The sequence below is a fragment of the Mirounga angustirostris genome, unplaced genomic scaffold (assembly GCF_029215605.1).
Source record: "Mirounga angustirostris isolate CCGP_5_RB_7025 unplaced genomic scaffold, mMirAng1.0.hap1 SCAF_2, whole genome shotgun sequence".
In the NCBI taxonomy this organism is placed as follows: domain Eukaryota; kingdom Metazoa; phylum Chordata; class Mammalia; order Carnivora; family Phocidae; genus Mirounga; species Mirounga angustirostris.
Window position 1 is genome coordinate 41,400,677 of NW_026991710.1, and position 269,187 is coordinate 41,669,863.

The 269,187-nt window shown below is 44.3% G+C and overlaps 2 protein-coding genes, 3 long non-coding RNA genes and 2 other non-coding genes across 22 annotated transcripts; 2 read left to right on the forward strand and 5 right to left on the reverse strand.

The window, feature by feature from the left end:
- Positions 1-80,379: 80,379 nt before the first annotated feature.
- USP46 (ubiquitin specific peptidase 46) lies at positions 80,380-135,197 on the reverse strand. 3 transcript variants are annotated; one of them, XM_064584476.1, is made up of 10 exons: positions 134,968-135,196; positions 132,522-132,825; positions 112,161-112,241; positions 109,026-109,239; positions 107,399-107,628; positions 94,416-94,492; positions 87,713-87,796; positions 85,601-85,798; positions 84,623-84,701; positions 80,380-83,765 (listed from the first exon to the last, which is right to left on the reverse strand). In XM_064584476.1, exons 2-10 carry the CDS (start codon positions 132,537-132,539, stop codon positions 83,664-83,666), a joined length of 1,083 nt encoding a protein of 360 aa, XP_064440546.1. In that variant the 5' UTR covers positions 132,540-132,825; positions 134,968-135,196; the 3' UTR covers positions 80,380-83,663. The 3 variants fall into 3 exon arrangements, with proteins under 3 accessions (XP_064440546.1, XP_045737123.1, XP_045737121.1); XM_045881167.3 differs by lacking the exon at positions 132,522-132,825 and having other exon boundaries at positions 85,637-85,798; positions 134,968-135,197; XM_045881165.3 differs by lacking the exon at positions 132,522-132,825 and having other exon boundaries at positions 134,968-135,195.
- LOC123848576 (uncharacterized) lies at positions 88,844-94,404 on the reverse strand. Its single transcript, XR_006791826.3, has 2 exons — positions 89,128-94,404; positions 88,844-89,015 (listed from the first exon to the last, which is right to left on the reverse strand). It is a non-coding gene; the product is annotated as an uncharacterized LOC123848576 (long non-coding RNA).
- A 9,831-nt stretch (positions 135,198-145,028) lies between the features above and the next one.
- Positions 145,029-179,331, reverse strand: LOC135363590 (uncharacterized). 4 transcript variants are annotated; one of them, XR_010409401.1, is made up of 5 exons: positions 179,048-179,331; positions 161,440-161,633; positions 153,521-153,635; positions 149,288-149,628; positions 145,029-148,075 (listed from the first exon to the last, which is right to left on the reverse strand). It is a non-coding gene; the product is annotated as an uncharacterized LOC135363590 (long non-coding RNA). The 4 variants fall into 4 exon arrangements; XR_010409399.1 differs by lacking the exon at positions 161,440-161,633 and having other exon boundaries at positions 145,029-147,610; positions 147,963-148,075; positions 179,048-179,330; XR_010409398.1 differs by lacking the exon at positions 161,440-161,633 and having other exon boundaries at positions 179,048-179,329.
- Positions 168,811-238,859, forward strand: LOC123848574 (putative uncharacterized protein DANCR). Of its 10 annotated transcripts, XM_064584478.1 has the most exons (8): positions 168,816-169,037; positions 169,312-169,449; positions 170,305-170,353; positions 185,977-186,185; positions 186,864-186,996; positions 189,244-189,311; positions 218,747-219,073; positions 219,161-219,577. In XM_064584478.1, exons 1-4 carry the CDS (start codon positions 168,915-168,917, stop codon positions 186,117-186,119), a joined length of 453 nt encoding a protein of 150 aa, XP_064440548.1. In that variant the 5' UTR covers positions 168,816-168,914; the 3' UTR covers positions 186,120-186,185; positions 186,864-186,996; positions 189,244-189,311; positions 218,747-219,073; positions 219,161-219,577. The 10 variants fall into 10 exon arrangements, 9 of the variants coding, with proteins under 9 accessions (XP_064440554.1, XP_064440555.1, XP_064440553.1 ...); XM_064584479.1 differs by lacking the exons at positions 218,747-219,073; positions 219,161-219,577 and adding an exon at positions 238,575-238,859; XM_064584477.1 differs by having other exon boundaries at positions 218,747-219,577.
- LOC123849180 (small nucleolar RNA SNORA26) lies at positions 169,716-169,837 on the forward strand. Its single transcript, XR_006792006.2, has one exon. It is a non-coding gene; the product is annotated as a small nucleolar RNA SNORA26 (small nucleolar RNA).
- On the reverse strand, positions 196,464-200,922 carry LOC123848572 (uncharacterized). 2 transcript variants are annotated; one of them, XR_010409396.1, is made up of 4 exons: positions 200,827-200,922; positions 200,402-200,539; positions 198,722-198,884; positions 196,464-198,375 (listed from the first exon to the last, which is right to left on the reverse strand). It is a non-coding gene; the product is annotated as an uncharacterized LOC123848572 (long non-coding RNA). The 2 variants fall into 2 exon arrangements; XR_008506596.2 differs by lacking the exon at positions 198,722-198,884.
- LOC123849179 (small nucleolar RNA SNORA26) lies at positions 200,014-200,135 on the reverse strand. The gene has a single exon (XR_006792005.2). It is a non-coding gene; the product is annotated as a small nucleolar RNA SNORA26 (small nucleolar RNA).
- Positions 238,860-269,187: the final 30,328 nt, after the last annotated feature.

Consider the following 269,187-nt stretch of genomic DNA (forward strand, 5'->3'; position numbering starts at 1 on the left):
GGGTTTTTAGTTTTGTTTTAGATTCCACATATGATCAAAAGAGATCATTTGCCTTTCCTGTCTGACTTACTTCACTTAGCATAGTGCCCTTGAGGTCTCTCCATCATGTTGTCCTGCACGGCAAGATTTCATTCTTTTTGATGGCTGAATACTATTCCATTATATATATATTTATCTCCCCCACAATTTATTTGTCTATTCATCCATCAGTGGACATTTAGGTTGTTAGGTTGTTTCCATATCTTGGTTATTATGAATAAGGCTGCAGTAAACATGAGGGTACATATATCTTTTCAAGTTAGTGTTTTCATTTGTTTTGGATAAGCACCCAGAAGTGGAATTGCTGGATCACATGATAGTTCTATTTTTTATTCTTTGACAGTGTGCTTAAACAACACACTCTTAAACAAAGAAAAAAAAGACAAGGGAATTTAGAAAATACTTTGGAATGAATGAAAACTAAAAGACAACTTACCAAACCTGCCACAAAAACAATGCTCAGAGGAAAATTTAGAGCTCTAAATACCTACGTTTAAAAAAGAAGGGGGGTGTGCCTGGGTGACGCAGTTAGTTAAGTGTCCCACTCTTGGTTTCGGTTGGGATCCCGATCTCCCGGTGGTGGGATCAAGCCCAACATTGGGCTCCATGCTCAGCATGGAGTTGGCTTGAGATTCTCTCCCTCTGCCCCCCCACTCATGCTCTCTCTCTCTAAAATAAGTAAATAAATCTTTGGAAAAAAAAAAGAAGAAATATCTGAAATCTCTAACATTACCATCCACCTAAAAGAATTAGCAAAAAGAAAAAAAGAGCAAACTAAACCCAGAGAAAACAGAAGGAAGAAAGTAATAAGAATTAGAGTGGAGATAAATAAAACAAAGACTTGAAAAGCAACAGAGAAAAATCAACAAAACAAAAGCTGCATTTAAAAAAAAAAGATCAACAAAATATATAAACTTTTATCTAGACTGACCAAGAAAAAAAAGAGAGAACACTCAAGTTACCAAAATCAGCAATAAAAGTGGGGACATCACTAATGACCTTACAGACGTAAAAAGGATTATAAGACAATATTCTAAATAATTATATGCCAACAGATTAGGTGTCCTAGATGAAATGGACAAATTCCTGGAAACACACAAGATATCAAAATTGACTCAAGTAGAAATAGAAAATCTGAATTTAGTAAGAAGATTGAATCAGTCAGTAAAAAAACTTCCGTCAAGGAAAATTCAGGGCCAGATGGTTTCACTGAATTTTATCAAGTGTTTAGAATTAAAAAGAATTAACACTGATCTTTCTAAAAATCTTCATAAAAATAGAGGAGGAAGAGGGGTCACTTCCTAACTCATTCTATGGGGTCAGTATTAACCTGTTACCAAACTAGATGAAGACATTACAAGAAAAAAAAAACAAAAAACCTATAGACCAATATCTTTTTAAAGTATAAAAAATTCTTAGAAGACTCAGTATTGTTAAGATACCAATTCTCTGCAAACCAATCTATGTAGTCAGTATGACTACAATCAAAATCTCAGGAAGATTTTTTAACAAGCTAATTGTAAAATTCACATGGAAATGCAAAAGACCTAGATTAGCCAAAACATTTTTGAAAAAGGAAAGAAATCTGAGGACTTATACTACCTGACTTCAAGACTTATTATAAAGCTAAGTGACCAACATAGTGTGATATTGGCATCGAGATAAGCAAATAGGTCACTAGAACAGAATAGAGTCCAGAAACAGACCTACCTATCTGGGTCAATTTCCAACAAAGGTATAAAGGCAAGTCAGTGGAGAAAGGAGGCTTTTTTTTCAATAAATGGGCTGGAATGATGGTATATTCTTATGGAAAACAGTGAATTCCAATAGAAACCATATACAAAATTACCTACAAAGGGATCATATCCCTAATTGTAAAACCTAGAACTATAAAACTTCTAGGAAAAAATATGAGGAAATCTTTGTGACCTTGAATTAGGCAAAGATTTCTCAGATAAGACTCCAAGCATGACCTATAATGTAAAAAATTGGTAAAATCAGTATTCTTCAAAATTAAGGACTTCTGTTCTCTGAAAGACACTGTTAAGATAAAGGACAAGTCACAGACTGGGAGGAAATATTTGCAAATCACATATCTGATTAAGGACTTTTACCTAAAATACATATTTTTAAAACTCAAAAGAAAATGATGAAAACATCCCAATGGAAAATATGCAAAATATTTGAATAGACATTTCAACAAAGAATATATATATAGATGGCAAATAAATGCATGAAAATGTGCTCAACATTGTTAGTCATTCAATTAAATAACAAGAAGATGTCAATACTCACTTGATAGAATGGCCAAAAATGAACAGCCATTCCAAGTGTTGGTGAGGATGTGAGGAAGTTGAACTCTCATATACCGCTGGTGGCTATTTAAAATGGTACAACGACACTAAAGCACTATTTCAAGAAGCTATATGCATCCTTATGTTTATTGCAGCATTATTTACAAGAGCCAAAATACAGAAGCAGCCCAAGTGTCCATCCATAGATGAATGAATAAAGAATATGTGATATATGTATACAATGGAATATTACTCAGCCATATAAAGATAAGGAAATCTTGCCATATGCAACAACACGGATAGATCTAGAGGGTATAGTGCTCAATGAAGTAAGTCAGAGAAAGACAAATACCGTGTGATTTTGCTCATATGCAGAATTTAAGAAAAAAACAAAGGAAAAAAGAGACAAATAAAAAATGGACTTAACTATAGAGAGCAAACTGGTGGTCACCAGAAGGGAGGTGGGTGGGGAAATGAGTGAAACAGGTGAAGGGGATTAAGAGGACGTTTATTGTGATGAACACTGAGTAATGGATAGAATTCTTGAATTGCTATATGGTACACTTGAAACTAATATAACACTGTACATTAGTTATACTGGAATTTAAAAAATAACTAATTTTAAAAAATAAATTTTAAAAAGTTCAAATATAAAATGGTACAATTACAGATCTTCCTCGACTTATGAGCCCCAATAAGCCCATCATCAGCTGAAAATGTTAGAAGTCGTGAATGCATTTTAACACACCTCACGTACCAAACTTCACAGCTTGGCCCAGGCCACCTTAAATGTGCTCAGAACACTTACATTAGCCTACAGTGGGGCAAAATCATGTAACACAAAGCCTATTTAAAAGAGAGTGTTGAGTATCTCACGTAATGTATTGACTACTATACTGAAAGTGAAAAACAGAATGGTTGTCAGTGTTTTGGTCTTTTACCCTCAGGAGCACATGGCTAACAGGAAGCTGGGGCCTGCCACTGCCCAACATTGGGAGAGTATGTACCAAATATCACCTCCTCCCCACCCAGGGAAAAGATCAAAATTCAAAACTCAAAGGTCAGTTTCTACTGAACTCATACCCCTTTTGCACCATTGTAAAGTTGAAAAATGTTAAGTTAAACTTTTGTGAGTTGGGGACCTTTTGCACTTCGGGAAACTCTTTGGCAATTTCTTAAAATTAAACAGACACATCTAGTATATGATCCAACCATTTCTCTCCTCGGTATTCGCCGAAGAGATATGAATGTGCATGTCCTTCCAAAGACTTATATACAAATGTTCATAGCAGCTTGGTTTGCAACAGCCCAAATCTGAAAACAATCCCAATGCCCATCAGCAAGTCTCTTAGTCCATTTGGGCTGCTATAAGCAAAAAACATAGAGTGACTAGTTTATAAACAATGGAAATGTATTTATTTTTTTACACTTCCGGAGACTGAAAGTCTGGGAGCAGAGTGCCTGCAGGGTCAAGTGAGAGCTTTCTTCCCGGATGCAGACTTTTCATTCTATCTTCATGTGGTGGAAAGGGCAAGCACACTCTCTGGGGCGTCTTCTGTAAAGGCACCAAGCCCCTTTCTAAGGGCTCTGTCCTCCTGATCTAATTACCTCTTAAGGCTCCAATTCCTTGGTCCCATCACCTTGGGGATTCGGTTTTCAACATATGAATTTGGTGGGGTGGTGGGGGACAAGAACATTCAGGCCATAGCAATGGCTGAAAGGGGAAACATATTAGGTCATATCCACACAATGGAAGAAGACTCAACCATAAAAATGAATGAGGTTTTGATACATACAAAAACACAGGTGAATCTCAAAATAATTGTCCTGTGAAAACAGCCAGATAAAAAAAAGTGCACCAACTCTTTGATTCCATTTTTATAAAAGTCTAGAAAATGCAAGCTAAAATAGAGAGACAGAAAGATCAGTGGTTGCCTAGAAATGAAGGAGGCAGGAGAGGGAGGGAGGAAGGGATTAAAAAGAAACACTTGGGGAGTGTGGTTATATTCATTATCTTGATTTGGGGTGATGGTTTCACAGATGTATTCATATGTTAAATTTATTGAGTAGTAGAATTTAAACATGGGTGTTTTATTGTATCTCAATTATACCTTAATAAAGCCATTTAAAGGAATAACAATGTTTTCTAAAACAAATTAGGGAGAAAGGTGTCATTGCTTGATATTTCCACACATCCGTTTTATGTCACACTTAATAAAAGACAGCTGGAGTCTCATATCTGCTCGCTACATTTAATATGTTGAGTTATGTGTTTTTAGCTTCAGTAAATAAAGAAAATCTGTCCTCACACAAATACATAGTTGGAGAGGGGAGAAATAGTTTAATAGCCTTTTCGGGTAATTGTGGATACTCTTCCTTGATACCACATCAAAACTTGACAAGTGGTAGTTTCTTAAAAGTTAGTTGTAGTGTGGAATCTGAAAACAGATTAATGAATTTTTCATACTCTGTTATATTAAAATCCCTTGGTTCCTTTTATAGTTTGAATGGATCTTTTCCCACGTATCGTTTTATAACAGCATGCACTGGTCATTTGGAAAATATTGGTTCCTTGAGTTACGCAGATCTTTTGAATGGTGACACATTTTACATGTACATATATTTCAATAATATATCAGTGATCTTACCAAAAAGTCTTCAAGTATTGGAACACTGTCAAACTCACTGTGGTGAATATAAGTTTCCCAAAGTCTCTCATTTTCCCTTGAAAACTCAAGTTTTATAATCGCTAGCAGATGCTATTCGTTGTTTTTCTCCAAACAACAGCCACTTTTCAATCATTTCCTGAAAAAAAAAAAAAAAAAGTCTGCCAAACATCCAAATCTAAATAACTGTAGTTTCTATGTCAGTTATTCTCTTTAAAAAAATGGTTTTCCCTGAGGAGAGTGGGGAGTGCATCATGCAACTCAACCATCTCAAGAGCTTGTCGTTGAGACCACCGTCATCCCTCGGTGTACAGCAAAGGTGCTTCGTGAATACTCCCCATTCCTCACACTGAATATTAAACCATTATTTACTCAAGGACTGAGATTTAAGATGGTTAGTTTCCACATCGAGAACATTCTGCAGTGAAATCGGTCATTCCGCTTTGGCGAGTGCATGGTGGCACAATGTGGTGCTGCTGCTTTCACCTGCACTGCATCATTGAAGGTTAACCCACCATCGTTTTTGAACTATCAGTCCAAATGTTTAACACAGTGGGAAAGGGCCTCCAAGACCCCCATAGGTCCACAGGCCACATTTTAAGAACTGCCTCCCTAGGCTGCAATTACAACACGTTGGGCTCGACCCTCATCATCCTGCCTAGAAATCAGTGTGCCCTTCACAAAGCCAGCCAAGCTTCAAAGGTCCTACTCGTTGGATCTCCTAAGTGTTTACTGAGTGATTACTCTGGGCCAAGTCCAATTCTAGGTGCCGAGAAGAGAGTGAAGGAAACATAAGCCTTGCCCCCTTCAATTGTATCTCCTAGAAGGGGGAGACAGACCACAGACAAACAAAAAGTAAATATTTAGGATGCCTGATGATGGTTAAGTGTTTTGGGAAAAACACAGTAAGGGAGGTAGGGATGCTACGGGGGAGCCTCCTTCAACAGAGTGTCAGGGAAAGCCCACGGAGAGGATGCTCGAGTAAAACCCTAGAGGAAGTGGGCAGTATCCCGGGGGAGGGGCATTGTCCATGGAGAGGAGCAGGTGCAAGGGCAGTAGATGTGTGGCTCCTTGGAGGGACTGCACGGAGGCGATGTAGCCGGAGGACAGTAAGCCAGGAGCCGAGGCTGTAATATCAGCGGTGAGCAGGGAGCGCATCACGTAGAGCTTTGTGGGCCAGTGGGTTTTAACGTGAATAGGATGGGAAGCCATCAAACGACCTTGACCTGGTAAATAACATGATCCACTGAATGTTTTCTAAGGATCCTTCTAGCTGACCTGTTAGGAATGGACATTAGGAGGTAAGGACAGAAGCATGGGAACCAATGCAGAGGCTCTTCCAGAACCCCAAGCACAGAGCAGAGCAGGAGCTGCAGAAGAGGTGAGAAGCGGTCAGATTCGGGATGGGCTTTCAAGGAAGACCAGTCAGATAGTGTAAGACACAGGAGAGGCATTTAACTCCAGGATGTGGGCCTGGGCAGCTAGAAAAATGGGATAGCCATGTACTGAGACGGGGAGGGGGTGGAAGGGCGGGGTGAGAGGCTGGAGGAGGCCGAGAGCTCTATTGCGGACCTCTTAAGCACGGGATACCTTTGGCCATCCACGTCTCCCTTACTCTTGCCTTCCTGCAGTCACCTGCGGCACAGAGGGGCTTTACGGCGTCTGACACCTGGGCCAGCTTGCCATCCGCCAGGAGCCCCACTCTCCAAACGATCCCATTCTTACTTTAATGGTCGGCTGTCACTGTCTTGAAATTCCTAGTAATTTTATCCTTGACCCTGTGCTGTGCAGGTGAGATCCAATGGGGACATGACACCTGCATGTGAGCAGCAGAGATGCCCCCGGCACCCGCCGGGCTGGGCCCTGGCCACAGGGGTCCGCTGGCACTGAGGCTGAGCAGCAGAAGCGCAGAGCAGAGTAGGCCACGGGAGGAAGCAGGGCTCTCCCTGGAGCCGAGGGTGAGACTCTTGCTGGGAGGCCGGCTTGCCCGTCCCTCTCCAGAGCCCACCCCTGCAGCAGGAGCAGTAGGAGCAGCAGTAGGAGCAGCAGCAGAAGCAGTAGGAGCAGCAGCAGCGGCAGGAGCAGCAGCAGCAGCAGCGGCAGGAGCAGGAGCAGCGGTAGGAGCAGGAGCAGCGGCAGCAGCAGCAGCAGCAGCAGCAGGAACAGCAGGAGCAGCGGCAGCAGGAGCGGCAGCAGGAGCAGCGGCAGCAGGAGCAGCAGCAGCAGCGGCAGGAACAGCAGCAGCAGCAGCGGCAGGAGTGGCGGCAGCAGGGGCAGCAGGAGCGGCAGCAGGAGCAGCAGCGCATATTCCAACTTACGGGGCCTGAGCACCCGGACCGGAACAGCGGCGCTCGGGCCGGGACCTCTGCCAATAAACTATCACAAAACAGAAGTACACGCATGGATATTGCAATGAAGACAACCAGGTTATTATAATTCTTCAGAGAAACTCCAGTTTTGAAAACAGATGCAACATCGCAAAGCAAATATCCACAGGCTTAGAAATTAAAGGGTAAAGAAGATCATCACATCTGATAGAAAAGAGCACCATTTTCAGATAAAGCTTCAGACGAACCAATTATTAACGAGGAAGACAATTTTAAAATTAACGGTTGCTGTGTTGAAGCCAAACGGGCATTTTGAATTGGCCTACATCAGGAAGCCACTCTTCGTTTCTTGCACTACCCCCTCGCGCTGCAGGAACCATCATAAGCATTAAAACGTTATTGTATACATTTACACTTTATACTCAGACATACACAAGGCACATGTACATGAACGGTTAAATCCTTTTAGAAAAACTCTTCTGTGAGAATCATTAGCTCTAGATGTACCAAAAATTATATTTTGAAAGAATTCTCAAAAGGTAGATCAGCGTTGTTTGAACTATAAAATAATCTTAATAACTCCAATAACAGTAATGTCAATAGAAAAACACCTTCTCAAAATTGAAAATGATCAAAAATTGTTTGCAGTCTTGCATTTGTCAAGAGCAACTGATGTCCTTTTATATCATTTGCAAATAAAGTTACTAAAAGTACAAATTTTGAGAAACTAATAAATTTGCAGAAAAGTGAGCCAGAAGAAATCTTCCGATCAATCAAGATCTCACATTACTAAAGTGTTATTATGTATTATATAAAAATATAACACCGAAACAAAATTTTTGCTGCTCACAAGCTTATGTGGTTACTCCTTTATTACTCTTACCCCTATTACATTTTATAGGTAATAAATTGTTCTACTGGAAAATGCTTTCTATTTTAGTAACTATAATAATGCTTTTTCCCCTGGTTTTTACACAAAAGACTCCTGTCTGACAGAGCCTGACCAAGCTTTTGCTGGGTCTCTGTGTACTCTGACCGGAAGCATACTTCAGACTCTCCGCATTGTCCACAAACCAACAGGGCAGGGCCTGGAGCAGGCCTTTGTCTTCAGGTGCGCGCCTAAATGAGCATGGATTGGGTGGTGCACGATCTCAGGGTTATTCCGGCTTCTTTCCCTGGCAATGCCAGGACACTTAGAAATGACTTTTTAAGGGGATTGATTGAGTACGGAGGCTAAAAGACACAACCAGTTGTCACACATAGTGTATTTAACTATGACCACCTTCATCTCAGAGTATGGATATTCTTCCTATGCAAAAGCAGTTTTCCTCAAGACCCATATAAATGTCATTGACTCAGGTCCAAGTGTAATGAAGAAACATATTCGTAAGACTTATGGGTTCCAGCTGGAGTCCGAATGACAGCTGGATATGTCTGGGCACATTTGGCAAATCGATGGGGTGGGCCTTCCAAATATTGACGGGCAGAAGAAGATACTGGATAAAACCACAGGGCTCAATAAAACACCTGTGGGGACTAGAAGGAAGGGTAGCTGTTTAGAGCATGGTGGTGGTAACTCAGCTCCCTCTCTGGGCCAATGCTGTAGCTGGGTCCCAGGGTTAAAGAGAGCAAAGTAAAAGCCATAATAGTAGCTACCTGGCTGAAATGTGTAACTGGAGCCCAAGCAGCACTAGAATAGGGCACTTTTAACAGAGCGTGGCACGAGGCAAGTACGGACAACTGCACGGTGGGAGACAGTGAGGGGCATGGGCCTCCATGCACTTTCATCCACCTGCAGTCCGTTCTCCAACCAGCAGCCAGAGAAATCTCTAGAAAACAAATAAATTATGCCTAGAACTTTTCAGATTCATCTAAGACATGGTTGTTCTAGGATAAGATCTTGAGATGAAAGCCAAGCTTAAGTCACAGACATGTCCACTTGTCAACGTCTAGTGCGTTGGGGTCCCTGGGTAAGGGTCTACGAAATCACCAGGACACAGGGAATGCAGAGCAAAGGCAGCACTTGCAACTGCATACTGCCGTTTATTTCTCACGTAGCTATATACTCGCAGAGATCAGATAAACATAACAATGTATCAAGCCAACATCTGTGAAGTGAAATATACACGAAATGCAATAAGAACAAAATACATCCTGTTTATGCTTGCAGAATAAAGACTTCTCTTAGCCATCCTTCCTTTGGAGACAACACGTTCTTTGTCTTTAGAAAGAACACTTCTGATTAGAAAGACACACTTTAAGCTAGGCAAGAGCCACTTCCTGCTGATCCAGGCATTTAGGCCTTGCAACATGAGGTAAGGGGAAGAGAACATTTTCTCCTCCTGGCCTAGGCCTGCCTGGCCGACCTTAACCTCAGTGCAGTCCTCAAATGACCCTGGCCTGCAAGGGGTCTACAAGCCTACACCATCTCATCCACTGAACTCCTATGCAGAAGAAAATGAGGGAAATTATTCTTACTCCCAGAAAAGATGAAGAAAAGGGTGTCCCATCCCAAATCATCAGTAGAGTGTCCAACAACCATGGATGCTTTGTGTGAGGGCAGGACCAAGGCAGCACAGGTAGCAGCTGGTAGCCAGGATTCAGAGGAGGCTGGAAGAGCCAGAATTCCCCTGTCATTTGATGGAAGTCCCTGGAAGACCGTTGGACTTGCAAATACCATAGAATGGCGGTGTTCAAACAAATCTCATCCATCTCAAGGAATAGGGAGTTCCTGGTTGACATCTGAGATAAGGTTGAATGAATGGAATGAATGAATGAATGAATGAATGAATGAAAGAATTGGAGGTGTCAGTTACTTTGAAGTGAGAATGGAGGATTTTAGCATTTTATAGACTTCAGTAATCATAGAGGAGCCTAGGATGATGCCTGAGTATCAGACACTCCAAAGTGTATCCATTTGGTTAGAAATACCTCCTGATAATACTTCTAGTCCCCTTAGCACTAGATTTCTTGTTTTTCTAGTCTAAAACCTTGAGGTCAACCTTGTTTCCTCTCTTCCTCTCATACCCCACATCCAAGCTGTCAGTAAATCCTCATGAGTCTACCTCCAAAACATATTCAGGACCCAACCACTTCTCACCAGTCCACTGCTACCCCCTCAGTCCAAGCCACCACAATCTCTTGCCTGGATTATTGCAGTAGCTTCTTTACGGATCTCCCTGCTTCCATGCATGCCTCCCTTGGAATTGTTCTCAGCCCTTTTAAAAGTGTTCAGGTCGTGCCATTCCTGCTCAAAACCTTCTTCAGTTGTTTCCATACCTTGGTTACTCTGGATAATGCCACTATGAATATGGGAGAACAGATGTCTCTTCCAGATAATTCTTTCATTTCCTTTGGATAAAAACCCAGAAGTGGGATTTCTGGATCATATAGTATTCCTATTTTTCATCTCTTGAGAAACATCCATACTGTTTTCAATAGTCCCTGCACCAGTTGACCCCGATGGATGTATTAACATGAAGGGGGACCCCTTTCACGATGTATTCATGTATCAGACATGTTGTATGCTTTAAATATCTCACAATTTTATTTGTAAATTACACCTCAATAAAGCTAAGGGAGGAAGAAAACTTTCATCAGCTTCTCATCTGGCTCAAAGGGAAAGTTCCAGTCCTCACAATGGCCCACAGAGCCCTGTGTGATGTGCCTGTCCTAGCCCCGCCCCTCCACCTCATCTATGGTTGTCCCACCCCTCTCTCTGTTTAGCCACACTGGCTTCCTTGCTTTTCCTGTATGTGTCTCAGGTCATGGCACTAGGCATCTCCTCTGCCTGGAACATTCTTCCCCCAAATAGCTGTATAACTTCTGTCCTTGCTTTCTTCAAGACTTTGCGCAAATGTCACTCTCTCTGTGAAGCCTTCTCTGTGCACCTTTTACAACTGGGAAGCTGCCAACCACCTGGGACACTTCCTATTCCCCTTTCCTGCCTCATTTTTCTCTAACTTTACAACAGCATCTGACATAAGAAGTATTTCACTTCATGGTTTTATTTATTACCTGTCTCTGCCCAATAGAGAGAAAACCCCATGGGAGCAGGGATTTTTGTCTATTTTAGCAGAAGTGTATCCCTAGCTCCGCTCACAGTCCCTGACCCTAGTAGGTGCTCAATAAATAAATGAGTAAATGCATTGGTCATTCTAGCTCTTATATGAGGCCACTTCTCCTCGCAAACCTCAGTTTATTTACAACCCTCTTCATACACACTTTGTCCTGGCAGCTGAGAGCAGCACGTAAAGTAAATTGTGCTTGGAAAAACACAGTCTATCAACAGAACCCCTGGAGGCATTGCTAGGGCAACAGAGATTATGTTTTAGCTAGTTTGGACTCAACTGCTTCCTCTCATCATTCATAAATCTGGAGCTGAGATTATTGGCAGAAAACAAGTTGACTCAGGCCACCCAGCAGTTAGAGGAGGGACCTTTAACAGGCCCCCTGAGAATTCTAACAACCCTGTCCGAGAACCAGCTGGACTCTGGCAAAATCCCCAGAGTTCTGGGGAGCTATGCCTCAGCACAGGAAGCACTAATCTCCCTTTCTGGGCCTGCTGACTGGCCATTCGCCACAGAGAAGTCCCTCTCCATAAGCAACAACCATGGCACCCAAACCAGACCAGTGCCCCTGCACTGCTTAGGATATTTGTGTTCATCACCTACCCACTGGTATTGAGATGAAAACAATGAGATCTTAGATTAGCCATCTGTCCATGAAGCACAATAATTACAAGTTGCCTTTTGATAATGCTTTCGGTAAGGATAGTCTCTGTTGGGGGACATTCTGCAACAGGTGAGCTAATCTTGCCTGCCCCAGTCTGGGTGCTGACATGGGGTGTGTCTATCAATCCCCAGCAATTCTTCCTTATTCTAACTCACCAAAACAATAGAAAGATTAGTCAAGAAGCCTTGCTGCCTTGACTAGATAGATTTCGTCACATCTTACAGGCTGAATTGTATCTTCCCAAATTCATATGTTGGGGAGTCCCAACCGCAACACCTCAGGATGTAACTGTATGTGGAGATAAAGTCTTAAAGAGGTGATTCAGTTAAAATGAGGCTCTTTGGTGAGGCCCTAATCCAAAATGCCTGGTGACCTTAAGAAGAGGAAGGGGTGCGTGCACACAGGGGCAATCACGTGAGGACACAGGGAGTAGGTGGCCGTCTACAAGCCAAAGAGAGAGGCCTCAGAGGAGACTAACCCTTCTGGCACCTTGCTCTTAGACTTCCAGCCTCCAGAACTGTGACAAAATTTTTGTTGTTTAAGCCCCCCGGTTTGTGGTATTCTATTATGGCAACCTTAGCAAACTAACACATGACCTTATTTCTCATGCCCTATTTCTGTTCCTATCTGAACTATCAAAATCCTGAAATGCTGAAAATTCTGAAGATGTGAGCACCTTCCAATGCAACCGCATTTAAGTACCTGCTGCAAGGTTCTTGTCCATGACTTTAAAAAGGACAGCCCACAAAATGATTCCTATGGCAATGGTGAGACACTTTTTAAAATAAACTTCCATGGTGCTATAGAGCAACTTAAGGACAAGCATGTAGTTGACTTGTAGGGAAAAAAGCTGACCAGAATCTCACTCTTAATTTGGTTAGTGTACCAGAGTTGGTTGAAAACATGAATGCTGACTTTTACCATTCAAGCTCATTGAAATATATAAACCAAACTACAAGTGTATTACTTGATAGAGTTTTCCCTCCCTAGTGACTAAAATACCGCTACTTCTTTCTGAGGCCTGGTGTTCCCACTCACAAAACACTGTGGAAGACATATTGGCAACTGGGGATCAGAAGTGAGCTGGGAGTGTGGCATCAGATCAAAGGAAGGTGTTAGATAGTCATAGAGGTGTTTTTCCAGGTCGTGGTCCCCGTGCCAGCAGAGAGCTCCTTTACAGGCACTGGAAAGCTGGTGCTCCCAGAAAGCATCTCTCTCTCACCTGGACAGTGCCAGGGACACACTGCAAACTTTGCACACTCCAAGCTGATCTTGCGCCTTCCTGTTCACCTACTCTTTATCCCAACAGGACACAATGAGATTGATTAGACTTCTTTCTCCTAATGACAAATCACATTCGAGTGGGAGTTTTCGCTGTTCTCAAAGTCCTGGAGCCCTCATTTACAGTTTCTTGCTTTACTCTCAGAGACAACGATCATCCTCATGTATGTGGATTTTATTAGCTAAACACTGAGGGCAGCCATTTCTCCAGGTTTTAGGGAGCACGTTGTTACTACTATTATTGTCCAATCTCATGAACGGACAATAATACCCGGTTTTTCAGTAGGGAAAAAATATGTTCTAGGCACTATTGCTTATTTTATTCCCCTTTTGCAATTCCTGGGGATGCCACAGCCCAAACTGAAGCCACCTCTTGATGCTCTTCCCCTGCTTTATGCCCAGTCGTGTGTGTGTTCAGCTTCTGTGGCTAAGATCCACTTATGGCGGCCAATAGCCTTCTGGAGTACGTAGAACAAAAGAACTAACAAAAACTTCAAGGGAGTTAGTCAGAATTTGTTTGGTTGTAAGAAATACCCAAACTAGCGTGAGTAAAAATAAGACTTCCTAACAAAGATACACAGCCTATGGAGAATTGAAACTATTAAGTCCACACCTCCCCCCGGCCGAGCAGCTCCAATTTGGCACCAGTGTGGGGGTGGGAGGAAGGGACAATTGTAGGAATAGGGTTTTCCCAGCACTGCAACGATGAACCCAGCCTCTGTGAGATCTTGTGTAAAACACACTTCAAAGTTACTTGGGGGTCTAAGAAGAAAAGAAAATCGTTAAAATATATCTGTATGTGATTCCTGTTTGATTATAAAAAGCCCTCTGCAGTGCCTCAGGATGAGACAGTGTTTTGATTGCATAGACCCCCCTCTGTTCATCTTTCCTGTTTATTCTCTAGCAACTGTTGGAAGACTGATTAATAAGAGTCTCTCACAGAGCTTTCAAGTAATCTTCCTGTGTCACCCCCTCATCTGGTGTCTCCGCCATTCCTCTTTGTACCTCGCTTCCATTCTTCCCCTCACACCTCTGCTCGGCCAGCTGGCTTTCCCATTGGACAATGTCTGCACCTTCTCCCTTAATGGAAACTTGGCACATGGCCTTGGCATCCCTTCATGGAGCCACAAAACTTATTCTGTAGGGTCTTTCAGTGCAAATTAGTCATCTCTGTTGCTCTCAAGCCAAATTACCAAGAGGGAGACTATGATGGCCAGCAGGTAGCTGAATAGGTCTGGATCCGGCATCCCCCGTGGTGTAACCAGCACTGAAGAAAGAAGGTGGCCACTTGCTAGCCATATAGGATGGGGCACAGGATGCCAGGAGGGAGTGTTGGGTGGCAGCAAACAGACCAACGTGTTCTCTAATTCCAAGTCTCCTGGCTCTCCCTGGAGACACTGGCCCTGGAAGCCAGGGCTTCTGATGCCCATTCAATGCTGCATCCACTACGACATTTGCAGTGAATATATTAACAGTAGAGTTCCCCCATCCAGAAATAGACTGGCATATATGCTGTCATTTGCTTTATGACAAAAGTGCCACCATACATCAGTGAGAAAGGATGGCCTTTGCAATGAATAGTGCTGGAATAATTGGATATTCATATGGTTGGGGAGGGTAAGGAATAAACCTGACCCCTACCTCAGGTCACACGCAAAAATTAATTTGAGATACATCATGTAAATGTATCAGATAAATGATAAAGCCTCTAGAAGACACATAGAAGAATATTTTCTTGACCTATGCATAGGCAAAGATTTCTTCAGCAGTACACCAAAAAGTAACTGTGAAAGTAAAAAAAATAAATGTTCTTGATAAATTGGGTCTCAATAAAATTAAGAACTTCTGTTCTTCAGTATCAGGAAAGAAAACAGACAAGCCATAGAATGGGAAAAAATATTTGTAATATATAATACAGTGAAGGACTCATATCAAAATATATAAAGAACTACTACAAATCAATAAGTAAAAGACAATCAACCAAAAATAAAAATGAGCCAAAAAAAGGCTCTTCTCATTAAAAAATATATATATATCCAATTGGCCTATAAGCTTATTGATACAGTAATGAATCATGAATAGTCTTTAAAAGACTCATGGCCTCACAATATTGGGACACCTTTAAATCAGTTGTCAAGAAATCCACATATTCTCGGGGGACCTGGGTGGCTCAGTCAGTGAACCATCTGACTCTTGATCTCAGCTCAGGTCTTGATCTCAAGGTTGTGAGTTCAAGTCCCATGTTGGGCTCCATTCTGGGGCCTGGAGCTTACTTAAAAAAAAAAAAAAAAGGAAATCCATATATTCTCATATGTCAGTGGAAAATACTGTTCCATTTTAAACGTTCTGGATGGTCTTAATTTTTCTCACAAGCTACCCTTAAATCACTCTGGAAATCTGTTGGGTTAGGAAAAATGAAGCACACAAATAGTTTTTATCTTCTCCATTCTGAAAAACAAAAAACAAAACAACAGCAACAACAAAACACAAACACAAAATCCCGAGAGGATTTCTATAAAGAATAGAATGGATTGTTCATGCTATTTAACCATGTGTGCAATGGTTTCTCTGGTAGGCAATGCAGTCACAATGCAAGTGCTTCCCACACTGGGTCTCCTGTTTGTTAGGAAAACAAGAAACAAGATGTGAACACTGGGATGATAAATCTTGAGCAGAACTCAGCTCCTAACAAAAGTAATAGAAACAGCCTCCAGTTCCAGACCAAAAGGGAGAAGGGAGGGTGGGGTATACATTGAGATAAAGTCTAGGAAGCACAGGTCTTATCTGGAAGCAATGTGCAGAGAAGCAGAAATAACCTTGAGCAGACAGAAGCACTTGGGTCTGAATGACAGCTTGCCTTTATCCTTAGTGCCCTCGTGCCGACCTTGCAGAAAACTAGATTTGCACCTGAGGGGAAAGTCTGCATAAGTTTTCTTAGCCATTATTTATTTTAAAAAAAATAGTATTACAAAAGAAAATGATAACACTTTAAAGAGGGGAGGAAAAAAAGTGGGATTAGGGAGTAGAAAGAAATTTCCAAATATTTCTCAAAGCCTGGTTCTACCGTGAATGGGTGATATGGCCTGGGGTGTGTGCCCCTATGTTTCTGGGCCTTGTGTTCCTCACTTGCAAAACAAAGGAACACAGTTAGACAGTTTCTCTCAGCCCTCTCTGCCCTAACATTAAATTGCATTCCATCTCCTCTATTTAAAGAACTTTTAAAAAATGTATGATAAAGTTTTAGAAAGATGTCCATCAAATGTGCTTTCAAAACAAAGGTTGGTGCTTAAAGGGGCGAGCTTCTGGTAATGTGACATTTTACTCATTTGAGCAACTCCTCTGATACTCTTCCTCTTGACATAGGGACTGTTCCAAATGCTGGTTCCTTGATTATCATCAGCCTCAACACAGAACATCAACCACCCTTGTTCTACTTCTTTTCCTGCACGGTCTCAGGAGCCCCAAATAGAAGGCCACTGGAAGAGAAATTATTATCTATTCACATAGCTTTTACCTGTCCATGTAGAGAAGAGATCATAATCCTGGCCAGAGCTCCCTCCCTTTGAGCCCTGGAACACGGAAATATACCAGCAACAAGGCAGGGGCTCGCCACTCAGAACCCCTACCAGGATTTCTCCACTGGGTCTCCAAGGCCGACCTTGTGAAATAGGAAAACCGACGAGCATCACACCACACACAAAAGACAAGGTGGATTTTTTTTCTGCATTTACGTTATGCTGGATCTTGAAGTTTTGCTGTCCTTAAGCTTAGATCAAATCTGTAAAATGTCTCAAACAGAAACAGTTCACAGTTCATGAATTCAGTACAAAGGGTGTTTAACTTTGGATCAGTCCAACAAGTTTCTGACTCAAGATGTAGGTTGTTTTTGTTTTTGTCTTTAATGAAATCGCCTTTTCTCCTGGGCAGCCTGGCTGAAGATGGGATCGCTAGCTGTACTTGATCATTCAAGTTGGTCAGGAAGACATGTGACGTCAGTCTGCTAGGCTGAGAGAGTTAAAAATCCTCTCTTCATCCTAGAACGTTCTTTCTTTTAGTTGGAAACCAGCAGGAAGACATAAGGCAAAATGCTTTGGCCACAGTTGACCTTGAAAACAGTGATTTGGTCTCAGTGGTCACTGACCACAATCTTTAATGGAGCTCATAAATATGGAGGAAAATGGCAGCATTGAACACCACCCTCTTTTCTTTTCAGACACCCTGCTCTTGTCTTTTTAACCTCTTTCCGCTTCTGAAGTTTGTACTCATAATCCCCAGCCACAGTCACAAAATAGCGTTTTTAAAAATGCAATTCTCAAAACATGACCCATGAACAACCATCATCAAAAAATCCACTGGAAGACGAACCATGAGAGACGATGGACTCTGAAAAACAAACTGAGGGTTCTAGAGGGGAGGAGGGTGGGAGGATGGGTTAGCCCGGTGATGGGTATTAAAGAGGGCACGTTCTGCATGGAGCACTGGGTGTTATGCACATTATGGAACACTACATCAAAAAAAAAAAAAAAAAATCCACTGGAGGTGGGGGCGGAAGAACAGGCGTGTGGTCCTCCCTAAAATGTGGGTTCCTGGGCCCAACCGCAGAGCAATCAAGTCAGAATCTCTAGAAATGGGACTTCGGTGATATGTGCTTTTAACAAATGTCCTGAGTGATGCTAAACCATAAGGAATTTGAGAACCATTTATCCAGCTTCCCTGGCCTAAACAAAGCTGAGGTTTTACGGTTCAATCTTAACAACAGCTAAAGGAAGACAACAGGCAGAAGTCTTCCCATTTCTGATATAGTTGAGGGCAAAGCAGGGGAGATTTTCTGGTGGACCAATGTGGGCTCTGAGGGGGAGGGGCATGCAACCTCTCCACAACTGGCACGACCCAGTGGAGTCGCACTGAGGAGACGGGAAGCCTCTGGGGGATCGTCCTTGGGTGGTGGCATGCCATGTCGGCCATGTGACGTTTGAGATGCTCACCAGACACAAAAATGTAGGAATCAACTAAACTATTGGGTAGGATTTGGGAGTTCAGGAGACCGGTGAATACAAGGAATCATTCACTTGTCCAGACCCACAGAACGTCCAACACCGAGAGCTAACGAACGCTAATGTAGACTCTGGACTCTGGATTCTGATGAGTCAACATGGGCTCATCAGTGGGAGCAGAGGTACCGTCTGGTGTGGATGTGGAAGATGGCAGGCTGTGCATGTGTGGGGGCAGGGAGTATATGTGAAGTGTCTTCACCTTTCTCTCAATTTTGCTGTGAACCTGAAACTGCTCTGAAAAATAAAGTTTATTCACAACAAAACAAAACAAAAAAACAGCCCACAACCTCGGACACCAGCACCCTGATGCTGGGTACCTGCCTTTAGAAGAGAAGTTTAAATGACCATGGCTTGTTCTATGATATGGGGTAGAAATGTGTGTGTGTGTGTGTGTGTGTGTACTTTTCATGTACACACGGCTTACCTGTGGATCTTGTTAAAAAGCAGATTCTGATTCAATGGGTCTAGGTTGGGTCATGACCTTGGGCAATTCCCACGAGCTCCTGGGTGTTACTGGTGCTGCTGATCTGTGACCCACACTTTGAGCAGGAAGGGCATAGAGCTTTAGATCCATTCTGGAGTTCTCCATCTGTCTCTTGACTGAGGGATCTGGTCTCCAACTTCTGTTAACCAGTGTATCCTCTTATTGACATGCCTGTATCTGGAATATTATGGTGATTGACCTGGCAACAACCCCCTCAGGAGCTAGCAGAATTCTGGAAGTAGTGATTAGAGTTTGGGAGTTATAAGTTTGGCTTCGTGTCCAATTTTCACGGCCTGTTTCCTGTGAACGACCGTGGACAGAATACTTAATAAGCTGTAGCTGTACCTCAGTTTCTTCATCTGTAACGAGGGTATATTAATACTTAGGCCTCCGAGTTGTTGGCAGAATCGGGTGAGGAGATGGAAAGTAAAAACACTCCAAATTACAAGTACAGCACCACTTCATGAATGATCGAGAATGCAGGCTCCAAAATTTGACAGAGACATGGTTTCCCAGTAGTTGGGCTTTCGATGGGTCCCATAATCTCTTGAGCTTCAGTTCCTTTGTTTGTACAAGAGACCCGTCTCAAGGAGTTATGAGAATTAAATCAGACCACGTGCAAAGCAAGGCCCATAACTGATATTTTTTAAAAATTAGTTAAGATTTTTTTTTTAAGATTTTTTTTTCTTTTTATTTATTTATTTGAGAGAGAGAATGAGATAGAGCATGAGAGGGGGTAGGATCAGAGGGAGAAGCAGACTCCCCGCTGAGCAGAGAGCCCGATGTGGGACTCGATCCCGGGACTCCAGGATCATGACCCGAGCCGAAGGCAGTCGCCCAACCAACTGAGCCACCCAGGCGTCCCTAAAAATTAGTTAAGATTTTTTAAAGATACTTTTAATTTCACTATGACAAGTGTTTCAGTGCATTCTGGTTTCTTTAATGGAAATATGTACTGTATTCATGAATCAGATTAATAAATCCTTGTTCCTCATATGACAACCTTCCCTAGGTTTACCTAATGTCTGAACCCAGTTAAAACATGAATCTCCTGAAAAAGACCATTAAGAGGGATCAATGGTAGGAATCTGGGCAGAGGGGGTTTTGTGGGCTAAATTGTGCACCCCCCTAAATTCACATGTTGAAGTCCCAACACACTTAGTACTCCAGAATGTAACAAGTTTAGAAATCAGCACTTAAAAGAGGATGATTAAGTTAAAATGATGCCATTAGCGTGGGGCCCTAATCCAGTATGACCGGTGTCCTTATAAGAAGAGGAAGAGACTCCAGAGGTGTAGGGACAGGGGGACGACCATGCCATGTGAAGACAGAGAGAAGACAGCCATCTGCAAGCCAAAGAGGGAGGGCGTTACGAGAAGAAACCAACCTTGTTGACAAGTTGATCTTGGACATCCAGCCTCCAGAAGTATAAGAGAATAAATAGTGTTAAGCCCCCAGCCTGTGGTATTTCATTATGGCAGCTCCAGCACACTGATGGAAGGAAACTCTCAGGCAAAGGAGCTTTTGTCATGCGCAAACCATACTCCACAAATACGCTGCTATTTCCCAGGAGTGCACCAATTCCACATAATTATTATTACATTTGACAAAAATATTTAATGCACAGTTACAATGCGTCATTCTTGGGGCACCTGGGTGGCTCAGTCGGTTGAGCATCTGACTCTTGGTCTCAGCTCAGTCTTGATCCCAGGGGCATGAGTTCAGGCCCCGTGTTGGGCTCCACGCTGGGCCGGGAGCCTACTTAAAAAACAAAACAAAAATGTGTTATTCTCATACTTTCACATGAGTAACTTTGCCTGCGAGCCACTTTCTGAATCTATTTGTCAGACCGCTCTATGAATTTTGATTCATACTCTGGTCTCCCCTCCTGTAGCTGGCAGGTGCACATGAGGCTCACACGAATCTACCGCACATGGGGGTCACTGTCATCTGGCTCTCCTGGGGAACCCTGTATGCAGCTCAGTGAGTGTTCTGGGCAGACTGATGACCCCTCAAAGGTGTCCATGTCCTAATCCCTGGAACCTGAGAACCTGGGAAAAGAGAGCTTGCAGGTGTGGTTAAACTAAGGCTCTTGAGATGACCCTGGATTATTCAGGTGGACCTCATGTCATGGCAGGGATCCTTATGATAAGGAAGCAGGAGGGTGAGAGTGAGGAGTAAGGATGTGATGGTGGAAGCCAGAGGTTCGCAAGATGTGGAGAAGGGGTCATGAGCCAAGGAATGCAGAAAAGGGCAAGGCAGCGTTCTTCCCTGAAGCTTCCAGAGCAACATGACGCCACTGACACCTTGATTTTAGATTCCTGACCTCCAGCACTGTGAGGGAACACATATGTGTTATTTTTAAGCTTAAATCTGTGATCATTTGTGACAGCAACAATGGGAAATGAACAAAAGGAGTTGTCACTCCAAGGGGCACCTGGCTGGCTCAGTTGGTTGGGCGGCTACCTTCGGCTCAGGTCATGGATCCCAGGGTCCTGGGATTGAGCCCCGCATCGGGCTACCTGCTCCATGGGAAGCCTGCTTTTCCCTCTCCCTCTGCCTGCCGCTCCCCCTCTTGGGCTCTCTCTCTGACAAATAAATAAATAAAATCTTAAAAATTAAAATTTAAAAAATTTTTTAAAAAGGGAGTTCTCACTCCAGTTTGCAGAGGTGACTGGTTCCCAAGGAGCAGGCCGTCTCCCCAGTGAGTGTCGTCCAGGGCTAAGAAAGAGATTCATGAGGACCTGAGGGAGGCATGCTGCCTGGCGGAGTATCGGTGACCATGTCTGCTTGCTCCCAGCTGTCCACTGAGGAGCTGGGCAGTGCCAGCCCCCCGTCTCTATCTGGGCACCTCCCTGACCTGTAGCCAGTCTCAGTGCCCCAGGCTTTCCTGCCCTGCACACGGGCATGAGCAGTCAGAACTGTCCATGCCAGGAAGCGGAGCGAGGTCTTAGAGGCCTGGACTATACAGGCTCTAGCCCTTTGTTCCTGATCACGGGAGTCCTAAGGGAGGGGTCCAGGCAGCTGGGGGGCAGCAAGGGACACTGAAGGGACATTGAGGGACCTGGGATAGTAGCTCTGGAAATATTTTAGTATTTTAGCCTCTTTGGCAGCCTTACTTATATGACCTGCTTATGATCCAACCCAGCCACACTCCCTGTGGGGTTCTGTCCTTGGTATCTCCCAGAGGCGGAGGCCCAGCAGGCAGGCGATGGGGCCAAGATGGATGGGGTGTGCAGCCCACGGATACTCACACCGGCTGCACAGCCAAGCCTGGCAGCACATCACAGCCCGGCCATGGGTCCCACATCACACTCCAGTCCCCAAGGGAGGAGGACATGGCAAGGAACCAGTTATTGGAGCCAGAACTCGGCCAGGGGAGCCAGAGAGGCCCCAGTGATGGAAAGAACTGGAAAGAACTTCACCATCACCAACCAGTTGGTAGCAGATCTGAAACGCAGCTTTTCCTGGGGCGCGATCCTGCTCTCCTGATACTGTGTTGCTCTTTGAAATAACAGTGATGGAAAACACCAGCACGAGACCCGCAGTCCCTGGCCCCGAGGCAAGCAAGAAGGACGATAGCCTCTGCCCGCACACCGGCTGTTTGCAGTTGTCAGTCTGCAGCTGCTCTTCCTGGTGGAACCGGCATGACCTTCCACCGTCAGATGCTGGAGGAACATGCTGGAGAGAGGCCCGGGGAAGGCGGTGAGAGCAGGAGTGCTTGTAGCTTATGCAGCGCTTAAGAACCCAGACCTCCATCTGTGTTTCCACCCAAAAATGTTTTTGGTCTCTTTGAAAATAACTCATTCATCTGATAAATGCAGTAGGGAAATTGTATGTAACAGGAGGTAAAGGCAGGACCAGAGCATCTAGAGGCTTGAGGACTCACTACCCTGCTCTCCCCATCTCTTTCTATCTTGCTCTGTGCTTCATCCATCTCTTTCCGCACCCCACCCTTTCTCTGTTGAATCATGCAACTCTAGGGAGCTCTACTATTTGTAAAAGACTCAAAACAATAATACTTTTCAATAGTGACCAACATTCAAAATGTCAACATTCATCTTCAATTTGTTTCCCTTCGTATATGTAATATACATATATATACCCACACACATATCAGCTTGATCCCTGTGTGATCCTCAGTGCCACACTGCCTTCTGTGAGTTGGGGACTGGAGAGCTACAGCTGACTGCCAAATCAGGAAGGCATCAGCCTGCCAGGATGTATCCCTTTCCGAAAGCTAGATGTACTGATAGCTGGGGAAGCCTTAATCCTCACATCAGCTGCCTGTCAGTGGGCAACACTATTTCATTCACATTATGAAATGAACTAAGAAGATTATTTGGTATTTTCGATCATTTCCAAATGGAACTTGGGTCTTAGAACCCACCCGAAGAGCTCAGCTCCAGTCCTGCACACAAGGGAGCATGCCCTGCATCTTAAACTTAGAGGCTCACACAGCATTTTGCATTGTCATAGTTCATGTGTAAGGAGCACTCAGCATTGAAATCTTGGGAGTCTATGAAAGCTTCCCCCTTCCTGCTCCAGAGCTTGGGACTATCTGAGCAGTGGGACACAGGGGATGAGAGCTGGAGACCAGAATGCAGGCCTAGCACTGATGAAGTGACCATAGGACAAGGCTTTAGATCATACACAAGTCAGCAAGCATAGATGTTGATCCCTGAATTGGACTGGATCGCCAATTACAGACAGCACTCCTAAAACCACAGACCCCTCCCCTGAGCACAGAGCTAGTTCCCCTTAACCTACCATACGCAGAGATAGACCACAACATATCCCTCTGTGGCCTGGCTTGTTTCAGATGAGAGTGACTGAGGCACTGGGCTCATTTCTTCTCCCAGACTCCATATTGGAGAAGTCACTCCTCTTCCCCCTGGGGAGAAGGAAGAAGAGACTGAGGAAAGACTCCAGCAGGGTTGCCCGAAGGTCTCTTCGCCTGGAGATACAAAGAGTGATGTTTCCCCAACTTTTCTTGTCTTGGAGCACTGGGTTAATCATTTCCTTAACAAGAACTAACTCATATAATCCCCAAAACAACCTTGTGAATTCAGCTCTGTCATTTAACCAGATTTGCAAACGTGGAAACTTCGGCTCAGAGAGGTGCCCGAGATCACACGGCCAAACAGGGACAGCAGCAGAATTTGAACCCGGGCAGTCTGATCCCAGAGCAGGCAAGTTTAGACTACTTAATGTTCCTGCCTCAATCCATCAGTTTTCCTAACGTCCCTGGAGAAGGAAAACCACAAAGGTTACAGGCTGAAAGCAGTTACATCCAGCCATTCTACTCTGAGAGAAACGCACGTACCTAGGCACAGGAACTCTGTACCAGAATGTTGAAAGCACCGTTGTCAGTGAAAGCAAGACCCAGAAACAACCCAAATGTGTGTTGTTGGAAGAATGGATAAATGAATGATAGTACCTCCCAAATGCGGCACAGGGTAGGGCAGTGAAAGGCAATGAGTCACAGCACAAGCAAAAATGAATGAATCTCAAGAACATAATGGTGGGAGAGAAGCAAGCAAGAACAAGAGTATGGTTCCATTTAACCTAAGCTTAAAAACATTTAAAACTAAAATATACCTTGTTTAGAGACACAATCATAGGTGATAAAGCTACAAGGAGAAACAAAGGCAAAAGAAGAAAGGAAGAAGAGAGGGAGGGAGGGAGGGAGAGAGAGAGAGAGAGAAAGAAAGAGAGAGAGAGAAAGAGAGAGAGAAAGAAAGAAAGAAAGAAAGAAAGAAAGAAAGAAAGAAAGAAAGAAAGAAAGAAAGAAAAAGAAAAGAAAAGGCTTAATTAACAGAGAATTCAGACAATGGTCACCTCCGGAGGAAGCGAGGGAAATTCAGTCGGGAAAACCACACCGGAAGCTTCTGGGGTTTAAGAACATATTATTTCCTGGCCCAGGTGGTAGACGTCCAGATGTTGTATTATTATTCTTCACGTTGTACAGATATGTTTTATACACTCTTGTATATGAGGTATGTTTTCCAATAATGGTTTTTAAATCAAAACATTAAGAACATTAAGACTCAAAGAAGTCCCCAAAGTGCCCACGTAGAAAGTTCATGAAAGAGCTGAAAACAAAACTCAGGCTTCTGATGCATGTAGATTACAATCGTTATGGCAAATCGTTGCACCAAATCAACATTAACTCATTCTGTGAGAAACACAGGAAGATTCCTTGGCTTTGCAGAATGCCCAGCTGCCTTTCAATATCCTTCGTCCTAGGGATGCAGGGATTAAGAGTGCAGGTCCTAGAGACTGACTTCATTCGTAAAATGGGCTTTAAAGTCACGCCTATCTGTCAGGATTGATGTGTCCTAAAAATGATAGTGTATATAAAGCACTTTAATCAGTCCCTAGTAAAGACTCGATAACCATTAAGAGTTATTATTGGCCTAGAGATGAAGAATCGTTTCAGAAAATTGAGCTTTCAGAGCACTAACAGAGTAGATGTTTCACACCTTTTAGTATTTTTGTGTTGAGAGTGGGATATGCTCCATGGTTTTTCTGAACTGGGAAATGAATGACACAAGGAATCTGGATTTGGAGCCATTGGAAGACTTGGCCGCCCTTGTGACACATCTAAAGAGTGGAATCTAGAAATCATCAGGTCACAGGTATTCACCTGTCAGAGGCTCTACTTTATGTCACCTCCCACCTGCCTCCAGTCTCTTTTGTGCCTGGATTTTTCAGGGATTGAATTGCTCTCAGGTTCCTTCCTAAACTGCAGGGTCTCATGGGATCTCGTGGGATCTTCTTCACATTAGGGGTTGTTATCTTTTTACTCAACTGGCCTAAGCCAGGGGTCTGCACACTCTTGTTGATATTAACCCAGACAAGACAGAATTGGACAGGCAAATACATTCTCCCGTCAATGCCTTCAGCACCCACCCCCTTATTTCTTGAACTCTGTCCTCACTTGGTTCCCAAGATGGTAGGACAGCAAGCTGGTGTTGAGTGAGAACAAAGATTCTGAAGTATAACCATTCTGGGTGAAATCCTAGGTCTGCCACAGGCTAATGGTGTGACCTTTGGTGAGTTATTACTCTCTCTAAGCCTCTCTATGCCTTATCTGTAAAATGGGCATAATACCAACTTTATAACAATTTCATTGTTGTGAGAATCAAATCATATAATGCGTGAAAAGGTATTTGGCATAATACCAGGCATATAGTAGGCATTCAAAAAATGCGAGCTATTCTTGCAAGCTCCTAGACTTTATCAGACTTGACAAGCACCCTGTTGCTTTCATTGCCTGGCTTCCCCTTCTCTACCTCCACTGTTAGTTGGGGTTCATTTTTCCCTCCTGCTTTGCCCACTTACCCAGGGAACTTCACCCAGTCCCATGACTTTCACTGCCTACCACACACAACACACTCTCTTAGAGCTCACCTTAGAACCTACCATCTTCCTCCTCCAATTCAGTCACCTCCTGTCTTCTCAAGCACACTTAATGAAGTCAATCTCTCAAGGTAGAAGCTGTGAAGACATCCACCATACCTCAAACTCCCTCATCAAGCCCTGCGGTTCAGAAATGTCTCCCAGCCCCAGCCCTGCCCAGCCCCCGCCTGCCTCAACTGTGGTTCTGGTCCTCCACACTGCATAGGCTGGTTGAAGGAAACAGCCTCCCTTTTGCTGCCTCTTGCCATCAGACACTAAACCTCTCATCTGCATTCTCTAGTCTCCATTCAATTTCTCTCCTTCAAAAACAAGCCAAGGACAGACTGCAACAATACTCTCAGAATGCGGGAGAAAGGAAACATCTCTTTTTTTTTTTAAGATTTTATTTATTTATTTGAGAGAGAGGGGGGGCACTAGCAGAGGGAGAGAGAGAAGCAGGTTCCCTGCTGAGCAGGGAGCCTGATGCAGGGCTTGATCCCAGGACCCTGGGATCATGACCTGAGCCGAAGGCAGTCACTTAAGGGACTAAGCCACCCAGGCGCCCCAGAAAGGAAACATCTTAACAAATATTTAACAGTGAAATATTGGGGGCATACACATTAAGTTCAAGAAGCAAAAAAGATACCTAATAATAGTATTATTTAACATGGTTCTGGTTTTTATCATTTGCCTTGGGCAAATTACCATTCTTTCAGATAGAATTAGTCGCTCTGTCCACTAGGCCCCTCCTATATCTACTTCAGCACTTAACGTGTATGGTGACTCATCTGCCCCTCTCTGCCGAGCCTACATCAGTGCCATATTTATATTTCCAAAATCTGCCTTCATGCTGAACACAGTCAGAGCTTGCTAACAAATAGAAAATAATCCTATAGTTGGCTTTTCATGCTTCCCTTTAAAAGCAAAGACAACTGAATTTTTTCTTCAAGTCACAGAATGACAGTATAATTTTTTGAAGTATCAATTATTCCTAATAGCCCAGAGGTGGTTTTTTTTTTAACTCTTTGGCTAGGGCCAAGGAATGGGAAGGCAAATTTGACCTATAATAAATAACTCATTGCTGAGCTTTGAGTTTCAAAACAGCCTTTTTATTAAGGAAGTACGGAGAAGGTCTTTTTTTTTTCTTATTTTATTTAAATTCAATTAATTAACATATAATGTATTATTAGTTTCAGAGGTAGAGGTCAGTGATTCCTCAGTCTCATATAATACTCAGTGCTCATTATATCACATGCCCTCCTTTTTTTTTTTTTAAGATTTTATTCATTTATTTGAGAGAGAATGAGCTAGAGAGAGCATGAGAGGGGGGAGGGTCAGAGGGAGAAGCAGACTCCCTGCTGAGCAGGGAGCCCGATGTGGGACTCGAGCCAGGGACTCCAGGATCATGCCTGAGCCGAAGGCAGTCGCTTAACCAACTGAGCCACCCAGGTGCCCCCTCACATGCCCTCCTTAATGTCCATCACCCAGTTACCCCATCCCCCTACCCACCTCCCCTCCAGCAACCCTCAGTTTGTTTCCTATGATTAAGAGTCTCTTATGGTTTGTCTCCCTCTCTGATTTTGTCTTGTTTTATTTTTCCTCTCCCTTCCCCTATGCTCCTGTTTTGTTTCTTAAATTCCACATATGAGTGAAATCATATGATAATTGTCTTTCTCTGATTGACTTATTTTGCTTAGCATAATACACTTAAGTTCTATCCACATTGTTGCAAATGGCAAGATTTCATTCTCTGATGGCTGAGTAATATTCCATTGTATATATATACCACCTCCACTTTATCCATTCATCATGCCCATTTTGGGCATTGTGGCTATAAAAGTTGCCCCTTCGGATCACTACCTTTGTATTTTGGGGGTAAATCCCTAGAAGGGCAATTGCTGGGTCATATGGTAGCTCTGTTTTCAACTGTTTGAGGAACCTCCATACTGTTTTCCAGAGTGGCTGCACCAGCTTGCATTCCCACCAGCAGTGTAGGAGGGTTCCCCTTTCTCCGCATCCTCGCCAACATCTGTCATTTCCTGACTTGTTAATTTTAGCCATTCTGACACATGTGAGGTGGTATCTCATTGTGGTTTTGTATTTTAGGGAGAAAGTCTTAAAGGAACCAAAGCTTGGATGGTGGAGTAGACCAGAGAAGGAGATACTTGAGGGAAGCTCTTGCCCACTGGGAGGGGAAAGCTTTCCTGTTGCCAGGAGACAGTGTCTCCACTTTGCACATCCAGCAACTCAGTGTTATCAGTGTGTACAGGACAAATCCGTTTGGGAGACCAGGCTTCACCCTAACTAAATTTGTAAGATAAATGCATAAAGCACAATGTCAGTGTTTTTTTAATAACTGATTCATTCAAAAAAACAAAAAACAAAAAAAAAACCCAACCACTGATCCATTCATTTAATAAGGAAATACAGCAAAAAAATTAACACCAGCTCCAGAGTCCCACCACCTGGGCATGAACCATTCACTAGCTGTGTGACTGGAGACAGACTCAGTCAGCCTTTTTATTTAGTTCTTTAGCACAAACCTAAGATTGTTTTCCCTCTCCTGTAGAGTCTCAATCTTCTATTCTGTCCATGCATGTAACATCCTTACAGTAGCATCTAGGAAGAGGTCTGGAAATATTAGCTATTTTTATCCTTTGGGCCAGGCAAGGAGCTAAAGTTGTGGCTACCTGGTCCCTGTCCTCATGGTGCTCCCTGAATGCTGGACTAGAGTTCTGGGGTTCCTCGTCAACACGTTCTTCCCCTACAGACAATCTGTGGAAGCCAAATTAGCCATTGTTATGCCCTTGGTCAACAGTATTCAAAGCCAAGGAAGTTAGTTGGACCATTGGTTCAAGTTGTCTTACTCCGAAGCATCTTTCCCTCCTTGAAATCACAGATGAATGCTTCTTGAAAACAAGGAACTTGTTTATTGTAGCAGAAGCTGCTGTGTGTGCATCGAAGTCCACTGACTCTTCTTACTGGGCACATCCCTAACCTCAGCTCCCATGTCCCAGCATCCCTTGCAGTCAGGTGAGGTTGTGGGACTGGGCATTAACCAATGCGGTGTGAGCGGAAGTGGTGAGTACCCTTCCTGGCCTGGTCCATAGAAACCCCCACGAGCAATCCTCCACGCTCCCCGAGACCTTGCAAGCTGCCTATTGAAAATGTCACAGGCACAAGAGGAAGAAACCTAGGTCTTCAAATTTCTACTTGGACGAGGCATCTACTCATGAGCCATGCATGCCCATTGTGAACTTTATGTGAGGAAGAAACAAACATCTATCATGTTTGAGCCATTACACATTCTTGAGTTTATTTGCTACACATTCCATGATTACCTCAACAAATACATCTGTCCCGATCGTTGTGAACTTATCGTTCCTACAGCAGTGGCTAGTGCATAGACGGAAGTTATGCCCTCAGAACCCCAGATTTGACTACAAAACAGAGCCTGGTGTTTAAACAGCAGAGTAGGGGTCATCATTAACATGCAGGAGACAGACTCTGGAACTCTGCAGAGGAGTGTAGTGACTGAGACTTCTGAAACATGAGAATGCTATCTCCAGGAAGAAAATGTAAAGTATTTTTCCCCAATTTCAGTTCTCCTCAGATTTCACAAATCAGATCCTCCAGATCCAGAATTACCAGAAGCAATTTCACTTAGAAACAATAGAAACCAGGGCATTTAAGTGTGAGGAGAGTAGCCACGCTCTGAGAAGAGTCTTCTTTACACAGTCACTGATGGCTATTTCAAGAGAATAGAAGATTGATGCTGAATAGATGGGGGGGAACTCTCAGTTTGCACTACATAAAAAGATTGACTGGGTCATGTGGCCCCCTAACTGGCACTGTCCCGGGATCCCAGCAGTGTTTGGAGAGATGCCTGAGGGGAAAGAACAGTGTTTGGAAAGATGCCTGAGGTTTCTTTCCAAACACCTTCACCCCACCCCTCTTCTCCTCATTCCCCAGAAAGTTCTTCCTCTGGGAAGAGTCCCAGCATACTGCACTTGCCACTGATGATCCACAAGATGGGTGTGTCATTTCACAGACCCACGAAACACTTCCTTCTTCTCAACGTTCTTTTTGACTGAAGAAGCAAAATCATACCAGCTCCCCACTGCCCCATCTTTGACTCCCCGTTATAGAGAAAAGTCATACTAGTCCTCTGTCCAAGGAAGGCAGGTGGCAACCTATAAAATGTGATCTTGGACCAAGAAGATGAGCAATAGACAGGAAAATGTCACTGTAGGTAGGACTGAGAGGCAGGCCACAGGTGTATATGGGATAGAAGTCTTAGAACTCACCACTCCCATTGATCCCTCATAAAGGGTTATACTCAAGGTTCCTCATTTCACTAAGCTACTGGTCCATTAGCATAAATGGCCATGTTCTGTGCTGTATGACCCTGCCCATGGAGTCACAGCTGATTGAACCAGAGATGGACAACCAATCTAAAGGTAGTCAATTTAGGGTTGACCAGCAGTCTTTTGTGAAAGCCTGGTGAGAAATGTCTCCCTGCAGAGATGATGGTGATTAAGGCATCAAATTCTCTTTCTCGGCAATATGAAATGCACACAGGAAGAGATTGGTAGCAAGAGGGAAGGATAGGAAACAACACAGAGAAAGGACAAACAGGATTGGAAAAACGTATCGGAAGGTCAAGAGAAAGCAGTAATTATGAAACCTGAGATAGCAGAAGCTATGAGGACACAGAAGTCAAAATATAGGCCAAAGAGAGAGGGAAGTAGTTATTCACAGTGTGTGAGAGATATAAACCAGAGATTCGCCCCCTAATAGTTGACCGCTTGGAATGTGTTATTCCAGCTTCTGGGAGGGAGAAGACAGGAGGTGGGGCCAGCAACAGGGTGACTGGTCTCAAGGACAGCGTGAATGCTGAATGACCTTCCTCGTGCCAGAATCCATTCTGGGTTCTGTGGTGCTCTGCTGCCCCATGGTTCTTATTCCTCTCGAGAGGTTATGTGACTTTCCTTCGATTCCCAAATGGCCTGACAGCAAGCACGAGATTCCGGTTTTTCTTATTTCCATGTAGTAATACCTGCCTTACTTGAAGTGAGACAGGTGAGTATATTCCTTTGTATTCCTTACTACCAAAAGAGTGGTGTGTGTGTGTGTGTCTGTGTGTGTACAATGTGCATCAGTGTGTTGTGTGTTGGGAAGATGAGGTGAGAAGTCAAAAGATGTCACAGGCAACACAGCAATGATAAATTTGGGAGGACAGTGGGGCCATAGGGTAGGAGAGTCTAGTAATGGGGAGTAACAGAAATGGACAAACTCATGTGAGCCTTTTCACACTTCGGTCTGGCGCCAGTCTGGCTCCCTGTGTCCCTCAGATTCCCTTTCTCTTAAATATACTGCATACAGAGAGAAAGGCACGTGTCCCTTCCATTTACATTACTGATCTGTTATATTTGCTCAACAAGTCAGTTCATCTTCTCCTAAAGAAACACTTTATGAGCTGTATGGGTCAGGACTCTGGGTGGAAAAGGGCAGGAGCCTAGTTTGGGCTAACGTCTAGCGTTGGTTTCTCCTGGCTTGTCAGGTACCTCCTCCCAGGCCTGCTGTCTCCCTGAGGCTGTGGCCACGGGGGGGGGGGCAGCTCCTGTGTTCACATCCTTGCAGCTTCACCAGCCAGACCACAGACACCCCTGGAGCGAGCACTGTAACCAGAAGGGAGCCGTCAGTTCCTATTTGCATCAAGTGTTAGACCTTTGGCAAGGGGTGTGGGGCAGACCGGCAAGCCGCTGGACGGGTTGTTGGGACCCCCCCCACACACTGTGTCGGTCGCCCCGACTATTGGCCTCACTCTGGGCTGTGACCAGCACTGCAGGGGGTTGGGGGGTGGCCTGCATGGGGACACACGTGGTCAACCTGCAGCTCCCCCCCAGCCCAGAAGGAGGCAGCATTGCCTCTCTTTGCCTGCCAGGCCTTGGTCTCTCCACTGGCTGGGATTCCAGGCTCTGTCTCAGGAATAGAATCAGGAAACAGATTTTATCTCAGGAAAACGATCATGCTTCCAATGCCAAGACCCTCCAAGGTTAATCTAGATTTTCCTCCTCCTTATAAGGCCTTAAAATCCTAAACCCGGAAGGAGCCTTTGGGATTATATCATGTCCAGCACTCTGGTTTAAGGATGAAGAAATAGGCCTTACAGAAGCAAAGAGACTCAAATATATATTTCAACATTTGGTGGCAAATCACTAAGTCAGCTGAATCAACCATAAAAGGCAATCAAGGAGAAAAAATATCCGAATAAAGTATTGGTTATCAATTTTTAAAAGGCACACTAAACTTTCAATAGGAAAACATTATAAAAAATATCCAAATAGCCTTTAAGAGGAAACACTTGTACAAATGATTTAGACCAAAACGGTGCACAGCTGTTAAGTCAGAGATGTAACTTTAAAGTGGTTATTTGAATATTTTTAAAAGGTGGAGCACCTGGGTGGCTCAGTTGGTTAGGCGTCTGCCTTCTGCTCAGGTCATGATCCCAGGGTTCTGGGATCGAGTCCTCCATCGGGATCCCTGCTCAGCAGGGAGTCTGCTTCTCCATCTGCCTGCCACTCCCCCTGCTTGTGCTCTCTCTATCTGTCAAATAATAAATAAAATCTTAAAAAAAAATTTAAAGGTTAAAAAGAAACAGGTGAAATTAATTTTAATGATACTTTAATTTTTAACCCATATATTAAAAATATTATTTCCCCATGTAATCAATAAAAAATTACGAACGCGATCTTTCACCTTCTTTTTCTGTACTAAACTTTTGAAATCTGGTGTGTATCCTAGACTTAGAGCACATGTTGGTTCTGACCAGCCACATTTTAAGTGCTCCATAGCCACGTGCAACTAATGACTACCATATTGGACAGAGCAGACCCGAACCCACATCCTTTCTAGACCTTGCAGTCTTCAGGGCAGATATGTATGCTCACCCAGAGCCCCCGGGAGAAGTGTTTTATGCACATAGAATATAGTGGGCTGATAACATTTGACCAAAAGGAGCTTCCTCTTTCAAAACAACCTACTTTTAATTTCCTCTGTCCTCCTCAGAGGAACTCCAAAAGGACACATGATAATTGCATCATTATTATTCTTAAACAGTGAACTGAAGTGGACACAGTCAGGTCAGTGCGAATGGGAGTTTGATGGAGGAGGCTGTCCCGTTTTACTCCCAGAGGGGCTGCACATGACCCACTGGGTTTTTCATAAGATATCATCAAGCCTGCTGAGAACCAATGGATATTTTTTTTTCCCAGCGCTGAAAACACCAGCGACAATTTTCGTATAGCCGCCCTTCTTTTTCAGAGGAGATGATGGGAGAAGCAGGTCGTAATCACAGTGTGTTGTCTGGGGACAAATAGAACACGTCAGGCAGATTGCTCTTTCGTAAAGGCAAAAGAGCTTTCAGGATTTTGAGTCACTTTTCAGTGCTGGGGAAAGAGCGGCAGTTGAAACTTGTCATCAAAATGGGGCACTGTCTAGGCCAACCTGGACACAGCCAGGAGTGCATTAAGAGCTCCCCGAGCCAGCTCCTTCCCAGGAAAAGTGAAGGTGCACGCCAGTGACCCTTTCGGGGACTGGATGTTTCACACTCTGGTCTCCTCAGCAGCAGTCCCTGCCCTATGCTCATTAGGTTTGTGCATACCTCCAACCACCGCCCCCAGGCCCAGGGGCTACCGCTCCTTCTGTCTTCCTTGCAGCCCTTGGCAGTGACCTCTGAAATGAGGGTTTCTCACTCAACAGTGAGCCGAGCTGCAGGCAGACCTTGACCCAGCCTCATCTGAACCGCCTCAAAGTACAACAAGCATCCACCCTCAAAGGAGGCCGAGTCATCTCTTTATTTCTGGAGTCTTCTTTCTATGGGAGAATCTGCAATGGGGATATCTGTCACTTAGAGCCTCTGAGTCTTTTGTTCTAAAAATAATGATTGACATTCACTGACCACTGAAGGATAGTCCCCTCTGGTTCCCATAGTAACTCCATAATGCCCTTTTTTCTGTTCCAAGTGCTTCTTTACTTACTGTATCAGTTTGCTGGGGTTGCTGTAACAAAGTCCCACGGGCTGGGTGGCTTACACAACACGGTTTTATTTTCTCACACTTCTGGAAGCTGGAAGTCCAAGATCAAGGTGGTGGCAGGATTGGTTTCTTCGAAATGTTTTGAGAGAGAATCAGCTCCTTGTCTCTCCCCTAGTTTCTGGGGTTTGCTGGCCATCCTTGGTGTTCCTTAGCTTGTAGGAGCATCAGCCCAGTCTCCACTTTCATCTTCACATGCATTCTTCCCCTGTATATCTATGTCCAAACTTGCCCTTTTTATAAGGACACCCGTCATCCTGGATTAAGGCCCACCCTCATGACCTCATCTTCATTAATTATATCTGCAGTGACCCTATTTCCAAATAAGGTCACATTCTGAGGTATTGGGGGTTAGGACTTCAACATCTCTTGTTCAGGGGACAAGATCCAACCCATTATGTATACATAATGCTCTTTGTATTATGTACAAATAATACAATAATAAGACAAATGAGCTCCTTGTCTCTCCCCTAGTTTCTGTGGGGCAACAGAAACATTTCGTCTTCCCCAAAGCCCTCTGAAATAGGTTCTTACATAAGTTATCCCCATTTGCATAGGAGGGCACCTGAGGCACAGACCAAGGAAATGACTTGCCAAGGTCATGTGGCTGGCCAGGAGTGAAGCCACCCCAGCCCAGCTCCAGCGTCTGAGGGGTGAGTGTGTGCTGTATGACCCTACAAGACAAGCACTGCTATTACCCCCTCAAACTTACACTTGAGGAAACTGAAGTATATAGTGATCATAAAACCCACCCAGGTGTGTATCGCTGGTCATTGGCAGAGCTGAAATTTGAACCCACTGCTATTTGGCTCCAGTGTCCTAGCTGTTGACTGCTAAGCTCTACAATGTCTTTAAAATAAGTTTCCCAAATTCAGGAAAAGTTAGTTTACTATTCCACACTTTCCAAGGCTGCAGCATTTTTTGGTATTGTTGGTTCTATGTCATATTAGCCCTTGGTCCTTTGTAGCCAGTGAAACCAGGCAGATATCAGGAGTGGGATAAAGAGCTTAAGAACTTTGCAGGTGCTGGAGGCCCCTGCCCCAGCACTGCCCTGGACCACCTCAGGCTCTGCCATGACAACAGGAAGAAGGTGGACAGGTACAAAGGCCATTCTGGACTGCTTTGGTGAAATAAAAGGGGGATGAGGAGTGAAAGGATTCAAGCCTTTAAAAGTAGAATCCAACAGACCCCCACCTTATCCCTTCTTCATGACTGGAAATAAGTGAGGCTCATCCCACTGTCTCATGAGGAATGGGGGAGCCTGGCTCCTAAGCAAGATCAAATAATGGTATTTCTCTGTGAAAGATTTAAATGAAGGGACACAGAAACTGGGAGTCGAGAGTGAGTTTCATTAATGCAAGGGCTGGGGACCACACAGTCCCTGAGATTAGCTGTTCGACTTCTTGAAATCTGGGAGAAATCCATGGAATTCCCCTCTCCCAACCCTGCTCCTTGCTGTTGGTTAAGAGAGCTTGAGTTGTGGGGTTTCCTGGGTGGCTCAGTCAGTTAAGTGTCCAACTTTTGATCTCAGCTCAGGTCTTGATCTTGGAGTCTTGAGATCAAGCCCTGTGTTGGTCTCCAGAGAGACAGAGAGAGAGCTTGAGTTGCTTTCTTAATACATTTAGCTTGAGTCCTGTACACTCAAAAAAGTAGTATCACTACCTTTTGTCTCCTCATTCTAAAAAATCTTCTTCCCCCAGCATGCCCAATTTAAAGAAGTTTCCTTTACCTGGTTCATACAAACTAGGCACCATACTTCAAATAGCTGTGTCTAAAATAAACCAATTTTATTTACACCCCTAATGTAAAAGCTCCCTGAGGGTAGCAATTTCATCTGTTTTGTTTACTTCTGTATCCTGAGCACTTAGCAAAATGCCTATTACAAAGTAGGATTCAGTAATATTAGTGATGAATACAAAGTTTTGCATAAGGCTTCTCCCATTTCACACAGGTGGTAACTTGCAATACATACTGTCTGCATGTTGCCTTTTTTTTTTTTTTTTTTACTTATTCATATGCATTGGAGATTGTCAACAGTTAGAGAGACAGGAGGCGGGAAGCAGGACTCTCTTTTATGTAGAGTTCCAAGCAAAAAAAGCAATGCTCCATGCCTGCTTCATGCACTAATCCCAGGACACAGCCATCACTCAGCATGAACTGAACGCTCTGTGTAGGGCTTGCCTGGTATGTGACAGAGGCTTCTCTTTGTTGTTTTTAAGTGGGATGACCCACACAATAGCCACTAGTTCTTAATGCACAGCATTCAGGATCCAGCTAAATTTTTAAATGTCTATTTTGCTCTGTGGACTACTTTTATCTTCCTATCAAGCTATATATGAGTGACTTCCCCATTATAGCTACTCAAACCTGTAGGGGGTGGGTTAAAAATTAAAGTGTACTAAAAAATAAATTATATTAACTTTTTTAAATTAAGGTGATTAAAATAATAATGAGATATAACTACAGTTTCTGGCCAAAATCCAGGACAGTGACAACACCAAATGTTGGAGAGGACACAGAGCAACAGGAACTCTCATGCATTGCTAGTGGGAATGCAAAATGGTACAACCACTTTGGAAACCAGTTTGGCAGTTTCTTACAAAGCTAAACATGCTCTTACCATACAATCCAGCAATTGTGCTCCTTGGTATTTACTCAAAAGAATTGAAAACGTGTATCCATACAAAAACCTGCACACAGATGTTGATAGTAACATTATTCATAATTGCTAAAACTTGGAAGCAACCAAGATGTCCTTCAGTAGATGATAAATAAATAAGCTGTGGTACATCTAGGCAATAAATGTTATCCAGTGTTAAAAAGAAGAGAGCTGTAAAGCCATGAAAAGGTAGGGAGGAACCTCAATATTCCTAAGTGAAAGAAGCCAGTCTGAAAAGGCTGCATATTACTGTATGATTCCAACTATCTGACATTCTGGAAAAGGCAAAACTATGGAGACAGTAAAAAGATCAGTGGTTGCCAGGGGTTGTGAGGGTGAGGTGGGTGGGAGGATGAATAGGCAGAACACAGAGGATTTAGGGCAGTAATACCCTGTATGAAACTATAACGGTAGATACATGTTATGGTCAACTTGTCCAAATGATAGGCTTTGGTTGATTATGGTCAATTGTAACAAAGGTCCCCCTCTGGTGGGGGATGCTGATAATGGGAGAGGCTGTGTGTGTGTTGGGGTGGGGGAGCAGGGAATAGATGGGAAATCTCTTTATCTTCTGTTCAGTTTTGCTGTGAACCTGAAGCTGCTCTAGAATATAAATTTCTTAAAAAAAATCAATACATTTTAATGTTTTTAAATAAGATAGCCCTTGGAATAACCTTGGGGTTTAACACAATAGGCTACTTGTAAAATTTAGGTAGCTTGTCCCTGGTGCCTGCCCATCCACCCTTTTCAAGACCTAGAGCCAAATTTTTCTATCTGCATTTGGGTGTGTTGCCACTTCAAAAAGAGGCAGCTAATTCAAGAGTTCCATTCCCAGAGAGCTGTGTCAAAATTCTCATTTATAGCCAAGGACATCTAGGTTGCTTCCAGATTTGGGCAATTATGACATTGTCGGATAAAATGTGGGATATGGGCAGAAGTCTTAGTTTCTAGATATACAGGTCATCAGAGAGCAAAGGGGACCATATATCAGAGTTACTCTTGTTATAGACTGTGTTTCTTCAGAGCATTTACATCAGACCCTGAAATCATTGTGACCAATAGCTTATTTATTCTCCATCTCCTCCCAATGGGATGTAGGCTCCATGAGAGCAGAGCCTCTATCTGTCTTGTTCACAATTATGTCTCCAGTGCCTAAAATCACTCCTGGCATGTAATAGATGCTCAATAGTTATTTGTGGAATACATGAATAAACTAAAGAGAAGGATGAAGGTGACTTTTGTATTTGTACCAGTCCTAGTGCTTAGGAGTCCTTCATTTTGGAAACCCTTCTGGAAATTACCTAAGAAAGCTTTTCCCATACAAATAAGGAGGTCATTGAGAAGGGAGCAGCCGTCTGGGTTTTGGTGGAAAAAATTCTCTTAAAATGTAAAACAACAACCTCATGTCAATGGAGTGTGACTTCAGGGGTCCTGGTTATTCTTCGAGCTTTCACTAACACTCTTCTCAAAGTCCTTCCACCCACCATCCCATTCAAAAATCACACTGGTATTCTCAGGATTTTGTTATGATGGCATCATTCTTACAAGTACCAATATCTAGATTAGTTATCAATTACTGAGTAAAAACCTTACCTCAGAGTTGTAGCTTAAAAAGAATTGTGTTATCAGGGTACCTGGGTGGCTCAGTCGGTGAAGCATCTGACTGTTGATTTCAGCTCAGGTCATGACCTCAGGATTGTGGGATCGAGCCCCACATCGGGCTCTGTGCTGGGCAGGAGCCTGCTTAAGATTCTCTCTCTCCCTGGGGTGCCAGGGTGACTCAGTCGGTTAGGCATCTGCCTTCGGCTCAGGTCATGATCCCAGAGTCCTGGGATCGAGCCCTGCTTTGGGCTCCCTGCTCAGCGGGGAGTCTGCTTCTCACTCTCCCTCTGCTGTTTACCCTGCTTGTACACACTCTCTCTAATAAACAAATACAATCTTAAAAAAAAAAAAAAGATTCTTTCTCTCCACTTCCCCACCTGCTCTTTTGAGCTCTCTCTCTCTCAAAAAAACAAACAAAAAAACAATTGTGGTATAATGAGAAACATATATTTGTTCTTTACCCCAGTTTCTGACACATCACTCTTAAAACCCTTGGAATCTACTGAGTAATAAGTGTCTTTTACATGCTAATGAGATGAGTGGTGGCTGAGGACCCCTAGATAGCTTCAGGATGGGGGCTGATCAAAAAAAACCAAGGCATAACTAGCAGGTTGGCCCATCCCCTCCCACCCACACCCCAAAGACAACCAGTGGGGAGGGGAGGGGGAGAGTGGCTGGAGGGTGAGTTCAATCACCAATGGCCAATGATCTAATCAATCACGCCTATATAATGAAACCTCCATAAAATCCCCCAAACGATGGGATTCAGAGCTTCCGGGTTGTTACACACATGGAGGTGCTAGGAGGGTAATGTCTCCAGAGAGAGGAGGGAAGCTCCACATAGCACCCGCCACCCCACACCTTGGTCTATGCATCCCTTCCATTTGGCTGTTCCGGAGTTGTATTCTTTATTATAAACCAGTAGTAAGTAGAGTGTGTTCCTGAGTTTTGTGAGCAACTCTAGCATATTATTAAATCTGAGGAGGAGGTGGTGGGAACCCCTATTTATAAGCTGATTGGTCAGAAGTATGAGAGCCCCGGACCTGTGGCTGGCATCTGAAGTGGGGACAGTCTTGTGGGACTGAGCCCCTCAGCTGTGGGGCCTGATGCTAACTCCAGGGATCAGTGTCAGACCTGAAGCCAACTGTCAAACACCCACCTGGTGTGCAGAAAACGTGAGATGGACAAGCCACACACATTTGGCATCAGAAGCCTTGTGAGTAAAAACAGGTTCAACAGTCAACATTTACGACGGCAGAGATTCTGTGAGGAAGGACTTTGGGAGCAGCTTACCTGAGTGGTTCTGGATGGGGGAGCCTTTCTGTGCAGTTGCAGCAAAGACGTCAGCCCGGGCTGTGGCCCTCTGAGGGCGTGACTGGGCCTGGAGGTCCACTTCCAAAATGGCTCACGCTCACCGCGGCCAAGTTGGTACCCGTTGTTAGCAAGAGGCCTTAGCGCCTTGCCACCTGAACCCCTCCAGGGGGCCGCTCGGGACACGATGGCTTCCCTCACGGCTAGTGCCCTGGGAAAGCGAGATGAAAGCTATCATGTGTTTTGTGTCCTGGCCTCCTAAGTCACACCGTGTCATTTCCACAATGTTCTGTTGGCTTCCCAGGTCAGCCCCAGTGTTTGGAGTGGGGAACCACACAGAACATGAATAGCAGGAGGCAAGGATCTTTGGCAGCCGTCTCAGAGGCTCTAACACAGGGCTCAAATATACTTTTCAAATAAATGAATGAATTATTTGATCAACTCGAAGTCCTCTAAACTCAGTCCGTTTGGATCTAGTATGTAGCACAAGAGCTTCGGCTTCTGGCAACACAAAACGTTTTATGGGCCTTAGTGTTTTCACTCTGGAGAACCTCAGACAAATGATCTACTTTCATTGTGACTCAAGTCTGAAAATGGGAGTTGTAAAATCACCATGAAATTAAATAACTTTAGAACCATGAAGAATGAGATCATATGATACATGTCTTTCTCTGTTTGACTTATTTCACTCAACATAATACCCTCCAGTTCCATCCACGTCGTTGCAAATGGCAAGATCTCATTCCTTTTGATGGCTGCATAATATTCCATTGTATATATATACCACATCTTCTTTATCCATTCATCTGTCGATGGACATCTTGGCTCTTTCCACAGTTTCTTAATCGCAGGAAACAAACTGAGTGTTGTTGGAGTGGGGGGTGGGATGGGAGGGATGGGGTGACTGGGTGATAGACACTGGGGAGGGTATGTGCTCTGGTAAGCGCTGTGAATTGTGCAAGACTGTTGAATCTCAGATCTGTACCTCTGAAACAAATAATGCAATATATGTTAAGAAAAAAAAAGAAGAAGAAGAAGGTAGCGGGAGGGGAAGAATGAAGTGGGGGAAATAGGAGGGGTAGACGAACCATGAGAGACGATGGACTCTGAAAAACAAACAGGGTTCTAGAGGGGAGGGGGGTGGGAGGATGGGTTAGCCTGGTGGTGGGTATTGAGGAGGGCACGTTCTGCATGGAGCACTGGGTGTTATGCACAAACAATGAATCATGGAACACTTCATCTAAAACTAATGATGTAATGTATGGGGATTAATATAAGAATAAAAAAAAGAGAAAAAAAAAAGAACCATGAAGAATGTTCATTATTAAAACTCTCCCACAGGCCTGGCCCCAGGCGGAATTGTGAAGCCAGGGAAGCTCAGCTTTTCTAACCCAGTTTGGCAAATCTCCACAGCCTTCCCTACCGCCCCCCACCGACCGTCACCTCCCGCTCTGCAATGTCCAGTTGAACGGACAGGTGCACATTTTGCAGAACTTGCCCTTACACACCTTGAGAGAGTCCCAGTCGGAGATCATAGTGCTGTCTAAATGCACATTTAAGTACATCCAATAAGGCCAGTTTTTCCTCTGGCTTTGAACACATCACCCAACCTCAGTTGAACATCGGATGAAACTGTCAGCTTACAACCAGGAGTTGAGGTGTGTGAAGATCCTTAGCAGTGAGAATGCAATGTTCTTCGTGGAGAGATGATCAAGTATCCAGATCTCCCTGAGGGGAAGCAGATTCCCACACTCCATCTCCAGCTCACTTGAAGAACACACCAAGTGCGTGGAAACATGGACAGAGTTTACTTGTTTGTTCCTCTAACAGATATTTTCTGAGCCAGGCATCATTCTAGGGGCCAATCTCTCAATTCAGGTCCTTGCTCAAATAGTATGTCAGGGAAGCCTCATCTGACCATTATACTTAAAATTGCAATTTAAATCCCAGCCTTCCCATAGCCCTTACTCTGCTCCATGCTTTCCTGTTTCATAGCACTAGCAAGTCTACTAACAAGTAACAAGTATGTATTTTGTTGCCTTTTATTTGTGTCTTTCTCCCCCCACCCACACTCCATGCCAGAATTTCAGCTCTGCAAGGGCGGGAGTCCACCTGTTTTGTTCACTGACGTGGCTCCTGGCCTATAGTATGTACTGAGTATTTGGTGAGTGAGTGAGTGCTGGGTACAAGAGGGAATAAAACAGACAAAATTCTGGGGCGCCTGGGTGGCTCAGTCGTTAAGCACCTGCCTTCCGCTCAGGTCATGATCCCAGGGTCCTGGGATCGAGCCCCACATCGAGCCCCATAACAGGCTCCCTGCTTGGTGGGAAGCCTGCTTCTCCCTCTCCCACTGCCCCTGCTTGTGTTCCCTCTCTCGCTGTGTCTCTCTCTGTCAAATAAATAAATAAAATCTTAAAAAAAAAAAAAAAAACAGATAAAATTCTGTCTTCTGCACATGTACCTTTCTCCCCCCCCCCCCCCCCAGTTGCCATTGACTGGGTTAAGTCCAACAATGTTGCAGGTACACTGTCTTGACCTTCCGGATGTTTCCTGCAGATGTCTCCAGGCCGTCTGTGGCTTGCTTCTCCGTTCCAGAGCAGCCTAACGTGCCTTTGCTGCAAAACCTAAATCCCCCCGTCACTCCAGATTCCAATGTCACACTTGTTCTTGGGAAAATAAAGTTTGTTTTGCAAATGTAAACATTCTAGAGCCCCAGTCATGCTTCCCGAACTCTCTGTGTGGCCATACCTCTGGGCTTAGGGCAGAAAACCTATTCTTTTTTCCTCTCAAAATGTTCAAAAACGGGTCACAAAGCTACACACTTTTTTGTCGGTGAAGATTACCACCCCTCCCTTTCTTTACTCTGAAAGAGACCATGCTCGCTACTCCCCAAAAGCCACATTACAAGCCAGAACATTCCAGTGACTCAAGATTAATAAAAACACAGGACAGGCCAAAAGAAAGCACACAGAGAATGACCACTGGCATCAAAGGAGGTGGCTGGAGAGGCCAGATTCCGTGAGCAAATCAACAACCACCAATTGGGAACGTTTAAAGCGGGTTGCGTTCAAGTGCAGGAAAGTGGTAGCATCGACAGCCTTTCTCCACAGATAATCACATTAGTGTGTGTGACTCAGATTCGATGAGACACGAGCGAGTATTTTTCCAGGTAGAAAAAAGAAAGTGGTGGGGCGCCTGGGTGGCTCAGTCGGTTAAGCGTCTGCCTTCGGCTCAGGTCATGATCCCAGGGTCCTGGGATCGAGCCCCATGTCGGGCTCCCTGCTCGGTGGGAAGGCTGCTTCTCCCTCTCCCACTCCTCCTGCTTGTGTTCCCTCTCTCGCTGTCTCTCTCTGTCAAATAAATAAATAAAATCTTTAAAAAAAAAAAAAAAGAAAAAAGAAAAAAGAAAGTGGGAACAAAAGACATTATACGTAATGACCAGCTGGTTGAAAGACGGTAGACACAAAGAACGTGAGTAGGGGAAAGTTGCTGAAACCGGCAACTAAGAGCTATCTCGGGAGCTTAAAGGGGCCTTTTGGTGGGAGGGAGGAGGTAAGGACGGACACACACACACAAAAAACTTTGTGGCTTTTGTTTCTTTGATGAAGAAAGAAAGGCCAGTAGTATTGGTCCTGCGGTCAAGACCGAATGGCCAAACCCTGATCCTCTACCCCTAAGGGGTCCGATAAGGCAGCCACTGGCCACGGGTGCTATTTGGAATTAACTAAAATGAATTGAAATTAAATAGATTTTAAAACTCAGTTCCCCAGTCACACTAGCCACATTTCAAGGGCTCAATAGCCACGTGTGACGTAGAGCTCAGTGCAGATATTTCATGTTTCCGTCATCCCAGAAAGTCCTATAGGGCAGCACAGCTCTAGAGCTTGACAGGTGAAAAAGCAAACACCCACCACTATCTATACCAGCTAGACCCGTTATCCTCTTATCCTCTCAATGTCATAGTTGGCAAGGACCTTGGCAACCCACGTCAAAATTCTCACCCCTCCTGATGCTTTTTTCTTAATCAAGTGAGGCCCAGAGAGGTTAGTTTAAGCCATTTATTGAACATATATTTATAAAGGTGCCAGGGACACTAAGGTGAATAAAACACAGTCAAAGCTTCAAGGTGTTCACATTTTAGTCACAAGGGTAGCGTGCAAGAAACTAATTATATTAAGATGGTAAATATTACAATAGAGGTGTGTATAAGACACTCCAGCAGATTGGATTTTCCAAAAATGGCCTGGCAATATTTTCAGTTCCACATGCTTTTCTAGAACCTTCCAGAACCTTCCACTCCCCATCAAGAGGTGAAATCTAGTTCCCCTCTTCTTTAACCTAGGTGGATTCATGACTGTTCTGACCAATACAATATGGCAGAAATGATGTTAAGTGACTTCTGAGACCAGATCATATAAAGGATACAAACTTCCTCAATTCCTCTCTCTGTCTCTCTCTCTCAGTGTGCACCTTTGGAACCCTGAGCCACCTTATACAAAATTCTAGCTACCTTGAAGTTGCAATGCTGATACACCACGTAGGGAAGCAACAGAGGTACAGAGAGAGATGCCCAAGGGGGCCCTGCTCTTCCAACCCCCAGATGTTTGGCCCTTCCCAGCAACAAGTACCAGCCAAGTGAACAAATAAATCACCAGATGAGCCCAGTGCAGCTTTCAAGTGTCCAGCTGAGGAGAGACGAGCTATCCCTGCTACACCGAGTTCAAATTCCAGACCCATAGAATCCAGGAGCATAATAAGTGGTTATTTGCACCACTGGGTTTTGAGGAAATTTTTACAACTGGAATAGTCACTCTGGGATCATAGAGGGAAACTTTCAGTCTACTTAGGGAAGCCAAATAAGATTGTCAAGAGCTACTGATATTTGAGCTCAGTCCTGAAGGATGATACATAGGAAAAATGAGGGGAACAGTCTTCCAGCACAGAATAGAATGTGCAAAATGCAGAAGCCAGAGAGCAAAGCCTAGTCTGGGAACCGTTAGCAGTCAGGTACAGCTGGAGAGCAGGTAGGTGTGGTAGAGGTAGAAGTTTCATTCATTTGTTCTTGTTCATTCATCCAATAAGTATATATTGAACCCTATTGTGCCTGGCTCATGTATCAGTTAGAATTACTTTTGGCAGCAAATCCCACCTCCAAAAAATGTGGCTTAAACAATAAGGACTTGTTGCTTCCTTAATGAGAACATCAGAGGCGGGCAGTCTCAGAAATACTTTGCTTCTCCAGCCAGTCTCTTGCCCTCCTTCTAATACACTGACCCCAAATAGTAATTTTTCATCCTGATACCTCATGGTTGCAAAATGGCTGTGCTGGCTCCGGGCCTCACACCACATTCTCTCATACCACACCCAAAGGCAGGAAGCTACCAAAAGTGAGTCATGCGGCCACCCTAACTGCGAAGGGGAAGGAAGGGAGCAAAGTCAGTATCTGAGATGCAGGCAAGGGAAAGGGGGATTGGAAAAAATGGGGGGAAGGCAACCAGCAGTGCCTACCACAGCGAGGTACAGCAAAGCAGTTTAGGCATCATCCCCCTTCAGGATGCCAGATGAGGTTTCCAACGCAGGCAGCACCCGGTTATGCAATGCAGAGCCATGGAAAGGCATGGAAACATTACAGCCAATACACTGATTTAATCAGTAACACAGTGGGAAGCAGAGGACAGAGAAAGAAGGGGAATAAGATCATAGTAATTCCTACGCCGTGTCTTCACAACTGTCGCCATCTCTCTCTCTCTCTCTCTCTCTCTCTCTCTCTCTCTCTCACACACACACACACACACACACACCATCACTTAATTACTATTAAATTCAATAAAAATACTAGGACCTATTAGAAAACTCTGGTGCTTGTGGGAAATGGATTGGGTGGGACTAAGTCAGAGGCAAGAAAACTAGACTTTCCCAAAAATCCATCTTAGTTTCAAAACAGAAATTGGAAGCTAAGTTTGAAGAGCCTACTTTACTATTGTATGATCTGCAGAAATATAAAAATTACCTTCTCCAGGATTCTTTTAAATTTAAGTGTTTTAAATAACAAGAGAAATCGGCTAAGGGAGACGGGCAGAAATAGATTTCTTTAGATTCAAAGGACTTTCCAGTGCATTAAAAAGGAACAAAGGAACTTTATAATACAAGGAAGTATGTGCACCAGAGAGAATGCCCAGCCCCTCCCCAAAACAGCACACCTCTCTGCCCTGCAGGAGGGGAAAACGCTACTAATTTTTCACTGAACTGTCAAACCTCATTTTCTCTTCTCCAATTCAGTCCTGAGCTTGATAGATAGAAAAGTGTTCCAACAAGAAGTGGCTCTAAGATATTCTAAAATAATAAAGCCTCATACACAATTGCTCTAGCTGAAAGGGTCTCCAAGCATTTTTCAAAGGATAAGAAATATACATGATTACCCGAAGGCTCTGCGTGTTAATATTCAGAAGGCATATTGAGAGCAAGATTGAACAGGAAGGATAAACTGAACATAAAAGTAAACGGGATAATTCTACTAGGAAAATTAACCTTTTTGAGAAAAACAATGAATCCAACTATTAGGTCTTGCTTTTCTCCCAAATGAGTGTTCAACCAGGAGATTTGAAGAATCTGTAGGGATGAAAAAATAAAATATGTAAATGCTATTGTATGGATTTTGGAAGGGGTTTGGATATATAGCTTATCTGTTGAGGGTGGAAAGGGGGATGGAGGATTCCATCTAAGATGCTTAAATCCCCCTTTGGAATTCTCCCATCCCTGAGTTGCCCCAGCCAGGCGTGACCCTGGATAAAATGAGAAAGCCCCCAGGTACGGGGAGGTTGGCGGGGCGGGGGCGGGGGGGGGGGGTGTGCGGTAGGGGTGTGTTGAGGAAGCCTGGCAAATAAGCATTTCCCCACTTGCCCAAGTTCCTTGGTGCCCTGCAGAGACCTGATGGAGCCACGCTCTGCCCCCTGCCCCCCACCAACTCCCCAGCAGTTCCCTGGAGTCAGTCAGGCCTTCTAAGTGGTTGCCCAGTCCTGGCAGGAGTGTGGTCCAGGTGAGAGAGTGACAGTCTGCCCCCCGCCCCCCCATGTGATGACTAATTTTATGCATCAACTTAGCTGGGCCACACTATCCAGATATTTGGCCATTGTTCCAGGTATTTCTGTGAAGGCATTTTTTTTTTTTTTAGAAGAGATTAACATTTACATCGGTGGACTTTGAGTAAAGTGGATGATACTCCATAATGCAGGTGGGCCTCATCCAGTCAGCGGAAGACCTTAATAGAACAAAGACAGACCTCCCCTGAAGAAGGGGGAATTCTGACAGCAGCCTGCCTTTGGACTCAAGCTGCAACACTTTCCTGGGCAGCCTCCACTATTGTGTGAACCAATTCCTTAAAATCAGTCTCAATCTCTCTCTCTTTCCCATTCTCTCCTGTTGTTCTCATCTGTCATTCTGGGGGAAGCCAGCAGCCATGTTAGGAGCAGCCCTATGGAGAGGCCCATCAGGGCAAGAAACTGATATGTCCAGCCAGCCTCCAGAGAAGTTCTGAGACCTGACAACAGTCATGTGAGCTGGCTTAGAAAGGAATATTCTGCGGCCTGCCAACAATGACCCCAGTGAGCTAGTCAAAGCTTCAGCAGCCCCAGCCAACCTCTTGACAGCAATCTCCTGAGAGATCCTGAGCAAGAGGCCCTCGGCTGAGAAACACCCAGATTCCTGTACAAACTGTGAACTAATGGACATTTGTTGTTCTAAGTTGCTAAATTTGGGGGCAATCTGTTACACAGCAATAGATGCCTAATACATTTTTAATGAAAGCCCAACCACTTGGAAAGCAATTCAGCAAATCTAGTAGGCAGAAGATAGGCACGCCTTCAAACCCGAAATTCTAATCTGGAGTATTACAGTGAACGGTTATTTTGCTACCCTACCCTTAGCTCCACCTCCCTTGGGCAAAGGCCAACCTCCTCTTTCCCAGCCTCCCTTGTGGCTAAAGCGAAGGGATATGACCCAGGCTTCACAATTCAGATGCACTCAGATGAACCTGTCCTTTAGAAGAGAGGAGGGTGGCATGGATTCTGGCGTGGGCAATATGTGACGTTGGCCTTTTGGAGGCAGTGGACACAGAATTCCTAATGATGACATCCCCACCTGCATCCCAAAGAGAAGAGCAGCACCCCCTGCTAAAGGCGGCCACAGCAGGTACCCACTCCCCAGGGCAATCTGACATGTCAGTGGATCTGTTTCCTTACTATGGGTTTCCAAATCTGCTTCTTTGCCCCGTCTTGAGATTCTATTGCATTCAGAATCCTCTAATAGATCCCTGTTATGCGTGTCTAAACCAGTTCGGGCAGAGTCCATAGTTTTGCAACTAAAAACATCAAGAAAGTTCATGGAAGTGTTGGGTCCAGGTCTTCACTCTCTGATGATCGGAGGCTTCTCTGGGTGTCTTGGCCCATTGGGTCACTGTCACAAAATATCATAGACTGGAGGCTAAACCACAAACATTTATTTCTCACAATTCTGAAGGTTGGGAAGTCCAGGACTCAACCTCATCTAAACCTAATTACCGCCCAAAGGCCCCACCTCCAAATAACATCACCCTGGGGACTAGGACTTTAGCATATGAATTCTGGGGGGGACACAAACATTCGGTCCATAACACTAAGTAAAATTTTGCACGTTTGTGAACAATGAGACATACACTAAAATGTTCACTGCAAGCAGAGAATGGAAAAATAAACGGTTATATTTACAAAATGGAATTCTATACATAGGTTAGAATGAATGAAATGTATATGTATGGACATAGAGAAGTCTGAAAATAGAATGGTGAATAAAAAAATAGCAAGTCCTCTTGTACCATTTTAAAAAGTTTCAAACATGCAATGCAAGACTGTTTTTGTTTATGGATACCTACATAGCAACAATGGTCTTAACATATACGCACTAAAGATAAATACCAAGTCCAGGCAAATGGCTATCTCTGGGGAGGGAGCAGAGGGAATAGGATTAGGAAAGTGTCTCAGAGGAACCTCAATCTGTTTTATAGACAAACCTTGTTTTATTGACAAACCTTGTTTTATTGGGCTTCACTTTATTGGGCTTTGCAGATACCGTATTTTGTTTTGTTTTGTTTTTAATAAATTAAAGGTTTGTGGCAGCCCTCTGTGGAGCACGGTTATTGGTGCTATTTTCCCAGTAGAATTTGCTCACTTAGTGTCTCTGTGTCACATTTTGGTCATTCCTGCAATATTTCAAACTTTTTCATTATTATTATATTTGTTATGGTGATCTGTGATCAGTGATTATGACTCGCTGAAAGCTCAGATGATGGTTGGCATTTTCAGTATAAAAATAAAGCATTTTTTAAAAAGATTTTATTTATGTATTTGACAGAGACAGAGAGAGCGTGCACGAGCAGGGAGAATGGCAGAAGGAGAAGGAGAATCAGACTCCCTGCTGAGCAAGGAGCCCAATGCGGGGTTCGATCCCAGGACCCCGGGATCATGACTTGAGCTGAAGGCAGACACTTAACCGACTGAGCCACCTAGGTGCCCCCCAAAAATAAAGCATTTTTTAATTAAAGCAAGTACTTTGTTTCTTTAGCCATAATGCTATTGCACATGTAATAGACTGCAGCACAGTGTAAACATGAAGTTTATATGCACTGGGAAACCAAAACATTCATCTGACTAGCTTATTTTCCTTATCGCTATGGTCTAGAACCAAACCCATGTATCTAGGAGGTATGCATCTATGTGGTGCTTTATTTCTTTTTTTTCCCACTTTATAGAGATATAGTTGGGATGACATTAAGTAAGTTAAGATGTACAACGTAATGATTTGATACACATATATTGCATTATTTGTTTTTAAAGATTTTATTTTTAAGTAATCTCTACACCCAAGGTGGGGCTCGAACCCACAACCCTGAGATCATGATACACATATATTGCAAAATGATTACTACAGTAGGCTTGGTTAACACCTCCATCACCTCACATAATTACCATTTTTCTGGTGAAAACATTTAAGATATATCCTCTTAGGAATTTTCAATTATACGGTACCATTAGGCATAGTCACCATGCTGTACATTAGATCCCCAGAGCCTATTCATCTTATAACTGGAAGCTTTTACCCTTTGATAATGTGTCTCCATCCACTCTCTTCCTCTGTTCTAGCAATGTTCTACTCCTGTTTCTGTGATTTTTAGATTTCTGTGATTTTTTTAGAGTTCATATACAGGGGTATCATACAGTATTTGTCTTTTTTTGTCTAACTTACTTCACATAGCATAATGCCCTCAAGATCCATCCATACTGTTGCAAAGGACTGAATAGTAGTCATATATATGATATATAATATATATTGCAATATGATAGATCATATTACATGCATGTGATATCTAATATATAGTATATGTGGTATATAATATATTACATATAATATCTATCTATCTATCTATCTATCTATATATATATATCTCACATCTTCTTTATCCACTCATCCATAGACAGACACTTAGGTTGTCTCCCTATCTTGGTTACTGTGAATAAGGCTGTAGCGAACACAGGAGTACAGATGTCTCAAAATCCTGATTTCATTTCCTTTGGATTTATAACCAGAAGTGGGACTGATGGATCATAAAGTTAGTTCTATTTTTAACTTCTGAGGAAACTCCATATTGTTTTCTATAGTGGCTGCATCAGTTTGCATTCTCACACTGCACGAGGATTCTCTTTTCTCCACACCCTCACCAACATCTGTTCTTTTCTTTGCCTTTTTAGAAATTAGGACCATTGTAACAGGTGTGAGTTGATATCTCTTTATAGATTTCATTTGCATTTCCCTGATGATGAGTGATGTTGAGCATCTTTTCATACACCTGGTGGCTATTTGTATGTCTTCTTTGGACAAATGTCTATTCAAATCCTCTGCTTGTTTTTAAATTAGATTGTTTGGTTTTCCTGCAATTGAGTTGTATAAGTTCCTTTTATATTTTGCATTATTAACCCCTTATCAGATATATGGTTTGCAATTATTTTGTCCCATTTGGTAGGTTGCCTTTTCATTTTGTTGATTCTTTTTTTTAATTTTATTTTATTATGTTATGTTAATCACCATACATTACATCATTAGTTTTTGATGTAGTGTTCCATGATTCATTGTTTGCATATAACACCCAGTGCTTCATTCAATATGTGCCCTCTTTAATACCCATCACCAGGCTAACCCATCCCCCCACACCCCTCCCCTCTGGAACCCTCAGTTTGTTTCTCAGAGTCCATAGTCTCTCATGGTTCATCTCCCCCTCCTATTTCCCCCCCTACATTTTTCCCTTCCTGCTATCTTCTTCTTCTTCTTTTTTTTTTTTTTAACGTATAATGTATTATTTGTTTCAGAGGTACAGGTCTGTGATTCATCAGTCTTACACAATTCACAGCGCTCACCATAGCACATACCCTCCCCAAGGTCTATCACCCAGCCACCCCATTCTTCCCACCACCGCCACTCCAGCAACCTGTTTGTTTCCTGAGATTAGGAATTCCTCATATCAGTGAGCTCATATGACACATGTCTTTCTCTGATTGACTTACTTCACTTAGCATAATACCCTCTAGTTCCCATCCATGTAGTTGCAAATGGCAAGATTTCATTTTTTGATGGCTGCATAATATTCCATTGTGTATATATACCACATCTTCTTTATCCACTCATCTGTTGATGGCCATCTTGGCTCTTTCCACAGTTTGGCTATTGTGGACATTGCTGCTATAAACATTGGGGTGCACATGCCCCTTTGGATCACTACATTTGTATCTTTGAGGTAAATACCCAGTAATGCAATTGCTGGGTCGTAGGGTAGCTCTATTTTCAACTTTTTGAGGAGCCTCCATACTATTTTCCAGAGTGGTTGCACCAACTTGCATTCCCACCAACAGTGTAGGAGGGTTCCCCTTTCTCTGCATCCCCGCCAACATGTGTCGTTTCCTGACTTGTTAATTTTAGCCATTCTGACTGGTGTGAGGTGGTATCTCTTTGAGGTTTTGATTTGGATTTCCCTGATGCAGAGTGATGTTGAGCACTTTTTCATGTGTCTGTTGATTCACAGTGCAGAAACTTTTTAGTCTGATATAGTCCCATTTATTTACTTTTGCTTTTGTTGCTTGTGCTTTTGGTGTCATATGCAAAAAAAAAAAAAAAAAGATCGTGATGACCAATGTCAGGGACATTTTCCTCTATGTTCTCTTCCAGGAATTTTACCATTTCAGATCTTGTGTTTAAGTCTGTAATCCATGATGAGTTAATTTTTGTGAGGCATGTAAAATAAGGGTCCAATTTCATTCTTCTGCAAGTGAATATCCAGTTTTCCCAACACCATTTATTGAAAAACTATACTTTCCCCTTTGAGTATTCTTGGCTCCCTTGTCAAATATTAGTTCACATATATGCAAGGGTTTTTTCTAGAGTCTTGATTCTGTTCCATTGGTCTACGCATCTATTTTTATTCTAGTACTATATTGTTTTGAAATCAGAAGTGTGATGCCTCCAGCTTTGTTCTTCAACTATCTTGACCTGGCTATATTCTTGTCCTTTGGATCTCAGCTTAGAAATAACCTCCTCGGGGCGCCTGCATGTCTCAGTCGGTTAAGTGTCTGACTCTTGATTTCAGCTCAGGTCATGATCTTAGCTCAGGTCATGATCCCAGGGTCATGGGATAGAGCCCCACATCTGGCTCCGCACTCAGTGGGGAGTCTGCTTGAGATTCTCTCTTTCTTCCTTTCCTTCTGCCCCTCCCCCCCAACTCATGCTCTCTAATAAATAAATAAATCTTTTAAAAAAAGGAAAGAAAGAACCTCCTCTCTGAAGCCTTCCATAATGCTCTCCAATACGTTTAAATTTACTGTCATGCATTGTACTATATGCACTTGCCTATATACCTCTCTGTCGCCTTGAGGGCAAGATTTATCACTTACTCATTATTGAATGTTGAGATCCTGGCAGAATGCCGAGCATATGGTAGATAATTATTAAATGAATGAATCTGGCTCAATCTTTTATAATGCCTGAATATTATTTTACGTTTGTTTTACGAGGCACTCACCACTTCACAAGACATCTCATTTCAGATTTAGAGAGTTCTAAATATCAGATAAGTAAGTCTTCCTTACAATAGACTTAAAACTGCCTTCATGTAGTTTCTACACATTGGTCCTTCTTCTGCCTTGCAAAGCTACACAGAATAAGCCCAAAACCTGTTCCATCAATTACTCCGTGGATGTTAGGAGTCATACTCTCCAGACTAGGCAAAACATCTCTTCTTTAGTCTTTAGATCAAGCATCTGGATACTTATCAACACGGACGAAATACGTATTTTCCTAGTGAATGCTGTTTATAGGAAACCAAATAGATTTGAGACCCAAAAGAAGTAAGACATTTCTCAAGGCCAGGTACTATATATCTTTATATCCACTGCCAGCACTCAGTAGATGCTCCAATTAAACTATTTTGGCTAGTCTTGTCCTTTCATTGTATAAAAGTGAAAAGCATGGCTTCACAACGTCTTCCCTAACATCACCCTTCCTCATCCCCACCCCCAGCCCTATGGGAAAGAATTCACTGACCCTTCCTGTAGTTCCACAACACTTCCTACAAACCTATCTAAAAGTACTGATCAAGATGTATATTGCAGTGAAGTTTCTCTGTCTATTTCCCCACTAGACCACCAACCCCTTGAGGAAAGCAGGGTCTCATTTGTTATTATTGTATCACATAATCTAGCACAGTGCCTGACACATAATAGATAGTCAGCATATGTTGAAAGTGCAATAAAATATCTAAAACAAAATTACCTGATTTGTACACAGGATTCCTTGTCCTATCCATTTTTAATAAAGGGACAAAATTCTGCTTTCTTGGGCCATTTTGCAGCATTTTGCAGCATATTATACTGTTCAGATATTTTGGGGATATCAGAAGGGAGTGAATGCAGGCTTTCAGGACAAAAGATAAATGTTTTATGCTTCTATGTAGTAAATTTGCAGAGCACAGGGCATACCCTGAGTTGAGTTTAATTGCATGAGTGCTTCCTTGAGGGCGCTCTGAGGTTCCAAGGGCCAGACCTAGACAATGAAAATAACCTGTGCCCCTTCAGAACAATTTCCATGGAGAAACAGGCATCTGAGCTCCCCAACCCTGCTCCTGGGGAGTGAAAGCTTTAGAAGTCAACCCTTAAAATGAAATTTTTTCTTTCTTTTTTAAAAATTAATCTCCATCATCCCTTTAATCCTCTTTGGGGACCTAATGGATTGGTGGGTTAGAAGTCAATAGCCATGACAGAATTTTCCCAGGAGGTATCTTCATCAGCTGTTATGAAGTCGGAAGTATGTGTGCTGGGCGTGGGAGTGACAGACACGGTCAGGGTGACTTTAGTTCAAACAGGGCCAGAGCTACTGGAATTTTGTAGACATGCCCCCAAGGACAGACACTCAATCTACAAAAGTGGAGTCCAGACAAAGAGTCCATGGCAACCATCGCTAGGAGATAAGTCTACAGTGAGAGAGAAGGGAGCAAGGAGCAACTGATTGGTTTTTAGCTTGTGGCTATTGCAAAGCATGTAACTGTCCTTTTCCCCTTGGGCTGTTAAGTGAGCCAGATCTTCGGCCCACCCATAGCAACCGTGCATTTACATTTTGTGCACAGCCTCTTCATTGACCCCATTTTACATCTCTACCTCATTCTTTTTAAGTCCTCAAAAATTAGTTTGGAAACAAAGTGATGACAAATAATGGAAACTCTGTATACACAAGGTTTGTGGACTGGTGGGTTTCTCTGGCAGGAGATCAGGCTAGAGATCATTAATTCTATTCTCTTGAGCTGCTTGGTTTTACCAAGCGGGGGAGAGAGAGAAAGAGAGAGAGAGAGAGAGAGAGAGAGCTCGAGCGCTGTGCCTGGGGTTTGGGTCTCTTTTATTGACAGTTGTTAACAAGAGGGAGGAATATTCATGACTTAAGGTGGAGAAGTGTTGGGAGCAGGGCTTCCAGCTTTTTCTTCCTTATTGGGTCAGGGTTTTCCAGCCTACTTTGTTAGCCATCTTGGGCCTGTCTGGTTTGATCTGGCTTCTTGTGGCTCTATTTTAGAGTGCTGCCAGGACAGGCCCCTGACTTTCTGGATAGCCGTCTGTGACTTCCTCCTTGCTGGCCTCCAGGCATCCTGTTAGAGCCTAACTAACTTCCGCTAACAGTTTGGGAAGCTTGGAGGATTTGGGCAGGCTGCCCATTCTGTGCTAGGCACCGTTCTACATACTGGGAAAACCACAGGGAAGAAAAGAGGAAAAATCCCTGCCCTTGTGGATCCTTCATTCTAGTGGGAATGATGTAGAGCTTAAATTTATAAAGGCAGCAAGACCAATTTTAGGAAAAATATACCCACTCATTCTAATTTGATAAGAAGTGATTCATTTAGGCTTTTAAATCTTAAGAAACTCAAAAAGGAACAGAGAGGGAGACAAACCATAAAAGACGCTGAACTCTAGGAAACAAACTGAGGTTTGCTGGAGGGGAGGTGGGCAAGGGGATGGGGTAACTGGGTGATGGGCATTAAGGAGGATACTTGAAGGAATGAGCACTGGGTGTTACATGCAACTGATGAATCACTTAATTCCACCCCTGAAACTAATAATACAGTATATGTTAATTAAATTGAATTTAAATAAAACATTTTTTAAAAAGAAACTCAAAAAGAGTATAGGTAATAGCCCCATGGGAGCAGAATGGCGGGTTAGTGGCCTAGCAAGATTAGTCAATGTCTCCTGACCCCCCCATGAGATTTGGACTAGATGTACCTCCCCATCCATTGCAGAGCTGGTGAGCTAACATCCTAATTTTTAATGTCTGCATTTTCTCTATTAGACACAGAAACATGTGTAAAGTGCTGAACACAGTGCTTAGGTGCTGATATTGTAGCTGTTGTAATTAACTGTCCCCTTTTTTACCTTCTGTTGTTCAAGCCTGACAGTATGCGTCATCCTTCTTGTCTGAAACTTGATTCTCCCAAACACTTGGGTTTACACTCTAGCTAAAATTGCTCATACAACCCTGAGCAAAAACACCGGGAAACTTGAGGTCCCCTGGTACTATTTAGGGAATTAGGGACTTCTTTTGTTATCTTAATGTAAAGGACTGGTAATGGACATTTGTTGATTTGGGATCATCCAGTATCCATTCAAGTTGCTTCCATGAACAGGCTCTGTTCTCCTTGTCTTTTGGGAATCCATTCTCCGTCCTTATGCCATGGAGCTCAGATGCACCTTGCCCCTCACTTCCCCCAACCCCATCACCCGTCTCCTGTCCCCAAGCCCCAAGGATGAAGGATGTGACATCAGCCAAGCAGCTCATTCCCACTCCCCACCCACAGTGATTGGTTTGAGGTATCAACTCACGTTCTAATCAGAACCAGGAAAACACAGTGAGACCTTTTGCAGAAACGCTAAAAAGAAGCAAGGGCTCTTTCCTGATGAACTTGAACTTTAGACATGGGACGATCTAGGGCCACAGCCCTCTTTGAACCAGGTGGGAAGCCTAGTTGATGAGCTGGCATGGCTACCACACAGAGTAGGGGGAACGGACACCTTGCCGATGTGACTTGAAGGAAGACAGGCCCTGGACAGCAGAGCTGATGGGAGAGATGTGCAAAGCAGCAGACCCTCCTGGTCGTGCTCCGGGAGCCAGGAGCCGTGGGAGCTTGGAGAGAGGGTACCACTGTCTGTGTCAAGCTCTACCTCGCCTCCGTGTCTGTAAGTGTGGTGAAGACGTGATTCCAGAGATTGCCATTAGAAGAGCAAACCGCCCAATGGGGTAGATTTCCTAGGTCTCTCAGGTTCCAGAAAGGAAATGACTCTCATAGGGTTCTAACATATGGATTCATCAAAAGATCGTTGAGTCAAGAGAAAGAACCCAGTTCCTGCACTCTAAACCCCAAACACCCCTTTTTAAACGGAAATGCCAAGTAAACCATCGTCTTAGCACAGGCTGTTACGTCAAAACAGCACAGACTGGGCAGCTTAAACAGACATAGATTTCTCACAGTTCTGGAAGCTGAGAGGTCCCCAGATCAGGGTGCCAGCATGGTCAGTGTCTCTTCCTCTCCTTATAAGGACACTTACACCTTATGGGTGCATCACCCTCATGACCTCATCTAAACCTAATTACCCCCCACAGGCCCCAGCTCTTGCCACCATCGCTTGGGGGGCTTCGGGCTTCCACATGAGGCAGATGGGGACAAATATTCAGGCCATAACCAGCCCCACAGTGCTGCTGAGGTTCAGAGGGCTCCTGACATGTTGTGGCTATTTCACCCTAGGACAGACCGCTTCTGGTTATTCAGAGGCTGCTGTGGTGATTTTAATTGTTGAGATTCCTGGCCTAGCATCCAAAACCAACGCGCCCCAGTTCTCGTGGGGCTGCACAGGCTTCCTCTTGTGTTTTCCTGCAGTTCCCAGTTTGGGCCTGGTTTCTAAAATGGGGATGCTGCCCTTGGCTGCTGATTATGGTGACCTTCTAAAGGGGCATAGCCAACAGAGTAATCCTCGCTCATACGTAAGCCCCGTGCTGGGAAAGCTTAACTTAAACCACATTCCACAAATCACAGACCCCCAGGAGAAGCCTCCATTCTAAGCAGATGATTGCGCTTTTGTCTTTTAAGTAGAGCTCAAGCTCCTGTACATTTCGTCAGGGATTCTCCATGGATAACGAGATTTGGGAATAGGATTAATCCCAGAGTGTGTATCCCCGAAGTTTCTCAAAATTACTATTATTCAAATCCTATTTTTCATTTTGCTAGAAAATGACATTAAAGGGATGGCAAATTACTTGTTGGCTGGTGTGTTAATTAAAACAATATGGAGCAAGAATTCCATCTTTGGTCAGCTTGGACAAAGCAGTCTCTATCCAACTGATGTACCCCTCAAATTCCAGAGTGTAATTTCTATCTGCTTTGAGCAAAAAGGCAAAAAAATAAATAAATAAATAGATAGATAGATAAATAAAGGAGACGGAAACTAGGCAAACATTGTCACCGTCTCTATTATAGAGGGCACCTCACTATTGCAACAAAGAACCCCAATCTTAGTGACTATCACATGAGATAATTTTATGTCTTACTCATACAAAGTTCAAGTGGCTGTTGGACAGGCGGTCTAGTGGGGGCTGCTGTCTTCTAGGTGAGCCTTAGGTTTGTCCCTAGACCCTCTGCAGCTGGCCAGCAGACAAGGAAGGAAGGAGAGCAAAGAGGAGCATGCACGAGGACTTAGGGACGGAAGTCTCCCTAGCTGCAAAGGAGGCCGAGAAATGCAGTCCCACTCTGTCCGCAGGAAGAGGAGGCATGGGTTTGGTGAGCTCTAGCTGGTTTCTGCCCCTCCTGTTATGTCCATCCCGCTAAGTCAGTACGATGGCTTGCCTTCTCCCTCCCTCTGTCTTCCCCGTAATCTTTGTCAAAATCCCAGTAGTTGCATAATACTCTACACTGCATAAAGCCCTCGCCTGTGCATTCTTTCAACTAATCCTCCCAACCGCTCTAGGAGGAGCAATCATTAATCTCCACTGGGATCTGAACCCAGGTCTTGGGGCTCCAGCTGCCCTAGTCCCCCAGGGGGGCAGAGTACGGGGGAGGCTAAGGGTGCCAGCTCCGGGGCCAGACTGCCTGGCTGGAACCTGCGCGCTGCCGTTAGCGGCCCCTGGGATCCGGGGCGCGGTGTGGACCTCCCCAGGGCCAGGCTGCGACACAGGACAACAGAGCAGGGTCTCCCTCACAGCGCTCCCGGGGGAGTTATGGCTGCTGACGTCCAGGAGGCCAGCAGCGCACCTGGCTTCTAAGGAACATCCGCAGTGCTTTGCCGCCAGCAGCCGTGGGAAGAAGACTAAAAGCATTCAGACTCTCGTAGGGCTCCTGCTGAGACCCCCGGGGTCTCCTAGTGCAGAACACTTTCTCACAGTTCATTTTAATGTGAAGGGAAAGCATTTCTGGGGCCCCTGGGTGGCTCAGTCGGTTAAGTGTCTGCCTTCGGCTCAGGTCATGATCCCAGGGTCCTGGGATCGAGCCCCGCATCGGGCTCCCTGCTTCACGGGAAGCCTGCTTCTCCCTCTCCCACTCCCCCCTGCTGGTGCTCTCTTTCAAATAAATAAAATCTTTAAAAAAAAAAAAAAAAGCATTTCTGGCTGCATTTTCTTTTTTCATCACCACAAAGGGGTGCCCCCGTCACTCGGGGGGGGACCCGTGGGGCTAGGAGCCGCTCCCCAGAGCCTCAGTCACATCCGTCCCTCCTCAAGTGCCAGGATGCGCTCCACCTAGAGAGAGGCTGCGAAGCTGCACACTGCTTCTGAGGGTCCAATGACAAGGAACACTTTCCGGGGCCCCCAGGGGGCCTTTGAACTTGGGGCGTACAGACACTTCGCTGTTTCAACACCACAGGCCATTTCTGATGCTCCCAAGGCCCCACTCAGTTTCTGTGGACTCTTATCATTTACAAAAAGGCCTTTCTCATTTGCTTGCCGCTCGCGCCCCGCAAGAGGGAGGATGTTATTACTCCCTATTTCCAAGACGAAGGAAATGGCCCTGCACTTAAAGCCCTTTTTCCAAGGTGATGTGGCTATCCAAGAGCAAGGTCAGTCCTAGAATGTGCCAGAATATGAAGGGTTACCGCCTTTCTCAAGATAGAATCCTCTGAAGCAGACTCTTGAGACAAGGGTTTGAAGGCAAGTAGTTAATTTTAGGGGCGATCCCAGGAAGGGGAGAAATGAGAGACAAAAGGGAAGGAGGCCCGTGAAGTGTCTCCCGTGGGCACCCGAGGTGCATCCTACTGGGAGGCTCTGGGAGACCGTGTATCACCTGCCACTGAGGGATGCTTATCCTCTAATCTCCGGCTGTCATTGGCTGAGGGATCCTCCAAGGGCATTAACTCCCTGGCCTGTTCAGCCTGCCTCAGGCGCAGACGGAGAGCAAAGCTTTGTGTGGAGAAGCCTCCGCCCTGTGTCTGGACGGGGAGGGGGGAGGGGGTGGGGGTGGGGCACCAACAGCACCTGCCAGGCTCCTGTGTGCCAGCCAAGGCTCCGGGCCCTGCCCCTCCCTCACCCAGCCCATTGCCAGGGACTGCTCAGAGCCCGGCCCTTGGGGCGGGGGGCGGGGGGGGAAGGCTGTGACTTTCCCAAGGGCAGCCCCTGTAGCCTGAGAGGGAGGGGATCGGAAAGAGCTTATGATAGGGATGCCGGGTAAAGACTGAATCCAGCTCTGCCATTTCCTGAGGGAAATAGCCTTCACCTACTAGAGCCTATTTCTCCACCAGAAAAATAATATATACTGCAGTGGATTGGTGGGAGGATTAAATATGTAAACACTAAAGGGTGAGCCCAATGACAGCAGGGATCGTGTGTGTCTTAATCATCAGTACGTTCCCAGTGCTTAACACAGTGCTGGGTAGCGAATGGAAGGCAGGCAGGCAGGAACTGACAAATGTCAGCAGCCCAGAACCTGGTCCACTGAACGCTCTCGAAAAGTGTTGCTTCCCATCCTGCCTTGCAGGTCCTTGGCCTGGTGATACACTATGACATCATAATAGCCGAATCAGGGAGAAAATGAAACTTTTAAGCACTGCTAAATATTGTTTGGTTTTTCGGGGGAACCATGAAGTATAGAGTTAGAAAAGTATTTCCCAAAAAGAGGCTCAATGTCTCTCTAGCTTGCTGTCTGTGAAGCATCGTGTGGACTTGTCCTCTCTCCTCCCTCTGACTCCATCCTGTTGTTCCCTCTCCTACTGGGACTGGGAGTTTATAGGCCCAGGACGGCCAGGTGCAAAAGGCAGGGGCGGGACCAAAGCCCTAATGTTCTTGCTGCTTTTTGTACCTTTCCTCTTACACCCAGCCTGCCACATCCCACCTCTGCCTCCCCACCCCCGCCCCCCACTGCTCATCATACATCAGCAGTGAGCCCACAGAGGATCTCATATCAGATAGAATCTTCCACCCATCCTGTGTTTCAGTGAATGTTACTGTGAATGCCCATGCATCACGAACCCCAAAGCCAGAAACATGCTGTGCACATTGATAGTCATAAGGACAATGCTCAGAAACCACAAGGCAAATCTCTTTTCCCACAAACCTTTTTGGAGCAACTGCTATGTGCCAGGCACTGTGCCCAGCTCTGCGGATACAATGGGAAATACGGTAGAACCTATCTCTCCTCTTACGGGACTTGAAGCGTCATGGGTAGGCAGATTCCAAACAAGTGATCACCAAATAAATATATACGGTTGACCTTTGAATAATGCAGGGATTAGGGGCACCAACCTGCTGTGTAGTCAAAAACCCACATATAACTCTTGACTTCCCCCAAATTTAACTATTAAGAGCCTACTGTTGGGGCATCTGGGTGGCTCAGTTGGTTAAGCGGCTGCCTTCGGCTCAGGTCATGATCCTGGAGTCCCTGGATCAAGTCCCGCATCGGGCTCCCTGCTCGGCGGGGAGTCTGCTTCTCCCTCTGACACTCCCCCCTCTCATGTGCTCTCTCTCATTCTCTCTCAAATAAAATAAAATAAAATCTTTAAAAAAAAAAAAAGAGCCTACTGTTGACTGGAAGACTTATCAATAGCATAAACAGTCCATTAACATGCATTTTGTTTGTTATATGTATTATAAGCTGTATTCTTACGATAAGGAAAGCTAGAGAAAAGAAAATGTTATTAAGAAAATCATAAGGATTTTTTTTACTGGATTTACTAGAATTACAGTCATATGCGAGGTGAAGGAAATGTATAAAGTCCTGTAAGATTCTATAATGAGATGTCACCTCACCTGGGAAGTGTCACCAAGGAAGTGGCATTTGGTGTGTAGATGCTGAGTTAAGAGAAGAGGTCTGAGAAAGAGGCGGGGACTGCCCGGTAAAAACCCTTCGGGAAGGAAGAAACCCACCACATGCAAAAATCTGAGAGGTCCAGTGTGGCTCAGGCAGGGTGAGCAAGGGAGAGCAGGACCCCGGAGGAAGCCTGAGGACTTCAGTGATTCTCCCCAAAGTCATGCAGCCAGCCCCTGTGGGGACTGGACTGGATCCTGACCTAGAGGAAGCAGAGCATTGTTTAAGTCATTCATCCCAGGGACATTTACTGAGCGCCTACTGTGGCCATGCCCTGTTTTAGGCATCTAAGTAGAGAAGAGAAGAAAACGAAGTCGCTTCTCTCAAGGACTTTGATCTTCGTGATGGTGGAGCCGTGGGCACCCGTGGAAGAATTTTCAGCAGGAGATGGAGATGACATAATCGGGCTTGCGTAGTTAGGCCGGTGGGTTGCATGAGGTGCAGTGAGCCGGGGTGCAGAGGGCATTTGGAGGCGGCTGCAGCAGTCAGGGTGGGAGCGAATGGTGGCTGCGACCAGAGCGTGACAGAGGAATGGAAAGAAGAGGCTACGTTCGAGAGGTACTTCGCAGGTAACGCCTGTTGCACGTGACATTAACTACGGATGTCAGGGTGTGCGTGATGGGGACGTCACAGGTAACATCCAGGCCTCTGCAAGTATGCAGGGCCTTCTGAATCATCTAAGAATGAATAGTTTATGTGCAACGCAGTTTAAACATTTGGATTCCTGAAAAACATGGTTACGGCGTGGGACACCGTCGTTAACCAGAACCTGCCCTTTTCCCAACTGTGTGTGATTTAAGATAAATAAAAGGCGAGGGTGTGAGGAAGTTATTTGTACTGGCAGAAGTAGAAGATCTAGGTCTAGACTGTGATTTTTTTTTCAGTTTCTGATTTAAAATTTTTCAGAATGTTTTTTATGATCACGAGGGTTACAGCGGGTTCCGAATACTGCCACTTCCAGTTATCACAAATGCGGCCGCTTAAAACGAGAGAAATTTATTCTCTCACAGCTACGGGAGCCAGAAGCCTGAAATCAAAGTGTTGGCAGGGTTGGTTCTTTCTGGAAGTTCTGAGAGAATCCATTCCTCATGCCTCTCTGCTAGGTTCTGGAAATCCCTGCTGTTCTCTAACTTGCTGACATCCCTCAGTCTTCACTGGCTTTCCCCTTGTGTCTACGTCTCCTTTTCTGTCTCTTATGAGGACCAGTCCTTGGATTTAGGGCTCACCCTACATCCTGGATGATCTCATCTCTAGCTCTTTAGCTTGATTATATCTGCTAACACCGTATTTCCAAAGAAGTTCATATTCACAGATACCAGAGGGTTAAGACTCAGACACTTCTTTTGGGAGATACATTCAACCCTTTACAAGGGAATAACCACTTATATTAGAAAATATGATTGCAGGAAATTGATTTAGAGAGTTTCTGGGTTTCAAGGATGTACATAGAAATACACCAGCTTTCTCTTTGCTGCTAAAAATTAATTACTATACTCTTTTTTTCCCTTCCCGAAGTGCCATACAGAAGAGCAGAGATTTCAGTAGTTACAACCCGCGGTTTAATGTATAAACAGAGGAAACAAAGGATTTGTTTCATTGTGCCTGGCCTTCGAGATATATACAAATTCTTTCAAGCTAGGACTAATTGTTTAGTTTAAAGGTTGATGATTTATTTGCCAAGGAGTCGGAAAATAACCAGAGATTAAAGAGCAGCTGTGGATGAATTAATTTTATCCCCAATCACATGAACAAGATCTGGAAATGTACCAGGAGGAAAAGCAAACAAATGAGTTGAAAATCCTCGCCATGTACATCAGACTTAAGCTAATAGGTTTTCAATCTATTTCCCACTGCAAAGAATAATAGCAGCTCAAAACATTGAACATTTACTTTGTGCTTGCCAGCCACTGTTCAAAGCACTCTGCGTGAATTAGCTCATGTGATTCCCCACAACAGTCCGATGACAGTTCTCACCCCCACAGTGCAGTACAGAAGAGATATTGAGCAGGGAATTCAGTAACTTGCTCAAGGTCACAAAGCCACTAAGTGGTAGAGAGGCCAGGATTTGAACCCAGGCACACATCAGAGCACGCATAGGCGATTTTTAAAGTCTTTTTTATTTCAAAACTATACATAATCATAGTGGTTATTTTTCTGCTAAAGGAAAAATGTTGGGTAAAACCCTGCCAGTTTACCAAGCACCCACACTTCTATTCCACCCTCATCTTCCTACCTTCCAAAATGATCATTGGAGTGTATTTAATGTCTTTCTCCAAAAAAATGATAGGTGTAAAAATGTCTCTTAGGACAGGTTGTCTCTATTTGTATAGCTAGCCAGGATATCTGGGACTCCAGGCAAGGAGCAAGGGGCAAGGTCACATGAAGGACAGCCTCTAAGATCAAAAACAAGAAAATCCAGATTGTGGATTTTGTTGGGGGGGGGGGAGGGATACGATGAAACTTTAGATTAAAAGAGCCTGAAAAGACACAACCGTTTTTTTAAATGATGAAGATGAAACAAACCGTAGTGTCCAAGGATGCACACTGGGTAATGAAATGATGGTAAAAACACAAGAAAGTGATAGCAGAAAAAGCCAGCAGAGGGGCTCCGTCGGAGAAAGGAGGGACAATGGTAAGGATGGGGCACGAGGAGGAGGGTCTGGGGTGTCTCACAAAGTTCTAGTGCTTGTTTTGGGGACAATTACAAAGTGTCCGGCTCACCATATCCTATTACACCATTCATTGACTTTGTGTGGTGCTCTGTATTGGTATTTTATTTTACCTTAAACACATTTAAAAAAAACTTTAATAATAACTTAAGCATATCATTTCCAAATATAGAGGCAAACACCTGGAGAAATGGCTAGAACAGGAGAGGGTGGATTACTTCTGGGCGGGGGGGGGGTCGCATGGCTTATGGGGGATGAACTCCTATATTTATTTCATTGTAAATCTTTTGATGCTGAGTTCTTCTGCTTAAAACAATAGATTAATTTTTAAAAGAAAATAAACCAGGCGTCGTAAAACCTTACTCGCCAGACTGTCAAGTATTTAATTATGAATATAGAGCACCCAACCCAGTGTCTAGGTTGTAACAGGCACTCAATAGGTAGTTGTGATTATATTTACTCTCCCATGCCAAAATGCAGGCTGAAGAAATGTGTCCATGAATCCCCAGCCCTGCCTGGCACATAGTATGCACTCAATAAATATATCCTTATGAAACGAAAAAAAAAAAATTTCAACATAAACTTCCTGGCAAAACCTTGCTAGTGCTGGCCATGAACCAGCTAGGAAATGCCACATCATATTAAGGCATTTGCAATTAGCATTAGGGAGGTATTGAAGCAGGGTCTGATTACAACACTTCAAAAGAAGATAGCCCGTCTGCCCCCAGAAGTAGTTGAAAGGAAAAAAAATTTAAATTCTAAATTGCAAAACTAGCATGTGCACTAAAGTTTTTAAAGCTGACTTTGTCTCCCACGCCCAAATGTGAGCTGGATTTAGTGACTTGTTTCCAAAGAATAGAATATGGCATGGGACAAATAATGTTACAGTGGCGAAGCCTGCAGATACTACCTTCACCGAAGGACCAAGATTAACACGACAGTGATAAGTCCATGACTGCATGCAATGAGGAGACACCTCACCCCTGAGGATTTCTTTCCAAAAATTCACATCCTCAATCCAAGTATGAGAAAAGCATCAGACAAACTGAAATTGAAGGACATTCTATAAATTCTCTGACCAGAACTCCTCAGAACTGTCTAGATCATGAAAAACATGACGACTAGCTTGATTGTGGTCATTTTTTCACAATGTAAATATATATTAAGTCACTATGTTGTACACCTTAAAAAATAAAAATAGAAGTTTGTTGAATAATAATAAAAAAATAATGAAAAACAAGGAAGAGAGGCAAAAGTGCTCCAGATCAGAGTGGACTCTGGACACATGACGTCTAAATGTGATGCTGTATCCTAGATGGGATCCAGGGACAGAAAGAGAACAGAAGTGGGAAAAGTGGTAAAATCAAAATAAAGTCAGGAAGTTGGTTAATAATAATACGCCAGTCTTGATTTCTTAGCTTTGACAAATGTACCAAGGTAATGTGAGATGTTAACATCAGAGGGAAGGGGGAGGGGTTTTACAGGAACTCTGGAATATCCTTGCCAAATTTTCTGTAAATCTAAAGTAGTCTAAAATTAAAAGTTGATTTTTAAAATGCTGCCTTTTAGATTCTCTTGTTGTAAAAAAAAAAAAAATCTTAAAAAACAAAACAAAACACCCAAACTGAAGCCTGTCACATGGAATTCGGGTGGCACATCAGAGTATGCCAAGTCCCAGTTCTAGCTCACCCTGCTCTTTGGGCAATCTGGCATTAAAAGATGAAGCAAAGAGAGCAAAACACATGTAGCCTTAGGGAGGTGAAATGTTTTTAACAAAAATCATCTTGCAGTGACTTCCATTTCAAAATAATGGCAATTCCTTAGTCTATGTCTCTTCTATAGCTGAACTCCTGGACCGTCCAGACTGACCAACTGCAAGTGGAACGCGTGGGAAGAGCTTCTCAGGGACCGGGTTGACCAGCTGGAGGAACGGGTGGGAAGAGTTTCCCAGGGACCGGGTTGACCAGCTGGAGGAACCGGAAGAAGCCCTGGGTGGCCAGAGCACAGGGAGGGGAGGAAGAGTTGGTGGGAGGAGGTAAGGTGGAGAGAAGCAGCTTCCTGGATGTGCAGTGCTTTTCAGTTGGAGTGTGGAAAGGTTTATTCAGTGAGATGCCACTGGAGGGTAACTAACCCCACAGAAGCACCATATGACTTAAGGTCCCTCGGACCCCTGATGTGATGCTCTGAGGAGGAACAGACCAAAAATGAATCACCTGCATTTACTCGTGAAGAAACCTCAGACAAACCTAAAGGGAGGGGGTGTTCTATAAAAGACTGGCCTGCAGTCTTCAAAAATCTTAATTTACAAAAGAGTCGTGAGTTCGAGCCCCATGTGGGGCATAGAAGTTTCTTTAAAAAAAAAAAGAGTTTCATGAGTCCCTTGCAAAGACACCTACTATAAGGTTGCTTATAAAAGCAAGTAAAGAACCTAAATGTTCTTAATTTAAAAAGGCTAAAGATGTGACCACTAAATGTATGTAAATGAATCCAATCCAAATCCAATCCAAGAAAAAAATTATAAAGGATATTTTGGGGACAACTGGTGAAATTTAAACATGGACTATTAGTAATAGTGTTGAATCAACGTCAAATTCAGGAAATTTGATCATTGTACTGTAGTTAGTATGTAAGAGGATGATCTTGTCCTTAGAGGATATAGATGGAAGTATTTAGAAGTGAAGGGCCATAATGTCTCCAGCATACTTTCAAGTGGATCAGCAGAAATAGTAATAATAATGGTAAAGTGATAGTAATAAGACATACATATATAAAGAAATAAAGCAGGGCGCCTGGGTGGCTCAGTTGGTTAAGCGACTGCCTTCGGCTCAGGTCATGATCCTGGAGTCCCTGGATCGAGTCCTGCATCGGGCTCCCTGCTCGGCAGGGAGCCTGCTTCTCCCTCTGACGCTCCCCCCTCTCATGTGCTCTCTCTCTCTCATTCTCTCTGTCTCAAATAAATAAATAAAATCTTTAAAAAAAAAAAAAAAAGAAAGAAAGCAAATAGGGCAAAAAAAAATCACAATCAGTAAATCTTGGTAAAGGTATACAGGTGCTTATTATTCTATTCTTGCAGCTTTTCTGTAGTTTTGTGATTTTTCAAAATAAAAAGGTAAAAGAAATCCTTCAGGCTGCTGTGCCATGAATAGGTTGGAGAGAGCAATCAAGAAGGTTGGTCCAGGCAAGACAGAAAAGTGGCTTGGACTAGGCATTTGACAGTGGACATGAAGAGACACCTATGTGGTTGACGTGTGTCTTGGAGGTGAAGGAATGGGCCTGGGGAATGAAGAGACAGAGGTATCCGATTTACATTTGTCATTGTCACAAGTCTATATGTCACCTTCTTTCAGGTTGGTCTACTAGCATAATATTATCTTCCAATATATTACGATGATCATTCAAGTAGCCACAAGCATAAATGTAATAAGTGTTATCATTAATGTAATTATTACAGACTACATACTAATAACTTGTTTCCACTGATGTAACAAATGCTCGTGGATGAACTGTAACCACTGCAGAAGGTGTGAGCAGTTAAACGTGGGCTACATGGGGGTGACTATGTTGCTGAAAGCTTCCGGCTGGCCCTGAGGCATGGTCAGGTTGGAGAGACACTGCTCCGGGTGTAGTCTGGGTTTGGATTCCTGTCTCTGACTCCTGGTGCATCTGCCTCTTTAGGATTTTGAAGCAAACCTCCACTCAGGCTAGAGGGGGTTTATTAATCACCGTCCCAGTGACTGTCTGACAGACAAACAAGATTATTCAAGAGACTTTAAAGTCAAAGTACGGAGTGAAGGCATCACTTTCATGACGATTTTAAAACAGTCCCTTCTAAAGTCCTACCTGCTCCTTTCCGAGTCCTACCCTTCAAATTTCAGATCTCTACATTTTATCTCGGGAATAGCAGCGGGAGAATACATTTTGTGGCATTTGCAATTTAAATCATGTGACTTTGGCAACTGTTAAAAAACAATCACAAATCAAGGGAAAAGCACTTCAGTAAAAAGACAAGTTTCACACCTGAACCAGTTGAAAATTCTAGACCCATATTATCAACTTTCAAGCCTGTCTTGGCTCTAGGATACTTGAAAGAATCCCATCCTCCCAGATGAGGATAGACATCAAGCACATTTTACTGTCTTCCAGCAAATTTAAAATTATGTCTCTGATTACCCTCCTTAGACGATGGCTCCAGGGTCTGTGTGTGTTACACACACGAAACTAAAAAATCTCTTTAGGCATTCATAAACCCAAGGAGTTCTGAAGTTGAGTGTTAGCTTTTGTCCAAAAGGTTTAACAAAGGGCGCCTGGCTGGCTTAGTCAGTAAGCATGCAATGCTTGATCTCGGGAGTTGTGAGTTCGAGCCCCATGTGGGGCATAGAAATTTCTTTAAAAAAAAAAAAGTTTCATGAGTCCCTTGCAAAGACACCTACTACAAGGTTGCTTATAAAAGCAAGTAAAGAACCTAAATGTTCTTTAAGTAAGTTATGGTACATCCATGTTATAGAATTATATGCAATGATTTTTTTTAACGAAGTAGCTCTGATATAGAAAGATCTTCAAGACAATTGAGTTGCAGGGAAGCAAGCTGCAGAATAACGTTTAATAACATTTAAGTTTTAAAAATCAAAAGTAAACACGTGCATGTTTACACATCTACTTGCATATATATGTGTGTTAATGTAAGAGAAGGTCTGGAAGGGCCTTCTACAACTTTTCATTACTAGTTACCTTTGGGGAAGGAAATGCATTGGGAGAAAGGAGAAGGGGACTTTCAGTTTTTACCCTATTTTACAGGGTAGTTTTGAATTTTTAACTGTAATCATGATCTGTGTTATCACTTATGTAAGTTGAATGAACAAAAAATAAATGGCAAAGGCTCTTTATTTCAAAAATAATGCAAAGTATTTTTTCAAAGAAAAGATAAACATGTTGTCGGACTGGAGCTAGGGAAAGCATGGAGTTTCTGAATTAAAAAAACCCCAGGGGCCGGGCGCCTGGGTGGCTCAGATGGTTAAGCGTCTGCCTTCGGCTCAGGTCATGATCCCGGGGTCCTGGGATCGAGTCCCGCATCGGGCTCTCTGCTAGGCGGGGAGCCTGCTTCTCCCTCTGCCTCTGCCTCTCTCTCTCTCTCTGACTCTCATGAATAAATAAATAAAACATTAAAAAAAAAAAAAAAAACCCAGGGGCCGATCCCTAAATGGCTCAGAAAAGGGGCTGCGAAATTGCTACAGATCTGGAGCAGCTGGTTTGCTGGGCAGGAAGTGAGAAGCTGTCACCGCAGGCCCCCCGTGACTGTCCCTTTGGGCCCAGGAGAGATTGCAGTGCGCGCGGAAGGCCTGCAGCCGGCAAGCCCCCTGTCCTTTCGTCCTTTCCCAAGTGCAGAAACCGCACTTCTGGAGAAAATGCTGACTGATTTAGACCTCAGCAGCATAAACAGCTCCCAGGGGGTAAAACTTGTCCCAAAGCTGCTTACGGACGAAGTTCACTCAAAGTGCAGGAATGATGACTTGATGTCCTCAGCTCCTTCTGCTCTCTCTCTCACTGGTTGGCTGGAAGAGCATGCACCTATGCCCAGACCCTGATCTGCTGACTTTGTTGCCCTAAAGGAAAAGAAGATATAAAACACCCGTCTTATGTTCTCTGACGTTAAGTCTCTGCTCTTTAGGCTTAAAATACTTGGGGCAGGGGAAAGGGGGCAATAGGGCGGCGGAGGGGGGAGGGAGGGGGGCATGCATGCCTGCCCACTGCAGTAGCTTCACTGTTAACCTGTTCGGGCCTAGAAGTGTTCCTTATCTATAAATGCAATTTAAAATCTAAGCCATGAATGTTTCATTTATTAAAACAACAGGTTTACATGAAAACAAAAAACGAAAACAAAAACAACACACACACACACACACACACACACACTAACCTTAGAACCAGGCCACAGCAGACACCAAACATGAGCTAGTGTCTCTCAGAGAATTGATCAGACCCCAAAAGAATAAAATAATTAATCTAAATGGTGCTGGGGTGCCTGGGTGGCTCAGTCGGTTAAGTGTCTGCCTTCAGCTCAGGGCATGATCTCAGAAGCCTGCTTCTCCCTCTCCCTCTGCCCCTGACCCCCCACTCATGCTCTCTCTTGGGTGTGCTCTCTATCTCAAATACATAAATAAAATCTTTTAAAAAATTAATCTAAATGGTGTTAGCATAGTCCTACTGCTTATCTTAAATTAATCCAGCAACTTCATTTGTTCCTATTTTAAATATGTGCATAAGTGGAAGATTGGAGTGGTACCATTGTGTTCAGCTAGTCCAGACCTATTAATGAATTAATAATGACACACTAACAACTAACAGTTTCTGAACACTTACAGCATCGAATGTATTGAATGCACTGAACACAGAGGCAAGAGTTGTGCTATGTGTCTGATATACTTCATTTTGTTTAATCCCATAACACTTAGACATAAGTACTATTATTATCATCATCCCCATTTTACAGATAAGGAAACTGAGACCGACCAAGAACACACCACTGGTAAATGGCAGAGCCTATATTCTAATTCATGTTAATTTGATTTCAAAACCTGTGCTCTTAATTGCTGTGTTACTTATGGAAAATCTATTCTTCCGATGAACAAAAGCTTGGTTCTGAACCACCTCAGCATTTGTGCCTGGAATTCAAACCAGGTAGCTTTGGTGGTACCAGAACAAAGCTTCATAAGTGTCAGCCTTAGTTTGCCCATCCCTAGATGGGAATGATACTACTCGACCCCATTTCACAGTGTTGTTATGGGAACCCAAGGAGGCAACTCATGTAATGTACTTAGAGTAGTATTTCACACGTAGCAATTGCTCAATAAATATGTAATACAAATAACTAGTACTTGCAAAAGAGTATCAGTAGACATAGCAGCTGAACTGGTTTACCAGTTCACAGCAAACACCTTGCAGAAAATAGGGTCTGAGTCATGAGATACTGCAGAGAGGGAGACTCTTGATGGAAGGACTGAAGAAGCCATGAGAATTAAATCCACCTACTTGATGATTTTACTTGGCACTGGAATCCACCCAGGCAGAATGGGCTGGCTACTTTATCCTCCTTTCTATCCTCTGACCAACAATGCTATCTTAGTGAAACAGAGTTAAAATGAGCTCAACCCTACTTGAAAGTTGCTAAGAGAGCAGATCTTAAAAGTTCTCACAACAAAAATCCAAAACAGAACACTGGAACTATTTGAGGTGATGGATGTTAACTAAGGTAATTGTGGTAATTATTTTGCCGCATATATGTATATCTTATCATTACCTTGTACACTTTAAATGGATACAATGTTATATGTCAGTTACACCTCCATAAAGATAACGGAAAAAAAATCAGCTCAACGTGCTCTCTAAAGGGGGAGAAAGCCACGAAAGGGCAGCATTAAAGGTTGAAAGATGTTTGGGTAAAGAAATAAAGGAAGCCTTACCTTTTGAGATTTATTATTTTAAAGAGAGAGAAAGAGAATGAGCACTCAGGCGTGGGGGGGGGGGGAGCAGAGAGAGAGGGAGAGAGAGAATCTCAAACAGACTCCCCGTTGAGCTTGGAGTCTGACATGGGGCTCGATCCCAAAACCCTGGGACCCTGAGCCAAAACCAAGAGTCTGATGCTTAACCGACTGAGCTACCCAGGTGCTCCATGGAAGCCTTACCTTTTGAATAACAGATTGGTAGTTTTCAAACTGTGTTCCATGGAACCCTGCTTCAGGGGTTCCAGGAAGGTTTTCATTAGGATTTCACTATTTAAATATAACTTGGCTTAATAATCAACAGACATACTCCAGTTATGAGTCAAATTTAAATTCGCTGGAGACTTCCAACTGAGTTAACTTGGGAGGTTAACTTATTTTTATGAAGATTTCAAAAATAAAAGTTCCCCACTCTTTTTCTTTACTGAAAAGAATCCTGGAATTTGCAAGACAGCTTTTTAAAAAAACAACAGAAAAACAACAAAACAAAATATTATTTATAATCATATATATGTCTATGTGAACTTGGATTTTCTTAATCCTATGTGAGCAAAACAAAATTCATAACTGGGTGCTGAGACCAATAAAACACTGCCACTTTCAAAATATCATGGTCATCAAGTAGCCTCCTCATTGTTCTCATTAATTTTACAAAGTTAGCTTATAAAAGGAATGTATATTAATAAAATGCGATATAAAATACTACATATACCCTCAGTAAAGTTCTACGTAAGATTTTTTCAAAAAAGACTGCTACTAAATGAAAAGTTTGAAAACCTCAGCCTTAGCTCATTTGGACAATGGGGTGGGGGAGGGTGAAGTCCCATGCATAAGACCCTCAGGTTTCTGCTCTACCCCGTTTCTCTGTCCCTGCCCAGACCCCTGCAGCTCTGAGGCTCTGTCAGCAGGCAGAGGTGGAGATGAGATTCGAAGAGCTAACACAGAGTTTGCGGCCCTTTCCTGCTTTGAGGGTCCACCACACACAAGGTGGCCCTGCTTCAATGCCGAAGGCGACCTCCGCCAGTCCCTCCTTCCTTACTCTAGTTCATACCTGCTTGGAAAGCGAAACAAGCAAGTCTTGCTAAGATCTCAGGGCTTCCGGTTCCTTGTCTCAGCTTTGGAAAATCTGCACTGTTAACTGGGAACTTCCTTTCTGCTTTGGCATTCTTCAATTTAATCTATTAATCAATGAAATCTGTTCATGACATGCCAGGAGGGAAAATACCAACAGGAAAGGGTGAAGACAAATAGAAATATTGAGCCTGGCCCCATCCCTCTGGGAAAATTCCAGAAAGATAAGGGGTAGATGGAAAGGTGAAGACCTAGAAGAGAAGGCATGTGAGACAGATAGGAGCTGTAAAACTTTGCATTTAAAAAATGTTTTTTTTTTAAGTAGGCCCTACACCCAGCATGGAGTCCAACGTGGGGTTTGAACTTACGACCCTGAGATCAAGACCTGATCTGAGTTCAAGAGGCAGATGCTTACCTGACTGAGCCACCCAGGTGCCCCAAAACTTTGCACTTCTGCATAAACATTTGTAAGACTATATTTTATAATCTAGATTAGCTCATAACTAATAGAAGAGCCATTATTTTCACTATAATTTTCCAAATAAATGTGGTCACCCTCGGGGCGCCTGGGTGGCTCAGTCGTTAAGCGTCTGCCTTCGGCTCGGGTCGTGATCCCAGGGTCCTGGGATCGAGCCCCGCGTCAGGCTCCCTGCTCAGCGGGAGGCCTGCTTCTCCCTCTCCCACACCCCCTGCTTGTGTTCCCTCTCTCGCTGTGTCTGTCTCTGTCAAATAAATAAATAAAATAAAATAAAATAAAATGTGGTCACCCTCAAACACCGCAGCTTCAGTTTCATTATATCTTGTTATTTAGCCATTATGCAAGTTAAGCCTACTTCAAGCGTAAAACCTCTGTATTGCAAAAATGTTTCCACATTTATGCAGAAACATTTCAGGTTCAAGGAATGACACATTATTTCAAGCTAGACGAATGACAAAGAAGACGGGTAATCACTTAAAGCGGGTTGTTCATCTGAACTGTGCTAACACCTCATAAATTTATCCTTTATGTGTTTAGATACCCAGAAGAGTTGGAGACTTATGAGTTTTGGTAACTTTCCAGTGCAATCTGAAGATTCTATCAGTCTAAAACAAGACCAGCCGTAATTAACTGTTGAAGACGAGTCGTGGGTTCATGGAGGTTCAGTATTCTATTCTACTTTCTTATAATAAAGTTTAAATATGTATGTGTGTATTTATTTATATAATCTGCTCTCCCTGAAATCTATTTTAGAATAGATCCCATCAGTCAGCTTCATCTAAATCTTAGTGTGACAGAAGTCACGCACTAACCAGCCATCCCTAAGAAAAAGAACTATTTCTCCCTGTTCCCTTCAGCTCTGCTTTGCAACTTTTCTCCCTGGATTTCCTTCTCACACGTACCTCATTCCATCATTCCCAGTTCCTGTTCTCGAATGTTGCTATAGACTTTCTGTCCGTACATCACTCCCTCAGATATCTAAATGGAGAAGAGAATAATCCTGAGCCTAAGGTAATTAAAATTCTATGATATATCCTATAGTTTGGAGTCAGCAGACATGATTATAAATAAATGCCTCCAGCAAGAATAATGTAAGACTGCTCCAAAATGGGCAAAACGATTTTCCAGAAATTCAAAAACAATAAATGAATCTCTACCCCCGTATCACTCTTGCAGAGGTCTTACAGTCTGTGTGCACAAAAACCAATAGCTTGCAAAGAATTTTAACCAAATTGTGGGGGCCCCCGGGTGGCTCAGTCGGTTAGGCATCTGCCTTCGGCTCAGGTCATGATCTCGGGGTCCTGGGATCGAGCCCCGCATCGGGCTCCCTGCTCAATGGGGAGACTGCTTCTCCCTCTCCCTCTGCCCTTCCCCTGCTCCTGAGTATCCACGCGCATTCTCTCTGTCAAATACATAAAATCTTTCAGAATTTTAACCAAATTGTGAATAGCAGGGGGGAAAAAGAGAGAGAACGGTATGTTTGCACTTGGGCAAAACTGTAAGGATTAAAATTATGCCTTGTCATCTTCTCTGGCTTGCCGTGGGGCACTCTCCCTGTTACCTTCCAAAATACCGAAGTAGCTGTCAGATGTTTCACTTAACTTCACTTTCTATCAGTTCCTCGGTGATGCCATTTTTTCCCCTTCTTCTTCTATTCTTCTCTTCCCGCCTGTAACATTAACAAGCTAAATGGGACCAGTAATCAATTGTCCTCTACTCTTCTTAGGTTCTTCCACGCAAGCTTCTGCTTGATAATGAAGCACTTGTTTTTACTCAAAGACCTCTTCTAGGCGTGAAGCTTCAGATGTGAAAGGGACAAAGGAGAGAAGAAAATGATCTCTTTGAAGACAGAGAGCGTCTCTTTCACGTCTGAAGCTTCACGCCTAGAAGAGGTCTTTGTTAATGTTACAAGGCCTACCATACTTTCCAGCAGTTTCTGCACATCACAATCCTCCTCTAACTTCATTTTACAAGTTAGGAAAACCTGAGTCCAGATTTATCCAGTTACTTTAAGAAGCCTCTATTGGCATCTAGACCACCACCACCTTCCCCTCTGGGCAGGAGTTCCTGCAGACCAGCTACGTACCGGGACACTAATGACAACCTTGAATGTGTGTGGCTTGTTTTTCTTCCAGCCACAAGAACAGCAGATCCAGGCTGACCCCAGGGAAGTGGCTTATCGCAGTCTAGCACACTCCTCTGTGGATGCTCTCCAGCCAGACCAAACAGGAACACAACTGGGGTTGAACGAATCGTGTTTAATGCTCATGGCAGTGAGACCACACATGGTGGGGAAGCATGGGGCAGCTCAGTAAGAGCGTGCAGAAAGAACCTATGGGATTGGGGCTTCAGTTGGGTCATTTGGGGGAGGGTCCAAGGAACAGGGGTTCACTCTGGATTGGGAGCTGTCTGGAAGTGGGGATAATTCTTTGGTCGTGGCTGACGCTGAATCTCACCTGGGACAGTGAGTAAAGGGGCGGCAGTGACTCAGGTTTGGTGGGAGGGAGGAATGTTTGGCAGTTTGTGGTTTGCAGTGACCTTGTTTTTGCCTGTGCGTAGATAAAACTATGAAGGGGTCTTGTCTCTTGTGTCACTTCATCACGGTCACAGCGTGACCTTGACTGAGGCTGGTGTTCCGTGACATTGTGTCCAGCCGGAAAACGCTGCGGCCCGGCCGGAGCCACCGGGTCAGCTCCTAACAACATCCAAAACGTGGCTGTCGTGAGCTAGTTCCCGCCTGTCGGGGCTGTTTTTCTTGTTCTCTGCTCGGTTTGGTCTTGTCTTTGGGGCCTGGAAGATGTGGGGAGGATTAGATCAAAGGAAGCAGGAGAGCACGGTGCCCCAGAACGTCTTCATCACTGACACTAGTTCCTCTAGGCTTTCCATTGTTCTCGGCAGTTGTGTTTTTATCCCCCTCCAGCATCTGTGCAAGAAGGGCCCCTTTGCCAAACACCATTCATTAGCACCCGGAGCCCAACATCATGTCCAACATCTGACTGAGGGGAAGGATCTCCAGCATCCTCCGACCAGATGCCACAGCGAGGACTTGAACTCAGATCGGACTCAGCTCTTGAGCTGTTGCTTGCCCCACGTGCTCTGTTGAGAGCACCTGCTAGTGACCCCCCCCGCCCGCCCACTGGAACCTGGAGCTGAGTCCAAGTCCGGTAGGGCTCTTCCACACTACTTTTGAATGAGACTAAAATTCTTCTGTCAGCGATCCAGATCAGGGCAGTAACAGAAATGGCACGGCCTCTGTAGGCTGTACATCAGCTAGAGGTGCTTGTGGGGTTCACTGGGGCTCACCTGACCCTGCGGGCAAACGTAGATTGGGCCAGGTGCAGGAGCGAGACCCAGGCTAGAAGGGTCTTAACCTGATTCCCTTCCTCTGATGCCTCGGAGAGCCCCACCCCCTTATTCTTCCACATTCTGTCCAAATTCTCACTTGAGGGCAGATTCTCAGGTTAAGTCTGTCCCTCATAAACTGACTTCTCAGAGGACATAATTGAGAGCCAGGGCCATCAACGAACATCCAGGAAGAGGGATCCTCTCCACCCCACAGCCTTCACCCCTACTTCTGCTGACGCCTCAGATTGGCACAGACGACCTACATAGGCTGGCAACTCCTACTTATTTTTGTTCTCTGGCCTTGGCGGGGGGCGGGGGGGTTGCAGAGATGGAAAAATATGCAGAAGCAACTTTTCACTTTTTCAAACAAGTTATTCTGGGGGAGCGGGACAGAGAATTAGTCTTCACACAGGTTTCATAAAATATTTTTCTACCCCTCAGCATGGGATACAGGCAATTCTCAACCTGGAGGTGAGCTCTCCAGTGAAGATATTTGGCTTGCTTCAGGAGGGATGAAGGCTCACTCTTAAATTGTTCCTGTGTTTATTTTCGGTTATCTCAGCACAGGATGTTCTCTCAGGCAAGGTCAACTGAGAGACTCTTTAATAAAAATGCAGTTGAGTTGAATCACAGGAGAACTTGGTTAAATACATAGAAATGGTGGCTTTAACTATCACATTATTTTGCCTCCTGCCAAGTCAAGTCCACAGCTATGTTTCTTCTCCAAGCTCCGCAGTACGAGGAGGAGGTAAGAACAAAACAGGGTTTCGACCCACACAAGCGCCCGGCCTTCTCATGGCGAGCCTCGGTGGAACCTCACGCTGCCTAACGGAGCCCGTGTGGCCCGTGTGCTCCCTCGAGGGAGGGGAGAAAGTGAAGACGCATCGCACAACATGACTAGGATACCCTGGGGTCATTAATACTTTATTATGAATCATCCTGTGGGAAATGGGCACAAAATTAGGAATTCTCTTCACAACGTTTAATGTTTCTGACTGGTGTCTCACAACCAAAAGGAGGCTTCTCGTTTGTAAGCTCCTCACGTGCTTTGCTCAAAGCACTTTGAAAACATAAGGGAGCTCAAAAAGGAGAACACAGGTTGATAAGTCAATAAAGTCACTGAGTCATATAGCTTAGAAACGCTCATGCCCGGATCGGTTTTGCGAACGTTTGGACAGGCTGTTAATTATTTGGTAATAATGTAAAAGGATTGTTTATTTTATTCATAAAACCCTCTGTTAAGACATTCAAAATTCTGGCTCCTCTGACATGAAATTGAGAGTCAAAATGCTCGGGCACCTGGGTGGCTCAGTTGGTTAAGCCTTCGGCTCAGGTCATGATCCTGGAGTCCCGGGATCGAGTCCCACATCGGGCTCCCTGCTCAGCGGGGAGCCTGCTTCTCCCTCTGACCCTCCTCCCTCTCATGCTCTCTGTCTCTCATTCTCTCTGTCTCAAATAGATAAAATCTTAAAAAAAAAAAAAAAAAAAAGAGTCAAAATGCTCGGGCGCCTGGGTGGCTCAGTTGGTTAAGCGACTGCCTTCGGCTCAGGTCATGATCCCAGGGTCCTGGGATCGAGTCCCGCATCGGGCTCCCTGCTCTGCGGGGAGCCTGCTGCTCCCTCTCTCACTCCCCCTGCTTGTGTTCCCTCTCTCGCTGTGTCTCTCTCTGTCAAATAAATAAATAAAATCTTTAAAAAAAAAAGAGTCAAAATGCTCAGGGCCATCCCCACAATGTAACAGATTTACACTGTTTTTAAAAATGTGCCCTCCCTCAGAGGAGCAGGCAGGGAGGCAAGTGGGTCTCCAAGAGGGGGCCCAGGGAAGAAAGGGATGGGCCTGCTCTATCTAACTGCCCATCTGCTCCGTGAGACCCAGGCCAAACCCAGGCCAAACGCCAATCGGTGCTCAGCTGTGAATTCCCCTCAGGCGCAGTATTTCCATAATTTAAATTGCTTTTCCACAGACTTTTTTTTTTTCCCCTGAGGTAAACAATGAGGAAGGGGGTCCTCTCTGCTCCCCTTTGTTGTCCCCCAAGTCCTAACAAATCTGGCGTGTAATAGGTGCTAAATAATCACTTCATTAGAAATCTCTCCACTTGGGGCATCTCTAGGACAAGTCTAAGCGGTTTGTGTTTAGTACCATCCCCACAATCAAAATCTTCCCTCAGGGGGGAGAATGACTTCACAAGGATTTTTATCTGCATGTATATAAATAGAGGTAAAGGAAGCCTTCTTCTGTTAAAGGTGTTTTAGGTATCAATGTACAGAAATGGCGGATAAATGGAGAACACATCTCATTCCCCAGAAACTGGGTTCTGCTGGTGGGGACACACCTATCCTGCATAACCCCATTTAACAGATGGACAGAACCAGGCCTAGAAAAGAGACTTTCCTAAGGTCTTCCCTTCCTACAACAGTCATGATAGCTCCAGGTGGCTTCCCAGTTCAGTCAGGTTTGGCTGACTTGCCCCGAGAGAAGACAGATGGAAATTGGTCTGTTTTTATTTCCCATAATTGGGCCCAGGCAAATGCATTCAGATGACAATCTCCTGCCCACACATGGACCCCTTGAAGGGACTGGCCTGGGGAGCAGGGGCCGAGCCCTGAGCATCTAACAGCAAGCTCGAGTCTCAGTCTCGGGAAGGAGACAACATGCTGCTTCCACCCAGCCAGGCCCCTGTAGGGAGTGGTGTGCACCCTGCTGGGGGCCCCCCCACAGCTCAGAAACCATCCAGAAGCCTAGGGGCTGGCTGTCAGTACAAGAGGGCCAGGGTCATACTCCCGCTGGGGCCTAGAAATCAGATTCTGGAAGCCACTTTCTTATTTGCGGAATGGATCTTCTATTTCGTAACTGGTAAAAGGTGATTTTTATATGCAGAGTCCCAGCTAAGGAATTCACTGTGATGTTTAATATACCTGAACCTAATTGTTTTCCCCCCACTGATAGCCTCAATTTGCTATTCCCCAAATGTAGGTTTCTGGATTACTTCTGTTGATCTTTTTTTTTTACTCAAAAACAGGACTGAGTTACCTTCAGAATACCGACTTTATCAACCTTGACAGTAGCCCTGCATTTATAAATCACAATAACCAGAAGGTTCTTTACATTTCCACTGCTTCAAAATTAAGTTTGGAATGATTACCCAGACATGAGACTTGCCAATAACTCACATTTTATAAAAAGGACTTTAAGTCCATGTGTGTAACATTACTAAGATGTAATTCTCTAGGAAGGGAATTCCTATTTTATTTATTTTTTTGCAAACAATTTTAGAGGCAGGGTGTTAAACTGATTGAACTTTCACAAGATTGACGTTATTGCTTAAAGTGCTTGAATTGGTTACATTAAAAGAAAATTAAGGTACAGATTATTTTAAATAAAAACTAAACTTTTTTTAGCAACAAAATCAAATGAATGCCATACAAATACAGTAACTATTTTGATTACAAAGAAATGGAAGCCAAAAATAAATTAATGTAATATTGGAAAACAAATTTAATTAGGCAGAAAAGTAGGAAATAATTTTCCCTGACCCATGCCATTTACATGAGTTATTCACAATAGTGCTGATAAATGCCTTGACCATATAATAGCAAATGAGGGCAAAACATTAAGGGCACGATATTTTAATACACGTGAATATACAAAGTTGATCAAAATGCAATGTTTAAAGATAAAATCCATCTGTAATAAAGCTACACTCCAATATCTAAAATAAGTCCTAAGCTCCAGTTAGAACATAGTTCATTGTTAGGCATGCCCATGAAATTAAGCATATCCATGAAAATAAATGCATAGGGACCATTCCTGTCTTTTTTTTTCCATTTCATCTGAAATCCAAAATATGCCAGGCCGTAAAACCAAATACGACTGGCTTCCAATTTGAACCGACACCCTCTTGTATCGTTCCTTGGCGAACCAGCCCACTTCATGCTGCCTTGGAATGGAAAATGCATCCGTGTAACCAGACTGGATGTCAGCATTTTGCCAAAAGAGGCTTTTAAACAAATGCCTTTTTAGCAAACTGTACCATACATCTAGATGCTCAGCTAGTAAGTAACCAATAAAGCAAATATTTCTTCTCTGTTTTAAGTGTAAAACACTGTAACTTATTCTAAAACCTGCAGCATTTAAAAGAAATACAGCAGGCCTACTCTAACTCCTGCCAGAAAATGACACACAAAACCCCGGCGATTTGAGGGAATATTGCTGAGCCTTTGTGCTATCGTTGACCTCAGAATGGTCTCACACATCTCACATCTTTCTCTGCTTTATACGATGAATGACGGGTGAAAAATAAAGTGTTTGCATGCTACTGTCTTTATGTAAAGTGAAATGATAGGGGGAAATGTAGCTGCCTAGTGTTTGTTCATTTATCGAAGAGGAAAGAAATGATCAGATAGCTCTAAAGTTTAAAAATCTGATGGAGTGTCGGTGGATAAGTGTGTTTTGGTCTTTCTCCAATCTTCTTTTCCTGCATCACACAACCATTTTAATGCCTTTGCATTACCTTCCATACTTCTTCTTTACTCCTAACCTCTCTCCAGGAATACTGAATTCTAACTGACCCTTTCAGTTTCTTCTCTTAAGTCACTGGGAAAAACTCTTTACACATACAAAAAAATAATATTAATAATAATAATAAAGAAAATGCACTGAACCTATGACTTAGCATTTAGATATTACTTCGGTAGGTCTCCAATTGAAACTTTTTGTTTCTAATAAATTAGTTTCAAGAGTCATTTCAAAGATAATTTTAATAGTTTTTCTTATGAACCAGTTCCAAATATATTAGATATGAACCATTTTTTTTTAAAAAACTTTGCAACCTGCAGTCAAATATATGGGTTATATATAGTACAAACAGTTCCTTGTATCAGTCACCTTCAATTGCAAAGTGTCTCTCCTTAAAAACAGAATAAATACTCACCTTCTAGGTAATTGATTACTGCATATGTTTCATGGAGGGAAAAAAAGACAAAATATTTATAAATATGAATTTGCCTCTAAACAAGGCAAGGTATCACTTGTATAAAACAATAACGTGAAGATCACCCTGTTTTTGTCTTCTCCAGTGAAAAGTAAAACATTTCACTTCAAGCATGAACAAATGAAGTGTCGGCATGCTTATTTAAGTTCTGAGCAATAAACAGTTCAAGATATGTCAAAAACAAGAATCCAGTTTTCATCTAGATAAAGTGCTACGTTCTTCATTTTACAAAATGGCCACTAACATTTTCGATTTCCATTTTAGTTCACATTATGCCCAACATCTGCATGTTCATTCGCTGATTTATTAGGTAACAAAATAATACGTTCACAGTATATTATAGTGTATGGAAGTCAACTGACTTCCCAAAGGAAGCCAAAATCTAGGACTCATAGTTATTTGTAAGAATCCAAAAACCAGCTCAACAGCAAAATACCAAATTGACCCTTTTAATAAAAGGTACCAATACTCAAATGATCTAATAAATACATATATAACAAAAGTGAAAAAGGTAAAAGTAACTCTAGTGAGATGAGGTTCTTCCATAAACTGTCTTGTCAAGCATTCTAGGAGTCTGAGCCAAAGAGACGCCACCATTTTGTTCATTCCTCCGCCCACCCACTCACACTTCCTCTGACCCACATTCACACCCAGCTAACTCCAGTAATCCCTCTAGGGAAGGTTCCACATTAGCCCCAGGGCTCGCCAGCACCTCAATAAACAGACGGAAATGCGAAAAAGCCAAGCGGCCGATGGTGGTGAAGCTGCAGCGCCCGCTGTCCTTCCTGATAGAGAAGGACGTGGGTGCTGACCGGCCAAGGAGAGCTGGGCCGGAAGCAGTCACCGCGGTGTCTCAGCCCGGTGACCACAGACTGCAAAACACCAGCAGGCCTGGAATGACACCCGGGAAAGCTTAGCAGTGCCAGAGAGAACAGATACGACTCACAGGACCTCATGGAAGCCGAGGGTCACTAAGAACAGACAGCACAGGGTTATTTTCCTGACGCGTGGTTTTGGTAGAAAGATAAGAAAAGTAACTTCTCACTGTCCATGAAAGCTTCCTCCTCTTGGCTTTGCCTGCCCTGAGCTTCCTACCTTCCTAGCCTCGGGGATTCTCAAGGCTGGCAGAGAGAGAGCACAAGCCGGGGCAGGCGCGAGCCCCCAGGAACAGCTTCTCTTCACCCTGTTCCACCTGGAGGATGGTCTTAGTATTGAGGTTACTCACTGTTCAATGTTATCACTTGCACAAACTTAAAGCTATAGTTGCAGCCCTAAAAGGTGAACATCTACCCGATTCTTCTGTCCTCCTGGCAGAAAAGAGGCACAGCAGCAAAAACTGGGTAGCGGTGCTTCCAGGGACAAGTTAGAGGAATGCACTGAGACGCGATCCCGGGAGGCATTTAGGCCGCTCAGCAGAGACCCAAAACAGACTGTAGACATTCGCAGGAAATGTCACTCGGCTTCAGCCAGACACAGCCAGTGGTGGGGCATTTACCCGATCCCCAAATTAGCAACTGTTACTCATATAAATCTTACTACAATCTGATTGCAGTTAACACTACCTCAGACTAAAATAAAACCACAAGTAGTGCTGCATGTAAAAAAAAAAACAAAAAAAAAAAACAAAGGGAGAGAAAGTCTAACAGAGCCAGACCGTCGGACTTGGCGTCGTGTCCCTGGTGGGCCGCTGGGGAGGAAAGTGTGCAGGGAAACCACGGAAGAGTGCTTGGAACATTTCCCCCCATTTGAATTAGTCCCGCAGGTCTTTAAGTTATTCTCTTGACTGATAGAATAAAATATATCCAGATTCTGAATTTTTTGATATATCGGATGTCAGGCCATAGAATTCTTCAATAGCTTGGGCATCTATTTTCTGCAACAAAAGAGACACAAAACAATACCATTGTTTTTAACATGAGGACTGTGAGAAGGAAAGAAAAGCAGGATGAATGAGAAAATGTAAGAAACACTCTTCTAAAATCACAACTGGGAACTCTCAACAGCAACTGGGCAATGCCCCAGACTTGACAAAGGGGCACAATTACGTAACTTGCAAATTGTTGAGGAGGAAAGCCACCCTTTAATCTCTGAGGCCGCCGTATGTTAGCAGTCTTTGAGGAAGCCAGGGCTTCTTTCAAAGGGTAAGCCGGGGGGTCTTGGGAAAAACCTTAATTCTTTCAGGTCATCAGAGCTCATTCCCTTTAGTATCGCCCTATGAGCTAAAGTGGACCTTGTCTGAGAGTAGAATTCTCCCAGCTAGTATTCCTTTACAACAAAATCAATACACGGAACCCTTGATGTGATAGAACGATTTTCAGGTCCAACAGACTGAAAAAGTATTTTTAACGATCAATACAAGAAAATTTGGTATCATGAAAGAATTCTAGTAGAACTTTTTTTTATTTAAGTTTATTATTTGGTCTGTACCAGAGAAGGTTTTGGTTGCAGTGGAAAACAGGACTTACGTATAATATAAATATGATTTCAGTGACAGATCCCACATCTATGGCGGATCAGTTAACAAGAACACAGCATTGAGTCCCCATCACACCCCTTTCTGCCTTTCCACAGAGAACGAAGAGCAGCAGGGTTGAGTTATGAGAGAAATGTAAATTGTTTTGAAGCCAGATTAGGGGAAAACAGGCCTGTTTTAGGAAATGTCCACACATGCACATTCCCCAGAATACCCAACAGTGGGGCTAGGGCACAGACTGTAACCTGCATACCAACCTCTACAATGTCATCATCAAACAAAAGCCAGAAGCCATGACTCTTCACAATAGTAATATAATGCCCACGGTTAGGACCGCTGGAAAAGAACAAACAGAAGTTATCAAGTTAACATTTCCTTCTTTAAAAAAACTATGCAGCTCTGCATAAGCAGTGGTTTACGAGAACCAACCCTCTCATCAGGACAGAGAACTGGTACAGGTCATGTCTCCGCCCCCATTAGTTTGGCCACAACGTATGAGGACCCACGTGGCGGTGCTGTGCTGAGCCTAAGGGAATCTTTGGCGAAGATGCAAAAACATCGGTCTTCTAAAGATCCTCAGTCCAGTGGGGAAAGCGGATATTCAAGCCTGACAAATACAAACAAACGACGACTGTGCACCTACTGTGTTCCAGGCTCTCTTCTGGCTGTCAGACAGAAAAGCAGTGATGAAAACAAAGTTCCCACTTTCCTGGGGTAAGGCTTGGGTAGGCAATGAACAAACCAAAATATAAAGATATTTCAAGGGGTAATGAGTGCCATGAAGAATAAAGCCAGAATAACAGCATGGAAAGAGAGAACAGAAACCTGTCCCAGCTGAGCACAGGATCACAAATGGGTGAATTTTCAACGGACTTTTCCATGCTTCTATCTACAGCTACGGAATAAAAAAATACTTGCTCAAAAGGACTTCCAGCAAAACGCTTCGCATCTCCATATCTAGGGGACTTCTCTCTTATTCTCTTTTTTTCTGATTGGGTAAAGACTACAAATGGCATAAAGAATATTTTTAAGAGTATATTTAAAAAAAATTTTTTTTAAAAAGTACATTTTAGATTTATTTTGCAATGATAAGAAAGAGCTTGGAAGACAACCTCAAAAGTACCATATCACGGAGTCTCAGGGCCCCAGAAAGGCACAGCGGGGTCTACTCGGGTGTGAGCACGAGCCTGAGCCTCCCCGTGCGGCCAGCACCCCGCCTCCCCGCCTGCCCTCACCTGCCGCAGTGAACCACCACGGCCACCAGGTCGTACATGCGGTCCAGGTTCACGGCGTCGCTGGAGGTGTTGAAGAGCCGGAGCTCCAGCGGGAAGACCACCCGGTAAGACAGCTTGGTGTACCTGTGGAGCTGCTCCATGTACTTGAACCGCTTCAGGTGCAGGGCCAAAATCATGGGCAGCTTCTTCACTCTCATCCTGAGAAACCATGAAACAGACCATCAGTTGTCCCCCACAGCAGCCAAGGGGACAAGAGCACGCCACGGCCACACAAAGGGACAGCAGGAGGGCTCTCATGGGCTTCAACCCAGCGAACCACCAGACTGCTCCCAAGAATGAAAGGACGCGAGCGTGCGGAGATCTGGCTTCCCCGACGTTCTCGGCGAATGGGGTCACAGCCAGCATGAGCGACGTGCCACAGCAGGTCTCTCTTTCGGTTTGGTCAAAGGAGACCGTCCTGAATTTTTGTACCAATAAAAAGTAGGACATGCTCCTGCTCTCCAGAGAGGAACGGCATTTGGACAACCACACCCCCCGACACCCCATCTGGAGATAGTGGAGAGGAAGGGTGACAGCTTTTGAGAAAAGGAAGTTGGGGGGAAGACAAGCAGAAGGCTGAAGTTTGGCCTTCCAGGTTCCGAGGGTCGGCCGGGATGCTTCCCATACCACTGCCGGCCGCCGGGAAGCCAGGCACGCTCGGCGCACACTCACTCCGTGTCAGGCATTCCCCGGGTGTGTTCGCTGTGTCGTCGTCCCGAAAATGTAGGGCTTGGCTTAGGGCTACACTCCCCAAACTGGGCTTGCTGGAGCACTGGAGGTGCTCACAGAGGCGGGGTTTCTGGGGCACGTTTGGACAGGGTTATTTTCGATTTTGAAGTTCCTTCCTACGCACTGGCATACTGAAGATTTTGAGAAATCCTACAGTGAAGGAACTGTTCTCTTTTGTTGGATGTGGCCTTTCCCAAACTTACATGAACACAGAAAGCTTTTTTCACTAGGTGACCATTAATATTCCTTGGTAAAAAATTCACAAAAACAACAGTTTATGTAGGTAATTCTGCTAGAACAGAGGATCTTCGGTCACCTTCCGGGACCCCCCCTCCTTAGTCAGTGGCAATGCTGTACACATTTTCAAGGCATATTATTTGAAAAGGACAAATTTTAAGAGACCACTGTTCAGGAATCTATTGAGGTAAAACCCTGTTCATAAAAATAAACAAATAGCAACGCCAGCAGAAACATAAGAATCGTGGGGAACACCATATTTTACAGGAACACACAATATTTTAATCAATAAAACCTCCAGGGCTGAGCAGAACATACATTTTTGAGCCACACAGGAAGGCCTGGGCTGGCCTTGAGCAGACCGAGATTCTAAGGACGGGGAGCAGAAAGGAGCTCCCCGATCACTCACAACAGTTAACCACCTCTGCCCTCCATTCCCATCTGCTGGAATGACTAACCTTTGATAAGATTTGATGCAGGGAGGAAAGATGTGCATATCTGGGGCAGGGGCGGCGGGTGTGGGGGGGAGCTGCGGAGGCTGGGCAGAGGGACTATTCCGGGCTCAGCTCTAGACTCTGGAAGGTTTCAGGTGGCAGTCAGGAGCTCTTGTGTGCTATTCTGAATATTCCACAACTGTGGGCAGGGTAAGCGTAACTCATGGTAAGGCCTCACGGGATAATTAAAATGTCAAGCTTCCTGATTTCTGGGGCAGATAACAGAATCCCTGATTATTGCGCACTCTGTTCAGGGGCTGTAACCAGCGGGTGCTGGTAAAAAGATAGGCAAGCACAGATCCTGTATCAATTCAGAATGTGATGACTTATCGCCCACCCATATAACGATGTGTTATTGAGTTCCTCATATTTCCATATTCAGTGATTAACTTTTTTAACCTCTTGTGTCTCTGAAATAATAAGTTCCAACACTGAGGCAATACCAACAGTATTACTAGATATCTACTATGTGTTGTCCTCGTTTCTCCAGGAAGGAAGGCATTTGACTTCTCCAAAGCTCCTTGGCCATGAGCCCATGGAACTGGGATTCAAAATCAGATATGGTTCCTTCCCTCAACACAAAGCCACCCTCCGGGCTAAATCCTTTACGCACCTTTTCTGGGCCTCCTGTTTGCTGCAGCATGTTTCACAATAATATTTCTGTTCACTACACAGTGTTTCTGTGTTGCTGAAGTCTCTGCAGACAAAAATATTTTCAACTCAAAACACAGTCTAAAATGTACTTGCTATACCATATTTTAAACCCTTTATTACCTGTAGGGTAATTTTTTTTTAATGTTTTATTTATTTTGGAGAGGGAGAGAGTGAGACAGAGCTCGCACAAAGGGAGAAGGAGAAGCAGACTCCCCATTGGGCAGAGAGCCCACCGTCGAGCAGAGAGCCCGCCGTCGGGCTCGATCCCAGGTCTCTGAGATCATGACCTGAGCTGAAGGCAGACACTCAACCGACTGAGCCACCCAGGCGACCTGTAGGGTAATTTTTAAGTGAATGTGGGGAAAAAAGCAATGAGAAAAGATCTTTCTGATGAGTAGGTGCTGTGACTGCCATTAGACCATGTCTGCTAGACTGGGTTATGATTTCACCACTGGCGATTTTCAAGGAGAGCTTTATTTCATAGGATACACATGGATATATATTAGGGTTTCCAACAGATTCAAAAAACAAATCTCAAGGTTTAACAAGACCACCTGTACCCTGGAGATCAAAAATTAGAACAGAAAAATTCCTCACTATTGTAAAAGCCCATCATTACACTGTAAGTCAGGTCCGAAAAATTGTCAATCACATAAAATGCAAGGTGACATTATCGTGTAATGAAAAACAGTCTATCTCAGGTGATCTATATTTTCAAAGGGCACAAAGGGAAAGATAATGAAATTTAATTCATATACAACTGCCCTTAGACTGACATAAGAAAATCCCTAATTAGCAGGAGATGCCTGCTTCCTCCAACCCCCTGCTCCCCATCCCGCACCTTGGCTCCTTTTGAGGCCAAATGCCACTGCCCGATGTTATATCTGTATTCACCCCTATCATGAGGTTTTACCGCGCTACTTATAGTTTTCATTTTTTAAATGTCACGGCTTTTCATTCTTTCCGGGTCATTGAGATTCTATTTCACATTCCTGTGGTACTGCTTTGAAGGCTGAGAAGAACATCCAGAATATAATACCCTAGAGTCTGGAGAGAGCCTGTGATATTTCTTTATTCATAGGGAGTGTCCTAGCAGCAGAATGATCAGATTTTATTAAACAGAAAATGTTATTTACATGGTGTTATTGACTCACACACTTAAACAGAGTTTATCATAAGAAACCGTAGATGGCTCATGCATTCACTACTCAACCGTTAACTGATAGTCCTCTGGACTTGGTGCTGGGGGCTCACAGAAGCACCTGCCCTCACGCTGACCCCCAGTCTAAGAGACACGCACAAGTAAGCCAAATCATTTTACAGTAGGCAGTGTTCCGGGCAGGTTAAAAAAATCATTTCACACACTTCTTGCACCTAAAGCCCTCTAGCCCGTCCCCAGTACGCTTAGGAATAAAACCAAATACCTTGCCAAGGCAGACAGGCCCTCGGCCCTCAGACCCCTGACTATTCTTCTGACCTCCCTCCTATCTTCCCTTCCGAGTGCCATGGAGCCTTTCTGCCTCAGGGCTTCTGCATGTGCTGCTTCCCCAAATAGCTCCTTTCCAGATGCTTCCATGGCTGGCTCCAGTCATTGTTCAGAGCTCAGCAAAGATGTCACCTCCAGGGAGAAGACTTCTCTGTCCATCTTCTGCAAATCCACCCAGCCTCTATCCTGTTTGCTGTCATGTTTTCTTCTGAGCACTCAGCACTATCTGAAACCAACCTCCTATTTGATCTCTTGACTCCTCTCTCTGAGGGCAATGGTTCCGTCTATCTCACTCACTGCCACATCCCCAGCCCTGAGAACAGGCCTGATGCAGCATGGCACTCCATTTGTTGGTTAAGTGAAGACAGAAGCAGGTGTGTCAAGTCCAGGGGAAAGCACCAAGGAAGGAGAAACGAACTTGAACTGGGGTAACGCACGTCATTTCCAAGAGGTGATGCTGCAGTCAGGTTCTCAGAGAGGGAAAGTGTGCCAGGTGGGTAAGAGTCAAGGAATCCAGACAAAGGGACTGCTGCAGCCCAGGGATATGGAGGCAAGGTACGGAGTGTGTCTTAGAAGCTGGCGCGCACCCCGTGGCTCTAGAATTCCACTAACGGGCCCCGGCGAGGAAAAGATCTAATCAGTGCTTTTGAGAAATACCATTTCTGGTAGCACTATGGAGGAAGGACTGGAGGGGCCGAGAAGCAAGAAAACAATTTAGAAGGCAATTATACTCAACTCTCAGATCTCAGATGCTTGGTGCATAACAGAGACTCAGACTTAGCTGAATGAACACAGGCCGACTCTTCAACAAAGTAACTGACGTGAATGCTTTTCTTGGCCTACACAGGGCTGGGGTGGAACTGGTGGGTGGGGGGCAGGGAGAGGGTGAGGAGAGTTTGGATGATGGTGGAGATTCACCTCATTGGGATGTATACCACAGATGTACCTCTTCATCCAGCTGAAGAGCCAGAATCATCAAGGCAAGCACAGTGGTGAATAAGGAATTAAAACACTTTCTACTCTTGTTCTTCAAAGAAAGTTTCCTGAAGTATTTGCAGACCCAGAGTGGAAATATACCAAAGTTAGTACTTAATTTAAAGGCCCGATTTACAAATAACCACCACCCTGCCCCGCCCCAGCCGGCTGGAGGCTCCCCACCCCCGGAAGGACACAGTAATGCTCCCAGGGCATCTGTGGGTGGAGAACGGGAAAATGAGGCTAGGTCAGGAGAAGGGGCTGACCCCAGCAGGTAACTGAGGTATAGCAGGTCTCTCGGTCGATGCTGCATAGCTGCTCTGCGCCGCCTCCCAGGAGCCAAGGTGACCTATACACACCTGTAACTGTTTCCCGAGGCACACCAGTTGGGAAGCTTTGTTCTAAGGAAGACAGCAGCAACATCAGCAGTTCTCCTGGCTGCCCGTGAGAATTACCCAGGGAGCTTCCAAAACAATCTCAGTGCCTAATCCCTCCCCCTGACCCCCACTCAATTACATTAGGAGCTCTCCAGGTAGAGCAGGCGGTTCCAATATGCTTGGAAGTCTGAGAGGCATTGTTCCCAGTGCTTTGTCACCCTTCACATGCATCTGCATCACTGGAGATCTTGTCAAAATGAAGATTCTGGTTTGCTCATTCGTTCTTGGGAGAGGCCTAACATGCCGTTCTAGTGAGCTCCCAGGTGATGTCACTGGGGCTAGCCCACGGACCACTGTCTGAGCAGCAAAGACCCAGAGCAGTGGATCTCAAACTCTGGTGGTATTAGAATCACCTAGAAAATTAATTAAAAATAGAGGCCCAGGCTAACTGAAGTTGACTATGGGTTAGGCCCCTATTTTTGCCAACTTCCCCAAGGTGATTATCATACACACCAAAATTTGAGAACCATTGATTAGAGTTTTAAAGAAGACTGAAAAAAGAAATCCACGAGAAACACATGTCAAATATTAGGAAATACTATTATGTATCAATAATAACCAAACACAGGTCAGAGAAATAAATAAATAAGCACGTGGCAACGGATGTGTGGTGGGGATGCATATGAACTTCGTATACAGAAGAAGTTTCTCAGGGGCACCAGGCTGGCTCAGTCAGTAGAGCGCATGACTCTTGATCTCGGGGTTGGGTGCTCGAGCCCCACACTGGGTGTAGAGAACATTGAAAAGAGGTTTCTCAAAATAAGTAGAAAAGGAATTCGTTTTAGAGAAGATAAATTTTTAAAACAGAGCTATGGGAGAATGAAGAGCTGCTTCCCTCCCAGCTGACTTCTGCAGCACTGGGAGAACAGGCATTTTAGATGCGAGGAAGACAGCTCAAGGGACAACGGTTTCAGGAGGTGGAACTTCAGGGAAGGTTTCTGTGAAGGAGTCACTCAGGCACTGAAGTGAAAGGCAAAAAATACCCAAAATGCCATGGAAGGATAATTAAGATAAACTTCACGTATCTGAAGTTTTTGCCTGAGGCCATCCCTAAGCTGTTCAAAAGAAGAAAAGAAAATACGGAGGGCTCACCCGGCCTGAGACACGGTACTGACGTTTGAAATGGGAGGATTCCAGTTCAGTTACAGTATGGATCTAATGGTTCCCATAGCCCTGTATCCTGAACATAACTACTATTTACTTCATCATTCCTCTGGGACAAAAGCCATGAAACCATACTGGAATTAACCATCTGGAAGGAGGTGGCAGAGACCTTACATTCAAATCCTACAATTTTAGCTTGATTTGTAACTTCTTTTGGGTCATCAAAATGAAAGAAAGATGACATATCACATCAGAAGACATATGCAGACATAGTAAGAAGAAAATTCATAGTTGTAATTTTAAAAACAAACCCTTAAGAATGCAAACTGAACTGAACCATGAAAGGGACCTAAAAAATTGTAATCATTCCTTCTCTTTTGCTTCAGATGGAAAATGCTAGTGGATCAGCTGGGCATCACTGATTCCCTGGGCCTTTCTGGGCACTTTGTTCTTTTGGGATAGATTAGAAAGCTGCCACTCCTAGCCCAGAACTCTGGGAGTGTGAGGGTGAGTGGCAACACCCAGCCCAGGCCCATCTTCCTGTTGGAGAGGTGAGATCTCAGGCACATGTGAGGGCAGGTATAGGTAAGTCAGTCAAATCTAATGTTGTTTAAAAGGCATCCAGGGACGCCTGGATAGCTTAGTCCATTGAGTGTCCAACTCTCGGTTCGGCTCAGGTTATGATCTCAGGGTCGTGAGATCGAGTCCCTTGTCTGCACCTGGGGGAGTCTATGAGATTCTCTCTCTTTCCCCCCTCTGCCCCTTCCCCTGCTTGCTCTCTCTCTGGAATAAATGAATAAATCTTTAAAATTAAAAAAAAAAAAAAAAAAAAGGGCATTCCAAAGCTCTTTCATACTCTCCCACCCCAGCTTTAACATCTCCAAATGTCTCCAGCCTGCCTTCCTCAGGTATGCATGACCCACACATACATTTCTCAAATCAACCAACCAATCAATAAAGGTAACATAAATCTGAGTTACATTTCTTCATAACAAGTTTCCCCAAAGATTAAAATCATAACTCACCAGTAAGCCCTTTACCTGGCTGACTGAGATCTCAAAGCTACAGCCACTGCCATCTGCCCTTTTGAGCAGCCCAGGAATTTCTTAGAAGGGAGGAGAAGCAGTCAACCTAACCAAATTCTCTCTAACACCAACTCGTTACAAAAAAAAAAAAAAAAAGGCGGGGAAATAGGCAAGTAATATCTTTCCTCCCATTCCTTCATCTGCAACTGAAGTTGGCAAAACCATAACTTTTCCACTCCCTGTGATTATTAGACCTTGGGGAATCAAAGATGGCTTCTTGTCACAGGAATATTAGGAACCCATGCATACACAGAACCATTCAGAAGAACAAGAGGCCACCCTGGCCTACAAAACACTTTGCCTGTAAGAGTTAACACACTCGTCCTAGACATCTGGACCTGAGGCACTTGGACACACGGGCTGGTGCACCACACCAGCAGGAAACGCCGTGTAACTAATTCATCAGTGCGGGGAGCAGAGGGGGCCCTGGGGCCCTGGGAAACCGGAAAACAATCAGGGCCCCCGCCACCCACTCACGCAACACATGACAGCAGACGAACCAAGAAGCTCTTCCATGTTGGCGTTGGTGCCGTCCCCCCGGAAGATGACTTTCTAACAGCCAACCACCACCACTAGTCCCCTTAATGTCTCCTTCTAAAAGGTTCCAAGTAACCTGGACTCCTGAAGTAACACTTCTGTCACCCAATCGCCATTGGTAAAGATCCACAGTGTCTTGTTAGACACTCTAAAATGTCTCTGATCTATGGTACCCCAAGCAACGGGAGGCCTGCCCTGACCGTGGGGTCCACACTGGCATTCCCACAACCCACCACTCTGGAGACCTATTTAATTTCCTTCAAAGCACCAAGCATCGCCTGTGGATTCCCCCTAGGATGTAAGTGCTGGGGGAGCCGGAACGTGTCCGATGTTCGCTCCTCCACGCCCAGTGTCTGCTTCTAAGCCCTCACAACCTACTGAGAGCAGGAGGGGGAAGAGGAGGGGGAAGGGGAAAAGGGAATCATGTCTGTGTGTCGACTCTGGGCACATTTCCAATGTTCAAGTCAATACACAATATGCCTGGAATCCGGGGCATGTGCTCTTCTGCGCTCCGGGTTCCTTGCCTTCTCTCAACCCTAACAAGGAGGAATTTCTTTCCATCACTCATCTCCACAGAACGCTGAAAGATGGAGAGACAGATGGTTCCTCCACTGGTTCTCAACTCAAAAGGACATAATTTTTCAAAGTAGCTTAGAAAAAAAAAGAGTAATGGTAGGCATGGGTAGTGTGTATTAATCGTGTGTGTCAGAGGGACAAAGATGAGAGAGAGAGAGAGAGAGACTGATGAAAGCCAAAGCCCACATCTGGATTAAAGATTAAAACTTATTTTTAAACTTAAGGACTAATGACTTCCACTCGATCCTCTTTCTTCTCAGCAGGATCCTTCTTCTCTAGACCACATATACTTATTTTTTAATCTCTCTTGGGAAAGAAAAAATAGAAAATAATAGGATTATATGGGTTTAACAGAAAGGAAGATTACCTCCTGAGGAAATACAGTATTCCCCGCCCCCCCACCCCCACTTATTTACTAGCCTGATCAAAAGCTCAGATCACTGTCAGAATTCATGAGGTTACCTCAGACAGTGGGTAATAGATGTATTCTGCTCCACATCGACAGAAAGGTCAAGAAAATCTTCATCTTTGCTACTAACCTGAAGCAAAGAAAAAAAGTATTAGGTACAAAATATGTAAGAGACATAGTAGATAAAATTTTGAACACCTACAGGTAACCAAAACCCAAAACTGCAGGCCTGGTCATGTGCAGTTTTGTATACTCACTGGCAATGAGTTACACTGAAAACAACCCAATCTAGAGAAAGTCCCAAATTCTCAATTTACCTGAATTCCTGTTCCAGCTTTAATTCAGAACTTTTAATAATTAGCACTCAACCAGATCTCGCTTCCTCTCCATTCACTTTCCCCCTCATTTCAAAGTAGGAAGTATCAGACAAAACACCCATAGAGCCCAAACTGGCAGAATGAGAAAAAATGGAAAAAAAGACAAGAGACTTCTAAAACTCACTACTCAGAGAGTCAACCTCTGTGAGGCCGTCTGCATCTTCCAACCAGTCCCTTGAAGTCACTGGCTCCAGAGCCTCATCATCCAAACTGTGCCTAGGGCCAGGGAGATGATGGGTGCCGGGCTGGCGGGGTCACACTAACCAAATGTGCACCTGTCCCTGAGCCACGGAAATGGCCATCATTGCAGAGCCCTGGGCTGTCTGTGATCAGCTGGACCTGGAGCTGGCCTGGAGCCCTGGCTCACACAGGCCACCCTACGGCAGACTGCTCCCGGGAGCTGGCTCACTGGCCCCGCTGTTTCTTGGCCCCTGCCATTCATACCACACCAATCCTGGCTCTCCTACTTACTGAGGTTCACAGAATTAAACTGCTTGCATTCCAGCAGTTGACTGGCAAGCCTGGAGTTTTACTCTCTTGCAGGGGGAGGGACAAACTAGCTCAGCAACAACCTTGAAGTGTTCAGTCAATTGGCAGCAAAATGAGAAAACACTCCTTTAAGTGGGACAACTATCCTATGACCCAATACTCCACCGCTAGGCCATTATCTAAAGAAATATTCAGAATGTGGACACAGTCTTTTATACTTTTATTAGTACACATAAGCAAGGGTGTTGAGAAAGACTTTCCAGCTCCATATCCTGTCTCTGCCACTTATGCAGTGGGTGACTGTAGGCCAGTTACTCAGCCTTGGTGTACCTCAGTTTCCTCATCTATAAAGTGGGGACACTAAGAGTATTTCACCAGGCTGTTGTAAAGATAAAATAATACATGTAAGGTGCTTTCAAAATTAAACACTCAATAAATCAGGGGAAGGGGTGTAAAAATTGTAAATGGCCTAAAATGGGCAAAGAGCTGGGAATGGTTTACTACATGGTGGGTATGATATCATATTAAATGAATAAGTAGACTACACAACCTTCTATAAGCGAATTCCAGTTTTGTATAAAAAAAGGCATGTATACATTTACATACATACACATGCCCTTACACGTATACACACACTATTCTGCCCTTTTTTTTTTTTTAAATGGCACTTGTTACTGATATGGTAGAATGCATGAAAGGCCCAAATCTTCACCACCGCCTACACTGGCTTCCTTGCTGTATGACTTTACAGATCCTCTCATCAAGAGATATGCTTCCCATCTTTGATTCTGAGTTCAGCCATACGACTTGCTTTGGCCAGTGGGAAGTTAGGGGACATGTCATAAGCAGAAGCTTGAACAAGCACTTACAAAACTGCTCTCTTGCATTTCTGTCATCACCATAAGAAGGATAAGCCCAGGCTAGGCCACTATTTTTTTTTTAAAAGATTTTATTTATTTACTTGAGAGTGCCTGAAAAGGGGGAGAGGGAGAAGCAGACCCCCGCTGAGCAGGGAGCCCAACACGGGACTCGATCCCAGGACCCCGAAATCCTGATCTGAGCCGAAGGCAGATGCTTAACCAACTAAGCCACCCAGGGGCCCCCAGGCTAGTCCACTATTCCCAGGAAGAAGATGAGAGACCCATGAAAGAGAGCTGTTCTCACTAAGGTGCCCCAGCCAAGCCCAATCGAGAGCAAAATGCCTAGCCAGACTGCAGACATAGAAGTGAGCCAGCTGAAATACAAACAAACAAGTTCAGCCAGGGCCAGCCTAGATCAGGTGACCCTCAGCCACCCCACAGTTGAATGAATTATAATAAATGAGAGTTGATTTAAGTCTCAGAGTTTTGGGGTCGTTTGTAACAAAGCAATAGATAACCAACACAATGATTTCATATTATAAATGTTTTATTTGTATTTTTTTTTATCGTCTGACTCTCCCTCACTAAAATGAAAAACTGGTTCCAGTAATGACTAAGATCTTGCCATTCCTACACTCCTCCAGAAAACCATAAAACTCAGCTAACTATAAACACAAGCAGCTACCTGAAGGTGTTGGAGAATAAACACAGACAGGTAGATAGGGAGTCCACACCTGGAAGAGAACGGTTGCACAGGATAAGTTCAGGGTTTCATAGCCCTTCCCTGGGGATCTGTAGGGGAACAAATGCAGTCTGTCTGGTCTTGGAACCAGAAAATGGAGTCTGGGAAACCATGTCCACTGGCAAGAAGGGGAGGAATCAGAGGGTATTCCCAGCTCTGTCCACGCACACCTCTGGTGGGCTGCTGAGCCACATACGCACAGAGTACCCTCACGGCAGCTCCGCCAGATACAAAAGGGCTGACCCAAGATGCAAGCTGCCGCCTAAGAAACAGATTTGTAGTTAGAGTCCAGCCAAGATGAACTGCCTGCTAAAACTCAAGGAAACATCATACTCACTGAAGCCAAAATAACAGAACCCAGAGTTCTCTCAAATTTTACATCCTCAATGTCCTAGATACCATTCAAACTTACAAAATGTGTGAAGAACCAGGAAAATGTGACATATTTTTCTTTTTTTTTTTTAATTAACATATAATGTATTATTTGTTTCAGGGGTACAGGTCTGTGATTCATCAGTCCTATATAAGACCCAGTGCTCATTACAACACATACCTTCCCCAATGCCCATCACCCAGTTAATGGGAGACATTCTGAAGACAACTGAAACCAATCCTCAGAGGATGCAGATGTTGAAATGAGCAGACAAGATTTTTTTTTTTAGCAGATAAGAAATCTCAGCAGATGGGGCCGCCTGGGTGGCTCAGTCGTTAAGCGTCTGCCTTCGGCTCAGGTCACGATCCCAGGGTCCTGGGATCGAGCCCCACATCGGGCTCCCTGCTCCGCGGGAAGCCTGTTTCTCCCTCTCCCACTCCCCCTGCTTGTGTTCCCTCTCTCGTTGTGTGTCTCTCTCTCTCAAATAAATAAATAAAATCTTAAAAAAAAAAAAAAATCTCAGCAGAGAAATAGGAGAAAAAAAAAAAAAAGAAAAGAATCAAATGGAAATTCTAGAACTGAAAAAGTAATACACCAGATGGACTTAACAATGAACTGGAGATGACAAAGGAAAGAAAAAGTGGACTTGAAGACAAATCAACAGAAAATTATCCAATGAGAAGAATAAAGAAAAAAAAAGATTGAAATAAAAAGATACTGAGAAAACTGTTAGAAAATATCATACATATAATTGGAGTCTCAGAAGGGGAGAGAGAATAGAGCAGACAAGCTATTTGAAAAATAATGGCGAAATATTTCCTCATTTGGGGAAAGACATACATTTATAGATTCAAGATGCTCAACAAACACAAAGTAGGATAAATACAAAAAAAGGTTAGCCAAGGCACATCATAATCAAACTGTAACAAGTCAAAGGTAAAAAGCAAATCTTAAAAACATGGAGAGAAAAATGACATACTACAAAAGAATGGTTCAACTGGACGCTGATTTCTCATCAGAAATTACAGAGGGCAGAGATAGTAGAACATCCTTAATGTGCTAAAAGAAAAAACTGTCAATAGCCCATAAACAGATCCTTCAAGAATGAAGGAAAAATAAAGAGAATTCATTATTAAAAGACCTGCACTACAAAAAAAAAAAAAAAAAGAAAAGAAAAAAAGGGGGTGGTTAAAGGAAGTTCTTCAAGCCAAAGGGAAAGGATACCAGATGGAAATCCAGATCCTCAAGGAAGAATGAAGAGCAAGAATAGTAATTTTGACATTGCCCTGTGGGGTTTATAATATACATAAATGTAATACATAGACTAACTACAGCAAGGGACAAGGTAAGGTAGGGGCAGGCAGAAGGAATATGCATCTGTACAGTTATAAGCTTTCTGTTTTATGTGAAACAGTGGCATTATTAACTGTACATGGACTGTAACAGTAAAGGATATATATTATGATCTCTAGAGAAACACCCAAACAACAACACACAAATACATACTAAGAGGAAGATTAAAATGGAACTGTTTATACAAATATGTATGTACATATATCAATATATACATATATTAAAATTTTTTTTCCCCCAAAAAAAGGAGGAGGAGGAACATAACAACAAAAAATGGAGGGGAAATAAATAGAAAACAAATAATAAAGTGGGAGCCCCCAAACCCCCATACCAGTAATTACATTAAACATTAATGGAATAAACATTAGTGGTGGCCTGAGGCTTGCAACAGAGATTAATTGCTGGGTACAAGGGATCTTACTGGTGTAATAGAAATGTTTTAAAACTGGATTATGGATTCCAATAAAAATTAGGGAAAAAAAACTGGATTATGATGATAGTTGCACAACTCACCAAACTGCTTTGAAAATTACTGAAAGGATGAACTTTATGGCATATAAGCTATACATCAATAAAGTTGTTTTCTAAAAAGTAAAAGAGGGATGCCTGGGTGGCTCAGTCAGTTGAGCGACCGACTCTCGATTTTGGCTCAGGTCGTGATCTCATGGGTTGTGAGACTGAGCCCTGTGTTGTCTTGTGAGGCTCCACACTCATTGGGGAGTCTGAGATTCTCTTTCTCCCTCTCCCCTTCCCCCAGCCCCACTCATGCTCTAAGATAAATAAATCTTTTTTAAAAAAAAGTGGGGTGCCTGGGTGGCTCAGTCAGTTGAGCGGCTGACTTGATTTTGGCTCAGGTCATGATCTCAGGGTCCTGGGATAGAGTCCTGCATTGGGCTCTGTGCTCAGTGGAGAGTCTGCTTGATGATTCTGTCCCTCTCTCTGCCCCGCCCCTACTCTCTCTCTCTCAAATAATCTTAAAAAATAAAAAAAGTAAAAGATTCATGAAGCAAAAACTGACAGAATTAGAGGAAGAAATAAAATTATTCCACAACTGTAGTTAAGTTTTTTTTAAGGTTTATTTATTTATTTGAGAAAGCGCATGAGCAGGGGAGGAAGAGGGAGAGAGAATCTCAAGCGGACTCCCCGCTGAGCATAGAGCCCAACAACGGGCTCAATCTCACAACCCGAGCCGAAACCAAGAGTCAGATGCATAATCAACTTGCGCCACCCAGGCGTCCCCCCCACAATCATAGTTAGGTATTTTAACCCCCCTTTCTCAGCAACCAATAGAAAGACTAGAGGGGAAATCAAGAAAAACACAGAAAATCTGAAGAACTCTATATAACTACAAAATATATATTCTGTTCAATCCAGTGGTTCTCAGCAAAGGAAACTTTTCCTTCCAAGGGACATTTGGCAATGTCTGGACACATTTTTGGTGTCACCTCCTGGGGGCTGCTACTGGCATCTAGTAGGTATGCTAGAGGCTGCTAAACATCCTCTGATGCACCGGGCAGCACCCCACAACAAAGACTTATCTGACTTTATTTTTTTTATTTTTTATTTTTTAAAGATTTTGTTTATTTATTTGACAGAGACACAGTGAGAGAGGAAACACAAGCAGGGGGAGTGGGAGAGGGAGAAGCAGGCTTCCCGCTGAGCAGGGAGCCCGATGCGGGGCTTGATCCCAGGACCCTGGGATCGTGACCTGAGCCAAAGGCAGACGCCTAACGACTGAGCCACCCAGGCACCCCAAGAATTATCTGACTTTAAATAGTAATAATTCCAAGGTTGAGAGACCTTGTTTTAAAGTGCATTTACTGGGATAAACCATGTGTTAGGATATGAAACACATCACAGTAAATTTTAAAAGACTGAGATAATATAGAATATATTCCCTAACCACACAGAATTAAATCTGAAGTCAATAAAATTAAGGTATCTAGGAAAATCCTAAACAATTGCAAGTTAAACAACATACTTCTAAGTAATATATGGGTCACAGGGAAAAAAGCACAAGACAAATTAGAAAATATTTTGAACTAATGACAAAGAAAAATCAGTATTTGTGGGATGCAGCTAAAGCGGTGCTTGAAGGGAAACATATAGCTTTAAATGTGTATATTTAGTAAACAAAAGGGCAGGGACTACCTTTTCTGTTTGTTTTAAATGCTATATCCCTAGTACGTAAAATAATTTCCAGCATTTAGTGGGGACCCAATAAATATTTACTAAATGCATGAATATTATATAACTGAGCAAATAGGAAAATTTCTAATAGCCAATGGTGGCATCTGGGTAGCAGAATTATAAATGATTTTCTTTTTATACATTCCCATGTCTGATTTGTAAAAAATAATCCATAGGTATTATATTTTTTAATTAGTAAAACTTTTTAAACTTAAATGGTTCTTTTCTAGGAGAAAATAAAAGGATCAGAGCCAACTGAAATCATATGTAACTTAGAGAGGGAGGATCAGATTCTACGAAAGCTTTTACTGGAAGGGTGCAAAGACAAAGAAACATTGTCTCCTGCTGGACACAAATCTGTTCTCTTTTTAGTTATTTTAGGGAGGGGAGAAAGGTACAAACCTAATTAACTACATGAAAAAAGTTACTGTAACTTCCCCAATTCCCAATGTAAACTGCTTCCAGAATTTAGAATGTGAGAAAACACTGCTCAGGTAGATCAACCCCTTGAGGGATTTGAACACAAGGCTCTAAACCCTTCCATTAGGATTTTTCTCTCCCCCTGACTCAGACTGATACAGTCAAAAGCAATGGGTGATCAAGCAATTTTTTTTTCTTTTCTTTTTTGCCTGTCTCCCCAGAAAGCTGCCAGATAATGAAATCGTTTTCTTCCCACACACAAGGATCTCATCCTGGTCTAAGTGAAAATACAGCTTGTCTCCAAGGAAACATATATGTCACTAAGACTCCAATACTCTCAGCAAGCACAGGCTACATCTTATTCTTTCTTCTCCCCAGTTCTGGGCATGGAGTTCCCCCAAACTAGCTTAAAAGGTAGCTAGGAAAATTAAGTGACTCTACCTGCTCTTCTTTTTAATTAATTACAAATCAACTAGTAGGACAAATTAGTATGTGGGGCATACACATAAATCATGAGCTTTCCGAAGGTCCTGAGTAATTAACATCATATTTCAAATGTGCTTTGAATCCCCAGACTCCTTTCCTTGGCTTAGTAGAAAAGGTGGCCAGGTGCTGTTCCACGGTGATCAGCCAGGAACTGAAAATGTGCTGTCTTAGAGCAGCAACAGAGCAGTGGGCTTAGGGAAGGTGGTTAACGACAGCTCACCTGAGGGACTCAGAACCACGGCTCAGTGATCTCACCTGGCCACATCACCCATCCCCGCTCCTCCTCTGCAAAGGGCTCAGAAGCTCTACTGAATCAATTTTAACCTCTGCAAATGAAGCAAGAAGGAGCCGTGCAATTGGTACTTAATAAAGCAGTTCTTTAGACAACCTTTTGGCTCCAGTGACAGATATAAATGTGCCTTAAAGCCCCCGGGAAGCACTAAAAACCACAGGTTTGCAAAGCAAAAACTCAGCTGAAATGGAAAGGGGGGAAATTAAGAACAACAACAAAATTAAGCTCCAAGTGGCCCCGCAAATCTTATGAACCAAGCGAAGAACAGCCAAAGGAGCACTGAGGCTAGGCCGGAAAATCCCCATGCCGCAACTCTGAGGTGCCTTGATCAAGGTTACATGGGAAAGTGTGTACTGAATTACCCCCTTAAAATAGTCTCTCCAAGGGTATTGCAGAGTGAAACTGTTCGTCTCCATAAATCTCTCAGTTGACATTTGCACTGCAATCACAAGCAACATTTACAAAGGGCGAGACCAAGGAAAAAAAATTATGTTTTTCTGAAAGCGTGAAGGCTGGCACAAAGAGTTTTGCACAATTGGAGGCACTGGCGGGCGGGGTGGCGACAACAGGAAGGCCCCCTGCTCGCCCAGGGGCTAATGTGCAGCTCAGGACCGAGCAGAGCTGAATCCCACTGTGAGACTGCACAACTATGACTGAAGCACCATCTAAAGGCTGCCTGCCTTGGGCCAAGGACGTTACTCAAAGGGGGCCCCATATTTCTGATCCGGTGAAGGAAAACTTAAATGTTAGGTCTTCTTTTACACTAAGTCCTCAAAAACAGCCTGCAGGCTATGTATTTTCTTAGAAAGTAGAGGGCTTTTCTAACAATTAAAGCTTTCTAAAAATGGAATGCATCGCCCAGAGAGATTGAGTTCCCCATCTCCGGCCAGACACCAGCAGATGCTGGTGACCAACTGGCTAGGATGTCACAGAAGGGACGCGGGCACTGGCAGGGAAGGATTGGATGACTCCTAGGATCCCATCCAGTTAAAGGATCTAAGAAATGGAGGTGATTACCTAAGTAACTCCAGAGAAAACTCCTGCCTCAAGTCTAATCACTTTAGGAAATAAAAAATACAGGGGCCCCCCCGGGTGGCTCAGTTGGTTAAGCATCTGCCTTCAGCTCAGATCATGATCCCGGCGTCCTGGGACAGAGCCCCCAAATGGGCTCCCTGCTCAGCGGGGAGTCTGCTTCTCTGTCTCCCCCTGCTCGTGCTCTCTCTCTCTCAAATAAAATCTTAAAAAAAAGAAAAAATACAGGTTTTTCAGAGCGTGCCATCCTCCATAAAGACAGACTCATACATTTGCTCTTGCTTCAACAAACCAAGTATAATGGTTGGAATCCCGTTACAACAAACTATGGCATCACCCAAAGTTTTTTTTTTTTTTTTTAAACATTTATTTTATTTGACAGAGAGCAAGAGAGCACAAGCAGGGGGGAGCAGCAGCAGGAGAGGGAGAAGCAGGCTTCCCACCGAGCAGGGAGCCCAACACGGGGCTCGATCCCAGGGCCCTGGGATCATGACCTGAGCCAACGGCAGACGCTTAGCCGACTGAGCCACCCAGGCGCCCCACCATCACCCAGAAGTTTTGAAGGGAATCTCTGGGCACAGGCATCACATCTAATGGCAACCCTCTAGGAAAGTAACAGGCTAGGTGATAGTTTCTGCCATACAAATATTTGAGGGTGCATTATTTGCATTTGTTGGGATCAAATAACCTGTTCATAGATTAAAAAAAAGAAACTACAAATGTGGGGCGCCTGGGTGGCTTCAGTTGGTTAAGCGACTGCCTTCGGCTCAGGTCATGATCCTGGAGTCCCTGGATGGAGTCCCTGGATCGAGTCCCGCATCAGGCTCCCTGCTCGGCGGGGAGTCTGCTTCTCCCTCTGACCCTCCCCCTTCTCATGTGCTCACTCTCTCTCATTCTCTCTCTCTCAAATAAATAAAATCTTAAAAAAAAAAAAAAGAAACTACAAATGTGACTAAGCCTATCATCTGAGCCTTCCTGAAAACTCCTACTGAGTTTTCCACAGGATGGACTTAGTAACCGTGGTAATTTCAAAGATAACCAAAAGGACCAGCCCAGCTACACCGTCTGCTGCAGGTTTCCTGGCTAACCACAGAAATGCGCCACCCCACTCTTCCGGTTCCTGTATCAGAAGCTCATAGGGTACTCTGTACTTCTCCTTCATAGCATTTTACAATTGTAATGACAAAACTCATTATTCATTTTATTAATGTCTGTCTTCCGTGTGAAAGTTCCAGAAAGGCAAGGTTCTCACTGTATCATCCTCAGTATCCTTGCCTTTACACAGCAGGTTGAGGCAGGGGGAGGTGTTTATGGAATAAAATAATACTCAGCTACACAGCCACTATATTACCCAAAGTGAAGCCATCTAAGAATACTAGGTATAGACAACAATGTGGAGAAATGAGAATGATCATACACTGGATGTGTAAAATGGGATAACCACTTTGGGGATTTGATATTTTCTGATAAGCATACCATAGGACCTAAAAATATATAGAGAAAAAAATATAGAGAGAGATTTATGTACACTTGATTATATGTATGGGAATGTTCATAGCAGCATTGGTCATAGCTGCCCCAAACTGGAAACGACCCAATTTCCACCAACAGTGAAATAAACTAGTGAACTATCACATATTCATGCATGGAATACTACATGGCAATGAAAATGAATGAAAGCATCATGTAACAACACAAATGATTCTCAACAAAAAAGCAAAACCAAAACACAGCACACAGAATACATACTGTGTTATTTCATTCATATAGAGACAAAAGACAAGCCAAACTGAATGATGCACTTTAGGGATACAAAAATAAGTTGCAAGTTCTACCAAACATTCAAAGAACAGACAGATTGCTATTAGTTGGAGAGGACAGGAACACGGAGGAGGCAAGAGAAAGGGCAGAAAATCCAGTAAGAAGTTACCGCAATTTCGCTGAGCCTGCCAGTCAAGAGCTGAGGGGGGCCCTGAGCCAGGGTGTGAGCAGTGGGGATTGAGAGAAGTAGAGGATGAAAAACAGACAGAACTTGATGACAGAACAGATACAAGAGGTAAGATGAGGATGGTGCCAAGGAAAAGTCCCTTATTAAAAAGAGGGAAGAAAACAAAAAGACTAGAAATCTGCAAATTATAATATTTACAATATAGCCATGATCTTGATGTTTAAGAGGGTGTGAAGTTATTCTAAAAATACATTCAATATCAAGAAGAATAAAAAACTGCAATGGATTTAAAACACGTGAAATGTTAAAAGTCATGAATTCATCACAAAACAGTAACACAAAAGGAAAAGGAGATGAAATATTCCACAAGTTCTAGCAATGTTGGGAAAGCAGTAAAAAATTAACTATGGCAAAGATGTATATTGTAGTCTCTAGAGTAACTTCTAAGAGACTTTGAAACTAACAATCCAATAGATGCAAAAAAAAAAAAAAAAAGAAAAAATATTTGATACAAAAGAAGGCAAGAAAGAAAAAGGAATATAAAATAGGAGGGTTAAATAGACAGAGTAGGATGATAGAAACATACTGCCATTTTATTGTACCTGTTAACACCACAGGATGCTTCCAGAATGTGGGAAATTCTATAGGACAACCATGATTTCTTCAATAACTAACTTGCAAAAAAAAAAAAAAAGGAAGGGAGGGGGAGCGGTGGGTGGTAACTTATAGACTGAGCCCTAACTGACTAAAGGCAGTGTGCGGATAATGTTTAGATCCTTATGTGAATTAACTGCTAAAAAAAAAAAAGTATGACATAATCAGAGAAACCTGAACACTAAGTGAATAATGGTTTAAAAGAATTATTTTTAGGTGTGATAATGGTACGGTACTTTTGTTTAAAAAAAAAAAAGATGTCTCACCTTTTAGAAATATGTAACAAAGTGATGGAGAAACTATAAATGAAATGATAAGTCATCTGAGATTTGCTTAAAAATGACCAGGTTGGCAAGGGTGGGGGAGGAGGCACGAAACAAGAAATGATCAAGATGGGCCGATGTGTTAACAATCATAGTAATACCCATATGGGATTTACTCTACTCTTCTACTTCTGTATTCATTTGGATTTTACTGGAATATAAAATATAAAGGGACAGAAGGAAAAAGGGAGGGAGGAAAGATCTCTAGATAGAAAAGTATGTGTAGAAAATGTTTTGGCAGGATATATTTCAAAATGTTCAAGTGGTTCTCTCTGGGCAAATGTGATCACAATTTTTAGAAAATGTTACAAATTTATCATCTCTGGGTGGGGAGATCACTAGTAATTTTTACTCTTCTTTTGCTTAGCTATGTTTTCTAGTTGTTTCTACAATGAACAAATCAGAATGTTGATTCAAAAACTGTTTAAAAGGACAGGAGAAAGACTGACAAAAAACAAAGAGCCTCCCACTTAAATTCACATTTCTTAATCATTTCTGGGTCCTAGTTCCTTTGCAGAACCTAATGAGAGGTACTCTCGCTCTTCTCCAGAAAATGCACAGACCTACAGAATTTTTCTTACGATGTGAAGAAACTGAGAGACTGCTAATGAGCTCAGAGACTTGCTGTGTTGTTAGTAGTTATAGTAAATAATAATGGCTGACATTTATTGCGTATCTGCTACGTGCCAAGCATGGCTCTGTGTGCTTTCCAACTGTTAACTCATTTCATCCTCCCAAGCAACTCTATGACACAGATGCTCTCACTGTACCCAACTTACAGATGAGGAGAGTGAAGAGAGAGAGGTGGAATAATACGCCCAGGGTCCCATAACTACGGCACGGCAGAACCAGCATACAAGCTCAGCAGCCTGGCTCTAAAGCTGGGCTTTTAACCACCAAATGATGAGGCCCCTCACAGAGTTAAATCAAATACACCAAGCAAATGTGACATCCTGAGTCATGCTCCAGAGACCGTGTCTTCGAATTCAACTATGGTAAGTGCCTACTGTGTGCCAGAATCATCCAAACACATGAGCCCACCCAGCCCTGGCAACAGCCCTGGAAGGGACTCGCCCCAACACCCAGGGAACTGCAGCAGAATCCAAAGCCAAGCCTGACTTCCAACTTCAAGTTCACCAACCCACAGCTGATTCCTTTAAGTTGGGGAGATGGTCTATTCTAAGTCTCACATGGGGACCTCTGCATGAGCAAAATCTTTTCAAGATAACTAGTGGAGGTCCAGGTCAACAGTGCAATTGGTGGACCCTCAAATATGCCCATGACACAAAGCAATCCAGTTTTTGCTCTGCTTTAGCCAGCTGAGACATCTTGGATGGAGACACGCTTCCAAAAGTTTGCCCCGGGGCTCATATACATCAATAGAATCGTCTGCATATATTGTAGACAACTGCTAGGTGCTGCTGACCACAGTGCACTCAAGCACAACAGAGCCTGTAAAAACACGCACAAATTACATGAAAGCCTCTCAATGCTTACGGTTTCACAGTTCAAGCATCGAGTCTCATTGGTCAGCGTTCCCTGAAAAATCTCATGGACCCAGGTAAGTTCTGGTTTATTATTCTCTGCAGGTTCATTCATGTTGCCATTTTTTAATTTTCCATTTTGTTTTTCCTGTTTTTTCTCTTCCTGCAGGATGTCCGCAATAGTGTTTAGCAAATAATTTAAAAACTCGTGAGCATCCTGCTGCATGTAGTTATCAAAGAGATCTGGAAAAGAGAAGGTCATTATTTCAATCTCCGGTTCTTGAAAAGAAAAACAAAATGCTTAATTTTACGTGCACACTTCAATTTTTATATTGAAATGTCAACGGGACAGGTATCACATATATTCATCTCTATTTTGCAACTTTAATGGGTAAATTTTAGAAGAATTTTTGTTCATTATCCTTTTCTCTACCACCCAAGAACTACACTTCCCCTATCTCCCTGAAATCATCACGTATGTAAAACACTACCAAAATTTTTATTTTACAGAAAACCCCAGAAATTATTTCATAAGTTCCGTGACAAATGTCAGTATTTAATATGACGTGACCACCAATGATCAATTATTCATTTTGCAGTTTATCTAGATGTCATTCTCCTTTTCCCAAAGATCGTATTAGACCATGGACTAGAATGGAAGGAGCTTAAATGAAACACATATGGGAGATGGGGGATACATGTATCTATCTGATGGTGTTCTGAAACCAAATACAAATGATTCCAGAAGCCTACTGCTGTTCCCTGCCATAAGGACAAACAATCAAGAGATGAATGCAGCTGTGAAACTTCATTATTAATCATGTTCGCGACAAGACTCGGGAGTGCTCTGCTTCCTCCTCAGATTATTTTTATTCTGGTACGTATAAACTACAACAACTTTAAAAGACAGCAATCAAATTAAATGAGACTTTATAAAACAAACATCTGATTAACTGTGCAAGTCTGTTGGAGTAAGGCTGAAATCTAGGATAAACACAAGTTGCCATATCAACTATTTCTAGTAGTAGAAATTACCAATGCAAAGCTTCTGGAATAACCTAGTCTCTACTACAACTTTTCCTGAAAAAGATAGAAAAACCAGAAATGAAAAAAAAAAAATCAGGTGACAGTAGGTCATTTTTATAATATAAACATATCAATATCCTTCAATTGTCTTAGGCAAAAGTCAGAGGTATTATTTTTAAAACAGCAAGAGCTCTGATTAGACAATATACATTTACTTTAATCACTTATGACAAGATTTTAAGAGTACTATTTTATTCAATTATTGTACCAACCTATTTATTCCAATCAGCGTTCTGCTTAGAAGGCTGCCTTGGGCAATTTCTCTCTCACATTGGTCCTACCCAGTTAAAACTCCTCCCAATGTGGAGCAAATAAAAAGACCATTCCAAAATGGAATGATAAATCTGAATTTATAACCATGTTTTTTATCCAGCCTTAAGTTTATGGGATAGAAAAGGAGAATTACATCTTTAAAAAAACAAAAAAGTGATTTTCAAATAGTTGGCCAGACTCTTTTCCCTTTAAAAAAAAAAAAAAAAGAAAGAGGGGAGATTCATTTGGAGGATCCACAGAACGATGAATTCTTATTTTGGACCCTTAAACACACTACTCACCGTTCTCTTTTCTCAGCCGCGAAATGAACTTCTTTGGTGGGATCACGCCAACCTTCTTCTTCTGCGTGGCGATGCTATGGAAGAGGTCTGCCAGGCACGTCAGTAAGTTTTCCTTCTTTTTTTGCTGGGCCTTGTACGCCAGCACATTCTCCCGGAACGGCCGGCAGAAGTACAACGCCTGCAGCACCGAGTTACAGTAGCACGTGTTTCCAAACTGCCAAGGGACAACAGGGATGCTTCAGTTCATGGTGTGGAGAAGTCCAGCCTCCAGGAACCAGCCCAGATTTCCCAGTAGCAGCGTCCTGTTCACCATGCTAGAGACTAGTAAACCCTCGCAACACCAAGGACTATCTAAGCAACAGGGAAACGAATACAAGTTTACATCAGCCTGGGGTCTCTCTGGCCCATAAAAGTCCCTAAAATGATAAGTACTGAGACTTGATTAAAAAAAAAAAAATCTGGGGCGCCTGGGTGGCTCAGTCGTTTAGTGTCTGCCTTCGGCTCAGGTCATGATCCCAGGGTCCTGGGATCGAGCCCCGCGTCGGGCTCCCTGCTCGGTGGGAAGCCTGCTTCTCCCACTCCCCCTGCTTGTGTTCCCTCTCTCGCTGTGTCTCTGTCAAATAAATAAATAAAATCTTTAAAAAAATAATAATAAAATAAAATCTAAGGAGACCTTCTGGTGCTTCAAAAAAAAAGAGGGACGCCTGGGTGGCTCAGTCAGCTAGGCGTCTGCCTTCAGCTCAGGTCATGATCCTGGGGTCCTGGTATCAAGCCCTGTGTCGGGCTCCCTGCTCAGTGGGGAGTCTGCTTCTCCCTCTCCCTCTGGCTGCCGCTCCCCCTGCTTGTGCTCTCTCTGACAAATAAATAAAATCTTAAAAAAAAAAAGAGAGAGAGAGAGAGAGAGGAGAAAAATGGACATAATATGGCGACCCAGGAAAGTAGCTGTCTAAATAAGAGAGGTCACGTTGCAACAAATGGAAACTCCAATGACAGAAAATAAAAATCGAAATCAGAAAGAAATCCAGGAACTAGGAACCATTTGCTCAGGTGAAACAGCCTTAACTACACGGGCACTTTAGTTTTTCCTGTTCAAGATTCTGGTGCCCCTGCGCACTGCTTCAGAACGCATGTTGTCACTTACTCCAGAGCGACAGAGGCAAAGAGGTGCCTCCCTAGGTCATCCCACCAGCTTCTTCCCCTCAAACTCCTAAGTCACCCTCAGTCTGGTTTCTGCCAAGATGGCAAGCGTCCCAACACAACAGCACTCAGTTCCTGGTCTCCTACATAATCACATGAGGACTCACACCATAATATTTTGTTCCTCACAAAACCCACGGCTACTCAGATGATGATTAAAGAGGAAAATGCCATCATGTCATTGGTTTTCGACAGACTGTGACACCAACTCTGTGGAAGAACACCGTTGAGACTATCACTATCCCTTTAGAATTTTCCACACACAGGAAAACGAAAAGGAAGCAATTTAAAGAAATCACAAGATTAATAACACAGATTTCAAAACGCTGTGTAAGATTAAAATAGAATATGAACATCTTCTCAAAACTGGTTGTTGGCTTATGTGTCATTTTCCCAAGAGTGAGACAGATGCTCTGCCATACTTAATGGGACATTTCTACGTATGCTAAGATAGAACATTTCCTATTTTTACATGTTTTAATCTACTTTGACACAATTATGTAATAGGAGACAAACCTCTTTTTAAAGAGAAGCTGGAACTTTCATGAATTACCATTCGAAGTGAACATAAATGAAGCTATTAATAAATTTAATCTCACAACGCTTCCACAAACTAGGAAACGGCTTTAATTCTTTTTTTCCCCATTTGTGTTTTCTGCTAAGGCAGAATTTCTCACAACTTGAATAACTATCTTCATAGGGCTAAGCAGAGGCCTGTGCATAATGGCTAAAAAAGCTATTAAAATTAGAAGTCAGTATTTTGCCAACACAATGCCCTATATTCTAGTGCTTCAGACTTCCTCCTTACATCCTTTTCCCTTTGACTCAGTGCCTCCACCTTTACCTAGATACCCTTTAGGAATGCTTGGCCCCGATTCAGGGGATGACTCCTGGGAAAGAAAAGGAACTAACATTCACTGAGTGTACACAATGTGCCTCAGCCTCATGTCAGGATCTTCAATAGGAGCTCTCACTGATCCTTTACTATAACCCAAGAGATAGATGTATGGTCTCCATTTTACAGATGGGGACATGGAGGCTCAGAGAGGCCAAGTGACTTGCTCGAGATTACACAGCTAGTAAACAGCTGGGCACAACTCGGACTTAGGTCTGTATTCCTTCAAAGCCAACGTTCTTTCCATCAGCCACAAGCAGCATTCACTCGCTGAGAGTTACGTCTAGCTTCCCCAGTGGCAATTACTACCTGTTACACTTGGGTGCGGACAGATTCTGCTCAGAGCAGCTGTTCCAGAAAACCGGGTACTTACGAGTTAACACCTGATGTGTGGCAAACCTCCAGGCCAGAGGAAAGGATCGGGCAAGGAAGAACGCTCACAAGGGGTGCGGGTAACACTGCCTTACTACTGACTCATAATCAGCTTACCAAGGAAGCAGAGCCTGCTAAGTGTGGCCACACACAAGGGAGCCAGTGCTGGGCACCGATACGAGGAGGCCAAGGAAGTCTGAGATCCACTGGTCCCGGCTTCCCCCCAACAACCTGGCCCTGTTTTAAGTGCCACTGTCAGGTTATATTGTTGAACAGTTACTGCCGATGAGTTGGTAACACTTTTACAATTCTGGTTGTACTGATGCATACTGAAACAAAGACTGCCTAAGGAGCTCGTCCAGATGACACAAGCAGATTTGGCCATAGAGTCTAATAAAATGGTGCCAAAAGTTATGTGTACAAAGGAAATCTCGTAAGCAGAGATGGGGAAGTGAGAATCCGACCCAACAATGCAGTAATGAAACCTTTTTTTCCGGGACAACTGACATTTTCAAAAACCAGACTAATCTTCTCCCTCCCCAACATTTACCATTCCTAGGAACTAAGGCACATGAACAATTATTTAAAAATTGGTCATAAGGAAAACTGCCACGGAGTTGCTTCAGTACTCTAAAACATTTGATAAAAATAATACATTTTTGAATACTTACGTTGACCAATCCAAAGTAGTGTTCATTGATTGGAAACTGCTCTGGACCAATGTCTTTTTCCAGAGCAGAGGCATTGGTGCCCTAAAAGAGAAAAATAAAAGTTCTGCTGTAGGTAAAATGGACAACAGACTCTTACGACAGTCCACTATTGATACCCCTGGTCCTCATGGTGGTTGGTGATGTTCATGCTAGGAAAAAAGGTGTCAGAAGTAAATCAGTAAATGAATTAATAATGTCAGCCTTATTCTTCTCCTCATCCAACTTAATCATCCCTTCAAACCTGTTCTACTTGGCTTTGATTATCTTCTACTAGGAAAGTTGGTTTGAGATGAGCAAATAAGCAAACTGTCATTAAGAACCTGTGAATAAAACATGTTTAAGCTCAGCAGTTTTTATAATACTTAGTGGTATAAAGATTCATATCACCACTCTTGAAGTCAATTTCTTCATTCCGATGAAGATTTATTGTGCACCCACTATGTGCCAGGCACTGTTCTAGGCACTGACAATGTAACAGTGAACAAAACAGACAAGGAAGCCCACTCTCATGGAGCTTGTATTTTAGTGGATGAAGACAGCTGGAAAGAAAAAGCAAATACGCCAGACAGTATACTGGAAAGCGGTAAGTGCAGTGATGAAAAATAAAGGAGGAAATGAGGGTATGGACCTCAGGGAGGAGGGGTGAGGAGAGGCATGGGCGTGGGATGGCAGGTAGACAGCTGAAACTTTAAATGGGGTGGTCAGGGAAAGGCCTTACCTGGGAAAGTGAAATGTCCAGGGAATACGGTGAATAAGGGAGCAATACACTTTAAAACCCAACACTTCCCAAATACATCCAATTGGTAAGTCATGTGAAGCCAAGTTTAACGCTCCAACTAGATGGTGGGAAGTTACTGGGTAGTCCTACTGTGTGCCAGGGATTGTGCTATTTATTCTCACAACAATCCTACAGGTAACATAAGGTTTACGACAGTTAAAAATCTGCCCAAGGACCACGGTCAGTAAGTGGTCAGTAAGTGGCAGAGCTAGGCCTTGAACCCAGGAGTCACAGTTGGGAGCCCATGATCTTTTTTTTTTTTTTTTTTTTAAAGATTTTATTTATTTATTTGAGAGAGAGAATGAGATAGAGAGAGAGAGCATGAGAGGGGGGAGGGTCAGAGAGAGAAGCAGACTCCCTGCTGAGCAGGGAGCCCGATGTGGGACTCGATCCCGGGACTCCATGATCATGACCTGAGCCAAAGGCAGTCGCTTAACCGAGCCACCCAGGCGCCCGGGAGCCCGTGATCTTAACAAATGCTAGGCACAGCAACCATACCGAACAAACTGCTAAGGGCCAAGTGGCCACAGCAATACCACACCGATCACCACTGCTCCCCAAAGGCCTAGATGAGTCTGCTGGGATGAGGAAAAGTGACCAAAGTTCAGTCCAACAAGGTAAGTAGTTTGCGGGGGGGGGGGGGGGGGAATCAGGCTCCACATCTTCCCGTGGCTCTACCATCATTCTACAGCCTTCTCACGTCCTCAGGCTATCACAGAAGGCTCAGTTCACAGAATCTCAAAGATGGGGGGATATGCATTATAGAAAGAAAGAGACACTGTTATGTTTTATAAAAAATAAATCTGTTGCTGCTACTTATTTTTTTTTTTTTTAAAGATTTTATTTTATTTATTCATGAGAGACAGAGAGAGAGAGGCAGAGGGAGAAGCAGGCTCCCAAGGAGCAGGAAGCCCGATGCGGGACTCGATCCCAGGACCCTGAGATCATGACCTGAGCCGAAGGCAGACGCTCAACCATCTGAGCCACCCAGGCGCCCGCTGCTACTTATTCTTGATTCATGTAATTAGCATCTCCTCTCATAGGAAGAAATGGCCAAAAGGTGGGCCGAGAAGCAGTCAAAATGGTCACTTGTCAACATGAAAATGTTAAATACAAAATAACCCAATTTTAAGCAAACAGAACTGCAGCAGAAATGGCAATTCCATCCCCTTGTCATAATATCCTGTTTTCCTGTGTCTTCTAGGTCCATTATACGGCCCACCAAGCTGAATTCCTTTTCCTGTCATGTGAGACTTTGAGTTCAGTGGTCATCTGTGCGTTCAACCGTTTCACTTTTCGTGTGTGTGTATTTCATCACCTTTCACAATAATCCAACCCCATATACAACGCTGAATCTTTTAAATAATACCATATTATAGCAGGATTTTATGGTATAGACAAAATCACTAAAAACTTTCAAAAAAGGTACATCTTAATCATAAATCAATATAAATAATGCATATTAAATATACCCACAGGCGTATCTGAAGCAACATTAGAATACATGGCTTCGAGCCCAGGAGGAACGTCAGATATAAGAGTACAGCACATGGAGACAGAGCTCATTAAATCTCTCTTTATGAGGTAGCCACATATTCAAGTTAATCCATGATTTTTGCTATTCAGGAATTCTTGGATCGAGTCAGCTTTGTTCTACCTATCTTACTACTTTCCCACTGGAGGGGGAGTTGGGGAAGTGATCACTCATACAGAGGGCAATGTTTAAGAGAAATAACTGGTCAAAACACCTGCCCTTCTGAGGCCCACGCCTCATAGCGCTTGCAAGGCCCTTCCTGTCTCCTCTGCTTGGCTGACCTCCACTCATGGAAGACCCACCTTTATCTGCCATCTCCTGCCATCATCTGAGGTGGTCTCCATCCCTATGTGGAGGAGCATTCCCACAGCCTGCTCTCTCAGTAACTGGATGTCCTATTCTCCAGCTGTCTTTTAGTCCACGCCACTCTGGCGCCTCACTCCCAAAGATGTACTCTGGATCTGCTCGCTGCCCTAAAGTTGATCCAGGCTCAGCTCTGCCTGCTGGCTTCCTGAAGCATCCCAGCACCACGGCTCCATTTACTCCCCAGAGCCTCTCACTCCTCTTCTTTCTTATTCAGCTTAGAGTCTAGGGATCATGATTTGCACTGCTCTTACAAACAACCCTAACCTTGTCCTTTGGGCACACCACCTAGCAAAAAACAAACCCAGTAGGAACCAAACTGTCCACCTTCTCTGAACACATACATCCACACAGATGTGCAATGCTAGTGGAAGTCACACAGCCAAGCTGACTGGATTCACCCGAATTCACCAAAGTGGACCCGAACGTGTCCTGCTTCCAACAAGGTCTCTTCAGGGCACTCATTCTCCACGCCATGACGACTATTTCCAACTTTCCCAGAGATCATCAAAACTTCCACACCCCCTAGATCTCCTTTGTGATTCAATGGGGAAAAATTTTTTTTAATTGAACTAAATTAAACCAGTAGAGAGGAACGCCCTTAATTTCACTCCCAAACCTCCCAACTTATGTCCCTCTGTTAATGAAGGAGATCTCTCTCTTGTCCAAGCCAATGTCTCCTCCACGGTTAGATCCTTCTCATCAGAATTGAACATGCCTGTCCTGAAGGCTCGTGGCAGCTGTTGACATCACGTCATTTCGGCCCAGTGCTCTGAATGTCAAAGTGAAGAATTTAGCATGCCTCGGTGCCTCTCCCACTAAAAATACAAGCGTGCACACTCTCCCACATCTCTCCCCCGGTGACCTCCCCCCGTGTTCTCGTCCCATCATAGCTCAACTTCTTTAAAGAACTCTCTATTCTGAAACAACTATAGATGAGTCAGATAACTTCTAAGATTTGTTTTAAATAATCCAGTGGTAAGGGGCACCTGAATGGCTCAGCCGGTTAAGTGTCTGCCTTCAGCTCAGGTCATGATCCCTGGGTCCTGGGATCGAGCCCTGCTCAATGGGGAGCCTCCTTCTCTCTCTCCCTCCCTCTGCCCCTCCACCCTGCTTGTGCTCTCTCTCGTGTGCACACACGCTGTCTCTCTCTCTCTCAAATAAATAAATAAAATCTTAAAAAAAAATAACCCAGTGGTGAGGTGGGGAGAAATGGGGACACAGTGCGTTGTTGAAGCTGAGTGCTGGGTATATGGCGCTCCTTATACCATTCTGTTTATACTTTAACACGTATGTGTATAGGCAGAGTAATGATCTTCCAAAGATGTCCACGTCCTCATCCCCAGAACTTGTGATTACATTACCTTACATGGCAAAGGGAAATTCAGGTTGTAGATGGGATTAATTTGCCAATCAGCTGACATTAAAATAGGGGGACTGTTCTGGATTCTCTTGGTGGACCCAATGTTATCACAAGCATCCTTGAAAGTGGGAAACAGAAGCAGAATGATAGATCAGAGTGATGCCATGTGTGAAGGACTTAACCAGCCTCTGCTAATTTTGAAGATGAAGGAAGGGGGCCAGGAGCCAAGGAACACGGGCAACCTCTAGAAACTGAAAAAGGCAAGACACAGTCTCTGCTAGAGCCTCCAGGAAGAATACAGCCCTGTACTGCCTTCACGTTAGCTCAGGGAGGCCCATTTCAGATCTCGGACCTCCAGAACCGTAAAATGAGAAATCTGGATTGTTTAAGGCACTGAGTTAATGGTAATTTGTTATAGCAGCAATAGGAAACTAACACAATTTGTTAGAGATTGTCCATAATACTCTTTTAAGACTTGGCTCTTTCCTCACCTCCACATCCCTCGTCTGGATTCTACCCCCGCTTCATCCCTGATGCGCGCCAAACACCGCCAACTCCAGGGCGCACATTGAGCTGCTGGCCTCTCCAGGCACTGAGGCCCTCATCCCTCTTCTCTGTGCCCCTCTAGGGTGCAGGCGATAACCACTCACGGGGCCTCAAGCAGCAGCTACCATTTCCAACTGCATCTCCATCCCAGAAAACTTACTTCTTACTTACTTCATTCAGACTGGATGAGTATTGACGTTTCCAATGGCTTGTCTCACAGGCCCTCAAAATCAGTCTACTCCAAACTAGAGCATTCCCTTCTCCTTCCCCCCAAATCCAACCCTTTCCTGGTGTTTCCCCCACAGAGTAAATGACAATGCGGCCTCCTTCCTGGCCAACACTAGATCTAGCCTGGGGTCTTGCCCGATCCACCCACCACTATGTCTTTGGGTTCACTCTCCTTCAATCTCTCAGGGCCATTCACTTCTCTTTAATCTCCTGTCATCAACAGCAAGGCCAGGCCACTGGCATCTCTCACCTGAATTATGACAGCGTCCTAAGCAGCCTCCAACACCCATGTGCACACCTCTAACCCCATGTCAACATGTCAACACAAGTCAGCTGTCAACGCGGCAGCACAAGTATTCTTTGTAAATACAAATCTACTCTAAAACCACCAGCGACTCCCCCTGCTGTCTCCACAGTCACCTCTTGCCACCCACTACTTGGCCTGTCACAACGGCCTTCGTTCTGTTCCTCACACATCTCAGCACACCTCAAATTCCATCCCACCCACCACCTGAAGGCTCTTCCCCAGTTTCTTCACCTGGCTGTACCCCATCATCCTTCTCAGGGAATTCCTCACTGACCACCCCCAGGCTCCGGGAGTGTCTGGCGCAGAAAGAATATTGGCCCCTCAGAGATGTCCGCACCCTAATCCCTGGAGCCTGTGAATCTGTGACCTTACATGGCAAACAGGACTGTGCAGGTGTGATTAATTTAAGGATCTGGAGATGAGGAGATGACCCTGGATTATCTGGGTGGGCCCGGTGTAACCACAAGGGTCCACAGAGGAAGGGGGCAAGAGGCAAGAGTGGGTGAGGAGACGAGTCAAGAGAAGCAGAGTTCCGAGGGGGGATGTGAAGATGGAGGAAGGGCTGTGGGCTGTGGAACATAGGCAGCCTCAGAAACTGGAAAAGGCAAAGGAATGCATATCCCCCCCCACCCCCCTGCAGAGCCTCTGGAAGGTATGCAGCCTAGCTGACGCTTTGATTTTAGGACTTCTGACCTCTGGAGCTCTAAAAGAATAAATGTGTCCGGGCGCCTGGGTGGCTCAGTTAGTTAAGCGACTGCCTTCGGCTCAGGTCACGATCCTGGAGTCCCAGGATCGAGTCCCGCATCGGGCTCCCTGCTCAGCGGGGGGTCTGCTTCTCCCTCTGACCCTCCCCTCTCTCATGCTCTCTCTCATTCTCTCTCTCAAATAAATAAATAAAATCTTAAAAAAAAAAAAGAATAAATGTGTCATTGGAAGCTACTAAGAGCGTGGTAAATTTTTACAGGAGCAATAGGAAACTTCAACCACATAAGCCCCGCCTCCCACCCGGGGCACCCATACAGCATCCATACCCAGCTGCAAGGAAGCCTGGCAAGTGTGGTCTTCACCTAAGCAGCTATGACTAGCATTAGAAATGGAAAATGGAGGGGCGCCTGGGGCGGTGGGGGGGCTCAGTCGTTAAGCGCCTGCCTTCAGCTCAGTTCATGATCTCGGGGTCCTGGGATCCAGCCCCGCATCGGGCTCCCTGCTCGGCGGGGAGTCTGCTTCTCCCTCTCCCTCTGCTGCTCCCCCTGCTGTTCTCTCTCTCTGTCAAATAAAGAAAGAAAATCTTTAAAAAAAAAAATAGAAACGGAAAATGGATACTGAGGGAACAACCAGCGGTCAATGTCTCAGAGGGTCCTCACGGCAAGGTTTGTAACAGAAACAAGTTAAAAACAACTTGAACTGGTTAAAAAGTTATAGTAACCTGTATGATGGAATACCATGCAGCTATTTGAAAAAGTAAAGTTGCGGGGCACCTGGGTGGCTTAGTCGGTTAAGCATCCAACTCTTGGTTTCAGCTCAGGTCATGATCTCGAGGTTGTGGGATCAAGTCCCACATCGGGCTCTGTCCTGAGTTCACAATCTGCTTCAGATTCTCTCTCTCCCTCCCTCACATGTGTGCACGCGCTCTCTCTCTCAAATAAATAAATCTTAAAAAAAAAAATAGTAAAGCTGCCACATAAGTACTGCTATGAAAATCTGTCCAAGATACAGTAATAAGTTAAAACATGCGAGAGAGTGTCACTATGCAGGCCAATACTGGAAATGTCATTCATTTAATCACCAGACACTGAGCCCTGCTCTGCGCCCAGCGCTTGTACCTGAGGCCCACGCGTGGACACAGCAGACCTGGCCTGCCTGCGTTCACCGCCTCCATGCTAGTGGAAGCCCCTTCCAGAGTACTGGAGAAATTATTAACATTAGCACTATCACCAGGGTCTAGGAGCGGGGCTGAGAGATGAAGAGGTCACCAAGGGGCTTTTCATGTTCTCTTCCCAACTATTTACATGTTTTACTCTGAGCATATATTATTTTTGTCATACAAAAAGTTTAATAAAAATTAGCAAACTAATATTCTGCAGACCAGCTATCTAAAGCCCTCAGCATGTAATTCAGACTGTATTTGGCCATTTTCTTCCTCCCAGTAGGAATTTGCCTTTGGTTTTGGTCACTCCCCTCTCTTGTCCTTGGTTTCCTGGCCGAGAGGAGAGGGTAGCTGGTCTCCAGCCAACCTACTGCTCAGAGGGTGCAGGGAGAATCAAGCAAAACCGGGAATGTCATCAGCACTATGTAAATTGCATGGTACCAACTACCAACCCAGGAGCCCACACTCCTGCTCGCACCTCACACAGAAGCACAAAAGGCAAAGTGGGAGGCCAGATGCTGAACAAAAAAACTGATTTGTGGTGGTAAATCACAGGGTCTGGAGGTATGGAAACACAAAGATCCTATTTCCATCAGTAAAAAATTTGGTAACCTCTGAAAAACAATGTGCCACACTTTATTAAAAATAGAATCTGGGCTGGGACAAGTTCCAACAAGAAGACTGTAATGTTAGCTCTTCAAAGCCCTTCTGAGAGCAATTCTGTGACTGCCGAGGGGGGCTACAAAAATCACCAAATAAACAACAACAACCGGGAAGGATGAATCATAAATGCCTCAGATGGAGAGAGAAAGGCACTTCTTTTTAAAGCGATTTTAAAAGCAGTTTATAAGGAAAGCATATTAGAATTTCTTCCATGGACGGGTAAAAAGGACACAGAATCTTGCTCCAGAGGATGATATAATCAGAACACCGGCACTGCAAGGTCTATAAAAGCCGATGAGAATATTGCCATAATATGGGAGTGCCTGAACAAAAAAACGCAGAGACCAGGAAGCACCCTGGAGATCAGCTAGACCCACTTCACAGACAAAAAAAGCCAAGGCCAAGAGAAGTAAGCCTCCTTGTCCAAGATAACCTCAGGACAGCCCATTTTTTCGCATCCTAGGATAGGCAGGCTCTCTTTCGAGTTTGTACAAAGAAGGGACACACACAAAAAAGGCCAAAAACGACATGGAAGGATTCCTAAGTACACAGAGGACAAGTCATTAATTATATTAAAATATATGACAGGCAAAGTGAATGTCGTTGCTGAAAACATATTTTTAGGTCTATGTTCAAAAGGCCATTCTACTTATCAAGTTAAGTTTACAAAGTACAAATGTATATAAAGAACTAGTTTTCACAAGGACTAGTATTCCCTGACTTCTGATGATTAAGGGTCATTTCTACAGCCTTACAGAGAGAGTGAAACAAAAATGAGGTGATGCAACCCAAGATCTCAGGATGAGTCAGGAGCATTTGCCAGAATTCAAGGATGGTTAAGGAAGAGTTGCGGCCACTGGTCCCCCAGCGGTAATTAGTAATGATAACGATAAATAACACAAATCATCCTTACTATGTCCAGTCACTGCCGCAAGGACATGATGTGTATTTTACTCCTTTAATCCTCATCTCACAATTTAACTCTATGAGGTGAATGCCATTATTGTCCCCATTTTGAAGATAAGATGACTGGGACCGAAAGATGGTAAGTAACTTTATCCAAGTTCACACAGCCAAGTGGTGGAACTGGGTTTGAACTCACACCACTATGCTCCCGACCACTATACCATACTGACTCTCCAGGAGGCAGAGTTCCCTGGGAACCCCAGAATGGCAGAAATTGAAAACCTTGAAGAGGTCACAAAGCTGTACAGGAAAACCCCTAACTCCAAAGCACCCCTTGAAATAGCCACAGTGAACAGCACACCGGTCCTTTTCTGTAAAATCTCTACAGGACACTGCTACCTGTTTAAAGGAAATGTAAAAATTGAGGTTGGAAGTCAGGAAAAACTCAGGATGTAGTCAATAGGAAAATGGATTTTTCCCCCCAGATGGTTTTAAGCTCTGCGAACCTTTAGCCAAGTAGGAAAAGAAAATAATATTAAGTTTTAACAAGGCAAAAAGAGAAAACAGCATCAAAAATAGAAACGAGGGCATCTGGGTGGCTCAGTCGATTAAGCATCTGCCTTCGGCTCAGGTCATGATCCCAGGGTCCTGGGATCAAGCCCCGCATCGGCTCCCTGCTCAGGGGGGAGCCTGCTTCTCCCTCTGCCTCTCTCCCCTGCTCTTACTTACACAAATTTGCTAATTGAATAAATTTGGCAAATGGGGGGAAGTAAGTGGTATGTGCCACTCATTCAGAGACTTGATGTCTATATATTCACTTCATCTCGTCCACTAGCCCAAGCCAGATGACACTCATTATCCCCGTGCTACTCAGGAAGAAATGGAGGGAACCTGCTCACATTCGCTCAGCCTATAAAGGCAGGGACAGGACTCAAATGTAGACCATTCGGATTCACAGCCCAGACTCCTGATCACCAGTCAGGGGAGATGATCTTTTCGTTCATATTTTTAGTTATTCCTGAGCTGCAGATCCAGGGACTAGGCAGAGAGCCAGAGCTGCTTCTGAGAGTGTGCTCTCTGGCTCCCGGTCACACAACACCTCATCACCTACGCACTGGGTATGCGATACCCCAAGGTGGCTACGGATGCCCGTCCTGCTCAGACAGCAGACAGGTCACCCAGTCCCAGTGAGCAACACTAAACAAAACTCTCCCTCCAGAAAAAATCACTCCCGGAGACTCACCAGCCCCATTTCATAGCTAAGGGAAATGAGGTTAAAGGGGGTTAAGGAACTTGCCAAGGTCAGGTGTTCATACAAAGCAGAGGTCTGTTGTGAACCCATGATCTAAATACCATCACACTGCAACCCCAACTCCTGGTGTAAGAGTGCTCATCCACCTCCCGGGCCTCTCCAGGCTTTCCCCGGGGGCTGTCATCCACAAGAAGGCAGTTTAAGTACATTTCCATTCTGCACCACAGTAGCATGTCATTTCCATGCCTTATAGGATACTGAGTAGGGAGAACTAAACGAAAAAAAAAAATCTCAACATGACTTCATTTAATGATCATAACAGAAACAAAAACGTCTGCTACTGAAGAAAGATGACCCTGGGATACATAATGGTCCCAAGTCATTACAGGAAGGGACATTAAAAAGCAGCTAGAGGGCACCTGGGTGGCTCAGTTGGTTGGGCGACTGCCTTCGGCTCAGGTCATGATCCTGGAGTCCCTGGGTCGAGTCCCGCATCGGGCTCCCTGCTCGGCGGGGAGTCTGCTTCTCCCTCTGACCTTCCTCCCTCTCATGCTCTCTGTCTCTCATTCTCTCTCTCTCAAATAAATAAATAAAATCTTTAAAAAAAAAAAAAAAGCAGCTAGAGACTGGTTTGTAAAACAGCTCTCCACATGCCTAGCGACAGCGTTAACAAAGTCCTCATGCAAAGTGAAAATTTCAACTCAAACGCAGAACAAAAGATCCTGGTCTGTGTCTATCTTCTGGCTGAAGGGGGAGAAAAAGGCAATTTCACCCACAGTCACTGAACTCTGTGCTAGAAGCAAAAACTCCTTCCCAATCCAACGTTGTGCAAAGCCACCAAGAATGCCGCCTTGTTTATGAGGTCTCTTAAGCTCCCACTTTACCCAGGAAACCCCTCCCATCCAAATCGCTTCCCAGAAAAGCAGCATGGTGTGGCACGGGATCCTGGCAAAGCCCCGGGTCAAAGAGGACAACTCTGCAAATTGGACTAATAGGGATTTTCAGCATTCTCCACCCACCCAACCCCCTCTAGTAATTCAAGCTCGAGGTCTTCATCAATGAAACACCAGGACAACAGCATCCCACCTCACAGCATGGGAGAACGGAAGGTTAGCGTAGCCCAATGGGTCTGCGTAGCATCCCTGCCCTCTGGATCAGTCCTGCATCATCAGACATATTTCACCCTATGGAATGAAAGCATCCAGTACTGACTGTGAAATAGAAAATATAAAATTCTGCACTCTCTTCTCTCATCCCCAAACAGGGTGGCAACGGGAGGGAGACAAGAGATGAGTAAGGAGTTCTTTACAGCAATATTACTTAAGGTATTAATACTGCCATGAGCTAAGTTCAGAAACTAAGAACAGGTAAGATGAATGGACAGGGTAATTTTGTATCTGTCAAGTTTAATCATAAAAATAGGGGTTTGTGTGCTTATGTATCTTTGGAGTTTTTAACTCCAGTTTGCTAATAATTCTTTTTTATTGTCTTTTACAAAAATACCAGTCTGTGACGGATTGAAAAGTAAAACTGGTCCTTCCCTACAGACTTGGAAAATAACTGCCAACAACAAAACAGTTAAATGAAATTGAGCTTGTTTTCCTGAACGTGTGAATAGCTCAAGCTCACTTCTAACAAGAGAAATGCAAACTAAAAATATACTAGGACACCATTTTCCCCCTGACTGGCAAAGACCACAAGGTTTCTGGAGAACACACTGCTTTGGCAAGGCTGTGCGTAACAAGAGTCGCACATATTGCTGGTGGAGGGCAATTTGGCAAAATCCATCAAAGTTACAAATGCAAATCCATTTCTAAGAAGTGAGCCGAGAGCGGGCGCCTGGGTGGCTCAGTCGTTAAGCATCTGCCTTCGGCTCAGGTCATGATCCCGGGGTCCTGGGATCAAGCCCCGCATTGGGCTCCCTGCTCCGCGGGAAGCCTGCTTCTCCCTCTCCCACTCCCCCTGCTTGTGTTCCCTCTCTCACTGTCTCGCTCTCTGTTGAAAATAAATAAAATCTTTAAAAAACAAAAAACACAAAAAAGGGGCGCCTGGGTGGCTCAGTTGGTTGAGCGACTGCCTTCGGCTCAGGTCATGATCCTGGAGTCCCGGGATCGAGTCCCGCATCGGGCTCCCTGCTCAGCGAGGAGCCTGCTTCTCCCTCTAACCCTACCCCCTCTCATGTACTCTCTCTCTCTCTCTCATTCTCGCTCTCTCAAATAAATAAATAAATCTTTAAAAAAAAAAAAAACAAGTGAGCTGAGAGCTATATTCCCACACACGCAAAATGATATATGGACATATAGACATATGTTCCCTATAGCCTTGTTCGTAAAAACCAAAGACTGGAAAACTACCTTTATGCCCACTGGGGGGGCCTGGTTAAGTGAATGCAGTACATTCAAGCAACTGAATACTCTGCAAGCCATTAAAAAAAAATGAGGATGCTATTCACAGACTAGCACCCGCCCACCTCCCAGGCACAAAAAGCAAGGGGCAGATCAGGATAGATCAGCATATGCTAAAAGTACTGTGTTTTTAAAAACTATGAGAGAAATAAACATCTGTTTGTACACGCATAAGATACCTCTGAATGGAAGCAGAAGAAACTGAATAGTAACCATGCCAGAGACAAGAATCGGATGGTGCATATATTGTCAATATTTTATCTTTTTGTACAATTGGAAATTCCTACCACGTGAACTCATATTATCTTTTTTTAAAACTTTAATTTTTTTTAAACAAACTGAGCTTAGGACCGCCCGGGTGGCTCAGTTGGTTAAGCGTCTGCCTTTGGCTCAGGTCATGACCCCAGGGTCCTAGGATCGAGCCCTGCATGGGGCTCCCTGCTCAGTGCCTGCTGAGTGGGGAGTCTGCTTCTCCCTCCGCCCCTTCCTCCACCTGTGTAGGCGTGTGCGTGCTCACGCTCTCTCTCTCTCTCAAATAAGTAAATAAAATCTTAAAAAAAAAAAAAAAAGGAAAGAAAGAAACTGAACTTGGCTACTTCACATATATCTCAGCTAGGAACACCAAACTGTGTACGCCAGGTAATACAAGAGTTTGTTAGATGCCTATTAGATGGTGAAAAGTCTTTGACTACATGATGTGCCCTCATTATCAGGAAAGGGAAAAACACTGTATCCTGCTGATGATTACAAAAGTTTTGCCACACACACCATCAGCACTCTGTCTACCATCAACATTTCAGTCGGAAATCACAGCTTCTTCCTCCTTTTGTCCCCTCTGGGCTTGCCCCACCCTAGTCTTGTCTCTGATTGGAAGCTGGGCTAGATTGCAATGTGGCGCTCCTCTCTCACCCCTGCTCACCAGCAGGAATCTTTCACATCTCAGACCGAGAGCGGCCTAAATCACCTGCCCGATGTCCGGAAAGTGACAAAGTGGCAGGGTCATCATTGGAACCCGAGACCTTGGATACCAGGGCACTTTCCACTACATCGTTTGGACTCCAGGGCTAGTGGAAAAACCAGGGGCACTAGAAGAAAATAGTAGTAAAAGGGTCAGGCCCTGGGCTAAGCACCAGACATTAATGATTCCATTTCAGCCCCACAATGCCCCAGGAGGGGGGGTTCTCTTGTCATCCCCATGTTATGGGTGACAAGCAGAGTCTCTGAGAGTGGGAACAATGGCAACTCTCACACCCAACCAACAGCAGTATGGAACATCCAACCAGATCTCCTCCACAGGCTAACCTGCCTCCCAAGGAAGCTGACCAACCTGCAATCTACAAACCAGTTTAATGGTGTTCCTCCAGGGGCGCCTGGCAGGCTCAGTTGGTAGAGCATGCGACACTTGATCTTGGGGTCATGAGTTTGAGACCCACGGTGCACAGAGATTACTTAAAAAAAAAAAAGTGTTCCTCTAAAATAGCCCGTTATTTGAACCACCATAAAGAACCTCTTATCTGAGCCAGTGCCTCCCCCAAGCTATAACTACGAATCCCAGAGGGAGGTGAGATCATCTTACGTGGCACAAGTATGAACACTTTTAACTCCAGCAATTATGTGGGGTTTTTTGTGGAGGTATAATTGACACACAGCATTATATTAGTTTCAGGTGTACAACACGATGATTTGATATTTGCATCTGTAGCAATTACGTTTTTGATACACATTAGAAAAGCATACAACTAGCTCATCAAACCCATTACTTCACAGATGTCTTAGCACAAAATGAGAGCAAATTAAAAGCAGTTGAACAGATCTAAGGAAAATGACTACTACATTCAAGTGGTTCAAAGATGCAGGAATAGAAGGCAAGAGTGAAGGTTGGGAATAAAAGAGACTGCAGCATACAATACACACGAGTTCTGAATGTCACTTCTTTGTTTTTATTTGCCCTCCTCTCTGTATACCATGCTGCCTCTTGCAGGTGGATAGGGCAGTACCCCAATAGATAAAGCACCCTGAAATGCTGCATTTAGGTGGCAGTGTCCTTTGGTGGCTTAACCGGGGGTTGACCACAGGCCTGGTCTGTCCTGAATAAATCGGATTATGCCTACGGGAGATCAGTAATACCCAATAACTGTTTGCAGCACATCCCCCCACACTTTAAGCAGAGTCTGACTTGAGAAATAAATCAGAGCCTCCCTACCGCCCTATCATCTGCTACAGTGCAGAGCTGAGTGGGAGAGAGCTGTGGGCCTCTCTCTAGACCAATTCCTCCCCCTACCACAAACCAGTGAGAGGAGAACCCCCCTTTCCAGCACCTGCAGTCGGAACCACACCACAGGTAGATTTTGCCTCCGCTCGTGCCCAACCTCCCCCACCCCATCCCACTCCTCCCAAAATGCCCACTAAATGTAGACAGCAGGTCAAAATGAAAGCAGAATTCCAACAAACCAGTGATTCTCAGATGTCAGGGTGCTGCCCTTCATGGTGTTCGGTGAATCTGTAAACTACCTGAACTTATCAGTAGCTTTCCCTAAATCTGTTCCATTTCTTTTAACAATAGCTTTGTGCTTTGAGCAAGCTGAAGGAAACCATTAATTCCCTAAAAGAATGAGAATTACAAAACGTAATGTGTGTGAGCATCACAGTTCACAAAATGCTTCCATAGGCAGCACGATCCTCCTTAGATTCTTCCCCAAAATGCTGTGAGAAGGGTATTTTATCATCTGCCTCTTTGTGTTACAGAGATGAGGAAACAGGCTTCACGATCTACCAAGCAGGATTGCAAATCCCAAACTCTGTCCGCTTTAAAGCTGTAGGGAAGAAAGAAATCGGTTTCTTCCCCCCCCCCCCCCCCCGGGACTTGCTGTTCTAAGTGTGCTCCCCAAGCCCAGAGAATCTGGCCATGCTAGAAATGCAAAATCTTGGCCTCACTCCAGACCTACTGAAGCAGACTCTGCATTTTAACAAGATCCCCAGGTAACTCCTGTGGACAACGAAACCCGAGGAGCACTGCCTTCCTGCACGGCAATTCTTCCATTTCTAGCAAGCTACAGCTCTTCACTCAGTTCTCCAATAATCATTTGTTGAGTACCTCGCACAGATGTGCCAGGCCCTGTGCTGATTGCTGAGAAATCAGCAGCAAAGAATAGTTAAACAGCTCTTGTCCTTGCGGAGCTGCCCATCTAACACAGTGGTTTCTCAGCTTCTTCAGATGCTTATCAAAATCAGCTGCAGCACTTAAAAAAATCACAGGTGCCTAAAACCCACCCCAGACCTACCTACAGCCTGTCCACCATGGGATGAGGGCCACAGAAGCTGCGCATCAAAAAAGCTCTGTCTCATGCAACCATGTTGGGGAGCCATGTGGCCAACACCCAGGAAAGCTGCAGACAGGCACATCCTCCGAGCAGCTCTTCCATTTCAAGGCCTACATCCTGGAGAAATGAAGGCACATGTGCAAAGAAGACAAGAGCCAGACCATTCACTACAGCACCGTTTCCAGAGAGACACACTCACTGCCTTTCTAAGAGAACTTCAAAAAGCAACTGGGTAAACAGGAAAACTCCCTAAGCCCAGCCTTGCTGTTGCTCTCAACAGAAGAGGCCCCAACCCCATGTTCAGACCCGATGTTCACCGAAGCCAATTTCAATTCCACAAAGCATGAACAATGTAACTTGAACAGAGAGGCGTGGCCCGCACAATAAGGTATCCCAAATTTACTCTCAAAGCTTAATGAATGTATCTTCTCACTTCTAGTCTGTCATCTTTTTCTCTGCACCTTCTCACCTTCTTGTTATCGTTCCCTCAACCTCTAGCTCCCATTCCTTCCCTACCCTTCTGGACTTGTTCTTTGGTCCCCCCAGTTTTTCCCTGCGTCCTCCCTTTCCCTATTTTCAGACAAAAGCAACACTGCCATCCTGACTCTCAAGCCCTGGAAAACTGCTCTGGAGTCCCTGGATTAAAACCGCCCCCCAGCCCCCAGAAACACACGAAAAGATGTTCAGTCTTGTTAGTAAACAGGAAAGTAAACATTTTAAATCACACCCATCAGACTGGCGAAACATCAAGACTCACAATATTGGGTGTCTGCCAGCCCATGGGGCAGCTGGAGCCCCCAGCACCGCTGGGGGGATTGCAAACTGGCATAACTGCTCTCGAGCGCAATCTGGCAATATATTAAGAGTTGAAGATGCCCATTTCCTTTGATCCAGCAATTTATCCTCAAGGTATATACCACAGAGAAACTTCAAACATAGGCACAGGGAGACAGGTTCAAAACTGTCACGACAAACACAAAACATGGGAAACCCACGTGCTAATCAACAATAAAATGAATACATGGTAGCACACTCGTGATGGAATCTCATAGAGCAGTGAATAACCTAGAATTACATGCATTCTAATGGATAAATCTCAATGCCATAATTTAAGGAAAAGCAAACTGAGGAGCCGTTCAAAATCAGAGAGCATGTTTAAAACATGAGAAAATGATAATATATCTGGTTGATGGATACAGACATACATATCTAGTAAAAGTCTATAAACACATGATAAACGTCAATTTCGGAACAGCAGTCACTGTCTGGAGGAAGGGAGAGTGAGATGAGGAAGGGCTGTATTTGTAATATTTTATTTCTTCACTGGGTGGCGGATGGAAACACAAGGATGTTCCCTCTATTATTCTCCATATTCTTCTGTGTGCCTGAAATTTACCACCACGCAGAGTCCCAAGTCTAAACTACTTTAAAGCATTATCAGGCTCTGAAAGTGGCATCAGAACTGGACGGGCAGAAGACTGGGCCAACAGGTGGAAAGTGAAGCTTTGAGAACCGATGGGGTTTCTTCCACACTCTTACAAATATCCAGCACAAAGTAAAATTTCATATCGACGACTTATGACATACCCCAAATTCTTGGCAACAATCTCAGAACAGAAACATTCCAAAAAGCTTTTAATGCCAGGGTTGACTATTGATACAGAATTTATTTGTCTCAAAAAAGTATTTGCTCCTTCATTTTGGGGGGGCTTTTTCTCTTAAAAAGACAAACAAGGCCTTTCAAACTTAGATTAGCATTTGGTTTCACCACAATTGAAGATATAAGAATGTGCATTAAAATATTTAGGCCAGAAGCATTAAGTAGACTAAAAGACACCAAACTCTTCCAGTCCATTTGCTTTGGGCTGGCTCCATGAGTAGGCTAGAGATAAAACCACCAGGAGATACCTTTCTGATGATACCACAGAATTAAATGCTATTGTAGAGCCTCAAGTCATTTAAAGGAACTAGACACACAAGGCTGGGAAAAAAGGGACATGTAAACTACAGAAATTTCTCTTAATTGCTAAGAGGACCAAAATTGAAAATTACTTTCAATTACAACCCAAAATACCAAAATTCCACATTAGTTAAAAAATAAATAGGTTTTATTGTATGGGTGAACTGGAACAAAAAGTTGATATCTAGAAAATAATATTACAATCTTTCATGCTAACTAAATATTGGCATTCAACTTTGTTTTCCTCTAGGATTCCAAGGAAAAACAGAGAAAAATCTATAGGCCTAATTGTCAGGTCCTGACCCAACACAAACATCTACATATTACACCAAGAGACCAGAAGAAGAGAATTTTTCTTTAAACATCAGCCCACCCCACCCCAGGCTGCAATTTTTAAAATCCGACAACTATCACAGTAGACCCTCACACATGACTTTAACCACTCCCAGATGACACATTAAGCTTACAGTCTCCAACTATCTTTAAGAATGGGAAGCAACAGTAACAATATTAGAGGAAGAGACAAATTATGTCTTCTCCCAAATTATAAGATATATGTACTTTTTTACTAGTTTTAAAGAATTTTTCCAACTAGTCTCAAAAATACTGCCTCCGGTGATTGACTTAGCAAGATAAAACGATCTCTATAAAATCCTCTAGCTTTGTTTCCAATTTTTACTAATTCTACCTTCCCTTACTAACAGGGAGACTTCCTTTATTTAAAATAATTCAAATATGGGACTCACTATGGTGTCCAATAATATCCTGGGACTGTTCAAGGAATACTAAAATGCTAATATCTGGTAAATTCAACACAGTTTTAAATAAGGTAGTTAGGTCTTTAAATGGTTGAGAGCCAATTAAGAGAAGGAATTTTTTTTTTTACACTTTAAATATGTGACAAGTATGTAGGTCAATAAAACAGTTAAAAAAAAGAAAATTATAGTGCTTGGTTCATAACATACTGTGTGGAGGAGTTTCAAAGTGAAGTAGAGACAGGTCAGTCCCCATCTAGGGGCTGGTACTTCTCCCGTGGTTTGCGGTGCTGGGGAGGCCAAAGCCCACCACTCCGTCCTCACAGGACATTCTGCCTTCCACAAGATTTCCCATCTGTGTGCTGGAACCTTTGGTCAGTCAACGGTAGGTAGGTGCCACTGGCCCAAAGAAGACAGAGAGAAAGTGACCCCACTGGCCGTAGACCACCCCCTCTGCCCCCACCCTGGGTGCACCCTCTTTTTGGGAAATCCTCAAAGCCTACATCCTTCCACGAGCTTCTGACAGCAGCATCCTCAGGGATGAACTGTAGATCAGCTCGCTGACCTCTAGACAACTTGGTCCCTCCCTCTTCATCAGACTTTTCACAAACTGCCTTGACTTGATCTCTCAGATGCTTGCCCCATCTTGTGAAGATTTTTTTTTTATAAAGACTCTAAGAAATACTGTTCACTAAGAAGCTTTGGACAATCCCCCAAAAATGTATCAGCTTTACAAGGTAAGAAAGACTAGGGTCCCAAGAAATACAACAATCTGTCCAAAGTTACCATACCACTCATGCTTCACTGTACAGATAGGCCCTGGGACACAGATGCCAGGTCGAAGTTACACTGACTAGAATCACGTCCTCATACAAAACAAAAAATAATCAAACTTTGGTCAAATGCAAATTATATTAAAGAAATGTCCTGCTGTGTTCATCAGTCTTTTCACTGTATTGCTTCTGAGATTCTGTTCAACCTTTATCTGTGCAGATAACACGTCATATTGAAATTGTTTAGTCTTTACCAATGTTATGCCCACAAAGTAAGAAACTGCTGAGCTCCTTGGGGATAGGGACTCGCCCCATTCTTTTATGAGGCACCTACACATGGTATATGCCAACCATAACATAGCAGGTCCTCAACAAATGGTTGCTTACGGGAACAAAAACATAGTCTATCTGACATACAGCATTTTCTCGATGGTATATCTTACAGTGCTATTAACAAATGAACTGAAGATTTGATGATTCAGACCAATTTGCATTGGTACAAGTCACATTTCTAGAGGACACATCTGGTTTCTCCTAGAGCAAATGCTTCCCCTTCAGAAAATTTCTCAAGCTCTTCAAACTGGGGAGGGGACTTTCCATTTGTAGGGTCATAAAAATACGTAAGAAGTTAAATCCATTGATCTGGACAAAAATCAGAGGATTATCAACAAGGGACATTTCCTCATGCTTGGTAGCAGCTCGTACATTTTACAAATTACAACACACTAGCCAAACAAGCTCTACTATCTCTGAAGCAGACACCCTGTGACTAAGCTGACACAAGCAAGCTGATCAAGAATCACTGCGGCAGGAGTTCACATGAACGTAAAACTCAAACAAAGAGGAACTAGCATTAAACTTCCAGTGGACAATAAAGCTTCAGTATGTAAGGCGACAAGCAGAGGGATGTGGTATTTTCCAACTCCCCCGTATCTAAAACAGGCAGGAGAAGTGTGAGGGAAAGAGAAGGTGCTCATTCCTCAATCACATAAAGGATTTGCTACAAGTTTTGTTTCTGCTCTGCTGGGTCCTTTCCTGTCTGGTAGAGGAAACAAATCTGCTTTTCAAAGCTAGGTTTTGGCTTGTTCAAGTCTTACCTGGGAGGACGGTATCTTTTAACACCCTTTCTCGACACATCAGCCTGTTTAAAATATGCCAAACAATCTGCTTAAAAGAAAATGTCACTTGCTCTTACTACAGCTACGCAAACCAGCTAGGCCCTAATCATGTTAGGAGTGGAAAGGACCAATTAGAGCCCCAGAGAGGAACGAAACAGTAAACAGAGATTCAGACAAGACCTACCTGGAAACAATTCATCATCCAGTGAAGAATCTAAAGAGGGGTCTGGTGAAAATGTACATTGATCAGGTGAAAAGACAGCAGACTCCTCATCACCAAGCGTTCTCTTGTGGGAAGTGAGACGGGGAGGGGCAGGGGTGACCTGAGCAGTCTTTTATAAGGGGCGGGGTTAAGGATTCACATCTCAGCCTCTGTATACTGCCTTTCGGCTTGGTTTGCATAAATGAACTTTGCATAAGTGAACGTGGGCTTGTTTATATTAGTGGCTGCTTCCAAGAGCGTATCATCTTCATCGTTCTTTAAACCACTGGAAGGTGACATAATAATGAGAAAGATGTTAATAGTAACAGCTAGCCCTCCCCGAGCGCTTGCTATGCGCTAGGCCCTGCAGTGCAGGAGCTCATTTAACATAACAGCCTAATGATATCTGTCACCCCCTTTTTCTAGGTAAGGAAACTAAGACAGCAACTTGTTCAAGGACAAAAAGCTGGTACATGTTAGAACCAGAACTTGCACTTGCTCAAGACACAGTGTACAAATACGAACAGAAAACTCCCTACTTAGGAATTATGAGCTCCTCACTTCACCCGGATGTCGAGCCTAACTTTGGTGCCTTTTCAGGGACTCCACATGAGGTGTCAACTCTGCAGACCCAGTAGTGATGCCTCCCCTGCAGCCTGCCTCCCTGAGTTTTACTGGAACCTGGTTGTGACATCCTGCCTAGGTGTGCCAGGAAGCCCCAGCCGCACTGGGGGGGGGGGGGGGGGGAGCTGGACGCTGGCTTCCTCTTGGGACATGTAAGCTCTCAAGTTCCCAGGCTACTTCACTAGAGAGAGAGGCGTCAGCACACACAGGCAGGAGAGGACCACCACCAAGAGCTGGGACCAGGCCTCACAGCCCCATAAGCCTGAGGCCACACAGCAGGCGAGCAGGAGGATTAGAGCTGCTCTGGTTTCCTGGTGCCCCTCAGGAACCGGTCTTAGCAGAGAGAGACAGCGAGAAGAAAGATACCACCTTCTCACTGCACCAAGCCAACGTTAATGCCACTCGATGGGAAGGAGCAGGAGACCGGTCTCTGCGTGGAGAAGGAAGCAAAGAAGAGGAAATGGAACGGCTCCAGGAGCCACCCACATCTAACTGGTCATGCAGCTCTCACTCTGGGGAGCCCCAGCCACCGCGGCAGCAATGGCCAACGGTGCTGAAAACTGAAGCCCGCGCTGCTGGGTCTCGATGCCACCCCTGAGCTAACACAGGGCTCCTTCACCGCCGGGTGTTAATTGTGCAGGAGAATGTGGGACAGAAGATTTAAAAGGCTGTGTTAAGGGGGAAGGGCAGCCAGATCACCTTACCCCAAGGTTTCTCAATCAAGCCTTCTCAGATTCCCTTTAGGGGCCTGTATTACTAGCTTCAAGGGAGGTTTTCCCCAAACTGGCATTAAATGAACACGTGTTCCAGCTGGGGGAGTAGCCCTTTGATGAAGGGGAAGGGGACCCTGGAGAGTGACCGCAAGGCACACACTCTCACCCTGCCCGGGAGGGCAACTGCCTTATTCCAGGGCCAAGCTGAGCTTCCTAAAGCTCTGACAAGCGGGGGTGCCTGCAGGCTGCACCCTGGGAACCCAAGGGCTGGAGGCTCTTCCTGCAAAAACTGAAAAGGAAGGGAGAGCAATGGGAGAAACCCAAGTTTTACTGAGCACCACATCATGGACCCAGCCCCACCAGAGCCCCATGATGTCCCCTTGCTTTGACCAGCTCACCAGCCTCTGAGGGGTCTGCAGTAGATCAGGCAAGATAACTGGAGACCTCCTCCACGCCCAAAGACGGCCCCACCCTCCGGGCCTCCAAATGTTACTGCCAAATAACCTTGTCCCTCTTTCACAGGTGGGGAAATTGAGGCATCCAAAACAAATTACCGTGCTTCCCAAACCAGGGAGAAGTTCACTTCTCTAACCACAATTTTGCACTTCCTTACAGCTTTATTACATTTCAAATTTCTCCCAGATACACCGATTGCCTTTGCAAAGTGATTTTTAAATATAGTTTAAGGAGCGAACTCAAAATGAGACGAGGGCGGTCAGGGAGACCGGTAGGGCTTTACCTACCGCAAGGGCAGGATGGGTGCCCCCCATCCCCAGCTTATTCCCCAACCCCCCCCCCCAAGACGCTTCCACCGCAGCCCGAGGCCGGAGGCAAGGCGGCGCGGCCGGGCACCGGCGGGGGAGCTCCCGGGTCCCGGAGCTGGGGTGGGGGGTGCGGGGGATCGGGCCCCTCCCCGGGGGCTGCGGCCCGCCCGCCGAGCGCAGGGGCCGGGAACTTCTGGCCGCGCGGCGCGGACCCCGCCGCCCCCCACCCCCACCCCGGCGCCCGGCGGGTGTGCGGCTCGGGCTTCCCTTTCTTCGCCTCACCGCGCCTCGGGCGCGACCCCCGAGGCGGCGGCGGCCGCCACTCACCATATTACAGATGGAGGCGATGTTTCGGACAGTCATTAGTCTAAAGGTTGCAGCGATCCCGCACCGCCATCTTTATAAGGTGAAAACAGGACTGTCCATGGTGGAGCGCTCGCGGGGAGGCCGGGCGGCGGCGGGGCGGCGGCGGCGGCGGGGAGGCGGCCTGGGGTCCGGCTTGCAGTTTGGCTGGGAGAGGGAGGCCGGGAAGGAGGGAGGGAGGGAGGGAGGGAGGGAGGAGGAGGAGGAGGAGGTGGAGGAGGCGGGGAGGGCGGGGAAGGCGGGGAGGCGGGAGGGAGAGCGGAGGGGCGGGGAGTGGCGGAGCGAGGGAGCCTGGGCCGCGGCCGGCGGCGCGGGGAGGAGGGGCGGCCCGAGCGCGCCGCGTGCAGCCCGCGCTCAGAGCGCTCCCGCCGCCCGCCCGGCCTGGCTCCGCCCCCGCCCCGCCCCCCGCCCCGCCCCGGCCCCGCCGCTCCTGCGCCCGTGCCCTCGGGCTCCCGGCCCCTCGGCCCCCCGGCCCGGCCTTTCCCGTCGCCTCTTTATTTCCTGCTTCACCCTCGTTGGGCTTATCGCGGGGCCAGGCCCTCGGTCGCGTGACTGCAGCAGCCGCGCCTCGCGGGTCCCCCGGACCGACCCTGACGCGGCGGCACCCGCCGCCAGGGGCCCGCGGGGAACCAGGGACGGCCTAGGGCGCTGGGCGACTCGAGGGGCTGCGCCTCCTGCAGCCCGCGGGCTGGGGAAGGCGGGCGCCGCGGAGAGGGCCGGCGGGGACGCGAGGCCGTTTCCCATCTAAGCTTTTTCCTTCCAGCAGCTCGTCCCCCAGCAGCCCCGGGTTTTGCATTTGGGGCGAGTGAAGAAGGCAAGGGGCAGGATGACTACGTCCAACTTTTAGCTTCTCCCCGTGGTTCCAAAGCCAGATGGCACCGGCGGGGACCCAAGAAGTAAATGGGGTCAGGACATGGGATTGTCGGAAAGCCCTGGCCAGCGGCGGGCCGCCTGCCTGGTAGAGGGCGCCGGGAGGAGAGAGGAATCTGGGTTTGGGCGGAGGCCAGCAACGGCGCGCTCGGGCAATTTGTGACATAAGCAGGTACAAAAGAGAAGTCTGGGTTCTGGGTGAGGACTAGAGACTGTCCAAGGAGCGATTTGAATTCGGACAGACCGAGAACCACACTTTTCCGCATCGAGAAAAACAGACCTGTCTCGGGGACCCAACCTCTTTAGGTTTGGAGAAGGGTGCAGCATCGGTTTAGACACATTTCCTGCATAAAAGGTCGTGGCTTCTGGCTCAAAGCGCGAATCTTCACGGTTTAGCCAATTTGTTCACCGGAAGTGGAGAAGCCAATTCCTGAATGTGAAACAATTCTACAAAGTTGCAGTTCAGTGCTTTCAACAGAGGTCGTACCGTACAAGTGGAACCCGTGATAATTCTTAAACCGATATATTTAATGACAAATTGAATTAGAAGAGAAACTAATAAAATTGAAGGTAGCTTTTTCCTAACCAAGGCTAACACACTGGGAAAATATGCTTCCTATCCTCCCTTATTTATGAAGTGTTATCCGTGTCACGTATGCGGGCCATTGATTGCTCATATCTCCAGAACTGGGGTGTAAAGAAAAGACAACTGCTGAGTGACGTTCTCTGGTATCATGGTGACTGTATATTTCAGTGGATTTAAGGAGTAATACACCTGCTTATAAAGTCATTCAGCCAACATCTTTCCAAAAAGATACTGATGGATAATAGTTAACTATGATTTCTTAGCACTGTCAGGCATGACGTTCTTTACATTCATGACCTTCAAGTGCCCCCATAAACATCAGATGATTATGACTGTCTTTTGCAGATGGGTAAAAGAAGGCTTAGAGGGTCAGGTGTTCTACCTCCACAGCGTCAGCCACATGTTACAAATGAAGTGGGTCTGCTAAACTGGCAGAGCACCGCGGGAGAGTAGAGGACAGCAAGATACCCCATATGGCCGCTGGGATAAGAGGCCTAGAGAGGTTTTTGGACTGGAAGAAAGTCACAAAACAAGTTCAGGAGCAACCTTGAGTCTAAAACTCAGGCCTCAGGACTCAATTTCACGGACATTCCATCTACAGGCATTAATCCAAAGCCTTCAATGATACAGAAGTTTGATACCATAATAGAGTTCAGTATTTCTGCCAATATCGGCACAGAGGCTTGCAAAGTCCAGAGGACCAAAAACACCACTGACAATGAAAATTGAACATCATCTGATTACTGAGTGCTACAGCAGCATGTTCAAAGGATCTTTTGCATGCCTCCTAACAGCCTATAGCCTAAAACCGAAGTGTTCAATATAGACAAACACCCAGATTGAAACTCAGGCAGTGAATTACATGCACAACAAATCAATGAACACAGCAGATCTTGTCAGACTCATGAATAATGAAATACATTTTTACCCTACCGCAAGGTTAGTATTCACAGGTCTAAACTGGAAAAGGCATCAGTTGAAGAAGAATAAGCCTAGCCTCAGCTTCACTCAGTGAGGAAACACTTGGTAGAAATAAGAGGTAAAGTCATAAAAATGTTGACAAGTTAACGGGAGAACGTGGAGGAAAAGTATTTCACACATACGGACCAGCTAGTATAAAGGTGTAGAGTCAAAACTGAGAAAAGTAGACAAATGGTAGGATGGGATACAGGCTAGCACCGAACAGCCTAAATAAATTTGAGGGAGGCAGTCACTCCAGGTGTTGTGCCCCTTGCTCCACAGCGTGGTCCATGAACCTGTAGCATGGCCTTCCCCTGTGAGGCTGTTCGAAGTGCAGACTCTAAGGTCCCACCCGAGACCTACTGAATGAGACTCTGCATATAAAGTGTGAGGAGCACTGCCCCAGCCAACCACTTGCGGTGGCAGTCTTAGTTTTGGCCTGCCTGGTTTCCAGATTCTACTTTGGGCAACTTCACCATTTTCAGAACCTAGGGTTCAAGTATGGCTGACCCTGCCTTCCGGGTCCAGAGGAAGGCACGTGATCCAGGCCTGGCCAATGAGAGTACTGCTCATGACCCAGCCACAGTGATTGGTTCAACAAGGAGAACGTAATATAAGCGGAGCCAATGAGAGTCGGGGGGGGTGGAGCTTTAGAGAAACAAGCACTCCTCTCCCAGTGGTTGCTGAAGTGATAGGATAAAATCTAGAGCTTCCATAGGTCCATGGCCTGAGATCCAAGCCAATGTAGAAAAATGGAACTGAGGAATGGAAGAGAGACCCTGACAACATCATTCATATACTTGCTGCCAGATCTAGATTCTGGACTTTTCAGCAACTCAAGCCAGTAAAGTCCTTGTTTTCTTGGGCCAGTTCAAATTGAGTGTCTGCTACTCGTAATTGAAAGAATCCAAATAACCAGTGTCTTCCTGTCCCCCAAATTAATTAGGTTTAGTCTGAACTCATGATGTTTACTTTTCCTATCTTCTCTACAAACTAAACCAATATTTGAAGGTCTTCCTTCAGATCTGCCTCCTCCATGAGGCCTTCCAGATTCCTTCCCCCCACCCACCACCACTACCGATGAATCACAATATCCTGGTGCTTCCATACTCTCCCCTCCGTTGCTACCAATTTCATGTCTTACCCTCTCCCACCACCCCTCTTTGCTTGGTTTACACTACTCAGCCTTCAGACAAACCAAGAAAAACTGAGATGCCCTTTTACATGTTCTTATAACACCATCCGGCCTCCCTTCACGGACCTTGTAAATAGGTCTATGCCCTATCTTACACAGCATGGAGGCAGGTGAGTGGGTGGTTGTAAGAATGAACCCTGGATCTAGACTGTGTGGACAAGCTCTCTGACCTTGGGCCAGTTTCTTAACGTCTCTGTGCTGCAATTTCTGTCTCTATAAAATGAAGATAGTAAGAGTACCCCTCATAGAATGTGACTGCATTAACTTATGTAAAGTATTAAAAATATACCTGGTACATACTATCCGCTATATAGAATAGCTGCTATTATTATGCCTGTGATTATTTGATTAATGTCTGAGTCTCAACCCTTACCCGACATAACAAAACTGAGAGCCAGTCCTGTTTTCACTCACCATTTTACGCCTAAAGAAAGACACAAGGGCACCTGGCTGGCTCAGTCAGTTAAGCGTCTGCCTTCAGCTCAGGTCATAATCCCGGGGTTCTGGGATGGAGCCCCGCATTGGGCTCCTTGTTCAGCAGGGAGCTTGCTTCTCCCTCTCCCTGCTGCCCCCTCTGCTTGTGCTCTCTCTCTGTCAAATAAATAAAATAGAAAGAAAAGAAAAAAAAGCCTTATCCATAGGAGGAGCCAAGAGGGTGAATATTAAATTTTTGGACACTTGCCTCTCTCCAAGTGGCCTGGAAGCTCCTGGAGGGAAAGAAGCTTGTCTTGTGCATTTGTAAAAGTCTCATCCGGTCTCAGGCCCTGTGCCTGGCACATTCTTTCCTTTCTTTTTTTTCCTCATTGCCAAATAGGTTATTGCAGCTCATTTGATATGCAAATGCTAGTAAACATTTGGCCGTCCTTGGGGAAAATATTTTGCTGGCTATAGAGTTTGCAACCAAAATGGTTTCTGTGGATTATATTTCAATTCTGTAAGGTACTTTATGGCAGCCTTTTTCCTTTTCTTTTTCTTTTTCTTTTTCTTTTTTTAAAGATTTTATTTATTTGACAGAGAGTGAGAACGCGAGCACAAGCAGGGGGAGTTGCAGGCAGGGGGAGAGGGAGAAGCAGGCTCCCTGCTGAGCAGGGAGCCCGATGCGGGACTTGATCCCAGGACCCCGGGATCATGAGGCAGATGAGACAGAGGCAGACGCTTAACCGACTGAGCCACCCAGGTGCCCCATCCTTTTCCCTTTTCATCATGTATCAGACACCTGTTTACTAAAGACATACTTTGTGCCAAAAGCTGTGTGAGCCACTGGTGATCCTAGGATAAAAGATGGCAGTCCCAGTGTTTATACTGCTTGACTTCTAATGCAGTGTTCATTGGCATTGTTTATGGATGTCTTTGCTACTTTTTGCTTGCAGTTAATCTAACATAAGGATAAGCTAACTTTGGAGTGAACATCAAATTAGAGTTCCTACAAGAGGGAAACTACATCGAAGATCATGAGTGTATTTGTGGTGGTAAAGACTCCCTAAGCTTTCAGAACAATTGGCTTAGTTTGGAGTACCAATTGAAATGTCGTGGACCGATTTTTAAGCTAGGTTGGAACATGATCAGATTGTTATTTGCTTATACATTTAGATTAACTGAAAGAAAGCTGGCTACTATCCAGGGAAAGAAGGTTGAAAGAGCACAAGCACTCTTTGTGAGGCCAGTTAGAAATCCGTGGCAAGAGAGTCCCAGAGTTGTCGGTAGCCTGGGTTTACTTAAGGAGCAGCAGTGGGAAAACAGAAGTGGACAGATTGAATGCTTTTTGCAGATTGTCGGCTGAATTTGGTGATTGACAAGGATGAGCCAAAGATGAGTCCCAAGTTTCCAACTGGAATGAAAAAGAATGTCTTTTTTTTTTTTTTTTTTTTTTTAGAGGGGGGCAAGGGGTAGAGGGAGAGGAAGAGAGAGAATCTTAAGCAGGCTCCATGCCTGGTGCAGAGCCCCAGGCAGGGCTCCATCTCACAACCCTGAGATCATGACCTGAGCCAAAATCAAGACTCGGGCGCTTAACGGACTGAGCTACCCAGGCTCCCCAAGAATGTTATGTTTTTTTGGTTTTTTTTTTTACCATAGGGAATGCTGAAGGAGAAAGTTCAGGTGTAGATGGTTGGAAAGAAGTGAGATTGGTTTCACAGGTGTTGAGTTTCAGATAACCATGAAAAACCTGAATAGTTATATCAAGTACAAATCTGGGGCTCAGAAGAAATGTCTGGGGACGCCTGGGTGGCTCAGTCGGTTAAGCATCTGGCTTCAGCTCAGGCCATGATCCCAAGGTCCTGGGATCAAGTCCCGCATCGGGCTCCCTGCTCAGTGAGGACCCCGCTTTCCCTCTGCCTGACACTCCCCCTACTTGTGCTCTCTCTCTGACTAATAAATAAATAAAATCTTTAAAAAAAAAATTTAAAAAAAAAGAAGAAGAAATGTCTGGATTGGAGATACATCTAAAAGTAATTAATATATAAGAGATAATGCAAGACATGCAGTTATGGATGAAATTGCCTAGGGAGAGTGTAGAGTGAGAATAGACGAGGGGAAAGTCATGAAGAGCTCCACCATGGAAGGATCAGGTGGAGGAAGAGGATCCAAAGAAAACTAATAGAAAGCTTCTAAAGTGGTAGAGGAAAAGCAAACAAATGTGCAACATTGCAAAAGCCAAAGAGTATTTCAAGATGCAGGGAGTAGTCAAATGCATCAGATACAGCTAAGAGCTCAAGGAAGATTAATAATAGTAACAATGTTCAGTTCTTGAGCAAGGCTTTAAGATGTATTTAATCCTTCTGACAACCCTTTGAGGAAGGCAATATTATAATCCCCATTTCAGAGAAAACTGAGGTGCAGAGTGTTAAGTAATCTGCCCTGATTCCTGTAAGTATCCTCTCAGCAAAGCCTATTACTCAGGGGTCCTTTGAATTCTCTCCAGGGCAGTTTGCAGGGGCTGGTTAGGATAGAACACCTATCAGAATGGGTTGGAAGGTGAAAGGGAAGGGAGAAGACAGAGTAAAGATGTTTGGCTTTTAAGGGAAAGAGATGGGGTGGTAGAGGCTTGAAGAGCTCAAAAGTACCTTTAATGGGTGGCTCTCTGCCTGGTTTGCAAGAACATGGCTAATCTGGCTCTGCCCCATCTCTTCCAAATTTTAAACCAAACAATTACATCATTCTCATGTCATGCTTCCAGGTCCTCAGGCTCATGACACCCCTCAGCCCACCCTCAGCCAATTCTTCTTCCTTCTATTTCAAGTCCACTCATTCACCAAAATTCAGCTCAAACCTTACTTCCCGAGGAAGTCTTCTCAGTCTCATCTTCCCTTGCTGACTTTTTATCAAAGGTCACTTTTTGTATTTCTCTAAAAAAAAAAAAACCCTCAAATTCCTGGCACAATGCCAAACACACAACAGGAGGCTATTAGCCAGTAATTATTTTACCTGAAACACTTGGCTCACTTGCTCAGAACCATTTTACTCACCATCCTGCTTTCCTGGTGGTTTTCTCTTTTCTCCAAGTTCTGATCTGAATTTTATAGAACTGACAGCCTTCCTGGGTAAGGGGAAAGCGGGGCTTGGAAGGGAAGTGCTCTGTAAGGAAGTTGAAGCAAATGAGTCTCCCTTTGAAATGAGATTTTTCTAGAGAGGGGTGCCTGGGTAGCTCAGTCAGTTAAGCATCTGCCCTCAGCTCAGGTCATGATCTCAGGGTCCTGGGATCGGGCCCCGCGTCGGGCTCCCTGCTCAGGGGTGAGCCTGCTTCTTCCTCTTCCTTCCACTTGTTCTCTCTCTCAAATAAATAAATAAAATCTTTAAAAATTAAAAAAAAAAGAAATGAGATTTTCTAGAGAGAGAGTTGGTGATAAAGAGAGATCTCAGCAGTTTAAGGGAGGCAAGAGATCAGTGGAAAGGTTTGATCATATTATTTGTCCGTTTTATCATGATTATTAGTGTGGGAAGTCCCTGAGTATGTTTGTCATAAAAAAAATGAAGGGCTAGTGAACCTAGCAGTAAGGCTTGATGAAGGTAGTTATTAGCAGGGTAGAGGGACAGATCGGGAGCCCTAGAGCTTTGGAAAGGAAGAAGTCCATCCATTAGGTTGAGGAAATTAACACAAAATAGCTTCCATCTTCTCAGTAAAGGAGGCAGGAGGAAGATAAGCTCCATGGTCACTCCTAAGAGGTTTTGACTGCTCTGTTTACTGTTATATCCCTCAGAACAGGAAGACACATAGTAGGTGCTCAATAAATACTTGTTGAATGGGGATATTATTGAAAGTGTTTGAAAGAAGATTGGAAGACCTCCAAGTATAGACTCTCTAGGTAAGGTGAATAGTTGTTCTGTAGCCTGATCAGCAATAGAACAGGCTTTCCTTGGGGGCATTTACATTCCTTCCATATCCACAAACACTATTTTCAATAAAGGGAACGTAGGTCTTTTTGCCAAATTATACCCTCATACCCTGGCAGCCCGCATGTGATCATTTCCATAGCTTTAATAAACCCCAATCGCCACCTGGTGGGAGGGCAGGGATTCACATGTGGCACCTGGAATGAGTTTTCCTTCAGGGGGCAGTACCTGTAATGAACTTTGGTCCTGAACTTCTAGAAAGTTGGCAACCATTGAGAACAAGATACGATTGTCCTGAACTCTCTTTCTGTTCAGCTTTGTCCCCAGTGGGAGGTTAAGGCTCTACTCTTCCATTTCTTCTTTTTTTTTTTTTTTTAAAGATTTTATTTATTTATTTGAGAGAGAGAGAATGAGAGACAGAGCATGAGAGGGAGGAGGGTCAGAGGGAGAAGCAGACTCCCTGCCGATCAGGGAGCCCGATGCGGGACCCGATCCCGGGACTCCAGGATCATGACCTGAGCCAAAGGCAGTCGCTTAACCAACTGAGCCACCCAGGCGCCCCTTTCCATTTCTTCTTAAAAAACAGTCAGGCCAGATTAAGGGTGACACTGACAAGGCCATGGGAGCAGTATCCTCCTGGTGGTGGCCATGATGCTCTGTACCTTGTAAAGCTCTATACCCATCCTATCCATCACTTGCCATCAGGATGACCCAGAAGAGGTAGACTGTAAGCGACTGACTGGCTGAGAATGTATTCATTGAATAAGCCTTTCAAGATCTTCATGAACTAGGCAAATGGATTCAAAAGTTTCAAGAGTACTACTTAATTCGAATAATTACAAATTATGCTGTATTGCTGGTACTCTGGTTCAACTGGAACCTTTGTAACAATGATACTGTAGATATTTTCATTTTAGGCACGCTACACTCATTGCTGTGTGGACTTTAAAAAAAAAAAAAAAAAGGACAATTCAAGATAGCTTACTTTTTTCCCAAGCCCTAGGGAGAGGGGTTAATTATGAGCCATTTGGTTGAAGTCAGTGTTATAAAATAATGCGTTTCAACAGCACCTGTTACTGAGTCCTATAGATTATTATAACTTTTTAAAGAGCTATTATTATTTTGACTAAGCACAAAGCATCAAATTTTTCTGTTTTAATATTTTTAATTAAAACATACATTCAGAAAGGTGCATGAGTCTTCAGTGAATTGTCACAACACAGACACACCTGTGCAACCACCAGCCAGGTGACTAGAACATTACCAGCATCCTTGAAGGCCTTCCCCGAGCTCCTCCAGATCCCTGACCTCTCTTCACCAGGGGTAGGCCCTATCATGACTTCTAACACCGTAGCTGTTTTGCCTGGGTCTTTTGTGTGCATATGTGTTATGTCACCTTTTTGCCTGGTTTCTTTCGCTCAATATTATGTGTTCAGCCATGTTGCTCAGAGAAGCTGTGGTTCATTAGTTTTTGTTGCTGTGTAGTATTCCATCGTCTGAAGAGCCAACAATCTGTTTACAAATTCAACACTGGTAGAGATTTGGTTTTTTTCCAGCCTGAAGCTATTACCAAAAATGCTCCTATGAGCATTCTTGTCTGCATTCTTTGGTGTACATATACACACCTTTCCACTAAGCATATACTAAGGCATAAGATGCTCAGTCATTGAGCATGCACGTGTTCAACCTGGGCAGATAATGCCAAACACGTTTTCTTTTCTTTTTTTAAGATTTTATTTATTTATTTGTCAGAGAGAGAGAGAGACAGCACAAGCAGGGGGAGCGGCAGAGGGAGAAGCAGGCTCCCTGCTGAGCAAGGAGCCCGATGCGGGGCTCGATCCCAGGACCCTGGGATCATGACCTGAGCCGAAGGCAGATGCTTAACCAACTGAGCCAGCCAGGCGCCCCTCAAACACGTTTTCTAAAATGGTCATACTGATGCTCCCACTACCAGAGCGTTAGGTCTGGTTGCTCCACATCCTCCCCATACCTAGTATTATCTTTTTAACTTTAGCCATTTTGGCAAGTGTGTGTGTAAATATATATATATTTTTTATAGTTGTGTATATATGGTTGTTATGTGTATAGAGCTGTATTTCACTGTGGTATTAGAGTACTGTATTTTAATAAACAATTAATTGTGTTTCCTTTTATAGCAGAACAGGGAGAACCATGTACGATTTCATAAGGGTCATTAAAATGTTTTTGGTAATGAGTGCACATCATCCTGTTTCCTTTTAGGCCCATCTCAATGATCAGTCCACGTCCCAACCAATACAAAAACAATAATACTGACATGTGACACGTCCATCTGACCCATCTAGCAAACAAAAGGATTCATCTAATATGTCCTTGAAACAAAACAAGGTAGAGAAATAGTCAATGACTATAAACAATAACAGAAAAACAACCAAATTTTTAAAAACAAAGTATAAGTGGTAGAATAACTGACTGTTACAGTTAGATTCATCTAATTCAACCAACTCAAAGCCAAGAGAGGTTAAATGATTAAGGCCCAGTTCTGTTGCAGACAGAGCCAGAAGTAGAATTCAAGTCCATATACCCTTAGCCTTTTATAGGATACACAGAATTTTAGTCGATGGACTGACTTTCTGAAATCTGAAATTTCTTTAAATTTAATTTCCCAAAGTTCAGATTAACTTCATCAGTGCACTAAGTTAACCATGAAAAAGACCCCTATGTCCTGTTCGTTTTTTTAAGATTTTATTTATTTATTTGAGAGAGAGAGAGGGTGCACACATGTGGAAGAATACAGGTGGTGAGGGGAAGGGGCGGGGAGAGAGGGAGAAGCAGACTCCCAGTCCCAGGACTCTGCGATCATGACCTGAGCCGAAGGCAGACACCTGACCGACTGAGCCACCCGGGCGCTCCCCACTATGTCTTGTTAAAGAACAAAGTTCAGCTGAGTAAATTGAAAGAGCTAATTGGCTTTATTTAAGACTCAGGAGTCAGCAGCATCCCATCTAACAAATAGGAGGCTGTTCCAAGGAGTTGTATAAAATGGAAGGCTTTGATAGGCAGAATGGGGTGGGACAAGGAAGTTAACTAGCAGAAGAAAAGAAAGGATGGTTTCGGGAAAGGGCAGGGGGTCTTGTGCAGATTACCTCACTGGGGCCGATCTGGAAATTCCAGCATGATGAGTTTAAAACCCAGCGAGGCTGAAACTGCAGTTAGGTTAGACATGAAGTCTTGGTGACTCCATTTGGGGCCTGTTGTTTCTTTTTAACAGTCCCCCCTCTTTTGATCCAACTCTCAGCCTAACTGAGAGATGTGATCGAAATTCAAGGCATTAGCACCACTCTCAGCTACGGCTCTAGTTCTCGAAGCTTTCATTCATCCTGGGTTTTGCTGACTCTCTGTGGCACTCATGAGTCATGACTTCAGGCTCACAGTTTTTTAGTTGGTCATTCTCTTTGCTCCTTTTCTGTCATTCCAGCCTCAGGGAGATCATTGGCTTGGTGGTTGGTGGCGGCAAACATGCATTTAAAGCCCTTAGGAGAATACAGCACACCAGGGAGGTTCCTGTAACTATAAGCAGGATAATTCCCAACATTTGGAGTGCACTTCAGGGCCATGGTCCCCAAGACTGAACCAAAGAATGACCCCATTGAAGAAGTCACCCTTTTAAGCCAAGTGGCGTTCTCGGAACTCTTACATAACTGAGTTGCATCTTCCGCAGAAGTGTTAGTTCAGGTACAGCAGGTTCTGTTGGCCCAGCTCAGACACCTCCTTACTCCGAACGCTTTGGCCAGAGACTCTAAGGATCTTTGCTGGGCAGCTAGTGTCTTAACAACAGACTCTGCAGGGGCTCCGAGAGTTCAGGAGAAGTTTCTAATCATATTCTCATTTGTATTTACTCCTAAACCCGGGGTCAGTCAGGGTTTTAGCATATATAGGAAGGGAATCTCCAAACCTGAAATAAAAAGTCATCTTAAGTGCCTTATAAAGATGGGTGCTGCTGGTGAGCTCTCTCAGCGAGTGGGGACGGATCTGGTCTAGATAATCATGGGAACAGAAGGATCCAAATGCGCTAAGATTCACATAGGTAAATGTGTCTAACTGGGTACATACTTCTAAGTGGGGGATGGGGCAGGGGGAGGGGAGGATTGACATTGAGATTCAAAGAGAAATTGGTCCCGGGTAGGATCTCTTGCATCGTAACAAATCTAGTGATCTGAGAGTTAACCAATCCCCTCTCAAACTTAGCAATGGCCTGAGGGATACAATGAGGGCATTATCTCTCCAGGCCAATGCCAGAGTAAAGAAAAGAAAAAGGAGAAAGGGTTTCATGTTTAGTTTAAGTATGAGGTCTTGATCCAGCATCTTGGGTGAAGGCAGTCTACTTCGATGTCAGCCACTTCTCTTCCTTGTCAATTCAGTTTGTAGGTCTGTATCATCTGCCTAGGGCCTGATATCAGGTGGAGCCTTCTTTATCAGTGAGACATGTACCCAAGGCTCAGTGTGTTCTAGTTTTGCAGTAGATTGTGTTCGGGAGCACTTGGGAAGCTCCCTTCCCATGAGGCACAGTGAGGCTGTCCTCCTCTGATGACACTTCCAGAAGACCCGGTTACCAGGCTCTAGACTGTGACCAACAGGATCCCTTGAAATGGGATTCATCAAAGCTTCTTTAATCTGCTGATGATATGCTTAAACAGAAGACATAAGCATAAGACTTACTGTAGCTGGACATCCTAGCATGAAAGTTGTGTATCTTCAGCAGAAGGTTATATACTGATAGACATTGATCTACCAGCGACTGTCTTGTATAGAGTGACTTTCCCAAAGGAAGTACTATGAACAGTCAGCAAGACCAAAGACAATACTGTGGGCCATGGAAATCCAGTGGTGTCTGCAAGTTTAGACATTTTAAGTTTAAAGGATCTCTCTAGTTCTCTCAACCTTACCTGATGATTAAAGGGTGATAGGGACAGTGGTAATCCCAAGAGGTTTGCAAGGTGTTTGTTAAGGCTTATATGATTTGCCCAGTGAGGTGGGTACCTTGATCACTGGAGATTATAGAAGGTATACCCCAAGTGGGAAACACATTTTCCAACACTTTCTTGGCCACTGTGAGGACATCAGCCTTGCGACAGGGGAGGTCTTCAGCGCACCTGGAAAACACATATGATAACAAGAACATATTGATAACCTGGACCAAGTGGTAGCTGAATGAAGTCCAGCTGCAGGCATTCAGAGGGTCCAGAGGGAGGAGATCTGAGGCTTCTCAGGACAAAAATAGTTTGCCAGGATTGGGGCCGTGGCAGGTCAGACATGGCTGGTAGACTGTTTTTGCAATTTTATAGAAGAGTCCCTACCAATATCTACTTATAATTTAGGTCATCTTAAATGTCCTAAGGTGGGGGAAGGAATACGGAAACCGAAAAGTGGAGTTAGGTTTAGTTCCAGCTGTTTGTTTCATTTATAGCCATTGTTCACCCATCTTAATTTCTCTGATTCAGGAGCAGACCATTGCCGTGTTACCAGGACATCAGAATGGCAAACATTTGGCAATGAAGAGCCATTTTGTGCAGAAGCAGAATGGACTTGGTCCACACGTGCTTCAATCGCGTGCTTCTGCCTGTGCACGAGAGTCAGCCGAGACATCTCCTGGTACTCCGTGCTTTCAGGCTGAGCCTTAATTTTGATGACAGCAATTTCAGAAGTTAAAAGAATAGCAGAATGGCAGTAAGAAGATCATTTACTTTTTGCCCATTTTTGATTGAGGTCTCAGAGGATGCAAGAAAACCTCACTGGTCTCCATAACATTCTAAAATCACAGATGACTCCAGGGGCGCCTGGGTGGCTCAGTTGGATAAGTGTCTGCCCTCAGCTCAGGTCACAATCCCAGGGTACTGGGATCGAGCTCCACGTCGGGCTCCGTTGTCAGTGGGGAGTCTGCTTCTCGCTCTTCCTCTCCTTCTGCCCCTCTTCCCCTGCTCATGTTCTCTCTCTGTCTCAAATAAAATCTTTAAAAAAAAAATTCAACTTAAAAAAATAAAATAATAAAATAAAATCAAAGATGACTCCAAAGGCATCCCAGCTATTCATATCGATATTAACAGTATGTGTTTCTGATAATTGGCACGCTCAGGTAAAGCATGGAGCTCTGCTGGTTGGGTGGATTTAGCTTGTGAGAGGTTTCCCTTTCCCAGCAGGTCATACTGAGTAATAACAGCAACAACCAGCCTGAAAATTTCCTTTTTCACCTCTACGGTATGACCTGTCAACAAACCAGAGTAGATAATGATTCGTTAAAGGGATATCTCCTAAGTCAGGATGAGTTGTCACGAAATGGAACTCCCTACCTCAGCTAGGAGGCTCACCTTCATCAGGTAGAGGTAGTAAGAGAGCCAAATCAAGGGTGTTGCAACATTGAAGATGTAGATTAGATGGTGAAAGCAGGATCTCAGGAAGTTAGTCTATTTGCAGAGAAATGTGGAGTCAGTTCGGAGTGAAGATGACTTGGGACAAAGTGTGAAGTTTCCAAATAAACGCCGTTTCCTAGGGTCAGATCTGCAGATGCTTGGGCTCACTCCACAGCTGCGGCTCTCGCATGAAGACAGCTGGGCTAGGCACGAGCCACTGAATCACACTGCATGCTCTCATTGGCGCGTCTAGTACCATGTTCGTGCATGAGCATTCCCAGGGCTTGATTATCCCCGCCCTGCACAAATAAGGTGAAGGGTTTTAAATAGATGGCCCTGAGGCAGGTGGTTCTTCCAGCGCCTGTTTTCGTCTTATAAAAATCTGCTCATGTTTGTCTTTCCAAGCAAAGGTTTCGGGCACTGAGATTTTAGTTAAGTTTACAGAGTGGAGAAGTTAACAGAGAAAAATTAGGATCCCGTAGTCTGCAATAAATCCACAAAGCCGTCCCTCACTTGTAGGTCTCAGAAATTCCTGAATTAGCTTAATTCTTTTTGGAGACGGCTGAACTGCTTCCGAGCTTCGCTCATGACTTAGGTACTGAACAATGTCTAGAGATATTGTAGTTTTGCCTTAGAGACTTGGTGTCCCTTTTCAGCTAATTGTTACAGCAAATAGAGGACTCCTCTTTTGTGACTAAGCACAGCAAAAGGTCATCTACATATTACAAAAGTTTCGGTTTCCCAGGGACCTGGAGGGTACTTAAACCCCAGTGATGTTACTTGAGAGAAATAAGAGGGGGCCTTGGTGACCCGAGGCATAATTATCTAGGGACAGTGTCAATCGCTTCGGGTAAAGGCAAATAGATATTGGCTGATGATGTCTCCGCCAAACAGAGGTGCATAGCAGTGCCCTGGGCTTCAGGTGGAACTTGTGACATAAGGGTGTTTGGGTTTGGAATGACTGGGAAACCGGAATAACCATCTTATTCATAGCTCTCAAATCTGGAACAAATTGCCCTCCCTGCCCATCAGGTTTCAGGATTGACAAAATCGATAGGAACTAGTGCTGGGAATGATTAGCCCCCTGGGCGGTAAGGTCTTCTACTATGTACGGGTATGAGGCCTTGTATGGCCTCAGGCTTGAAGGGACATTGAGGTAATGTAGGGAGAGGGTTACTTTTATCTGTCTGAATCTTTATGGGTTCTGTACTTCTTATTTGTCCAATGTAAATATTAGAAGCCCATGGATTTTTGTGCTCCTCCATTAAATTTGGGGACTTTTGTTGGAATTCTTCCTCTTCTGTGTCAAGGACAGACTCTAAGGAACATAAAAGATCAGGTTCAGGTTGGTCAGGAAATTCTCAGGTGAAGTCTCCATTGGAGGCAAAATGAATTAGCCCTTTTAATTCAGAAAGGAGATCCCTACCTAATTGTCTGGAACTGACTGACACAACAAAAAGGAGTGTTTTTCAGTAAAAGGCCTGAGTCATTTGTACTGGTAGAGATAAAAATTCTCTCTGAACTTTATCAGACACCCTCTACCCCCAACGATGGAAACCTCCTTTTTACTTTGAGGGATTTGTCATCTTGAGGGTGGGGTTTAAGGTAGAAAGTGTAACTCCGGTATCTATTAAAATGTGCCAAGGTTGCCCATTAATTTTAACTTTAGTTTTTCCCTTGGCTATTTAAGGGAGTTTCTGGTAATAGTCTAGCAGAGAAGCCCTCAGAGTCCCTTCAGCTGTGTGAGGGGCTCTCCTTTGCAGGCAAGTTATGAGGGCATTTAAGAAGAATTTGCCTGGGGACCGCCCGGGTGGCTCAGTCGTTAAGCCTCTGCCTTCGGCTCAGGTCATGATCCCAGGGTCCTGGGTTCGAGCCCCGCATCGAGCTCCCGGCTTGGCGGGAAGCCTGCTTCTCCCTCTCCCACTCCCACTGCTTATGTTCCCTCTCTCGCTGTGTCTCTCTCTGTCAGATAAATAAAATCTTTAAAAAAAAAAAGAAAAAGAATTTGCCTGGGCGCTTCGGTGGCTTAGTCGATTGAGCATCTATCTGCCTTTGGCTCAGGTCATGGTCTCGGGGTCCTGGGATGGAGTCCCGAGTCAGGCTCTCTGCTCAGCAGGGAGTCTGCTTCTCCCTCTCACTCTCCCTCTCTGCTTGCCCTCTCTCTCTTTCAAATAAATGAATAAAATCTTTAAAATAAAATTTAAAAAAAAGAAGAATTTGCCCAGGACAATCTCTTTTCCAGTGCCCCAGTTGATGAGAGCTACGACCTTGATCTTTGGACCAGCGTTTTGCTAATGGACCCCTAGGAGGGTGCAGGGCTGGAGGCCCAGGTGTTGCTTTGGGTCTCTGCCCTTGGAGCTGTAAAGCTAATAGCTTGGCAGATTTTTGTTTGCAATCTTGCTCCAGGGTCCTTTCAAAATGCTCAGCTATAGTCACGAGTTCAGTCAGACTAGTGGCCTCCCATCCTATTTTCTGCCTTTTTATTGATCCACTAATCTCGGGAGATAATCCATGTACAAAGAGGGCAGCCAGAGCAGGCTGGATGACCTTATTTATTGCGTGGAACCCCAAATGCCATAGAGAAAGGACTACACACAGGCTTTAAAGTCTGCTAGAGAGTCATCTTTTTTTTGTTTGCGAGTTTGTATAATAGAGCAATAAGGACAGGCCGGGAAGACTCTAGGAGTGGCTTATATGAAAGTTTGGCTGCTATTTTGTGAGCTTTTGCTGGTTCCTGAGATGTTGAAGGCCAAGGATCTCGAATATCACCTTTGGGGGTTTGCCATCTTGCTTCCTGCATCCAGTTTTGGGCTTCACCAGGTCATACCAACATCTCTACAAGCTGATAGAGAACAGGTAGCCTAGGGTCACAGACCCTGATAATGACTCTAAGTTCTTCAAAAAATGTTTGGGTTCCTCCCTAGTTGTAGGGCATTCTTTAACTGTGGCCCTTAGTTCTGTCTTTGGCCAAGGTGTAAAGGGTACCTGAGGAGGTTCACCTGCAACCTCAAAGTTTTATTTTAAAAGGAAACTGTCTCATGGTCTCTTCAGAATGGAAGGGCAGTTCAGACAGACCATTAGTGAAATGTGGGTACTCAAGTAAAAAAAGACAAAGGACGGGGGTAGGGGGGAGCGGTAGGGGTCACATCCGTCTTACTATTTTTTTGTTTAAGGTACTTCTTATGTCTTTAATTTTTTAGTAGCCTTTGTAACAAGTCTTTTAATGAAGCTATATTGGAATCTTAAAGGCTTTTGAAAGTTTCTGCCCACCAATAAAAGTAGGCATCCCATTCTGTGTGTTCAACTTTGGATCCATTGCTCTCAAGAATAATCTTGCCTAATCGGAATATTCCCCATAATGACCATTGTAATTCTAGGTTATTTTCAGTAAATATTTGCCATTTTGCTAGATATGTGAAGCTTCCTGAACTATAGTTCTTTTTTATTTTTTAAGATTTTATTTATTTATTTGAGAGAGTGCGAACATGAGAAGGGGGAGGGGCAGAGGGAGAGGGAGAGGCAGACTCCCCGCTGAGCAGGGCCCGGATGCGGGACCCAATCCCAGGAGTCTGGGATCATGACCCCAGCGGAAGGCAGACACTTAACCAACTGAGCCATCCGGGCACCCCGGACTATAGTTCTTAAACATAAAATTAGCAGGAGTGCCGGGAGGTGGTGTGCTCAACTCTTTGGATATAAAGGATCCCATTTCTTAATTTAGCTAGGTCTTTGGACTTCCTGGAGCCAAACCAATACCGAAGAGGGCCTATCATGGGAGTCTTCTTGAGGTGGTGCATGCTCTAACACCCTTTAAGCACTCCATTTGTGCCCACCAACTTTTTTGACTTCTGAGATTCCCATTAGCAACTCGCCCTTCTGTAATATTCACCTGTAATATTCCAATTCCACTGGACCCCGTCTAGCCCAAACTGGACCCAGTCTGACCCTGGACCCAGTCCAACTTTGGTCAGTAACCACCAACACTGTATGGAATCTGGGGACTGGGGAAAGATTTGAACCAGCAGACCCCAAAGAACTGCAGACTTATTCCAGACAGCTGCCACCAGCAGTTCTCAGTGTGGGATCTGGGGATGGAACCAAGGGCTGGGGTTTCCAATCAAACAGGGAAGTGTGGAATGTCAGATCAGGAGCTCAAAGCAAAGAGAAAGGAGCTCAGAACTGAGAACTTACCAAGAGCCCTTGGGAACAGGATGAGAACGCGAAGGGTTCATGTGTGCCACGCCTCATGTGTTCCTCGTTCCCAAAGCTGCCAGAAGTTCTCTTCAATTCACCACTGCCACCAAATCTGTTAAAGAACAAAAATTCAACTGAGTAAATTAAATCATCCCACTGGATTTATTCAATGTTTCACAAACCGGGGCAGCATCCCATAGAAGGATGTTCCAAGGGACTATAGAAAATGGAGCACTTGGATATGCACAACTAGGGCAGGACAAGAGAGTTATTTGAAAAAGAAACAAAAAAATAAAGGATTGTTTCAGGCAAGGTGACCTTCCCTCAGGGGGAAGAGCAGGGGGTTCCTAAGCAGATTACCTCACTAGTGCTGATCAGGAAATTCCAGACTGAGGAGTTTAAAATTCCACTCATTGGAGAGGCCAAAACTGCAGTAAGTATTAAGGTATTAAGTCCTTTGGGCTTAACATAAGTGACTCCATTTTGAACCTATTGTTTCTTTTGAACAGTCCATATTCTGTAATTATATAGCCATGCTCTCTCTCTCTGATTAATTAGAAGACAACTTGACACTGAAATCTAATCCCAGCAGAATGTGTTATCTGGCTATCACTCTTCAGAAAGACAAAAGCAGTCTGTGTAAATTCCCACTACCTTCTTTTCCTGAATGTCAAGCGTTCGAGTTTTCATAAAGCAATCCACATAAGTACTCAGCTCTGTTTTCCTCTGAGGATTCAAGAAGGGGGGCTGGCTCCATAATGTGATAGCTTTTTTGTAGGAAGATGTCACCATTGACCCATAATCAATAGAGCGTAAACTTTGAGTTCTGACTCTGCACTGATCCATATGCATCCATCCAGAGCTTCTGGACAAATGGAACCCAACTGCAAACTTCTAGCCCCTGGCTAGGGGCCAGAATATAGCTAACTTATCCCTGTAAGGTTTATGGCTTGAGTCTCTGCTAATGGCATCAGCAAACTGGCTTTAGACTCTAAGTTTTACTCATCTTGATCTGGGAAATAAAAGTTCTTTCTGTTTCATTATGGCATAGTTTACAGTGCACTATTCCCTAAATCAAAAGCCCCAAAATGGTGGCCCACGGACATGTTTAGTTTAATTATCCACTATGTTTAAAATCCATTCGAATTAATGCCAACATTTGAAACCTAGTGAGTTCACATCCAAATTCAGGTTGTTGGCTTCTCTTGAAATTCAAAAGCTCTCGCCATTCAGGGTCCACATTCCTGGCCCCAGCCAGAAGAGACTGAACTGAGTAACCTGCTTCAGTGGAGACCTGTCTCCCTCACTCACCAGTCTCCTATCCTGGCCTCTTCACTCCTTTATGCTACCTTCCTGGCCCCCACAGGCATTGGAGTTTATGACCCCTGCCCTAATCAAATGGCCTCAAGCCCAGGTTTCTGCCTGGAGGCAGCAATTCCAGACACGGCAACAACTGGAAGAATCTCCACATCTGGTTCCCTGCCCGATTGCTCAACTGTGGCCCCCACCACACCCTTTCCGTTGGCCGGATACTGGAACAATACAGAGCTTCGCTGGCATATACTGGGGATTTCCTTCATTCAGAGAGATCTGGGATTTGTGTTGTGCTCTAGGACCCTGATTCCCATTCTCTATTCCCAAGTTCATGGGCAGAAAAATGCTGAGTGATGGGCTCTGACTTTCTCTCATCTGCAAAAAAGATTCAATCGACAGATAGGCAAGTTTGTTTCTTCTTTCAAACATCTGTATTTTTTCCTCCTGTATGTCAGTGCATTCGACAGTGCTATTTAAAACTCCATAAATAAAGGCAAACGAAATTACAAAAATGGATCATCGTTTTTATGGAAAACCAACTAAATAAATGTTTGGCTTAAAATGTCAGGCATTAGAGGACTTTAATAAAATACTGAAAGTGAGTTCCCTAGAGGAGATGAGCAATTCACAAATAGAACGTATGAGAACAGTGCTAATTGAGACTTAAAATACAAATGGCACTCCATGTCCTAATGGAATGGGAACCATATTACCTGATCAGATGACACAAATCATGCAGTGGGAGTCTCTGGGGCCCAGTGAACCGCAGCTGTGTGGGATCTGAGGCTGTGGATGTGAACAGCAGTGGTTCGTGGGAATCCACAGGAGAAATTAGTTCAATGCCATGTTGAACCACACGGTACAGGATTTAGGGTTGTAAAAGTTTCCCAGGATTCTAATAACAAGGAGTTGTCAGAACCTCGGTCGTCTCAACCACGGTATAGCACTGCAGGGAGGCTCTCAGTGTATATAGTGTTACTCTCGTCTGCTGGGCTCCTCTTGAAGGACCTAGGTGTTTGTTTGTTTGTTTTTTAAAGATGTTATTATTTATTTGACAGAGAGAGAGAGAGCAGGGGGAGCGGCAGGCAGAGGGAGAGGGACAAGCAGACTCCCCGCTGAGCAGGGAGCCCCACGTGGGGCTCAATCCCAGGACCCTGAGATCATGACCTGAGCCCAAAGTGGACGCCTAACCAACTGAGCCACCCAGGTGCCCCTTGAAGGACCTAGTTTACCCACCCGCCCTTCTCTTGAATTGTCATTGGTTAATCTCATGCTCTTATTTTGGAGTAACTGCTTAGATATGTAACCCACCTGATGCTTTGTCCCTGAGCTCTGATGAGGTGGTCCCAAAAGGCTATCAATTCCATAGCTGCTTGAGAAACCTCTGGAGGGAGTTTCTGAGGCATGCAGATTCCAGGGCTTATTCCCAAAGACTTGACCCCATAGGTCTTGGTAGGAATCCAGGAATTTATGTATTAACCAATGTTCCAGGGGATTCTGATGAATGTATGGCCCATGGCTATACCTTAGGAAATTTGCTATCTCAGAAGGCTGATGCCAACATTTCACAATTCCATCTCCAGCAACAACTTAAAAACTTACATTTGATGAAATGTAAAACATATAAACGTCCTGGATTCATAATGATATGAGACCTCCCTGTCATTGTTAGAGGTTGTATTACTCTGCAATTTGAAAAATAAAGGAAAAGAAAAAGAATTTATCCTGCCTTTCCTGTATGAACTGTTTTGGGGATAACCAAATCGTGTTTGAGGGGAAGTTGTTCTTTTTTTTTTTTTTTTAAGATTTTATTAATTTATTTGAAAGAGAGAGAGAGCGTACAGGCAAGGGGAGAAGGAGAGGGTGAAGCAGACTCCCCTCTGAGCAGAGAGCCTGACATGGGGCTTGATCCCAGGACCCTGGGATCATGACCTGAGCCACAGGCAGATGCTTAACTGACTGAGCCACCCAGGCGCCCCCAGGGAAAGTTGTTCTTTATAGAAGTCCAGCTAATAAATGCAAAAGAAATGATTTTTAAAGAATTTCTAATTACTATTTTTAGCTATTAATGGTATAAAGAATATAAGGAATGAACATAAGTGGAAGCTGAAGACATTTAGTAAAGGATGATGGCTAACTTTGTAATGGCAGGCTCACATGGACACCACCTGGACCCACTAAGGAAGCCTAGAAAAATGGCACAGTCGTGCCATTATGTGCCTCATGATGTGATGCACTAGGAAGTATGAAGTTTTCTCGTTCATTCAATTCAAATCTCATCAAGCCCATTTATAGAAAATAAAGAACCAAGTTAAATGACACCAAAGGGAAGCAAGAAGACAAATCCAGAATGTAGGTCATTTACCAGGACAAATGACCCAATTTCTATAACAAATCAGTGGTCAGGTGAGTAAGAGGATTGTTCTAGAATAAAGAGACTTAAAGACATAACCATCACGTTTGGATTCTGAATAGAAGGAGCTAACCGTAGGGCTCCTGGGTGACTCAGTTAGTTAAGCGACCAACTCTTGATTTTGGCTTAGGTCATGATCTCAGGGTCATGAGATCGAGCCCCCTTGGAGTCAAGCTCCGTGCTGGGTGTGAACAGCTTAAGATTCTCTCTCTCCCTCTCCCTCTGCTCCTCCTACCACACCCCTCTCTCCCTCTCTTAAAAAGAAAAAAAAAGCTAACCATAAAAAGACTGCTCTGAGACAATCAGGGAAATCTGAGTATGGACCTGGTATTAGATGAGAAAGAAGAATATTGCTAGGTGTGGTACTGGCATAGTTATGTTAAAAAATGTTTTTATTGATTAGAAATGCATACTGAAATTTTTACAAGTGAAATGACACAATGTCTGGAATTTCCCTGAAAATGCTTGAGCAAAACTAAATCCACTTAGGTGGATGAAAGGAGATTGGCAAAAAATGGCTAATTGCTGAAGCTTGATGTTGGGTATGTGGAGCTTTACAATATTCTTCTCCCTATTTGGGGGCATGCTTGAAATTTTCCACAATAAGAGTTTTAAAAAAAATACCTTTTGCTGTAGGCACTCACTCCTTAGGCTAAGAAGTCAAGAAGCTGAGGTTATTATTACTTGGCAATTAACATTCCTTTTGAACGATAACTCCCTTAGAAACAGCCCTGGAAGGGCATTTGAAAGTCCAAACTCAGTTTTCATCTCCAGAAATCCATTTTTTTCTGCTCATGCCCCAAAAAAGCAGCGGTGGTTTTTCCTCAGCCACATTACCCTCTTCTATAATAGCTTAATGAGACACACAGGGTAAATGGAACTCCATTTGCTGCTTTGGCTGCTTGAGAACCATTAAAAGACCCTTAAAAGCATCACTCATGTATTAAGTGAAAGAAAACTCATCATTAAATTAAGGGAAAACAACTCTTCCCACTCAGGAGTTTTGGGTGTTGTATTTTACAACTAGATAATGAAAAGTGTTGAAGCAAAATGGTTGTGCTTTGTGGTAGCAGAGGGGATACAATGTACCCTCCTCTTCATCACCGAAAAAAAAATGGCTTCAGATTAAGAATTAAAATTTCCTGAATCAAAAAGTATTCTAATTAATGATCTGGGCACACTTGTAAATTTGAGCTCAATACTGTAAAGATCCGTGCAGTCCTTTAATTTTGCTCTCCCTGCCTTTAAAGCTAAATCTGGCAGCTTCCCTCACTCCAGGGTAGCTAATTAACACCCACAACACAATTCTCTTGGCCAGGATTCCTTCAAATGCCTATCTCCAACCTACCAGACATCGGCTAGGATATTAACCTAGGCTGTTCTGAGTAATTCTATAGTATTTCCAACTTTATTTTTAAAACGTCTCAGCCAATGACCGACCGTTGCTTTTACGGCTTTCCTGTGAAATTTCAGGTGCCACTGAGGTCATGTTCGAAGGACACCCAGCAGAGTTTCTTAGAATGGGTTCTGGTAATACCCTCAGCCGGATCACCTGGTGTGTTAAAAATACAGATTCCTGGGCCCCCTGTCAACTCCACTAAGTCAGACTCTCTGCTGATAGGGCCTAGATTTCTGCCCCTGAGGCGAGAGTGCCAGGTGGTTCTTCCACACACAATTTGACAGTCAAGTTTTCAAGAATGGGCGTTTCTCTCAAGTCTATGAGAAAAACAGAATAGAACAACAAGTGAACCAGCATCAGGAGGAAGCACTCAGCCAGCATGTGGAACACTCTGCAAGATAGCTGGGCCTGGTTTCTTCAAAAAGTCAATGGCATATCCATCAGCTGATAAATTAAAAAATGTGTTATAGCCAATCAATGCCATATTATTCAGCCATCAAAAGGAATGAAGGAGTCCAGCACTGCATAGCACTACTCTTCTCCGTCGGGCCTTGAAAACATTATGCTAAGTAAAAAAAAGCCAGACACCAAAGACCACATGTTGTGTTATTCCATTAACGTGAATGTCCTAAAAAGGCAAATCCATAGGGACAGGAAGTAGATTAGTGACTGCCAGAAGACATGGGGAGGCAGGTGGGGGAGTGACTGCTAATAGATCAATTTCATCTTGGAGTGATGAAAATGCTCTTGAATTAGATAACGATGATGATTGCCCAAGTCTATGAATATACTAAAACCGACTGAATTGTGTGCCTTAAAAGAGTGAATGTTATGGTATCTGAATTGTATCTCAAACACTGTTAATAGAAAAGTTGAAGTTGATAAAGTTAATTCCCATATCAGGACTCACAGAATGGAGGCCACCCCAGTGGCCTGGCTCTCGTCACGAATCGAAACCTAGGTCAACCTGTACATGCAGGAGGCACCTGTTAAAGCAAGCTTACCCCAACATACACCCAACATACACCCACTGCTTGAGTGGCATTGTACTCCCCCAATCCGTGGGCTGTCTTCCCTTGAAGAGAGGACATTAAACTTGTTCCTCAATTGTTTGGGTTTAGTCATTTGACAAAAGTGTTGGAAAAAGGGGGGGGGGGCATTTTTTTCTTGACTAAAAGAGGCTTAAAAGAAATGGGAAATATAACCAAATACAGTGAGTAGACCTTGTTTGGATCTTGATCCAAACAAACTGTAAAATACACAATTTTAGGCAATGGGAGAAGTTGAATATGGATTGGAATTATTGTGTCTTTTCTTAGCAATCATACTGGCATTGTTAGGTATGATTATATCTTTTCTTTTGAGATGAATACTGAAATATTTAGGGGTGAAATAATATGATATCTGGGTTTTCTTTAAAATAATTTGACAAAATAGTCTGCAAACTGAATGTTTTTAGTTGATAGTTGTGGCTGAAAAAGAAATACACAGGGATGTGTTGACTTTTATCTTTGTGCATAGTTGGATATTTTCATGGTAAAAGTTAAGAATAAAAGGAACTCTAAATTATCTTCCTTTGTTTTGATTCCAAAAATGTCAGTTCAGTTTGTATGCTTAAACACTGCAAGTGTTAGGATGAGATTGAAAGGCAAATATTAGAGGTAGGTCTTTAGTTTTGAGCTTTTCAGCAGGAAAAGGCCAGAGGGGGGATTTTGAATACTTCCCTTGAATTCAGAGAAATGAAATGGACAAAATAGAAACACACTGGGCTCAAAGTTCCTCGGTCATTTTAAAAAAGAAAAAACCTATTCAAAGTCTCTCCTCAAAAGCCTCTTGAAATTCTAAGAGGATGAAATTATTGTTAACTAAATATGCAGTTGATACTTTAAGCAACAAATTAATTTCACATCAAAATACATTTGTGTCTAATATATGGGGCTCAACATTTTATTGTGTAGGACTTCCTGTGGTGATCTGTTGCTTCAGAACTGAATTTTACTCTTATAATCATTTTTTTTTTTTACTAGGGACATTTACTTGCCTTAAAGATCTGTGACTGTATACACACACATGTATATAACTTAATATTACATATATCATATAATATTATATATATATAAATATATATAACACTTCATGCTGAATCTTTGACCAGGGAATTCACCCAAATTATCACATCTTTCTTATGGGAGCATTGCATCTGTCTTCACATACTGATTTCAGTATGACAGGGGAGGGTGACCTATCTGCTTCAAAATCAGAATCCCATATTCTTCTCTAATGTCATCTGGCCTGACTGATAACCCTCTTGCCACATGATAATTAGGATCTGGAAAAAACATTGACTAGGAAACATTCTACCTGGACATGAAAAATCTTGGACACGTAAACATTTGAGAGATTCTTTTCAGGATATTGATACTGAGGAGGTTGGTGGCAGTGCCCTCTTTATGAAGATCCATGGAGGAATTTCTTTCAGGAATATGTGTGTTTCTCTTGAGCGTCTGACCGGTTTCTCTTTTCTGATTTTTGCATCAACTGCCAGGCAGCTCAGAGCAAGATTTTTGGCCTTCTTCCAGCAAGTGTATAGAGCCTCCTGGGTTATATTTTGTGTACCAGCCGCTGTGTTCCAATTTCCTCACCGTTTTCTTAAAACTCATTGCAATGTATTCTTATAGACTACATTTAAGTCCTCTTTGGACTAAAACGGGGGTATAAACAATAAATAAACAATAAATTATAAATAAGCAAACACAAAAACAAATACAAAAAAATATTACAAACAATTACATTATGAGTTGCTTTCAAGTACTTGGTTAACACCGTTTCACTTTTCACACGTACTACTTCCTTCTTCCTCTGTGCATGGGCGTCTGGCTCCCTTCTGACATTTATCACCTGTGAACGAGCTGGGTTTACCACAAAACGTGAGGAAGGGAAAGAGGGCAAGACTCAGAGGGCTTCGGTGCATCATTAGGACATTCCTATATTGGAAAAAAAAAAAAAGTGGCTTCAGAGATGGTCTGAGATTAATGTGTTTGTGTGCAAGATGGGAAAAAAGACCATGTGAAATATGTTCCATCTCAAACAGGGTGGAGAAAAGCAGTATCAGACTGTTGCCTGATCATTCCCAGCAGCATTTTCATCCAGAGGGCTTGGTGGCTGTTCAGTGAGGGCAGGCAATTGACCTTCTTTTTTTTTAAATAGATTTTTGTCTTTTTTTTTAAAGATTTTATTTATTTAATTGAGAGAGAGAGAGAGCAGGGGGAGGGGCAGAGGGAGAGGAAGAGAATCCCAAGCAGAATCCCACTGAGCACAGAGCCCAATGCAGGGCTTGATTTTACTACCCTGAGATCACGACCCTGAGCCAAAAGCAAGAGTCGGATGCCTCACTGACTGAGCCACCCAGGTGCCCCTAGCAATCGACCATTTTTATGTTTGAGGTTGTGGCTCTCAGGGAACCTTTCTGTAGGTCGACCCATCATTTCTGAGTCTCTAAAACCAATCTCATTCTATATAGGTGACATTCCTGGGGCTCAAAACCAAGCTTCTCCACACCTGCCCTCCAAACCTGGCTGAGACCTTCTGCCCAGTTCTGGTAACTGGGTCCATTTTCTAGTGACCTATGTGGTCACTTATAGTCCTGCCCATTCTTACCAAGCTCTTCCTAGAGCCAGGGTCCCATGGTGGGTCTCAGCATGGTGACCCAGGCCCTGCCCTCTTCCACCAGTCCTAGAGTCAGGCAGAAAGAGCACTGTGGCAGGAATTCAAAAGCTGGAAACCATCTTCTGTCTCTCCCTGGGTTTCAGTACACAGCTGGTGCATCTTCTGGGGCACGTTATCACCTGTCTGGGGTCTCAATTTCTACATGTATAAAATGAGATGTTTCTCAGCATTCGTATGAGGCTTCAAGGAGGCAATATATGTCAAAAACTTAGAACAGCGCCTGGCACGCCTGGGTGGCTCAGCTGATTAAGCGGCTGCCTTCGGCTCAGGTCATGATCCTGGAGTCCCGGGATCGAGTCCCGCATCGGGCTCCCTGCTTGGCAGGGAGTCTGCTTCTCCCTCTGACCCTCCTCCTTCTCATGCTCTCTGTCTCTCATTCTCTCTGTCTCAAATAAATAAATAAATAAATAATCTTAAAAAAAAAAAAAAAGGATTGTTGATTTAAAAAAAAAAAAAAAAAGAACAGCGCCTGGCACATAGTAATAGGCGTGCAGTGAAAGCTGGCCATTATTCTGATGAGTCAGCAAGAAGACTTTTTGATACGAACATGGAAGTTTCTCCTTAGCTACGCGGTGCTGGGGATGTTACTGAAGGAGAGCCGGAGCGTACCTTTCCCCCAAGCATCCAAGCCGCATGGGCGGATTTATAATGCAGCTACTGGAGTCCAGTTTAGGTTCCAGGCCCAGGAGGGGTTCTACAGTGTGTTCACATGGTTGCATATTTTTGTTAGATTCACAAAAGTAAGATGTTTTTGCATTCTTCTTCGGAAGAAAGACCAGTAAAATCAGCTGAGCTTCAGGCCTCCCAAAGTCTGGCTGCACCTGGTATCAAGTCATATTACATCTCTGGTGCCCCCACCACATGGACAGATGGGTGCTGACAGCAGGGAGATTGACAGGTGGGTACAGACTTACAGATATGACTGCACATGTTAAAAAGGCTGATTTAAAACACTGTCATTCACTGAGATGAGCCACCTTTGCTCTAAAAGAAAGAATGTAAATGTTCTGAGCTGTCTTTAGAACTGCATGAATGCTTACATCATACCCCGAAGAGGTAGCTCTCTCTCCAAAAAAGCCTTCTTCACCCTTGCTGTTTAATCAAATTTCACACTAGTCCCTGCTTTTGCAGATGAATTGCTGCGCGGAATGTTTTGTGTTTGCGCTGGTGGCTTTTTGTGGCCCTACCCTATAAGGAGCCCACTGGTTCCCAGAGCTGAGCCCACTGAATCTTTGCAGAAATTGCATTCCACAGCTCAGCAGAACGCATTTTGCCATGGATTTAAAATAGCCTCTATCGGTAACTCTCACGCTTTCTTCAGTGAAGAAAAAAAAAATTGCCAAAACTTAGAAAAGAATGGAATGCAATAGCCAACATACAAAAACATCGGTTCTTAATAGAGCAAATCCTTGATACTGAGGGCCAACTAAGATGCCGTCCAAGGCGTCCGAATGTCTCTGCAGCTACCTCTGATGAGTCTGGGTGTCTAAACTAACCTAGGAGTCTAACCTGACCCCCGTTTCAGTGTGCAGCCATAGAGAGGTACCCAGATGGGGGATGGAGAGAAGACTGTCATCACTGTGGTAGGATCACGTCTATCGGGACCCGGGGTAGACATGAAAGAGAGCACCAAAGGCATCACAAGGGAGATCATGCTGTTTTCTTTATCCAATTTCGGGCAGTGGTGGCCAGTGCCCAGGCTGCTCCCGGCCCTTAATTCAACGAGAGTCCCTAACTGTGGGAGGTGTCAGCTCTACTTTTTGAAAAGTGCTATACAGTCGTCCCTTGACTAACACAGGTTTGAACTGCCCAGGGCTGCGATTTTTTTTTTTTTTTGATAAATATAGTACAATACTGTGAATCTATTTTCTCTTCCTTGCGATTTTCTTAATAACACTTTTTTCTCTAGCTTTATTTTAAGAATACAGTGTATTAAACACATAACATACAAAATGTATGTTAATGGACTGTTAATGTTATTGGTAAGGCTTCTAGTCAACAGGGGGCTATTAGTAGGTAAGTTTTGGGGGAGTCCAAAGTTATTGTGGATTTTTGACTGTGCCGGGGTCAGTGCCTCTAACCCCCACATTGTTCAAATGTCAACTCTACTTTGTTCTGATACCATGTTCATACAACTATTTACAGAAGGGTAAAATAGGCTTTCCTTTATTTTCTGTAATGAAAGTGATGATTATTTTATTTTCTGATTATAAATAATATAGACTCATTGTAAAGAATTTACAATGATGATTCAGAAATATTTAAAAGAAAATAAATATATGAAGTCCCACCACCTTGAGAGAACCACCATTAACAGTAAGCATCTTTGCATGAAGACACACAGACTATAATATATATACATATATATGGATATAGATACAGTATACAGATATATAGATACTTGGGATTACAAGATACATGGGGTTTTATCATAGACATTTTCTTTCTCCTTCTCACTCCTCCTCATCCACCCTGTTCTCCAGGTAATCATACTAAGAATATGTTGTGCTTGTAGATGCTGAGTCTTGAGGGATAAATAGGAGTTAGGGAGCAAAGGAGGAGAGGTGGTAGGTAGTCCAGACAAGGAAATCGGAACATGCAAAGGCAAGGAAGAAAGAGCTCTTTGAGCAGCGCTTCTTGAAACTTCAATGTGCATGCAAGTCACATTGGTTGAAATGCAGGTTATGACTCAGCAGATCAGGGGTGGGGCCCGAGATTCTTTACTTCTAACAAGCTTTCAGGTGAGGTGCATGCTGCTGGCTCACACTTTGAGATACAAATTGCTGTGCTATGCAATATGGTATCTACCGGTCACATATGACTATTTAAATTTAAATTAAAGATAAATAAAAATTAAAAATCAGTTCCTTCGTTGTACTAGTCACATGTCAAGTACTGACTAGCCACATGTGGCTGCCATATTGGACAGCACCGTTATAGAACAGTTTCATTATCACAGAGAGTTATATGGAACAGTGCTGGCCAGAGCATTCAGGGAACTACAAATAGTTCAGTCTGGCTAGATCATAATAGGTGTGTGGGGTGGGAGGGAGTAGAAAGATAGACAGGGAATTGGTCTTGGTCCTGGTGGTAGTGAGGAGCCATTTAAGGATTTCCAATGGAGATGATAGCAGTGTGGAAGGGTACTAGGGGAGGGACGATGGAGGCAGGGAGGCTGAGTGGAGGCTGTTGCTGTGGGCCAGAAAGTAGATGATGTGAGCTAGAACTAAAGTAACAGGGAGTGGGGAGGAGAGGGAAGACTCACGGAATGGTCTACGGAAAGAACTGACTGAATAGAAGGAGGTGAGGAGGCAGGATGCTGAGAATGGGAGGAGGAGGCAGAGAGAGGACATCATTTGGGCTGAGGAATTGTTATTCATCAAGAGGACACAGAAGAGAAGTGTGAGGTTGGAAGAAGAGAATGAACTGTGCTTGAGACAAGTTGATTTTGTGGTATCTCTGGGTCCTCCAGATGAGGATGTGTGCAGGACTTGTGGGTATTTGGTACTTAAAGCCAGAGAGAGCAGTTTAGGCTGAGGGAGCACCTCTGCATGGGAGGGGGTATGGGGTGGGAGAAGGCAGGCAGGCTGGGAGTCCTTCATTGCATCCTAGCTCTGCCATAAGTTGTGCAGTCTGGGATAGCCACTCAGACTTTCTTGGCCTCAGTTTATGATCTCTAAAGTGATGATAATGGTATTTTTATGTAAAAGATTAAATTCTATGACTGTTCATAAGTGCTCATTCAGTGTTACTAATAATAGTCTTATTATCTGCCTTGCAGAATTGTCTTAGGAATTAGGGATGGCATGTGTAAAGTGTCTGATGCTCAATAAATGGGGACTTTTATTATTGTCTTTCCTGGGAAGTTGGTCAGCAAGAGTGTAGAGAGTAAAAAGAGAAGAGAGTTGAGAAAGAATGTCATCAGAACCAACACTTAAAAGGGGAGGACAAAAGAGGAAGAAGGAAGGGCCACAGGTGTAGGAGGAAAAGCAGGGATGAGTGGAGAGTCAGAAACCAGAGGGAAGGAGGAATCAAGGAGGGAGTGGTCAGTTATGTCCGATGCCACAGAGAGGCTAGGGAAGTTCAGGAGCATTGGATTTGGTCACTGAGAGGTCGCCGGTGGCCTCGGAGAGCAGTTTCAGGGGAATGGGGAAGAGGAAAGCCAGACTATACTGACCCGAGGGCTGAATCAGGCTGAGACAATGGAGGCCTATGTCGGCATGGTCTTCTTGAAGGTCTGTTAGGAAGGGGGGGAAGGTGTGACATCTGGGGACTGGGGCACATTTGATGAAGGGAAAGTTTATTCAGGTTGAAAGCGATAGAGTATATATACATAGAGAAGCTGAGAGCCAGAGAGAAGTGAGAGACAAGACAGAGAGGGAAAAATACCCCCAAATAATGGAAAGCTTGTGAGGCTGAGGGAAGCTGGCAGGAATGGAGCCTGGAGCCCAGGGGCCGGGATTTATTTAATGGTGGTCCAGGGGAGATGTACCTGTTTACGGAGGCGGGGGTTTGGGGAAATATGAAGACAGTACCTGCCCATCAGGTCTCCTGTGCTTTTCCACCTGGCTCCCTGGTACTCTAGGTCGAGCTAAATTTTCTCAGGCTGGACAGATTTCTCTCAAATAATCAGGTCAATTGATTCCGTTTTCTTTAAATTGAATTACAAGCATTTTTCATACCAAATAGAGATTACCCTGAATTTAACTCAAAAAGCAGTTATACAATGAGTTAATTTTGCTCCATCACCTCTGTATTAATTTTAATTATTTTTTTAATAGTTGAGAAGACATTTTTCCTCTACTCCAAACAAATGGTTTTTACGATTTCAAATGAACTGCGGTTGTCATTTGCCCAGAGGTGTGAAGTCCTCAGACTGAGGTGGATTTCTCCTGAGTTCAAGTGAATCCCTATTGTAATTCTTTCATAACCTCTTCCAGTGTTTATCACCTGGTTTGGGAGGAAAGCATTCTGCACAACCACTCCCAAGTCCACTAGGTCGCCACTGAATTCCTTCATTAGTCTCTTTGCTGATGTTTACTTCTCTGTCCTAAGACTCTTCCCATGCACCTTGTCCACATTCATTGCCATAACTGAAGGAAAGGGGACACCTGTCAGCTCTCCAGAGGGACTATAACAAGAACAGATTCAAAACTAGAGACATGTTTAGAAGACTCTGAGAAAGGTAAAGGGACGCAAAGTGGTGTTTCCTCTGCCACTTTAACCCATTCTACATTCATCTTATGAATATCTACAAAGTAGTGAGTGGCTGGCTTCCAGGATTTATTAAAATTTACTCTCTTTCTTCTCCTCAGCAAAATCATCCTAATGACTCCCAAACCACACCCTACTTCAGATCCTATCATTTCCTCTCCCCAAAACTGCCTGAATAGCTTTGCATTGTTCTTAGCATAAAATACACACTCTACCAGGGCCTCTGGCTTGGTCTGGACCCCATCCACCCGCATCTCAGGCCACTCTGCTCCTCCATCCTTAAATTCCATTTATGCTTTTGGGTCCTAACAGGGGTCAAATGCTTTCCTGTTCTTTGGGCCTGTTGACCCCCAACCACCTGGGAGATGGCCTATCTTGATCAGACAGTCAAATATAAATGCTATTTCTTTCCCTTCCCGCCCCACACACCTGGGGAAAGGCAGTGTGGTATAGTGTTTTGAGGGGCTATACTTTCAGACTTTTGGGGTTGAAATCCCGGATCCACCACCTGCTAGCTACTCTGTCACCTTGGGAAGTTACTTCACGTGTCTGTTTCCCCACTTAAAATGTGGGGCTGATGGGACGCCTGGGTGGCTCAGTCAGTTACATGTCTGCCTTTGGCTCAGGTCATGATCCCAGGGGCCTGGGATCCCAGGGCCCTGCTCAGAGGGGAGCCTGCTTCTCCCTCTGCCTCTGCCCCTTCTCCCTGCTCATGCTCTCTCTCTGACAAATAAATAAATAAAGTCTTTAAAAGAAAATGTGGGGCTGATAAAAGATACTTTGAAGACTAAATTTGTTAACAGACGGTAAATTCTTAGGACTGTAATACAAGTTGTCATTTTAGCATATACTCCGATTTTATTCCACTTGTCAGGTTTGAGTCTGTCACCTAGGGAAGGTTTATGGTGCTCCCCAAGCCCCTGCCGATGATGGTCGACTCACTGAACTGGCTTAATGAATGAACAATGAATGGTCCTTTCCGATTTAGGAGGCGCCACTGGGTGCGCGTGGTCAAAGAGACAAGGTCTGCCTTCTCTTTGAGCTGACGGTTCAGCTGGTCAAACTCTAAACACATGCCGGACTGTCTGTTGCGGGAAAGGGAATCTCTGGGTCGTGGCCCAGCCCTAGAGTGACCGGAATCCGCCCCCCCTCCCCGGAGGGGCCCCGAGGAAGGCACCTTGCCCGCGAGAACCAGAACCGCGAGGGCCAAGGGGAGGCGCCAGGACTGCGGAGCTTCCGAGAAGGATGCTCCGCGCAGGCCTAGCTCGTCCTCCAGCCACGGAAGAGCCCGAAGGACCTGGGCGGGCCGAGGACGGCGGGCGCCAATGGCCGGGCCGCCCCGCCCCGGCCGGCGACTTCCCGGGATAGGCCCCGCCTCCTTGTCGCGCCGCCGTCCGGGTCTCTGCGCCGCACGCCCGTCGCCCGCCGGAGTCCCGCTGAGGTGCGCGGTGAGTGTGGGTGGGGGCGGCGGGGGCGGCGCCCGGCCTGCGGGCCCGGCTGGGGCCGCGCTCGCCCCGCGTCCCCTCGAGCTTTGCCCGCCCGGAGCTCCGCTGCTCCCGGCGGCCAGAACGGAGGGGTAGAGCAGTCCTCGGAGGCCCGGGAGGGCGGGCGGCCCAGCTCGTCCCGGGGCCGCGCGAGGCACAGACGCCGCGCGGGGCCGCCCGGAGGCCTCCCCGCGCCCAGGCCCGGGCGCCCTGACAGCCTCGCGCTTCGCTCCCGCAGGGCGCCGCCGCGGCTGCTTTGTCGCGGGTTCGGGGCCGGCCCGCCTGCGGCTGCGGGAGCCCAGCCCGGCCCGACCCGGGGACCCGGGAGTCTGTCGCCGACGTGTGCGGGCTGCAGCGGCCTGAGCTCTACGCGCAGGTAGGTCCCCGTCCTGGGGTGAAAGACGGGGACCCAGGCCCGGAGCACGTGGCGGGTGGCGACCGGGGTTCCCACGTGTTCGGTTCTAAGGGCCCCAAATTGGCGGGCCTTTCGGATAGAGGGAATGCACGTTCCCGGGCTCCCCCCGCACAACAGCTGCTTCCGGTGGGTTTTCCCGAAAGCGCCGAGATCCGGGGGATATTGACGAGGGAGGCGTGCAGGGATCCTAGAGAGAACCCTGTAAAAATCCCCAAAGGCCCTTTCCTGTGCCCTTTTGAGGTTGACATGGTGCCTTAAGAGGCTAACACAGAAGGGTAAAATAAGTCTCCATAAAACCCAGGGAGGAGATTGTAAAACTCCTCTTTGGATCCTGTCTGGAGTCACAGCTGAACCAGAGGAAAGTTTTCTTTTGGCTCAAGCACCTTTGTGATTTTTAAAAAGATTTTATTTGAGAGAGAGCACGTGCACGAGAGAGCGAGGGTGAGCACGCGCAGAGGGGGGGGGAGGGGCAGAGGGAGCAGCAGACTCCCGCTGATCAGGGCGTCCAACTCCGGGCTCCCTCCCAGGACCCCGGGATCATGACCTGAGCCCAAGGCAGATGCTTAAGGGACTGAGCCACCCAGGACCCCCTTTGTGATACTTTTATACAGTTCCCAGCACAGTGATAAATTTAAACCTAACCTTAGTTTTGATGATACCTTCAGAGATGCTTATCTTTGAAGGTGGAAAAAAACACAGGTGATGGAACACGTGCACAAGGCGTTTTCTGGACATCCTTTGAGACAAACTGAAAAGAATATACCTCAAAATTGTTTTCTGCTTGAAAGGTCATTCGGAAATTTTTCTTTTTTATAGGTTGAATACTACAGGTACAGGCCGCGGAAGCTGGAATATTCTGATGCTGGTATTTTTACTGACTTATACCAATTCTCCAGTTTACAGTACACACTAACGAGGTCAAATAGTCTTCCATAACTTGTAGCAGCTATGTGTCCAGCGCGCCCTTCACAGGCCTTAGCCGCAGGACAGTGCTGGTGGTGACCGGGCAGCATAGCAGGTGTTTTACCTTCATCTTGTCATTCAGTTCTGACAACTCTGAGGTCGGTACTATTCCCTTGTTTTACAGATGAAGCAACAAAGAGGTTAGGTACTGACTCAAGGTCCCGCCACATGTGAGGCCCTGAACAGGGGTCCTCGTGTAACTTTCTGGCCATGTGACCTCTTGGAAAGTCACTTCTCTTGGCATTTAATGTTCACTTGGAGCTGTAGTAATATTGAGACAGATGAGGCCAGTTTGGTCAGGGGAGACCACAGCAGAGCTATTAAGAATATAAGGTCTTCATAGTATTTAATTACATCAGACCTACGAAGTTACCAAGATTTGGCACAAAGGGGGCATCTGTCAGCATGTTAGGTGTTTTTGATGAATGAGCATAACGAGCTGTGACGGGCTTTAAAGGATACAGGGGTGCTAGATTGTTAGAATATGAAAATCTTCAAGGTGATGGGGTAAGTTTTCATATGGGAAGAAACGAGACAGTGAAGCAAGATGAACAGAGCCTAGTATGTGCTAGTTGTTCATGCTGACCAGCCCTGAATGTCTGCAAATACCTCATTTTCCAGAAGTTTTCAATAAAGATTTAATATTCACCTTGCAGTCACTCTTCATGCTTATTTCATAGCATTGTTCCAGTCTTTCCTTCTAAACTTCATTTTACACTGGTATATTACACTGTGAAATTCAGCCTCATCACTTTTTTAGGTAATTTATTCAACAAATATGTGAGAAGGCCATAATTGCTAGAGGGGAGAAAAGAAGGGAAGGGAAAGAGGAAGCACATGTATATGCACTGAGAGTAGAGGACATGAGCTCAGAGAGGGCTGGCCAGGGAGGACCAGGGATGCTGTGGGTCTGTATGCATTTGGGTGAGGAACGTAGGGCCAAGTGAAAACAAATAGCCCTGAGGGAGAAGTGTGTAAAGGTTTGGGGGAAAGCAAAGTGAAGCTGCAGAGAAATGACCTGAAGGGGAAGAGGACCGCTTGTATGCAGGGCTAAGATGGATATTTTAACACTATTGTAAAATGGTAACTATCTGGCCTCCCAGGTCTCTGAATGCTGTAACGTTTACCTAGGAACGCTCCCTAGCAGCTCCCTAGCACCCATACTCTTTCCTGCTCTTACCCAACTTTTCTGTGGCCACTATCATCCCTCCCCTGACCCCCCATAAGTGCTCTTGTTCTGGAATTCTCTAGCATCCTATAACAGCCTTGTCATATTTAGAAGTCTAGTTTGTGGTTGCCCTGCCCCTGCTTTACTACAGTAAAGTCCACCTTGGTTCCCACCATATTCCTAAGGGCTAATCAGACTGGTGTAATACTGATTCTGGTATATTTGAGCCCTAAACCCATCATGAGTATAATACAAGGAGCAGTATCATTTATAATTAAGCCTCATAATAATATTGGGTTGAATTATATATGGCATTCAGGTGAGTGGCTTACAGCCATCTGTTAGAAGCAGCAGAACACTAAAGCTATAGGTTCAAGCCCCCACCCTTCCATGTGATCCTAGACCAGTTACTTAGCTTCAGTCTCTGCCTAATCATCATAGTTACTAAAGTTGAGTCTATACATAGTAATTACCTGGTGAGTAGTAAGCACTCAGTAAATGTCATTCATTGGTAGTACTATAGGATCATTTTTTTAATATTGTATGGTCCTTGTAATAAAATGACAATGCTGGTGTTTAGTATTTATATACTAAAATGCTGGCTTTGGTTTTCATTCAATAAATAGAGCATGTAGCATAGGCCAAGTACTGCTCTAGGTTTTGTGACCACATCAGTGAACAAAACAGACAAAAATCCATGTATACTGTTGGCAACTGATTCACTGATAGAGTCCTCCATTGTAAAGACCTGTGAGGCTTCCTTGTTCAGTGCTGGAACTAGTTAGCAAGGTGGAGGATGGGGGCAGAGGGGTGGGAGGTGGTTGGTAGAACAAAAGGCCTGTATGAGGTGACTTCAAATGCTAAGTAGGTAAAGGGAAAGAAAAATGGAGTCCTAAAGCTTCCACAGGCTGCAGCAAGTTCTGGCAGAACAAGGAATTCGTAAAACACTACATCAACAGTGGTCCAGTGATAATGGGCCAAGAACATGACTGTTTTCTAGCTACTGTTTCAAGGTGTAAAACTACAAGTGTTCAAGTCTGAAGGTTATGGCAGACAGTTGCCAAGAATAACCACTGGTCTCACAAATGGCTCCACTACACCAAGTCCTAGTGGTGGCTCCTTGCCCCTAGAAGTTAACCTGGGCTGGGTGAACAGGTGGAGACCCTGTGGCTGCCATGGATCCTCCCTCTCCCACTACCAAACCTCAACAAGTGCAGCTCAGTTTACACTTTGGTTTTCCAGTTTTATTTTAAGATTTTATTTATTTGTCAGAGAGCACAAGCAGGGGGAGCAGCAGGCAGAGCAAGAAGTAGGCTCTCTGCTGAACAAGGAGCCTGATGTGGGACTTGATCCCAGAACCATCATGACCTGAGCCGAAGGCAGACCCTTAACCAACTGAGCCACCCAGAGGTCCCTGTAGAAAGGGTTTTGATGCTAAAAAGTTTGAAGTCCATTAGACTAAACAATAGCAGGTGAAAGACGGAAGCAGTCTTTTTTTTTTTTTTCTTTTAAAGATTTTATTTACTTATTTGAGAGAGAGAATGAGACAGAGAGAGAGAACACAAGATGGGGGAGGGTCAGAGGGAGAAGCAGGCTCCCCGCCGAGCAGGGAGCCCGATGTGGGACCCGATCCCGGGACTCCAGGATCATGACCTGAGCCGAAGGCAGTCGCTTAACTAACTGAGCCACCCAGGTGCCCCAAGATGGAAGCAGTCTTAAGTCCGATACGGAAAAAAAAAAAACCAAACTTTTTTTAAGGGGCCTCAGAGTCCAGAATTTAGAACCATAGATACTAGAACTGTGCTGCCCAATATGACAGCCATCAGTCACATGGGGCTATTTAAGTTTAAATCAAAACTGAGTAAGATGAAAAATTCAGCTCCTCAGTTGCATTAGCCACATTTCAAATGCTCGGTAGTCACATGTGGCTAGAAGCTACTGTACTAGACAACAGATACAGAACATCTCCATTACTATAGAAAGTTTCATTGGCAGTACTGTTCCAGAGATTCTATGGGGTTTTATAGAAGAGAAAAACCTATGGTATAGGAGACTGAATAATGACTCCCAAATATAGTCAGGTCCTAATTTCAAACCTGTGTTACTTTATTTGGAAAAGGGTCTTTGCAGATGTGATTAGGTCAAGGTTCTTAAGATGGGAAGATTATCCTGGATAATCTCTGAGCCCTAAATCTAGTCACAAGTGCCTTTATTTAATTAATCTATTAAGTAGGCTCTATGCCCAGCATGAAGACCAGCGCAGGGCTTGAACTCAAAACAGATCGAGACCTGAGCTGAGATTGAGTCGGGTGCTTAACCAACTGAGCCACCCAGACACCCCCACAAGTGCCTTTATAAGAGGGAGACAGAAGGAGACTGTGCTCAAGGGAGGAGGCCATGAGAAGACAATCGGAAAGAGATTTGATTTTGGCCTTGAAGATTATGGAGCAATACAACTTGAGGCTAGGGGAAGCTGGCAGCCACCTGAAGCTCTGGAAGACTCCTGGAATAGATTGAGAGTGTGCACTTGATTTGACCCCGGAAAACTGATTTCTGGCCTCCAAAATTGTGAGAGAATAAATTTCTGTTGTTTTAAGCCACCAAGTTTGCAGTAATTTGTTATAGAGCCAAGCAGCCTCTGGTAACTAATACAGATGGAAAGCTTAAGATCACAAATATAGCTGGAGCTGGAACCCCACCACACTGCCTCCTACGCTGTTTTTATTAGTGCCTTATGGGTGTGTGGGTAGGGGTAGATCTTATCTATTCATTAGTCAGTTTTTAAAAAAATTTCAGAGGTATGGCAGTGAAGTTACACTTTAGATTTAAATCATGAGAGAAATGAGCACACGGCTAAAATACGGAGGATTAGCAAATACCTCATAAAACAAAGATGATCAAAACTAATAATAAAAAATCAATTTATGGTTTATTGGGATGTCAATTTATGGTTTATTTATGTATACTTTCAGTGAATTTCATTTACACAGTACAAAGCACCTCCAAAGATCAAGTTGTAAAAACTTAGTAATGAAAACAAATTAAGACAATATGAAAACCATTACTCCAATTATAATTTTTGCCTTGTGGGTCACACAGCTTTGGCCAGCTGGGGCCCAGAGGTAATACAGACCATTAAAATGAGACAGTTTTTCCACAACAACCTCAATTAGTTTGGGCTCATGTTCCACAAAATGAACCTTGGATTTCTGGGAGTCTTTTTTTTTTTAAGGATTATTTATTTATTTATTTGACAGAGAGAGAGCGCACAAGCAGGGCGAGTGGCAGGCAGAGGGAGAAGCAGGCTCTCCGCTGAGCAGGGAGCCCGACGCGGGACTCAACCCTAGCACCCCAAGATCATGACCTGAGCCCAAGGCAGCCGCTTAACCAACTGAGTCACCCGGGCGCCCCATCTGGGAATCTTTTAAACAACAGAAAACCTTAATAGTATAACTAAAAAAACTAGTCTTTTCAGAGACACCACCACAGGGCTCTGACTTAAGTCCTACACAGCAATTTGGTGTGTCTAAGTTGCAACATATCAGTACTGAATGATGACTGTATCCTGCAGACTGGGAAGGAAAGTGGGGCAAAAACACAAGTTTCTGAATGAGAAGTTCATCCTTTTGAACTCAACATTTCTTCTTATGGAAAGGAACAGCACATGATTCAAGTAGCTCCTTAAACTAAAATGCTAATGTTCATGGACAGAAATACCTGAAATTGTTCTCTAGGTCTACCCAAATTTATGTAAAATAATTTTCCACCTATTACTTCCATATCTCAACTCTGACATGAATTACCAATGCTTTTTTATTAGTGTTTCAGTAAAACTACCAATTGACTGACCATAATCTAAAGCTATTGGTGGCCGGCTGAATATGCAAGGTAATGCCTTCCTTTGATGACTGCTTATTAGAGCTGAAGCTTAGGATAGGACCACCACACTCAGTCAGTAGTACACATGGAAAACGTGAAGGTCAAAACTCAGCTTCTTATTGATGAAAAGATTGTGTCTGTTGTTGTTAATGTGTTGCTAATTGCAGTAATGCCTTCCAAAACTCTCTCAATGCATGGCATCTCATTCTCCTGATGAAAGAAGTTAGGAACAAAAGTGAGCTCTATTTGTCTACCCTTTGTACCAAATTCCAGACCCAAACAGTTTATATATAAAAATATTTAAAATTGAGATTTAGGGGGCGCCTGGCTGGCTCAGTCGGCTAAGTGGCTGCCTTTGGCTCAGGCCATGATCCCAGGGTCCTGGGATTGAGTCCTGCATCAGGCTCCCTGCTCAGTGGGGGGGCCTGCTTCTCCCTCTCCCTCTGCCTGCCGCTCCCCCTGCTTATGCATGCGTACTCTCTCTCACTCTCAAATAAATAAATAAGATCTTTTTAAAAACTGAAATTTAGATTACGTAAAGACTGAAGTTTTGTGGGCTTTTGACCAAACTCAGGTTCTTATTTGGGGGGTGGGGGGTGGAAGGGAAGAGTGTATTTTTACTGAAACTGCCTGCTATTCCTTACAGCCTATTCTGTTTCTTTCTTGTGACAGATTTGAATACCTATTTCCCACATCTGAGGTCAATTTCCCACTACAAAAGTCTCATTATTACAAGTCTGAATATCTCTGCCTAAAGATGGCCTTTCTTTTCTTATCTTTTTTGAAATATCTCCATATAGAGTAACATTGATCTCTAGCGTCCTGTTGAAAGTTTCTTGAACTGCCCAGCCTGTAGGTAACCTACTGATTATTGAAATGAGCTCACCCTGAAGAAACAAGGTAGAAATTTAAGTCCTGTGGTAAGTTTGATGGGTTCCTAATAAACCTTGAGCTCCATGCTCTCTACTTTGTCACACTCAACTCTACAGGCTTGACTCTGCTCAACTCATATACCTACAAAGCCAATGGAACATGTCTGAAGAAGCGCAGCTCATTTTAGATTCAGACAGAAGGTACTCCAAGACCAGTGAAACTAAAGTGTAGGATTGTGCCCTGAATATACACCCAAGTGGCAGGTTCATGTGCAGCTGTGTTTTTGTTTGGCCTCTGCAGGATCATCAACCACAGAATGAGATACAATCCTCCTAGAAACTTTCCTCATGTGCAAGTTTTCTTTCAGCATGAGTCTGTTTCTTTGTCTAAATTTAACTTTTTGGCCATTTTTCTTACAGTTAATTAGCTCTGTGAGCAAACCAAATTTCTGACCCTCTCATTGTTTTCATGTGTTCTGTGGATAATGGGACGGCCACTTCCTACATCATCATGGATATCATCTCTGCCTTCTTTAAACTTTTTGTGCCAGTCAAAAACTCTTGCTCTTGACATTGCTTCTTCACCATGAACTACTGTTAACATCTCAAGTGTCTCACTTGCAGATATATTTAACTTTACAAAAAGCTTAATATGAACTCATTGCTCTAAGTAACAGTCCCTCGTTTTTATGGTGGAAAAAAGAGTAATTCTACTCATATCTACTCAAAGTTAGCTGGCAACCCTGAAAGCAGGGTTGTGGGCAGCTAAACATATTATATCCGGGCAACAATCACTCCTCTGATTTCACAAGCCACACATGAAAAATTAGTCAAAATTAAAACAGAAGAGGGCAAACGATCTTTGGAGGAGTTGCTGAAGGTTTCAGCATCATACCATCTCAGCTTGAATGCCTCCTATTTTCCCATCTACAAAAGGGGAGAAAATAAATCAGCATTTTCTTACTTGTCAAATGGCTAGGAAAACGACATTTGAAATACAAGAACTATATGCAGAAGAGCATTTACCCTCCCAACCCCCCCCAAAAAAACCCATAAGAGAAAAACCATCCTAATAACAGTATGGAAGCTGCCATCCATCTTGGCTGTATGTTTAGAAAGAGCTAGTTTGAAATTGTGCTTTTTCTAATGATGTTGATTGGTAAGGAGGCCAAATGCAAGATGCCAAAATAGTTCATTTCCAAATACATAACAAGAGAACGGATGCTGTTGTCTCCAGTCTATAGAAAACAATGTATGTGGTTGAGTGTCTAGGAGTTCTAGACACATACTACCTAGTGTATTCAGAGTTTAAAACAAACACACATACATTGAAAATAGCATCTTGTAAGGTTTGAACATGAATTTCTTTCATTTAGTGTTCAAATCAAAATTTGAAAAGGTTTTCACAAATTATGTTTGTACAGTGCAGATTCTGGAATTAAAACAAGGCTTTCCAATGACTGGTTGCAACTTTAGATTGCATTTATTGAGGAGTTTTGCTTCTTGTGTGTGTGGTGAAATACACATACCATAAAGGATTTTTTAAATGTATAATTCAGTGGCATTACTTACATTCACAATGTTGTGCAACCATCACACTTCCAGAACTTTTCCATCATCCCAAACAGAAATTCTGTACCTATTAATCAGTAACTCCCCATTCTTTCCTCTCCCTAGACCCTGGTAACCTCTATTACTTTTTGTCTCTATGAATTTGAGTACACTAAGTACCGCATATAAGTGGAATCATACAGTATATGTCTTTGATTCTAGCTTATTTCACTTAGCATGTTTTCAAGGTTCTCCTATGTTGTACCAGGTATTACTGACTTCTTTTTAAGGTTGACTAATACTCCATTGTATGTATATACCACATTTCATTTATCCATTCATCTCTACATTTATTTGGGTTGTTTCCACCTTTTGGCTATCAGGAATAATGTTACTATGAACATGGGTGTACAAGTAACTGTGTCCCTGCTTTCAATTTTCTGGGGTATACACTGAGAAGTGGAATTGCTGGATCATATGGTAACTCTGTGTTTAATTTTTTGAGAAGCCATCACACTGTTTTCCACAGTAGCTAAACCATTTTACATGCCCACCAGCAATGCACAAGGGTTCCAATCTCTCCATCCATTTCCTCGCCAACACTTGTCATCTTCTACATGAAAATTCAGGTGTCTACAGGGGTTAAGTATTTGCTTCTGGATTCTCCTTTGCCTCTTCCCCCCCCCCCCCCCCCACTTTTCTGGCAGTGCTTTTCCTTCACTGAAAACACAGACTCAGGCTCAAGACTTTCAGTATTAAGTACTTGAAGATAATTTTGTGGTTTTTGACAAGTGCAAGAATTCAGTACACACTGACATGCTCCCTTACTGGAGGAATCTGCATTACTTTTTTAGGAGGTGAACAGGGCTACTTTAAGGGTCTGCATTAGAAACGAAGTTCAAAATGTAAATGTGGCTCCACGTGAACTCTCCGTAAATTAGCACAATAAGCACATGCTAAAAACGGGCTGGCACACTTAAGGCGGCTAATCCCTACAAGCATGGTATACCATAGGTACTGCATGCATTAAAAAGTGTGTTCGCAACAGAACCACACGTTCACTCAGTATTTTTAATCCAAATGTTCCCTTCAAAGTTGCATACAACACAGGAGTGGGCGTCAGTACCTGGCAGGATCTAATCAGGTCGCGCTTTCCTACCCCAGGGTCCTTGGGCCAAGTGACAGCAGAGCCGCTCCGCCGGCCAGGCTCCGCTCCTGCGGAGGAGAAGGCGGGTGCAGGCGAGGTCCAGCCCGAGAACCCAAAGCCCGGGCCGCGCCTCTCCCCCGCCTCGGGCACGGCGACGCCAGGGCGGTCCGGAGCGGAAGGACGCCTCCAGGCGTCGGAGGAGCCTGACCACCTAACCGAGGCCGCCAAACACCCGCCCCCTCGTGAGACCGCGGCGAGGCTCCCACAAACCGCGAGAACACAGGGAGACGCGTTGGGCCAATCAGCGGGTGGGGGCGGTCCTGAGCACATTCAATTGGTTAAACACGGGAAAGCTCGCGTCCCATTGGCATCTTTTCTGGCCCCAACTCCACCCCCTTGGCCTGGATCCCCGGCCCCTTCAGTGGCCCCGCCTCTGAGCCGAGGGGGTAGGGGAGGAGGCGCTGCGTTCCGGGTGCTGGGACTCCCGTCCCCAAACACCCCTAACCTCTTCCTGGTGGCCTGGTAGGAACAGATCACGCTCAGGCTCTGACACGTTCTGTCGTATTCCGAACCGTGGCCATTAACTCTGTGTTCCACACTACCCAGTCTTAGGCAGGGAGGTGATTTTACCTGTGCTTGAAAGAAGGCAGGGTTGTGTGGACCTTGCCAAATTAAGATGTTTCCCTTAAAGCTTCCTAATCTGAATACCTTATATCTTGCTCTGCATAGTATGCAATGAGCATTGACTTTTTGCTGCTTGTTTGATTTGGAACAAATCATTAAATCGTCAAAATAGCCCCAATGAAGTAGCTACTGTTACTTCCATTTTTCAAGTGAGGAAAGGAGGCACAGAGGGATTTAGTGACTTGTCCAAGTTCTGTCTGTTTCTTCTCTAAATATCAACTATACTCTGTCCTTGTCAGCCCTACTGCCCTACTTTAATTCAGGCCTTCATAATCGCTTGCCTGGATTACTTCTACAAACACACCCCTTAGCTCCTCTCCTTGCTATCCTCTACAAAGCCAAGGATTAATCTTTCTAATGCAAATCTAATCCTGTCTGTCAAATCCTTCTCAAGTCTCTCAAATGGCAAATCAAATAGCCCCGTATTGCCCATAGCTTCTGGTAGAAGCTGCTTTTTATTGAAATTTTACATACTTACAGATAAGTACACAAATCATAAATGAAATTCCACAAATGGATCACACCAGCAACCAGGTCAAGAAACAGAACACAACCAGCATCCCAAAAGTGTTTCCTTCCAATCACTACCGACTTCCCTCCCATCCCAGCGTTATCCACTATCCTTAGATTTTTAAGTAGTAAGTAGAGTAGCAGCCTTGTGTTTGTACATGATGAACGGGACCATTATAGCACATACTCTTTTATGTCTAATTTCTTTAACTCACTGTTATGTTCATTAGGTTCATCCATATGTTGACTCCATTTACAGCTTGTTCATGAGGATGCTGTATTGCATTCCACCATGTGAATACACCACATTTTATTTATCCAGTCAATTGTTGATAGACATTGAAATAGTGTATATTTTAGACCTATTAAATATATTGTTATGAACATTGTAATAGAGCTCTTTTAATGAACATGATGAAAGATGAATGCATTTCTCTTGGATATACACCTAGAAATGGAATTGTTGGGTCATAGGTTGTGCCATGTTTAAATTTGGATATTTTATTACAGTTTTCCAAAGTGTGCCAGTTACACTCCTATCAGCAAAATAAGACAGTTCTGGTTGTTCCATATTCTCATCAATACTTGGTATTTTCCATCTTTTTTTCATTTTGACCATTTTGGTGGGTGATAATTGTGCCTTGTGTGATTTTAATTTGCCTTTCCCTGATGATTAATGAAGTCGAGCACCTTTTCACATGTTTATTAGTTGTTTAGAAATAACTTTATGAAGTGTCTGTTAAAGTTTTGCCCATTTTTGTGAGCTGAGTGTTTTTTTTTTTTGTATTTTTCCTAACATTTGATTATAATAATTTTCAAATATTTAGCAAAAAAATTTTTTTTAATTTTACTCATTTATTTTAGAGAGAGAGAGTGTATGAGCACAGGGAGGCACGAGGGAGAGGGAGAAAGAATCTGAAGCAGACTCCACATTGAGTGCAGAGCCCAACATGGGGCTGGACCCAGGGCTCCATTTGGGTCTCAATCTGGGCTCCATTCGGGGCTCAATCCCACAGCTGAGCCCCAAAACCATGAGATCATGACCTGAGCTGAAACCAAGAGTTGGACGCTTAACCGACTGAGCCACCCAGGTGCCCCAAATGTTTAGCAAAGTTTAAAGAATTTTATAGTAAACACACATAAACCTACCATATAGAGTCTATGAATAACATTTTATAAAACTTGCTTTGTTACATTTCTATCCTTTCCTTTATCCATCTTAATATTGTTGCCTTTCAAAGTAAATTACAGATAGCAATACATGTCCTGTAAGTAATTTAGCCTGTATATCACTAACTGAAATTCAATGTCTAAGATTTCTTTTGATGTACAACTTCAACAAAATTAAATCCACAAATCTTCATTGTACATCTGCTGAGTTTTGAGCACATGAGTCTTGAGTTCCATGCCTCCTCCCAGGCAATCTTCATTTCCACTTTTTGGGGGGCTACCCCCATTCTAATTTGTTCTCCACTGTCTAGCTTTATGTGTTGCAAAATTTTGTATTCCTGGAATTATACAGTATGTACTCTTTTGTGCAAGCCTGCTTTCCACTCAGCATACTATATTTCTGATTCCATGCTTTTGCATGTGTCAGCAATCTACTTCTTTTTATTGCTGAGTCATATGCCACTGGACAAATAAGCTCAGTCTGTTTATGTATTATAAGAGGATTTTTTTATATGCATCTTTTGTCAGGTCTGTATGTGGCAAATATCTCCTCCCATTCTGGGTTTCTTTTCATTTTTTAATGAATGAAGTCCTTCGAGGAAAAAAAAGATCTTAATTTTAATATTCCAATGTGTCAATTTTTATGGCGAGTGTTCCTGATTTAAGGAGTCTCTACTTACTCCAGGTTATTAAGATTTCTCTTCTGTTTTCCTCTAAAAGTTTTACTATTCTAATTTGCTCCATTTGGAACAGTAATCCATTTGGAATTGATTGTTGTAAATGGTGGGATATAGAAGTGGACCCAGATGCCTTTTTTCCCATGTGGATATCCAATTAATCCAACATGCTAATTTAAAAGATCATTTCCCCCATTTGCAGTGGTCATAAATCAGATGGCCATATATGTGTAGACCTAGTTCCCAACTCTGTTCTGTTTGATAGACTGGTTTTGTCTACTTTGCATCAATACCACAGTCTTCATTGCTATTTGTTTTATAATAACCCTTGATAGTGCATCACTGAACTGAATTTTTAATTTCATTCAATTTGAATCAAAATAGCCATGTAGCTAGTGACCACCAAATTAGCACAGATACAGAACATTTCCATCCTCACAGGAAGTTCTGTCAACATCTCTGCTTTAGAAGACATCTAGAGGCCAATACCAGATACTTAATATCATAGCTGCAGGCCTACTTCAGTTTATTGCTGGGCTGCTCTTCAAAAATATCTGTGTAAAATCTCATTTTAGAAATTCAAAACATGCCTTCCCACACATAGGTAAGACACCCAGTTCTTTTGACCTTGCACTGTTAGCAATGAAAATATTATTTCAGGTGTGGGAGAGCTTAATGCTTCGGGAGACATTTCCTATGATCAGACACTGTAAAATATGCAGCCCCAAATCATATGAAAAGATTCCTGCTGTAGGACCAATACATGGAGTTTATTATCTGTCCTGGTCCAAGTTCACACCAAATTCTCTTTTAGAGGGCTTTCCTGGGCTATCACTGCTGTGTTTGAGAGAGTGGCTGAGTCAGATTTGGCTCTGGTGTGTAAGGAATTCCTCAAATCATTTTGTCCTGTTTATTCCATCAGACATTGAAGTCTTGTGCCATAAAATGATACATATGATACAAATGATACATATTATTATGTACTTCAGGTGTTACTTTTTACATTAGATACGTGTATTTCTCCCCATCATACTTGAATTTGATAACTGTTTCTTTTCTAATGTCTTGTGTTTAATAGTACCTATTTTAATTTATCATCAGTTTCCAGACCTGAGTATAGCACAGGGCTTTAGTTGTGATCTAAATTTCCACAGGGGCGGGGCGCCTGGGTGGCTCAGTTGGTTGAGCATCTGCCTTCGGCTCAGGTCATGATCTTGGAGTCCTGGGATCAAGTCCTGCGTCAGACTCCCTGCTCGGTGGGGAGTCTGCTTCTCCCTCTGCCTGTTGCTCCCCCTGCTTGTGCTCTCTCTCACTCTCGCTCTATCTCAAATAAATAAATAAAATCTTAAAAAAAAAATTTCCACTGGGGCAATGAATATTTATTGAGGCCCCTACTCTGCCAGGTGCCCTGAGCTGGGCACAAATCATAGATAATACTTACCATTGAGCATCTACCGTAGCGCACACACTTGCATTTGTTGTTTTTAATAATCATAACAACACTACAAGGTAACTATTGTTATCTCATTTTTACAAGTGATAAAGCTAAAGTTTTTTGGGGGGGGCGGGGATCAAGTTTCTGCAGCTAATAAGTGCTAGAGCTGAGATTTAAGCTTTGAATCCCCAACCTCCCTCCCATCTCTGTGAGACCCATCAGACCTCAAAGGGGCTTTGTTTCCTCTCAAGGAACATCTTGTCTAGTAAAGGAGATAAACACAGGGTGACCACAACCTACAGGAGAACAGACATTGCAAAAGGGAAAGGGAGGTACATGAAGCCAACCTGTGGGAAATGAGCCACATTGCCCAGCAACTTGGTCTTGTGAATGTGTACTGAAATCCCTTATTCTTCCCAAAGTCCTTCTAGAATGATCTGGGAAGGCAACAACCTTCCCTCTCCCTGTCCTCATTCTTCAGCCAGGTTTTTCTCTGACTCTATGTCTAAGAAAGAGGCATTGCTAACAAATGGTCAGTGCCCTCTTTAGGAGTACAACGCTCCAATGATCACCTCAGAACCAGAATCTATTAGCACCTTCAGAGCAAACATCTGAGTCCATGTGGAAGAAGGACCTGCAAGGATGGGCCCTTTAAGGAGACTCTGAATGTGAATGTGGTGGCTGGATCTCTAGTGCTGTCTTGGGCCATAAGGATAAGAGCCACATCCTAGGTGTTATGGGTTGAATTCTGTCCACCCTCTGCCCCCAGAATTTATATGTTGAAGTCCTAACCTCCAGTATCTTAGAATGTGACCTTATTTGGAATGTGATCTTATAGGCTCATTGCAGAAGTAAATGGGTTAAGATGAGGTCATACTGAAGTAGTGGAAGCCCCTAATCTGACTGGTGTCCTTATAAAAAAGGGAAATTTGGACCTAGAGACACACATAGGGAGAACACTATATGAACATCAAGGTGAAGGCAGAGATGCTTCTACAAAACGGGAAATGCCAAAGATTTCTCGAAACCTACCAGAAGCTGTGGGAGAGGCCTGGGACAGATTTATCCTTACAGTCCTCAGAAGAAACAAATCCTGTCAACTCCTTCATCTTGGGTGTCTGGCCACCAGAACTGTGAGGTACTAAATTTCTGTTGTTTAAGCCACTCAGTTGTAGTACTTTGTTATGGCAACCTTAGCAAATGAATATACTAGAGATGGCAAAGAAATGAGGTGGCAGGAATCTGCCACCCACCCCCAGGGCTTTAAGGAGCACAACTTCCCCACCAGCCTTGGTGCAGATATAGATAAACATATGCCTTGTTTTAGGCACTCATACTGTCCCTCTGTCATCTGCATTCAAACAAGTCCTAATGGACACTCGGGATAAAGTCCAAACTCCTTATCATGGCGTACTCTGCCCATCAAGATTTGGCCCCTGCCTTTTTTTCTGCCTTGCCCCTCCTGACCCCACATAATTCAGTCATATAGCTCTACTCCCAGAGCCCTGTCTTAACCTCTTTCCTCTGCGCATGCTTCTCCCTCTCCTGATAATATCTTTCTTACCCCTTTCTCTCTGCCTGTGTTCTTTCTTATCCTTCTTGGCTTGGCCATCTCTTAACTTCAGTTTTACATCCTCCAGAATTCCTTCCTGGACCTCACTAGGATCAGTTTCTGATCTCATGCTCTCCCTGCTTCCTGCTATCACTATGTGTATCCATTATGTTGTAGATTGTGAACTACTTTCGGAGTTCAGTGCCTGGCCCATCAAAAATACTCATTAAATCTTTGCTCGATGGGGAAGAATCACTAAGAGTTTTCCTCATCCTATCCATGGGATGATGTGTTCCAAATCTCTAAAAGACAAATTTATGTAGTTTTTTTTTTTTTTTGCAGCATAGCCCAACAATAAACTCAAGATGGCTATAAAACAAAGCATCTGCTTTTGGCCTTTTCTTTTCTTTTTATTCATGAGGAGCTTTAAAAATCTTTTTTATTATTTAAGTATAGTTGACATTCAATGTTATATTAGTTTCGGGTGCACAATATAGTGATTCAACAATTCTATACATTACACAGGGTTCATCATGATAAGTGTACTTACCATCTGTCACCACACAATGTTATTAACATTATTACAATATTAGTGACTATATTCCCTATGCTGTACTTTCCATCTCTGTGACTTATTTATTTTATAACTGGTATTGGCTTTTAGACAACACTAAAGCAGTGCGGTCTATAGAACCTCCTGTGAATTTGAAAATATTCTGTGTATCTGTGTCCAAATGGTAGCCACTAGCCACATGGTTACTTAAATTCAAATTTCCTTCTATTCAAAATGCGGTTCCTCAGTATGGTAGCTTGAATAATGGCCTCCAAGTATATCCACATCCTAATCTCCAGAACCTGTGAATTTTAACCTATATTGCAGATGTGATTAAACAAAAGATCTTGAGATGGAGAAATTACCCGGGACTACCTGAGCGGACTGTAAATGTAATTACAGGTGTCCTTATAAGAAGGAAACTGAGAGCGACTGGACGGCAGAACAGAAGAAAGCAGCGCTACAGCTAAGGATATGCTGCTGGCTTTGAAGACGGAGGAGGGAGGCATGGAATGAAGCTCTGGAAGCGGGAAAAGGCAAAGAAATGGGTTGTTCCTGGGGCATCTGGGTGGCTCAGTTGGTTAAGCATCTGCCTTCAGCTTGGGTCGTGATCACCTTGGGCTCAAGCCCCACGTTGGGCTCCCTGCTTGGCAGGAAGACTGCTTCTTTTGCTCCCCCCACTTGTGTGCTCTCTCTCTCTCTCTTTCCCCTCTCAGTCAAGTAAATAAATAAAATCTTAAATTAAAAAAAAAAAAAAGAAAGAAATAGGTTATTCCCTTGAGCCTACAAAAGAAGTGTGGGCCCGCAGACACCTTAATGTCATCCCAGTGAAACTGATTTCAAACTGTAAGACAATAAACATGTGTTGTTTTAAGCCACCAAGTTTGTGGTCATTTGTGACAGTGGTCCTAGGAACTTCATACACACAGTGGGCTGGCCGTATTCCAGGATCACACTTCTAGACACGCAGTTCTAGAATCCTCTGCTTGGGGAGCAAGTATATGTGACAGATCTCCTAGCCTCTACATCTTTCAAAATTGAGAAAAATTCTAAATATGAGCAATTTGCTACTTGTATCCAACATGAATTTATGATACAATTCTTTTGCATAGGAAAACCAAGCCGAGAAAGCTTACCTATGTTCTGCTAAAGCAGATAATCACAACGACTGTGACTCAAAGCCTTTGTCTGATATTGTGATCCCTTTCTTGCAGCTGAGACAGTTTTGAAATGGCCTCATTTACGTCATGAAAATTGATACCAAACAGAGATGCTTCCATTCAATTTATCTTCCTCTTCGGAACACCAAAAGCATTAGCAAGTCAGATACAAATTAGACCTCTCTTGGTAAGTGTCACTTGATGACAATGGTGATTTTGGTGTCTCAGTTTTGTCGGGTGTGTCCATGTGCGTTCCAGGCAGGAGCACATCAAAGGTGCGAGGGTGAAGGAGGCACATGTCTGATCCTTGCTCCCAAAGGCCCCACACCAGAGGCTTCCCAGCCCGGCGCTGCTGATGGCTGCTTCCTGTCTCTACCTGTCTGCATACGCGGGAAGCTTTTATGACAGCCAGTCGTAAGGAAAGGAAAAGAGAGCAACCTTCTTTGAAAATGGCGTGGGGAAAAAACCACTACCAGACAAACTCTATTAAGGCAATTATGAAACAACCCTGTCCCATATTCCTTCACAGTAACTCTCTACACCTAGTTGGAAAAAGCGGTTCACAGCCCACCCCTGGCAACTGTTTTTGTTTGAATTTTTTTATTGTTGTCGAATATACATAACACACGATTTGACCATTTTAACTGTTTTCAGCATCAGGAGCATTCACCATGTTGTACAAGCATCACCACCAACCGTTTCCAGAAATCTGTCCTCTTCCCAAACTGAAACTCTGTACCCATGAAATAGTAACTCCCCATTCCCTTTCCTCCTAGCCCCTGGTAACCTCTGCTCTACTTTCTGTCTCTATGAATTAGACTCTTCTAGGAACTTCATACAACTGGAATCATGCGGTGTTTGTCCTTTTGTGTCTGACTTATTTCACTCAGCGTGATGTCTTCCAGGTCCATGCGCGCTGTAGTATCTACCAGACTTTCGTTCCTTTTGCAGGCTGAATAACAGTCCATTGTGTGTATACAGCACATTTTCTTTATCCATTCACATCCATCAGTGGGCACTGGGTTGTTTCCATCTTTTCACTGCTGTGAATAATACTGCTATGAAAGTTGGTGTGCACACTGGTGTATATATATATATATATATTTTTTTTCCCCCCAGAGTCAGTGAAGCTTGTTTTATTTATTTATTTGTTTGTTTGTTTATTTATTTTAAAGATTTTATGTATTTGTCAGAGAGAGAGAGCACAAGCAGGGGGAGCGGCAGGCAGAGGGAGAGGGAGAAGCAGGCTCCCCGCCGAGCAGGGAGCCCGATGTGGGGCTCGATCCCAGGACCCTGGGATCATGACCCAAGCCGAAGGTAGATGCTTAACCAACTGAGCCACCCAGGCATCCCCACACTGGTATGTTTTATAGTAACCTACACAAACCTAATAACCAGAATTTGCACACTGGGAGAAATAGTTTTAAAGTCTCCCCCAAATTAGTGTTTATAAAACTTGCTCATACATTTGAATCACCTGGGGTTCTTTTAAAAATGCCCAATGCCCATACTGCACCCCAGACTAATTGTATCAGATTACCTGGGAATGGGACCTGGGAATCAGTATCTTTTGTAAATCTTACCAGTTGATTCCAATGTGCTTCCAAGCTTGAGAACTAGTGCCCTGAACAGTTTACTAGTAAACATGGTTTCATCTAAAGCTCATTTCCTTTCCCTACAATCTCTAAATCACACTTGGTGTTCTCTGCCTTCAAATCCAACTTAGCTGAATTAGAGTCATTTTTATATTTTTGTGATCTGTTGAACCGAAGCATTGTACTTTATAATTTAAGTTTGAATGGAAGGGAAATCTCAGATCTGCAAAACAGGCTGAGTGATCCTTTTTTAAAGGATCATTGCTTTTTCAAAGCATTTAAATGAAATTCACATTCCCTTGTCAGGCTTACAGGGCACATGATCATTCACCTCCCACCCAGCTTCAGAACCGGAACTGCCCCATCCAAACCTTTGTACCAGCTCCTTCCTCTGCCCAGAACCCTCTTCTTGGCCCCCATCTCCACAAGGCTGGGTCCTACTTGTCCTTTAGGCCTCAGCTTAAGTGTTTCTTCCTCCAAGAAATCTTATCTGGGACCTCAGTTTAAAGTGATAATAAAAACTAACATTTATAAATTGTTTTTTTTTTTATATGACAGGCATTTTCGGACACTTTACGTGCAAAACTCATACCATCTCACAAAAAACCAGTGAGATAGATTTTATTATTATTATTGCCATCTTGCAGTAAGGAAACTAAATCCCAGCAAAGGTTTGCAAAGATGCCGATATAACTGCAAGACGGTAGCTCGTCAGAGACTTCACTTAATTGCCCTGCTGCCTATAAGGTAGCCTGGCAGCTACTCACGATCACATCACTCTCTTTTATTTTTACTTTTTCAAAGTGTGATTTTTTTGTTTGTTTTTCTTCTCTTGATAGAATGTAAGCCTTATGTCTGTCTTATTCACTGTCGTGCGTCCAGGACTAAGGACAATCACTAGCACATGGTAAGTACTCAACAAATGTTTGCTGAATGAATAGATGAGTAAATAAGCAAACAACTAAGAAATTATTTCACTTGAAGAAAACAAACGGGGTTACAAAAGGACAAAAGGATCATTTTTATTTTTTATTTTTATTTTTTTTTTAAAGAGAGTGTCTGGGCACATGAGTTGGGGGGAGGGGCAGAGGGAGAAGGAGGGGGAGAATCTCAAGCAGAATACCCAGTGAGTGCGGAGCCTGACATGGCTCACTGGGGACTCTATCTCACGACCCTGAGATCATGACCTGAGCCCAAATCAAGAGTCAGATGCTTAACCAACTGAGCCACCCAGGCACCCCAAAAGGATCATTTTAAAATTCTCATTCAGGGCGCCTGGGTGGCTCAGATGGTTAAGCGTCTGCCTTCGGCTCAGGTCATGCTCCCAGGGTCCTGGGATCGAGTCCCACATCGGGCTCCTGGCTCAGCGGGGAGCCTGCTTCTCCCTCTGACCCTCTCCCTTCTTATGCTGTTTCTCTCTCGCTCGCTCTCTAAAAAAATAAATCTTAAAAAAAAATAAATAAAATTCTCATTCAAACGTTCCTACTCTTTCTTTAATGCTGTGCTCTTTAGAATGGCAATAGCACGCACTATCCTTCATTCATTCCTGGAGGGAAAGGGAAGAACTGGGTAGCAGAAGGCCATGAAGTGAGAGACAGTAGTCTTTCTTTAGCTGGGGAGCTCAGATAAGGGAAGTCTCTCAAAGGTACTATGTAAACTGAGACCTCAGTGACAAGAACTCAAGCTACGTGAAGATGGGGACAGGGTGAGCAGTGTGGGCAGCCCTCTGCTGACTGCTAGAGCAAAGATCCCAAGATAAGAACGAACTTGGAGGATTCATGCATCTGATCACACAGGGCTTATAGGCCACTTACGGAGTTTGGATTTTATTCTAATTATGAGAGGAAGCCCTTGGAGACTTGCAGCAGGGGAATTATGTGATATTGTTTATTTATTTTTTGAGTCTCCTTTGCCTAAAGCACAAAGAAAGAATTTTGGGAAGGGAGGACAAGATTAGACCCTGAGAGTGAGGAGGGTTGCAGCAATCCAGGGTAGAGGACTCCGTGGCTGGAACTGGAGTGATGCTGACCGATATTGGGATTATATGGTGGCAGTTGAAAGAATTTGCTGACAGGCTGGTGGATGGCATGTGTCGGATAGAGGGGAAGGGAGAGGAAGCAACACAGGCATACCTCTTCCTACTGTGCTGCATGGTTTACCGTGGCTTTTACCAATCGAAGGCTTGTGGCAGCTCTCTGTGGAGCATGTCTGTCAGCGCCATCTTTCCCCAACAGCATTTGCTCACCTCATGTCTTTGTGTCACATTTTGGTAATTCTCTCAATATTTCAACATTTTCATTATTATTATATTTGTTACGGTGATCTGTGGTCAGTGATTATGACTCACTGAAAGCTCACTTGATCTTAGCCAAAAGGCCGAGAAGCGATGACTCACTGAAGAAGGCTCAGATGATGGTTAGCATTTTTTGGCAAAAAAGTATTTTTAAATGAAGGCATGTACACTTTTTTAGACATAATGCTTATCACACAATTAATTAATAGACCACAGCAGAGTGTAAACATAACTTTTATTTGTACTGGGAAGCCAAAAAATTCATTTGATTTGTTTTATTACAATATTCACTTTATTGCGGTGGTCTGGAACCAAGCTCACAATATCTCCACAGTGTGCCTGGTAGTGAAAGACCATCTGACTTCTGGCTTGAGCACCTGGGTGGATGGTGTCATTATGCATGGTGAGGAAGAAAACTGGAAAAGGAATAATGTTTGGGGAAGGAATTGGGAGTTAAGTCTTGGCCATATAGAGATGCCTATGAAACATCCAGCAAGAGATGACAAATAAGTATGAATACATGAGTTTAGAGTTAAGTGGAGAAATCAGGGTATGAGATCCAGATTTGGGAATCACTGGCACACAGACACTATTTAAAGCCACAGTGCCAGGATGAGGACACTGGTGGAGGTTATTATGTAGATAGAGAGGAACAGAGGGCCTAGAACCACACCCAGACTACTCCAACACTTAGAGATGGAGCAGAGCAGGATTTGGCCAAGGGGTACCTAATGGGGCAGGAGAAAAACCAGGAGAGTATATGTATTGATTAGGGTTCTACAGAGAAACGAACCAATAGGACACACACACACACAGACACACACAGATTTATTATAGGAATTGGCTCACATGATTACAGAGCCCAGCAAGCCCCAATATCTCCCAATATCTGCAGAGTGAGTTGGCAAATTGGAGATCAAGGATAGCTGATGGTTTAGCTTCAGTCCAAGTCAAAGGCTTGAGAAAAACCAGGTGAGCTGATCATGGAGTTCCCATCTGAGGGCCAGCAGGCTTGAAACCCAGGAAGATCTGGTATTTCAGTTCAAGTCTGAAGGCAAGAAAAAAGCTGATGTCCCCATTTGAGGGCAGTTAGGCAGGAGAAATTCTTGCTCATGGAAGAGTCAGGCCTTTTGTTCTGTTCAGGCCTTCAACTGATTGGATAAGGCCCACTGATATTAGGGAGAAAAATCTACTTTACACAGTCCACTGGTTTAAATGTTAATCTCCAAAACATGCTCACAGAAAGACCCAGGATAATGTTTGACCAAATATCTGGTTACCCCATGGCCCAGTCAAGTTGACACATAAAATTAACCATTATAGTGTGATTCAGGGAGTGTTTGAAAAGAGGAAGTGGCCAACTGTTAAGAATGGCACTTGGAGATCTGTTAAGAACTTAGTAGGACCACTGACTTGGCAAGATGGAGGACATCAGTGTCCTTGATGAGAACAACCTCATTGGTGGACAGAAATGTCAATGGAGAGGGTTGAGGGGAGAAAGTGAGGTTCAGACAGTAACAGGTTCAAGGGCGCTTCATCAAGAAACAGAAAGGAGGCAAAGTGTAGGTAAACATAGCGGTAGGTTGGCGAGATGATACCTTTGGTCTAATTTCTTCTACTTCTTCATGATGTATGAGGCAAAGTCATCAAAAGGGAATGTGTATTTGTTTGGGAAGAGAGTGTAAGATTATTCTGAGGAAAGAGGAGAAGAGAAAGTATGATATAGGTGTCCAGGAAAGCAGGAACTATAGAATTGCTAGGCAATGTTAAATGTCAGTTTTGGATTTGTGATTGTGAACTTAGTTGAAACCTGGCAACTCATTTAGGCATTAGATTCTAGCAACGCCTCTGGTGCAGGTGTAAGCCAGGAGTAGGTGGATGGTTTGGGGTGGCAGGGGGTGGGGTGGGGTAGGGAAGTGGTGAGGGGAGTGGTGAGGTGAGGGGGGTGGTGGTGGTGACGGGGAGTCAGCTAGAGTTGGCACTTGGCCAGGTGAGTGTAATGGAGGGAAAGAAGGTAAGAGAAAAGAATGTTAGAAATATTGAATTTTATCATAAGTTAAGATTTGTTGATTGAGAAAATCATCCATACTTTCCTTAACAATTATTTTTATTATATGTGTTTACCCACAGTTGTTATTACTATATCCCATAATTCTTTTCTTAATGTTGAATGGGCATCCTCTTAATCTTTGATTTTTCCCAGATCTCAGGTTTGAAAGTCACATTCTACAAAATTGTTGCAAGGTAATAATGCAACTGTTCCCCCTGAAATAATCCTTTGCAGGAGTACTGACTTTTGGTTAAGATTGCTACATTTAAATACTCTATCTTCTAGAAAGCCGCAATGTAATGATCAGAATAAAAAGTATCTGTTTCCCAGTAGTCCCTCTATGTAACATTAGAATTGAGAGAGGAACTGAATTTATTTCCTTTTAAGTAATTTAAGTGGTTTTCTTGATCACTTCCATTTTGTACTTAGATTATCTAGATTCCAATGATGGATCAACTTTTAAAGAGGTATCTATATATGTATACATTTATGATATATATATAATTTATTTTATCATACATATATGATAAAATAGTTCATTGTTTCAGAAAAAAATAGATTGATGTGAAAAGTTGGGGTTTAGGAACGAATGGTCAGGGAAGAATTCTTGAGATGTCTTTGGTGCAAAAAGGTGGTTTTATTATACCACAGGGTCAGGATCCCTGGACAGAAAGAGCTGCACGGGGTTGTGAGGAGTGGCTGATTATACACTTTCAAGTTGGGAGGGGGTTAGGGATGGTGTAGGTCTCTAAGGAATTTGGGAAGCAAGGTTTCCAGGACCTTGAGAGGCTAGCTGTTGTTAGGAAAAGATCATTTAGTACTGTCTAGTAAAACCTTAGTCATGAGACTCTTCAGATGTATATCAGTGGGCCATATGCTTGGAGAATGATTGTTAAAATATATCTTGGGGGGTAGAGATAAATAAATTTCCAAAGGGACTTTTACAGGAACCTGGAAGTCAGGCTAATGTCAAGCTAAGGTTGCCTTTTACCTCTAGAAAAGTATTAACATTGAGCAGCTAAGTTCCCTGGAGATGGTCATCTGCCTGTCCCAAGTACTTATCAATGGGCTGTAAATGATGAGGAAGTTTAATTTTTTTCTATATTTCTTTTGCCTTTGTTCTTCACATCATAAATGAGTTGGGGAAATCAGTATGAACTCATTTATTTTACTATGTCTAGACATAGAAATATAGGTACCAGTAGATACATGGATTCATGTACACAGATTTCCTAGCTTTGCCCACCAAGGGTGGACACCCTCGTAGCCATGGCAATGAGCACATTATGTGCCCTGATTTTGGTCTCTAAATAACATTATCAGTAAATGGAACCATGGTTCCTTAGAAAATGACTGGTTCTAAGGCTGTGCACGAAAAATATAAGAGGAGCCTGGAGCATCTTGATGTTCCAGAAAGGAAGTCTTTTTTTTTTTTTTTTAAAGATTTTATTTATTTATTTGAGAGAGAGAATGAGATAGAGAGCATGAGAGAGGGAGGGTCAGAGAGAGAGGCAGACTCCCTGCTGAGCCGGGAGCCCGATGTGGGACTTGATCCTGGGACTCCAGGATCATGACCTGAGCCGAAGGCAGTCGCTTAACCAACTGAGCCACCCAGGCGCCCCAGAAAGGAAGTCTTAAAGAGACAACAAAGGATGGGCGTATGTCAAAAGGATGTAGGAGCCAACTTGAAAGAGCTCTCAGGGGCCAAAGCTGGGACAATTTGAGCCCGAGTAGAAATGATGGTATTGCATTACAGCCAAAGAATAATGTGGATATCCATGATTCCATACTGATAAAAATGATTGAAATAAATCTTCCATACAGTAGAATTTTTAAAGTAATAAACATAGAAGTAGAAAATCACCATTTAAAGACCATGGTAATAATTGCAACAGGCAAGATCTACTGTTGAATGCTACAATTTTGTGAGTTAAAATGAGAAACAGGACATTTGCATAATACTTCAATTTTGATGTTTTTCATTCATTATACCAAAACTTCTAAAATGGTATCAATTTGCAAACAAAACACTTAAGAACAATGTCTTTTGGAGAGCCATCTTAATCCTATTGTAGGTTAAGATGTTCAAATCACTCACCATTGTTAACAATCATTCAAAGGATTACTCTTAATTCTAAAAGAATTGATGACAATGGCCCTTGATTTGGGGCATCTTTCACTTTCAGTAAATGTTGATAAATAATTCAGTGAATTGCTAAAACACCCAGTGTGCCTTTTGAGCTGGCTAATAAATAATAAACTCCTTTCCCAACCAATGTATTGTGTTCTGTTGAATAATGACAAAGATATTTTTCCTCTAAGTTTCAAATATAAAAAATGTTTTTGTGTCCATCATTAGTAACTTGAAACTATTTTCTAGGACTTTCCATCCCCTACAAACTTTACATATGGAAGCAGAAAAGCTTCTTATCCTTTAACCCAATATTGTAGGGCTTAACATATCTCAAAACCACTCATGCTATTTGGTAAGACTTCATCCTCCCAATAGACATCTCCTAACCTTCCAACGACTGCACTCTCATTTCACTTTTCCTCATAACTTTGTTCATACTTGACATCGTGAAATTAATGGGCTCAATAAATACATTTGCATGTATGTGTGAGGTGTCTGATGCACCTGAATACTTGAAGGGAAACAAAGCAAGCCAGGACAAGAACTCCCAAATCTTTTTTTTTTTTTAAGATTTTAAAAATTTATTTATTTGACAGAGAGAGAGAGAGAGAGAGAGAGCATGCGAGCACAAGCAAGGGGGACCGGCAGGCAGAGTAAGAGGGAGAAGCAGACTCCCTCCTGAGCAGAGAGCCCATTGTGGGGCTTGATTCCAGGACCCTGGGATCATGACCTGAGCCAAAGGTAGATGCTTAACTGACTGAGCCACTCAGGCACCCCAAGAACTCCCAAACCTAATAATCAACTTTATTCAAAAGTTTTCAAATTTACACCTGACAAGAGTCAATGCAAAAGTTCAAATCTGCCAGAGATTCACACTGGCTATAGGTGAACTCCAACTTACATGGAGCTAAGCAATGCCCATGGTCAACCATGAGGGCTTGACCTGCATTCTTTCATCTTTACTGCAATCCTCTTCATTGTGATTCAACAAATACACTTGTCTTTGTGAAGCTTACATTCTAGCAGGGAACAGACAACAGGCACTCAAGAGATAATCTAGTTTGTCTTCAGCAGTCACCATGAGCACTGAATCCAAGGGCAGTGGCCATCAACCTTCTCCCAAAATGAAATTAATAAGACTAATTTTTATGGCCAAAAAAGAGGAGTAAGCAGTATTGGCCCTACCCACCCTTTACTGTTTATCTCCATTTTATAGAAGAAAATTGAGGTTATCGTGAATCTAGATTTCTTTTCCTAACATTTTCCCTCAATGGCTTTACACTTCTGCCACTCTGATTTAGCACCCTGCATCCCTCATCTACCATAGGATCCACATACCACACTCAATACTGAAAGCTGGGTGCTTACTTTAATGGCTTCTCCAGGTTCAATGTCAAGAGTTCAGCTGCATTTTGTTTAACATACACAGGAAAGCAACTGATGTAGGACTTCTGCCCAGGAGGTTTTATTATGCTCTGTGCCACTGGAGTAGTCTGTTTCTTCAATCTTTTGACAAAGTTACTATGAGCAATAATCCCACTCTAAGGAGGTACCCAGAATTACTGGATTATTTTTGCATAACTTGAAAGTACTATTTTCTCTATGTAAGTTGTCGGTTTGCTAAAATGTTCACCAGTTTGTTTATATTCAACTTTTAAAAAAGGGGGTGGGACTCTCACTGCCCATGCCCCTTAACATAATCACTTCCAGTAGCTTCTGGCTTATCTACCCTTCCTGAGTGGTCTATTTGCAAAACTGAGTAACTACACATATGTAGACATACACACATTATTTCCTCTGCTTTATGGAAGGGAGCACACCATACACCCCGTTCTGCGTCTTGTTCTTGTTTTTAGTAATGATATAATCTTTAGCAAGTTGTCTACCCTTTGAGTTTATTCACCTGCCAAATGGGGAGGATTTAATAAACGGAAGGACCTCACTATGGGCTCGGACAGTTGACGTGTTCAATACAATAAATGTTACCTTGTCCCTACAATCCTCCCGGCTGCAGGCCACGGGAGATCAGATGGCTACACCTCACACCAGACAAACTTCCCCTTCAGACTGGAGATTAAATGCACACGGATCAGGAGAGCACACCAAACCCTCTCAGCTTCAGTGGTTTATAGCTTTCGCCTGAAGGGAAGTAAAGAGAGTCTTCTTATAATAACTTAACTTCAGTTATTAAACATACAGGATCTCAGGTTCAAGTGGCTGGGGGCCTGTGAATGAACAGATTAATAGGAGGAAAGTTTATTATATATGTATGTGGGAGTAGGCTATAAAGGGCGGCTGTCAGAACAGCCAGGGATGAGGTTTTATCTACCAGCTTAATGGGATAGGGAATGGGGTATTAAGGCTTCAGTGGGAAAGTATGGAAGGAGCAGATAGGACTTAACACAGTTCTTCGGGATGTCCTGATACCAAATCAGGCTCCTCCCTTCCAAAAGACTCCCTAGGAGAGGGGTTTATGACAGCTGAATTCTCAGAAAGGCCTGCTTTAGTCATCAAAGCGAAGTTTAAAGTAGGCCTCTTTCCGCAGCTGCTGTTTGTTCAGATGTTCTCAGTTTAAAGCGGTCTTTATGCCCTCCTGGTGGGGCTAGCCCCCCGAGTTCCTTGTTTGAACCCTGACATGAAGTTTCACGAGCTAGCAGCCCAGTGTACTGCTGTGAGGAGGAGACTCGGGCTGGAACTCGGGAGGTAAGAGATCTGTGAACGGAAACACAGATCAGGACAAAGACGAATAAGCAGGGAAGAACAAATCCAAACACATGGCCCCATGGGCCACTGAACCGGTCTCTCACGCCTGAGAATAGGTCAGTCCAATTAAACCGTAATTCATTCGTTCGATGTAGATTGTTGACGTGTCCCTTCACACGGTTCAGATGAAACAGGACTTCTTCTGAGTTGTATAGAGGCAGCATTGTTTGCCCATGATTGTACATGTTCTTCCTTGTTGAGCAGCAGATAAATCCAGATGGTGATTCTGGAGTGCAGAGAGTAAACTGCTAACTCTCGATTGGCGGGTTTCCAAGGTCTACACTGCGGCAGCGAATCCTTGTTCTGTCACTTTGGAAATGTTTAGAATTGTTTCTTCTAGATGCGACATTCCCAAACCCGGAGAAAGGGTCCTTATTGAATTGGTGTTGTGATAAATGGGTGGACTGTCCATGATGTCTGGTTGGGTGCATCTATGTGGTGCTACTTGGTTTATTAAGGAGCCTGCGTTTGTGATTTGGTTAGCATTTAAAGTGGGACACCTGGTGAGGGCAGCTGCCAGGTAGCCACGTGCACATCACCCTGACCATTTAGGTGGGAATGCCTTATATACCTTATTACCACCTAAGATATAAACACCAGAGTTGTCGTCCATGGACAAGGTCAGAGTGGAACGTGTGACCCACCAGGCTGGCATCTGGTGTCCGTCATGACTTCTGTATTTGGTTATGTTGGCATCCACACATCTCCACTTACCATGTGCCTCTGTCAGCCTGTAAGAGCAAAACAGGTTGCAAAATAATCTGGTATAGAAGACCTTTGGTTTGATTTTGGCAGCTGAAGAGATGGGTGTCATTACCTAACCAGGTCATTCCAGAATTTTGGGCCACCCATATGTAGGCTCGGGTATTGGGCAGACCAACCAGGGGAAAAGCCGAGCTATTCCCGGTCCTACTTGTGTGGCCTGCAAACCAGGAATAATGTCCAGTGACTAGGCAAACATCTGCATCATAATAATCAGTCTTGGACCCATTTACAACATCTATAGAAGGTTTGAAGGTGCCCCATCTGTGGAATCAAACCGTGGTGTTTGATTACAGTATTGTTTTGGTACGTTACCTAGAAGGGTCCAGTGTCATTTTTGACTGCGAAGAGGAAAATTTCCCTCCAAAAGCTTCACCGGAGTAAATGACAGACCTTGAGCTTCTGTAGAAGTTTCCTAATGCCAAGTAGAGTGATTTTGTCCTCTTGTTTGTGGATACCGATCCCTTTTCTACATCCACTGCACAGAATGGGTCCACCAGGTATTTCCATGGGCAGGAACAAAAACTAGTTAGGTTCCTGCGCATTATATAGATGTTGATATAACCAGCAATCAGATAAATAGCTAAGGTGTCAGGGTTTGGAAGAGTGGTGGGTGTGGGTAATGGGGTTGTGGTAGAATTGTTGAAAAAGCACCAAGGGTTAGTTGAAGCAAGACACTGTTTGAAAGGGAGCCCACAGTGGAGGAACACAGGGAGGATAGTTCAGGACAAGCAACCTCCAGCCAATCTTTCTGTAAATAAAAGAGGAAGGTCTTTTAAAAAAGATCTCTAGGTCAGAGAATTTTCCAGGTCAAGGAGAAAGGCTTCAATGGAAAATAAATGAAGACAACCTTCTTGATTCAAGATTTTGGACAAAGCTGCCTACTTCATGGTGCCATCTGCTTCTGGAGCCTGAGTAGGCTCTGGAAATCCTCAATTTGAGGTCACTCATAGGGACAGCCTTCTAATTGTTATAGGGGTGATGATCTGGATCTAGCATGGGTGTGTCTTATGTGAATCCTGGAAGATTTTTATTCTGATGACAGTGTAGATGGTTAACAGTATTTCCTAAAGCCTTTCCCAGTGAGCTGATAATGCATATTTTCTTCTAAAAACCTTGATGTATACTCCATCTCCTGGTAGAAAGGTATGGCAAGGCTTGTTAGTAAGTGAAGACCATGTTTTTTTCACCTGTTGATCATATGCTCCAACAGTTCTTATATATAACTAGTCAACATATTGAATTGTTCACTCAAGGCCCCATATGCCCACCCAATCCAGGAATGGAAGGTTTAGAGATGTCAGCAGGCATGGGGTGACCAAAAACTATTTCAAAATGGGTCAGTTTCGAGTATTCTGGATCGGTTGTTCCTACCCAGTGAAGTCTGGCTCCAGAGGCTTTGTGACCTTTGTCAGCCTTCAGATGTTCTCAATTCATAGTCTTTATGTCTTTCTAGTAGGTTGTTCCTGCCTTCAGAGACAAATGCCAACACTTTCACTGAATGTACCATCAATGCTAAGGTTAAGTTTGATTTCATCACTTGTGCTCTGAGGCGTGTTAAAATATCAGGAGGGTGCTTGAACCGAAAGAAAACTTTCCTCTGGTTCAGCTGTGACTCCAGACAGGATCCAAAGAGGAGTTTTACAATCTCCTCCTTGGGTTTTATGGAGACTTATTTTACCCTTCTGTGTTAGCCTCTTAAGGCACCATGTCAACCTCAAAAGGGCACAGGAAAGGGCCTTTGGGGATTTTTACAGGGTTCTCTCTAGGATCCCTGCACGCCTCCCTCGTCAATATCCCCCGCATCTCAGCGCTTTCGGGAAAACCCACCGGAAGCAGCTGTTGTGCGGGGGGAGCCCGGGAACGTGCATTCCCTCTATCCGAAAGGCCCGCCAATTTGGGGCCCTTAGAACCGAACACGTGGGAACCCCGGTCGCCACCCGCCACGTGCTCCGGGCCTGGGTCCCCGTCTTTCACCCCAGGACGGGGACCTACCTGCGCGTAGAGCTCAGGCCGCTGCAGCCCGCACACGTCGGCGACAGACTCCCGGGTCCCCGGGTCGGGCCGGGCTGGGCTCCCGCAGCCGCAGGCGGGCCGGCCCCGAACCCGCGACAAAGCAGCCGCGGCGGCGCCCTGCGGGAGCGAAGCGCGAGGCTGTCAGGGCGCCCGGGCCTGGGCGCGGGGAGGCCTCCGGGCGGCCCCGCGCGGCGTCTGTGCCTCGCGCGGCCCCGGGACGAGCTGGGCCGCCCGCCCTCCCGGGCCTCCGAGGACTGCTCTACCCCTCCGTTCTGGCCGCCGGGAGCAGCGGAGCTCCGGGCGGGCAAAGCTCGAGGGGACGCGGGGCGAGCGCGGCCCCAGCCGGGCCCGCAGGCCGGGCGCCCTCCCCGCCACAAGGGACCGGAGAGCCAAGCCACACTCACCGCCCAAATCCGCGAGACAGAGAGGTTCACTACCCCAGAGACCCCGCCAGCTGCGCTGGGCTGCAAAGTGGGTTGGGAGGGTGGCCAATCCCCCGGAGGGAGGGCGGGGCGGGAGGAGGGGGCGGGGCGAGCAGCCAACCCTTGGGAAGGCAGGGGCGGGGCGGCGGGGAGAGCAGCCAATCGTCGGGAAGTGGGGTGGAAGGGGGCGGGGCCGGCCGTTGGCCCCCAAGGTCTCAGCTCCAAGGACTTTTGGCTCTTGCTTTGGCGGGAAGACTAGTCCAGTTGAGCAGGGCATCATTTTTGGAGCCTGAGGGACCAGGCGGGATAATGGCGTCCCTCAAGGGACCCTCTTGGATCTGCAGGCCCACGTTCCTTCCTCGGGGACTCTCTTGGCGAGGCTTTAGCTGTTACCTCTCCCCAGCTCAGCACCTGGGCCACAGCTCTGGGTCATACAGCCTCCTAAAATCCCGAGCTGTTCTTTCCCATGCCACATTTTTATTCACATTGAGTAACTTTCTAATCCTCAAATGGTTGAAACAAAGGCCTTAGTCTGGCATTCTAGTGGAGAAGAAAAATCAAGACGTAAGTAACCAATATGTCTTATGCTAAGGAGAAAAACATAAGTGTTTATTACAACTTGAAAAACTGAAGATAGCAAATAGTCATTCCTGTGAATAGTCATCCCCTCTGCCTCTAAGAAACAAAGAAACAAAACTCAACATAACTGTTAGTAGTGGGCTTTTTTTGAAATATATTTCACTGCAGAAATGACTAAATATGATAATAGGCTCTTTAAGGAGTGATGCTTGGTTGGCACCCTGCACATGGGTAGGGTCCTATTTTGGTCCATATTTGATAATGCAGAGGAGGCCAAGATGGACAAAGGCCATTGCCCTGGGGCGCACAGTTCTGGGGGAAGTCACTAGTGGGAGGAAACTTACGAAGAAAATTAAGTGTGGTGGGGATGGGATAGGGGTCTTCAAACCCTTCAGCTTCCCAGTCCTTCCCAGCCCTAAAATGGGCCTGCAGCAGTGGATTAACTACTACTCATACTGCTCCTCGCTAATGCTGGCTCACTACCCCATTTCTAGCTGTGTTTATTTCATTGATATCTCTTTTCTTCCCTCTCTTTTTAAACTGAAATTTACATTTTATTTTTCCCAAGCTATTTTAACCTAGTAAAATATGTATATTTTCATAGTGTAGTGAAGGCCAGGGGTTAGGGGAATAGTGATTATGAAATAAAGCAGAAAAAGAGAAATGCTCAGTCCTTGAGAGTCATAGCCTCCTACTGGGGTATGTTTATACGTTTATAGAATCTGTATGTATTGACAACCAAACATATGCCAAACACTGTGGTAGACCTGGAGGGATATAGATAGTGAGAAAAAAATCCCAAAACATGGACCTTGCCCTGGGGGAACCTTTAGTCTAGTGGGTAAAACAGACATGAATACAAGAATCACATCAAAAATGCAAAATTAGCACTTTAGCGTTACAATGGAAGTCAAAGACCCAGCTTTCTGATTAAGCAGAAAACTGAAGACGAGTTTAGGGGGCAAAGGAGAACACCCTGGGGTATAGTTCCATGGAGGAGGGAGTGCGTGTGCAGAGTGGGTATTCTAGGAAGGAGCTCAGTGCTTTCATGGAAATGCAGGAAGGCTGCTGTGACTTCTGCATAAAAAGCCAAGGGATGGGGAATGAAGAGAGATACAGGATAAGGCATGATATAGAGTGGGCTGCAGTGGGGGACGTGGCGGGAGATGCTGGTCACTGCCAGACCATGCTGGGCCTTGAAGACCATGTTAAACAAGCCCATAAATGATGCTTACTGATAATGTGTTACATAAACGCATGCCAATAAAATGTTGCTGTTTGCAAGGCTGGCATGTGTCAGGCCAGCATGTCAAAGATATAAAGTGCTAACCTTTACTGATCACTTACTACCTGCTCTGTGCTTACATCGCTCTGCATAGATGATCTCATTTAATCCTTTCAGCTACCCACTGGGTCCAGTAGGCATGATGAAATTGCTCATTTTGCTCCTGAGGATCCACATATTGCTAAGATTTTGTGAGAACTATTCTATTCCCAGTCCAGTAGTATAGATGGCTGGTGGACATATTAGGGTTTCTAAGTGCATTGAAACACTGTAGCAGCACTGACTCAAGTTCCACCCCAACACTTGTGCATAAATGCACAAACTTAGGGAGGGAAACTGAAATCATAGCTGCAGTGCCCAGATGGTGGACACAGGATGGCAGCACGGAATTCTCGATTTCTACAACTTTGAAGGTGCTTTTCCTTCACAGTGTTTGTGGGATTTAATTTTGAACCCTTTAAAACCCAGAATTATATTAAGGCAGCCATGTTAGAAGTTGAATGGTCAACTGCCAGCTGACCTTAAGCAACAGTGTTTGCTATCCTCTAATGGTTGATTGTATTGGATTTCAAATATTGCTTTTTCTTAAAAGAATTCTTTAAAATGATTACATGCTACCTATTATGCTTAGCATCCAGTGTATTCTATGCAATTACTGTGTAAATGATATTTGGTTGGTCGGTTAAATGAATTAGCATAAGGTATCCAGTTGAAAGCACAGCCAAAATGAACCATTTAATTATATTAAAGAAAATTGAGTGAAGAGGTAGACCTGCTTCTTCTGTAGCACAATTTTAATGAGACTGCTTGAGTTGAGTCCTGTTCTATATCAAAAATGGAACATGAATGCATTCAGGTTCTATTTCTGGCTCTACCACAGGCTTTGCTCTTATACCCAGTGCAAGATGAAACCTGTTAACTTTTTTCCATTTGCAAAATGTAGGCATTGCTTTTAGCATTTTTCACAGGAGTGGCAGAATTAATGAGCGCTGCAAATGACCTTGACCTGTTTTGTAACTGCAAATGTATTTTTATTGCCATATTTTCATGAAAAATGAAAATCTGCTAGCTTTTTCTTTTCCTGAAGAGTTGATACTAAGCTAAAACTTTCAAGTCTGGAATATGTGCTCTATCAGCTGCTCTTCAACATTTCAGTTTCCAAATTTAAACAAAACAAGAATAAGATAAATCTTGCAAGTGATAATCAAAACAGTAGAAAGGAAGTGAAAGAGTTGCCTTGTAAATGGAGGTCTATTTGTTTTTTCAAAATTGCACTCTTTATTTTCATTAAGATAGGGATTGGTCCGAGGTGGTGGAGGAGTAGGGGACCCTAGTTTCATCTGGTCCCAGGAATTTAGCTAGATAGCTATCAAATCATTCTAAACACCTGCAAACTCAACTGGAGACCTAAGAAAAGAATAGCTGCAACTCTACAAATAGACAAGCAACCTCTTTCTGCAAGGTAGGAGGTGCAGAGAAGTGAATCCCAGGTGATCTATGGGAAGATAAAGGGTGGGGGAGGGAGCGTCTGTAAGCTGGCACCAGAAAGTGATAGAGCAATGGAGCGCAAAATCAGAACTTTTAGAAGTCTGCTCTGGTGAGGGATGTCCCTGTCTGAAAGGTGTGCAGGTGGCTAAGCGGGGGTGGAATCCTAGGTGGGACGATGTGGCCTCAGGATCCTCCAGGGTGCCTGAGTGTGGCAGAGCTCCCAGACATCAGAGCAAGGAAGCCGGCGGCATTCAGTGAGACCAGGAGTGGGCTCCCAGCTCAGGGCTGCCATATACTGCAAACTGTGGGGCAGTAAGGCAACCACTCTCTGTGCAGGGGCCCAGCAAGCAGCAGAACTGGGGAGACCCCTGCTTCCTCACCTGTCAGGAGTGGCTTTGGAGACTTGAAATGGGGTTGTGTGTCTGATATACAAATGCTTGGTCACAGGCTGGGTGAGCACGGAGTGCTGATGGAGACCAGGGAGACAGGAGTGATTGACTGCTCTTCTCTGAGGGCTCACTGAGGAGTGGGGCCCCAAGCTTATGCCAGAGTTTGGGAGGCCACCATTTTCATTCTCATCCTCTAAAGCTGTGGGGAAAGCCTTCAGGGAACAAAAGCCACATAGAGCAAAGGGGAGGAGATTACTTAGCCTGGCCCCCTGGCAAGGGCGGTACAGTTCTGAACGGGCAAAGACACTTGAGAATCAGAGCAACAGGCCCCTTCCCCAGAAGATAAGCAAGAACATCTGGCCAAGACCAAATTTACTGGGTCACACAGAACTGAACAACTCCAGTGCTAGGGGGAAATTGGTATATAGAATTCATTGTTTTTTCCCCACGATTCTTTAGTTTTTTCAATTTTAATTTTTTCTCTTTCCTTTTTCAACCAATTTCTTATTTTATCAATTTTTTAAAAAATCTTTTAAATTTTTAATTTTTACACTTACATTATATCTTTTTGTTGTATTTAAATTAATTATATATATATATATTAAAATTGCACTCTTTATTTTCATCATATAAAACTTATATAAGTTTTTCTTTCTTTACAATTTTTGGATGTAGTTTCTTCTAACAAACAGACCAAAATACACCCAGGATATAGTGTATTGCTCTGTTCTGTTCACCTGTCTGATTATACTCGCTCTCTCTCTCTCTATTTATTTATTTATTTATTTATTTATTTATTTATTTATTTATTTCTGTTTTGGGCCTCTTCTGATTTGTTTAGTGTATATTTCTCCGGGGTCATTGTTGCCATTTTAGTATTTTGTTCTCTTGTTCATCTATTCTTTTCTGGACAGAATGACAAGTTGGAAAAACTCATGTCAAAAAAGAGAACAAGAGGCAGTACCAACTGCCAGGGACCTAATCAGTATGGACATAAGTAAGATGTCAGAACTAGAGTTCAGAATAATGATTAAAGATACCAGCTGGGCTTGAAAAAAGCATAGAAGACACTAGAGAATCTCTTTCTGGAGAAATAAAAGGACTAAAATCTAATCAAGTCAAAATAAAAAAGGCTATTAGTGAGATGCAATAGAAAATGGAAGCTCTAACTGCTAGGATACATGAGGCAGAAAAGAGAATCAATGATATAGAAGATCAAGTGATGGAGAATACAGAAGCTGAGAAAAAGAGAGATAAACAACTACTGGATCATGAGGGGGAGAATTCAAGAGATAAGTGATACCATAAGATGAAACAATATTAGAATAATTGGGATCCCAGAAAAAGAGGAGAGAGAGAGAGAGGCAGAAGGTATATTGGAGCAAATTATAGCAGGGAACATCTCTAATCTGGGACAGGAAATAGGCATTCAAGTCCAGGAGGCATAGAGAACCCTCCTCAAAATCAATAAAAATAGGCTAACACCTCGACATATAATAGTGATCTCATAGACAAAGAGAAAATCCTGAAAGCAGCTCGAGACAAAAGGTCTGTAACCTACAAGGGTAGAAACATGAGATTAGCAGCACACCTATCCACAGAGACCTGACAGGCCAGAAAGGACTGGCATGATATATTCAGAGTGCTAAATGGGAAAAATATGCAGCCAAGAATAGTTTACCCAGCAAGGCTGTCATTCAGAATAGAAGGAGAGACAAAAACCTTCCAGGACAAGGAGAAACTAAAAGAATTTGTGATCACTAAACCAACCCTGCAAGAAATATTAAAGGGGGTCCTTTAAGTGAAGAGAGAGCCCAAAAGTAACAGACCAGAAAAGAACAGAGACAATATACAGAAACAGTGACTTTACAGGTAATACAATGGCACTAAATTCATATCTTTCAATAGTTACTCTGAATGTAAATGGGGTAAATGTCTCAATCAAAAGCACAATGTATCAGATTGGATAAAAAAGCAAGACCCATTGATATGCTGTCTGCAAAAGAATCATTTTAGGGGTGGCTGGGTGGCTCAGTCGTTAAGCATCTGCCTTCAGCTAAGGTCATGATCCCAGGGTCCTGGGATCAAGCCCCGCATCAGGCTCCCTGCTTGGTGGGAAACCTGCTTCTCCCTTTCCCACTCCTCCTGCTTGTGTCTTGCTGTCTCTCTCTCTGTCAAATAAATAAAATTTAAAAATCTTAAAAAAAAAGAATCATTTTAGACCCAAAGACACCTCCACATTGAAAGTGAGGGGGTGGAAAACCATTTATCATGCTAATGGACATCAAAAGAAAGCTGGGGTGGCAATCATTATGTGATACAAATTAGATTTTTAACCGAAGACTGTAATAAGAAATGAGGAAGGACACTATATCATAATTAAAGGGTCTATCCAACAAGAAGATCTAACAATTGTAAATATTAATGCCCCTAACATGGGAACAGCCAATTAGATAAACCAATTAATAATAAAATTAAAGAAACACATTGATGATATACAATAATAGTAGGAGACTTCAACACCCCACTCGCTGCAATGGACAGATCATCTAAGCAGAAGATCAACAAAGGAAACAAGGGCTTTGAATGACACACTTTACCAGATGGACTTCACAGATATAATCAAGAACATTCCATCCTAGGGGTGCCTAGGTCACTCAGTTGATTAAACATCTGCCTTCAGCTCAGGTCATGATCCCAGGGTCCTGGGATGGAGTCCCTCATTGGGCTCCCTGCCCAGCAGGGAGTTTGCTTCTCTCTCTGCCCCTCTCCCCCCGCTTGAGCTCTCTCTCTCTCTTGTGCGTGCGTGTGCATGCTCTCTTTCTCTCCCACAAAAATAAATAAATAAAATCTTAAAAAAGAAAAAAGAACATTCCATCCTAAAGCAATAGAATACACATTCTTCTCGAGTGCACATGGAACATTCTCCAGAATAGACTCACATACTGGGTCACAAATGAGGTCTCAACCAGTACCAAAAGATTGGGATCATTCCCTGCATATTTTCAGACCACAATGCTCTGAAAACTGAACTTAATCATAAGAGGAAATATGGAAGAACTCAAATACATGGAAGCTAAAGAGCATCCTACTAAAGAATGAATGGTCAACCAGGATAATAAAGAAGAATTAAAAAAAAATTCATGGAAACAAATGAAAATGAAAACACAACTGTTGAAAATCTTTGGGATGCAGCAAAGGTGGTCCTAAGAAACAAGAAAGGTCTCAAATATACAACCTAACCTTACACCTAAAGGTCCTGGAGAACAAAGAGCAAATAAAGCCTAAACGGAGCAGGAGAAGAGAATTAGTAAAGATTAGAACAGAAATCAATGAAATAGAAACCAAAAGAACAGTAGAACAGATCAATGAAACAAGGAACTGGTTCTTTGGAAGAATTAATAAGATTGATAAACCCATGGCAGAATTTATCAAAAAGAAAAGAGAAAGGATCCAAATAAATAAAATCATGAATGCAAGAAAAGAGATCACAACCAACACTAAAGAAATACAATTATAAGAACATATTATGAGCAACAGTATGCCAACAAATTAGGCAATCTGGAAGAAATGGATGCATTCCTAGAGATGTATAAACTACCAAAACTGGGCTCCTGGGTGGTTCAATCAGTTAAGCATCTGCCTTCAGCTCAGGTCATAATCCCAGGGTCCTGGGATCGAGCCCCACATCGGGCACCCTGCTCAGTGGGAGGCCTGCTTCTCCCTCTCCCCCTGCCTTTCCCCCTGCTTGTGTTGTCTCTCTCTCTGTCAAATAAATAAATAAAATCTTTAAAAAAAAAAAAAAAACTACCAAAACTTAAACAGGAAGAAGTAGAAAACCTGAACAGACCCATAACCAGCAAGGAAATTGAAGCAGTAATCATAAATCTCTCAACAAACAAGAGTCCAGGGCCAGATGGCTTCCCAGGGGAATTTGACCAAATAATTAAAGAAGAATTAATACCTACTCTTCTGAAGTTGTTTCAAAATATAGAAGTGGAAAGAAAACTTCCAAACTCATTCTATGAGGCCAGCATTATCTTGATCCCAAAACCAGACAAAGACCGCATCAAAAAGAATTACAAACCAATATCCTTGATGAACATGGATGCCAAAATTCTCACCAAGACACTAGCCAATAGGATCCAACAGTACATCAAAAGGATTATTCACCACGACCAAGTGAGATTTATTCCTGTGCTGCAAGGGTGGTTCAACATCCACAAATCAATCAATGTGATACATTACATTAATAAAAGAAAGGACAAGAACTATACAATCCTCTTAATAGATGCAGAAAAAGCATTTGACAAAGTACAGCATCCTTTCTTGATTAAAGGATAGAGGGAACATACCTCAATATCATAAAAGCCATATACAAAAAGCTCACAATGAATATCATTCTTATTGGGGAAAAACTGAATATTTTTCCCCTAAGATCAGGAACAAGGCAGGGATGTTCACTATCACCACTGTTGTTCAACATAGTACTAGAAGTCCTAGCCTCAGCAGGCAGACAGCAAAAAGAAATAAAAGGCATCTGATTCAACAAAGAAGAAGTCAAACCCTCACTCTTTGTAGATGACGTGATACTCTTGCTCACATTCTTCTGTGGCTGTAGAAGCACAGTGATGTGAAAAGTGTAATGCTTTTACATTTGAGCATTGCTACTGTTATTTTAATTAAGACTGTGATTATTATCCTTGGATCTAGCATAATAGCTAACATGTCATCGAAACTTTACACACGTTTGTTGACTAATGAATTATTAAATTTAGAGTATTTTGATTGAAAATGTTTAAAAACCATTCTAAGGTGTCTCATAATGCCCTGAGTCCAATTCCAATAGCATAGTATCTTTCCCAGTCTGGAGGTGTTATCAAGCTCCTATTGGGGCGGACTCATCATCGAGGACATGGGTGTGCAGAGCTGAGGAAGCTGTTCAGCATTTGTCCCACAAATGAGGGTGCTGCCACATTAGCCTGGATCTCACATAAGCACATAATAAATAAATACAAAATCCCAGCCAAACCCTTCTGGATGGGAAGAGTTAAAAAAGATAGAGTCCATCTGGACACTGATTACATGGAAAATAATGTCAGCCCTCTGGGGCCTGAAGCTCTAGCTCAGGCCCCATAATGGCTGTATTATCATCTCTGTCACCTTTAGCTTGTGCCTAATGCACTCCTTTCTAGTAACTGTACTTCCTCTGACTCCCTGGACCTTTCCACATCACATACTCCCATTGCCCATCCTTGTTCCAGTTGACCTGTCCCCACCATTCTTGCTGTCCTTTCCCAGACTCCTGAGGACACTCATTTTCAACTGTATGCATGAAGGGTGGTCTGTACTTCCATTTGTGCACTTAATTGGACAACAGGTACTGAGCACCCACTCTGTGTTGGGCACCGGGCTTTGTGTCTGGGATACAAAGATGGTCCAAACATGGTCCTGGCTGTCTAAGAGCTCAAAGATGATGCCATATAGTAAATGATGTGGTCAAGGTTGCCCTGGGTGCCGTGGGACACCAACATGAGGCATTGAGCCAGCCTGGGAAGTGTGCCAGGAGCAAGGTGTCTTTCCTCAGATTGCCACGTTCCAGAAGAGGTGGAGGTAGAATTGAAAATTTCAAGTAAGCCCCAGACCCAGATCAAAAGGCTTTGAGAAACTCAGCATGCATACTCAGGAGAGCAGGACAGAAAGGAAAACTGCACACAGTAGAGAAGATGTCAGGTGCTTGGATTCATGGCTTAGAAAGAGCACCATCCCTCTTGGTGATGGAGCTTTGTTGACACCCTTTTAAAATTGGTGCTGGAGAATCAGGGCTAAGGGGTAAAAAGTGTCCATTTGTTAAATTCTCTTATAATATATCAGAAAAAAATTGTGTGTTCCTGTAGGTATTTTTACTGCCATTTTAGAGGAGGTTTATAGTTTCCTAACACGCTTCATTCATTGTAATGTGCATACTTGTATCAACAAGCTGCAGAAAAACTTGATTGACATTAATCTCAAAGGTGTTGCTGGGAAGGTTTTTGTTTGGTTATCTTTGAAGTCAAGATCAGAGGTGATTCTTTGTCACCCACAAAACTTTGATGTTTTCCTGCACTACGGCTCACAGCCAGGACAGAAACACCAACCTACACAGGCAACATCCATAATCATTTTATGACAGCTAAGAAATTTGTTGAGGAAAATGTAATTTGTTACTGCTCAGTGTGACTTTGAAATGTTCCTGGGTATTCTGGAGAGAAAGCTAGTTCTAGCACAGAAGCATTAACATCCATTAAGAAAGTCTGCCTAAAAACCGGTTTAACTGACTACAAATGAATATATCAAAGCGGCAAAGAAAGGACTTGTTTAGTACGGCTGGCATGGGAGGGAATTAGGCTGTGAGTCCGACTGCTGGGTGTACTGGACATGGCTGAGCTTGGAATTCCGGCTCTGTTACTTACTAGCTGTGTGCCCTCAAGAGAAGTACACCCTCCCAGCTTCCTCGTAAACAAAAGGGGGATATTAATCTTGTTGTCAGGATTAGTGCAATTACATAGTTAAGGTGCCTAATATGTAAGTATAGGCTCAAAATTGTACATATATGGATCTTGAGCAAAATAGTCATTTCACACAATTTTAACTCTGAAATCTCGAAGGATATGCCTTAGTTTTATTTTTTTTAAAGATTTTATTTATTTATTTATTTGAGAGAGAGAGTGAGAGAGCACAAGAGGGGGGAGCGGGAGAGGGAGGAGCAGACTCCCCGCTGAGCAGGGAGCCCGATGCAGGACTCGATCCCGGGACTCCAGGATCATGACCTGAGCCGAAGGCAGTCGCTTAACCAACTGAGCCACCCAGGCACCCCAGGATCTGCCTTAGTTTTAAATGTACTAAACGCCCTGCTTGCTCAGGTCTTCTTGGTGTGATATTGGCTTATGTCTTTCCTTGTGGCTGTAGAAGGCTGAAGATACCAGACATGACCCATCATGAATATGGATGAGAACTGGTAGAGATACCAGACATGACTCATCAAGGATATGGACGAGACCTGGTAGAGAATCTGAGGACCTATTTATCCACACACATAACTACAATGATTCTACATGTTAGATTAACAAAGGCATACATGATTTCTGGCTCTCCATTCTAAATTATCCTCTCCTTAATTTAACTTATCCTCTCTTTATTTATACATAGAAGGAGGTGAAAGTATGGTCCTCCAGTCTCTGGGGAAGTCCCACTGTGCCTTAAAGCCTCAGGAGAAAAGAATAGGGGATTGAAAAGGGGAGGAACTCTGCGTGGCCCATCAGAACCACCAAATTCATCCTTGCATCCATCAACGCATCTACCCATGCATCTATCCATCTATCCAACCACTGCCAAGTTCAGATGCCTGCCCAGCATCAGAACTACCTTCCTGTTTGGGGAATTCCCTATTGTATGAATCTTGGCCAAAGGCAGGACTTGTCTTCCATTTTAGTAGTTCACATGCTCAAACATACACTTTTCTCTGCCCTTTAGCACCTAGGACATGGGAATATGCTATAGGCTGAGCCAATGGGGCTCTTCTGCTTAGGATTTTAAGTCTGGAGCAAATCAGCAAAGAATCAAGGATGAGAGAGAGAGAATGGTATGAGAAAATGCATCAAATGTCTACAAATATCAGTGTCTGTTGGTATGGTGTCCTCTCTAGTTATGGCATGATTTTGCCTTTGTCTGCTCAACTTCTCCCCTACCCCCAACTTTGAGGCGAGTCCTGTTTTGGCTTGCTGATTTCTGGGTCTTTGGCATTTGACATGGAGAGAATGTATATGAGTGACAGGACAGGAGACAAGGGAGGCAAGAGAAAGAGAATAAAGCTTCCAGGAAAGAGAGACACATCAAGATTCTGAAGCCATGTCAGGGTATGTATGAGTAGGAGCCCTGAGATGATAAGGAAGTGTTGCTGCAGTATCTGACTTGGATTCCTGTATTGGCCTTTGAACATACAACTAGTGACTACAATTACTTTGATGATGATGATGATGATGATGATGATGATGATGTTCAATTAGCCAACATATAGTACATCATTAGTTTTTGATGTAGTGCTCAACGATTTACTAGTTGCATACAGTTGCTTTTTAATTACTTTCTGGTTTCTGACTTTTTTCTTTGAGTGTGTTCAATATTCAGTGTGGCAGGATGAGACCCAGCAGACAGGCTACACTTCAATGACCCCCCGCCTTTTGTTGACTTGGGTCATTGAGTCTCCTCTGTGACTAGTTGAGTCTATTCCTTCTCACCCAGGGAAACTGGCCAGCATCTTGTCACAGGCTGAGGATGAAGCGGACACAGAGGAAGGCAAAGCCAGTTAAGCCACAAGCAGATGGCGTCACAGCCATTCAATTCAGATAATCCTGAATGGGTTCTATCTCTGGACTTTCCAGGGAAGTGTTCCAATCAATTTCCCTGTGATCATAGTAAGATCAAATTGGACTTTCTGTCTTGCACTTAAAAGCATTTTAAACTGAGATGGCCACATGGTGGAAAGAAGCCCTCAATGTGGAACAAGATACTCGGTTTACTCCCAGCATGCCACCAATTGGCTGTGTGACCACAAGCAAGTGGTCCTTTCCCTCATCTGAAAAGGCGAAGCTTTTGAACTAGACCAGTGGTCCTCAACCATGGGTGGGTCTGCTCCCGTAAGAAATATTTGGGAAAATGTGAGGCATTTTTCATGATCACAGTAATTGTGGAGATACTATTGATATTTGGCAGGCGGGGGACAGGGATGCAAAATGTCTACAATGCGGGATGATCCCATACAATGAAAATTTGTCTAACCCAAATTGCCTCTTGAGATACTGCTATAAATGTTCCTCTTATCTCCTGCTTCTCTTACAACTCTGTGGTCATTTATTCATTTCTCTTAATTTTCTGCTTTTTTACTCTTTGAGATTTGCTGGCCTCTATTTGGCTGTCTAGATAGAGCCTATATATCAGTGTTTCTCAGTTTTGGTCCCAAGGGAAGTATGAATCACCCTAGGGGAATTGCTAAAAATTCAGATTCGTGGTCTCACTTGAAAACTACTGAATCAGCATCAAGATCCCCAGGTGAGGCGTATGCAGTCTCTAATTTGCTTTACTTGCTTGTCCATCTCACTAGGCCATAAAATGCTGACAACATAAAAGTTTTCTTATAAAACTGATAAATCACAGATACAGAGAACAGATTGGTGGTTGCCAGAGGTGGTGTTGGGGGGGGCGGGGAGGTGGGCGAAATTGGTGAAGGTGGTCAAAAGCTACAAACTTCCACTTATAAGTCCTGGGGACATAATATATAGCATGGTGACTATAATTAATAATACTGTATTATATTTGAAAGTTGCTACGAAAGTAGATGATTGAAGTTCTTATCACAAGGAAAAAATTGTAACTATGTGTGGTATGGATGTTAACTAGACTTATTGTGGTGATCATTTCACAGTTTATACAAATATCAAGTCATCACATTGTACACCTGAAACTAATATAACTAATATACTGTTATGTCAACTATATCTCAATAAAAAACTTATACATCTTATAAAGTCATTTATCATATTTAAGAAATGTAGTCATCATGCGTCTTGGTATTTGAGTGCCTTACATAAATTACTTCACTAACCCTCACAGAAACCTAATAAAAAAGGTAATTATCTTCATTTTACAGATAGAAAAACTGAAGTTCCTATCCCTGTTTTACAGATTAAGGAAAGTGCTTCCTATTATTATAAGCTAGCAAATACGAGGGTTAGGATGTGAGCCCAGATATGCTTGACCCCAAAACCTGAATTCACCCCTTCATACTACACAGTCTCATGCTGGTCCCTGTCTTTGTGATATTAGCTACCAAATAGACACACCAGAAAATGTTTTGGCTGCTATGTGCAATTATGCTCTGTTCACACAAATGATGTACATCTAAAATACATGTGACAGATGTATGAATCAATATATTGTTAATGAACAAAATCCAGTTAATAGAACAGTATGTATAGTATTTGTTAGCTATATTCCAAAATGTTAATAGCAGGAGTCTTTATGGAATATACTTTTTAATGTACTTACATTACACAAGTATGGCGGAGATGGCTGGCTAACATTCATGTTACCCCTTTCCTTAGCTTAGGGTTATCACTTGGACACGGGTCCCCAAAGGGAACTACACTTCCCAGCCTCCTTTGCATCCAGATCAGGGCATATGACCAATTCTCACCAATGGTGTATGAACAGAGCAGTGTGTCACTTCTAAACTGGGACTTTTAAGAAATGGGATTTTTTATGCTCCCCTCCACTATCTGGTAGCCAGGTTCAGAGGAGTCCAAATTAACAGGTGCTATTGAACCCACAACTTGAAGGTAGTCCAGATCCTTGAATGACCATAGGGACGAACAGCTACTGGTTGAACAAGACACCTACACTGAACTGCTACATGAGCAAGAAATAAACTTCTGTTATGCTATGTCACAGGATCTTGGGGATTATTTGTTACAGCATCCTACCTAATTCAAGTAATAGAGTTACCATACCTAATGCAAGTTATACATACTCATCAATAATTATAATTTTACTCTCTTCCTTTTACACATGTGTGGTGAAAAATATAATATTTCTGGGATTCAAAGATCTACTTATGGCATTGAGCCTCCTCACAGATTTTTTAAAATTTATTTTTATTTTATTTTTTTAGAGAGAGAGAGCATGAGTGGGGAAGGGCAGAGGGAGAAGGAGAGAAAGAATCCTAAGCGGGCTCTGTGCACAGCACAGCTCCATCTCACAACGCTGAGATCCTGATCTGAGCTGAAACCAAGAACTGGCCACTTAACTGACTGAGCCACCCAAGCGCCCCCATTCTCACCGATTTTTAACTCTCAAAACTCATATCATATAAAGGATATGGTAGGAACCATAGAGGAAGGAGTAAGAAGCCAGCAGATTGACTAGCTGCCTCTGAACAGTTTCTCTCCTGTGGAATCTGACCATATAAAGTCATTTAAACATCCTTGAGTTATTACTACACCAGAGGGATGGAGAGGTATCAAAGATTCTGAAACCAGCTACTGAGAAGTTTGCTTTTCCTTGATTTGAAGGGCATTTCATACATAATAAGTATGTATAAACACGGGACAACAGATTGCAAGGTGCTATTAAGGGCATAAAGAAAAATAGATAAAAGATCTGCCTATCTTTTATCATGATACCTTGAATAAATAAAGGAAGCTGAATTTAATACCCAATTGACTACAAAGAATCACGGGTTTTTTTTGAAAAGCTGAACGGTACATTGGATTTAATTTCCAGTCAGTTAGGCTGCAGCATCTTATCCAACAACTCATAATGAACTGCAGTAACATAATCCAAAGGCAATAAAGGCAAAGCTGACTTAACCTCGAGGCCTGATAAGAACCTGAATAGTACACATTGGCCGCAGTGTGGAAGGGTTTTAATACATTTAAGATTTCATCAAACGTTAGAAAGAAGATGAGGGGAAGATGTAATTTCTTGAGTTAACAGGAGAAATGAAAATAGTTTAGTTGCTTAGAATGAGAATTGAAACACAAAATGAAGATTTGGTGAAAGAATTTACCCCTAAATATAAGGGAGTGTTTATTTTCATGGTGATGACATTCTGTTTCGCATGGTTCCACGATTACTGTATTCTTCCCCTGGTAAGGGCTTCCATGAGGATGGAAACAGACCTTTGTGGATAGAGGCTTGATTTCAAGTGGATCATTCACACTGCTTGGCTCTGTCTACACAAAACCAGAATACCTAGATAAGGAGTAAAAGCTTTGCAAATGCCAAAGGATGCCAAGATATCTGATGTTTGCAAATATCCAAGTGTTTGTCCAGATGTTTCCAAATATGTAGAAGTAGATGTTGGCTGCTTAGCTGACAAACTTCAGATAAGGGCTGGAACTTTTTATTTTTAGCACAACTATTTTTAGCAGGAGGTTCTATCAGTGTTTGGTAATGGATAATAGGGTAACTGCTTTAAATTCTTGACCCCAGGAAGGGCCCATGTAGTCAGGGAGGGCTTTGGAAAGATGCTGATCCTTCAGGCTTCTATGGGTATCATTACCCCAGTCATTTGAAACCCTGGAAGTCCTCTAAACATTCCTGAGTGTTCTGGAGAGGTGAAGGCATGTCAATAATATAAGAACCTGGTAAAATGACCTAATGAACAACCTAGTGTTGGACATCTAGTAGATGCTCAGTAAGTACATGAGAAAGTGTGGCAATGGGAAGAGAATGTTCACAGACTCTTTACCACTCACCAGAGCCCAAAGCCAAGTCTTGGTGTAGATGAATTTCCTATGCTTCAATCTAATGTGCATTTTTCCACTTTCCATTCTCTCTTGCCTACTCAAGATGTTGTTCCAGCAGTTCTCCTCTCTCCCACCTCACAAAGTTTTCCTCTCCCTTTTCAGGATCCTTTCCATTAAACTTGCACACATGTCATATCTTTCCCATTCTGAAACACACACACACACACACACACACATACCACCTTCTTTTCATTATAATTCCTGAACCAGCTACTGCCATATTTATTTTAGAGCCAAACTCCTCAAAGATTCATCTGTACTCACTATCTCCAAGTCTTCTCTCATTTTTTCTTAAACCTACTCTCATCAGGCTTTTTGTTCTACCCACTGCCTCAAGTCAGCTCTCAGCTGGGCAAGCTGCTGACTGCACACAAACCCATAGGTTCTCAGTCCTTGTGTTAAAGATTTTATTTATTTGACAGAAAGAGAGAGAAAGGGAGAGAGAGAGAGAGAAAGCACAAGCAGGAGGAGCGGCAGGCAGAAGGAGAGGGAGAAGCAGGCTCCCCTCTGATGTTGGACTCGATTCTAGGACCCTGGGATCATGACCTGAGCCAAAGGCCGACGCTTAACCCACTGAGCCACCCAGGCGCCCCTCAGTCTTTGTGTTAACTTGATCCCTCGGTGGCTGTTGACACATGGGATCTCTCCTTTCTTACTCCTCCTTCTTGCACGTGGCTTCCAGGACATCAGACCAACCCAGTTTTCTGCCTACCTTGCTGCTTGCCTCTTCTCTGTCCCCTTTGCTAGTTTTCTCTTTCTTTCATCTTCTAAAGTTGGAACCTCCACAGGGGTCAGTCCTTGACCCTTTCCTCTTTTCTATCTCAATACATAGCCTTGGAGATTTTATTTAATCTTGTAGCTTTAAAATCACCATGCATGTGCCGATGACTCCCGAACGTACATCTTCATTCTAGCCCTCCCTCCCAAACCCCAGATGTTCATCTATCCAGCTGCCTTCTCAGTACCTCCACTTGGATGTCTGGAAGACTCCTCAAACTTAGCACCTCCCGAACTCAACTCCTGATCTTCCCTCCTCTCGATCAAGGGCAATTCCATCTTCCAGGTGCTTGGATCAAAATCCTTGGACTAAATCCTTGACTCCTATTTCTCTCCTACCCCACACTCGAGTCACAACCCATGGGAAATCCTACCAGCGTGACCTTCACAACATGTCTAGAATTGGACCACTCAGTCACCTTCGCTACTCCCACCCTGGCCAGACTCACTATGACCTCCCGCAGCAGAGACCCCTCACCAGGGTCCCTGTTTCTACCCATGAACCTTGTTGTCTATTCTTAACACAGCAGCCAGAGTGATTTTCACAAAATGTGAGACATCATGTCACTCCCCTGCTCAGAACTTTGCGAGGGCTCCTCCTCACTCCACACATAAAAAAAGGCCCCACCTGCTCTGCTTCCCGACCCCCTGCAAGACCTACGTGGCCTGCACCTGCCACCCCGCTGATGTCACCCTCTCCTATCCTCCGTCTCAAGCCCTTGGTGCTGCCTGCACTGCCCGTTGCTTGGAACGGAGTCTCCGGGCACGCTCCCACTTAGAGCCATTCTCCTGTTATCCCCTGGGCTAACCCTCTCGCCCCCTTCAAGTCTTCGCTCAACTGTCACCTCACTAGTGTCTATTCTGATTACCCTTCTTAAAATTCCAACCCGAGCCCTCTGAATTCCTGGAAATCCTTACTCGGCTCTGCTTTATCCCCCAAACCATGCTCCTTGCCGTCCAATATACTTTACAGTAACTTTTTAAATATGTCTGTTTGTGTTTATGCTGGTTATTGTCTGTCTCCTCCCTCCCCGGACTAGAACGTGAGCTCCACGAGGACCATGACCTTCATCTGTTTGTGCACCCCAAGTGCCGGGAAGGGAGGCCGGCAGCCAGAGGACCCTCAGAAGTGTTTGCTGAGAGAATTGAATCACAAGCGGAAGAATCTGGATGATGATCACGAACTGCCATTTGCAGGCCTAAGCTCTTTATCTCATTTAATCCTCAAAATGGCCACATGACATACATTTATCTCCTCTACTTTTCGGAAGTCTGAGGAATATCACATGACTGGAGGGTGACAGAGCCAAGCTGTGAACCCAGAGTCTGCACGTCCAATTTCCCCACTATTCTCATACATTCCTGGAGTGAGTATGAATTGGTGCAGCTTTTCTACAGGGTAATTCAGCCTTATATATGAACAGCTTTACAAATACTCATACCCTTTATTCCAGAGAACGGATCACAGATACGCCCAAAGGCCTATCTACACCATTGTTTGTATGGGTGACGCATAGCGGTGAACTGATTTTTTAAAAATCATGGTATTTTCATTCAATGGAAGACTATGTAGCCAATGCTGATGGAAGAGTGTATGATGACATGACAAAACCTCCCCAGCAAACATTCAGAAGAAACAACAAGGACAACATACCAGGACACACAATTGTAGACACATGATGATGCCCCAATTTTTAAAAATTACATTATTTATGCTGGAAGGATGACACCAGAAAGTTAATAGTGGTTCTCCCTAAAGGTGTGACCATGGGTGATTTTTATTTTCTCTGTACATTTCTGTGTAACTTTGTGTGTGTGTGTGTGTGTGTGTGTAACTTTTTATTTTTATTTTTATTTTATTTTTATTTTTATTATTTTTTTTTAGAGAGAGTGGGGGGGGTGGGCGCAGAGGAAAAGGGAGAGAGAGAATCTTTTTTTTTTTTTTTAAAGATTTATTTATTCATTTGAGAGAGCGAGAATGAGAGAGAGTACATGAAAAGGGGCAGGGTCAGAGGGAGAAGCAGGCTCCTCGCCGAGCAGGGAGCCCGATGCGGGACTCGATCCCGGGACTCCAGGATCATGACCTGAGCCAAAGGCAGTTGCTTAACCAACTGAGCCACCCAGGCACCCTGTGTGTAACTTTTTAAAATAGGAAAGAAGTTATTTTTAAAAGGAACCTCTCCCTCAACATTAAAATGTACCTTTCTATTTATATGATACATTAATAAGTTTTATGACAAAATTAAACATACCTGAATAGCTGAAATGAAGATGAGGTCCCTATGAAACACTGAATGGGTTCTAAGTCAACAACTATATTTCATATATCCAAGATTAAAGTAGTTTCACTGTATTACAATGTCTTTATCCAGATCAACTGTACTGAACCATTTCATTTAAGTACACTAGATTTTCCAAGTTTTAGTAAGGTTTAGTTTTTCTTTTTCTTTGGAGCTATCCCCCCAAATAGGCATTATGTTCTATTTCTCTTTGGAGCACTTGGATCTCTTGACTTGGAGTGAAGTATCTCATTCCATAGCACAAAGTACCTTGATAAGTTGTTTCAAGAACACTGCAAGTATAACATATTTAGACTGTGTCATCACATTAAGAAATTACTGTACTAAAGTGCATTCCAAAGCAATTGCTACATATGTAAGTTTCTCTTTTAACTTCATTCCTGGAGAATTGTATTTTTTAAAGTCTATCTTGGAGAATATAATTTTTTTTTCTGATTGCAAGCTATTTTAAGAGCTGTCAGAAATCTATATAATGCAAGGAAGTACCGTGGGGGTTTCTTAACATCAAAAATAAGGACAATAGTTAACTTACTAAACAGAGAGGGGAAAGGACTCATTTAGATTTGCTCATGAAACAACTTGAAAGATTCAAAAAGGATAATGTTCCCAGATTAATGATCATGCAATTCGAAGTGACTTTTTAAATATATAATTCCTGAAGCCCAGATAGAATCTTAACGTTTTTCTGGGTTTAAAGATGAAATGTTTCAAAGGACTGGGGGTGAAACGTATTAAAAGAGAGGCTGGGAATAGAATGGAAGAGCTGACAGAAGGTGCCACATGGTGGGAACACACACACAGGAGTTCACACATATCCACTCCTGCACAGATGCATGCACACACATGCACACACATTCATACATGCACACGTGCATGCATGCACACACACCCAAGTATTCACACAACCTCTACAGCAAACTGGGTTCAGTTCTGAGAACTTGAATATGAGCCAAATCCCTACTCAAGGGAGTGAGTTCAGCACAGGTCAATGTAACCTAAGAGAAAGGGACAGCTATTGAAGAAAGAACATAAGTGCCATCAACTTCAAAACTGGGGACAAAGGTGCCTGCCTGGCTCATTCAGTAGAGCCTGCAACTCTTGATTTCGGGGTCTTGAGTTTGAGGACCATGTTGGGTCTAGAGTTTACTTAAAACAAACAAACAAACAAACAAACAATGGCTGCAAAACTCCACACCAGGAATACAGGATATTCCAGAGCATCACAGGGCTGTCCACAGGGATAAGAGAAGAAAAGTAATTAATATGTGAGAACCCAGTGGACCAGGGATCATCAGCGAAATGCCTGGCCAGAGCCGGAAGCCTGATGGTCACCTACCACAGCTCGATTTCCACCCACATGGTCTTACTGCTTCCTGTGCTGTCTGCCCAACTGTTCGCACCTCCGCAGGCCATCCCCCCCAGCCTTCAGCAGCTAGAACTGCCTTCCTCCGAGACCTCTCTCACCGGGCGACTGTCGGGAGCAGTCCAGCCAGGCCATCAGGTTTTCTAATCCCGCAAGGGAAGGAAGGGCCCACCAGGGTCCTCTCAGAGCCCCTGCCTGCAACCCACCGATCAAGGCATTTTCGCCTCCACGAGGGTGTTTTCATACCCATTTCACTCTCGGGGAAACAGGCTTATCCTGGGTCACCCAGCTAAGAAGCAGTAGCATTAGGATTTAAAGTTAATTTTGCTTTTCTCCAAGACTGAAATGCTTTAAATCACACCATCATGGCACAAAGGAGTTCTAGTCCTAATGGTACATGTTGACAATTTTTCATGAAATGTGGCTTTTAGACCTTTAACAAATGGGGCAAGAATTTCTGACAGAAGCTGGTTTTAGAAACCCTGGTTCTTTTTTTTTTTTTAATTTTTTTGTTATGTTAATCACCATACATTACATCATTAGTTTTTGATGTAGTGTTCCATGATTCATTGTTTGTGCATAACACCCAGTGCTCCATGCAGAACGTGCCCTCTTTAATACCCATCACCAGTCTAACTCATCCTCCCACCCCCCTCCCCTCTAGAACCCTCAGTTTGTTTTTCAGAGTCCATCGTCTCTCATGATTCATCTCCCCCTCCGATTTCCCCCCTTCATTCTTCCCCTCCTGCTATCTTCTTTTTTTTTTTTTAACATATATTGCATTATTTGTTTCAGAGGTACAGATCTGTGATTCAACAGCCTTGCACAATTCACAGCGCTCACCATAGCACATACCCTCCCCAATGTCTATCACCCAGCCACCCCATCCCTCCCCACCCGCCACTCCAGCAACCCTCAGTTTGTTTCCTGAGATTAAGAATTCCTCATATCAGTGAGGTCGTATGATACATGTCTTTCTCTGATTGACTTATTTCGCTCAACATAACACCCTACAGTTCCATCCATGTCGTTGCAAATGGCAAGATCTCATTCCTTTTGATGGCTGCATAATATTCCATTGTATATGTATACCACATCTTCTTTATCCATTCATCCGTCAATGGACATCTTGGCTCTTTCCACAGTTTGGCTATTGTGGACATTGCTGCTATAAACATCGGGGTGCACGTACCCCTTCGGATCCCTACATTTGTGTCTTTGGGGTAAATACCCAGTAGTGCAATTGCTGGGTCATAGGGTAGCTCTATTTTCAACTTTTTGAGGAACCTCCATACTGTTTTCCAGAGTGGCTGCACCAGCTTGCATTCCCACCAACAGTGTAGGAGGGTTCCCCTTTCTCTGCATCCCCGCCAACATCTGTCATTTACTGACTTGTTAATTTTAGCCATTCTGACTGGTGTGAGGTGGTATCTCATTGAGGTTTTGATTTGGATTTCCCTGATGCCGAGCGATCCTGAGCACTTTTTCATGTGTCTGTTGGCCATTTGGATGTCTTCTTTAGAAAAATGTCTGTTCATGTCTTCTGCCCATTTCTTGATTGGATTCTTTGTTCTTTGGGTGTTGAGTTTGATAAGTTCTTTATAGATTTTGGATACTAGCCCTTTATCTGATATGTCATTTGCAAATATTTTCTCCCATTCTGTCGGTTGTCTTTCGGTTTTGTTGACTGTTTCTTTTGCTGCGCAAAAGCTTTTTATCTTGATGAAGTCCCAATAGTTCATTTTTGCCCTTGCTTCCCTTGCCTTTGGCCATGTTTCTAGGAAGAAGTTGCTGCGGCTGAGGTTGAAGAGGTTGCTGCCTGTGTTCTCCTTTAGGATTTTGATGGACGCCTGTCTCACATTGAGGTCTTTCTACCATTTTGAGTCTATTTTTGTGTGTGGTGTAAGAAAATGGTCCAGTTTCATTCTTCTGCATGTGGCTGTCCAATTTTCCCAACACCATTTGTTGAAGAGACTGTCTTTTTTCCATTGGACATTCTTTCCTGCTTTGTCAAAGATTAGTTGACCATAGAGTTGAGGGTCCATTTCTGGGCTCTGTATTCTGTTCCATTGATCTATGTGTCTGTTTTTGTGCCAGTACCATACTGTCTTGATGATGACAGCTTTGTAGTAGAGCTGGAAGCCCGGAATTGTGATGCCGCCAGCTTTGCTTTTCTTTTTTAACATACCTCTGGCTATTCGGGGTCTTTTCTGGTTCCATACAAATTTTAGGATTATTTGTTCCATTTCTTTGAAAAAAGTTGATGGTATTTTGATGGGGATTGCATTGAATGTATAGATTGCTCTAGGTAGCATTGACATCTTCACAATATTAATTCTTCCAACCCATGAGCATGGAACATTTTTCCATTTCTTTGTGTCTTCCTCAATTTCTTTCATGAGTATGTTATAGTTTTCTGATTACAGATCCTTTGCCTCTTTGGTTAGATTTATTCCTAGGTATCTTATGGTTTTGGGTGCAGTTGTAAATGGGATCAACTCCTTAATTTCTCTTTCTTCTGTCTTGTTGTTGGTGTATAGGAATGCCACTGATTTCTGTGCATTGATTTTACATCCTGCCACTTTACTGAACTCCTGTATGAGTTCTAGCAGTTTTGGGGTGGAGTCTTTTGGGTTTTCCACATAAAGTATCATATCGTCTGTGGAGTGAGAATTTGACTTCTTCTTTGCTGATTTGGATGCCTTTTATTTCTTTTTGTTGTCTGATTGCTGTGGCTAGGACTTCTAATACTATGTTGAATAGCAGTGGTGATAGTGGACATCCCTGCCATGTTCCTGACCTTAGGGGAAAAGCTCTCAGTTTTTCCCCATCGAGAATGATATTTGCTGTAGGTTTTTCATGGATGGCTTTTATGATATTGAGGTATGTACCCTCTATCCCTATACTCTGAAGAGTTTTGATCAAGAAAGGATGCTGTACTTTGTCAAATGCTTTTTCTGCATCTATTGAGAGGATCATATGATTCTTGTTCTTTCTTTTATTAATGTATTGTATCACATTGATTGATTTGTGGATGTTGAACCAAGCTGGCAGCCCAGGGATAAATCCCACTTGGTCGTGGTGAATAATCCTTTTCATGTACTGTTGGATCCTATTGGCTAATATTTTGGGGAGAATTTTTGCATCCATGTTCATCAAGGATATTGGTCTGTAATTCTCCTTTTTGATGGGGTCTTTGTCTGGTTTTGGGATCAAGGTAATGGTGGCCTCATAAAACGAGTTTGGAAGTTTTCCTTCCATTTCTATTTTTTGGAACAGTTTTAGAAGAATAGGTATTAATTCTTCTTCAAATGTTTGGTAGAATTCCCCTGGGAAACCATCTGGCCCTGGGCTTTTGTTTATGGGAGATTTTTGATGACTGCTTCAATTTCCTTAGTGGTTATAGGTCTGTTCAGGTTTTCTATTTCTTCCTGGTTCAGTTTTGGTAGTTGATACATCTCTAGGAATGCATCCATTTCTTCCAGGTTTTCTAATTTGCTGGCATAGAGTTGCTCATAGTATATTCTTATAGTTGTTTGTATTTCTTTGGTGTTGGTTGTGTTCTCTCCTCTTTCATTCATGATTTTGTTGATTTGGGTCATTTCTCTTTTCTTTTTGATAAGTCTGCCCAGGGGCTTATCAATCTTGTTAATTCTTTCAAAGAACCAGCTCCTAGTTTCGTTGATCTGTTCTACTGTTCTTCTGGTTTCTATTTCATTGATTTCTGCTCTGATCTTTATTATTTCTCTTCTCCTGCTGGGTTTAGGCTTTATTTGCTGTTTTTTCTCTAGCTCCTTTAGGTGTTGGGTTAGGTTATGTATTTGAGACCTTTCTTGTTTCTTGAGAAAGGCTTGTATTGCTATATACTTTCCTCTTAGGACTGCCTTTGCTGCATCCCGAAGATTTTGAACAGTTGTGTTTTCATTTTCATTGGTTTCCATGAATTTTTTAAATTCTTCTTTAATTTCCTGGTTGACCCATTCATTCTTTAGTAGGATGCTCTTTAGCCTCCATGTATTTGAGTTCTTTTCGACTTTCCTCTTGTGATTGAGTTCCAGTTTCAAAGCATTGTGGTCTGAAAATATGCAGGGAATGATCCCAATCTTTTGGTACCGGTTGAGACCTGATTTGGGACCTAGGATGTGATCTATTCTGGAGAATGTTCCATGGGCACTAGAGAAGAATGTGTATTCCATTGCTTTGGGATGGCATGTTCTGAATATGTCTGTGAAGTCCATTTGGTCCAGTGTGTCATTTAAAGTCTTTATTTCCTTGTTGATCTTTTGCTTAGATGATCTGTCCATTTCAGTGAGGGGGGTGTTAAAGTCCCCCACTATTATTGTATTGTTGTCGATGTGTTTCTTTGCTTTGGTTATTAATTGGCTTATATAATTGGCTGCTCCCATGTTAGGGGCATAGATATTTACAATTGTTAGATCTTCTTGTTGGATAGACCCTTTAAGTAGGATATAGTGTCCTTCCTCATCTCTTATTACAGTCTTTGGTTTAAAATTTAATTTGTCTGATATAAGGATTGCCATCCCAGCTTTCTTTTGATGTCCATTAGCATGGTAAATGGTTTTCCACCCCCTCACTTTCAATCTGGGGGTGTCTTTGGGTCTAAAATGAGTCTCTTGCAGACAGCATATCGTTGGGTCTTGTTTTTTAATCCAATCTGATAGCCTGTGTCTTTTGATTGGGGGCATTTAGCCCATTTACATTCAGGGTAACTATTGAAAGACAGGAATTTAGTGCCATTGTATTGTCTGTAAGGTGACTGTTACTGTGTATTGTCTGTGTTCCTTTCTGGCCTATGTTGCTTTTAGGCTCTCTCTTTGCTTAGAGGACCCCTTTCAATATTTCTTGTAGGGCTGCTTTCGTGTTTGCAAATTCTTTTAGTTTTTGTTTGTCCTGGAAGCTTTTTATCTCTCCTATTTTCAGTGACAACCTGGCTGGATATTGTATTCTTGGCTGCATATTTTTCTTGTTTAGTGCTCTGAATATATCATGCCAGTCCTTTCTGGCCTGCCAGGTCTCTGTGGATAGGTCTGTTGCCAATCTAATGTTTCTACCCTTGTAGGTTACATATCTCTTCTCCCGAGCTGCTTTCAGGATTTTCTCTTTGTCTCTGAGACTCGTAAGTTTTACTATTAGATGTCGGGGTGTTGACCTATTTTTATTGATTTTGAGAGGGGTTCTCTGTGCTTCCTGGATTTTGATGCCTGTTTCCCTCCCCAAATTAGGGAAGTTCTCTGCTATAATTTGCTCCAATATACCTTCTGCCCCTTTCTCCCTTTCTTCTTCTTCTGAGATCCCAATTATTCTAATGTTGTTTCATCTTATGGTATCGCTTATCTCTCGAATTCTGCCTTCGTGATCCAGTAGTTGTTTCTCTCTCTTTTTCTCAGTTTCTTTATTTTCCATCATTTGGTCTTCTATATCACTGATTCTCTCTTCTGCCTCATTTTTGATTGCACCTCATTAATAGCCTTTTTGATTTTGACTTGGTTAGATTTTAGTTCTTTTATTTCTCCAGAAAGCGTTTCTCTAATAACTTCCATGCTTTTTTCAAGCCCAGCTAGTATCTATAAAATCATGATTCTGAACTCTAGGTTCAACATCATACTAATGTCCGTATTGAATAGGTCCCTGGCAGTTGGTATTACCTCTTGTTCTTTTTGTTGAGGTGATTTTTTTTCCGTCTTGTCATTTTGTCCAGAGGAGAATAGATGAATGAGAGAACAAAATGCTAACAGGGTAACAATGTCCCCAGAAAATATACTCTAAACAAATCAGAAAAGACCTTCCAGAAAGTGGTTGCTTTTCTGTTCAGAGAGTTGTTGCTATTCTTTTCTTCGATCTCCTGTTGAGTTCGTAGGTGTTCAGAATGTTTTGATCCCTATCCAGCTGAATTCCTGAGACCAGATGAAATCTAGGTCTCCTACCCCTCTGCCATCTTGCTCTGCCCCCCAGAAACCCTGGTTCTTAAGTTTTCTCTTTCTTTCTCTCCCTTTTGTCCATTCATTCCTTTCCTCCATCTCTCCCTTGATCTTTTCTTTCTTCTAACCCCAAAGGAAGCCTTTAGCTCCTTTCTCATCATGTCCAGCCTGTCATCTCTGCCAGCAGCCAGTGACAGTTTGGTTGCATGTCAAGTGTGGCCCCCTGGCAAGTCCCCTTGCCATGCCCCTTCTGCACAGTCCGGGCACTCCTGCCATCCACTGTGTGCATGTTCTAGTAAGTAGTAGCTGATTATGCCCCATACCACACATCTCAGGAGGCAAAGCCAGGGACCCAGGGCATCTCCGCAGTTCCTGCTGCACCCTTTCTGGATCTTACTTTCTTGCAATGGGCTGGAGTCCCGGGCTTTTCATTTTTCTTACCCCTGTGAGGGAAAAAAAAAAAAAAGAGAGAAAAAATATTCAGATGGGTGGATGCAGGACCTGGACCCTTCCATGCGAGGACCCTTAAAGAAGCAGTGGAAAATTGAACACATGCTTTAATTTTTTATTTTTGTTTTCTGTTTCAAGGCTTGTGTTTTTCAACAGAACAAAGTATTCTCCATGGAAACAATGTTTGTGGGGATAAAAGATGAGAATGAAGGTCATAACTGGCCCGTGGTAAGGAAGTGTGAGCAGAAGAAAGGATGACCTGGATCACACCAGGGGCCCAGCTCTCCAGACAGGGGTGTGGCAGGGACAGGTGTGGGCCTGGCTTCTGTCATCCTCTGATCTCTTATGTGAGGCTGCCTTTTGCTCTAAAATCTGCTGGAACCTAAAATGAAACACCTGAGCCATAAAATAGGTGGGCTGAATTTCAGGAAAGCCCACCCAGCCATCCTTACTAACGGTGACTGCAGCTCTGTTTGTAAATAAATTAGGAGGGTCAAACTGATGGATCAAAAGGGAGTAATTCTAAAGCAGTAATATTTGTGTGTGCATGTGTGTGTGTGTGTGTGGCATATACTATTTCAGACACATTCAATTGATTTGAATCAGAGACATCAGACTCAGTTCAGGTGTTGCTTCCTCCAGGAAGCCTTCCCTGACTGCTTCTGGCATGGCCTCCAGGGTGGGTTAGGCTATCCTTTCGTGTACACAACCACTCAGTGTACCCAGCAACATGTCCTTACCAGTTTGTGAACTCCTTGCAAATTAGGACTGTGTCTTTTTTGTCTCTACAACAGCAACACCCAGTCCAGAGCCTGGCACATAGTAGGCCTTTAAGACTTGTGTGCTGAATTGGAAGCGAGGCATCTTACAACTTTAGGTAGTTGGAGGCAAGGTAATTAGTGGTTTATGTTCAAGGGTTATGGAGCCAGACTTCTTGGGACAGATCCTGCTATTAGCCTGGAGTAACTGTGGCCTCTTAGACCCCAATTTCCCTATCTGGAAAATGGAGGGGTGACTGGTATCCACCTCTTTGGACTGTTGAGTGTTGAATGAGATAATTATTTAAAGAGCTTAGCCTAGAGTCTGCTGCTTAGCTTAGTAGGCACTTCATAAACAATAGCTAATCGTATTATATTATTTGGTAGAGGGAGCTTTTCAGCACAAGAACAAATGGACCCTAGTTCTGTCTCTACTTTGCCTCTAATCCAGATTCGAGAGACCAACTCATCCAAAATCCTGCTTCTATGTGACACGTGAACACATCCAGCTTTACTGGAAACTATATTCCAGTCATTTATTTCAGGAATCTGAGCTCTGTGACCAAAGGCCCATAGCTGCCACCTGCTCAAGGAGCCGGTCAGGTGAACTTTGGCATTTCTGAGGAAGCTGATGACATCAGCCTAGTTCTGTGCACTTAAGGACTTCTTGCTGGTTGCCAGGTTACAGGATGAACATCGGAAAGACAGAGGTTTGTTTATTTCCAAATCTTTAGTTTACAGGTTAGATAAAATGAATATCCTCCCTAAAACTGATTACTTCTATCCCTGCTAAGCCCTTTTATTATGACAGCCTCACTAGTTAACAGAACACTTTTATGAGATGGGCAGGATAACCTCCCTTTGCAGATGAAGAATTGAAGGCCCAGAGAAGTTAAAGGAATTCTCAAGGTCATGCAGAGAACAGTTGTGTGTGTTGGAGGGACCCTGTAGAACTTGGGACCCTTGACGATGAAACCAGTGTCCTATTTTATAATACATCTTGGCATAGCAGAGACTGTTTATCCATTCTCCCTGTCTGCCTTTATAATAAAGTATCCAATTTTTAACTAGGCACATAGACACCTTCCCTGCACTAGTCTCCCTAGGAGACAAGTTTGGTTACATGATTAAGTGATTCAGTTCCGGCCAGGGAGAGTTGGTGGAAGTGACGTGTATCCTGAAAGGGAGAAAAACATCTCCTCCCTCCTCCTTTTGGTCCACTGCCATGTGGATGTGAAGGTTGGAGTTCAAGCAGCCATCTTGAACCATGAGGTAGAGATAAACTGTGTTCTGAGGTTGGCAGATGGAAGACAGAAGGCTCTAATCCCTAAAACTGTGGATGGGCATCTTCACCTCTGATGGATTACACAAAACTTAGTACAATGTGAGAGAAACATATATTTTTACCTAGTTTAATAGAGTGTTATTTTGGGTTTCTGTCACTTGTAGCTGAACCTAACCTAAATAAAACAAGTGTTTTTCTTTTGTACCAAGAAAAAAAAAAAAACCCAGATTACTCAGTGAGGGCTGCCAGGCCCTACATGACCCATCCCTGGCTTACCTCTTCAACCTCATTTTGCACCCATCTTCCTTTTCCTCCCTATACTTTAACCCCACTCTTATTTCTCACATGCTGCTCCTTCTGCTTAGAATGCTATTCACCTGGATAACTCCTGCTCGCTACTGGGGTCTCAGTCTATGTGCTCCATTTTTAGAGAGACATTCCTTGACCAAACTCCTTTTATTCTTTTCCTTTCCCGTTGTTCTTTTCCCTGATAGCTTTTAACTGTGGAAATATAGATCTTATTGCATGGTTATTTGTTTACTGTCTTCTTTGCCTACTAGATGCTAGCTCTGAGGACGGAGGAGCCCTCAACACTAGCCCTGGCTGTACACAGCACTCACCTGTGGCAGACCATTGTTTCCAAAGATGTTGGCAACAATATTTCCCAACCCCCCCGCCCACCCTTTGCAGTGTGGCTTGCCACTCTCCCATCAAGAGGTGGAGTCTATTTCTCTGCCTCTTAGAATCTGGGTAGGCCTTGTGAAAGCTTTCACTCATAAAATGTGGCAGAAGTGACACAGTACCTATTCCAAATGTGCCCTTACCTGGCTCAGGCCCTTCTGCTTTCCACCTTCGGAAGCCAGTTGCCATGTAAGAAGTGCACGGACCCTGTGGACACCATGCTGTGCAAAGCCCAAGCCAAGTGGAAGAAGGCTTGGAGGGTAAAACACTACATGAAGAGAGAGGGAAAGTCCACGGAGCACCAAGGCTCCTGCTATAGGAGGGAGCCCTTGGGGGTTCAGCCCAGATGAGCCTTTGGATGACTCCAGGCCCAGCCACGGTCCACTGGCAACCATAAGAATCTCGAAGCAAGAACTTCCCAGCTAGCAATGGATAATGTGAACACCGGCACAGAGTAGGCAGTCAGTAAATATTTGTTGAATGGATGATGGCTGGATTTCATTCTTTTCATTATTTGATTGTTAGAGCTAAAGATCCACAGTAATTCTGCAGAATGCCTTCCAGGGTGGAGCTCTGGCGGTGGCCCAAGCTATCCTTACTGGAGGCTTGTGGTTTAATCCTTGCAAGACAAATGCAAACAGAAGTAGGAGTAGACCCAGGAGTTAAGGACACAGCATGAGAGGAAAGAGTCAGGGAGTCAGCAGGCTGTCATTGGTTTATTTGTTTGCCATGGCATGTGCCGTCTTTAAATCCCCATCAACACAGCTAAAATCTCTGAACAAAGAGTAAGATGGGCAGGAAGTGAGACAGGTCAAGAGATGCAAAAAGATGGAGGTAGGACATAGCATGAGAGATTGTATACTGCTGTCTCTGGGCAGTGGGGTTATAGGCAATTTAAAACACTTTCTTCCTGGTGGGCACCTGGCTGGCTCAGTTGGTAGGGCATGTAACTCTTGATCTTGGGGTCAAAACAAACAAACAAACAAACAAACCCAACCCACTTTTTCCTTTTGCTCATCCAAATTTTCTAAACGTCCTTCAAAACATTTCCTACTGCTTTATTAAAAATAAGAAATAAACTTTTATTTAAAGTCTTCAGTTGTGGGGAACCTGGGTGGCTCAGTCAGTTAAGAGTCTGCCTTTGGCTCAGGTCATGATCCCAGGGTCCTGGGATCGAGTCCCACATTGGGCTCCCTGCTCAGTGGGGAGCCTGCTTCTCCCTCTCCCTCTGCCTGCCACTCCCCCTGCTTGTGCTCTCTTACTCTCTCTCCCTTAAATAAAGAAATAAAATCTTAAAAAAAAATAAAGTCTTCAGTTGTGCTATGAACTTTATAGAAGGCGGAAACAACCAAACCAAACTGAAATAAGATAATGCAACCAAACAAAAACCTAACCTCCCAAACTGCATTCTTAGCAACCAGTGATTGTATTTTTTTAGTCTTAAAGGCCATTATTTCAGGAAATAAAGAAATGAGTATCTCCCAGAGTAACTTATAGAGGACAAAGAGGGTGAGCATGAGTGGGCTGCCAAGGGGGTGGCAGTCATCTAGAAACCAGGAGCAGAGCTTTCTCCCATTTTTAGCTTCCCCTGGAATATTTTATTTGTTCCACTTGGGTCATCGATGCCTCAGCTAGCAGCATCTTGGATTCATCAAACCCTCTGATTTATGAATATCTAGCATTAAGTTGTTCTTTGGAAACTATTTTTGGTCAATATACTCATTGGTGTGATTAATTACATTTTATTAAGAGACCAGAATTTATTCTCTGGAAGTGTAACCTTTTCTAATTTGGAGGGGAGCAATTTTCAGCTCAGCCAGCTCAGGAACTATTTCACACTGAATCACCAGTAGAGAATCACTGCTCCCAAAGGCGGCAGCTCAGGATTTGGAAATCTGATGAGGAAAAAAAAAAAAGTTAAAAACTAGATAAGTAAACATGGGAAGGGAATAACTCTGCTTTTCCAATTAGGATCTCCCAGGGTCCTCCTAAGGACATTCATTCAATAGGTATTTATTGACTTCTGCTTGTATGCCAGTAGCTAGCTGGGCCACTGGTTTCCCATAACATGTGGCATTCCTTCATTCATTTATTCAGTAAGAGATTAGTAAGCACCTACTATGTGCCAAGCATCACTATAGGTCTAGATTCTTGTGTTACATCAATGAACAAAACTTATATTCTAGTGGGAGATTACATTCTAGTGGGAGGGGAGAATAACAATAAACCTATACATAAGCAAATGATATAGTATGTTAGAAGGTTTCAAGTCACTAGAAAATAAGAACAGGGAAGAGGCATCAGAAGGACCACGTGTGTGCACACACATAACTTTGCAGTTATTAAATAGAGTGGTATAGTGGGTTGAATAATGGTCCCCCAAGAGGTATGTCCAAGTCCCAACCCCTGGAATTTGTGAAAGTGACCATATTTGGTAAAAGGGTCTTTGCAGATGTAATTCAGTTAAGCATCTTGTATTAGGATTCTCCAGAGAAACAGAATCAGTAGGATAGATAGATAGATAGATAGATAGATAGATAGATAGATAGGAGATTTATTGTAGGAATTGGCCCATGCAGTTATGGAGGCCAAGAAGTTCCATGATCTCTATCTGCAAGCTGGAGAACCAGGAAAGATGGTGATGTAATTCAGTCTAAGTCCTAAGGCCTGAGAATCAAGAGGCTAATGGTATAAATCCTGATGGAGTCCAGAAACCCAAGCACCAGATGCGACAAATTTCAAGGGCAGAAGACGGATGTCTCAGCTCAAGCAGAGAAAAAGCAAATCTGCCATTTCTCTGCATTTTTGTTCTATTTGGGCTTTCAGTGGATTGGATGATGCCCACTGGTGTTGGAGAGGGCCCTCTGCTTTATTGAGTCTACCAATACAAATGGTAATCTCTTCCAGAAACATCCTCATGGACATGCCTAGAAATGATGTTTTACCAGCTCTCTGAGCATCCCTGAGCCCAATCAGGTTGATGCAAAAAATTAACTATCACAGGTCTTGAGATGAGATCATCCTGAATTATCCAGGTGGGCCACAAATCCAATGACAGATTGGCTTAGAAGAGGAAAGGCAGAGGGAGGTATGAGATACACAGACAGATAAAAAGTCCACAAGCAGAGGTTGGCAGCCCCAAGCCAAGGAATGCTTGCAGCCTCCAGAAGCTGGAAGACACAAGGAAGGATTCTTCCCTATAGCCTGTGGAAGAAGTGTGGACCTGTCCACACCTTGGCTTTGGACTTCTGGTCCCACAGACTAATAGAAAAAAGATGTCTGTTGTTTTTAAGCCACCCAGGTTGTGGTAATTTGTAGTCCTAGGAAATGAACGTAGATGGTCAGAGTAGTTTTCATAGAGAAGTGGTATTTGAGGAAGTCTTAAAGGAGATAGGAAATCAGCTGTGTAAATATTGAGGGGAGAGCTGTCTGGGCATAGTGAATGGCCTGCTATCAGGGGAGGGTGCCTGGTGTGGGGAGTGACATGGAGGCCAGAGTGGCTGAGACAGGAGGTGTGAAAGGGAGAGGAGTAGGGGGAGACAAGGATAAAGAAGTAACAGAGAAACCAAAGGAAGCTGACAGAGCCTGCAGGGCCTCTTAGGGTGTTGTAAGACAAAACTTTGGAATAAAGGTGCATGTGGAATTAACTATAAAAACACCACTATTGAGTTTCTTTTACGTGACTAGTAATGTGGCAGGATCTTCAGGTACACAATCTCAGCTATTCCTCACCAGGCCCTCATGAGGAAGGTTTCATTCCCTTAACTCAATGGATGGAAAACTCTACACTACCCATATACTGTTGCATAACTAGAGAGTGGTCAACCTGAACCCCAGAGCCAGTCTCCTCTGCCTCAAAGCCCACACTCTTTCTGCCCCATCACACAGCCTTACAAGCACATGCACAATAAAGGAATAGAAAGAAAATTCTTGTCTGTTAAAGGACATGTACAAAAAAACTACAGCTAGCATCATACTTAATGATGAAAGAGTGAATACTTTTGGGTGGGAGGATGGGTTAGCCTGGTGATGGGTATTGAGGAGGGCACATTCTGCATGGAGCACTGGGTGTTATGCACAAACAATGAATCATGGAACACTACATCTAAAACTAATGATGTAATGTATGGAGATTAACATAAGAATAAAAAAATTTTTTTTAAAAAGTGAATACTTTCCTCTCAGACTGAGAACAAGGCAAGGTTTTTCAAGCTCTATATTCTCTCCTCTCCACCCCCAACCTCTGTATTCTTGTTCAGCATTACACTGGAAATCATAGCCAGTGCATTAAGGCAAGAAAAAGAAATGAAGAAATACAGATTGGAAAGGAAGAAATAAAACTATCCCTGTTTGCAGATTACATGAAAATCCAAGGAATCTGATTTTTTTTTTTTTAATTCAAAAACTCAGAAGTGAGTTTGGTAAGATTGCAGAATACAAAGTCAACACCAAACTTCAATTGTATTTCTATATACTAGAAATGAACAATTGAAAACCAAAATTTAAAACAAATAGTACTTATAATAGTTACCTCCCAAATTAAATACTTAGTTATAACTCTAACAAGACATATATAGGATTTGTATGATGAACACTAATGGATGAGAAAGAAAATCAAAGAAGACCTAAAGAAACAGAGAAACATACCATGTTCATGGATTGGAAGGCTTTCCAACTGTAATGATGTCAATTTTCCCCAGATTGATTTAATGTCATTCCAATCAAAATCTTAACTGAATTTTAAAAATAGATATAGATAAGCTGCTTTTAGACTTTATATGGAAATGTGAAGGAATAAAATAATCAAAACAATTTTGGAAAAAAGAGAATAAATTTGGAGGCATCATACTACACAATTTTAACACTTATTCTAAAATCTATAATCATCAAAGCAGTGAAGCAATTAGCAATGTGTCTATTTCCAAAGTGATGGACACATAGATCAAGAAAACAGAATAGAAAGTCTAGAGGTAGGGATGCCTGGGTGGCTCAGTAGTTAAGCATCTGCCTTCAGCTCAGGTCATGATCCCAGGGTCCTGGGATCGAGTCCCACATCGGGCTTCTTGCTCAGTGAGGAGCCTGCTTCTCCCTTTCCCTCTGCTGTTCCCCCTGCTTGTGCTCTCTCTCTCTGACAAATAAATAAATAAATAAATCTTAAAAAAAAAAAAAGAAAGTCTAGAGGTAGACCCACACAAATATGGCCAATTGGTTTTTTGCAAAGCTAATTCAATAGAGAAAGAATAGTTTTTCAACAAATGTGGTTTGGATAATTGGACATCTATATGACACCCCAAAATAAAAATAAAGTGAAACTCAACCTAACCCTCACGGCTTATACAAAAATAAACTCCAAATGGTCATAAATGTAAATGTAAAACATAAGACTATAAAGTTAGACTCCAGTGGAATGAAGTCACAGAATGAACTGGAAATCATGTCCTTTTTGACCACTATATTAAAAAAAAGAGGGACATTTAACAAAAAGGGAGTATCTCCTTTAATTTGGAGGGACAAAAGGGAATGGAAGAAAAAAAGGATGCTAGGAAAGAAATTGGTGACTCATATGAAGGAATGTGGTCTGAAGGATCTACTAGGGAACACAATCCCCCAGAATAGCAGTGTATTGACAGTCAGGCTTTGAACCCAGGCTCATTCATTCATTTGTTCAACAGCTATTTATCAAGCCCTCCTGTATCTGAGATGCTACATATGTAATGGTCAAGAAAATAGACACCATGTTCTGTAGGTCATGAAGATTACACTGAGGTGGGAAAAATAGACTTGAAACCAATAAACACACTAATAAATAAATTTGTGATAAATGGTATGGAAGAAAACAACAGGCATCCTCCTACAAAAAAGAAGAAGGGAGACCTACTTTAGGCTGAGTGGGTGTCAAGGCAGGTCTTCTCAAGGAAGAGTCAGAGAAGGATGAGTAGGAAAAAGCCAGGACAGGACTGATGGGGAGAGGCTCCATGCCAGGCCTCAGGAGGAATGAGCTGGGTGAACACAAGGAACAGAAAGAAGGCTGGGTAAATGGTGGAGGGTAAGGGAGAGAGTAGCATGATATAGTTCTGGAGAGGACATTGAAGAGTTTTTATGCAAGGTAGTGACATGATTCAGGGCACATGCAAGAGATAACAGTGGCCATGTATGAAAAGTGGTCTGGCCCAGGTAAGGAGGAGAGCAGGATAAATAGCCAGAGAGTCTTTACAGTGGTCCATGGTAGCCTAATAGGTGGGATGTCAGTGGAGAGGAAAAAAATGAACAGGTTTGAGAGAGATTTTTGGAAGTATTTGTGTGAACTCTATGAAAATTTCAATATTTGGTTGTTTTTTATTTATAAAAGTGATAATTTCATGTAGCTTGGTCTAAAAGAATTGACGGGACTTGGTAATGGATTAGATTTGGAGGGTGAGGAAGAGGGAGATATCAAGAGTGGCCCCCATGTTTCTGGCTTTAGCAACAGAGTATATGGAAATGCCCTTTACCAAGATGGGGAAGACTGGAGGGACAACAGGGATTGGGGTTATGGATGTGGGTAGAAGAAGTTCAGTTTACAGATGTGGGGTTGAAGTTATCTGGGTAATCTCTAAAGAGAGACGTCACTGTGGCAGTACATTTGAGTGCTCAGGAGAGTTCTGGCTGAGAGACATCTGTAGGATTTCAGCATATTAGGTGATGATACTTAAAGACATGGAAGTAGAGGGGCGCCTGGGTGGCTCAGTCATTAAGCGTCTGCCTTCGGCTCAGGTCATGGTCCCAGGGTCCTGGGGTCGAGCCCTGCATCGGGCTCCCTGCTCTGCGGGAAGCCTGCTTCTCCTCTCCCACTCCCCCTGCTTGTGTTCCCTCTCTCGCTGTGCCTCTATCTGTCAAATAAATAAATAAAATCTTAAAAAAAAAAAAGACATGGAAGTAGATATGCTCTGGGAGAAAGTTCAGAGTGAGAAGAGAAGGGCCCAGGAGCGCCAGTATTTAGAGACTAGGGAAAGGAGGAGGAGCAGTAAGAACATGGAGAAGGGGTCAGAGGCATAGGAAGAAAACCGGGAGAGTTCAAGGCTGCCAAGAGAGGAGCAGGTAAACAAAAAAGAAAGAATGATTAATTGTGCTGAATGCTGTTGGGGGGAGGGTGGTGGTGTCTAGCAAGATGAGATATTGATTATTCATAATTTAAAATCCAGGTTGAGAAAATGTGTCAGCTACTTTTTTCAAAGAACAACTTCAAAAACAGATTTCACTGTACATAAAAAAACCAGAATCATTACCATCACAGAGAGGGAGTCCTGCAATTGGCATAAAGGGATATAATAATATGAACACCTACAATGATTTCACTTTGTGCCAGGCACTGATTTAAGTATATGTATATTCACTCACGTAGTCCTCACAACCCCCTTGGAGGTAGGCAGCATTACCCCCAATTTACAAAAAGGGCAAAGATGAACTCACCCCGCACCACAGGGCTAAATGTGGGGGACCTGGGATTGAATCTGGGAATTCTGACTCTGAGGTTAGTGCTGTTAAGTACTATACTCTCATCAATGGTTGATGATGACAGATGGACAGAGATTCCTCAACAAACCCGAAAGCTCTTATTTGAAAAGAATTACAGAGTATCACAGTTAATGTAAATAGACAGCTGCCGAAGGTGAAACAGTTTTCAGTTGTGAATTAGTGCATTTGTGTGTGTGCATGTGCATGTGTGTTTAAATTTCTCTAATCTTGAGCAGATCTTCTGCCGTATGTGGCAACTTGTTCCGTGATAGCTACAACAATATCTCCCATCCAGCCTGCCCTTTCCCTCCCCTTGAATCTGGGCTGCACTTGGTAACTTGCTCCAACCAATTAGAATATGGTGGAAACCACATCTAGAACTTCCAAGGCCAGGCCTTAAGATGCTTTTTAGCTTCTGCTTTCACTTGGGGAAAGCAACCATCATGCAGGGAGCTTGAGGCTCTGCTGGAGAGAGAGGCCCTAGAGAACCAGACGGAATGAATCCAGAGAGGCCACAGGGAGAAGATCCAAGGCATCCCAGCTGATAGGCAGCACTGAGGTCCCAAACAGCTGGGTGATGCCATTTTGGACCTTCCAGCCCAGATGCACCGTCAGCTGAATGCAACTGCAAGAATGAACTAGCTAACACCATGGGAAGAAGAGTCTTCATGCTGAGCCCTGCCCAGATTCCTAACCTACAGCATCACCAGCAATAATGAAGAGTTTTTGTTGTAAGTAACTAGGTGCTGGGTGGTTTGTTATGCAGCAATACCTAATTGATAAACTCTATCCGAATCCTCTCTCTGTTCCTGAGGAGTGTTAGAGGTCAAGAGAGAGCCTTGTACTTTGACTCACAAATCTGCCAGACCTGGAAGGCCTTGGATGAGGACCTTATCTGTCTCTACTTGGCCTCAGTTACCCAATAAAGAAGATCGAGTTCCAGTAAAAGCTCCTCGTGACACTAAAATGTTATCAATGCATTTCTTCGGATAATGTAGTTATAGGTAATTTCCTGCATTGGTTCAATTTTTTTAGAATGAGTAAAAACCGCTTCAGTAATGAGGAAAGATACAGTACATAGCTCTCTTCTGTAACTGTGGAAGCCACTGTTCCTCCTGGGGTGTCCTGTCCCTCAGCAGAATAGCCTTGAGTTCTCCACCTGGCGGCTGCTCTCTCCAAGTGAAAGTAGCCAGTTGGTGGGCTGCACAGAAGCCGCTCTCAATCCTTTTCATCTGTCCTGTTGCGCCTTAAAGAGCCAGATACTCATTTTCCTCGTGTCCTTGCAGCTGGTGGGGGGGAGCAGGCAACAAAGTACCATCCAGTAAGATACACAGGCAAGTGTGCTGAGCGGTTTTTGGACAGGAGAAGGAAAGAAAGAAGGAGAGAAAGAGAGAGAGAGAGAAAAAGAGAGAGAGAGGGAGGGAGGGAGGAAGGAAGGAAGGAAGGAAGGAAGGAAGGAAGGAAGGAAGGAAGGAAGGAAGGAAGGAAGGGAGAGAGTGATAGGAAGGAAGGGAGGAAGGAAGAGAAAAAGAACTATACCAGAGATTTTTTTTCCCCCCTCTCCTCCCTCTGCTCCTTGCCTTTGGACTTGGTCACATGAAACTGTGATGTTCTGGAGGTCCTGCAGCAATCTTGTAACCATGAGGCAACATGTTCATTAAAAAAAAAAAAAGTCTGCTTAAAAAGACAAAAACAAGGAAGAAGGCCCCTGGCTTCTTGATATTATCACTGGCTGCAGAACCAACCCCGAGACCAACTGTTGACTACTTGTTAACTAATGACAAATGTATTTATGGCAGCTGAAAGCATTCTTAGATCACACAATAACCCTGTGGGTATTTAACATTTTCTTACTAGTACTTAGTTTTTCCATGCAGCCAAATGTTCTACTGTAAATTAATCCTTTTCCTTTTTATTTTGTCTCAGTGGAGATGAAGACTTGTTGGTTCCCCATCTTTGCATAATTAAGCCTGTTAGACATGTGATGGCTATTGTAAACTCATCACAATCCAGTTTATGGAATCTATTTGCCTATCTTCAGCTGTGATGGTGAAATGTCATTACTCTGTCAAATCCTGGTGGTTTTGGCAGAAGTGGGTGTGTGGCATGTGTCCTGTTGTTTTCCTTCTTGGCCTCATGGCATCATACCCTCATTAGCCACCATACCCCCCATATGGGAAGACATATGCAGGAAGGCTGTGGGTCTGCACAATCCTATCAAAAGCAAAGACAAGGAAAAATTCAGGTGAGTCTCAGCCACATGACTTAGACCAGTTTTCTGTTTTTATTTTAACTTTGTATTATGGCAATTTAAAACATATGCAAAAATGGACAAACCCCCATGTACCTAGCACTCAGCTTTAACAATGAATAATTCATGATCTTTTTTTCTGTATACTCCTACCCACTTAACTCCTTCTCATATTATTTTGAAGTAAATCCAGACATCATATAATTTCATCTACATACATTTCAGTTTGCATCTCTGAAAGCTAATGAGTCTTTTAAAAGTGTAACAACATTACTAGCATACTTAAAAATAATTCCTTAATATCATCAAATATCCAGTCAGTGGATATTTCATATTTCATATTTCTACCAACTACCTTTTAAAAATTGGTTGTATTCTATATAATTTTTTTTTAACTTGGCACAAAAGAACACATCCTCATGGAAGAACTTTTGCAAAACATGAAAAAGCAGAGAAGAAAATCTAGGCTCACCCATAATCCCTGGATCCAATGCCAGTCTATCTGGTGCCATGCATGATTAGAAAAAGATGGACCTTCCCAGCAGGCACAGCCCTGAGCCAAGATGTCAGCCACGGCTTGTTCTCTCAAGGGTATGCCCTTGTGCCTTGCAGAACCAGACCATTGCACTTCCACAGCCCTGAGTAGATTATCAGTGTCTACATTTTGGAGTACAGCCTTTCAGATTTTCTATGGGTATATATGTAACTTTTACATCATTGTTTTCATACTGTACATTCTGTTTTGTATGCAGCTTTTTTCACTTAATAGAAGACCATAAACATTTTCCCATGTCATTAAATTTGCTTCCAAAGCATGACTTTCTGTGGCTGCACAGGGGTACCATAATCGATTTAAGCAGTGGCCAATTGTTTAGGCCAATTGCCCTTGGAGTGTGGTTCTTGTCTTCAGTAGATAAAAAACTCAGGCAAGAACATTATGTCTTTCTTGGGAGAAACATTAAAACACATGGGGGAGTTTCTGCACATGCATTGCATGATCATGAGGTTTTAAATTGGTTCCACCCGTTGGTTTGGGAAGAAAGCAAAGGTATGGTTCCACTTAGTTCAACTTGTGCCTTGAGGGGCAGGGAGAACAGTCCCTTGACATGTTTAGATTCCTAGGAATTCCATAGTAAACAAGAAGCTTCAGTGAAGAGCAGTGAGGCAATTAAATGGAACATGTTTATTGGGACAGTCACTCCCAAAGTTATGCAACCAGGAGATTTGGGGTTTGGGCAACCAATCTCAGCCAATGTCTGAGGTTAACAGAAGGCAGCAGGCTTAAGGGTTCTCTTGGATTGGTTTTGTTGGGTTTTAGGGCATGAACACAGCCATCCTTGGATGCAAACCACCAACTGATGCCTTGTGAGCAATATCATCACATACTCAAGGAGTTGGCCAGTGGATTCTCAGAAAATTGCCAGCTCATAATCTCCATCTCTTGAGAATTAGGATAAACATTAAGGTTAATTGCAAAGCACCCATTTGCCCAAATCCACAACCCACAGTCAGCCCTAAGCCTGAGCCCTAAGCCTAGAGCCTACACTAGCTCTTATCTTTACTGAATCCACTGAACTAAATGATTCAGGTTAATGGAGTCACTGGGGCAGGGTGAGGTCAGAGGGCAGATGTAAACTAGAAATTCCTAACCCCAGAGGCCACTCCCCATGGGTCACAGAGTTTGGTAAGTGCCTTGAAATTCTTCAGATGGGTAGGCCACTTAAATGCAAATGATCAATGTTATATGTTGGGCAGCCTAGAGAAGGATTTAGAAGGAAAGTCCCCCTGATTTTACGTCAACTCATAAAGTTTAAACATTGATAAAGAGCCCATATCATTGGGCCTTGATGGAAGGCATGTCTCAGGATAAGAGAAGGCACAGAGTCTGGGGTCCTTCCGAAAGATGCCTTGCACATGACCTGCTAGGTATTCTGAAGTCCTAAACCTGTAATTGAGCCATCTCTCATTAGCTTCCAAGGAATGACATTTTCATCCAGAATTTCACCCAGTTCTTGTATCAGAAATGCTACTGGATGGTGTGTTGCTTTCCTGGGGCTGCTATGACAGCATAGCATAAACTGGATGACTTAAAGCAACAGAAATATATGCTCGCATAGTCCTGGAGTTTGGAAGTGTGAAATCAAGGTCCTGTCTCGAAGCCTCACAGGAGGACCCTTCCCTGTCCCTTCCAGCTTGGGGTGACTTCATGCTGGTGTTCCTTGGCCTGTGACTGCTTACCTCTGATCTCCATCTCATCTCCCCAAGGCCATCTTCACTCTGTGTGTGTGGCTGGGTCCACATTTCCCTCCTCTTATAGGAAACCAGTCGTACTGAATTAGGGTCCACCCTGATGACCTCAACTCAACTTGATTACATCGACAAAGATTCTATTTCCAAATAAGGTCATATTCATAGGTGCCAGAGGTTAGGACTTCAACATATCTTTTGGGGGACACAATTCAACCCATAACGGATAGAGAGTCAAAGGTCTGAGATCACAGACCCAGTTTTATCACAATTGTTGTGTGATCCTGAGCAGGTCACGTAGCATCCCTGGGCCCCAGGTGCCCTCATCTGTCCCCTAGGAGCCCTTGGGGTCTGCAGATTCCATGTAGTTTGAACAAGAGCCTCATTTGTTTCCAATCAGTCAGAGAATATACTCAGAGCAGAAAGGGTCTGCCAGTGTGGAAGGAGCCTCACAACTCAGAGGCAATATCAGGACCGGGGTAGCGTGTCATGGCTTCCTATCATGGCAGATGGGGTATGTTGAATGGGGAAGGAAGGGCGCAGGATCCCTCCAGCAGTGCCTGGCAGGGCCTCTCTGGTGCAAGCCGCCAGGCCCCCAACTAAAGAGCAATCAGCCAAATGGCCCTGCTCCTTCCTCCCGGTACCACAGCTTGCCAACCCCCCTGGGGACAGCATTGGTGATCATTCGTCCTAAAACCCAATAAGCACAGTTGGTGGCCCTTGGCTTCCCCAGCTCGTCACGAAGCCAGCATTAACAGGTGAGACCCTCCACGCTCGGACGACTCAGTGTAATCCATCCAGAGGAAATATGGCTCCCCTTAGCCCAGCTTAAATATTTAGACAGCCACAGTGCCTGTGTGCTCTGAATGCAAAGCCTGGGAGTAGGTGAGAGCGTTTTAGCTCTGGTGAGACTGAAGGAACCTGACATGTTATTGAGTTGGGGGCCGCCGGAGGTGAAGCCAGGCAGTTACACATTCCAGGAATGCGGATGTGGTGCTCCCAGTGTGTATCTGAGGCTGACAGGGTCTGACAGTCCCCATCTGGGAACGATAACCTGCGAGCAGCAGAGCAGGCCGTGAGGAGGAGGGCTGTTCTGCCTCCCGCCTCTGCCCCGTCTTCTTTCCTTCTTTCCCTCTGCTCTGAGCTCCCAGGGAGCCGGGGAGGTCGTGGGGAAGTGCCTGTCCCCCCCAGTTTGGGCTGCGCAGGAACCTTGGGGAAGGCAGGCTGGGGGGGTCGGCTCACCGAATGCTTGCAATTCCAGGAGCAGCAGGCTGAGGACAGAATCCATTTCCCCCCCTCCGGGAGACCCGGATGGAATGCCATGGGGGGGGGAGGCAATTGGGGATGCCAACCCATCACCCAGCCGGCTGCCTGGGGCCCGCAGTGGGGCCAGGAGGTGGCAATGTGTTTATGTCACGTTTAATACCTCGGGATTGCTTTGTGTGAATGGGGGAGGGGGCTTTCATCTGTGAAGTTCAAAGCGCCCTCGCAAACTTCCTCTGCTAATCCTCACTCTGATCTGAATTTTGTTGTGTAACTAAACTGATTACAAGAATTTGGTGAATCAGGCTAGGGCTGGGCCCCTGGGACAGACTTCCTCATGCTTTGCCCCCTCATGGCGCGCTGGCTCTGGGGCGAGGCGGTGAGGTCTGGGAAGCTAGGTTATGGCACAGAGAAGGTGGGGGCAGAGCAGTGGCTCAAGGAACACATCACGCAGCCTAGCCCTGTCCTGTTTTACACACATGACACGGAGGGCAGAAATGGACAAGACATACTTGTGAATCCTGCTCTCTTTTCTGTGGTCCAGAATGACATCTATATCTCTGACGGCCTTCTGGTCACCTCCACGGGTCCTTCAAGCACAGCCTGCCCAGAACTCAGCCCAGGATCGCCCCCCCGCCTGACTCATTCCCTGCAGTGCTGCCCTTAGACTGTCCTGGGCTCCTGCCCTAGGGACACTTGAAACCCTTCCCTCCCGCTGTCTTCTGGCTGGGCCCTTTCCCACAGGGACAGGTCCACCCAAAGCCCATGCCAAGCCCCGAACCATACTTATGTTCCAGGACCCCAGATTTCCCTGCCCAAACAGCTCCGAGCTTCTCTCAGGGTCGTGCAGGCCTCTGGCGCTGGTCAGTTCTGAGGAGGTCATGCTCCACTGCTGGGGCGGCTGGTCCTGTGGGAGGGCATAGGGGAGCCGGGCTGTGCGGGCTGGGCTCCTCGTGCTGCAACAGGCCTTCCAGGGTGCAGGCTTGGGCCACAGGTCCTGGCCTGGCCCCCTGTGATCTACAGCTCCACCACACCTCACCATCTGGAGTTTCTGAAGCCAGAAACCCGCCATCATGTTTGAGTCCCCAACTGATCCCCCAACTGATCCTCACCATCAACCAGTCACCAAGTTCTCTCGCTGCCACCTCCAGAATGGCTCTTGCGTGCCTTCTCTTCTCTCCATCCAGCTGTCTCTGCCTCTCTTCTGCTCTCCTGGAAGAAGCTACAGCCTCATCATGGGTCTCCCAGCCTCTACACTGGTCCCTCTCCAATTCATTCTCTGCATTCTGGCTAGAAGGACCTTTCATCCTCTGATCTTGCGACTTCTTTATTAGTCACACTTGGAAAAACCTCTGCTTGACCTTTGGCTCTCAACTTGGAGGTCGCCTCTGTGGAAGCTTCTGTGACACTTCCAGGTAAGGTCAACAAGGATGCTGTTAGTGAACTACCCGGAAGCCTCACACTTGGTGCCTCAGCACATCCCCACCATACATTATAGGTACCTGTGAATTTTCTAGAAGCCCCACTAGACTGTGAGCATCATGAGGGCAGTGACATCACATGTGTTGGTTCTTGGGTCCACAAGACCTAGCACAAAGTCTCGGGCAGGTTAGATGTTCAACATATATTCGGTGAATGAATGAATGAAGGGTCTGGACAGCGTTATTGCTAAGACTAGGACCTACGTCTTCTGAGACTTCTGAGGGCACCTGCCAGGTAACTTCTCAGACCACTGGTTTTTGAAGAGAGTTTCAACATTGCTGTTAAGCTAAAGCATCCTTGGAGATGTAGCAACATGGAGCAAGCTCAGTTTACTAGAATTCCTCTGGAGGAGAGTATAATCTAACATGGTTGGAAACAATCTTTCAGAAGTAACTATGATGCTTCACGATGTGTATTTTTGCTAGGTGGGTGTGCAAGTTTGGGGCCAGAGAAGAATTGCTCAGGACAGGAAGCTGGAGGCTGAGCTGATACTAACAGTCCTCATTCTCCCCTTTCCTGCAAACCACTCTCAGTGTCTTCATGTGTAACCCAGCCTCCTCTGCAGTCAGGAGCGGCTGTGTGGCTGAGCTCTGGCCATTGAGAGGTAAGCAGAGTTGCTGTATGGGACTTCTGGGAGGGCTCTGTAACTAGTAGAGGGTGTGCATACTCTTTTTGCCCTTCCTTGGTTCCTCCTTCCTGTTGCCTGGGATGGGAATGTAATGGCTGGAGCTCCCAGCAGCCATGTTGGATCATGAGGCAACCTTGAAGGATAGAAGCAATGAACTAGGACAGTGGAGCAGAAAGCTGCAAGGAGCTTGGGTCCCTAATGAGTTTGTGGAGCCACTATACAAGCTGTCTAGACTGTCATGTGAGAGAGGACTGAATCTCTTGCTGAAGGTGTCATGGTCAGGTCTCTGATACTGGCAGTCAAATACTATTTCCACCTGAGTCAGGGGCCAGATGATTAGCTTGCCTGGGTTGCTGACTGCCTCAGTTGGGTCTGCTCCTGGCCCGTAGCCCAGGACTCTCCTTCCTCCTCCTTCCTCTGCTTTCTCTTCCCATGCTGGCACAGCCCCAGGCACCCAATGGTTCCCATGGCTGCCCATGAGCAATTCCCTCCTAACCTGGCAAGCTACGCCCAGTCTCAGGTAATGCGTCCGCATGCAACAGGAGACTGGGATGCCAAGACAGTTATCGGCAGGGGAAATTTAACCATGAGCAAGACCCTAAAACACTGTAAACCGAGACTCTCAGAAGGCTGGGCCTTTTTGTTTATCATGGAACCTGTTTCCTGGAATAAATTGATGAGATGTGATTGTTTTCTTGAAATTCTAGACAGGAACACCACCAGGATAGGATGTTCGGAGCACTTTGTATAGCTCCTCCAGGCATCCAGGGTGCAAGGGGGACGTGAGGGGAAACGCAGAAGATACCCTTCTTCCAGCGGGAAAGGGAGATAGAGCAAGAGGTGACAAGGCCTTGTGACGGCACCTTCCTGTGGCCCACACACGCACCACATCAGCCGCTGGGCCACCCGAATGTGCCACTGCAGGTTTGCCCCAGTCTCAGACCCTGGAAGGGGGTGCCCTTCGCCCCCGGCTATGGGACCCATGAGCGCCCCAGAGGGCAGGAGCTCAGGGCTTGGAGAAGGGAACTGACTTGCCCACGATCACAGAGCGACTTGGCACAGTCAATTCAAGAACAAGAACAAGAAAGTCGACAGCAGTAATAATAACTAAGGGCTATGTTGTTAACCTAACACACAATAAAACAAGACCTCATTTTGTGAAGTTCTTTTTTGTCCTTTCATCCTCAGAGTAATGGCATGGGACATTTGGATTCCCGTGTCATGAGTGAGGGGACCGAGATACAAGGAGGTTCAGCACACTCCCAAAGCCACCTGGCCAGGTCATGGCAGCACCCGGGCGGAGGGCCCCTTGGAGCGGTGTTCTTTCCACTACGGCCCAGGTGGTTTAAAAAAGGTTTCCAAATTAGAGCAAGTTTGGAAAAGGTACTTCTTTTCTTTAATGTCTTCCTGCAGTGGCGTGTTTCCATCTGCGTGTGACCAGAAGGGAGAGGCTTCGGGGACAGGCTGGGGTCCCCATGGTGCTGGGGGACAGCCAGGGTGATGGCAGCAGGGAACGTTCTGCTCCCTCCATCCCTGCTCTGTCCTCATCTTCTTCCCAGGCAGGGAGGGCCTTGACGGGCAGCTTGGCAAGTGACATTCCCCAGGGGTGCTGTGAGCGGATGACCTTTGAGTATCTACACCTGGGGACAGGTGACACTTCAAGGGACAGGTGCACCGATAAAAGGCAGGACCCTGTTTGAAATGCTTGAGAGGGCTGTGTGTGCAGCTTGACTGAGAGCAGGTCTGTGGTGACTCATTTACAAAACCTATTATCAACTGTCAACCTCTCCTTTATCTTTCTTGAAAATTATAAGATTTGGATAGAAGTATTGTTTAAATTTGAAAATCTCTGTATGTATGATTCTGAAACATTTTCTGATGCTCCAAGGGTGGGGGCTTCTAAGGATCAGTAACACGCCACAGGTGGGTGCTCTGGGGACATGGAAGTAGATGTGGCCTAAGCCAATAGGGACACACTCCTGTGTCTGGTGGCGTGACCCAAGCTCTGCTTCATTCAACAAACACTAGTGGATACTTTTTCCTTTTTTATTTCTATTCACTCCCTCTATGATCTCCTTGCTTTGGTACCATCTTTTTGCTTCTGACTCCCACACTGATGTCCAATTATCATTCACTCAACATCTCGACTTGGATGTGTCGCAGACACCATGAACTCAACATGTCCACACAGAACTTCCAATCACCCCCTTGAAATACCCCACCCACAGCTTCCCTGTCTCAGTCAATGGAAACCATCTCTCAATATTTCAGGCCAAAAACCTAGGAGCCACCCTTGACTCCTCGCTCCTCGTAACTGACATTCAGACTCTCAGAAAATCCTATTGGTTCAACTTTCAAACTATTTCCAGAATTTGACTGCTCTCACCACCCTCACTGCCACTGCCTTGGTCCACATCACTCTCTTCTCTCACTTGGATTATTGCGTGACCTCCTAATTGGCCTCCCAGCTTCCATCCTGGCCTCTTCTGTCTACTCTCTACATGTTAGCCGGAATGAACTTGTTAAAATACAAGTGGGATTATGTCAATCCTCTGCTCAGAAACTTCCAGTGGCTTCTTGACCCTCAGAAGGGAGCCATAGCCCTTGCTAGGATCCACAAGCACCCCTACGATTTGCCCCCTCCTCCCCAAGACATGGCAGACCTCATCTTCTGCTCCCATCCCCCACTGCTGCTCCACTCCTTGCTTCTCCTTCAGCACCCCGGGGCCACGACCGCACCAGAACCCTTGCACTGTCTGAAACTCTGTCCTCTTCCTGAATCTCTCCCCAACACACCCCTCCTTGCCTTGACCACACAACCAGTTCCTGCACTTCCTTTGGGTACTTTCTCAGTGAGCTCTCGCTGTCCATCCTATCTAGAATTTTACCTTCCCCCACGCTTTGTCTGCCCCCTCCCCCCCGAGGTAGATGCCACTGTTTCCTACCCAGGTTCTTCTCCTAGCTTGTGCACCCACCCCACGCTGCTGTGAACATGGCTGCCAGTGGCTCCCAGATGTCCTGCTTCTCTGGAGAATTGCCCTCGATGAGCAGGTGCAGCCCTGGCTGGGAAGTTGCAGCCCCTTCCTCACTTGCCCCTGGGCAGCCCAGAGCCAGGAATGCCCTCATGAACAGCAGTATTAAGCATTTGCTGTTACTGAAACCAAAGAACATACACTAACCAGAAACCAAGCCCAGGGAAGTAACTAGGTCATTGACTAGTCAACAGTGCAGAACCTCCCTGATCTGAACCTCACCTGGATGGTCTGATTCCACAGCATCAGCCTTGTTGTCCCTCCGGGCTGAGAGCAGTGCCACCTTGCTGGAACGCACCCCTGGCACCCCCTGTGAAGGTGTGCCCAAATGAACCTGTAGAGTGAGTTAGGCAATGGCTCTCAGTTTGCTTTGGCATGGTGATAGCCCAGAAAAAAAGGGAGCTTTCCTTCTTGCCCTTGCCCATTTCCATCTCTATCACACATTCTGATCGCTCACCCCAGCGAGGAAGAACAGCCCTGCCTCGATGCCTTCCACCTCTTACCTTTCCTCATCCATTTAGTTTTCAAATCACACCTGGATGCAGATTGATAGGCTTCTCCTGTTTATCATTTGACCGAGACAGGAGCGAGTAGACTGTGGGAGAGAGGTCGTCAGTCCCAAGAGGAGCTGTCGATGACTTTAGACAAATAAGCAGGGATCTGGGTTCGTGGGAAATCACCCAGATGGGGAAGAGGAGACCGCTGGGATCAGAAGCCATTTTTACGAGGCTGGAGAAAATAGATGAGAAAGTGGGCAGAGTTTGTGGGCAAGTTAGGAGTCCAGGACCCCGGCGTGGTCAACAAGCTCTGGATTTGTGCAAGTCTCAGACACATAGAGGAATGAGGACTCACTCATTCTTTCAACTTATATTTACTGAGCACCAACTACAATTATATACCAGGCACTGTTTCGGCTCCTGAGGATGTCACAGCGAACAAAGCAGACACAGTGAGTGCCCTCCTGACCTGATATTTTAGTGAGATAGATGGGTGAAGTTACACATACAGTATGTGAAGTGAGCACTAAGAAGAAAACAACAACAACAACAAAAAACTCTAAAGTTGAGCTCCCCAGAAGCAGAGACCGAGACAGGGATTTGGTGCAGACAGGTGCTTTTTTTTTTTTTTTTTTTTTTGAAGTAAATCTCTCTCAAATGAAAGGGAATGAAGGAAACAGGTAGTGAATGGGAAAAAATCAAATAAGAATGTGGTCTTAGGTCTGACCCGTAAGAGACTCTGAAGTATCCATACAACACTGCAGAATTGTCCTCACCTTGAGGCAAGGGAGATAGCTTGTTGTGTCTTTTAGTCAGTGGGGAGATGAAGTGTGGGGGGAAGGTAAAATTCTAGATAGGATGGACAGCGAGAGCTCACTGAGAAAGTACCCAAAGGAAGTGCAGGAACTGGTTGTGTGGTCAAGGCAAGGAGGGGTGTGTTGGGGAGAGATTCAGGAAGAGGACAGAGTTTCAGTCAGTGCAAGGGCTCTGGTGTGGTCGTGGCCCCGAGGTGCTGAAGGAGAAGCAAGGAGGCTGGAGTGGAGCAGCAGGGGGGGATGGGAGCAGAAGATGAGGTCTGCCATGTCTTGGGGAGGAGGGGGCAAATCGTGGGGATGCTTGTGGATCCTAGCTAGGGCTATGGCTCCCTTCTGAGGGTTAGGAAGCCACTGAGGCCCGGTTTTCCTGGCTTTCCATCAATTCGGTGAGCACCCAATATCCTTTAAGAGATTTCCTTTTGTTTCAGTTAAATACAGACTCTGGGGTAAAAAAACTGGATTTAAATCCTAGTTCCACCACTGGTTATTTCTGCAATCTTGGGCCAGCAGGTAAAGTATTCTGTACCTCTATTTCCTCTGTTAAAATGTGTATAGTAATAGGGCGTAGTAGTACCTACTGGACAGGATTATTGGGAGGATTACATATGTTAATATACACCAAGCCCTCAATAGGACAGCCTTGTTCGATGTGGGTAAGGACTACAAAAGATGTGAATATCAGAAGGTGAGGCTCACTGGGGCCATCTTGGAAACCAGTTACTACATTCCTCATGAAGAATCCAGAGTGTGGTCAGGAAGAGGAATGGACACTGCAAAGCCACAACACAACACAACACAACACAACAAAACACAACACCACACACACACATGGACACACACACTCCCCAGGTGATCTACTAGTTTCCTACGAGTCAGATGGGAAAAGATTAGCATGTCCCTCACCGGGTTGTCCAGAGAATTAATGCTGCTTTGGATACTTGGCACGTTGTAAGCAATAGCCAGAAGTTAGTTGGTGTGGGGGTGGTGCCTTGTTATAGTTACTAACTTGCTGGTCACTTTCTAGCCTACAAACCCACCCAGTAAGCTTTCCACTGTGTCTTTGCCCGCCTGGCCTTGTCTTTGTCACTTCTCATTGGCTTCTGACCACTGGGCTCTCCGCACCTACTGCAGCCCGGTGTCTGGATCTCTCGCCCACTTGCCCCTGCACCTCCTCTTTCCTGAGAATGTGTGAACTGCCCCATGCCGTCTTTCCTTTTCTCTCTTTGAATCTCTCTCTATGCAATTTCTCATCTTCCCCTTCATTATTTCTTCTTGTGACTAAATGGTTGAAACCATCACCTGGAAATTCTATCTGTACCCAGATGTTAACAGGTCTTAAAAACACGGAACCCTAGGGGTGCCTGGGTGGCTCAGTCAGTTGAGTGTCTGGCTCTTGGTTTCATCTCAGGTCGTGATCTCAGGGTCATGGAATCGAGCCCCCAGCCTGCTTGAGACTCTCTCTCTCCCTCTGTCCCTCCTCCACCACTTGCATCGTGCGCGGGTGCTCTCTTTCTCTCTTAAACAAATAAAGAAATGAAATCTTTTTTTAAAAAAACTCACCCAGAACCCTATGTAATAATCATTACTATAATGTCTAACATGAATACATCATTTTATGGTTGATGAAGTGATTTCAAATTTATCAAGGGGCAAAACCCTGTCCTGGTAACACATTAAAATAAATTAGTTTAAATTCTAAAATCCTACCGAAGTTGTGGGAACTTGAGCTCTAGGAGGCCAGCCCAAGGGGTCGGGTGAGGTAGACCTCACAGAGTGCGTGGGGAGCAGAGTGCCACTGGCCCTAGATCTAAAACGCTACGTGCTGAGCTCTGGGAATTCGTGGCTTGCAAGAGGGGCAGTGCACATCAAGTCATTCATTCAATTATTTTTATTTTCGAAAATCAGCTATGAGTCACTTACTATGCTGGTGCTGGGGATTTGACAATGAATAAGGCTGACCCCACCCCTGCCCTCACGGAGCTCAGAGTTTGCGGGGCTAGGGTGTGGTGGGGGAAGGAGAAAGAGACGGTAAACGAATAATCACACAAATATTTCATTCTCTGGTTTAATTCTGCTTGTTGCAGAGGAACGAGCACAGGATGCAAGGAGAATGTTCAACGGACTATCTGGCCCTATTACTCTGCCCCACCTTGCCCTCTGTTCTCTCTATGGCAAGGGGCTGACCCCGGCAGGCTGTATCCCAGGAGGAGAAGGAAGGCTGGGCAAAGGGAGAAAATCCAAGACACCTCTGTTCCCTTAGCCTCCCCGCCTGGGCAGCACCTTCCCCATGGCTCCTCCCTGGCCCTGGTTCCCAGGAGACAGGTCTGCCTGGATTATGGCTCCCGCCTCAGGCCTCTGGCCTGGGCTCCAGGTGCACCACCTCCCTTTGTCTCCCCAGGCCTTCGGGTGTAGCAATGACCTGTTGCTGCCAATTTTCAGACCTCTCACCATCCCCTGTTTGGCCTCTCGCCTCTTCTATCATCCGTACAACCAATTCCCTGTTTTCAAACCAGAGTTGTTCCCCTTTTCTAGCGGGACTCGGACTAATCTAATGACTCTTTTTATTTTTCAACCCCCACTCCTGCATGTACTGTAGTACCTGCTTTTGACCGGAAGCTGGGCTCTGACTTTCTCCCAAACCCGGTGACCTGTCTGAGGTCACAGCCAAAGCGTGCATCCCAGGGCTGGAGGCAGTGATGGCGGACAGAAGGAACTCTGTGGGACGGGGATGGGGATAGCATGGTTAATATCCTCACTTCTGAGATGAGGAAACTGTCCTAGAACTCCAAGTTTCCTGATTTGAGTCCATTCCTTTTTTTTTTTTTAAGATTTATTTGTTTACTTTAGAGAGAGAGAGAGAGCTTGAGAGGGAAAGGCAGAGAGAGAGAGGATCTTAAGCAGACTCCCCCCTGAGCGCAGAGCCCGACCTGGGGCTCGATCTCAAGACCCCGAGATCACGACCTGAGCTGAAACCAAGAATCAGATGTTCATCCAACTGAGCCACCCAGGCGCCCCTGAGTCCATTCCTTTTAGAACCCACTCGTCACCTTCAGAGTTGCCCCCCATTACCCAAGCCCACGTGATCATTCCACACACACCCCAAGGGCACCTGGCTTCATCACTACCCCAGCAAGAATTATTTGCCCACCCCATGATCCATACCCCCCAGCCCTGCGGCCCTGTGGTGCCCGTGGTATCCCACAGGCGGGCTGTTACTGAAGCAGCAGAGAGCGCAGGATGCAAGGAGAACAGGGGGTCTGGGGCTGACGATGAAGGGCAGGAAGAGGGTGAAATTTCCAGTGGGGACTGTCTTGGTCTCTGAGCCCCAGACCACCCCCCTCCCCAGACAAGCTGGCCCGCCCCAAGCAGCAGCAGGTTTAAATCTACCCATGCATTCTCTTTGTCCCTCATCGGCTGCTGGAGCCCAAGGGAGGGTGAGGACCAGTCAGCATTTTCTCCCACAGACAAATGTTTCTCTCATCCAGCCCTTTGCGCAGAAAGCCAGACCTCCTCAGAAATAGCAGCCAGAAAAATCCACACTCCTCATAATCCTACAATTTCCCCACTAATCAGATGTCTAGACAAGAATGGTCCCTGCCCCCTTTCCTGTTTGCAAATCTGCCTTGACAAGTCATATCCTCCTGACAGTCCCATTAAAATGTTCTCTATTTGCTCTGTGGGCCTTCTGAGACTCGGTTGCTGGAAATACTATCAGTCTCTGGATCAACGCACTTCTCTTGAAGTCACGCTCTGATATCCCTCTGCTTAAGTTGCAGTCTCTTGAGAGGAGCTCTGTTAACAAGGCAATTAGTACTGCTCTGAGTATAAGTAGAGTACTGTGGGGTTGGCGGCCAGATGGGCGGCCGGCCCAGCTCGATTCAGGGCGGCGGTGCCTCGGGAGAGAGCGCCACTCTCCCCGTGGCCTGGACCCAGCTAGACGGCACAAGGTGCGGCTTTAATGGGGCGGGGGGCGCGGGGGTGGGTTTCAACTTCCATCTGTCCATGTCGGACCCCAAGGGGCTCTCCTGTCCTTTCCTCCTCTTGGTACGGGAGCATAATGGAGGCTTAAAGCAAGACCCAGTGTATTTCCTTTTAAATTAGCAAAAGAATAATGGGGATCAAGGGCTGCTGGAGAATGAATTCCCGGGCTGCTTCCCCGAGGAGCCGGAACCCAGGCGCTGGGTTCACTGTCCTTAGCGCCCCCCCGCCCCAAGACTCAGCCACCCCTTCCCTGTTGGGAACTGGACCTGGAGGTCGCGGACCAGGGCTGACGTCACCCTCAAAGGCAGAAAGGGCTGCACCAAGTCCTGCTGACATTTAAAAAAGGAGTGTCTTGATTATTTTTTTTTAAAGTAGTACATTGCGGGGCGCCTGGGTGGCTCAGTTGGTTAAACGTCTGCCTTCGGCTCAGGTCATGATCCCGGGGTCCTAGGATCGAGTCCCGCGTCAGGCTCCCTGCTCAGTGGGGAGCCTGCTTGTCTCTCTGCCTGCCGCTCCCCCTGCTTGTGCTCTCTCTCTCTCTGACAAGTAAGTAAAATCTTAAAAAAAAAAAAAAAACAACAAAAAAACAGTACACTGATAATTGTGGTACATTTGGTATTCGGAGCCTCTACTTGGGATCAGATGACAGCTCCAGAACATACTAGAGGCAGTTCCTATCTCTTAGGGTGGAGTGAGGATCAATGAGTTTATACATGTGAAGTGTTTAGGATACTACCCGGTATGTAATATGTGCCAAACCTATGTTAGCAAGGCGGGGGGGGGGGGGGGGTGTTGTGTGTGTGTGTGTATATATATATATATATATATATAAAGATTTTATTTATTAATTTGTCAGAGAGGGAGAGAGGAGGCAGGCAGAGGGAAAAGCAGGCTTCCCTCTGAGCAGGGAGCCCGATGCGGGACTCGATCCCGGGACTCCAGGATCATGACCTGAGCTGAAGGCAGACACTTAACGACTGAGCCACCCAAGCAACCCGGGAAAAATATTTTTAAAAAGATTTACAATTCAAATACTATAAATGGGTATATAAAGAAAGCAAATTTTTTGACTTCTAATCCGCAAGCCTCTAGTTTCCTTCTTTAGAAACAGCCATCATCACCAGCTTATTAACTATCAATCGTGAAATAGTCAAAGCATGTGTATGTGTATAGATATTAATATAGATACACACAAACGGAGAGAGAGAAAGCTATAGATACAGACAACTTCCAATTAAAAAAACAGTAGATATTATATATTGGTCTGTACTTTAAAAATATATATACAATAGAGGGGCACCTGGGTGGCTCAGTTGGTTAAGCATCTGACTCTTGGTTTTGGCTCAGGTCGTGGTCTCAGGGTCGTGAGATTGAGTCCTGAGTCCGGCTCTGCGCTCTGCGGGGAGTCTGAGATTCTCTCTCTCCCTCTCCCTCTGCCCCTCCCCCCTGCTCACATGCATGTGCTCTCTCTCTTTCAAAAAAATAATATATATATACACGCACATATGTATATGTATATATATATACACACACACACACACACTCACTAGAAGGATGTGTTATAAATTGAAAAACAATCAAAAGATGGTTCTTCATTAAACCTTGTAGATCTAGCTCCTTCTTAACAGCGGAATAGTGCTCCTTTGTCTGATGTGCGGGGATTCCTTTAAGGGGCTCCCGCTGGGGGACATTTGGGTCGTTCTACCCCATGTACTTTGCATCAGTTTCTGTTGCTCTTTTCCTTCCCTCTTCCCAGTTAAGCATGAGACCCCCTTCATGAATTTTTTTAAAGATTTATTTATTTATTTTAGAGAGATTGGGAATGGGGGTGGGGGGCAGAGGGAGAGAATCCTCAAGCAGACTCCCCACTGAGCTCGGAGCCCCATGTGGGGCTCGATCGCACGACCCCGAGACCAAGACCCAAGCCAAAGTCAAGAGTCAGACGCTCAACCGACCAAACCACCCAGGCGCCCCCACGAATCTTTTCATGAAGAAGTTGAAGCAGATCCTTGTGTTCCCCGAAATGGTCTGGGCAGCAGTCTCCCTCTCCAGGTGGCCGCTCCCCAAAATCCATGAGAAAGAAATTCAGGACGCCTGGGGCTTGTCAGTCTTCTATAAATCTGTCAAGTTTTAAAATAGTTTTGAGCCATTTTCAAGACACCATCCCAAAAGATATGTTTGGATGTATAAATAACTGTAGATTACAGACAGATTATAGTCTGCATATGTATTTGCACATCAAGCCTGTGTCTCTGGTCTTTGGGAATCTGGAGAACAAGCCATTAAACTTGCACAGCCGTTCATCTCCCTTTCTGATTTAATTGTATTTTTTTCTCCCCATTGCTCTGAAAGAACATTTAATTTTAGCACCACATACTGATAGCTCTAAGAAACAGTCTGCCTTCCAGCCCAACGGGCTTTGCAATGCAGTCACTTCAGGTATAAATAACAATGGGCATGTCAGAGTATTACCCAGGGATTAATAAGACTGAAAGAAAAAATTATGTATCGATTTCTCTCTGGAATGGGAAACATCTTTTTCTGAAAGCGAAGCCTTGAGGCAACCTTTTGAATGGTGGCAACTTTGTCTGAAATAACCGAGAGGTCGTCTGGGCCGCAGCTCTGAATAATGGAAGGCCGAGCTTTCCAGCCAGATGCGCCTGCGTCTGACCCCCCAGCTGACCTCCCTGCCACCTCTTGGCTGTGTCACCTTGGTTGCTTGACCTGCACACACCTCACAGTCCTCAGGTGGAATCGGGAGGAAGGTGTAGCAGAAGGATCCAGGCAGGGGAACAAGAACCACTGTGGATGAGCCTGGCCCATACGTAGCCACCCTTTAAAGTGCCTGATGGCACTCCGTGGTGAAGCCCTTGGAAGCACAGAGAGGAGGGGAAAAGAGTCTGTCAGCCTTTCTTGTTTCTCTTTCCTTTTTTAATTATGTCTTTGCGGAATGGGAGCCAGGGAGCCAGGGCCCCCGACCTCACAAAGGGCCAATGTCTGTGGGCTCGGGCCGTCTGGAGAAGCCCATTAGGCTGAAGTGGGCCCCGCAGGCTTCATATGGTTTTCCTGTCCCCGGGCTGGTGCTGACTCCCGCGAGCTTCCTCACCACAATCCCTCTGAGGCTCGGGGAGCCGGGCAGGGCCGGCCGTCTACAGTGAGGCTCGCACACTCGGAGGAGGCCAAGGGTACGAGGAAGGGGAATGGCTCCGGGGCCTGGTGCAGAGCCTCTGCGAGCAGGTCCCTCCAGGGACCACCCCCTTGTGCTCCTTGCCAGCACCCCCCCACCCCCCAGCCCCGGCCCCTGGCATGCCTTGTCTTCCCCAGGACTCTGCTCCTGTCCCAGAGGAGGCCGGGCTGGGGGAATTTGGCAGGCGAACAAAAGCCATTAGCAGCGTCTGGTATGGCTGGGGCGGCTTGTCCTCGGGCTCTGCTGGGCAGCTGTGGGCCGCTCCCGCCATCAGCCGCCCTGGACAATTGCTCCCCAGGTCAGTTCCGTTCAGGCAACGGTCATCCAGAAATCGAGGCGGGTCCAGCAAGCCGGCCCCCCTATCCCCCGGCTCCTGCGTCAATGGAGTGGGTCAGGACCTAGCTTGGGAGTCCTGTGTGAAGTCCACGACGGTCATGACCATAATTAATGACCGATTCCACAAATAAGTGTTGAGCTTTATATTTATTGAGCTCCAACTGTATACGCAGCATCGCACTAGTATAAATAACTGAAGGAAATAAATAACAGCTAAGGTTTATCGCGTTGGCCCTGGCGCAGAGCACTTTTTATACGTTACCTTAGTTTGTCCGCACATTAGCCTCCTGAAGTGGATATTGTTACAAGTCCTATCTTCAGAGGGAGAAACTGAGCCTCAGAATGATATAGAAGCCACAGGTAAGGTGGTGGGCAGAAGATGAACCCAGGACCCTGACAACTGTGGGGTGACTGTGACCATCCGGTGTAGACCCCCTGAGACGTTCACGTCAAGACTTCCATGTAGGCACATCTAACCATAACCACTGCTCCGTAAAGTTCTTTCCAGCCCTGGAGTCCTGCTTATGAACACAATGCCCCACCTGCCCCAACCTTTACAGCCAGACACAGCTCGACCCCAACCAGCTTTCACCACTGCTTGGACTCAGGACGCCCCCCAGCCTGAGCGACAGGAGGGAGTCACAGCCCTGAAGAACACCCCTCAAGCCTAGGAGGCCCGGCTCCCCCTCATCTTGAACCACTTCTGGCTGCTGAGCCCTCACCTTGTTCTGACACTAAGCCTCCATTTCTGCCAGGACCAACCTGCCCCCCGAGCTCCTCGTCACCCAAGGCCCTGTCCCGCTGCTCTTTCTGGTGATGGGGTTCCTCCCGGGCCAGGCTCCTGCTGTGAGTTCGACACCAAGGATAGAGGAAAGAGGAAAGGTTTTGAAGATCTGCTACGTGGAGAAAAGCTTCCAATTAATGGCTTCAGTGGATCTGTTTGGTGGGAAATGGAAGGTTAGTTAGTGCCTTTGGGGCTTCAGACCGTAGGTCGGGTTATGGAGATTGAAGAAAAGAGGAGAGTGTTGTGTCTTTTGCCTGCATTTTTGACACTGGATGCTGCATTTTATGGTAATCTGGTTGTGACCAACAATGGCATCTCCATCTCCATTTCAAGTCCCCCTCTGGCTACCTCCTTCTAACTTTCCCTGCTTCCTTCCTCGAATAGCCCATCTCAAACTGTTCTTCAGCCTCTGGGGGTAGAAGACTCTGTTAAGTCTAGAAGCAGTTTACCGCCCCCACATACCTCCTTCTCCTAATTCCCTCCATCTCTAGCTTAGTATCCACGGTCCACGTTTAAAGTGACTTCCTTGTAAAACTGCTCAGCCTCTTTCCTTCTCTCTTTTCACCATGCTTTCCCGTCAAAACATGAACCCTACTGAAATCCAATTCCATGTCTGTGTGCAGGCCGATGAACAAGGCTGGAGAAAAGCACTCATGCACGTGGGCTACTTTCACTGTATGTTCTTGACCACTAACCTCAAGTCAGCCCTGAGTCTGCTCAGTCATCCAGGAGGTGTTGCTAGGACCTCCCCCTGCTGCCCCATGACTCACACCTTCCCCTCCCTCCTCCATTCCCCAATGCCTCCTTCCCTGTCCTCACTTTCAGGCGATGGCCTTGCTTCCCACCTCACTGCAAGAATGAGCAATCAGAAGAGAACTTCTCCAGGTGAAGAGGAGAGATGCAGCTCTTCCAGGCCTTTTGACTTCCCAACCTCAGCTCAATCTTATCGACACTCTAACTACTACTTTATCAATCTCTCAGTCCCTACAACCTAAACATGAGTGTTTGGGTGGAGTTTTGTTTATGTTTCTTTCCTCAGGATTTGTAGATATTTCCATTTATTCCTTCAGCTCCTTATTTATGTTGGGAATTTAGATTGGTTTATTAAAAAAAGAACAATATGCATTGAAACAGCAAACTGATTAAAGCAATGATAAGAGAACAAAGGCTTAGCAAGGAAGGTGTGAAATAGTTACACCAGAATATTCAGGAAAAGGAATATGCATTCAGTGAACCCCGAATCTCAGATCTGAGCTTCCTAGGAAATCTAATAGTGTGTGGTTGTCATTGAAGAATGAAAGGATGTCTCACCAGTCCATTGACTTGGTTCATAAAAAGGCAAGTTTTGAAATCCTTTGTCATGGAAACCCCCAAAGAAGGGTCATGGTGGTGTCTACTCTAACTACTGTCGTGATAAAGTCATGGGGCTGCAGAGGATCCTCACTGGAGACCTGACGTAGGAGGTGATGAATGGGGCCTGAGGAGCCATTGTGAACAATGGGGAACGTTCATCAACTGTGAGGTTTTAGAAGAGGCTAACACCAAGCACCCCAGAGACATTGCATTTGTCACAATGCCAGTGTGGAAGAAGTAAAAGGAGGCACGCACGCACAAAGGTGGATGGGCAGAACCCCTCTGGGTGCGCCAAAGAGGCCTGTCTCAAAAGAAGACTCTCAAAGGCCCACTGACCTGCACCAAAGGTCTTTGGTCAAGGAAGACACCGAAAAACCCTTCTCATGAGTTTATTTTGAGCAGTATGAAAGGATCAAAGTAATTAAAGTCATGAGAGAGATACGCAGGTTTGGTAAACTTCAGTGACCATAATTCTGTCAATCCAATTATTATTCAGAAGATCACACTGTGAATGGCCACAGAAGTACCCCAGCTGTGAAGTGATGGGAGCATTGTCTGAGGGATGGCCAATGCTCCTTCCAGCCCAAGGGTGACTCCTCAGTGGTGTTTGAGATTTGGTTTTCATGGAACCCACTTTATTGATAGGCAAAAGCTTCAGTAGTTATGGTGGATTTTGTTTTTGTTCTTATTATCTTCTTTATTATATTTTTTTAAAGTTTTTATTTAAATTCCAGTACAGTTAACGTACAGTATAACATTAGGTTCGGGTATACGATACAGGGATTCAACACTTCCGTACATCACCCAGTGCTCACTTCAGTGGTGATGGTGGTTTAGATGGCAGCCGTGGAGGAGATGGGATATGGTGGTGGCAGAGGAGGTGAATGGACGTGGAGATGAGGTGGCAGAAATTACAATGTCTCTGGCACTTATGATTAATCTTTCACACATTTTTTTTTTCTCCCAGGAAAGGCCCAGGATGTTAGAGGCAGAAACCCTGGCTCTCATGCTTGTGAAGATCTTTCTTCTGGCAAACCACATGACCGGGTTGGTCTGGTGGCTCCAGGCAGTGGCGGTAGCTAGAGTGGGGGCAAGAGATTTTAATTCATGCTGCGAAACAAGTCTTGGCAAGAGCAGAGGGCAGGAGAAGTGACCGGGAGGCTGCCCTTCAGTCGGAGCTGACAGCCATCCCGTGTGGATCGTGTGGCAGCCAGGGTCCCTTCTGATAGGTCACTCTGCTGACTCAGGTGTTGTACTGTAAGGTGCATAGATATTTTCAAGATCAATCCTGGCTAACTCATTGCCACTGAGTTGCCTTCTGATCACAAGATGGTTGCCACAGCTCCAAGCATTTTGTCATCACATCCATATCTCAAACAGAAAAGAATGGGGTGGGAGTAGGTGGGAAGCAAAACTGTATTTCTTTTACCTTGCTGGAAAGTGATTCCAAAAAGCTCCCTCAGAAGACTTTCCATTGTCTCTCATTGGCCACTCTTTGTGGCAAGGGAGCCTGGGAAAGTAAATATCTAGCAGAGGGAAATGGGATAGCTATGGTTGGCATAGATGAATCATGATGCACTTTTTCAGGCTGGGCACATTTCTACTCAGACCAAAATAGGATCTTGTTGGTCAGGAAGAAAGGATGGTGGGGGAAGAAGATGGTGTCTAGGGGCAACCTACAGCATCTGCCAGAGACCATTGAGCATGGTGGAGGGAATAAGACCTGGGGTAAAAAGACCTGGGTTCGAATCCTAGCTCTACTGGTTACCAGCAGGGTAACTGTGGCTAACTCATTTTTCCAACTGTAAATTGCAAGCAATATAACTCATGTATGAATTGTCTGACACATAATAGGGGCTCAGTCAATTGCAGCTATTGTTGTTATTACTAATAATCCATCAAGTACTTTCTCATAATTTCAAGTGTTTACATTCTCACATGTCTTTGGGGGAGGGAGTCTACAGTAATTCCTTAGACTAAGCTGAGATCGCGTGGGGAGCAGGTGGTAGGGGGGAGCTTACAACTGGAGGTGTAAACATTTCCACTCTCTCACTGCCCCCTGCAGTTTTGATTGTCCAGGGCATGTGGGCCAGCCATTAGAAATGCCATCTAGTTCCGGTTTTCTGTCTTTCTGAGAGACACACCATAATGCAAGCGAGAGATGCAGAAAGCTCCCTGAGGGCCTGGGGAGGCATATGCTGGCCTGGGCAGGCCCCGTTCTATTTCAACATCGTGAGCCAGGCCCCATATGAGTCAAGACCCCAGAAGAGATTATTCATTTATATATGGAGGAGGGCATACGTTGGAGATCCGATCTTTTACCGGCCTGGACATCCGCCTTACCATTTGTGACCAGGAGTGTTCTCACTCCCGGTGGTGCGAGCAGTTCACTGGGGCTGACCCCACCCACAATGCTCCAGGGCTGGCAGGTGATCTAGACCTGGTCAAACAGCATTTTCCACCCTCTTGGCCAGGATGATTGACTTTGGGTTGGGCACATAACCCGAGGCAGGCCAAATAGACTCCATTCTGGAAGTTTTGCTGGAGTTCCTGGGAAAGAGGTCTTCTCTTTTGGTGGAGAGTCCCTAGCTATGTGGCTGATGGAAGCCTGGAGCTTCCAGGCCCAAAAGCTTGGCCAGAGCCTTCCTGGGAAGGAAGACAGGCAAGGGAGAAGTGGACCAGAGATCTGTGGGCCCAAGGACATTGTTGCCGCCTATAAACCCAGCCATGCTTGAAACCCCTGAATCTACCTTTGGATTTTCCTGCTACACAAGCCCAGAAATTCCATTTTGATCCTGTAACCGGTTTGAATTGAGTTTCTATCATTTTTTTCTGCAGAAGTATCCTGACTAATTTGCAAAGAGAGATTCTTTTCCTATCCTCCCTAGATAAAATGAAAACCATTCCAACCAGCTTTGTTGTTCCTCTGCTCCCTGGCTGAGACCAGTCCTGCTCTCTTAGCTAACGGCATCCTGGATTATTCTTCAGCATCAAAGGTTGACACTGTGACTGACCCCGTCTCCAACAATGACCCAAGGATTGAGGGATTTCAGTCTGAGTAAGAGACAGCTGTGAGCAGAGGCTCTCTGTGGAAAACACTCAGGCTTTCTGTTGCTTTGCTGACTCGGGCTTTCTATAGAAATCTCTTTTCATCGTTTCAAGCAATTAGACATCTGCCGTGACATTACGGCCAGCTTACTCCTATATCAGCCATCAACGTGACATTAGTATCGACTTCCTGAAAGCATCCCTGTGCTCGCTGGGTACCCGCTCGGGACCGTTAGCTCATGTTCAGTAAATCGGGCAGCCGATGAGAACACAAGGTTGAAGTTTTGCAGAAATTAGGGCAAGGCGGGCCATAATTTTTGCTGACTTCACCTTTCTCCGTCAAGAAAGTGTTTAATGAGGTAGAGAGAAAGGTGTCATCACAGGTCTGAAATTATTCTCCCCCACCAGCCTTCCAGAGGGAGTAAAACCATTTATCTATCCCATGGCACAGGCTGGAGAATCGAGCCTTCTCAGGTGACTGGTCTGTCCCCAGGGGGGCTGATCCTGTTTGTACACATGCCGACCTTTCATCATGGAAGGAAGCCTGCCCGGTTGGAGGCTCTGCAGAGGAGAGTTTATAAATCTGGTATCTGTTTATACATACTCTTCAATTCTCACCTCTTTCTGAGGCACCTCTCTGCCTTTGGCTTTCTTCACATCTCTTCTCGGGGAGGACAGGAATGAATGGGCACAAATAAGAGTCAGCCCTGGGGGTCTGGCAGGATTGGCCTGGGGGGCTTTGTGCTTATATGTGTCTTGCTCTTTTGTCCTTCTGCGCCCTTCTGACCTTGGCTGGTTGGCTTGTTCCTCTTCTTGGACACACCCCTGAACCCAGATTTCTCTGCATCGACAGCAGGGCCAGGCACATAGTAGACACGCAATCCAGCCGCCAAAGTCACATTCCTGTCTCCTCTGCATGGTGCTCCACGGGTACCATTTATATAGAAAACAATGTGAAAGGGGCCCCCTAGAATTGGGCAACTCAGCAACTGCACTTGATGTATTTTGTTAATGAATAGAAGGATGAATGAATGAACGAATGCAAGAAATCCTGGCTGGTCATGCTTTGGCTTCCCTATTTGGATACCCAGGGCTCTCCTTTTTACCAGCTTGCCTTTACATTCTATTTGTAAATAGTGGCTACACGGTATCAGCCTCTGGATTAATTCTGTTCCCGTATCGAACTGCTTTCCGTGTAGGTGATTTCCATGTAGGCTTTTTCTAGCTTCTGAACAAGTTCTGCTTAAGCAGCCAATTCTTTAGTTTCCTGGCCCTCATCATCCTCCTTCTCCAGATTTGTGCCCACTCTTTACCTCCTCTCCCCAATCTTTCTTTTACTCCAGCTTGATCCTGCCAGGACGTCTGCCCCTAGAACATCAAGGCAGGAGGATCCGTAGTGTTAGCTTCTTGGTTTTTTGGGGAACAAACACATGTCAGAAATGGACCACGATTCAAGTCAATCACTGAATTGTGTCCATTTCTGGCATTAGCCCGGTGACAATGTTTCTTTTCTTAATTCCTTTGGTCCCTCAAACCCTTGGTTTCAGCAGGCTCCGGAGCGCACCCCTCTTGCCCGTGGGCTCCAGAGTGGGGAGCTGGCTACTGTGAGAGCCCCTCGTGCCTGCCGGAAGCTTGGGGATCCCCATTGACTTTGGGTCCTACCAAGTACCAGATACCAAGACTCGAGTGTAAATGCCCGGCTTTCCAGCTTCCAAATCCTTCCATAATCTGGTGAGATCTTCCTCAGCCATCTGAGTTCCCAGTCCATCCTCACACAGTTCATTCTGTCAGGCCAGCCTCTTTCCACCCGCACCCGACGCCACATTAATTCCTCCATCAAATGCACTCCCTCGTCCATCCCTACTTCTCCTTTGGAGTCCACCTCAACTTCCAACTCCTCCAAGGAGCCTCCTATGGCCACTCCAGCCCTACTGATTTTCCTCTTTCTCCTTAAGTACAATTTGCCATGATTTTAATAAATACCGTAATACATCATCTGTTCTTCCCTCTGTAGATCTTGCCTTCCTAACTAGACTAGACATTCCTTGGAGGAGGCAGGGATCATGCCAAATTATTTCAGCGACCTTCACGTGGCCTCACACACCTGTGGCAACTAAACAAATAAACTTGACTAACTTCATAGTTAAATACCTACTATCTCTGGAGTACCTTATTATTATCTTTTTTTAGTATTTGCAAAAGCACCAACTTTTTCAACTCTTCAGCATCATGTTGATAAGGACAACTGAAGGTAAGTAAGTTTGCCAGGGAAAGAGAATGAACTTTCTGTCCAAGACAGAAATAGAATCCTCTCCTCCAAACCCCTGCTGGAGCCTGTTCCCTACACATAGCGGTCACATGGGCAGAGCATAGGAAGCAATCGAAGGTTTTGTGGATGATTAAATGCTCAAGTGGAGCTGTGGCATTTGTCAATAGCGACCGCGTCAGCAAGTGTGCTACTGGTCACTGTGCCAGGCCTATTGTGAAGCATTATCCCTGCTCTGAATGGAGCTGGTGTTATGTAATAGGAAGACAGAAGGTGGAAAAGCAAAACACCGAGACATAGACCAATGCCGCGTCCCCCTTCCTCCTTTTTTTAAAAAGTACTTTGCAGAGTACTTTGCTTATGGGTGGAGTTAAATTGAACCCTACTCCAATTCTGAGTGATTTCTTTTTCAGGCCTTGGGACTTCTGGGCAACTTGAAGAGGTGATTGAGTCGAACCCCTCAAGAAGTGATACTTCTTTTCTCCTCCCCCACTGGGAATGAGCTGACAGTCTTGGTTTGGGCATTGCTTTCCCGGGTAACTGGTCCTAAACTTCCTATACTCTGACCCCAAATCGACATAGGTGACATTCTGGTCCAATCACGGTCCCGTAGCTGTGATCCACATGGCTCTGAGGGGAAAGGCTCTTACCCTGACAGGTTACATGCAGAGTCACTTTTAACCATTGCAGCCCCTACCCCCCCCAGCCTGCCCCCTCCATGCATAGCTGGGGACCCCAGCACCCCACCCCACGCAACCTGCTGCCCTCTTCATCCTTGCATTTCACACATTCCGTTCCAAGGACAAACCTCCTCCACCTGCAAGCTGCATACAAGATGAAAAGGTGAGATAAAGGATGAAGATAGCGGAGACCTTGCCCACTGCAGCTAGACAGTAGAGCCAACTGAGAAGCGGGCAGCGGCCCGTGAGCTGTGGGGCTCTGGAGCCAGCCTGTCTGGGTTCAAATGTTCCCTTTCCCTCCTCCCACCTGTGTCATCGTGAGCAAACTGCCTGCTCTGTTCATTTATTTTATTCATTTTCTATGTATTCACAGCTGGTATATGCCAGGTACTTGCTAGATGCAGAGACAACAGGGGTGGAAAAAAATCATAGCATCAGCCCTTGTGAGCTTCCAGTCCAGCCCGTTTGTCCATTCACAGACGGTCTCAGTGTGTGGTACCCAGCCAGGGGTTACTTGGTGTGAGCACCGTGGCTCGCTCGCAGGAAGCCTCAGGAGCGATTTCCCAGGGCTTGCCCAGTGGTCTCCCAGGCGGGCTTCTCGTGGACACCCTTGACTCCCTCCCCACTTAGATTCCAGAATCAGCCATTCCCCCACTTCCTGGATGAAGTCACCCCCTTGGCTCTCTGAGACACCACCCCCTTCTTTTCTACATCCCCAGTGAGAATGTGGGTGCTTCAGGCACCCTCCATATTCCTGTTGCATCATTTCAGTTAGTGCTTTGCGTCTCCAAAGCATCTTTCGTGCATGTAGCCTGCCCGTGTCGATCTCCCTTAGCCTTCCCCACTCCCACTCTGCGACTTCCTAGTTCTACCCCATCCTCGGCCGTTGACCTAATTCTACTCCCCCGATACCTGAGCCGGCCATCAGCAGCACTCTGTCCACCATCACCTCGAAATCACCTCAGGCTGCAAACCCACCCCCTCGGGCGGTCTCCTGGCATCCGTGGAAGGAGTGGGGCAAGAGTGAGCCAGTGCCCGGAGCGGTCCGAGATCCTGTCTCACCTCCATGTTCTCACCCCCAGCCCTCCGGCCCCCTGGTCCTTCCCCGCCACACTTCCAGCTTCCCCAGGCTCTCGCCACTGCCCCTTTCTCAAAGCATAGGAAATGCACACATTCATTCATTCATTCATTCATTCATTCATTCTTTCTTTTCACAAACACCTGGTAAATGCTAATATGTGCCCTGTGCTAAGGACTTCTCTAGGTTCTGGAGCTAGAGCAGAGAGGAAAACAAAATCTCTCCTCTCGCGGAGCTTACACTCTAGTGTGGAGAGGTGGAGAGTGAGCGAACAAATAAATGCAGCGTGTCAAATGGTGACTAGAATGCACTTAAAGCCCACATCCATGTGGCGCTGGGCCTGGCCATGACCTGAAGAGGAAGGAGGGAGGGAAAGAGCAAGGCAGCCCATGCTAAGGAAGAGCTTCCTAAGGGCCAGGCTGGGTCATCACGGTGAGGGAGAAGCTGCCAAGGGTCTTAACGTGTGGCCAAGTTGTTGAGAAATTCCTTGAGCCTGCGGCGGCCCCGAACAACAATCTGGAGATTGTTTTCCACCGTGTTCCTGGGCCCAGCGGGCCCTGTCACCCCCGGGAATCTGCGCACGCTGCCCCAAGCCCCGCGGTGGGCTGCTTGATCCCGCCGGGCCGTGTCCCGTCTGAAAGAGATCATGCCATCTCTTGCCTGCGAACAGCCCCAGCAGAAGGCCCTGGCTCTCCGCTCTCCTGCGTGTTTTGGCAAATGCACACCAGAAAGCCTCCAGCCCGGTCTTTCCAGGCGAGCTCCGCATGCAGGCCCAGGTAAGGAAGAATTTGGGAGAGGACTGGACTGAGTTATAAATACACAACTTCCCATAACTGATTAAGGGACAATCTCGGCTGGAGAAATAACGCTTCACTTCATTCTCCTACCGAAGATATCAAAGCTGTGTAATTTACAGGGCATTTTCATATGCCTACTCTCATTGGATAGTTAACATACCGTATGTCACAACATCTGTTAGAATTCATTTACCCTTGAGCTAAATATATTTTCAAGTTAGCACGGGGGTACACATTTTGTGCAAAAGAAAAAAAAAATGATACGTTTTTGTTGTTGTTTGCTTTTCGAGCCAGTTACGAAATCTCTCAAACTACGCTGGGGTTTTCCTATCTTGAAAAACTTAGGTCCTGGATTGGACAGCTTTACATTCCAAATGAATCATTAATGGGCTTCACACAACATCCCCAGCAGAGATGCCCCTGCATACCGATCTTCATGTTCCTCGTGCTTGGGATGCACAATTCCTCTAGGAGCTACATTCTGCTGTGTGCCGCTTCTATTTTGGGGCGAAGTTGTTTCTTTATATAGAAACCTTGTCAACTCAAGCGAGTACATGAGTCATTTCCTAAAAGCCAGCCTATCAAATTTTTCTCATCTGCTATCCATTTGCTTTTTTAATCGAAAGGCAACTGCATTAACAATGCAGATATCTTGATGAAAATCCTAAACTTTCGTAGACCACAGTTCGGATGGTAATGCTTTTTGGTGGCGGCTGAATTCCATCTTCCTTTAAGAAATGCTCACATCACCATTTGTATTTTCATGAGCCAAGTAACTTACACACCGCTGCTAACTTGGGGCATCACTTCTGTAATTCACACCATGGCCTGTGATACTTTTTAGACGCTACTGACCTGCCTGATACAGCGGTGCTAATTAGAGCTTAGGGAGAATTTGATGGTCACTGTAGTTTTGAAAGCTAGATAAAGCACTGAGAATCAGTGGCTTTGCCTTAATTCCTCTTTACTGTCCAGGGGGTTTGAGGAATGGAGGGTAGTGAAGCTTATGCTTTCCTCATAACACAGGTGGATAGTTATGAAGAATTTTGATCTCCTTTTAGTTTTGTATGTTATGCTAAGCAGCTGAGGCTGTGGGGAGACACTTTGCCCTCTATGCCCAGACAAATAAGGATGCCTAGAGCGTCCTTTGGTAACCTTTAAGGCACCCCTAGGGGAAGTTAGAGGGCAAATATTAGGTGTGTCCAATCTACTTAGGAATTTGAAACCCAAGTTTCTATCAAACAATTGACTCAATTGTCTGAATCTTTCTGAACCTTTCTGCTTGGGCATATTTCCTGATCACAGTACCTTGTCGTGTATCCCAAGAGCACTCATTCCTGGGGAACCAAGCCCGATACTTATTTCTCTCTTATGTTCCTTTGTCTTCTGCACAATGAGTGAGGAGGGGCAGGGGCAGATGGCCATGCTTGAAGGACCCTGCCCACTGGAGAAAAGAAGAAGGAAATTACCTACAAGAACATTCACT

Coding starts and splice junctions, on each gene's coding strand:
- USP46 (XM_045881165.3), bottom strand. CDS start 135,003: ATGACTGTCCGAAACATCGCCTCCATCTGTAATATG. Junction 94,493..107,398: donor GATGCTTGAACTGTGAAACC/GTAAGCATTGAG, acceptor TCTTTGCTTCAG/GTTAGTAGCAAAGATGAAGA. Junction 85,799..87,712: donor AAACAGGAGGCCCAGAAAAG/GTGCGTAAAGGA, acceptor ATGGTTTCTCAG/GATGAGAGTGAAGAAGCTGC.
- LOC123848574 (XM_064584480.1), top strand. CDS start 168,915: ATGGCCGGGCCGCCCCGCCCCGGCCGGCGACTTCCCGGGATAGGCCCC. Junction 169,038..169,311: donor GAGTCCCGCTGAGGTGCGCG/GTGAGTGTGGGT, acceptor TCGCTCCCGCAG/GGCGCCGCCGCGGCTGCTTT. Junction 169,450..170,304: donor GGCCTGAGCTCTACGCGCAG/GTAGGTCCCCGT, acceptor TCTTTTTTATAG/GTTGAATACTACAGGTACAG.